Genomic DNA, 243,793 nt, shown 5'->3' with positions numbered 1-243,793 from the left:
GGCGCATTCCCAGGAGAATCGCTGGGACGCAGTGCCGCAGAGGAGGAAAGAAAGTGCGAACACATACACGAATGTTAAATGTTCTCCCATTTCTAAGCAGCGGCAATGTTGCATTTGGAGGGCGTTTCCCGTGGAAGAGACGCCGATTTCCTCTGAATGTGCACGCGGGTGCCTGTCATGTTCCCGGATCTGCTGCAGCTACGAAGAGCTTCATGAGTCATTCTGAGGTGGGCCGTAAATAAAAGCGAGCATGTCACCTCTTGCCAGATCGTTGAAGGGTTGGCGCATAATCCTCCAGCTCTGTCCCTTCCGCTGCACAACGAATCGATGGCTCAGGCGGCTGCAGGGACCCGATGGAGAACTGTAAGACAGTGGAGCCTCCATTAACCGGGGCCCCAGAGGGACCGCGTGCAGCGGAATTCCTCACTAGTTTGCACCAGCAACGGACTGTAAACAAGACGTCGACTTTTGTTGTCGCGTGAAGCCAATGAGATTGTGGAGTCAGTTTGTTACGTCAGCATAACCTAACCGGCCCTCATTATACAAAGCCTTTTACACATCGTATTTCTAATGACCTCCCACACAGCATTCTCGGGGAGATTGCACGTCGCTGTGGATTGTCATCTGGCCTGTCTGCTCCTAATGCTCGCTCGCTTGCCTCCAGGGGCTCCAGAACACCACAAGCATGCCAGGCCTCCTGGGGCACGCACCTGCGGTGAAGCTGTGCATGGGCCTCGCGTGTGCCCTGTCCCTTTGGAACACAGGTGGGTCTGGGTGGGCTTCCGGAGGTGTCTGTTGGACGTCTGGGTGTTCATTGCGTCTATGGGCTGGCAGCAGCCAACATTTCAGGCCAAAAAAATGGCTATAATAAATCCCCGATTTCTAGTTTTGTCCTTTGACCTTGTGGGTTTGAGTCTCATTCTTGGCAACTGAATTATATTCTCCGCCGCTGTTACGACTCGTGTCCAAATCATTATCTCCTCTTTCCTGGACCTCCAAACCAGCTCCCCGTTCTTCTCTTGTATTTTCATGATCCATCCTCCACTGACCGGCCCGAGCGATCTTTCTGTAAATCTCACTCTGTTGCCTTCCAAGTTTCCCCCTCGTTTCCTCCTCCTTCAAAAAAACAAAAACAAACAAACAAAAAAAACGATTCGATGACTCTACTTCTTTTGGAATAGTGTCCCACGTCCTCTACACGACCTGGATGACTCTGCCACTGTCGCTGGTTCTGGCCGTCATTCACTCTGTTCCATCACCGTCGGCCTCTTTTGGGTCCGTAATACTCATTCCCGTCAGAGAGCCTGGCCATGTCCTGTTAGCCGTGCACTGAATAACCCCCCTCGGCCAGTCTCCCTACTCCAGGGCTACTCGCTCTTCAGCTCTCAGCTGAAAGCTTTCAGGTCACTGAGGTGAGACCGAGTGCTCTGTTACACACCCTCAGACCGCCCTCCGGAGAGCCTAACTTTCTTCGTAGAACATCCCGAGTCTTCACTTCCTCGATATCTGCCTCCCCAAATAGGCCATCAGCCCCAAAACGGTGGCTTCTGTACCCATTTTTAGTCATCAGACTATCTCACATCATCTAACACACTCAAAGTCTATTAAAGGCCAGGTGGTGAATGACTTCATCAATCATTAGTATTAGTATAATTGGTCAATGAATATTCCCCGCTTAAATAACTGAATGAATGAGCAAACTACGCGTAAGATTTCAAGCAAGGCACTTTGCTATTCCGGATGATAATTTTCTCATGTTTAAATGAGTATTTCAAATTAATTCTTTCCGAGGTCATTCCTGGGGTATAATTTTTCTGATGAGAACTTTTCCATTTTTGTGTCTGCTGTTAAAGGAGAAGCCAAAAAGGAAAAGGTCATGACCTTCCTACCTACAACAGGTAAATGGGCAGGGGCTCCTTCCTAGCTCACTCTGCCTCGGGCTAACTTCTTGCCTTCTCTGAGCCTCAGTTTCCCAATCTGTTAAATGAAGTGTGTGTCTCTGTCTCAGCCTCTAACAGTCCTAGCACAGAACACCTGGACTCTCATCATCTTATTAAACTCGCAGAGGCTGAGACAGTCTATTGGCGACAGAAGATTTCATAATGGAGGGTATTGTTATGGGCCATCATCGCCTTTGTAATAATTCCATCTTGGTCCTGTTTTGATGGTTCTTTTTTGATTGGCTGTGCAGCAAGATGCTGAACGCACTATAACATAAAGGGCACGTAGGAGTCAGGGGCGGGGTGTCTGTCCCCAGCTTTTTGGTAAACAGGCAGGATAATCTTTTGGTATGGTTTTGGTTTGGGGAAGGGAGATGAGGATTACTCTTTATTTTTAAAAGTTTATTTGTTTTTAATTGGTACGTTTAATTGGTACATGTGGTTCAAAATGCAAACGGTACGAAAGTGTATAAACTTAAAATGCTCCCCCAGGAAGCCACCCCCATTCCCCAGAGGACCAGTTGCATCAGTTTCTTGTGTCTAAGCAGAGTGATTTTCAATAAATACTTCCCATACTTGAGCCTCCAATTTTTTCCCCTTTAAATGGGAATAACAATTCCTGCTCAGCAGGTAACCATTAAGGATAGAAGATGATGAAATTCTAAGGATGATTAAGTATGGAAAGTACCAGTATCTTATACTTTGGAGATACTACAGTGGTGGTCTTTTTTATCCGAAAAGAGAATAATAGTTTTATATTATCTGTCTGGCAATTTATCTGAAAACAAACAAACAAACAAAAACAAACAAACAAAACAACCTTGTTTAGCCTCCTGTTCAGAAATCCCTGCTTCGGGTATATCTAGTTCACACTGCAAACGTTGTTATCCAAATCCACCCACTGGTTTGTAATTATAACGTTATTCCAGGTGACTCTCCTTCCTCCCTCCTGAGCCACAGACAGTGAGCTACACGGAGGCGGACACCTGGTCCTTTCCCCTTGACCTCTTTACTCCCAACTCCGAGCAGACTGTTTGGCCCTCAGTAAGTGTTGGTTGAATGAATAAAAGATAAATGAATATCTGTAGCATTTCAAATTTTCCTTTGACATTTTCTTCTTTAGTAGCGTGAATTTCACCAAGTGGGCAAGGAGCCTGATGTTTTGCAGAGGTCAGTGGTCTGCACCTCCACGAAGTAGTTTCAATTCCTTTTTTACAGGGCTCAGCTGTGCACAGTTAGGCAGATTTCTTTCCCGCTCAGAGCCTCAGCTGCCCTACCCAGTAAGGGGATGAGGTAGATCGGCCCCTCTGCACTAGAATCACTTTGCCTGTTTATTAAATTGTGCATTTCCAGGCCACACGCAGCCCTAGGAGACTATAATCTCGGGGTGGAACCTGGGCTCCTCCTCTCACTGTGTCCCCAGTGACCTTCACGGGCACTGGCCTGAGGCCCCTGCAGCACCCTGGGGCTGGGGTTGGAAGCTTCCGTTTCTCCCCTGAAGCCTTTTCTCTTCCCAGTGTCTGACCTTGGAGGAGCGGAGAGGAAGGAACAGGGGGTGGCGTTTCTGGACACCACAGGTGAGTCCCCGACCCTGCGAGGCTCTGTGGGTGGCCTGAGCCGCTGACCAAATCCTCCCGCTTCTCCAGACCCCGCTCCCGACCCCCTTGCGAGGTAACGGCATCTGTCCAGTCTTCAGAGTGCTTTAGCCATACAGTTACCTGAAATTAAGTAAAAGTCGAAAAAGCCGCTGCTTGTAAAAATAGAAAGAAGAGAGTCCACTGCTATTTCCACCTGGTCAACTGTTGCCAAAGCTTCAGGAAACAGCTGGGAGGAGGGAGGATTGAACTCAGCGGCCTCTCTCTACTCAGCTGCACGATTTCTGGACAAGGATTGGCTAGTTGACTGACTTGGGTCCTGAGTTCTGGGCCACATCCCAGACCTATGAAATCTGAGTCTCTGCAGTTGGAGCCCAAGCACTGGAATTAAAACCATCTTTGTGGTGACACCAATGCCCAGCCAGGTCTCTGTCAGACGGGCGGCTCTGTCCAAGGGCAGCACGTCCATCTCCTGGGGCTCTCACTGTGATTGAGCATTTCCCACCCATCGCTTCTCTGTCCAGTGCAGAGATAAAATAGTCCCTCAACGAGTGTTCCTTGTCATGACACACAACTTTGGCTGTCCCCTGCTGAGGACAGGGACTGCCTTTTGTCTTTGAACTCCTAGTGCCTGGCACAGGCTGTGAGTTCAGGAAATGTCCAAAGAGGAGGCGCTTTTCCTGCTGCCAGCCGGTAACGTCGTCTTCGGGTCTCTTTCAGAGCTGCCTGCAAGGTCTGTGGATCTGTCCGCACTGAACCTGACAGAGCTGGTGAATGGGATGCTGGGCAGAGCTTTGAAAGGTAGCCTTTTCTTAAAAGCGCAACCTGGCCCATTTTTGTCCTGTAGCGTCTTCACTCCTGGACTCTGTGACCTGGGTGAGGCAGGTCACACCCACGTCCAAGCTTCTCCCCGTTCAGAGTGGAGAAGGCATTGACTTACCTAACTCAAGACCATTGAAAACACCCAAAATAGGAGGTTTGCCACCCTTTCCAGAGCAAGCTCTATCGCAAACACAGCATACGTGCTGGCGTTTCTAATCGTAACTATATGGTAAGAGACTCGCCAGGACTTGAGGACCCAGCAGGAAATGCAGCCAAGTGACAAGTGTTTTTGCATTTTTTTGTTTTGCTTTTGAGCGTCGGTTTCTAGTTCTGTTATTTTATTGTTTATTTTGTTACCTATTTTTATTATTTATTCATCGTATTAGTGATTTCTATTATCTGGCTACTCATAGACACTCTCGTTTATCACATAAGACAAAGTTGCCCGACGGTTTCTTCATCTTGATGTCGCTGGCAGGTGGCAAGCAATTCCTGTCCTTGCTGAGCATCACTTCCTACAGTTCCTTCGCCTTCCACAAGTTTTCTGTGGCCGTTTACAACAGTAAGTGCTGCCCGGCGCTTCTACGTGCGCGATGATGAGAGCGATGGGCTGGCCGGGCCTGGCTGAGTCGTCAGGGCTGCTGTGTGGACCATTTCTCTTCACAGTTTCCAACCTGAAGACCGTGGACCCAACCAAATTCCCCACGCGGTACTGCTACTGTTTGAACAACCGGACCAATGGCTTATCAGGTGGGTGGGACTAGCCATGAGCTTGACACTCTCCCGATTTCGCTTGTGCTCGTTCAGATAAGGTCAAATTAATTTTTTCTCCTCAGAGTGAGATAGGAAAATACAGAATCATGCTTAAAGATGCTCGCGTTCATTGTGCCAGAAAGTTCTCTTCTTGAGTTTTACTCGAAAGAAATAGGTATGTCTGCACGAGAGAGACAAAACGTTCATGCAGCATTATTTTAATAGCCAAATCTAAGGAAAGTGGTTAAATAGTCTACCATATAAACAAACCTCAGAAGACAACCGTAGACAATACAGGCGAATAGGTGTGGCCAGAACTGGCTTACATTTGGGAAAATTTCCCTGACATTTTTAATTAGAAAAAGAAAGTTACAAAATAATACACAGAATACATTGTTGATGAAAAACTACATACAGATTTGGGCACCAGATGGATGCTTACCTCTGAAAAGAAGATTAGAATATTCATTTTGGAGTAGAAGACTGTCGATTAAGGGGACCTGGTATTATCTGATTTTTTTTTTCAATAAGAGTATATTCGTGTATTACTTTTGTAGTTAAAAATTAAAAGTATTATATGTTCCTTACATTTAGGGAAGCCTGAAAAATAAAAATGAAAATTACTCTTCCATGACCGATTTATTCATCCAACAATTCTTTACCGAACACATACTCTTAGCCTCTTCCGTGTGGAGGTACCACGCTGGGCAAAGGGAACAAACCCCCTCCCCGCTTTCACGGAACTCGGATACTGTGGGAAGGGACAGAAAACAAATAAATAAAGTGAAAACGCCGTGTGTTGGACGATAGCATGACTGTGGGAACGGTAAAGCAGGGGGAAGGGTGAGGAGGGAAGTGCCGATAGGGAGGGCCGCGGTGAGCAGGGTGGCCAGGGAAGTCTGGGCGAGGTGGGGGCTGAGGGGTGGCCTGCAGGAAGTGGGGAGACAGCCCTGTGGCACCTGGAGATGAAGTGTGCCAGGCGAAAGCCCAGGCAGCAGAGTGAGGACTGGAGAGGCAGTGAGCCGGAGCAGGCAAGCCAGGGAAGAGAGCTGCAGGTAGTGAGCGCAGAAGTGTAGGGGTGAGGAAGGAAGGGTGTTGCAGATCACGTAGGAGTTTGTAGAATAATGGGGCAGAAAACGAATCAGAACAACCGTTATTCAACAAAATGGCCTTGCACAGCTCTTCGTGTTGGCAGAGGCGGGTCTGAGGGCGAGGGCAATGGAAGAGGATGGAAAGTATAGTGATGGGTCCACAAGTTTTCTGCCTGCCTGAAGCTAAGACTTTATAGATATATATAATTAGTCGTATTCCTCTGTATGATTGTTAATATTCTTCAATTCACTGAACTGAATCAAGCAGATTTAGAAAATCTACTCTGGAAAATCCAAATCCAACATATGTTTTCCCTTAAGTCTCTGAGCTTTATTCCAAGTCTCGGAAATTTAAACCTCCTCGATCGGTCTTGCAGATTTCACAGCCCTGCTAGTGGATGTTGTCGGAAACTCTACCAGCTACCTCACAGAGATTTTTAAGTCAACCTCCATCCTCTCAGGTATGTTTGTTTATCCTGAAAATGCTTGGCAAATCTGTGATTTAGCATCCATCAGGGAAGGTCATCAAACCTCGCAGACCTCCCCACTCCAAGCCCTGCCGTAGGCCAGGCTGCCGGGAACTTTAGTGGACGTTTTATTCAGACAAACAATGTTGTCTAGTTTCAACCACCAGCATCCGAAGGTTCCATCTTCCCATCAGAGCTCTTCCTGGAGTCCAAAATGTTCGAGGAAGATTCTAAGGCCCAAAGTTGGGGGAAATGTAGGCAGGCTCAAAAAACCGGCTTCCGTTGGATAGCTCTGCCCCTCCTTTAAAGATGAGAACACTGAGCTTCAGAGAGGTTGAATGTTTTGCTCAAGGTGGTTCAGAATTCAAATTCAGATCCACATGGTGCCTAATGTCTGGCGTGCAACTGAGAAAGACCAGCCTCATGTAAAAGGCGGCTTCGTAGAACCTTCAGGCAATTCACGTTCCCCAGGGGACCCACTTTGCGAAGTGGAGATCCAATCAATAGCCCCACACTCGGTCCCGTCTGAACAATGGCGTGCTCCCCTATGGAGGAGCTATTGTTTTAGAAACAGGGAGATGGGGAGAAAGGGGACTAAGACTAGATGTTGTTACGTGGCGGGGACTCTTCTCCCGCCCACCTGGCCCCCCATATTCTCTCACTGGGTCCTCACTGCCACCTTACTGTGTTGCTACTGTATTTGCCCCCACTCTACAGGCGATGAAACTGTGGCACACAGATGATAAGTAACCCGCCCAAGGTCATTCTGCAGAGCTAGAATTCTACCCCAGGCGAGCTGGGTCTGAAGTCCAGGCTCCTGGTCACTACGCTAATACATACAATAACAGTAGCACATCAGCAGTGACAATAATAATTACCATGACTGTTGACTGAGCCCTTCTGTCTGCCAGGCACCTACCTCACTCAGGGCTTCACACATACTATCTCGTCGGATCATCACGGCGTCCTACCAGGGATGTGCTGCACCTCCACAGTCCTTTGGGGACAAGTATGTTTAGGAATTCAGCAGTTTTCAGGCTTTTGAAGGTCCGTTAGGGTGTGTGCCCCGTACATGACATAACACCTCCCGCAGCATCCGGGACAGACTGCATCAAACACACACATATTCTTTTAGCAGAGTGGTTGGCCCTTTACGCTATGTGGGATAGATGGAGACTACAAACGGCCTCACCTGTCAAGTCAGGTTTGGCCACCAAGGGAGTGTGGGTACCAAACTTACACAAAACCTTCCACCTTACAGAGATTTGGGGATTTGGAAATTACAAATAAGAACTATGGGATCGGACTTGTCACCATTCTAAAATGGATAAACTGGGTCTTAGAGAGGTTGAACCACCCCTTACATTCACATCGCTAGTTAGTGGCAGAGCTGATGTTGTAATGAGGGAAACTGACCCCAAGGGCTGTGCCCTTAGCCATTACATTACACTACATCCCAACTGCCCCCCCAACAACAACAACAACACCCAGAAAATCAAGGCTGCGTCAAAAGGAAGGAAGCGGCCTGTTTTCCGACAGCGTCCTAAGCTAGGGATTTCCAGCTTAATTTCTTTTTGACCAAAACCTTCACAGCTTCAGACTCATTGCTAAGTCTCACGTCCTGATTTGTCTTACAGTGAGTCAAACGAACGAGTCCGACTGCACCTTCATCTGTGTGATGACGGGAAAGTCAGGTGAGCCCTCGGCCATTCTCTGACCAGCTCTCTGGGCTGAGGATTAAACGCAGCCCTGCAGCAAGCGAGGCCAAGATTTGATCCTGTCGGTGACACTTTTGCAGGAAGGAACCTTTCTGATTTCTGGGAGATGGCAGAGAAATCTCCTGTTATCAATTACACGTTTACCAGCAGCCTGTCCGGCATTCTGGGTGAGTGCGAACCCCCCAAACTCCTGCTCTGGAGTCTCCAGACCGGGGTTCCATCTGGCTAACGGGAGACTGTGAATGCCCCCCGTGGGTATTTTATTCAACAATTCCATGCTAAATTCAGAGGACTTGGTCGGTTTTTGAAAGTTTTTGACTTTCTAGATTTTTTTTTTTTTTTTTTTTGCAAAAGAAAATCTGGCAAACCTGGACACTCCCATGGCATCGAGTACCTGGGACAGAGCAGCCGCCGCCCCCATCCCCCACTAGGAGGGACACTTTCTCCTGGTGTCCACAGTCATCTCTGTTCCCCATCTCACATCAGCTGCCCGGTTTTGCATGTATCTGAAGGTGGGACTCTGCCGTAGACATTGCCACTCTACAGCATTCGGCCCCGACCCGACCGTCCCGCCCCCCCCCCCCCCCCCCCCGCTCGATAAGATGATGGAATGGGCATTTGGAGGGTTCTCTTCGGCCGTGAAATTCTGAGAACCTCTCCGAGGGTTGAATCGATCTCGCTTCTTTGGAGATCCCTTCCATGACCTTCCTAACCCCAACCTCGATTATGTCTCCCTTTTGTTTCTCCTTCAATAAAGTTCTCCAAGCAACAGATGCTTGGGAAGAGAGGACATGTTGACAAGTTGGCACCGAGGTTGGTGTGCTGACAGGCAGTCACCTGGCTGAGTGACAGTTTGATCAGGAGGCACTTAGTCCCATGTCCAACTAATCTGGGAGCGAGGCCCAGGCTGCATGTGGGGGGTTATCGAGCCCAGAAGTAAGGCAGGGGAGAGGAGACAAGGCTGCCGGGCCACCGCCTACAATTGCACGGTCCTGCTCTCTACACAATTACCCGCCGAAAGGGCAGGTGGGGACCGAAATCACACCAGTCCGTGGGCCAGCATTTGTCCACCCAGAGGAAGGGACGCTGTGGGCTAGTGGGAGCCTGTCACCCTAGCATCCAGCCCCCATGGCTTCAGCCTTCCCGAGGGGAAATGGGGCTCTTCCTCCATTTATTTCTTCACGGAGCATCCAATGGCCCTGGTACATCTTCCTCTGAATCAAGCCTTCCTGCTGCCTCTGTGGGGGCCTATCTTTGCATTGTTTTTCTCCTAACAACCCCAAATTCCACCTTTGGTCTGCAGTCGCACCCACAGGGCACATGGAGCAAGTCCAGTCCCCCTTGCGGGGACAAGCCCAGGGCCACAGAGGAGCCGAGGGCTGCACGGTGGGCCCGAGACCTGGCGGGTTTCAGGTTCCGATCAGGAAACGCATCGAATGCCTGATGCTTTGGGTCTGATGGCTTCATATCTGTTCACTGTGCTTTGAGTGGCTTTCTCAGACACTGATATTTTAGATTAACCTGTCGTTCGAGGGGAAAGCTTACTCTGGGGACATACGGTGCTGGCCCGAGTCAGGCTTGGATACCTGCATTCTGCAGGCTTGCTGTGCGGTGACCTTTCAGTGACACAAGGGTTGTTTGTGTCCAAAGTGCTGTTCTGCATATTAAAGCCGCCCCAATGTCCCCCTGAACGTGCAGCCACCAGGGAGATGCCGGTGACCTCGGAGTTCTCGCCCATAAGCCAGGAAGCACCACCGAGGACCAGCCCTCTGCACCCAGCCCAGATGACCAGCACGTCTGCTCCGAGAGCCTCTCCCGGGACAGAGCCAACACGGGTGGTGAACACAGACAGGCAGCCTGAGCTTCTCACGGGGACCGCCCCCACGCCAGGCGGCGACACCCCCACCGTCCCAGCCTGGGGTGAGGAGCTTTCTCACCCCTTCCTCCCCTGCCCGGTTTCCCCCTCCTGCTCCCTCTGGGCTCATATAAATAAGCGAAAGTCCTTCCCTTTTTTCTTTCTCCACCGACCCCTTTCCCTCCTCAGCCTCCCTTAGGGAAGATATCAGTGGGAGCCGGCGCAGGCTCGAGAGGGACAAGCAAAGACATCACAGGGCGCTGACATACATTCTTCTAACGTTTGTAGAATTTTTTATTTTGAAACAGTTTCAGACTCATAAGAAGTTGCAAATATAGTACAGAGCGTTCCCTGGTCCTTTGTAACCCGCATCTCCCCATGAGAGTCTCTTACAGATGTGAAGCATAATAGGGCATAAGGTATTTTATTTCAGCAAAGCATTTAGCAATCTCTCTCCCGAAATTCCTGCTAAATGGTGAAAGGTGGTCATGTTATGGCAGGGTCAGGTTAATTTGTAGCTGCCTGGATGACGATGCCACGACTGTGTTAATGACTCGATGCCTGCGTGCAAAGCTGGTGGCGTGCCAAGAGGCTGCGAAGAGCATCCTTATCGTATTTGGAAATACGAGACAACTGAGATAACTCTTTCCTTAAGAGTCAGCAGTGTCTCAGTGAGTTCCAACAGTGGACGGTCATCAGAATTCATTCCTTCATTCCTTCATTCCTTCATTCTTCACTCATCAAGATCAGAAGATCCCAGACCCCAGGCCAGCTGTTAACAACGCAGCTCTGTCAAGGTTCGCTTCCTTTCCTGAGCTCACAGACCAGGGAGGGAGACAGAGGCAAGTAAAGCGATAGCTATGATCCAGCCTACAAAGAGGCATTGTCCCAGAGTCCTGGAGGAGGGGCTGCCCCGAGCGGGTGGCAGTGACAGGAGCCAGACAGGCAGGCAGGGAAGGCAAGAACGGGGAAAAGGAGTCCCCTTTGTTAACTGGAAAAGTCCTTGGTAAAAGAGCCAGCATCGTGACGATTATGCCAAGTTAGAGTTTTCCGGTATAATATGAAAAAAAAAAAATGCGGTTGCTAGTGGCAAGAAAAATAACAAAACATCTAGCTATATTCCTAACAGAAAAAGTGCTGGTTTTATGTAAGAAAAAGTCCTAAGCTTTAATGAAAGTAATAAAACCACATGTAGATAAATGAAGCGAAATACTGTGCTCTGGGTGAGAAATCTGAATACTTTTGAAGATGGTAACAGTTTCCAACTTAACTTACAGATATAAAAACCTCCAAAGGGACTCATTTTGAAGAACTTGGAAAAATGATTTTAATTCCTACCATGGGGATAAACAAGTGAAAACATCTAGCAATTGTTTAAAGCAGTGGTCCCCAACCTTTTCGGCACCAGGGCCCAGTGCCCCAGTGAGAATCTGACGCTTGATGGTCTGAGGCGGAGCTGAGGCGGTGATGCTGGTGCTGGGGAGCGGCTGCAGATACAGAGGAAGCTTTGCTCGCTGACCCTCTGCTCACCTCCTGCTGTGTGGCCCAGTTCCTAACAGGCCACAGACCGGTTTTGTCCATGGCCCAGGGGTTGGAGACCTCTGGTTTTAAAAACCAATGAAGGAAGATATTTGTCTAAATAACAATCTTGAGACATCGTAAGACATTATTATTAGCATTAGCATCTCTATTTTAACGATGAAACTAAAAAGAGTTTAGTAACTTGCCCCAAAGTCCGCAGCCTTGAGGAAGCAGGAGCAGACCTCACCCCTCTGGGTCCCCTCACCTCAAACCCCCAAACCTTTCCACTGTGTCACATGGGTAGAAATGTATTTCTTAATATTGAGGGAGCCCACCGTCCCCCAAGTACACACCCAGCTGATACCGGCTGATTGTTCGGGCGTCCAGGGGGTTTGGAGATTTTTTTTATTTTTAATTGGTAGAAAGGAAAATAAAGTTTGGTTTGGTCCACACCAGGCGTTAGTTCAGGGGAGAGTTTACGCTCCTGGATTATCTGTATTGTGCACGCACGTTGCCTTTACCCTTTAATTACATTTCGATGTCTTGTCCCTTAGATATCTACATCGAAGCGGTCAAGCATAAAAAAAAGCCCTGTTTCTGTCGCTTGTGCAGCTACCAGGAAGGCGGCCGGAACTCCACGGGTGACAGCCAACGGGCGGGCCTGGGCTGCCACACCGCCCCTGCACGGGGCTCAGACCGTGGGCGAGAAAACACCGGCCGGGCCCCCGTGGGAGGCGCTTTCCCCGACGAGGACATCAGCTATGGCGGCCGAGGACGCCGGGACCGCGGGGACGGGGGCCGCGCGTGGCAGCCCGACTCAGACCCGCCCAGCCTCAGGTAAGAGGGGGCGGTGTTCCCTCCTGCCTCCCCTCATTTAGGCTGAACACAGCGTCGTCAGCTTTTCAAACCTTTTCTAAATTTTTGAAATATAGGGCACGTGCAGAAACCTCGGTTAGCAACATAATTAAATGTCATAAAGCGGATTCCCTCTCTTGCTTTTTTTTTACCCCAGCTCTTTTCCCATCTTTAAATGAATGAATGAAAAGTCCCTCTTCGCAGGACTTCCCCCCTCCTCCCTCCTTTACATGCCCTCCTGGTGGTTCTTCCCTTTTTCCACCGTCTATTAGACAAGTGACCGCAAGAAGCCGGCCTTGGTCGGTCCAAACGACTCAACTGCCTTTCTTGCCATAGTGGTCACATAGATTAATGTTATAGAAGTCCCATACATATTATATATGTGCAATGGAATATAACATTATTTACATGAACAAATATCATTAAAAATATTAATAATCATGTAACATGAGGAAGGCCTGAGCTCTGCAAGGCACTCGGAACATTACCAAGTGTGATTCCACCGCTATGCATGTATGTGTATGTACGCGTGTGTGCGTGTGTGTGATAAATATACACAGGCAATAGAAAACATTACAAAATAAGACTGAAAAGAAATTCACAACATAATAACTTGGACTATATCTGGGAGGTAGATATGATTTTTATTTTTCTTCACTCTAGTGTTGTGAATTTTCCATATTTTCTACTCTTAAAATCAGGCCCCTCTCTCCCCACCCCCCAAAATGTTTATTTGTCTTAAAAATTGCTTCTTCTGAAACCTGCAGCCAGAGGCCCTTCCGTGCTCACCACGGTCAATGGATCATAACGCTCAACCTTGTTAGGCTGTGAGTGTTCATGAGCTTGACCTTCCTTTCCTGAGGGCTATGCTCTCCTCAAAGGCTGCATCTTTAATCTCCAGTTCCCAGGAACCTGTAAGCTTTCAGTAAAAGTTTGTTGAATGACCTGAATTTCTTAAGAAATAGAGGAGAAGGAGTAGATGAATCTTAACGGGCATAAATGTCAAGTCTTGACTTTAGGCTCAAAATCTCAGTTGCACAGACAGATCTGGAAATACGATTTTGATGGCTTTAATCAGCAAAACACCTGGCGTGATCACATGGGGGACACCGGAAGCTACCTGCTTGGGTTTGGTGGCACAGCCCTGAGGCTATGAGCGGAAATCCTGACTCAATCACGGCTGTGTGTCCTTAGGCTATTTTTTTGATCTCTCTGGATCCCAGGTTTCTCATTTTAAAAAATGGGCGTGCTGATACCTGCTTTTCAGAGTAGCTGTGACAATACCTGTAAGATAATGGCTCAGCTCAGAGCAACTTGGAGCCAATCGGGCAGCTGCCCCGACCTGCACCCATAGCAGCAGCCCTGTGGCCAGCTTCACGGGACACACCTCGCAAAGGGTAGCGACAAATGGGACACTCGCCAGAGGAGAGCACAGGTCTGCTTCTGCCTCCATCCCTGTTAGCTCTGGTTCTCTGCAATCCCACAGTCACGACGTGAAACTGTAAATGACCATCACAGACAAGTCGACTCTGCGTCCGGGTTGTGGTTAAGGCCGCTCAGTTTGCAGAAACACAGCCAGGCAGCGAGCACCACCGGCGGCCTGGGGCCTCTGCTTCCCATTGGGCATCCTGAAAAACATAAACAAAAACAAAAAACAAACAAAATGCAGGCTCACCTCTCTCTCATCTCACCCCAGGAACAGTCACCCCGGGCACACAGACTCCGAGTCCGACCAAGGCACCGGCCCCCAAATATCCACAGACAGGTAAGAAGGTGCGCTGGAAAGAGAAACCCAATACCGCAGGCAGGAAACATAGCGTGGGGGGCAGGGCCGCGGGAGGCCGGGGGACCCCGAAGGCCGACTAAGCTGGTGGTCGTGCTGTGTTGGCTCCGGCGGGAAAACTAGGCCTTGCTGTGCTGTTAAACTGCCCTGTGATCTCGGATAAATCACTTCTTCTTTCTTGGCCACCATTTCCCTTTGTCTTCAAGCTGTTAGGATTCTCCGGTTGTCTGTACAACCCCAGGCCGCTTCGTCCTGATTTTTTGGGGGCCATTCTTGCTCCCCGCAGGTGATCTCTCTGCAGCGTGGCCATTTACCCCTGGAGAAGAGGCAGCCCTGGACCCAGGACCCCACCAAGTTCAAGTTTCAAGTACGTGCCAGCCCCCTATCGCTCGGTTGCTTTTGTTTGTTTTGGACGGGGTTGTGCAGTATAATAAAAAAAGACGCTTGTTTGGAAAATTTAGACTCGCACCGCTGGGATTCAAATCTGAGCTCAGACATTTACTGGTGAGGTGGCCTCCGGCACTCAGCTTCCAGAATTCAATGTCCTTGGCTACAAAGCGAGGGTAATAACAATTATTATGAGCACTAAAAATGTCCTTTTTCCCCCACAAGGTTTTGTATTCAGTAAGAAAGTGTGTGTGGAAGTGATCCACATAACTTAGTTCAGTGAGCTTTTACTGAGTGAAGTTCGCCTGTGGAGAATAGGCCCTTCACTTGGCAAATGGAAGCTGTTCTTAAAATGACCATGACGTTTGGGTGCGAGTTCCTTGTGCTCTGTTTTAAAGGGCATCCGGCCTCTCCCGTCCCCGCACCCTGCATTCTGGAGGAAGCTCTCCTGGGCGCGGGCCTGGGTTTTCGGGACTCCAGCCAGGGGCTCAGGGCCTCTGCGGGTTGGGCTGCATTTTCCCAGCTTGTGGCTGTCTCGCTCTCTGCTCTTCAGTCGAGCCAGTTTCTGTAAAAGGGAGAAACTGATACAAAGCGAGTCCTTCAGGGCTGGTCGAGCCCTCGAGCCCCTCCCGGGCTTGGATGCCTTTCTCCGCTGGTTTCCCGAAGGTCCGTTCCATCCACTCGTATGTCAACGGGGCGTCATTAAGCCGCTGGAACCTGCCTGGTGTCCTTCATCACCCCGCTCTGCCTCGGCCCCTGACCAACCTGCAGCGAATGGTGAATGGGCCGTTTGGACACAAAGATGTGATTATGCCGCCGCAGAAAATTATAACCCCTTTTCTTCCCCCGGCTCAGGAGATGGCGGTAGCCGTCAGACTGAGTTTTAGAAAACAAGTTGACTCTATTTCTTTGTGGTTAAGTGCCATGAAGCCCGCTGCAGCCCCCGGCCACCCTCTGAGTGACGTCCACACTGTCCTGCCCCACGGCCCTGCTCAGCTCCTGTAGGCTTCGTTTACGGAGTCGTTCCATCCCGGATTTGGTGGTTTTCCTCTTTTCCTGCCGTCTTCAATTTTTCCCAACATTATTGTCTTTTCCAAAGAACCTCATCTTCTGTATCTACCTGTATCCGTATCTTTATCTGTATTTATCTATATATCTATATCTACCTGTGTGGCTCTATCATCCATCCATCCATCAATCTATCTATCTATCTATCTACCTACCTACCTACCTACTTACCTACCTATCTATCTATCTATCTATCATCCATCTATCATCTATCATCTGTCTGTCTGTCTATCTGTCTGTCTATCCTCTATCTATCATCATCTGTCAACCCATCTATCCATCTATCCGTCTATCTATCCATGTAATGAGAAATATAAGTATAAATTAACAGGGTTCTGGCACCTCCTAGTAAATGATTCTGCCCATCCACAGAAAAAGTATGCCGCAAGGCCTGTGACATTCGCTCATTTGTCCACCCAACAAATGCTTATTGAGTTCCTACTCGGTGCTAGGCACTGTGCTATGCCTATTTTGGCCTTTTCGTTGTAATAATTCTGCAGGGTAGGCAGTGTGTCCTCATTAAGCACTTTTAGTCCTACAGATAAAAGGTGACTAAGTTTTGGACCCAGATCTGTCTAATTCCAAAGCCTGTTCCATGTTTTAGATCCTTGTTTAATATGTCCTCATCGGCGAAACCATCTCTGGTTTCCTCCAGGACCTGGATGCCCACTTCCCTCCACCTGCCTCTCAAAACGCTCCCAGCAGCTTCACTGGGCCGTGGTCAAGCCGCAGCCACGTTGGCACGTCTGTCTCAGAGCTACCTGAGACCAGATTCTATGCACCTAGCACGGCGAATGTAACAAAGGGAAGACGCTTCTTAAATGTGTATTGATGCGAACGGCCCGACACTGTGTCTTCCAGGGTGTCCTCAGCGGTTCCTCAAGGAGGCGGCCGTGCCGGCAGCTCCTCACACCCCGGCCGCCCAGAAGCTCAGCCCTTGCCTGATGGAGCTTTGCCGCTTTTTCCAGCAATGCCTCTGCCCGAGTCGGAGGAGGGACCCCCGGATGGAGGCCACGAGGTAACCTGGGCCAGTTGCTGTTTTCCCAGTATTTGTAGCTTCTTCTTCTGCATGGCTTCTCTGCAGGCCACAGGTGTCGGGCATTAAATAATCCACGGGGAGGTGACGAGGGCACCTCAGAGAACGGACTGTCCAGTGAGTCCCCTGCTAGACTGTCACCTCCTTGAGAGCCAGGAAGGAACCTCATTCACTTCTAGGTCCCCAGAACCAAGTACAGAGCCTGAGTCAAGCTGGGTCGAGTCCAATCGAATCAAGTCGAGTTGAATTGAACTGTGTCACATCTGAGGGAATGATCACAGAGAGTATTGAGTGGTCCCTAAACACAAATGCCCTCAGCCTGAAGATAATAATCAGAGAATGTGTCCCTCTAAATTCCAGTTCTCTCATAAACCCCTAACAGTCACTTACAGGCCAAATGAGAAGGTTGTGAAAAGAAAATTAGAAGGCAGAGCCTGTCTTATATTAAGAAAGCCCAGGTGTGGACATTTTCCTGCTCTGGGATGCTGACAAGCTATCTTTTCTCCTGGAATTTATTCTTGGCTATAAACAGAAAGCCAAAAAAAAAAAAAAAAAAAAAAAAAAAAAAAAGTGGTGAATACCTCTGCTCCAGGGGGCTGAGGTCGGCCTCTCAGAAGTTGGATGTTATTTTCAAAGTGTTCTCATGAGCCCCTCCAGCTTTTCAGATCTCCATTATCCACTGGTTCAGAGGGCCAAGTCCAGGTTTTCAGCCTCTGTGCATCAGCCCTCTCTGGCCCTGGTGCTGCATCCCTCGATGAGCGTGGATGGCCCCTCCCCCCAGAGAGGGAAATAAGCAAGAGCCATAGGCCCAGCACAGCAAGGTGTGTGTGTGGCGGGGGGTCCCATTCACGTATGAGGGCAGCAGCGTGCTTGCCCGCATTTCCAGATGGTTGTGACAACAAACAGAAACGAAATGAAATCGTAGCCTCGATCTCTCCCGCACGGCGCCCGGAGAGCGACACTCAGTGCTCGCTGCCGGATGAAAGTAGGTTTGCAGTTGCCGCCGCCTTGTTCTCTTGCCCACTTTCATAGCCGGACTGGAAGCCCATCTCCGGCATCCCTGACCTGTGGTCGCTGGGGCAACCGAATACCCAGTGGCCGTGTCGGCTGGTGACCAAGCTGGACATGCCAGTTGTTGACCAAAGTGTTAGGATGTCACCTCGAGGGTAGGCGGAGGTCACAGGCTCGCAGCGGAAGCAGCCCCGGTGGTGGTTGCCATTCGGCTCGGCTCTCAGATCCACTCTCCGCTCTTTCTCTAGTCTGCTCTGCAATGCGGTGGGGCGGGCTGGCTGGTACAGTCTACATCTCCCAGAATCCCTTGCCGGCCAGCTTCCTGTAAGTTTATCCAATAGATAAAAAAATACCAGCAGGAGATCATAGGGTCGGAGAGGGGAGGAGAGAGGGGGTTTCTCCCTCTCGATTTCTACTTCAAACAATATTTTCCGTTGGTTCTTTCTAACCTCTTTATAGGTTAAAGTTCTTCGAACCCTTTTATAACTAATTCCCTCTTCAGAACCACCTGGATTCTGTTTTTCTTAGCTGGGTCCTCACGCATGTTGGTCTTGTTGCCTATTAGAATGGTGGTGGTTCTGCCTTGGAGATTTTACCTGCGTTAAAATCCAGCACTACCCCTTGAAAGCAGCATGTCCTTGGGCAAATTCACTCATCTCTGAGCTCTAGTCTCCTCAGGCTCACAGTGCCTTACAAATCGAAAGCGATAGAACCTGGGAAATCCTTATAGCAAGCTTTCCTTGAGGAGTTAGTTGCTCTAGTAACTAGTAACTAACTAGAACGACTAACTAGTTATTCTAGTATTCCAGAATCACAGAAGAATAGAGATGGAAGAGAAATGAGGGAAGGCTGAGACCAACCTCCTTATACACCTGGTGAGGGGGGAAAAAGGAAGCGAATTCCTGGAGTCCTACAGTGAGCTAGTGACACAGCCCGCCCTGAAAACTTGTCTCCGTAATAATGTGACCAGTGCTGTTTGCGCTGCAGCCCCTGGGAGCGATCTGTGCAGCCACCAGCCCAGGGCAGGGTGTTATTCTGCAAAGTGCTGGCTGCATGGCTCACTATAACAGCACTGTACCCTCCCTCCGTCTCTCACACACAACATAGATAAATGGACGTCATCATTCACTGAGCACCTATTATAAGCCAGGCGCTGTTCAGGAAATTTGCACATGCTACCTCATTTAATCCTCATGATAACCCATGAGTTATCGTAGGTTCTACTACTGCCTCTCCTTTATAGATAAAAAAGCTAAGGCCAGAGAATTAAGTAATCAGCCTGAAGTCACACACTCTAGTAAGTAATGATGCTAGGACTAAAAATAAGTCTTTCTGACTCCAAAGTCTAAGCATTTTCTGACTCATCCTCATTCGGCACCTTTCCTCCCACACCCTGTAAAGATGGAGAGGGGATTCCTTGCTGTGAGCAAATGACCATTATCACTTTTTAAAATTCTGGTTGTCTTCTAACAACCACAAAAGATAGTGATTGCTCTCAACTGTGATTTGAATATCCAGGTCCTGCCTTGAATACTATTCCTGGTTTCTGAGGAATGCGACATACATCTGTTGGAAGGTGAAGAGGGTGTCCCACTCACACAGTAAGTGTACGACTTGACTGTGCTGTCACTTGGCAATAAATGCATTCTATGAAGGGTTCTAGAATGCTGATCGACCTTCTTGCCTTCGCAGGGAGCCCGTAATGCATGGAGTCATCACTAATTCTAGACAAAAAGTTTAGGATGTTTCTGATTGCCCTTCACCTGACAGTTTGATGTCTGCAATAAGACATGTATATATATATATATATGTGCGTGCGTGTGTGCGTGTGTGTGTGTGTGTGTGTTTTAAAAATTAAGGAGGAGTGAGCCAGACCAAGCACTGATGCTTTCTGTGTGACCTTATCCTCCCTGAGTCCCCACGTAAGCTAAAAATACAAACAAACGAAAAATCAAAACAGAAGTCAGCTCCCACATGTAACCCCAAATTCCTGACCTAAGCAAATGGATACAAATAATGCAAGGAAAAGAAGGCGGCATGAGGCGTTGGGGGGCAGGGCAGGGGGGAGATGGCACCTTGCTGCTTGTCCTGGGGGCTTCAAAGCCCCAGTCACTCTCAGAGATGCCCGCCATCTTGGTTGCTCTCCAGTTCCTGTAACAAGAGTGGCTTATCTGGTCCCCAACCCAGTTGCTTGGCCATTTTATTTGCCATCTACCTGGACTCTGGCTTTCTAAAAATCATGTGCTCTGAGAAAAATCCCTTCTTAATGTAACCCAAATAAATATAAGGTGGGCGCTTGTAGGGACCAGCCTTGGCAACGTTTTACATTAAAAAAAACCAAACAAACAAACGTTTAGCCGACCGATCCTTAAAAACGGCCACAGAAAACCATGAGGACGCTTCTTAGAAACTGTTCTTACTCTGTCGCCCTCGTTCACATCTTGCTCCCCACAAGCTGCCATCTCAAAGCCTCTCTCTGGGCTTTATTTTCCAGCTCATCCCTCAATAACTCTCCTGAAACCAAGCTTTCTGGTTCCCCCTCTGTTTCCATGTACGTCCTCTGTTTTTTTTCATTTCTCTTTGTTTCCACACTTTCTTCTCTCTCAAACACGTCCCCTTCTCCCCTATGCACATCCATCACCCCAGTTCTGCCCTCCCTTTCCATCCACACCTGGATTCTGCGGCACCGAGGTCAGCCCCTGGGGGCGGGGGGCGGGGGCTCGGCATCCAGCACAGAAGTCCCCTTCCCAGGTGTGGCGAGGAGGAATAACGAATCTCCCGACAGCACGCCCCTTGCAATCGAACAGCTCTTCCTCCGCCCTTGCAGCATGGAAATCGCCACACAAACAACATACTGGATTGACCGCACAATGGAAGGAGTTGAGGTTAGCTCCATGCAGACTGGGGAGATGAGGGATTAGAAGAACATCGCTGGGCCGAGAGTGGAGACACGAGGGCTGCTTTCGACTCCACGTCACCGCGACCCAGCACGGGGCCCTCGCACGCGCCCTTCGTGATCGCGCGCGTGGAGAGGGCTGACGGGCGGCTCGCGGCGGCGACCCACGCACTCGCCCATGGCTGGCGCGCCGTCCGAGTTCGTCTCCGTTGCATTTGCTTCTCGGTACTCGAGTTTCCGCTCTCTCTCTCTCTCTCTCTCTCTCTCTCTTTTTTTCAGCCTTGAAACAAAGATGCCTTGAGAATATATGCAAGTCTGTGTGAGGCCCGGAAAAGACAGTGGCACCTAACGATCCATGGGGTGGCATCCCGCGGCCCCCGGCCCAAGCTGGCTGCCTTTGCGGACTTCGCCTCGGCCCCACCAGACCGTCGGTGAATCGCGAGCGGTTCTTTCTGGAAGTAGCCTTTCTCTCTCTCCTGCGAATCTGCGCGAGGCATTGAAGGGGGGAAGGCCACATGTTAGAAGCTGCACGGTTCACGCAGTCAACGCCGACCCCCCCCCCCCCTCCGCCCCATTCTCCAAGCATTTACGCTCAGGAGACTCCTGTGACGCGCGCAGCAATCCTGAGGCTGGAGAACGGGCGGGGAGGGGGACAGGCCTGTGTGAACGAACCCGTCTGGATACGGGCGCTGACACCGCACTTGAAGGGACCTGAACTTGGACTTCAGGAAGACACCAGAAGGCCACGTGGGGACTCCCGAAGCCACCCTCGGGGGACAGTCACACGTGGCTTCCCTATGCGGTTAACTCAACCTTGGTCCGTGCGACTGGCCAGACCCAGGTGACCTTCCAAGCCCAGGGTCGCAGGTGAGGAGGCGCTTTCCTCAGGAGGAGGTGGAGGAAGCTGCTTTCATCGCTGTCTCGTCTGGATTCCTCGTCGGTGTGTCTCGCTGTATTGGGGGGAGGGGAGGGGTCCCTAAGAGGCCCCTCCGGTTCAGTGATTCACTAACAGGACCCACCGAACTCGGAAAAGTTGCTATCTTCACACTCACCATTTATCATAGCAAAAGGATGCGGTTTAAAATGAATAGAGGTAAAAGGTGCAGAGGGAGGGTCCAGGAGACCCACGCCCGCGCTTTTACCTGTCCCCACTAAGTGGAGTCAGCACTCACCCTCCCGGCACTGGGGGGTGACAGTATGCACGGAACATCGCCGGCCAGACACCCGCTCTGAGCCGCGGTGTCTGGGGTTTTTATTGAGGTCGGCCATGTAGGTGCGAAGCGCAGCTTGGATGGCCTTGGTTATTCACCTCCGGCCGCTCCAGGTGTCGGTCGGGCTGACACTGTGCACTCCAAGGCCCCGGCTGCAGAGCACGCCGTTCGCTCAGGCCGCCTGGCATGGCCCAAAGCCCTGGCCGGGTTCACGGGTGCTCCTGCCAGGCGGCCATGCCCGTGGTTTAGCGGTCACCTCCCAGGAGCTGCCCAAGGCCGACACAGGGCCTGAATGCCTAGCAATGCTGAGTCAGTCCCTGACTGCACAGCTCCACACTGAGGTTTGTCCCCCTGACGGTACCAGGCCCCTTTTCACTGTTCCCAGGTCCACGGTGGCTCCAATGTCCCCGCAAACGCTGAGTCTCTAGGCACACAGCATTGCTAAGCAGGTCTGCCCCCTCCAGCGGCCCTGCGAGGACCCCCAGTTCCTCACCGCGGGGACAGCTCTCCGCCCTCCGTGCTGAGTGCTGGCTTCAGTCTCTCACCTTAGCACGCCCCCCAGCCATCCGTTGTCTGCCCCTCTGTCCATTTGGCATGCAGGTAGAAATTACACGCCCACCCCCCACCACCCAAGACACCGAGTGCCTTTGAACTATCTGCCAACATAGTCGCTACGGAAGCAGAGTTTGAACTTTGGGGAGAGAAGCGGCCAGGCGCTCCCCCGTCTGGCCGAACCCAGAAACATTTCCTTTCGATCTCCAGAACTCGAGAGACCCTCGAAGCTATGCAAACGTCAAGCACATCAATATCTGTCGCGATGAGCTAAGGGCCCGCGAAAGGCGCTCTAGTTTGCAGAGCTGAGGAGGGCACAGCACACTTGCCGGGGCGAAGGGACACGTATCTGGACAGAAATCGAGGACACGGGGCCATTCGTCAGGTGCGGGTGGATCTGGCTGGCCCCCCTCTGATGGATGAAGTTGGGGATGACCGAAGAAGACTTTGGCAGGAAGGGTCCCGGAGGCTCCCCGAAGCGTAATTTGTCACCAGGGAGTGCGGAGAATGGTCAGGCGACTCGGTCCCGACACTCCGGTATCCGCTTGTGCGGAAGCCCGTGTGGACCCCGCCACGCCCCGCTCAGGGAGAGTGACTGAGCATGACGCTCGCTTGTAAAAGCCCAAGCGTGGAGGACTCCCGAGGCCCGTGCAGGGCTCTGGCAGCAGGGACGGAGGCTCGGGGGACCTCATGGGACTGTTTCCTAGGGTCACGGCGCTGTCACAACAGCCGCCATCACAGGAGGAAAACGGGCCCAAGCACGAACTGACCAGAGCCTGGAGCCCAAGGTCTCCCGGCCTTTAAAAGGCGTTTTGTCCCACCCCAGCTGCCTAAATCCTGACCGGGGAGATGCTTAGGCAGCGAGGAGGCCTCGGGGTGCTACCACACTGGAGTCCCTACTAACCTGTGGCCACCGGGGCTTCACTGAGGAGACAGGTGTTGTCCTCCAGCTGATGAAGGTGACTGTGCAGTTACAGGCACAGCATCATTAAGCAGGATGCTCCCCAAAGATAAAGGCACAGGTGCATTTCCGTCCCTTCGGCAAGAGAAAGAGAGGGGCAGGAGGAAGAGGGGGAAGGGGAGGGGAGATGGGGAGAGGGGGGAAGGAGGGGGAGGGGGAGCTGTGCGCCCCACCGACGGCAGCGCTTCCCGGCCGGAGCGTCTCTCCCCACCACGCACGAGACACGGAGCCGTGATCCACACGCTGTAAACAGAAGCTCCAGCGTGGAAGGACAACTGAGCAGGTTCCGGAAAGGCTCGACTCTCCCGGGGGAAAGCCCTGGACAAGCCCTCGTGCTCCAGGCCACGGCGGCCAGCGAACAACCCACAGAGGCTGCAGGCAGGCGGACCCGGGAGCCGAGAACGGCCCCGTCACGTGCGAGCCGGGACGAATGCTTCGACCGCGACGACACCACCTGCCCCGTCTGTAAAATGGAACTAACGTCCCATCCCCCTGCTATGGGGACAGCGAGGACAGCACCCTGCGGAAATATCTATGGCACGCGACGGGGACACCACACACGTTAGCCCTCCTTGCTAAAGCTAGAACGGGCCCAGTTCGCGAGCGGCTGCGGGGAGGACGGGGGGACCTGGGATCTAATGAGCCCCAATCCCAGCCCACGCTCGTCCCGTGGCTCACCCCGTGCTCGCGGCCCGAGTGGGATTATTCCCATTTAAGGAATGCGGGAGCCGAGACTGGGCAGCGACAGGCCCGGTGTCCCACGGGCGATGAGTAAGCAGGCCCGGCACCGGAACCCAGGGTGTCTCGCTGTAACGCTCCATCTTGCCCTACCCCACGGCTCGGGCAGAAAACCCCTACGGGACAGAGGCATCGAATGCCCAGGCCTGAGGCCAGGAACGCGTAAGGAGACTCACCCCGGACATTTCTCGCTGAAGGATTAACTGGAGCGGACAAAGCCGGCCCTCTTCCTCGCAGGGAGCCGGGGTGACTCCCAGGCGCCTTTCATCTCTCAGAGTTCTCCTGACAAGCCACCCCTGACGACCCACCGGGAGACATAATCCCTGGGCCTCCGAGCCTTCGAGGCGGGGTGGGGGTGTGGAACAGGGAAGCCTTTGTTCTCTAACTGGAGCCTGGGTCCCCTCTGGGGCTGCAGAGGGGGCCTCTGATCATGGGCGGCCATCTGCTCTGAGCCATAGCATTACAGGAGCAGCCCACCTGCCGGAATTCCTAAGAGACTGTGCTCTCCAGGAGAGGAGGGGAGGGGTCACATGACCAAGGGTCCTTCCTTGGGGTATAAAGGACTCGGTCCCCATCTCGTTCAGAGCCGAGCAGCATCGTTCAACCAGCTGGTTCAGGGGGGAGCTGCACGGTAGGTACCCCCTTTCCCTGATGGGGCGGGGAGCCAAAGAGGGCTGGGGGAGGGGTGGAGAGAGCTGGGTAAGAATGGAGGCAGGGGGAGAGGGAGGAAAGGAGAGGGAGGGAGGGAGGGGAAAATGGATGAAAGAAGCAGGGGAGGGAGGGGGCTGCTCTCGAGGGGTGTCCGAGACCCGGCCGCCACTCCAGGAGGTAGCCGGACGTCCAAAGGCACACAGAGCCCTCGCGGGGGGAGGTGCCATTGCGGAGGGGCATTTACCTGGGGAGAACATCCGGCATGCCACGTCGCGAGGGTCCCGCACGTCCGTGTGAGCCGGTGGCACTCCCGGGACACCTGCTGTGACAACGTGATCATCAATCCTTCCGGCCCGACCTTCCCGAGCACTTAGTTAGTACATGGCGGGCACGGTGCCCACGCCCTCAAAAGCTTTCCACTAAATGCTCGTGACGTGCGGGCGAGGAACGTCCGGATGTCCACGCGGGCATTTTCCCTGTCCGCGGACGAGCTCCAGGCGGCATCCGCTGAGCTGAAGTGACCACCTTGCTTCGTTTCAGCAAACAGGGGCTTCTATCCGAACAGGGAATCGGGGCCTTCCTCGTAACATTAGTGGTTTTGAGCCCTTTCTTTCCATCAGGCTCTGTTGCAAATGGCCTGCATGGATTAACTCATTCAAGCCTCAGGACAGTTTTACAGACAAGTCCTGCCATTGTGACGAGCCCCGGACCTGGGAGGTGGGACATTTTTACCGTGCGTTGCCAGTCTCTGAGTCTCAATGACCTCACTTGTGACGTGACAGTTTGGCCTTAGATGATTTCGATGCTGCTTCTGAGTCTGAACATTCTAGCATCCTCTCACTTATGTGATCTTAACAATAAAACCCTGACTCAGAAAGTCCCAGGTAGTGACGCTGGTCTCAGTCGTGTGGGTGTGATGACCTCGGCGGGGTCCCCTGAAATGCCACCTGCTCCCCCATGGGGTCTCCAGAGCATGCCACCTGGAGACGTCCCAGGCTCCATCCTTAATTTTCCGTCTGGTTTCGTGACCTTGACAAGTAGTCACTCAGATCCGTATCTCCGCGGGACAATCACAGAGCCTGTCTAACCTTGAAAGCTAACCTGCTCTAGGGATGTGTGTGGCTAAGACAGGTATAAGCAGAGCCTCATGGCTGAGCAAAACCAGAAAATAAGCAGAGCCTTAGCGAATACTTGAGCCGAGTGAGAATCCCAAAGAACTCACGCCCTGGCCTTTTGCATTCATTCAACAAACATTTGCTTTACAGCCACCGGAGGCTGTGCTAGGCCCTGGGGCAGGTTCATAAAATAGTGACCCTACCGCCTACAGGTGTCTGCTCCTCTGGGACGCTTTCCCCAGTACCAAGCCCTGCTCACAAGCAGAGTGGCCCACCGTGGCCCAGGCCGTCAACATGGGGTGGCATTTGCCTCTGGGAAGACCAACGGCAGAGAGCACTCACTCCTTCCTCGAGCCCCGCAGAGGGCAAGCTCGGGAGCAGAGTGCAGGCCGCATCTCGGCCGCTCTGTGCAACCCCTTTGCACAGCGCGCGACGTGTACAGCCCTATCCAGCAGCACCGTGTGTGGACACGGGACGGCGCGATCACACCGGCCTATCCTCGATACGTCCTCCTAAAAACATGTTCCACAGCAGAACACACGCGAGCCGGCCATCCTTCTAGCATTCCTTAGGGATTTATATTCCCAGGGAACCAGAATTGCTCTAAATCCCTCCGGTCTTCAAGGGTTTTCCTTCCCTGTCAAATGCGTGGTTGACCTGCGTGAGCGCAGGAAGCTCTGATCCAAGTTAAATAGTTGCTCCTCGGAAATGCGGTAGGTTCCAGCCCCCGCCCACCTTGCCCCCTCCCCCTGAGCCATAACCCTCACTCCCAATAAAGGGCTCAGATCGCTCAAAAGCTAAGTAAAGGAGGAAAAAGGGAGCGGCTGCAGGAGAAGCACAGTTTGCTAGTGACCCCCAAACGTACTCATGGCCAATGACGTTGGCACGAAGGTTCAAAGTCAGCCTGCCCAGCAGATATTTGGAATGCCGGTGGATCATAACGTATGGGCTAGTTAAAATTCAACTTGCAAAAGCACCTGTGAGATGGTCTCCCTTCACTGTTAGGCTGTGAACACCTCCCAGGTGAGGGGTGCGTTTTCCTGACCTTGAGTTCCCAGACCCCGGCAACGTGCCTGGCACACAACCGATGACCATGGAATTAATGAATAAAGAAAGGGGACCACAGACACGTCCTTGTCCTCAAGGGGTGGACGTTCCCTTCCGCGGGTGGACAAACCGAGCGTCACAGAGGGGACGTGACCTGCTAGTTAGTTAATGGCCAGGCCGGGACAGACAGGCTGGCGAAGCTTCTCCCCTTTGGCCTCGCTGCCTCCCGAGGGTTCTGACTTCCGCCTTCCGTTGCAGGCGGCTGCTCCGGCCGATGCCACCGTGCCCCCTGGGCTCTCCCGCGATGGCTGCGCTTCTCCTCGTTGGCCTGTTGATGATCCCACGGGCTGGTGAGTGCGCCGGGGTCTCGCACCGCGTTTCTGTCTTCGTATATGATGCGGGAACGCTGGGACACATTGCCAAACATCATTTGACGTGCCCATTACTACTTTATCCCTTTGCCTGATGAGCGACGGAAATCAACCCTGAATGACGAGCTCTGGTTTAATTCAGCTGATGGTTCTGAGCGCACTGAGCAGGGCAGGGAAGTGGCCGGGGCGGGGGGCGGTGGACGGCCAGGAGGAGCGAGACAGCCGATGGGCGGCCTTCCCTCCACCAGACGGTGCGTCCTCCGCCTTTGCCGAGTCAGGGCGGCCGTCCCTTGTGCTGCGGGTGTCCTTGGAGTGCGTCCCCCTTCCTCAGATGTGGCCCCTCCTTCCCCCTTCTGTAGGCTTGTCCAGTGTGAGGGGCAACGGCCACTGTTCCGCCCCCATGTCTTCGAGGTGGGTCCCATGCCACCACTACCTGGTCAGTGAAGCCAGCGTCTTGGCGGCCTGGAATAATGATTTCAAGTCAACTTGGAGTCTGAGTTTCAAATCTGAGACTTCCGGCCCCAACCGGGTTGCTTCCTCGTTCGCAGATTTGCGTAGCTCTAACAGCCCGACTCACGTTTTTCCTTTCCACAGCGGGCTGGGCAGCAGAGTGATCACTATCGCTCGCTATCTAGGCCGAGTCAGGTGAACTCCGGACCGACACGCTGGGCTGCTCGTCTCCAAGCTCCCCTCCCAAACGCGACAGTAAAAGCGAGGCACTGTGGATCCACAAACGTCACTGATGATTTATCTTGGCCATGACCCAAATTAGTGGACAATACAAGAGCTGTGCATGTTACCTGGAAGCTTTTAAGTTGAGATGACAGTGTGACCACTTTACAGAAGGCCGGACCCTTCCAAACACCATCCCAGACCTTCTTCCCAAGGCAGAGGTTCCTGGGCTTCTGATGATTAACTACTTCTTCCGTATATGATTTTTTTCCTTATTAAAATGTTGTCGTTATGACTCGGGTCCCCACTATTCGTGTGACCAGGGCCGGTATGTCAGCCACTTAACCGCTACCAAGACCTCAACTCGACTGGATCAGATTCCAGTTCTGATCTTGTCTTATTCTTGGGGACAAAATTGTGAAATAGTCGACATTCCTTGAGTGCCTTCTCGTGGCTGCCCCCGTACAATCCACGTCAGCTTTCAAGACGACGCTTTGGGCAGGTGCACAGTGAGGGAGGTCTCTGTGCATGCCGGGGTCCCTCTCCGTGGGGTGTTTCCCATCCCTGTGGCAGGGCTGGGGGCAGCCTCTGTGTCTGCTCCCCTCACAGCTGGGGCGGGGGCTGCCCTCCCTCTTCTCTGCGCTTAGAGCTGGCCTACGGCTTCGAAAGGCAGGAGTTAGGCGGCAGGATGCTGGTCAGAGCTACGTTAGGAGAAGGAGATGCCCTCGGACCGCCGCCTCCACCGGATGCTCCGCCTGTCAGGCACCTCTGCGCCGGAGTTCCCTTGACCAGCCCCACGTCACACGGCGATATCGGTCTCTACCTCCCATTGTCCTCTGCGAGTCATCTCTCCCCAGAACCTCTGGGAAGGGGGCTGGGAAAAGGCCGGTCGTGTGCCCTCCTGGGCGATCTCCTGGGTAGAGCACTTAATACTGTGCAATCTCACTCCTAACCACTCACGGACCGTATCCCCTGATTCGCTTCACGTTTACTAGGCCAGGATTCAGTGATTCTAGGGGGCATCGCTCATTGGCTGATAAGTCGGCCGTTCGATGGCGCTGTTCACAGCCACGTTGATGCTCATTCATTCGTTGAACAGAGACCCACTGGACTTTGTCACAGTGCTTCCGCGCCACGAGTTCCGAGTTTAGTTGGAGAAATAGTCACAGAAACAGATCATTGCAACATGGGGTCGTAAGTACACAGAGAGGGGGCTGCCTGGCATTGGGGAGCACAGGGAGGCTGTCCCTAAAGCGGCCCAGGCTGAGGGTCAGGGAGGACTCTTTGAACCTCGAGCAGTACCCTAAAACGCAGGTGAGAGTCAGTGACGCAAAGGGGCGCAGATGAACGGGAGGGCACCCCAGGCCTAGGGCACAGCACGAGCAAAGCCAGGATGGGGAGAAGGAGCTCGGTGACTAGAAAGTGGTGAACTTCCCGGCATCGCCGGAGAACGTGAGGTTCAAGGCCAGAGACGGTTCGTCAGGGCCGAGCAGGGGGCAGACCAAGGAGAGCCTAGGTGCCTGGCCAGAAAATGCTAGGGCTTCGTCGGGCTAGTCCTGTCTAGTCAAGGGTCATGACAATGCGAGCCTTGCGGCCCTGAGCGGAGGCTCAGAAGAGGTGACGAGTGTAACCCGGAGCCCGGGACAGTACGAGCTCCAGCCACCGCCGGCTCCTAACGCCGCTCCTGATGAATCAGCATCAGTTCTGTTCTGGTGAACTTTGTCTTAACGTTTCCTCTGACCTTCCATCTCTCCTCCCGCCCCCCAGTTGTGCCAGATGTAAAATGTGCTAGAGCGATTCCACGGGCTCTGCCCTAAGGTCTCACACGGACCCGGAGCCCGGAGTCTCCCTCCTGCCCTCAAAGTCCGCGTTACCCTCTAAGAGCTGCCACAGAGACCGAGCACGTACCAGGTGCTAGAAAAGTATGCGTAGGACTGAACTGCGGTGCACCCCACTTCCGTCCTGGCTGCGCCCCCCACCCCGCCCCCGCCACCGCCTCAGCTCAGGAGGTGGGTGGTGGCCGCGCTCTGACTAGCCCTGCTCTCCTCCCGACAGGGGGCCACCCTCTGGACACCCCGCACCGTGCGCAGGAGCTGCCTGCAGGACTCCCCCACGGTCTCAGTATGTACCCTTTGCATTGTTCTCAGGCGATGTTGCTGGGTAGAACGTTGTCTAGGATATTGGCAGAGAAAATGCTGCGGCATTTGTAGGCAAAGGGATCCAAGTGAGATGCGAAAGCCTCTCCCCTGACGGCCTCCCCTGCTGTCTGACCCAGGGCTGGTCTCGCCTTTGAGATGAAGCGCTAAAAAGTCCCCTCGAACGATAAAGTGTCAGCTGGAAGGGGAAACTGGGAAAAGGGAGCAAATGCGTTGATCAGAGGGTTACATAGTAACTGTATTTTAGCTTCAAATTGAGCTCTGAGCTGCCTAAGGCAGAACAGAAAGAGAGAAATGAGGTTCGCAGGGCTCTAGTTATTAGAAACGAAGATGCTTAATGTTCCTTGGGGGAGGGAATGTTTTCTTAGTGATGGATGGGAAAGATTGCTCAGGCGGGTTCTTAAATGGGTATCGCCGAGGAACTTGTGCTTAGCGAACTCGTTGGTGATGCCGGCCCTGAATGCCAGACCTTTCAGGGAGGGGAGCTGAGTCAACCGAATTATTCGTGCATGAGCCCATGTACGCAAAGTGATCAGTCCCACCAGGCCCAAACGACAAATGACGAGTGACCTCCCTCCAAATGGTATAATCCCCACGGAAGTTCGATGCCCCCCTGGAGGTCTTAGGTGGATGTTGAGACTCACACCTGGCACTTAGAAGGGTCAAGGGCAGACAAGACAGCGTGCCAGTAGGCCATCCCTCCTCAGGGACGGTGGCCTTGGTGACAAGGACGCAGCGGTCCAGGAGGCCTAGGCAACAGCTCAGGTGCAGGGAAGGGGCTGGTGTGGAGCAGCCTCAGGACCCGCCCTGGCCTGGACGCGTCACCACTCCTCACAGGGGTCAGCGCCCCCAGTACCAGCTTCGTAGCTGCAGGTTCTAGGCTGCCCAGAAGGGACATGCCCAGGCGCAGGGTCATCACACTGGGGGAGACCCCAAAACGGTGACTCCCCCACCTGGCACTTACAGTTCATCCACGGTTCCTGCCAGTCCAGAGACATCTTACCGCCCAGGGGCCTTTTTCGTCGTTGAGCATTGTTGCCTGGTAACACAGGTCCCCCGGTTCATCTTATCAGGTCTCCATGGTAACCTGTGTTATTAGAAAGTTAGACCAAGGTCAAATCTGTCCTTAGAGAAAGAGAAAGGGTTTGGGAGGGTTCGACTTGCTCTTTCCCCAGAGGGCGGATGGGGAAGGGGAGTTACCTCGGCCCCGTAATTCCTTTTCCCTCCTTCCACTTAGACAGCACGTTCTTCGACGGGATGTTTAAAAATTTGGAAAGTGCGACGGAGATTTTGGGTAAGTTGGATGTGAAACGGCTTTCATCCACCCGGCGTCAGGGCATGGCGGGTGTGCGTGGGAAGGCCAAGGAAGCGGCCGGGGACACTCTGCCTGCAGAGCTCCCCCGGCCTCCCCAGCAAGCCCCAACCAACGCGACGCGGGCTCCGATTAGGGCCGAGCTGCTTCTGTTGCGGGCGAGTCACGAGTCGCCTGGTGACCGCATGTCCCAACTCTGTTGGCCCTGCACACACCTGGCCAGGAGGGGAATGGTATCCCCATTTCCCAGGTGAGGAAGCCGAGCCTACGGGAGTTGGGTGACTTGCCCAGAGCCACACAACCAGAAGGGAAATGTTCTCCTCTGAGTCGGTGGGAGCTTAGTCCCCCGATACCAAGATAATTTTATTTCTCCTCTTCGACTAGTAAATAAACGTAAAGCTTAAGAATATCAGAGTATCCCCTTTATCAGTTATAAACTTATTATGCAGTTATCAATCTCAGGACACCACGATGCTTCCTATCACCGATTACTAAAAGCGCCCCCAAAATACATTTATAATATAATGGACATGATGAGCAAGGAGATTCTGAACCACATTGGATTAGACAATGCTGGGCCTGAGGCTGAACTTAAATGTATATGTACCATGTAGATATGACTAAGGCCAATTGCCCTGTAGGTTTTTGAATGAAAATGCATGTTTACACACACACACACACACACACACACACACATACACATACACACACACACACACACACACACACACCCCCTCAGAGTGGCTTTTCCCATCAGCATAGAATCATTTCTTCGTGTTTCTGATTACGCTGTGCAGAGGCAAGACATGGGAAGGAAGTTTCAGAGACGTAGGAAGAAACTAGGACACTCAGACGGGTCCTCACAGCTACCTTCAGATTGCCCCGAGCGCCCTCTCGTGACGCTGTGCATTTAAACCAGTGTCGTGGGGCCACCCTGCTCGGCACTCAAGTTAGAAAGGCAGAGTGGAGCGGGGTGGGCAAGAGGTTCCGATCTCAAATCTGGATGCTGTTTTCTTGCTAATGCTGTGTGCAAGGGCATTTCTGTTTAGGGCGAGTCATCGTCACTGGTGGGTACCTTGAGCACGTCATCGACCTTCAGTTTCTTTACCCATAAAATGAAGGCGACAGAAAGCAGAGCGTTTGCCTCGTAGATGAGGTTTATGGGATAAGGGGCGAGGTGGGTGCTCTCTAAAGCATTGGTCCCTGTATCGATTATAATTATCGTGCGATTTCAAGCACCCAGCAGTTTCTGGCACCCAGTACGTGCCCCCAAGTTATCAGTGTCTGAACCCCTTCTCTTCCCATACTGATTTCTAGTTCTCTGTATCGTCTGGGATCCGCTCAGCAAAACAACAGCAACTTAAATAATCAAGACCTTTCACGGTCTCACATAAGCTATCTGAAGGCACCGGGGCTGGTGGCCGAACATGGGTACCCGAGACCCGGCGGGATCACTCTATCCTGCCCCACTGGATACACTGGATTTTCATCTTTGGGTTTGGGGCTTCATGGTGGCAAGGTGGTTGCTGCAGATCCGGCCAGCGCACCCTCATCCACAATCAAGGAAGGAAACTGATGTAGATCCAAAGGATCTTCTTACACATATTTTTTCTTTATTAGGAAATAAATATTTCCTAATAAATATTTCCTAATAAATATTTCCCTTTAAGTTGTTTTGGCCGGATCTGGGTCCCACGCTCAGTTCTAGGCCACCATAGAAACATGGGATTACCATGACCAGCTGAGAATGATCAGGCGACATCCCCAGGGATGTGGGGGAAAGGCCCACCTTTCTTGAGCACTTTCCAGTTGGGTTGGTAAGGAAGAAAGGATAATGTCCGTTAGGTGGGCAACTAACAGGGACCCCGGCTTAAACAGTCTAACAGTCCTGAGCACACAGCAGGTGCTTAGTAGGTTAACGAGGCACCGGGAGCGAGGCTGCCTCCTGGACGCCGGCCCCCAGCGCCCGGCCTGCCCTCCCCCCCGCAGACTGCCTGGGCCCCCGCTTCACCTGGCTGCAGGCCGTCTTCACCAGCTTCCCGGCGCTGCTGCAGTTCGTGAGCGGCATGAGGTGTGTGGCTGGTCTCTGCCCCCGAGACTTGGACGACTACGGCTGCGCCTGCAGGTTTGAGATGGAAGGGCTGCCCGTGGACGAGTCCGACAGGTGAGCGAGACCAAACGGGGGTCCACGGAGGCCTGGCCGGGACTTGTGCAGAGCGCAGTCACAGAAAGCTCCCTGGAGTGGGGACTCGGGAGGTGACAGTTCTATGACTCACCTGCCGGGCGACTGCTCTCCTCACCTTTAAAATGCGGTGTAATCTGTGATCTGCTCGTGTCCGAGAAAGTTGTCAAGTCCTAGGTTATGTCTGGCATGCAAACCTTCATCTCGGCTTCTCAGAGTTCGGGGGCAGCGGCATCAGAAACACCTGCTCGCTTGCTGAAACGCAGACCCCAGATGCTCATCTCAGACCCCTGACGCAGAATGCCCTTTGGCGGACCCTGGAAGTCCGGGTGTTAAGCTCCGTGGGTGACTCTTGCGTATATAATAAAGTCTGAGAAGTATTTTTTATTCGGATTGTCCTGGACACCAGGGATAAAGCAACCATGAAGGTTTCTGTTCAATGTTCAGCAAACATGCACCAGATACCAGTCACCTGTAAACATGTGCTTAATGCAAACAGAACACGAACCCTGCTCGGGAGAGGTAACCGCCCAGTGGGGAACACAGAGAAAATATCAGTGGCTGATCGAGAGGAGCCCCCTCCCTCCGTACGAGGAAAAGGAAGGAAAACCAGATGTCGACTTTCACCCGTCAGAATGGCGGTGCGATCTCAGAAGCATCGCGTGTTAGCAAGGATACGCCAGGCAGAGGCTGGCGGCAGGAGGGTCACTCAGGAAAGCCTGGCGCGATCCGCTGAGAGTTTTAAGGCGTTTCGCCTGAGACCCGGTGACTCCGAGTCTCTGTTCCCGTGGGCTCTGCGACCTTGGGCACGTTTCTTCATCCCTACGGTGGAGGTCATAATAATGCCTGTCTTATAACTATCACTCAGGACTAAACGGCCAAATGCAAGGGGGAGTGGCTGGGGTTCCGCCTGGCTTAGTAAGTATTCAAGAGCATTAGTGATTAAGTGATAGTTAGCAATCGTAGCAGGGCTATAGTAGGAGGAGTGGTAGTAGTAATGGAGTAGTACCAGCAGTGTTAACAGGGCGGAAGTGGTGGTGGTAGTAACAGTACTAGCAGTAACAGTAGCCATAGTATCTGTAGTAGCATTAACAGTAACAGTAGTGGTAATAGCAGTAATGGCACGGCAGCAGCAGTACTAGTATTAGTGGTAGCGGTACTACTACTAGGAGTAACAGTAGTTGTAACCCTAGCAACGGCAGGACGCTGAACCTGGGTCTCCGCTCTACTCCGGGACGCACATCCCCACCCCGCTGGCGCCTGAGTCCGGTGTGAGGGAGTGTGTGCTCGCGTCCACACAGGCTCACGGGAAGAAGGGAAGGACTCGCTTTGGAATGGCGGGGGGCAGCCCGGTGTCCCTGGCTTTTCTCCTCCGGGGCACCCTCTGCGAATGCCTCGCCCTCTGCGCGCCCGGGCAAACCGTGCTCCCCGACACCTGCGCTTCCCTTCCGTGCACCCCCCGCGTGGGAGTGTGGGCGCCAGGGCCCGCCTCCCGCCGCAGCAGCGTCCTCTGAGGAAGCTCCACACAGACCCAGCGCCCGGCACACAGAGCTCGATAAACTCACTGACGGCCTAGGTAGGTGGTCAACCTCCGCTTGCTTTTCAGAGGTTAAAACTAAATAAACGAATGAATTAAAAAGTGGTATGTCCCCGATCGGCAAGGAATAACGGCTTTGGAATGAAACACCAGACCTGGCCCATCTCCAAATCTCCAAATCGTCTCCAAGAGCGAGCGGACGTCACCTCCGGACCAGAAGGGCAGCTGCCCACCTCCGGGACCGCGAGCGAAGCGGCGCCTGGGGTCAGCTCACTGGCCTTCGGGAAAGGAGAGGCCGCCTCTGAGCGGGGCCTGGGGCCAGGGCCGCTCGTGGGAACCCGTTTTGCATTCGGGTCCCCCCTCGCCACCTCCTTTAATTATTGAAACCTTGCAAACCAAGACGCCAAAGAAGTGAAGCAGTAATTCATCACTGTCTGTGACCCAGAAGGAATGATCGAAGCACCGATGGCGAGAAACCGGCAGAATCGTGGGTCACGCCCAGGCTCACCTGCTTCCGCAATTCGGTCAACGGCCATGGGGATTTCCAAGTTCCCGAGGGACAGACTATTGCCACCTTGACCTTGTACACCAGACTGCAAAGCTAACTGCTACCATTTATCGAGCGCCCACCACACGGCAAGACCTATAACAGACATTTCCTTCAAATACCAAAAACTCTTATAGGCTACATAGTGTGAGAAGCTGAGTAATTAATTTACCCAGGGTCATCAGGTGCCTGTATATTTCTTCTCCACCTTGGTCTTCACTGACCTGCTGTGTGCCCGCGTCACCTGACCTCCCACGTTCAGTGTCAGCCACGCTCTGCGATCAGCCTTGACCTTGGCAAGTTACAGTGCCCTATGGGTCTCAGCACCCCCCATAGGCTCATAATAATAGTAGCACCTGCTGCATAGGTAATATATCTATATATAGTGTGTGTGTGCGTGTGTGCACGTGCATGTGTGTGCGTGCATCGAGCATATGAAACAGACCGCTGCCAGGGACCATGCAGAGGTGCAAAGTGACCACAGCTGCCTCTCTCGGCCCCTCCCCCACGCTCTCGCCCCTGCCACAGCTGCTGCTTCCGGCACCGCAGGTGCTACGAGGAGGCCGCCGAGACCGACTGTCTCCAGAACCCTGCCAAGCTCAGCACGGACGTCAACTGCGCCAGCAAGAAGATCACGTGTGGTGAGCACCTCCAGGTGTCCCGGGGCTGGGCAGAGACACGGCAGCTCAGAGCCCCCTGGCTGGCCCAGGCCGAGGGCTCTCGGCTGTCACGCTCACTGTCATCGCCCCTGGCGGCATCGTCATCTACGGCATCTCTACTCTGCATGGTAGATGAACAACAAATTCTTTTCAAATTGAAACAATAGTTAGTTATCAGATTATTCGATTTATAATTGTATGCTTGTAGTAACCTTAGGTTCTTGGGCAGGCAAATAGCTTGCTACTTGTATATCATGGGACATTGGGGAAATTGCTTCCTCTGAACCACAAACTGGGGCGGAGAACACCTGCTTCAGAGATTGGCCGTGAGGATTAAATAATGCGCATAAAGCAGGGAACATAGTCCCTGGTGTATGTTAAGAACCCAGCGATGGAATTGGCAAGCGCCAGGGGTGTGGCCCGGGGCAGCGAAAGGGAGTGAGGACCCGTGGTCAGACTCTGCAGGGGTTGGAAGCAGAGCCAATAACGGGCCGAGGGTCTGGTGTGAGTGCGGGAGAGTGAGCGTGGCCCCCGCCTGGCCCCACGCGGCTGCAGGGTGGAGCCGACACACGGGACTCGGTGAGGCCCAGGGATGGGGTGGGCAGGTCGGGGCTTGGCCTGGGAGTTCGCTGACCCCCCAGGACCCCCCGTGAGGTCTTCCGACCGGCCCCACCCTCGCTCTGTGCGCAGAGTCCAGGGACCCATGTGAGCGCCTGCTGTGTGCCTGTGACAAGGCTGCCATCGAGTGCCTGGCCCGGGCCAGCGTCAACTCCTCCCTGAACCTCCTGGACACCTCCTTCTGTCTGGCTCAGCCTCCAGGTGGGGAGAGCCGCGCCCTGCGTGGGTGACGGCCGGGCAGGGGGCTGGCGTGGGGGACTCTGGCGTGGGTGCAGCGCATGGTCAGACGCCTGGCCCAGCACCTGATAACGGGCCCTAAGCCGCTGATCTAACCTGGCTTTTCCATGCCTTCTCGTTGTCGTTTTTGCAGAGACAACCAGCAGGGAGGAGCCCACGACCCTTCTGCTCGGAGGTAAGTCCCGGGGAAGCTGCTCTTCCTCAGACCTCGGGGGCAGACGGCTGCTGGGAGCCGGCAGACACGCAGACGGTTCATGCGCTCACTGCTGGTTCACCACGGCTCCCGCGGGGTCTCAGTCCCAACAGCGCGGGCGGGAAGTTCGAGGGGCGCCCTGGCAGAGCACCCCTCCTTTCCTGGGATGGGGGCCTCTTTCTCGGAAATCGTCCTGCAGGGTTTGGTCAAAGGAAGCTGATGTGGATGTATGTGCATGGGCTTCTGGGCGTGTACACACGTGTATAAGCCCGTGCATGGGCGTGTGCTTGTGCGTGGATGTGGGCGTGTGCACGCGTGTACGAGCCCGTGCGTGGGCGTGTGCTTGTGCGTGGATGTGGGCGTGTGCACGCGTGTAGAGGGGTGCGTGTGCGTGTCTTGTCTGCAGACCCTCCCAGTCCAGCACTCTCTCTCTCTGCCATCCTGCCTCCCCTTTGAACGAGGTTTTCTCAGGCCGGGATGCCACGCCCCACAGCCACCAACCTTGGGGGTTGGCAGGCCTTGCATCGTCACAGCCTGTGCCAAATACGGTCACCTCCTCCACCAGAACCCAGAGCCAGCTGGAGCCCCTCGTGAGCTGGGGCCTGGCCGGGCCCCCGTGCACTACGGGAGGTGTCCGAGAGGCAGGGGACCCTAAGACGAAGGAACAGCCCTTCTCCGCGGGCACCTTGTAGCTCCCCACCTCCGCCCTCGGTCCCACAGTCCCCAGACTGTTCTCATCTGAGACCCTGGCGCCTGGTGCTGACAGTGGTGTTGGGGCGTCTCTCTTTCCAGGGGATCCTGTGGAGCCCACAGACACCAGCCCGATGGCCCTCTCAGGAGAAGGTGAGCACAGGGGGACTGGCATGTGACCCGAATGCCCACATTTCAATCGTACCATCACCTTGCTGGAATTAGCCCCCTACGAGGCCCCCTGCCTGGGCCCACGGTGAGACCGCCTCAAGCACTTTGCAGATTCGTGCCTAGATCCCCCAGACCCCGATCTCTTCTCCATGGGCTCCGCTTCCCCCGCCTCCCACCCCAGCCCTACCCACACTTGGGTAGAGCTGTCGGACACAATGCAGGACGCCCGCCTGCAACCATCTGAAGCTGAACTTCAGACGAAGAACAAATAACTTCTGAGTATGAGTATGTCCCATGCCAATTCTAAAAAAGTATGTGTTGTTCACCTGAAACCCAAATTTAACTGGGCAGCCCGCATTCCCGGCAAACCCACCCCTCGGCGGGGTCGCCACGAGCAACCGTCTCCCTGGAAGTTTCTTTCTCTCCTCTGCTGCTGCTGTTAAGGGAGAAGCACAGGCTCACGGCGTGGCTCACCGCGGCCGTGCGCATGTCCGAGGGCGTCTCACTGCCAACGGCCCATGCCTGGGCGTCCAGGGCCACGGAAAACAGGCACCGGCACCTACGCCAGACCAAAGCTCACCACAGGCCCAGCGGCTGCCGCTCCCAGAGCGACCCGCAGCCGCCACTTCCATTCTAACTTGGGGATACGCTGCGGATTTCACGGCCCCCATCGCACGATCCCAAAACGACCCCGAATCGGGACGTTTTCCACTGTCCTCAGTCTGAACCATCACTACCTGCGGCATGACCGTGGGAGACAAGCAAAGGAAAGAAGGTTCCCCCAAGAAGCGCAGATCTAACTGGAGAGAGTGGGTGCGCTCACAGCTCCGTCCCCCAGCACACACACACTCACACCCCTGACGCCCCCCGAAGCAAGCGGCTGCCCGAACGCAAAGCCAGAAACCAAGCCGAACACCGGGTGCAGACGGGACAGTGAGTGAGTGAGCAAAGGCGTGGGGCGTGCGAGGGCCATCGCCACTGCGTGATGAAGCCACTACGTTCTGCAGGCGGACAGATTTGGGGCGGAATCCGGGCGCTCCCCCTTTTCAGTCGTGTGACTTCGGGACGGGGGTTTAACCTCTCCGCGCGTCAGCGTCTCTATCCGCATCAAGCGGGGATCGGCGAGCTTCCTGTAAAGAGCCAGGGAGCAAGGATTTTGGACACAGGACCTCCGTCGCAATGCCCGCACTCTGCCACTGCAGCGGGCAAGCGGCCGTCACCGACCCGTCACTGGACCGCAGTGGCCGTGTGCCAGCAAAGCATCTTTTACAAACAGGCCAAGGGCCGAGCCGTAGTGTGCCGGCCCCCAGAAAGAGGCAATTACACCCGTACCAGGAGAATTAAATCAGAAACAGCAATGGAGGATACTGGATCGGCACCTTCCACAAATTCTAGTGTGACTGTAAAAAAAAACAGAACATACCAGCAAATCACACATACAGGATACGGGACAACTTGCTTAAAAGACACAATCTCGCTTACTGCGTACTCACACAACCCTATGAAATAATTGCTATAGCCTCCACATTGAGATGGTACGTTTGGATGGAGAGAGAGGTCGTCCCAGACACAGAGCTGAGGGGCAGGTTGGAGTCCGAGGCCTCCGATGGGTCTGTCCTTACTTCTAGACTAAGCCGCCTTTCCTGCAGGACCTGACCCAACCAGGGGGAAGGACGGCGTTTTAACCCTAAGCTAGCGCCTTGTCCGCCGAGGCGGGGCCTAAGTGAGCGCCAGCGCGCAGAGACAGTCCCTGCTCCGACTGCCAGGGGCGTCCTCTACTCCGCCCCCCCGCGCCCACACCTGTCTTCTTTGCAGGCAGTCTGGCCTGGCGAAGGGGACGAGCTGAACCGATAAGTGACGTTGGGCGGTTTCTCTTCACAGCGGCTGCTGAGACCAGAGCTGAGCCGCCGACGACTCTCTCCAGGACAAGTAAGCAGAGGGGCCTTCGGAGGAAGCAGGGAACCCAGCGGAGAAGTGCCACCGAAGTATCTGTGCTCAGTCTGGTGACCATTCTCTGGCAGGGTCCAGAGGACATATCGCTATATCTATTCTGAAGATTATGTGGGAAACTGAGGCTGCGAGAGGTTAAAAGTTCCAAGTCACTCAGCGAGTGGCTTGCCGGACTGGTGTCTCACCTGACGTGAGGTGAGACTTGCTTTCCTTCCGTTACATGGCAGTGACTCGCGGAGAACAACCTGTTACCTAAAAGTATCTAGGCCCGGTCATCGGAAGAATTTCTTGAACACTGGCCTGGCTTGTGACTTTGAAGTCTAGTAACCATGGATCCTTTATGAATAAGTGTAAATCACTGGTGATAACTACGTACCAATGACTAAGAATGGTTAACGGGCAGTGACATTGTTGAGGACCTCGATGAGTCCACACGTTTCCAAGGCCCTACACACCACGTTGTCTGGCTTGTTCCTCCCCGGTCCTGGGAGGCTGATTTTTGTCTCCAGTTCGCAGATAATGGAGAAGTGGAGTCGCGTATCCGGGGTAGTAGAGCTAAGTACTCCTTCACTGCTGAATCTATACTTTCGGCCTCTGAAGAGAAAGCCTGTGTCCCGGCTGGGAACTGTTCAGATTCTCTTGGCTGGAGCATGTATATGTCCCCACCGGTAAATGCCAAAGTCCGGTTTTTCACATGACGCCATCATAATCTCGACCTTCGACACACTGAATTCGAGGCAGTCCCTTCCTTCCCAGCGCATTTTGGAGCTGTCATCTCCGGCTCTTGGTGGTACCGCCAGATGTAAGACAGCAGCCTAGCACAGAGAGTGGTTCAGCGGGTCAGCTCGAGCCAGGTGACTCGGACTTCCACTCTGTGACTGTTAAGGACTGACCTGAGGTGTGACGCCTTTCTCATCTCCGAGTAAGAGTGAGCTTAGTGTGAGCTCACTGGGTTGTTATTAAGTTAGCACAAGCAAAGCGCTTAGCGCTGTAGCCGGCGTGCAGGAAGCCTTGGTTGGTCCGTTCAGGCCGCCGTAATGAAGGCACACAGACCAGGTGGCTTACAAACAACAGAAATGTACTTCCTCGCAGTTCCGGAGGCTGGAGGTCCGAGACCCAGGTGCCAGAAGACTTGGGGTCTGGTGAGGGCCCAGCTCCCGGCTGACAGCCATCTGCTCGCTGTGTCCCCGCACGCTGGGCCCTGACCCCATTCACGGGGGGCGGCACCCTCACGACCTCGTCACCTCCCAAAGGCCCACCGCCTCCTGAAAGCATCACGTCGGGGGTCGGAACTGCAACCCGCGGATCTGCAGAGGCAGGCGCTATTCGTCCAGGGCATCGTACGAGCTTCGCCACTGGCAAACGGCGACCACGGAGCCACTTCGCAGAGACACGGAGGCGCCGTGGCCTTCCTGGAGCCACGTGGCCAGCGACTGGGATCACACCACGCCGCTGCCTCCATCTCCTCTATTCGAAAAAACACGATTAAAGGACATTTTTTCTTTTTTTTCAGTCCAGTTCTGGAGGAGTCTGCTTCCCCAAACATTTTAACAGGCTCACCCGCATGCGGTCGAGTTTGCCATATAGCCTCTGTGTGTGGGGAAGTGGGGGGGGGGAGTCCACTTTTTGGCTCAGGAGTGACCTTGCCATCACCAGCTCTCCTGGGAGGCGACCAGGGGCAGAGCGAAGGCCACGTTGCTTCCTGCGCCCAGTGGGAAGGGAGTGGCCTGTGGACAGCAAGATGGGCCCGGCGGGGTTAATATCCACCCTGTCTCACTTTTTTAGGGGGCGTAGAACCAGGCCGAGACCAGGAAGGCACAGAAGCCGTGAGGACCACAACCCCTCCAGGTGAGCACACTTGGCCTGCCCCGGCTCTGTATATATCCTCGTCCCCTAACATTCATGACATCGGGTGTGCTCCGAAGGAGCCTCGGGGGAAAGACACCAAACTCACGATGGAGGAAATCGGTTTATTTTTACACTCCCCCAGAAGCAGACAGATGAAATGAAAAGACAGATCCATTAGTGGGAAGAAATGGAAGCTAAAGAGATGCATTTAGAAAATACAGAAAGCTGCATTTTGTTTTCTGTGCCAATCACCTGCTAGTCCACATTATAAAGAGATATCTGGGCATCCTTTGTTCCAGCCTGGGCCTCGTGAGCTCCGAACTGAGCCTAGGCCAGCAGACGGGTGGGCGGGGCTTTCTGCTGCTCCGTTTGTCTGGACCAGACTGGGCTGGAGACTTCGCCCGCTGGCCTCTGGCTACGAGGGCAGGTGGGGCTGAGGCGGGGGGCAAAGGGACACCCGGAGGGTGCCAAGGCGGCCGGGCCAGGTCACCGGCAGCCCCGCCGGTCACGCGGAGTGGGCTGAGCAGCAGCTGCAGGGTTCTGTGGAGCTCGGCTTCCTACGTTACCACGCACCACGACTTGGCTTGATCCCCCCCGTCACTCCTACCTCCTCACTTGTGAGCCTCACCTTCGCTTGGCAGGTGCATGGCAGTGAACGTGACGCAAACGTAGGCCTGAGCGGTCCTCATCTAGGAGACGTCATCCACAGGGTCTAGCACAGGCTCCCGACAGTTTCCAGGCTCTTGTAGAAAATTTGGGATCCATGTGGCATTCGTGGATCCCTGAGACTCTGGCCTGATGCCTACAAACCCATTGGAGGACACTCTCCTGAGGCTTCACTGTTCTAAAACGTCTGCCTGCACTTGGCCTTGCTCACGTGCCCATCTGCAAATCTCCTCTTGAACCGCTGTTTGAATGTGGACCATAAAGTTGTACGCTTTCAGGATCTGCAGAGACTGTCGCTGCTGCTGGAGATGTAACCGCTGTCCCCGCTGGCATTAAGTCTTCGGGGGTGGCTGTGTCGTCCATCGCAAACGGTCCCAAGAAGACAACCGGAAAAGGTGAGCAGAGGCCGGCAGGCCGAGGAGGAGCGTCCGTCCTCTCCGAGCCTTGAGATCCTTTGGTTAGGGCATTAAAGCCCCTCGGGCCACTGTTATGACACTGTGACCTTGTCACGCTGGTGCAGCTAGGAGGTGCCAGCCCCCTTTGCGGATGAGAGACTCAGAGAGGACGTGACTCGCCTGCAGGCACGCAGCTGCTGGGGGGCCGGGCCAGGGAGGGCGGCTTCTGGCCGAGACCCACCGCCACTCTCACTGGCCCAGAAGGAAAGAGGCTGGCGTTGTCCACACCACGGTTTCCTGGACAGATCGAAACATGTGGGTGTCAGTAACCTTCCCCCCGGGTCCCCCACCCCGGGGTGCCTCACCAGAGGCCCTGCACCTGCGAGGACCCGCGGGCAGCTGGACGTGGAGGAGGGCGTTGGGACACGTGGGTGGCTTCCACAGCACTATGGAGGCAGCCGCGTTTGATGGAGGCTGGGCCAGGAGCCTCCGCAAGGCCTCTGGCTCCTTAGTCCTCCGCCCGCCAAACCTATAAAGTGGGAGGCTGCATAGTAGACGTCAGCCAACTTACCTGAAGTTTCGGGCAGAGGAGGGGGGCAGTGGGATGGAGGCGGAGAGAGAGACGGAGACAGAGGCAGAGAGAGTCAAGGTTCTGGAAGGCGACCCTGCCAGGGCGTAAGACCTGAGGGAGGCAGAAGCCTGCGGGAGCAGCCAGGCAGGCCGCCCGGGATGCCGGGCCCGCGGGGGCCCGGGCGGGGCACGGCCGCTCTGCTCGGTAATAGCAGGTGTCCCGAGGAGCACCTCCAGTCTTGACAAGCACCTGTGCCTTGGGGGACTGGGCAGGGAGTCTGGGCGGGACAGAAGCCTGGTGGGGACGACTTGCCCTCATCCCGGACTGGGGACCAGCCACAGCAGTTTCCCGGAAGTCGTGACGGGAGGCGGGGGACGCGGGCTCGAGGACGACGGGCGCCCACGTGGCGGAGCACGGCCCCCCCTCTGGGAACGCCGCCCTGACATCCCGCGCTCTCCTGAGCCCTCGCGCCTCCTCAGCTTGCGACAGGCTCGCCTTCCTGCACGTGGGTCGTGGGCGTGATGTGCGGGCAATGCCGCAGCTCGGCGAGATGCTCTTCTGTCTGACGTCCCGGTGCCCGGAGGAGTTCGAAGCTTACGGCTGTTACTGTGGGCAAGAAGGACGCGGGGACCCAAGGGACGCCCTGGACAGGTACGCACAGGTGAGGGTGGCGAGCCGGCGGCGCCGACGCGGCCTGCAGCGGGAGGCCCCCACCGTCCCCTACCTTGGACACTGTGGTTTGGGCTCCACAAAGAGCTTGTTGCTGGCATCACCTCCCTCGGGGAGGCTCGTCGCCATTCCGGGCCCATTTTCTCGAAGAGCAGCTGAGGCTCAGACTTAGACGTCTGAGATCATCCAGCTACCAAGGCGCAGAGCCAGGTGGACCCAGACCTTTCGATTTGGGGGTCGAGCTCCACCACACATACCTCCCAGCTCCTCTAAAAGGTTTAATCTGCACAGATACTTCAGAGGGGCCCAAATCTGCCCATTCGGCAATGAGTATATTGTAAAACTGGGGTTTCCGGTTGATTTGTTCTGCGAGAGGCCAACGACCAGAGAGAAAAGGCATCTTATCTACAAAAGCAAATCAGCTATGACAAAAGTGACAAATACCCTACTGCCACACGCATTCCTTCCCAAGAGCTTAAAATAAAGTAGTAATTAATAATAATAATAATAATAAAATAATAATAATAAATAAAGCCATAGCCTCGACTAAGGAAGAGTTAGTCAAACGTATCATTTTCTGCAAAGGTATCTTTTCAAAACCATGCACACCTTGTATTCCGGGTGATGTGAGTGACTTGTCAAGGGCATTTTCGATCAGATGTGATTTCCGATTCACTTGGTGACTTTAGATTTTAACTATTGTAGTAACTATCTACCACCGCCCGCCCCAGCCAGATGCGCACACGAGATAGCGTGGCTTTGCTGGGACAACGTGTGAACGGGGGCCGCCATCTACCTAAAGTGACACTCGAGGTCGGGTGGCCCCTCCCACTGCTGGCAACGTGGAAAGGCTTGGTGAGGCTGACACTCGGCCGAGCACAAGCTCTATCAAAAAGATGCAAGAGGGCGTGGCTGATGCCGGCTCCGGCCGCGGTCTCCGTGATGGAGTGAGAGCTAAGGGCAGAGGGAGGAGTGAGGAGTTAGGGGCCTTCGCAGCCCCTGGTCGCGGCCATCGCGAGACGCCTCCATCTGGCACGGGAGATTGCGAGGCTTCACGAGGCCAGATGGGTGGGCCCGCAAAGCAAGATGCTGGCTCGTTCCCGTGTTTTCTGAGGTCTCGCTCCATGCTGGACCCATTTCCAGATACAGTTCCTTATTTATGTTCAAGACAGTTACTTACTCTGCTCTCTCTCGAGGCTGGGGACCAAGCGAGGTGCTCCATTAGGTAAAAGGCCGGAGGGACTGGGGTCACGGCTAACTCCTATGGTAGGTACCCTTCTGTGAACTAAAAACAGTACCCCGCCCTCGAGGCCATTTACTTCCATCCGCTGGAAAAATTACTGTAATGAGTGTGAAAACCATTCATCTTTGCAGTCAACGGAATCATAATACAAAGACAAAAGCTTCTTTAAAAAATAAGGTGCGTACAGTGCGAGTCGACACCGCCCATGGCGCGAGGTCTTTGTGCGGCACACGGCCTGGGCGACCGCACGTGGGGTGCGTGTTGGTCAGCCCTGCGTGCGCTGGGAGGCGAGGCGGCCGCTGGCTTCTCGCACCGCTGCAGGGAGCGTGGCAGCAGCGGGCCTCGAGGGGGTTTCCGGGGCAGCTGCGGCTCTGGGCAGTAAAGGGTTTTCCTCGGCCGTAGGTGCTGTCTGTCCCATCACTGCTGCCTGGAGCAGGTGGGAAGGCTGGGCTGCCTGCTCGAGACGCTTCCGCGGCCACCGGCGGCGTGTGTGGACGGTACGCCCCAGTGTAAGTGCCAGGGGCCCGCGCGGCGAGCTCTTCATTCACTCACACCGGCGTCGTGACCACGGCTCGCGCCTAGGGACGCTTCCCCAGCACGTTTTCATCCGTACTGTGACTTGATACTCTTCTTGGCGCTGAGGCACATTTAAGTACCCTTATTCCACTGAGGCGAAGACGCAAGTTCAAGGGCTAAGTCAGCTGCCCACAATCCCAGAGCTGGTTAGGGGCGGCCGGGAACAGTCGAGGGAGCCATGCCTCCTCAGTGCCATGCGCTGTTTAAGCTCTTGCTCTGCATTAGCAGAGTTCATCCCCACGGCCATCCTGGGACGTAGCACTGGGAGCCGCCCCACTGTCCAGAGGCGGCGGCCAAGGTCCAAGGTCACGGAGGTAGAAGTCAGTGACGCAGCTGGCGTCGGGACCACAAAACCACATGGCCCCAAACCCAGAACCGAGTCTTCACCAGGCCAGCAGGTCTCCTTTCCTAAGGAGCTGAGCCCTTCCCCCACGTGAGACATTCCGAGTGACCGCATGGAGGAGGGCGTCTCCGGCTGACTGGACTGGGGCCTCTCCTCCCGCTCTGGGCGCTCAGGCCCTCAGGCGGGGCAGCTGGAGCTGGCACGGCCCCTCGAGCAGCGCTCTCAGAGCAGACTGGCTTTATCCCCACCCTCGGGCTCCGCTTCCTCACCCACCCTGGCAGGTGCATTTCCGTCGCACTTTGCGGTCTAAGAGGACGTGCGCCCCGTAGCGTTTCGCGAGCGCCCTGCGAGGGTGCGTTCTCATCCTCGTTGCCCGGCTGGGGAAGCCGCTGGCAGGGTCCGGTCCCTCCTCCCTCTGCGACCCCCGGGCACAGTGCGTGCTCCGCCATGCCGTCCCGTCTGGTAGGGTCCTGTGTGCCTCTCACTTCCTGGGAGCTCTGTGCTTACACGTCACTCATCATTCACTCACTCACTCACTCACTCACTCACTGCCAAGAGGCTCAGGATGGGGTGCGCGAGGGCAGAGCTGAAGGGGGACTCGGCCTGCCATCCCCCGACATCTCACGTCTGCTACTCTGTCTTGCCCTCTAAGGCGTGGGGCGGAGCCTGTGCGCGGAGCTGCTTTGTGCCTGTGACCGGACGGCGGCCGAGTGCATGGCGTCCGCCTCCTTTAACCAGAGTCTCAAGTCGTCGGGCAGGCCGGAGTGCCAGGGCGGCCAGCCCCGCTGCGAGGACGGCGAGGACGGGGGGCGTTCGGCCCCCTCCCGCGGCTCCAGCTCCGAGGAGAGCGAGGAGGCCGTGCCCCGCACCGTGCGCCTGAGGAGGACCAGAAGATTTCTGGGGAGGTCGCCTGGCCCCATGGCGACCGGGCCACACGGCCCCAGGTAGATCCCGGGAGGCAACGACAGGCACACGGCTTTCCTGCTGCTCCCGTTACCGCCTCCTCCTGCCGTGGGATCGGAGAGGGGCTCACGGGGACGCCGCCCACGTGCGCGCGGAGAAGGCAGCCGGGGTGCGGTCCCCACTCGCTGTAGCGCGCGCTGTGCAAGTTCAATAAATGTTCCAGCCAACCTCTCCCGGGCTCCTGTCTTGAAGGGAGGTTGCAGACACGCACGCGCGCACAGCGCGGAGGCGAGATGACGGTGGGGGAAACCGGCCCCACGCCCCGCCTCCGGAAGCGCATGCGGGCGGTCCTACGAGACCACCTCTGGGGCGCCGGTCACCCCCCAAAGACGTGAGCCAAGGACTGCGATGCTCGCTCGTTTGGCGTGTGCACTGGTCATTCTAGCGATTAAGAGAGGGGCCATGAGCCACAGCCCCCCGGCATGAAGAGTCACTGCTCACCCTGCCTTGGGTCCTGGACTTGTATTTTGTTTTTAAATTAGGGTTTATCCCAGGGGCTGGCAGGTTAGGGAATGCAGACTCCCACTGACACACGCAGATCAATATCATGGTAACTGTAACGCCCGCAGCCATACCCGCCCTCCCGCCCACTAGCCGCTGAGGTTTTACCGTGCGCCAGCGGGAGGCAGTATGCCGCCAGGTGCCCTCAAACCTCCCGTCTTTACAAATCCCTCCCTCACCAAACAAGATGAACTAAATCTGATGCTCCCGGACTGTCGTGTCGTTCAGTATCTGACTCGCCGGTGCTACAGAGGACGTCCTCTGCCCGGCTCCACGTCGCCTGTGGTGACTAGCTCCACGCACACTCCGCCCCGCCTCGGTCAGGGAGGTCGGATCAGACGAGGCCCGTCCTCTGTGCTCCCGCGCTTCCCGCCTCCTGGCAGAGGCGGGCTCAGCACCCAAGCACGCACGATCTGGACACATGGGGGAGTTAATGCCAACAGGGCCTCGAGCAGGAGCAGAAGCTGAAGGGTGCCCGTCGTTCCCCTGACTTCCGTCACCGGGTGGACGGCTCGCAAAGTATCCCACGAGACGCCCTAGACTGCCCCGTGGAATGCATTGCGCATCACCCAGCGATGGCCTATCCATGAATACGTCCTACCGGTTAGCAGTCGGCTTCTGCTCCTTCCCCTCCCGCCCCAGGGTGACCCAGGGTGATCCCGAACGGAAGCCTGTCTTCGGCTTTAGGAGAACCCGGCCACGGCGGCGCCCGCGTCACGTGCTGCCTCTGACTCGAAGGGCAGGTGAAGGGCAAACAGCAAGTCAGAGGCAGAGTGCCCCGCTACTTTTCCTGCTTTTTCATTCATCTCAACTCAGTACTTGAGATCAGTAATTTGTTGGATGAGAGACCAGGTAACATGATCCAGCAAGGGAAGAGTTAGAAAGAAAGCATGAGATAGTGAATCACAGACTGCTCACGATATACCTGCCTAAAGAAACAGGTTCGGAGCCGTGGAGGGACTGGCCTGCACAGGGACAGCCACCAGGCTGCCCCGGTCCCAGCAGCGTGACCTCGAGGACCGCAAACACTTGTGAACAAAGGTCAAATGCTCGCTCTGCGCCATGGGGGCAGGGCACCGTGGACCTCTGCTAAGTGACTGGCTCATTCCCCAGGAACTACCTCTGAGGGCGGAATTTACTCTCCACCCGGTACAGATAAAGACTACAAAGCTCACAGTTTAGTCACTTGCCTGAGGCCCCTCGACCAGGAAGGGGGAGGGCTGGACTTGAACCCGGAGCCCATGCTCCTCACTGCCCTGCTACGCTGCCCAAAGCCGACGCGTGCTGCGGCGAGCAAACCAGGGTGGAGAGTCACCACTGCTTCAGGGAGAGGCTTCGCGTACTGTGTACAGCCAGGAGAGGGGGCCGGAGGCAAACGTTACGACTGAGCCAGAGGTGGCACCTGTGCCGTCGCGAGGTCACCCCGGTCACCCCGGGGCCTCGTCTGAGCTCTCTCTCAGCAGGACTGACGGTCACTCCTCTGACATCCGTGTACGTGAGGGTGGATCCACTAGGCACCCTGATTTTCACTAGAATTTTCCACTTTTAACTAAAGCAAAGCATTAAATTTAATAAAGGTAACTAAGAGTAATGGCTATTATAAAAATGTACTTATACAGAAGTATTTTGATTGTTTTATTGCTTATATATGAATTAACTGCACAGTGAATTTTTACATTGCAAAAAGCTCACTTCATTACATTTATTACATATATCGGCATGAATTAGATAAGTTAGTTCCATTTTCAGACAGAAGGAGAGAAATATTTTGAAGAGGGGAAGTTAATTGCTGGTAAAGTGTAGTATTATTCCAAAAGATGATGCATTCGGAAGCATCAAGGAAGTGTGTGAGTGTGTGAGTGTGTGAGTGTGCGAGTGTGTGTGTGCAGGCTAGCTCCCTCAACAATTAAACTCTATATAAGCAGTCGAGGACGACACAAGTATAAGAGGAATATTTAAACGCTAACTATTCAATGTCAAGGGAAAAAATGATATAAGCAACTACATACAGCGAAAAGAGAGTGATTAACAGTTTATTACGAGTTTTAAATATCTACAAAAATACAGCAATACAGTGAGCTTCGACAGATCCTAACCTCTCCGTCTGCAAACTGCTTAGCACAGCACAGCGACCCTGCTGGCCCTTCTGCCGGCTGCGCGGAGGGACGAGCCGGAGAAGAGAGCCTTTCCTCGGGCATCGCTGGTGACAAGGCCACTTCCGTAACCTAGGACATGCAGAAGTCTACTGTGCCTTACACACGGCGACAAGAAAAACCCCACAAAACCCAAATCAACAGTTTACAAACAGACCGATACAAAGGAGTGATAAACATTAACTGAAATGATTTCCCTTTACATGCAATACGTGCATTTATAAATCACAGAGAAACATGACATTTTATAGAGCAAAGTTTGTTCTGCATGAGTGCAAACGAATATATATCTTTTCTTATTCTATTAAATTAGATATTTGTTCATACAAAAGCACACAGTGTTAATCTATAAAATGACATCCAAGTGGATGATGATTGTTTCTGCATGTCCCCCTGCTTTGATTTTTTAAAATGCAGTCAAAAATCAATATCCTTTAAAAATACAGATGAAAAAAGGAAAATAAAAAAACATAAAAATTAGCCTATTAAATGGTGAAACATTTTAGCTGATCTTGAGACAAAGTTACAGTGACGGCTGCAACAGGGCCATCTGACCCGAGTGGTGACTGCACTATGACTCTGAGAACAAGTTCTTCGTCATCTACAGTTAATAAAGCGCCCAGGATGTTTGCGTATCATTTTATAGGTTTAAGTAACTAGGATCTTTTGCGCGATGTTTCCAGATGCTGCACTTTGGTTTAAATACTCAAAAAATGTCTAGTAGGCTTCCTTACTTTTTTGTTTCTACTACAGGTGCCCAACTAACAGAAAGTTATTAACATGCCTTTCTTCCCTGCGATTTTTTAAACAAAAACTAAGAACTGAATTGTTTTTTGAGCTACAATTTTTGATATGTACATTTTTTAGGTAAAAAAAATAAAATCTGGAAAGGTAGAATGATAAACAGGTTATTTTATAAAAACACCCACGAGAATAAGAGCTGCGAAGAAAGCTGCTCATTTTGCCATATAATGGAATTCACCAAAATGTACGTAATTTTCAGAAAACACTAAGGGTCTGTCAGCATGTATAGAGTGTCAGTACATGTAATCTTGGTGGCTTAAATCAGAAGCTTACAATGACAATACTTAGCACAGCTGATCGCTAAACCACAGGCACCCTTTTCAAATGTCATATGACAAATCCTAAACAGAGATGCATACAAGTTACAGTTCGAATTTCACAAATAAAAATTCCATTTTTGTAATTTTCTGACTATGAAGATTTAAAACAATGCACAACATGGAACGGCAAACCAATGTGCTCTTAATAAAAATCAAAATGTACACTCTTCACAGGTGAACTAGTAGCTGTTTTAAATGTCTTTTTTCTATACTAAATATATAGTCATTTAATTAATGGAGCCACAGCAAAATACCACTAATATTTCAAAGCAAAGTCTGTAAACTAATACATCTTACGATGTAAAAAATATTGCACAGTTCAGTATTCCAAGAGGAACCTATAAGCCTCTCAAGTAGAATGGTTAAACTCTTGGCAGAAAATATGGTATTACAAGAACTAGACACTTGAAAGTATGGCGATTTTAGGGTCATATTCTAGGAATATTATTCAGTAAATGTCATACCATAAATAAGCGGAGGAATGTCTATCACATATTATCACAGTAGACAAATCGAGGGGTGCCTCTCACAACATCTAGAACATGGGGACGAAAAGCCACAGAGCAGTTAGTTTTGCAGCCCCAGGATCAGAATATACTTGGACGTTTTTGCTTTTGCAGACAACCAAATACAAAAGCAATTCTACTTCTGAGCAGTTGTGTAGATGTTTAAGAAATACATTGGACATTTCATACATCTTCAATCCTTGGAAGGCCTAATTTTTTAAAAACAATTACATAGTTGTGAGAAGTTTGAAATACACTGTTTGACAATGAAATAACGTGATACCAATACATGTTCACCTTCAAAGCCAACAGGAACCACAAAAGAAATTAACATGGCATAAATCTATCTTCAAAAGTACTCTAAATCATATAATGTTTCAAAATTTCTAATATGGTATGCCGAGCATTTGGTTAAAGATAAGGTCCATTGTTATCTTCAAGAAGTACGTTACTACGCATTAAGCAATCCCTGAAAACAGCCTGACCTTAATTTTTAGGCTTTAAAATCCGATGCTGAGGTCTTCCCGAGCCACTCAGTACACACACAGATCTGGGAACTTCATCTCATAGACTGGGACAGACTGGTATTGGGCATGCCCAGAAGTGACGGTCAGTGTCCCTGACGGACTGGGAGGAGGACTGTGAAAGGAGAAAGAGGCATTGTCAACAGGTGTTGTAAGAGCCACTCACATCGCAAAGCGGTCTAACTGCTACCTGCCGACCGTGATGGACAAAACGTGCACTAGACCGCTACCCGGAGAACAGGTCACGGTGGTATCGGCCAGTTTTTAAGTCTAAACCGGATAGTTTCCTTTGAATGGGATTGTAATATACCCATTCTTGTAAGCCTGCTGTTTCACTAGTAAAAGCTTTTTCATGTATACATATATTATTGTTTTGATGATAGTATGGTATTTCATTATATGAATATATCATAATTAAATTCAGTGGATAAATGCAGGATCATTTCCATTTTACATTATAAATAATGCTCACAGGTCTTTTCTCATATATACATAACTTTATCCTGTCTCCTTGGTTTATAGTTTTATCAGCAGAATTTCTAGACCAACGTGTACTCACAATTTTGACTTTGGTACATATTGCCAGAATACTAGTAATTTACATTTTCAACATTTGAGCATACTTATTCTCTCATATCGTTATAAATCTTGGGTATAATCAATGGTTTTGTTGTTTAAATCTTGGTCAATCTGACAAGCAATTCACCCTTATTCTTATGTTCACTGATGCTGAGTGTCTTTGCAGATTTAGTATTGACTTTATATTCCTTTTAAAATGAATTGCATATTTGAGTCCATTGCCTACATTTCTACCTGGATGTTTTTTTCTCTTACCAATTTGGGAAACTAATCTTTTGTCGTATAATAGAAATGCTTTTCCACAATTCATTATTTAATTCTCAATCTTGTACGTTTTGGTTTTTTTTTTTTTTAGCAAATGCTTAAAAATCTTATAAAAATTCAATTATTTTCTTGTAATTTCTAGTTTTTCTGTTATGCTAAGGAAAACTTTGCCCAGACCAAGATTACAAAAAACATTCCTATATAAATTCTGGTATTTTTATGTATTTTTCAAAATAGAGTTAATATTTTCCATTTTGATAAAATAAGACGACTCCTCTCCCATCCCTATCGCTGGTCAACATTCTTCAGCCAATAAGAGTTATTAAACATTTGTTCTTTTCCCCGAAAATCTAAAATCTCCTCTCTCCCACTTACCTGTACCCAAGTCCAATGTGTTGTCAATGTCACACACCTGTCATGATTATCCTACCTGGCGGGGCAAATGCTCCCCCGTTTTTTTCTCCCACAGCATTTTCCTGACTGCTTTGTATGTAGATTCTTCCACACTGTCTTTAGCATCACTTGTTTGTATATAAAAAATATAACTGTGAAGAGTTTGACTAAAACTATAGATTAATCTGCAGAGAAGTGATGTGCTTAAGATATTAACTTCCTATTTACTAAAGAGGCCTGAGTTCCCATTTATTTAAGTATTCTTATGCGTATTTCAGTTATAGTATTTTATATAAGTCACATACAGTTCTTTAGAGTTTTAGTATTTTAGTTATAATGTAATTCATATAGTAATGAATTTCCATTAATTATATACAAATATAATTAACTGTAAATTGCTCTCAATTAAGTTATTCAGCTGGTTGTCTTATATTTTCCTGATATATTATTCTATTTTTGGCAACTAATAATTATTTGGCAATTACTGTTCCGTATTTATAACATCCCTTTATTTTTTTATTGAGGGATAATTTTCATAGAGTGAAATGCACAGATATTAAGTGTACTGTTTGACGAGGACGAATACATAAACTCATGTAAATCATACCCCAATAAAAATGCTCAACACTTTCATCATTCGAAAAAAAGTTCTTGGCATCCCTCACCAGCCACCTCTCCCTCCCCCGACGCCCCGCACACACGCCGCACCCAGCAGCTCAGTTCTGGTCTTTACCACAAAGCTCAGCAAGGCCTGTTCTCGGCTTTCACACTCTGTGCAGCCTACGGGAATGGCCGCACAAGCCGCACTCCGTTATGTCTGATTTCTTTTTCTCAATGTGTTTTTTTTTAGATTTACCCCAAAAATGGGTTCCTTTTTATTGCTGAATAGTAAGAATATCGCTATTGGTCTACTGTCTTATCCTTCTGTTTATGAGCATTCAGTAATGCAAGAAAAGGTGCTAAAGCGTCATGTACATGTCTTTCATGTAAATATAAGTTTTCCTTTCTCTGGGTAAATACTGACAAATGAGATTATAGGCTCAAGAGCAGGTACATGTTTAACTTTAACGGCTAAAGTTTCACAGAGTTCGCAGCACTGTGTACTCTTGTGAGCTATGAATGAGAGTTCTTTTATAACATCCAATACATCGAGCCCATCCAATAAAATTTTTTCTTTCAGGTATTATTTCACTCAGCTCTTGATTTACAATTTGGTTCTTTTTCAGAGTTTCCATTTCACTCCTAAAATATATGTATCTTTTCCTTTAAATGTGTGTGTGTGTGTGTTAATGACCTTGTCTGCTAATTTCAATAGCTGGATTATCTGTGGGATTGCGTATTCTTAGTGTATTCTCCTGCTTCTTTGCGCTTCCTGGATTTTTTTTTTTTTTTTTGTACTAGGATCAAAGTAAATGCAAGAACAATGGAAACTGAAAGATAAGACTGTTTTGTTTCTTGAGAATACAAAGTGCTTCCTCTGTCCAGGGTACAGTGAAGCAAATTAACAAGAAGGAATATACCGAACAAGAATGGAAAACTCTGAAGATGCACTAAGAAGTCTGTCTGATTTCTCCGTCCCACTTAAGCTACCCAGAACTACTTCCTAACTAGGTGACCTTGATAAGTCGCCTAACTTCTATGTGCCTCTGTCTCTACATTTTTAAAATAAAAATAATCACTATTTTTTAGGTCTTTTGTAAATACTACATGAAATAACGCTCTTAGCACAGTAACTAAAACGCCGTAAGTATTCAGGAAATGTTAACTATTAGAAGTGTTTAACATGCTATTAGTAGTTGCAGTACCAACAACACAGAGTTAGTCGTCATACTTATTCTAAAACATTAAATCTACCCAGTTATGACTGATCATATGTACCATGATGGTCCCTAGCAACATTCCTTTTACGAACAAGGGTTATGATTTTGAATTTGACTTTTCCACTCACTAGCTGGATGACCTTCAGCAAGTTACTTTGCTTCTCTAAGCCTCAGTGTCTTTACCTGGAAAATGAAAAAAATAGTATCTACCTCACTTTCAGGGCTACGGTGATGGTTAGCAAAAATAACAGATTTAAACCAGCCGCATGCGATCAAGCACACAGCAGACATGTACCATGACGACTAACAGGCATCGAGGAAGGAAATGCTCATAGCCAGCGACTGCCTCTCAATTTAAGGTATGTCACATACTGCGTACTTTGGTGCGATTCTCTGTTCTGAATTGTGTAAAGAAGTGACGGGAATGGTGGGAAAATGCCTAGAATAAGATGTGCTACTGGTGAAAAACATGCCTTGCACACAAAAGCAGAAGAAAGGCTGAAACAGAGAAGGAAATGGATAGGAACGTGCACCTGCCTCTCTATTCATAGGATGCTGGGGTTGAAGCAAAAGGGACCTTGTTAGTCAAGTTAAAAATAAAAAGATAAAGCTGATACAGAAAAAAACTCCAGCAGCGCAGCTGCCATCTACGACTCCTGACCGAGCCGCCTCACACAAAGGCCAGCTCTGCACCGGCCAGCAGAATAGGCGGCGGTGCCTTCCACAGGCGGAACCTGGGCTCTGTCCCTGTCACATGCTCCATTACTTAATAAGCAATTAACACAGAATACCAAAGGACATGAGACACCACACGTTTCAGGGCAGAAAGCAACTTATAACAGGACTCAACCGAATATGATTTAGGAAAGCTCAAGGAACGTTTAATAATTCAAGTGAGCCACCTGCATACAGAATTGTTACTGCTCTGGAAAGAACTATCAGGCTGAGCCATAAGAAATTAGTTTTTGCAAGTCCAATTGGTTAAATGTGAGAAATCATCTGGTTAAACATATCATTAGAATGTGAGTCTTCCAGGTTACCTGGATGTCCTCGTAGGACCATTCTGAAGACACCTGGCCAAGAAAGGGCGACAGACTCTATCCAGTGAGCAGGGTGACAAGTGAGTGTTAACTGAGGTACCTGCGCGATCTCGTGTTTACCCCAAATGAAAAGCAGAATTATGTGTGATCAGACACAAGTTTACAGAGGGCTAATAGTCTCTACTTTGTTGTTGTTTTATTGCTGTTGGAGTAGCAAAACCCTTACCGGATGGTGAGTTCCAGTATTTGAGCAAGTCTATCATGGAGCAGATTTGCCTACAAAGGAGAAAAAAAAATGTTAAGAATGGATTTATTTTCCAAAAACCCACATATAATAATACAAATGCCATTTAAAGGACAAAGCATACCTGTAACTATTAAGCTGATAGTGCAGAATGTTTTAATGGTACAGAATGTTTTAATGTTTTGGTTTTACCTGTAATTGGAATTTAATGTAAAGTTTCTCTTTTATTCCTTTCCTAGTCTCAGTGGTAAAAACAAACTGATAGATACATAAAACAAAATACAGCAATATCACTGAAAACTACTGCAAAAAAAAATGATCAAAGCAACAATCATCATTAACATGCAGTTTGGGATATGCCATTTCCATCGGTTTATAGCGCACAAAGAAATTGTACCTTCAAAGCTTTCAGTTCCTACCTGATGCATCACGCTGTGTTCTGCTCATCTGCCTAAAGCTCAGAACCTACCGACCAATCACCAAGATCTCCACAAAAATCACCAACCCCCTCCCCACCCTTCACCATCTGCTCACTCACTTTGGATTCACACTGTGCTGCTATTTCTTCAAAAGGTGCTTTCTGGAATTTCTCTATCACAAGACGCCTCTTTTCCTTTTCCTGTTCTTCCATTCCACTGGTATCTATATGTAAATGTTTATAAAGACTCGTTAAAAGGAATACAGAATTTCATAGACTCTTGACGATGCCCATAAGAGCAAATGATCTCTAAACGAAAAATAATGGTAATTTATAGAACTACATTATTTTTATTAGTTTCAAGTATACAGTACATTGGTTAGACATTTACATAGTTTATACCGATCCCCCTGATTGCTCTTTCTCCCCTCTGGCCCTCCACCGCGCGAGCACATTCCTGCGGACTGCATGCCCTACGCCGTGCTCCCCATCCCCTGGCCATCTATCAACTACTAATTTGCACTTCTTTAACTCTCCACTCCATTCTCCCAGCCCTGCCACGTCCCTCCCTTCAGGCCGTCACCAGTTTGTCCTCTATATCTGCGAGCCTGTTTTTAATTAGTTTGTTCTTTTTGTTCCTTAGATTCCACATGTAAGGAAAATCACGTGGTATTTATCTTTCCTGTCTGACTTATTTCACTCGGAATAACAATGTCTAGATCCATCCCTGTCGTTGCAAATGGTAGGATTTCATTTTTTTAATGGCCGAGTAATATTCCTTTGTATATATGGACCATAACTTCTTTATCCGGTCGTCTGTTGCTGGGCATTCAGGTTGCTTCTGTATCTTGGCTATTGTGAATAGTGCTGCCACGAATATAGGGGTGCATAGATCTTTATGAATTATTGTTTCCTCTGACATTATGGCAGGGTAACAAAGTGAAAGAATTTATGTCCTTGTGAAACTATAATACAAAGTCATGATCATCTCTCTTTTGTTCACCAGACCAGCGTCACAGGCTCTGATGTGCCAGGGGCCAGGCAGGAAACAGATATATTTACATCGGGTCAGATAAAAGCAGAAGGAAGTAAGGGTACTTGGGCAAGGCAAGTGCGCACCCCCGGTCTTAAGTACTCAAATTCAACTTAAAGAAACGATGTTTCCACCTAAACCTGGCCCACAGGCAGCAGGTGCGCTTTCCCGCACTAGTCCAGTAGTTCTCTAACTTTCTGGTTTTAAGATTCCTTTACATTTTAAAAAAATATTGAGAAAATCAAATAGCTTTTTAGAAGGGTTTTATATCTACTGATATTTTCCATATTAGTATATAAAACAGAGAAACTTTCAAGATATTAACTCATTTAAAAATAACATGTTTAATGAAAAAATAACCATATTTTCCAAAATAAGCCAAATTAGTGAAGATAGTGGCATTGTTTTATATTTCTGCAAATCTCATTAATGTATAGCTTAACTGAAGGCAACTGGATTCTGTCTTCAAAAGGATTCGATCCTCTCTGCGATGTTATTTTTGGCTGTAGCATGTAACGAAAACCCCACCCTACACAGATAGACATTGGTAAAGAGGATTTTAAAAGCATTTTCCCAGAATTGTGATACTTCTTCTTGGACACTACAGCAAAACTCAACAAGTAATGGTTTCTTAAAAGTTGGTTACAATAGAATTTAAAACTTATTAATAAACTTTTTGTCATTGGTTATGTTAAAATCTATTGATCTATTTTATACTTTGCTTGTGCGTGATTTTGTAACATCATGCAAAGGTCATTTAGAATATTGGTCCACTGACATACAGATCCTCTAAATGTAGACATATTTCTATGTCTATAAAATAATATAAAAAATAATATAAAAAACTATAAAATAATTTTTTAAAAACACGTTTGTTAGTTATTACCACTGATCTCATTAGAAAAGTCTTTAAATACTGGAGGGCTGTCAAACTCACAGTGGCAGACTATTTCGAGATTCTGATTTTGTTCGAAAGTGCTAATTCTGTCACTGGGAGCAAATACTGTTGGTGTCTTTTGTTTTTCTTTCTCTTGAAGTGACAGATTCACTTCCTTTATTTTCCAGAAAACGTCTGCCAAATACTGCAGGTTTCCTGTCAGTCTTTTCTAAAAGTAAAAATGGCATTTCTTGTAAAAAATAACGAGTTTGGCTTGCAAATTAAGGCAATCAAAGAAGTGTTTATGTTTACTCCCCAAACGCACGCACTCATAGGCTGAGATTTAATGAAACCAATAAATTATACCAACTAATCAAGGGCATCCTTAAGTAATCTTGTTTTAAAAATAACTGTAGGTCTATGGTGCTAAAGAATATGATGACCATTAGGACAATTTGATGCCACTGTCTTCATTAATGTTAATCAAAAAGGCTTACGGTGCTTTAATATTATGATAGAAATACTTTTTGACCTCTTGGATCCCTTTAAAGAGTCTCCTTCAGGCCCTCCAGAATCCCAGGACAGACTGTGAGAACCACTGCCCTAGGCTACAAATTCCTCAACACGTCTTATTAATCTTTAAATGTCTCCAAGTATCTTGCACACAATGGGTGTTCAAAATTGCTTACTAAATTCAATTCATTTTATTTTGGCAAATTTGCTATTAAGTTACAGTGAGAAAAAAAATCCTCTAATGGATTAAGCCAAAAGGGGTCAAATTTTAGTTCATGTATGATGGATGTTGAAGCACTTCACTGCCCTTGAAAATGATTTTCTTACTGTAATAGCTCTAAAAAAATGAGAGCCAATTTCTACCCTATATTGCTTTACCAATTAGAAAATGAATTGGGATCAAGGGTCATTAGTATAGTAGTAATTAATATTAAAACATAATTGAAAGAACCATTTTAAAATAAAAAAAGAAGCTAATTACATAAGATAAAATTTATTTCCATAAGGCCAAAGGAGAAAAAAAAAATCAGAGTAATATTTTATACAAAGATAAGTGAAGACTACAGAGTCAGACCAACCTGGGCACGAAATCTGGCTCCAGCATCTACTAGCTGTCTGATCCCAGGAGAATTTGTTCATTTCCCTGCCTCAATGTTTTCATTGATGAAATAGCAGGAATTAACGTGATACCCAATCATGCCTGCTGACAATCCCAGCCAGCTCCTTTCTCTAACCCTACTACAAACACGCTTCTAATTATAACATTATATGCCTGGTAAAAAAAAAAAAAAAAAATCACTCACTTTACTTTGCTCAGAATTTCTCACAATTTTCATCTCTACATCTCCTACGAAAGGAAATACACTGTTTCCTATAAGTTCATGCTGCCTACATGCTGCCCACCAAATAAGAATGGCATTAAAATACACTGTGATATAGCTGCATAACTCTAGAAAAGTCAATCTATACAAAGGAAAAGAATTATCTGTGACAAGACAGGACAACTGTAAAACCCTAAAGAATGTAGCTAAATAAATCAATGTATATTGATACAGAAATCAACAGTAAATACATATTTCCTGCCTTGCTGCCTGTATTTATTTATGTGGCATCTAAACAAGTACTAAGATAAAGATAAGTTAGTAAAATACGAGGAGAGTTAACGAATACGAAAATCTCACCAATTGCTTTCTTTAATGCTTCGAAGGTGATTTCTTCAGTGTTACTAACCTGAAAAAGAGTGATTTTAAGTAAAATAGTTTAGAAAGGTCAATATGAACAATACTTTCATCTAGTTACAAGTCATCTAAAAACTTTTACAAATTCTTTCTTCTTTGTGTTGGTTTGATTTGTGATTATACTCTACAATAACAAATAACGTCTACTTTTTCGCTGGCTGTGACAGTGGCCTACTGCAGTGGTTCCCAAACAAGTCTACGGATGAAGTTCAGGCTGGCGGAATCCACATCCCCTAGACAACCCACCCACCACCAAATTACAGATCTCAACCTCCAGTAATGTGATGTGCAGTAGGATGTGAGTCCCACTCACTGAATGATGCTTCTTAAAAGTCAACGAATGCTTGGAAATAGTCAAGGCAGAGATTATAAATAAATATAGTTTCGGCCATGAGACAGATGAAAACTAGTACTCTATGGCCTAATTCTGGTACCACATACACTCTACAGATAAAAAATTTTGAAATAATCTAAAACTTTAAATGGTTTAAAAGAATCACTACTCTGGGAACTGCCCAATGAGTACAGTTAATCGACACCTTCAAACAATCATATTCTGAATCATCTGAGGTCAATCACCAGTCTTATTCGCCAGAAATACGCTTTCACTTGGGGTTTTCAGATCTCTTGCTTTGAGATTTATAAAAATTATGAAATTAACTGTGTTATGATAAAAAAAAGTCAGTCATACTTTTTTGGGCACCAGCACATTTGCAAGAGGAGTAATCTATCCAGTTACTATAGTATCTCTGAATAAAAATTAAGAAATGATGCATGAGTACTTGCCTGGGACTCTGGTCATCCCTACTTTTAGCTCATGAGCTTCTTTTGCTAAGTCTAAGGCGGCAAGACTAATGAAAGCAAAAGACTCCGCGCTCTGCTCCTTAGCTTCTCTGTAACACAAAGGCTTTAGCTGGAAACCAAGCAGCAAGAGTTCCACTACCTCAGCTTTTTACTGAGGGTTCATGGTTCTAGTTGAAGTCAGATTAAACTTGGGAATCTTCAGTTGCTTTGTTCTAGATATTTGGAGCAGATATATAAGATTAGGCTCTGGCTGGTCCATTATTTGTACCTAGAAACAAACTAGTACTTCAATGAAAAAAATCCACTGTTGTTTTGACACCTGGTTAAGAACTTTCAGACTTTTGAGAAACAACTACGGCACAGGAGAAGGAACAGTGGAGACGACAGGGGGCCAGCATTCTCGTTACACAGACTTTTTACGTGTTACCTGTTCGATCTGGGTAAGTGCAAAGCCAAGTGCTCTACCTAATACTCTTCTTGTCGGTTCTTGTCCCCCTTAGTTCAGATCACTGATTGTCTCCTCCTGGCCTCAGAACCTCCAAGTCATTCTGCCCCCATCCTTTCGTTTTGCCCTCCTTTCTCTAAATCACTGTAAGTCTTCAGAATGGGGACCTCGCGGCCTCCCGTCCCTGCTCCTCGTCCCAGCCGGGCCACTCCAGGTCCTCGGCACCCAAGTGTGGCTGACCTCTCGACTTCCAGTCTCTTCATTCTAATTCAGCCCAGTCACACTTCTGACATTTGTGTTCTGAAGGCTCAGCTCTGATAACGCCTCCCCAACTGCAGAGTTTCCCCACTTCCTACCACATTACACACGGAGCCCTCGGGCGGGTGACAAAACCTTCCATAATTTGGTTTTATTCTCGTTTCCCAAGATTCTCCTTTGTCAATTCAATTTTTTTAAAGGCCGCTGTTTTATACTAGTGTTTAATGATTCATATTTTTCATACAATGTAGCTGCTAAATGCAAGCCCCCTACTGCATTTGGTGCTTGACTGGACCACAATCAGTCCCAACTCCATGAGAAACACCAGCTGTGCTGAAGGTACGGAGAAAGGGTGCAGAGGCCCCAGCAGAGAGGGGGCTCAACGCTCCTTCTGCCTTCTGCATGCTCTACAGGTCCAGCCCAGACTCTACAGCACACTCGGGCCTGCGTGATATCTGCTATTCCTCTTCTCCCAGACCAGCTGCTACGTCACTTTCGTTGACACTTAGCAATTCTACAGCACCCAGCACAGCAAGTTCTGACTAATATTGGCTTGATGCTAGTTATTTGTTTTGTTAGCACACATGCAGGTTTCTTCAGTTATGCCTGGGAAAAAGGCAGGGACACACATATGTACAACACAAAGTCTATTATTTGTCCTAGAATAAACAACAATGCTTTTTAGCCAACCAGTGACTTAATTTTTTACAAAGAAAAATATAACATGTATTCGAATTTGAATATACATAAACTGCCATCCATTTCCCCAAATGATGAGCACGACTGCCTTTTAGAGGGAAGCACGGAGTGGTGGTTTCTGTCTCACGCATGTCCGCTCGCATGGCAGTCAGGCCCAGGGTGCTCCGGGCACCAGAGAGCGGGAATCCGGCCTGCAGGGCCCAACTCCAGGAACCAAGCGGACAGTTCTACCTCAGGAGGCAGAGACGCCTCTACTCCATTTTAGCACTTTATCTTCTTGAACACCATAATTTAATTTAGGTATCTTTATATGTACATTGGGCGATTTTTGGAAAAGTTCACTAAGTGATTCACAGTGGGATAAGGTTTGAATTGCAAATGTTGGAACTGACAGACCTCAAGGGGACCAGGCATTTCAATAAACACAGTAATGATTTGAACTGTAATCAAGGAAAACACAAGTTTGCTATGACTGCCATGTAAACAATATTCTGGCTTTTTTTTTTTTTAAGTTATAAGCTCTAAACGCAGATATCGGATATATCTGAAGACAAACTGGGATTATGTATATAAAATTTCAATTAATTTTGATCGTTACAAGAGTAATGTTTTCTTATCTGACTCCCTGTTAGCTAATATACTTACACGCAGTTTGATATTTTGTTACACCATTAACTGGTGAACACCTAACTGATGCGAATTTCTCGGGTCCATACCATGAAATCAATCAGTTCCAGTCTACAAGGTAATATTATTCTGTCTTCCGGTACCTAAACAATCACCCCTAATAAGCAAAATCAGATTCCACAATGGTAAGTGTGTTTGTAACTCTAACGTGCTCAAGGAAATCTGATACTAAACTGTTTACTTAAATTTTCAAATGCTCAGTGTGAGGCATCTCTGACTCAGGACTTTACTTATGGCAAAAAGAAAAACAGTAAGATCTTTAGCAACTTAACAAATGTATTAATGGACTTTGAATGTGAAGTTCATGTTTAAGAATCTTCCTCCTATATTGTCTTTATGCAAATGTTTTTTCAATTCATTTTATCAAAATAAATTGATTCTTTGCAACAGTTTGAAGTGCTTTATATGTATCTTTAAAAGAAATGATGATCATTAACAAAAGGAGAATGGAACACCACCAGTCAATAAAATACACTCCACTCTTGACAAAACAGTGTATAAACTTATTAGATTCCTTCCCTCGAAACATTAACAGTATCGAATTCACAATCATTAAAAGAAAGAGCCAGCAGGATACCTGACTCCTTAGTAGTGGGGAGTACAGAAATTAAAATGGCTTCGAAGAGCTGAATTTTTGGAAGATGATTTTTCTTGAGTCTTAAATTGGCAAGAAACTTTAAACCAACCTTAACACCCTCAGTTTCAAAATAACCACTAACTGCCTCTTTATCCTGATGCTCATATGTTCATTTCTTAATAAAGTGGATTAATTCTGCAGAACAGGGGGCTGAATAGCACCCTGGCCACCGAACAGCTTTAACTCTTGAAGATAAATTAACTGGCAGGGGTTGGGAGCGGGGAGGAGAGAGGAGGCTGAGAAAGCATAAATTCAGACAACTTCCTTCCCCTTTTCTTAGATGGATATTCTTTTAATTATTTATACTGTACCAAATGAGAAATAATGAAATACCTAGGAAGGTAAGCAATGAATAAACCACAAGGAGGAGGCTGACTTGACATGCTGGCATTTCGGCATTTTTACTTGACTTATCAAAAAATTCTCTGGTGATTTGTGTGGAGTAAGTCCTAGAGAGTACTGGCTGCGTTTTCTTCCTACAACTCAGGAGGGTACACTCTTGTTCTCTATTGAAACAGGAGGAGAGCATTAAATCTACAATATTTCAAGTAAGTCACAGTCCTTAAAGAGTACAAAGATCTGATACGGCTTAACCTACATTAAATTCATTATACTTACTATCTAAATGATAAACAAGTTTTCCCTCAGAGATGAAGTTTTGAAACTTTCTGGAAGTTGTGAGCATCTGCCTTCACATTAGAGTGTATAATTCCATTTAGACTCCTAATCCATGTTTCATAAATCTTTAATAGGATCCAGAGGGCCTCCTAATTTAATAACAGGCCTTATGTAACATTTCTTACTTACGAAAAATCGTACTCGTTTCTGTTTTATGACTCCTTTTATTACACTAAATTACAATGTGAAATCTAATGTTAAATTTCTGTTTCTTTATAGATAGCTGAAATGAGTTTAGTAAAATAAATGAGGAAGTTCAAGGCTAAATCAGATGAATTTCTACTAACAATTTTGTTGATCTGGGGATAATTCAGAGTTGCATTTGCTCCTATTTGAAAGCATAAAAGGGTAAAAAAGTTCTTTTAAGTCGATGTCTATCTCAAGACAGCACTCCGCCACAAACTTCTGGCAACTTACCACATCATCGGAGGGGACGCTGCTGGGTAAAATATCCACCTGAATGGACACAGTGTCCACGATGCTTTTTCTCCTGGAAAGTCGATCTTCATCTAAAATAAAATAAAAAAAAAAATTTCCATTATATGTTAGTTAGAAATATGTTATTTATAAACTCTACGTATTTCGGATTTCAAAAACTTTCATAAAATTAAGACACTGTCTTCTTTGCTCTTTTTAAATGTATAAAGCACTGTGTTCTCAGACTTTTAAACTTGGTGAAGAGTCATTTCATAATCCAGCAATACTCCATCTTCCTAATCCCATTTGGCATATACTGTGATCTTACTCTCCTGAAGGAGTAAAGGATAACGAACCTAAGGAAGGCCAGCATAAGGAAACCAGTCTCTCTTACTGACTCCTCTACTCCACGGCAGCTTCCCACGGTAGTAATTAAGGCCGTCAAGCGAATGTCGTAATTTACCCTCCTCCTGGGCACATAGTAGGAGTGCAATGCCTGGCGTCTCGGTGCTTAGGAGGGACTAGGTAACTAGTTCTGGCCAATCGAGTATGACTGGTGTTCCAGGGAGGGGCTGCTCCAGCGTGGATTCCAGATATGGACGATACCCAGTTAGCGCGAGCACCAAATTAGTCATGATGGTTTCAACCACTGAGAGCCTGCGATGGGTATCACAGCATAACTCAGACAGTGTGTCTTAACCGTGGCGCCACTGACATGCTGGGCCAGGAAACCCCTGTCGTGGGGAGCTGTTCTGTGCGTCGTGGGACATCTGGCAGCATCTCGAGCTCCCACCCATTGGATGCCAGCAGGCCTGCCCCGCCTCTCCGGCCCCAGTGGTGTCTCTGGAGCTGACGAACGTTCCCTGGATGGGCACAATCACCGTCGGCGGAGAACCACCGCCCCAGTCCATCTGAGGACAGACTGTTGCACAATTTTCCCGATATGCCACCATCATGTCACACGCTTCTCAAAACACTGGCCGCATCACTCTCCCAAGCAATTCTACCCACTGCTGGATTAAAAAAGCACTCCGGGTTCTACCTAGATCTTACCAGCGTAACTTCGACTGCTCCCTCACTTATCTGGTGTGCAAGCCCAGGGTGCCCATCCGTCGGTCTCTGAGCGTGCTGTGGCATCGCTGCCTCCTCCGGGTTTCTACACACAGAAGCCCCTACTGAGCACACTTTATTTACCTGCCCTTCTTTACGTCCGCCCACTATAAAGATTCTTATCTTCCAAGGCCTAGCTGGATATTATATCACTTCCTTAAAAATTTGAAATATTACTCCAATTATTTCCATTTATCCCACTTTCTTCTAGCAACAAAAATTTATTCTCAGTTATGACTGATCTTCCCTTATCACCATTCAATCATTATTACCCTTCAATCACCTACTGGACCTTGCACTACACACATGTAAATTAAAATCTTATCTCCCCAGTCATACTAGAGATTCGGTGACAGTGTGTGCTTTGCATCTGTCACGCAAGAGTCACTGGGTCCTGCTCTATGAAGGCAGGAGGTCCAGAACATACAAACGCGGCTGTGACAAATTACTACACATTGTTTTGCCTCAGTTTTCAGGCTGAAAATATTTTACCTCCTGCACTCGGCTATTACTGAGCTAATCTAAGAACTGTATTCTTTCTTTTTTTTCCTTCATGATCAACTTCTTTGATATAAATTGCCAAATGTAATGACATTAATAGAACTGCTACGACAGTGTCTAGTCATCACTGCTGACTTGCCTTTCTCCTACAAATAGGCCGACTTTGAAGGTCTCACCAAAACTCAAGATGAGGAATAAATAGTTATCTGTTTCACAAAGAAAACCATAAAACAATTTCTAGGCTAACACACAAAGGGTTGCAGAGAAGAGTCAAACTGGAGACTAAGGTCAAAATAAAAAGGAAAAGGGAGGTACGGGACAGGAAAGGGATCACAGTGGCAAAAGTCAGCGAGAAGAGAAGGGAGGTACAGAGGAGAGAGAGAAGATTTGAGATTTTAAAATGAAGTTTAATGGGAAATGCTGACATTATGTTCTTCGAACTTTTCTGCTTTTGACCTATATAATCACCGACTTACAGGTGACTGACTGCACAGAGGCCGAGGTACAGCTGGGATCAGGTATCCTGCCCATCTACACAAACGTAGTTTCTGAAGGACAGCTTCTGGAAGATGACGCCCCTGTCCCCACGGGCCGTCAACGTCTGTTCCCGGCCTGCTTTGCGAAGTCCACTGAAAGGCAGCGTCTAGTGGACTGCTGGCTCTAGTGGACGGCCCCGTCACCGTCCCACTGTCTGACGTGTATCCCCTGTGGGGAGACCCATGCTTCTTCCCGAGCTGGGCTGGGGCAGTCGCAGACACCACTTCCTGTGCCCTTGCATTCCCATCCCTCCTCGCTGTCTGCGCCCTGTATCTGCAGTGCGCAGCGGCAGGCCTCGGTTCTCGTCCTTGGTTTTCACTAGAACCTGAATTTCAGAAGCAACGCTCAGGGAGAGCTATGCCTAACTTCCTTCGGTGATATTTTGCTGCCACCTGGTGTACATATCTGTACATAATACATGTAACAGCATTCAGATAGCTAAGGAATAGAAAAAGTCTGAATACGAGTTTGGCAGAGAACTACATTAAATTACTCTCAAAATAATTTTCTATGGCTAATAAAAATGAGATATAGGAAATGACTTAATCATATATAATAAAACATATATATGATTAGGGCTTTGTACCACTCAGATTCCACTAAAAAGCTAACGAGACAAAATAAAATATCACAAATAATCGATCTACACATTTCAAAATGTCACAGTTTACTACTGATACTACTCAAGGATATATATTTTTGGCACTATAAAAAAACCACAAAATCCCACCTAGTGTTAATGCATATTTACAGAATAAAAACAACCCAAAATCTGTACTATCATGGAATAAAAATAACCAAATTATTTAATTCCAGGCTCACTGTCCTCATTTGTAAACAGAGACAATGCTACCCTCCTCACCAAACGATTTAAGGATTAAATGAGAAAATAAATACAAAGGCTCATCACAGTGCCTGGCCCTCAGTCAGTGCTTAATAAGTGACAGCTACTATTTTGATGATGATGAGCATACAAGTGATACACAACAAACTAAATGTTTTGCTTTTTCTTTTGATATGTTGTTCTTATATTCCTGAATAACCCGACAGTTACACAGCTGAAGAAAAACTGAATAGCCAATCGATTTCCCCACGAAGAGTCAGGGCATCTTCCAACTCTTTCTGCATTAAGGCAGGTCATGTGACAGACTGTTTGTTCTAAACCACCTGAGTCTTCATAAATCAGAAAATTTTTTTTCCAGCTAAGAGATTTCTCTGCAGTTATATAACCAAGTATATACCGAAGTAGTCAGAATTCTCCCAGTCAGTGATCAAGAGGTATTAAGAAAGAGAATAAAGCCTTTTCAGGGGTGGGAGGAAATGGGGAAGAGTAAACTGTCTGTTGGGAAAAAAAGTCCCAATTTCCATTTAAAATTGTTAAGAATGAAAGGAACAGGGTCAAAGGAAACAAGCAGCGGTGAAAATAAACTACAGCTATGGGGGAGGCGGAGCAAAGTAACAACTACACTTGTAAGAATACAAAATACACAGGCGCTCACTCCGTTTTCTACAAGGCACATCTTACTAAGCGATTTTCCTAGAGGACAGGCGGGGCAAGGGGCAGCCACACTGACAGTCGGATTTACCTTTGTACTTGTGCCTGGGTTTATGAGGTTTTTTGCCTGAAGGGAACAGAGCTAAATCCAAATTATAAGAATGAAATATTTTTAGGTTTTTTTAAAAAACTTCTCTAAGATTCCAAAGCTCTACTCATGTTTTATTCTCAGCATATTTATTGCCAAGGAATTCACAAGGAGTAAAGTCTTTTGTAGTATAGAATTTAAAAGAAAATGTAAAAGAATTCATTAACATCTCAGTCTATTATGAATAACTACCAATATATGTACTAATATATGTACTTATTATAGATCCACTTTACAAAGGCAAGTGTTTACAATGATCATGCTTATTTTAGTGATTAATCTAAAAAACCACCCAAATGAAATCAAATAGTTCTCTTATAGAACAGAGGTATCCCCCTCCAAAAGAACTAGTTCTTCCACCAAATTTAATATTTGTACAATCATCAAGTGAAAATGAAGATGTACGACAGAAACTCTTTAACTTCGGCTTTTAAAATAAAAATTGAATGCAAGACATCATGCAGTTTTGTTGTGAAACAACAGAATTATTTCAGTCAATGAAAAGAACAGAAGGAAACATATAGTGTACAAAGCAAACGTGCTTTTAATTTAAAGTCTTCAGATTTCTTTACACAGCAAATGGTCTTTCAAATAACAAAAGCTGCCTAATTTATTAAAAGCTCAATAAACACAAATCACTATTCAAATAATTTTCACCAATTTCCATGAGAAATATTGGTCAATGAGGAAAGAGCTCATTTTGCTTTTCTTTAAAGTATATTATCATTATTTAGCAAAATAATACTCATTCAAGGACTTGATTTGCTCATGATAAAATCATATATACATATCTTTAGAGATTTAATAAGTTTTCGAGAGTAAAATTTTTAAGTAGAAGCAAACCCTCTGAAACATCTGAAGAAGATATGATATAGTAAGTATACAAACAGAATTTTCATGGCTAATTGGGTATGGAAAAATTACTGAAACACATCTCTAGAGTAAGAGCTCTAATTACCCTCCCCTTCCTTACCTGTTACTTGTGGGACATATGGTACGGACAATCTCTCGACACTGTAGCCACTTCCACCTAGTGACTCTGTAATCTTGTTGATCAAAAAGTACAAATTTTTGTCATGCTTCTCTAAAGATTTTGGAAGCCTGTCAAGTTGATCAAACAAAAGTCATTCAGTGTTATTTAAATTATTGAGTAAAATTAAGTTAACATGCAAACATTCTAGATCAAAGCCTAAATATAAACACAACAAATTGTAATTAATAACAGACACGCATATTTCAGGGGACAAAGGTGAGCGCTTTAAAAACACAGGGTGCCTGGTCCCTTTTATTAACCATTCCGCTGTGACCCTTTCCCGATGACATTCCAGTGGTGAAGTTAGGCCTACATCATGCTGTCGGCAGTCACACATTAAATTCAGCTTAACCTCATGCTAATTAAAAACCTACTGAGAGAAAAAAATAAAAATGCAGCTCGCTGATGTTTAATGAAAAACGTATCAGCCGGCTAAGTGACAGGAGCAGCTGTCCAAAATCATCAGATTTCGCTTTCCTTTCAAACTGTCCGATATTATCTTATGCTGATGCTGTCAAGATCAGGCTGCTCTAAAGCCCAAAAGTGTGAATAAAATACTGTTCGTATACATCTCTTTGTCTGGATAGCAAAGAAAAATGCAGGGTATAACTTATTAATTTTCCTTAATACATTCTTTCTCCCAAAATTTTATTGAGCATTGTTATCTATTATTAAGTCTTGAACAGGATATTGTATTCTCTTAGACTGTTCATTTATATATGAGAACATGCTATATTTAAAAGATATATCTTCATATTAAAAAAAGTAAGATAAATATTTTTTTTCATCAAAGATTGACTCTATGTGTGCATAAGCCTACATTTATAATGAACAAAAACCTCTACGGCAAGGGAAAGAAGTTAGATGAATTAAATGACAGAAATACAAAAGATGATTATGATAAAACAGAAAATCACTCTGACAATAGTTTACGCCTTCGGAATCGTCCCTGCCTGGCTAGTGCCTCTCACAGTGTAAAGAACGGACATGCATTGAACATGCGTACATGCACTTGTCTCTGAAAATATGCTCCGGCAGGAAATATGGGGCTTCCACGGTTCGAATTTCAATAACCTGAAAAAGATCCAAAAGAAAGCAAAAATCAAAACCTCACTTTTCTGAACCTTGCTATGAAAATTTGGAAAACTAAAAACACAGAAACAAAAACTAAACATTTATAAGAAATACTATCACTTTATTTTGGAATGTAAGCTATGTTTACAGTCCAAATACAGGGTTTGTTTTATTTTCACATTCATTCTTTTCAAAATTCAGCAGGTAAAGAAATCATGACAATAAAAAACAATGACACATTACACCTGAGTAAACCTACCTCAAAAGGATAAGGATACCCACTGTCTCGAATGCCACTGTTGTGGAAGTCCCCAAAGGAAGCACTGGGGCCTCCCACCCCCTCCCGTGCTGAGCCTGCAGCATGGGCGTGAGGTCCCTGCACTTGTGAGTTCTGGCCCCTCCACCCAGTTTTGAGCACCTTCCAGGGGGTACTTGGCTTAACATTTCTATCTCTAAAGGCAGGCAACAAATATTCACTCAAGTACCTTTAGTGAATAAATGAGTATTTCTTAGAATGCACTAAATCTCCATATTTTGGCAAGGACTGAGAGATGTGCCTCCAATTCCATAGAAAGGAAGTTCTCTCCGACAAATGTCTTTAAAAGAATAAAAAGTACAGCAGACTTTTTCTGCCAGAAAAGTTAGGGGTTCTGAAATATACATTAAATCATACAAGTAACTAATTCATGGAGCTAATGTTGAAAAAGCTCAATGTAGCTGAATGACACAGGACAAATTTCTGAGAGGCACATTAATTATTCAATTTTTGAGACCTGGCTCAAGTAGACTGGTTTAAAAGAAAAATAACAACAACAACCACAAAAGCAGTATAATTTCATAAAATTTAGATACTAAGATTCAGGTGTAAAATGAAAAAAGTTATATAACAAATCACATGAATGATTCTAGAAGAAATCCATGTGTTCTACTCAAACACTACATAAAAAAAATTCTAACAAAACAACAGGCATCAAAGAAAATGTAAACATTAAGCTGCACTTTAAGCTCGTTTCAATTTAGTCACTGCATACCTTTATAGGATGATTTTTATTTGATACATAAACATCACTAAAAGAAAAGCAGCCGTTTCTGTATCAAAGTCAGGCTGAAGAAGCTCTCTAAATACCTTACCTTGGTAACATGCTGGCAGAATGCAGGGACAGCTATCATCTGACTCACGAAGTTGAGGTACGCGGCCACCAGCGCCATGATCCCACAGCGGTGAAACATCGGCAAGCTATCCTCGTTGATGATCGCGCTGTCCTGGAGAGAAAACGGGCACAGGACAAGGTCTCACGCTCCACCCGCGCCTTTGGCCATGCCTGTGCTGCCAAAACTGCGGGTGTTTGGAACGCTAACAAGAAGTGTCGCCTTGGAAGAAGGTTTTTTTTAATTCTGAAAAAAGACTAAACGCCCATTTACAGGCAAGTTAAATCACTCAATTCAAATAGCTCTTCCTCAGGAAAGCCTTTCCTAAGGACAAAAAAGTATGTATATGTAACAAATATATATGTATATATATCTGATGTATGTAATATATACATTCACATTGCATACTGTCCTTTTATTACTTAACATTTAAATTCCAGTCAAACAACACGTATATGTAATTATTATTTAATTGTTCTCCACTAAACTCAAAATATGGGCACGGGGACCATGTTGTCTTTCCCACCACAGTATTCCTACAGCCTTGAACAATATTTAGCACACAGTTCATACTCATTCAACATCGTTAGGAAAAAAAAAAAAATGACTGTGATCATTGTCTTGAGTATTTCAGATTTAAACCTAGACACTTCTCTTTTAAAATTCGTGTACCTGGATAAAAGCAACACCACTTTAAAGATGGTGTCTAATTCATATAGAAATGTTTTCTTCCGTGAAAGTTTTTTGAAAGCATACCTGCAAAGCAATGGCTAATCGAATGAGATCAATAACCACTTCTTCATTGGCCAATTCAATAGTTATAAGTGCGAGGGAAGTATAAAGCAGCTCGTAGTTTTTCTGAACATTGTCCTCCTCTTTACAGCCCAAATATATGTGCCGATATAGCTGCTGCCCATTCTGAAAAGGGTGATGACAGAGGAAAAGATAATTTTGCTTAAAATGTAATAAAGGGAGATTTCACATGCATAGAACCTCCTTCAAAGTAGCTATCTTATTACATAACTTACCGTGGAAGATAAATTTAAGCTGGTAATTAGATGATCAAATTGTACACCAACTGTTAACATCAACAAATATACCAATATACGACTACAAATTAACGTTAAAGAACAAACCTTAAATAAAAAAACAGCAAGAAATAGTTCTAGCGTCAACAACGAAAATGCTTTTAGTAATAATTTGAAAAGACAAAGCAAATTACAGATTGATATGAGAAAAAAATGAAAACCTACAGCAGACTAATGGGGGCCTTGGCAGCAACGGTAAAGAACACGTGGCTGAGGAGAGATGCACCTGCGCCTTGCTGGTCCCAGGGATCAGTCTCCTGGGCGGTGGGTCGGGCCTCGCCCAGGGGAAGGCATCTGCAGGTTCTGCTAGACTCTGGCACAAGGCCCCCCAGGCAGGTCTACAGCCTTTATGCAGGGAAGAGTTTACAGGAACACCCCAGGGATTGTGCAGAGGTTCCTCCCAAACCAAACCAATCGAGTATATTAATAAAATATGGCTCCATTTCAAGGTCACGCATCAATACAAAAGCACCTAACAACTTAAATGGCTATAACTTATGTAATGAATTATTTTTTAGAAGATAATCCTACCTTTTTCATGAAACTTGTGTCTTGTCTACAAATTTTTTCTCTTTTGATCTTTAGGTCAGCTACATCAGGTATTATTCTAGAGACAATTAACATATCATTTTTAATGAATAGTATATTTAACTATAATATCCTATCTTACATGGCAAATCAATAGTTACACTTTGGAGTTTGAACTATGTAACACTCACTTCAATGAACATTTAAAATAAGCTTATATGTAATGATACTATTGAATTACCACGTTTAATTAAGAACTGCATAAAGAAATCTTTATTCCTAATGTCATTCCTAAGCTTAAAACAAAACCAAAATAAAATTCATGTCACTAGTGATCACAAGTAATTGAAACCTCCAAGAGTACATTAAAAGACCTCCAAACATCTTAAATGATAGTAATAATTAAAATGTCTCAATATCAATGAAATAAAACTCTGGATTAATAAAGTCTGAAAATCCTATATTAAAAGAATCACAACACTTAAATATATGAATGTAGAAGTTTAAAAACATTAAGCCAATTTGAAAATGGCACATTACCTGATGCCCCGAAGCTTTGCCCTGTTGTCATGGCGATCCATGAGATTATGCATTACTTCCAAGACCAACTGTCTCAGCTCATAGTCTTCCATGAGGGACGGTGATAACAGAGGGTCCAGAAAAGACCCAGGCAGTGCGGTAACAATCGTCTTTGCTTTGTATCCAGAGGTGACCTGATTATATGGAAGAAAAACAAACAAAACACAACAAAAAACCTTTGTCGTGTGTCCTTCTTTGGTAAAATTCTCTAACCGTTTCATAAACTAAAGGAAAAAGAAAGTGTGGATATAAACTTGAAGGAAAAAACGAGAAAGAATTTTGTAAGGTGGTGAGGATTTTACTGAATTTACAAAACTTTAATTTAGAAAGAGAATACTTATAATAGCCCACAGTTCCCACGTGCCAGACGCAAATCTAAGACTATCTGAGTATAAGCTTCATCCTCACCACATCCCTGTGAGGTAGGTAATTTCGATTTATATTTATATCTTCAATCATATATGGAACATCTAATATTTATATTCGGGCATTTATCATAGGATGGAGGTGATTGTGTAAGTGAGCAGAGATACTGGTAGGATTATTGCTACCCACCTAAAAATTAAAAATACATCCATGACTCATACCACATGCAACAATAATCTTCAAAGTTCTAAATGTAGAGAGCCAAATTTTAAAAACTTATAAATATCAACAAATGTGTTTATATCATCAGAAGAGGCAAGAAGTTTTTAAAGATACAAAAAAAAAAAAAAAAAAACCCACATAGGAATTCACTGATAAATATGGCTACACTAGAATTTAAATTTTTTATGACGAGCACCATAAACAGGATTAAATATGAAATCACACAAAGTATTTCTATACTTCTCCCTAGGTATGAAATATTTCTTTTAAAAAATGGAATCATGTACAATAAAAGTTTCTAGAATAAATCCTAAAAACATTGATTTGGAAAGGACACACATTCCACACGATGAGCTCCTAGTTTGTTTTGGCATTTCGTTAGGTACAGGTAAATCTGAGATGAATACAATTACTACACAGTAAACACAGGACCTCACATTCCAGATATGCTTTTCCTTTTCAGCTATTTGTAGCTGCATTATTTTCCAAACAAGAAGCCATTAATTGGTCGGTATGTGAAAAAAAAAAAAAAAAACAGCATGCGATATAGAAAGAACGTTGGATTTCAAGTTCAAGTTCTAGTCTTCATTTCTTCTGTTGAAAGTCTCTAAGCGTAGGCATCTTCATCTATAAAACAGCAATACTTCCTGCTGCTGTATGTTTCACCATTGTGAATGTCAAATAAGATGACAGAAGTAAGAAATAAGCAGTAAAAGTATAATAAAAGAAAATGAAAAATAATATTTAAGGATATAAACCTAAGAAAAAACTAAATAGTATCTGACAGAAGAAAAAGGAGCTCATAACGTGAAGCTGTTCCTTAACCGTGCCAATCATTTATGATTAAGTGTGTTCTGCCTTCGATGTCTTACCATAAGTAAAGATCTCAGCAACATTATCTGAATCCGCCTGGTTCCCAAATCCCTAAAATACATAACATACCAGTATTATTTTATTTTATTTAAAGTAATTAACATTTATACTACTCCATTTATTTATTATTTATTAATTTTAAAGCTCTACTTATATTGGCTAAACAGATTTTATTTTCACAATAGCTAAAATCGTGGCTCACTTTAGACTCTAAATTTCATATGTATTAGAGTTACAAGTAAAAAACAAACTCAAAAAATTAACAAGTTATTGCCCTCAATACTGGCATGTAATGGCATGAAAATTAAATCATATGAATATACAAGAAAATGACACAAATTAAAAGATACTATAGGTGAAAAACATATTTACTGTAAATATAATTGACTAATAACTATTTAACAGACAAAAACATGATTCAAAAAGAATTAACCAGTAAAAAAAAGGATTATCTAATTAATGGTTAAAGAGATATAAATCAAATAAGACCATTATTTCCTTACTGAAGTAGCAAAAACACAAAAATATTCACAGATTAAAGCTTAAACATGTAAAATTTATAAGTCAAATCTATAAAATAGGAGGACCAAAATACATGATCTTTAAAATCGCTTTCAATTCTACATTTCTGTTACATGACATTATTAAATTTTTATAGGAAACTTGAAGCCTTACCCTAAATACGTATGTACATAGACAATGCCCAGGCTAAACAAAACTTACACCTATTCAACATAAAGCATAGAAAATTAGAAGATTTACGATAAACTTAAAACTGATTCTAAAAGCATGCAATGCTGATTTAATTGCTTAGCAATCTAGTATCATAAAAATACTGCTTACCATAGGACTTCTATTACTAGCGATTAAAAGACATTTTCTTTAAAATGATATCTAACACAAGATTAAGTTCAAATTTATGGTCCAAAAGCTTGTGAAAGCCACATGCACATACCCTAGCTGACTGATGTCCAAAGTGTGCGTGGTCGTTCCAAACACAGGCACTTTCCCCATGATGAACATCATGATTTCTGACCTCTGGTAATCTGGTAGGTTACTCCCAAAAAATCCTATAAAAATATTAAGATAAAAAAATTAAGTTTATTTTTTATAATGTATTTTTAACCAAAGTTTTCAATGTGGTAAAATGTCTCTAAGCTACGTAAAACTCTGATGACATTATAATTTCATTTAGCCAACATCATTTAATCACACAAAATATAAGATTTATACAATGGACAAAGAGAAAATAATAAATGTCTGACAGTCTTGCATAGAGTTAACAGTGGCAAACCATCATCAATTTGAGTTATTGGAGTTTTAGAAAAAAGAAAAAAAAAAACCTTTTGGTAGTATTTCTGATGATAGTTATCCACAGATTGCAAGCCTAAATTCTTATTCTGGTAAGGAAGTCAGTAATTAAGCCACACTTTGGTAAAGAAGTCAATAATTAAGTCCCTACTTTGGCTTCCTAGGATTGTCAAATATTTTATAATGAGCCAGGTTTATAGCTTAATCCTCTGAGTTATTCAATATACATAATTCAACTTATGTTAAAAAAAGAATAACTTATTTGTCATTTTTCTCATGCATTCTTGGGTATTATGGACATTTTAGATTTATCTGCTATAGCTTTTGAGCAAATTTACTTCCTAATTATAAAAGATTTTCAATATTTAATTATCACCTACTCAAACTTCAAACTTTTTTGTTTCTTTGAAATATCAGAACAGATATCAAATCATGGCTTATTTTGTTCATTTCTTAAAATGTAACAATCATTACAGAAACCTTCTGACTTTTAATATTTCTTTAAGAATAAATTAACTTTTCAATTTAACTCTTAGGCTTCTATTATTGGAGTTAATAATCTCTACAAATCTGAATTGTTCTATCTGTCATTTTGATTGGACATGGGGTTTAAAATCATTACCCATCATATTAGCAACAAAAAATCTCATGACCTTAATATTACTCGATCCACATAAAGTGTATTATTCTAACTAATACTTAAGGAGCATATCTTTCTGGGGTAAAAAACTACTTTGTATTTGGACCTTATGACAACCTTGAGACAGGTACTATCATTAGTCTCAGCTTCCTCTTGCAGAAGTGAGGATAAGAGGTTAAACCGTATCCACAAAACTGCACGGCTAATATTAGAGCCTGAGGTGAGGGCTATTCATTTCCAAAGCTGATTGTAATTACTCTCTGCTCCCTCCTTCGAAAGTACTTTTAACTTTTCAAGAACCCGGTTATCAGTGTTCCTAATCGACTGTACAAAACTGGACACTGATTTTCTGTTCCGAGCAAGTCAGTCATCACCTCATCACCACAAGGACAAAACATGATCGACTGGGAGGACGGTCCTGAAAGCAACTCACTCTCTGTACTCATTGTTTGTATTTGAACTGCTGAATGCAAATGTCAATAACCCCGTCAAAGGAGCACAGCTCCTCAGAGAAGTGACCGACGCCAGGGCTGGGGCAGGAAGTGTGGAGTGAGCCTGGAACAGCTCGCGTGAGTGCACCTGTGCTCAGAAAGGGGGGATGTTACGAAGACACAGAAGACGGCTTGAAGGGGCTCCCACGGGCCAAATCTGGGACAATCTGAATATCAAAACAACAACACGGTAAGTAGACAATGAATTATGAAGTATGGAAGTATAAATCCATGAGTTCGTACCAGTAATAGGTGAAAGCGTGCACCCCACACACATCCGGAGGGGAGAGAAGGCGCCCTTGCCTACAGCAGGACGCGGGGTGCCAACTGACCGCTGAGGAGCGAGTGCCGAGTGTGAAAACCATCATTTCACAGCTGTCGTGGTAAAGGCTGGCTCAGGGAAGAATTGAATGGTTGCTAAATCTAGGGGGAAGGTTGGGCGAAGAGCGGAATAACTGCATGGCCTAAAAGAATCTTCTCAGAAACTGCTTCTTATTTACAAGGGGAAAATCTGAAACTATACTATTATGAGTGCTTACGTAGTACTCCGCCAGGAATGCAAAATCTGAATCTATTCATGAGGAAACAAACACCAGACGAATCCAATGAGGAAGTTTTTTTAAAGGTGAGGGTGTAGGGTAGGCTACACTATTAAAAAATGCCCATATCATAACAGAATGCTCCAGACTAAGGGGACTAAAGAAATACTACCACTGAAAGCAATATATGACCCTAGACTGGGTCCTGGACCTAAGGGAAAACATACTATAAAAGACATTACTAGGTCAAAAGACAAAAATGAAATATGATGACTGTCCTATATCAGTGTTAAATTTGCCGATGTTGATAACTGTACTCTGGGTATATATGAAAATGTCTTTATCCTTTGGAAAAATAGTCTTTGGTTAAAGGGTCGTGATGTACATGCACTTACCAGCCAGCGGTTTAGGAAAAAAATGTAGATGCACGTATTTGTGTATGTACACGTGAATCTATCTCTAAGTGTGTAATATACAGACACATATATGTACGTACGTGCATACACACACAGAAAAAGAGGAGGAGGAAGGCAGACAGAAAGTTTATGATTGAGTAAATGGCATGACATATTAATAGCTCAATCTGGATGAAGGGCACACAGTGTTCTTTGTCCTATTCTTATGTTTATTTTCCGAATATAAAGTTTTTCAAAACTCTAAGCTATCACTCATTTTGGAAAGGTGTTCTCTAAGAGTCGAGCACCTTCTGTGAAAGCTTTTACCTACTGGTGTGCGTAACAGCTTTGAAAAGTGAAGTGCACCCACCGATTGTCTGGATGATAGCGTTCTGCACAATCTTCTCGTCATTGTCTTTGGAGGCAGTGGTTACGGTGGCACTGCCTGCAGGTCCCCCCTGCAAATCGTTCGCTTCAGACTCGACGCTGAGACGCAGGTGCTTCAGCAGAGTGTTGAAGACTTCCAGCACGGTGGGCCCTGCGAACGGCCACGGGGTGAGCGACACACTTCCCAGGACTGCGCCCTCACACCCGCCCCTCAGGTCCCTCCACGGGGACCTCTGCATGTGTTCTAAGTACTTGGAGATAATAATTTATGCATGAACTAACCAGTTCGTAAAAAAAGGAAACGAGAAAGACCCGAATAAGAAAGTCTCCTAATACTTAATTAAGTAAATATTTACTGGCATCTCTGAGCAACTTGCTGTTTGAATTTCTGGTCCAAACCACACAAAATGTGTAGATATATATGCATGTAAAGATTACCCAAACCTTTCCACCTACCTAATCTTGTCTACTGAAAATAATGTGTACTAGGACAATGTTTAACTTGACTATTGGGTCAGAAGCCACAGGATTATCATAATATAGCTCATCGTAGCATAGGAAGTTTGTTTTGTATCTTCTGAGGCTGAAGAGGAAAAATCTGCCTCAATTATTAGACAGAAACAAGCCAATGTAACAGATTCAAGTAAACTAAACTTGCTCTCTGCTTTTAGTTCTACAAACTCTGTTTCTGTTACAGCATCTACTACACTACATTTTAATCAGTGTTTTTTATTTCTGCCTCCTATTCTTGACTACAACTTTCTCTAGGACAAGCAGGCACATTCAAATACTTCCTGGAATGGACAGAGCCTTGCACACAGTACCTCACACATAATAGATATTAAATTAGTAAATGTGATGATTCAATTTATCAAGTTTTATTTCACATTTCAAATTAAAGAACTTTCCAATTATATAACCTGCTTCCATCTGCATTTTTCCTCCCTTTTCCAATGTATGGTCAAATTCTGCCTTGCATTACGGTATTCTGAAGTCTCAGAATAACCATGTGAACCCAAAATTCAAGAGAATTTATAGAACACTTAAAAATGCTAGCAATACTTTCAAAGAGTTTTCCATGCACCACTATATCCATGGAAAAAAAAATCCCGAAATAGATGAAAGCGTTAATTCCTTCCCCTGGCACTCACCTATGGAACCTTTGGCAGCAATGGCGACAGCCTCTAACAGAACCTGAATAATTCCTGCTCTGACTCGTGGAGAATCTTTCTTACGAGCATCGAGGTGTCCTAGAATCTCCTGGATCACATGGTGAGAATACTGAGCCTAAAAAACCGAAAGAGTACAAAGACGCAGGAACAATTATACGCATCTCAGCAGATTCATGACCACGAGAAACCATGTGACACTTAAATGTCCGATCATAGGAGGCTGGCACTTAGGTTACGGAACAATACATGGCCATTAAAAATCGCTCTTTTAAGGAATACTTACGGATACTAGAACATATTTATGATACCCTGAGTAAAAAAAAAAAGAAGTTACAAAATACTATGTTTAATAAAATTCAAGCCTGTTTTTTAAAAGTATAAAAGATGAGAATTATATATACCTAAATATTAACACTTGTCATCTATGAGAGGGAATTTAAGAAATTATTTTCCTCATACTTTTTCTGTAATTTCACAAAGAAAATTTATACCCTTATAATTTGATAAAAGGACAAATGTTGTTAAAAAATAAAGATTATGATATTTATAGTACTTCTCTCTTACCCAAACTAGGTACCATTTCTTATTATGAATACCTAACAACGTAAAGCCAAAACTTTCTAATCTAATCAAGAGCCACGCTCACTGAAAATCTTATCAGTGTGTACGTGATGAATTTAAACATAGAAGATATGAGATATACCATTTATAAAGGCGATTTTATCATATGTAAGTAAATTTGATTGTATTTGTGAATGATATGGAGACCTAAATCTTAAAAAGCATAACTAGAAAAATGTTTTACTCCAGTGAACACTTTTTTATTTTTACTTTTTTACAGAGTAGCAAAGTTTTATTTTTATAAACCAGTAAAAAAAAAAAGTGCCTGTGGCCCTGAGCCCCGGGTCTGTGCTCGCCTTTGGACAGGCCCCGCCCCGTTTTCGGGCTGGGAGCCTCTCTCCCTGGAACGGGTGGGTCACATGAATGAGCGGTGCCCAACATGTAAGGGCCACTCTGCCCAAAAGCAAAAAGTTCCCCTCCACTTTGATCAACATAACCAATTCCATCTGCAGGCATTTCTGTCATCACACATTTACTTTTATGACAGCTCAACGTAAACGTTAAGTCTGCATTTTCGTCTGTACTTTTTGTTTCATTTACTCATTTAAAGCTGTTAAAATAGAAGAATGTCAGACAGACACTCACACAACCTGACACTGTGAGGTACTTGACCTCTCTAAAGGTCAGTTCAATTTTCTAAGGTGTAAAATGAGTATAATAACAACATCTATTTCATAAAATAAGGGGGATTAAATGAGATAGAGTATATAAGGTTATCAGCATAGCCAGCACAGCCAGCACTTAATAAATCGAAATATATATATATTTCAATAGAAAAATGAACCATTTGTCACATGCATTAAAGTTTTCTTTTCAGAAACGAGGACCCTGGAGCTCAGAGAGGCGGAACCATTTGCCCAGGTTCATACAGCCAGTAAACAGCACATCCAGGATACGAATCCTCGTCTGACCTAGACTAAAACCTGTGCTCCTTCGTACTACCTGGTCCTCTTTAAAGTAACAATGGCTTTTTAGGGCATTAAAAATGTAAATGGTATTTTAAAAAAGAAGACCTAAAACCCTACTTGAATTAGGAGCTAACTGTGTCTGTCCAGGTTTGAGATAAACCGCATGCTCCTTGGTGGCAGATAGAAGTGTCTCATTGCACGACTCCATCAGGACTGAAGGGGTTAAACACGCCTGATCACACAGTAAATACTCAGTAAGTGGGAGTTATTATCACCAGCTGGTTGATAAGAAATATCAACTCCAATACCAATTTATCAGTGAAATATAAATACCAGATAAATGTACTGTACTGAATAAATACACAATATTGGCACCACCATAAAATCATTTAGTTTTTTTTTTTATTAGATATCTTTCCATCCTGGCAAATAAGAAAATAACTGATAAATAAAAACAAATGACACAACTAAATTAAGAATACGTTTCATATCCTACAGTGTTCCATGTCTCTGATGACACACTTATCAATATAGACACAAAATTACTTACCTGAATAGAATACATTATAATTTTAAAGCACTGAACTGCAAATTCATTAGGATCCCAGAGTTTGTGATGATCTAAATGCCTGTAATTAGCAATAAGAAAATTATTTTAATAATTCCTATTTTTATTATACCTTCTTTCTCTAGAACTCTCAACAATATGCAAAGCTTAGCAATCAAAAGAATATTATCTAAAAGAAAGTCAATGTTTTTATTTCCAGAAATATGATACATATTTCCAATAGCCAGATCCTTTCATAAAGCAACAATAAAAGGCTAGAATACATCTGACTTTTAGATCCCTAGGTGAGCTGTTGAGAAAAAATAGTCCCCCGGTCCACTCCAAAGAAGGCAGGCTTCTGGAGAAGCACACGTGGAAGCCAGCAGATACCACCATACCTCTGGTGGCCAAGAGGTAGTGGTTTACAGGGCTGTGCACACAGGAGACTAGAAACAAAGCTGAGAGCCCACCCAGGAAAGGGAGGCTGTGAGATTAGAAATCCTTGCATCGATTCGGGACCCCTGAAAGATGACACCCTCAGCAGATCTGGGGGAATGTTTTGTTGTAGGACTGTCAAGAAGCTGGCCTGTGTTGGCCTTGCCTTTGAGGGGAACCGCAAAAAACAGGGGTCTGTCCAGAGAATTCAACCATATACCCAGCACCCAGGCTCTCAGCTTGGTTTGACAAAATTCACAGAACCTGTGAGGCTCAAAAAACCTGAAGACAAGAACGCAGCTCTAAGCGATGCCTGAATAACACTGCAGCACCCAGGCCTTTCAGCAGAAGCAGCACAGAGCCTCCCTTAGAGGACACCCATAAATCCAGACCTCAAAGAACTCCCACAAATGAAGTTACAATCAATGTGAGCTCAAGCTTCACACCACACGCAAGGCGAAGAGCCGCTGGGAATGACAGGCGGCAGAATCTGATCCTCGAGCGCTGCAGACATTATCGGAGTTAAAGGATTCAAAATTTAAAATAAGTTTATTTTTATGGTTAAAGATAGGAATAAAAGGTGTTAAAATCTGACAACTGAATAAAAGTCCACCAAAGATGACACGTAGATTTGAACAATAACTAAATGCAGCTCTCATATATGAAACTAGAAACACTACCAGTTTGAACGACAACTCGGGCATAAACAGAGCATCAGTACTAAAGCTAACGGAACCTCCTCGAATGCAGCACGGGGAAGAAAAGGAATGAGCGTGTGTACGGAGCTTAGCTCGGCGAAGGGGAAAAGGCTCCAACACGTGCTGCCTGGCTCAGTCCGGTGCTTTTCCCACGACGCCACACTGTCCCATTACTAACTCACTCATACCAGAAGAAAAGTATCATCCGCTAAGCACGTTAACTTACGCGAAAACTGGTCTAACGGCGTTATTCATGTTCCCGAAAGTCGCTCGCCCCAACAGCTCTCTGAAACAGTTTTCGGCCAGCACGGCAGGATTCTCCTCCTTGTCAGCTGCGGACGGAGAGGAAGGAGGGCCTATGCGGCTGAAAGGCGGGGACAAATGAATGCAAGAGTTCGAGCACTTGCTCTAACAGTTAAACAGATGTTCCTTCTCAGAAACGTTCAAATGACACTTTCTATGTATCCCAAAATATCTCAGAAAAATAAGAAATACACACAGTCTAACCCTTTTTGTTGAAAAATTATAAAGTGAATAATTATTATTTTTATTATTTCAGTTAGTTCTAACACCCTATGAAAAAGCACACTGGGTCTCAAAAGAATAACAGAAGTTCGGCTGTAATTTCTGTCTCTTACACTTGCAACTTTGAGTAATATTAATTCAAACAGCAACTGGAGGCTCAAGCAGCAAGGAAAGTACAAAAGTATTCTGAAGCAAAACCTAAAGTGTATGAGTAAAAATCTGTGCTCTACTAAGGCCTAATGTGCTCGCTAAAGATAATTTTTCAGGAAGGGCACATCTTTAAACTCAATCAAGTTTACGAGATGACTACGTACAAAACACAAACTTTCTCATCCTAGAAGCCGGCAATCACACACACACAAACATAACACAGCCTCGTCCCTAACACCTTCGTTCGATACCTGTCAACCTCTTCTATCTTTTGCATGTTAAAGAGCAGGGATGGAACGATTTTATCCATATGCTGGGGTTCCCAAATGGTGGCCCGAAGTTCATCGTTAACTGTTTTGCGAACCACGCCTTGAATACCCCTGATTCCAGCAATTCGAATTCTATAAAAAAAGAAAGAAATTGAATCATGAAAAAATGTAATTTAATCTAGTCTACTTGCTTAGCTAAGACAATGAATGTCAAATATTATCTCAAGTTAATAAGGTAAAAATAACACGGTAAGTCTAAGAAATTAAAATCTCAAGAATCTAAGATGGACAAAGAGATAAGGCAATTCCAAAAGAGGATTACTTTCCATATCATCTTTTTAAAATCAATATTTAAAGTTTTAAAGGACTGTAAAATATAGTAATATCTTGTCCATGTATTATTTTTCAATAAAAGAGAATTTAGTCAAAAGCACAGGTTTTCCTAGGAGGATGATAACATCAACCTGAATGAACTAGATTCTCTCCATTTCTTGTCTAGAAGTCTCAGAAGCTGAACGAAACAGAATTTCACTCTTTCTGAACACCATTTAGTGCTTCCGCAGACGTCTTTCATTGTTTCTTCCTGAGAGCCTTTTACCTGCCTTACTTAGTCCACCTAGACGGAGGACTAAGCTAGTTCCTTTACAGGTATGACAAATGAGAGCAATCCAAATGGAGTACAGGTAACCGCAGTCATATACATTCATGTGTATACTGACATATATACATCATGTGTATCTGTGACTTAAAACTTATCCACATGGTGAGAGAATGCTGCCCCATCCTCCCGTCCCAATCCATAACCTCAATTTCCTCAAGCTCTTCCTTTCTTCTTAAAAAAATAAGTCATCTATAGGTGACTGGAAAACGACATACAGAAGCTGGGGAAGACCAATCGCATAGGCAGTTACCCTGACGGTCCATTCCCCCTGAAACACGTTCCCTCTGACAAACTTGTTATTTACTTCCCTTTTTGTTATTGGAAATATTCGTCGATCGAGGTTTATTCAGCTTACCCAACACTGTCTCCCCCAATCTATAAACGGGTGTAGAGAATGGGGAAGACAAGGGGAAGAGGATGATGATGCTTCACAGACCCATGGGGAATGACGCACAGACGGTCGGGAATGGCAGATGAAGAATGGGACGTGTCGGTAAAATGATGCTCAACAGGTGAGAAAGCGAGACACAGAGACGAAGTGCCTATTTCGAAGCTGTGTCTCTTCATGCTGCTTTCTACGACATAAAGCGCTGAGAGACACCGCGCCACTACCGCAGGGGGCAAGCCTAACGCCGCTGCAGAGCTGTCCGCTTTGCGCCTCTGCCGCCACATCTGGGGTGACGTGGAGGCCAAGCGCAAGGTGGCAGAGGACGTATGAACAAAGATGACAAGAACGGTGGCTCATGCCTCGGGATGCAGTAGCCTACATGGAGCATAGCAGGTTCCCTCATTCAGGGACATGGGGACTACTGAGAGCTACTGCAGCTACACAGGCGGCATCCAATTCAGATCTAGCCAACATATTCTAGCCATGACCCCAAAGGAATTTTACGGTTTCCTTATCAGTAAACTAGAACAACTGTCTGACCTAATGCACGGGAATGTTGTAAGGATTTTGAGTCACTTCACATAAAGTGTGTAGCCAACAATGTGTTAAACAATGTGGCACCAAGTGAGGACTCAGTATTGGTTTCTCAGATGCTGCTGTTGTTTTAATCATCATGATGAAGATAATAATGATGATAATGATGATAACTGCTCAGGAAATTAGAGTTAGAGCTTAATGTTATGATAGAGGACTTTACAAGTGGGAACTGTTTCTGCAAGGCAAATATTTTTTAATAACTTTAACAGTTATTAATTATTAACCCCATTCTCTACTGCCCATGCCCTGAGTTCTGCTTAAGAGAGTTTTGCTAAAAATAAAGGGATTAATAATAAGCATCTAAGTTAGAACCCAAAACAGAATATAAATATGCCTGAAGAAAATCGAAAGGGCTTTTACTTAAGGCAAGGCAGAAAAAAATATCAAGCCTTCTAAGGATCTTTCAGCACTTTAGTTAACTCATTTGTTCCAAAGTGATTCAAATGAAATGTTATTTTGGAATTTTGAATATTACATGACATTATAAAAACCTGGAATTACGGAAAAGTAGTACAAAGACTTTTAAATTGTGTACAGAAAATTTTAAGTTTCTTTTTGTAAACATTTACATGAAAGTACGTTCAAAGGCAAGACCTTTCACTAGGGGGCGCTAAATACCTAAAAATAAGTTATGTAATAAATTTTTGAATTTCTAAAATGCATCCTTTCATAAATATAACGGATACCATAAACATTTTTCACCTAAACTGGGTTTACATGTGAAACTCCTAAACCAAAACTTGAAAAATGTCTATGTGTAGTTTATTGATTCTTATAAAACTAAACTGAAAAATATAGTACATTCTGGATTTTTTCTATATTTTAAAAGAAAGTAACTGTTATAATCTTGAAAAAAATTTATTTTCTTTAGCCTATCTTTATACGTGTTTGCCCCATTAACAAGTTAATGTCAGCTCTTGAGAACTGGGAACAGTTTTATAAAATATTTTTAAATGTCTTTTAGGGAGGAAAAAAGAGATTTCGTGGCAACGGGAGAAACAGGAAATTAGTTATAAGATAGTTACCTTTACCTTATGAGGCTTTACCCTCATGATAAAGGAGCAACATCAGGAATCTAAATGGCCTTGAAGAAAATTATACTATCAGCATCTCAGACAGAAACAAATCTTCTATCTGAAAACAACTATTAAATCCTCTCTCAGCTTCTTTCTCCAAGTTAAAATACTTCTACACGTTTTAGTTTGTGTAAACCAACACTGTAGCTTGCCTACTAAAAGCTAGTCAGTGATATTTCTGCATATTCCCTTATCTATTTTAAAAGAAAAGGAAAAATTATAAAATAAGCTAAATCTTCCTGAGCTGCCCAAAATAACTCTGAATTCAAGTTAATTTCTTTTTAGTGTATTATGGTAAAGCTCAAATTACTTTCTGTATTTACCAGGGTCATTTTGACTTTAATTTTTAACTTTAATGTTTTCATTTCCATGTAGATATCAACCTATAAATTGTTTGCAGATAAGTGTCTGATTCCGGATTATTAGCATGATGTATCTAGCAGAAATGTTTTAAAATGCCCAAATTAGTTGTCATGACAGCCTGAGACTGACAATGATTCAGTAACATACATCCATGCATTCCTTCGAAAAGCACTTATTGAGAGCCTACTACGTGCCCGGCACTATTCCTAGTGCCAGCGACACAGCGGTGCTCATAAACAAGCCCCTGCCCTCCTGGAGCTCACATCCACGGAAGAGCAGGCACAGACAAAGCCAGGAGAAGCAGACCAGAGTAACTGGGGATGGGATGGGAGGACGATATTTAATAAATAAAAGGCGGCCAGCGAGGACTTCTGTGATAAGGTGACACTGGCGGAAAGCGGAACGAAGTGAGGCAAGAAGCCAGGTGGCTATCGGGGGAGCGAGTCCAGGCACAAAGGCCCTGGGGAGGAGGAGGCCTGGTCTGCTCAGGAAACAGCAAGGAGACTGCGTGGCCGGATCGGAGTGAAAGGAGGAGGAGCTGCCAGGGTGACAGGGTCCGCCACAGGGCTGGGGGCTGGCGGGGGCACGGGGAGCGGTCTGGGCCACAGTGAGGGCTGGATTTACTTCTGAGCGAGCTGGGAAACCACCTCGACTTTGCCATTCCATTCGCGTCTTCTAACGGCGGTGGAAAGTTGCCCTTCAGGAACGAAGCACATACTTTGCATTTTCCTTGGTAACCATTACGTGACACACAAACAGGCCGTTCGCCAGTTAGCCGCTCTGCAGCTGCAAATCACAAAGTGAAAGGGCACGTACTCTGTCCGCGTTTCTGGATCGCTGTGACAGGAGTGGCACATGGCGCTGAAGCGAGACACAAAGAAGTCGTAACGCCGGTGATAGGACGGCGTGTCTTCTTCGATGTTGGCGAATTTGACAAACTGAAAAGACACACAACGTAAACGTGTTATCCCCTTTTTGAAAGTGAGGACCAAACACATTTACTTACACTCATGACTTGGTACCTTAAGGAGAAATATCCAAAGAAGCAAATGAAATGTATAGAATATCGCAAACACAACATATATACGAAAGAAATTTTTAAATAAGAAACTTTAGAAAATCGAGAATATAGCAATATAAATATCAAATACAACTTGTAATCCAGTTCGTTTTGAGTGAGTGAGCCAACTGTCTAGAAAGAAAGGTCTTACTCTAAAGGCCGTCCACCTTTCCCACTGCTGGCTTCAGCGATGACCTCAAGCCCAGACCTACAGGGGTTTTATTTCTTCCTTGACAGCTGTTACATAACACACGAATGAACACCATTTCCACAAATAAGACGGGATAAGAAAAGGGACATAAACTGAAAGAAACATAACAAACTCAGCAGAGAAGAAAAATACTGATAGAGAGAAAGAAGGAAGGGAAGGAAAGAAGGGGGGCGCAGGGAGAGAGAGAGAGAGAGAGAGAGAGAGAGAGAGAGAGAGAGAGAGAGAGAGAGAGAGAGAGAGAGAGACCTGTTGCCAGGATATAGACTGATAGCTTTAAAGGCTACACCCCAAAAAATTATTCAACCAAATTTACAGATACTCTCCTGGAAACAAAACTGAAATAGCATAGAATAAATCTGAAAAAAAAAAAAATGAGATTATGATGCCAAAAAGACTTTAGTTCAGCCAAAGCTAAGTAATCTGTTTTAAAAACTTTATGATTCACATTATCTAGAAAAGTGTCACGAATACCACTCCTGGTTTACACTGACACTCATTCCCCATTCTGCAGCACACACTGTGCTAGGCGTTTTCATGGGTTCTTATTTAATCGTTCCCATAACCATGTAAAGAATGTGTCATTTATCTCATTGTACAGACAGTAACACTGAATTCAGAGGTTAAATCACTTGCCCAAAGTGACAGTTAGTTAATGGTGAGGCTGGCAGTATAGTCCAGGGGTTTGATTACAATTTTCTAGATTCCACGCTAACCAGAAAATACTAAACTATTTATACTTTTCATAAAAATAAATCTTGAATGACATGGTGAACGCAAATACATATACATGAAAAGTCTATATACAGTATGTTCCCTATTTCCTTATATATTAAAAAAATATAAAAATATTAAGAGATTACTTCTAATATTGGAATTACAGATGTCTTAAACTTACTTTTATATTTTCTAACATTTTCCAAATTTGCTACAATAAACATAGATTTTAAAATTAGAAAGAAATAATCAAATAAAAATTTTGCCATTAAAATATTAAAAGTTCTGGAAAAAATTTTTAGGAGAAACTTTATTCTCTTTTCGTCCCTGAAGAATCACGAGTAAGAGCACAGCTGAGTGACCGTTTCCAGGAGCGGCGCCTGTTGGCCTTGAGCCCAGGGGACAGCACAGACAACGGGCAGCGGTGTGCACAGCACGACCTCCGCCCCGACTTTACAGAAAAGCTCTTCTAATTCCCTGCACCCTGGACCACTCGACAAACTGGAAACCCACAGACTCTGCTAAAATAATCCAACAAAAGGAAACCCACGGTCACTGAGGTCTTCTTATCACAGGCGGGACTGGAGAATGAGGCACAGCGCCGTGCAGAGGCTATGAACGGACTCTGCTCGGTGCTGTAGATGTGGATCCTGGAACGCTCTCATCCACAGTCACAGGCCGGACCTGACTGGCAGCAGTCAGCCACACAAAAACCGCAACACGCACGCATCCTTATCACCAAATATCAGTGTGGCATAGAAACTCCTGGATCCTGAAGATGTCGCCACCATTCATCCAGATAAGAAGTCCTAAGATCTTAATGCATGACGCATCACTGTTTCAAGTTCTGCCTCAGTGAGTGGGTGCCGAAGCCACCCAGGAAGTGGAAGTGCTGCCAAGGCCATCAGAGCTCCCAGCGAAGAACATTTGCAATTACATCATCGAATGCACTATTCTCAACAGCACCCAGAAGCTCCTGAAGACAAGTCATCTGGCAGTTCACTGATGGGGACTGGAGCAAACCTGGAGAGCTACCAAACAGCTCTAGAAGTGCTCGCATGGCTGCTTTCAGCCGAGGACACGCGGCCAGAAAGGAAGACAATTTCGTACTCATGAGGGGTACCTGATGGAGCTGACAACTCATCGGGAAGGGCAGGTAATGTCCAACAACTGGGAAGTCAACAGACTGGAACAGGGAAATTATCGGAAGATGAAGAAACTGAAGTAGATCAACAAATGAACCTTCTAAATTCAGGAGGGAACGCCTCAGGGTAGCTAGTGCGGAAAAGCAAAGCAATTTACTTAAAGTTTTCATGGATCTCCAGAATCAGCAACTGCAAGAGGTGACTCCTAACATACAACAGAAAAGAGAACAAGGAAAATGGAGAAAGAGTCCCCTGGACTTGATCTTGAGGACCTAAAATGCCAAGTACAACAAAAGGTGCTTGAAGTAGGCCTGGAACAGCAACGAGTCAGGGTCCACTCTCTCACCGGCATGGTGGAGGCGGCTGATGAATCCAGTGGGGATCGCGCGACCGCGGCGCTGGAAGAACGACTTAAGGCCCCGGGAGGATGAGGGGCAAACACACCGCAGAGGGACGCAGGATTGCTGGGTTCTCGTCCAATGCGCCCTTCTAAAACGGCAACGTCGTCCTAAAGAACAGAGCCTTTTCAGTACACAGCTTTCAGTGAGCAAGAGTCACACAAGTGGCTTTAAGGATCAAGGTGAAATGTTTTCTAGTCTTCAAAAACTGGCCACCTAAATCTAGAAAAGAAAAAGCAAATCGTGGACAAACTCTGCTCACTTAACCAAGACCTTCTTTCGACACTAAAGAATACATCGGTAATCCAAAAAATGGAAACATGGCCGGACAACTGTACCCAGCCCTGGGATAATTTAGTCCAAAAACCTGAAAAAAGTTCAGCACAGACTTCACAGGCTGTCACCACCACTCAGCCACCACTGACACGGACAACTGTAATGGGAACAGTAACTATGGTGACCACGAGGGAACAAATCCCAGTAAAGCATGACTGAGAGGAATGCCTGCCACTGCCTCCCCCCAAAAAAAGGCAGATAACTGTGGATTCCGAAATCAGGAAGATATGATACGTGGTGGGCACATGGATTCACGGGTCCTTGCAGGAAGCCAACAGGTCCCCAGCAACTTCCCAAGCAGGGCGGGGCAGAGCGCCATGGACGCCTAGCTGCCTTCCCCTCCGGCGCCCTCTCTTCAAAAGCTGACCCTTGGCTCCTGTTGGAGAATGTACTTGGTTAGGGAAAAGGCAGTCTGATTACTTCTTGCTTTCAGGAACGTGTGGATAGTGGTGAAACGTTCTGTCTCCTAAGTTCTCCTGGTATCATACACCCTCGCAGTTTTTGCAAGTGCCTAGAATGAGGTGCCCAATTGGGAACATAAAGAATACATTACTTAAAGAAAAGCCTAAAAAATTATAGAGAGCACTTCATCTAATACGATTCACACAAATAAAAGTAAGTAATTGAGGAATTTGGTCTTTTGCCCAAGTGACTCATTAAAGAACTCCCTCCTAATGGCATTTCTGGCTGCAAGCAGAGAAACTTCTGGGGTGTACACTAAAACTGTCCCCTAAAGTTTCTTCACTAATTGTAAAGGAAACAGGAGAAGCCTATGTAGCTACGCTGCCTGAAACTGAGGCTGCCATACCAATAATTGCATTTGGAAATATGCAAAATTTCCCTCTTAAGTAAATGGACAAAATCATATTAATGAGGATTTTACATATATGCTCTTGCTTTTTTCCACATTCTATTACCAATAATAACAATGCTATGTACTATTATAACCACTTACGTGATACGAGCTTCATATACATTAACTCGCATTATGCAACAATCCCATAGGACTGGTACTATTGTTATTCTCATCTCACAGATGAAAAGCTGAGGCAAGCAGAGGTTAACTAATTTGCCCAAGATACACAGCCACAAAGCGAGCAGGCATAATTCAAACTAGGGCAGTCGGACCCTGGAATTCATGCCATCGGTCACCATCTATGCTTCCTCTCCCTATACCATCAAAATAACCATCCATAACAACAGCAGGTGATGTATGATTCTGCTAGTTGTTGATAGAAATCTGGATGGGAACATACAGATTGGCTGAAAGCCTGAAAACTTCCTCAAGAGATGAAGTTGTGGACAATAAAACCAAAGACAAGAGAAGGAAGGTTATCACTGTATTTTATTTTCCTTTTCAGATCTGCCTTCCCCAACCCCGGCACTTATGTTTAACGAGCTATGGTTCAGGATAAAAAAGATGAGCGTGGCCTGCAGAAATAATTCAGAAGTCATGAGAGGGCCTGGGGAAATAAACTCTTACTTTTACGGCCGGTTGGCTTTCTGTTGCTCCTTATGATTGGTTAATAGCCCAGACTGCAAAAGGAGCAGCAGAAAAAGCTAGAGACAAAGTGTTCTCTAACCACCTCCATCTTTACGGGTTGGTTGTCCAAATGTCCTGACCAGCGCATCTGCCTTTACCAGGTAAAGACATTCTCAGAAGAGATTAATTCTGGATATGCTAATTAAACTTGAAATTAGTTAAGAGAATAGTTTTACTCACAGAATTTGTTCCAAGAACTTGAAGCTTCGGTTCCCCTGATTCCAGCAGCTTTGCGACCATGTGAAGAAAGCTTTCTACAAATGGCTTGATGCTCTGAGAATGGCAAGCCATGAGAAGCTGGTCCAGTGCTTCCATAGCGATTAAAACATACCTAAGTGTAAGAGGAAAATGACATCAAGGCATTGCTTGCTCTCTTAATTCTAAATGTTTTTTACTGGAAGAATTACGTTTACTTAAATACGCAAAACATAGAAAGGCAAATTTAGTAGTTTCTAAGTGAAATCTTAATTTTCCCAACAATGATCTTAGATTATAAAATAATCCTAAAATTGAAGTATGCAAAAATTATAATATTCCTTTTTCTTCTTCCTATCAAAAACTCTGTCGGAGCTTTAGCATTACCTTTATGTCTATTTTCCTTTGTAAACATGGACATTTTCTGTTTCCCAGACTTTTAACCACATTCTTTGTATCTGATCCAAAATAGTTAATACAAGCAATGTGCCTAAATTTCCAACATACACCATTTGTTATTTGTAAATATGAATATATAAAACATTACTGGCAACAAGAGAACATTAATAAGGAAGTGTCTCATAAACGTTACTTTACTACATATCAAATTTTAAAGCTCAGACTAAAAATTAAAAATAAGACTTTGGCTAACTTTGCTTCAACAATGAACTACAAAACTATTTGTATCAAACTCACTAAAAAATGTTCTAAGTAGTAACAAAATGCAAGTAAAGAAAGCCAATATATTACTTGGAGAATGGATTACTCCAAGAAACTGGGATCATAAAATGGCAATACAGAAAAGCATTTGCAATCCAAATTATCCAAGGTACAGAGCATGGATTAAAATGGCAGACCTTTATTTACAGGCATTTTTACAGCTGGCACCAGTCCATCAGCATGCTAATGTCTTCTGAACCTCAATATCCAAGCTTAACATAGTTCTCTTTTATTACTCCTCTAAAAAGTTGTATTAAAAATCAGTTTAACAGGATCTTTCTCTTTGTTTTCAAGAGATTCAATTTAGGGAGTCAATTTCCACCATTTCCATTAGAGGAGATTCGAAAATTAAGGGATACTTAAGAGCTAAAGGCAACTCCATTAACTAGCATGAGTCTATTCTTAAAATCTGACCACCAGGAAGCAGTGGAAGCTGCAGCATCTATATGGCATTACACATTTTCTGCATAATCTTACAATGCTTTATTCTCTACATTTCTATATCTCTTTTGCCTAACTAGATGGCAAAATAATTCAGAGGATGATTTAGCCCATGAAGAATGTCCCAATGATACAATATTAGCAGCAATTAGTTTCCTTACCCAGAACGGTGTCTGACAACATCCCTGCTCAACCTTTCTGCCAGGTAAGAACCAATTCGATCCAGTTTCTCTGGAGCAGATACTGCATAAAATGTCAATTTCTCCATATCGGCTTTAACAAGCCCATCCTAAAACATAACAACAACAAGGTAAACAGGCTATCTATATTTGCATGCTTTATTTTCTTTTTTTTATTTCTAAGTGTTGTTTGCTTCACACATCCCCTTTTTAGATTGGTCATTAATCTCTATGTATGCTGGACCTTTCTGGATAGAACCCCCTTAGTGCTAATAGTCACCATTTTGGATACATGAAATTTTCAAGAAGTTGAAATGTTCCATTTAGGCAAAGCATTTAAACCTTATACCTTCATAAGCAACAAATTAGTCCAACCTATATAGAGAAATAGCTCAATTAACTACAGTATATAGGGAGTGGGGTATATTTTAGTGAAAAGATTTCAAATGAAATTTGTTTCAATTTAAAAAATTTAAATGTTATATTGTCAAGTCTATTATACTCCTTTAGATACACAACAGTGAACATTTAGCTTTTTTTAGTGATTCAGAATTTGCTGTTATCATTACAATGTTGTAATTACTGAATGAGAAAGTATTAAGAACTGTCTGAACCTATGCTTAGCCAATACATTAAAAAAGCAGCTAGGATAACAGGTCCCTGATACGGGTTATCAAACGTCATCTGTCTCTGCCTTCTCGAAGGTGGCATGCAATATAAACAGGTCTAAAGAGTCTCCCCACACTCATGATCGTGAGTCAATCATGACTCTAAAATATTTGGTCCATCATTTAGTCCTACTTAGCATTGCTGGAGACAGAAAAACTGTGGAGATGGTGAACTAGAACTAAAAGGTTTATAAAATTTTTTCAAATTCAACTGGCCGCTCAATGCTCTCTGGCTATGCTGCCGTTTCTCTGGTGGGGTCAAGCCCTCGCCTTCTGCACCTACCACTCCACGCTCCTTGAACTACCTACGCTGCCACCTCCTTCCCCTCTGACGTCAAATGAGCTCTTCCTCTCAAGACAAGACAGAAGCCATCATGTTAGAATTCACCGGCAAAAACCGCCCTGCTTTCTCAGTGCCTTATAGGCCAATGGTTCTCAACCAGGGGTGACTTCAGCCTCAGGGCAATTTCTGGAGACATTCTGAGTTGTCACAGCTGAGGGTGGGGGTGTACTGGTACCTAGTGGTAGAGACCTAGGGTGCTAATAAACATCCCACAATGTACAGGACAGCCTCAAGAGTAAAGAATTATCTGGATCGGAATGTCACTAGAACTTACGAACCACCACCCAAAGCAAAGAGCCCCGTCTCTGTCCGGCAGACACTGGTCTGCTGGGCTCCTGCCGCCCTCCAAAGCCCATCTGAGTCCATCGGTTAGCTGCTCTTCCTCGGTCTTACTTTCTCTGCATCATCACCTAAACGTGACTGCATTTCAGTTTTTTTTAGCCCTTATTAATTTTACTGAGGAATAATTTCTATACAATAAACTGCATCCAAGTATATGTAATTTGAAATGTGTCCGTTGTATATATCTGTGAAACCACCAGTAACAAACAAGAAACAGAACATTTCTGCCATTGGCCCCCTCTCCAGGCGACCACCACTCTGCTCTCACCACTGTAAACCGGCAGGCGTCGGCGGAATCATAGTGCAACTCCTGTGCATGACTCCTCCCACTCGGCTCACCTCCCCTCGTTCACCTGGATAACCCCTACTCGTCCAGCAGGTCTCAGGTCTTCCAAGCAGCCCTCGCTGCGCCCTCGCGACAGCCCTCCTGCGTTCGGGTGGGATGTTCTTCTAACGTGTCCTTTTAGCTCACTGCACTTACGTCTCCTGTTGTATTTTGTCATACTGTTTTTTCACTCATTAAGCAAATGCTCATCAAGGGCTACCCACATGTCAGGCACTGTAATGCACACTAGAGATGCAACTTCAGCAAAGAATCGTAGTAACTCACTCGGTCCTCGTGAGATTATGAAATAGGTACCATTTGTAATTTCCATCTCACAATAAGAAACGGAGGGACATTCCCAGGATCGCATTACTAGTAACCTTGAGAAATGGTTTGTTAACTTGTCGCCTCGCCAGGTAGCTCTTTGAAGGCAGGGACTACGGCACGCAGACCTCTGCACTACTGCACCTTCTGTCTGATTAATTTTGGATGTACCACAAGATTTTCTTTTTTGTTGAATAAGTTAAAAATGAGAAATGTGGTCAACTGGCTGTGGCCACCATATGTACGCAAGGTTCATATAAACCTTTTCTAAAATCTTATTTTACAGATTGCTGTTTAAATACATCTATTCTAAATACTTGGTAAAAATAAAGACTCTTTCTGTGACCATTCTCTAATTTACCTGTCACAGTCCCACGATCAAGTTTTCAAAGCTCCCTCACTGCCTACAAGTTCAAGTGGATAAAGCAGACGCCCTGTCTGCCGTTCGCACTGCTCCATAGTCTGGCCTCCGCTGTATCTTCAGTCACCATATGCTCCAGACTAAGGATAATGATCTGAATATTCAGTCTAGTCAATAAAACTCCGGAAATTTAAATTGGAAACTGTGGTCGACATGTTTACCACCCATTATGCTTTACCGATTCGAGGGTTCTTGATCTCACATGCGTCTCCTGCTCTCCCTGGCCTTTTCTCTTGCGTGGCCCCTCATCTGCAACAGAGAGGCTAATTTCTGCTTCTCCAGATGCTGTGCATCCTTCTAGGCTCAGCAAATCTCATTTCCTCTGAGGAACGCTTCCCTGAAATTGCCAGCGCATGGTGATACCTCCTTACCACCTGTTTTACTTACCATTTTCCTTACTGACTCAAGCACTGATCTGATATTTGCACACTTTTGCTTTTTACCAGTCAATGGATAAAAAGCTCCTTAAAGGCAGGAACGGCACCTTAGGGTTTTTTACGTGCCACAAATTATAGAGGAATCTGGCAGCCAACAGTAATTAAGTGACTGGCCTCCTCTAAATAGCTGAATGTTTAAATCGGATTTGATTAAGAATGAGATATATCTCATGTATGTCGTGAGATATATAAATTAATGTTAAGATAACCAAAAGGTTTCCATAGTTAGTTACATTTTAAAATAAAGCAAATTCTGGAACTCAAACCCATATAACAGTTTTTGTCCATATCCACGTATCAAAACCATTTAAATTCAGCTGCTTTGAAACCAGTAATCTTCAACAATAAAATAACTTTTACAAAAAATTTAGAATTTAAGTTAAAAGAGGATAAGCTCTGCCTACAGTATCCTGATTTTACATCTCATCTCAATCCTCTTCCAGAAGCTGTGCGCCCAACCCTATCATTCTTTGAATCGTAGCTTAGATTCCACTTCCTTCAGGCCTTCCTTCTGCCAAACCCAAATTAGGCATCGCTCCGACCCCAGGAGTGCCCTGCACCTCCCTCCCCCTCACGGCACTCTTTCACACAATACTGTAATTGCCTCTGAGCTCGGAGACAGCAGAAAACCACGTCCGCGTTCACAGCGATGTTCCTGGTGTTTCATACGAATACTCTGGCACTGGTTCGTAAATGTTTGATGAGCGTTACTTAAATTTAGGAACTATATAGACGAAAGAACGTCATTCCAAATTTATGCCTAATATTTGAAAAGGGTCTGAAAATTACGCAAGCAAGCATGGGTCATTTAAAAGTAAAAGAAAGAGAAGTATAAAAAGTCATGTACAGGTGAGATTTAGGGGTGAAGTAGAGAAATGAAATCAGGGAAACCTTAGGGAGGTCAGCAGGGGGGAAGGATGGGTCAGCAAAGAGAAGGATCAGGAGATGTAGATCAAATTACTTTGGGATCTTCAGGGAATATGTTGTCCACCAGGCGTTTGTAGCGAGGACGCAGAGCGGAGCAGCAGCAACATACTCCTGTTCGAAAGAGAAAAAAAATCACAAAGTACAGAGATTATTCACACTGTAAACTCATCCAGAAATTCAAGTTTCTAAATTTTAATGGGTTATTTAAAATAAAGGGGAAAAATTCAAACTGACAAACAGAAAAAATCATGCAAATTCAATTACTGATTAAAAAATAAAAACGTTAAATTTCTTCCCCACTACCCAAAGACACTAGTCAATGAAGTCCCAAAGCAAACTGTTTTGTGTGCACACGCACACATAAAAACCTACTGAATTCACCTGTAAAGCACAGGAGTGGCAGGTACACCCCTTTAGCTCCTTTCCCGCCCCATCTCATGCTACTCTCCACCCCCCACCCTGCTTCCCCCAACACCCTCTGCCTGACCCAATCCTCCCAGCTCCAGCCACAATGGTCTGAAAATGACATCTGTTCCTAGTGCAGCCGGTGAAAACACAATAATCATACCAGCAACCACAAAAGAGGAGGAAATGAGCTCAGGGGAAAGTTCAGGAATTTCAAAAAATGCTGCAAGGCTGCTCTGTATGTTTTCAGTTGTCGCTGTTTTGAAAAGAACAATGGATTTGGGTCCAGAAAGACCTGGGCTCATCCCCGTTGCTTCAGGTAAGTGGCTCCATGAGCTTAGGTGAGGCACATCAGCTATCTGGAAAGAACTAGGTTAAGGGGGAGGGATCGGTTTTCTTGTCCTGCAGGGTAATAACTTAATAGGTATGTTGGTCCTGAGCCATTACAAAATTATTCTCATGGTTTATGGAACCAGGGATATGGGTCTCTGTTAAGCGTGCACTTGCACGTATTTAGAAACGAAAACATGGGATGAGAGAACACTTGAGCAGGAAGTTAAGAGAAGTCACATCTAGGCGGACATCTGCTACTCTCTTATCAAGTAACATCACGCAAGAGACAACTGCTCCGGGTCTCAGTTTGCTCGGGAAGTACGCATCACTCCCACATGCCATCATACACCAAATGCCAACCACGTGCCCAGCACAAGCCAAAGCACGTAAGGCTGAGTCCACATGTGCAGTAGAGTGGAGCCGTTAAAGGAATGATAAAAACAAGACAGGATTCACACAGCATCTTTGGTGATCATAAACGTGCGTGAACATATAAACACACATAAACAACGCATACAGTATTTAACCATCTCTTGCGAACTAGTGGGACCTGCAGAACGGACCATGGAACTTGGGGCGACTCCGACGTGCCACGCTACACCGCATGCTTGTTGCACAGCACCACAGGTATTAGTGGTCAAATCGATCAATGTGCAAATATTTCATTTACACCCACTACGTGGCATCATGCTAGATGCCACAGACACAGGGAAGTATAAAAGACATAAGATCTTTACCCATGAGGTGTTTATAAACTTTAATAAAAAACAGTGGACAATTCATCAGCATACACTTAGGCACTATACGCTGATAATATAAAATGCTACCCATTATTTAGGATGTTTTCTACTTTAACAGAAGAAAAAAATTCCAAAGAGTCCATTAGGAGATTTTTTATCAGATACTAACACCAAAATACCTGGACTTCTCAGAGTCCAAAAGTGAAACAGGTCTGATTATTAGAAAGCAAAACAAGGGTAACAGTCAAATAAGCAAAAGTCATATTTGTTTCTTCTATACCTCATATAAACATACTTCACATAAATGTTAGTACACTCAAATAAATAAAAATCATCTACGAATTGAGCGATTAACTGTGCGGGGCACTGAGCTGGGTCCTGCAGCAATGAAAGGTGAAAGCAGCTGCGAACCTGGTAAGAGGACTAGGAGGGACACCGTGCTCACACTAACACAGGGCCGCATGATGAATGCGGACTGCTGTCATGGCAAAGAGACCCGCCAGGGACTAAAACGCAAGTCTCGGAGCTTCGCGTTGCCCTGCAGAATGCAAAGTTGTGCTGTTTTCAATAACTGAGAGGATTCCTAATAAGCTAATCAGTTTCGTCCGCATCGACACTTTCTGGACCCGGGATCCACACAATCTCAGCTCCTACTTTCTGAACGCTGAGGTCTCCTGGGGAGACCGCCGGGCAGAAAGCGCATCGCAGGCAGGCAGGTCACTTTCTCTTACTTCAACTGTGTCCACACCGGTTAGATAGATACAACCATGCCTTTTCGTATTTATTGGGAAAATTAAGTAAAATTGTATGGCAAACTCTTATTAAGGGTGTGACATACAGTAAACACTTAATAAAAGGTGGCTCTTATTAGCAATGCAATGAGAGCAGTACTGTAACGGGGAGGCAGGTGCTCGAGGGCCCTTGAGATCATATTCCCAACAATGCAAAACCTTTGCTGTAAACGCATCGTCTAAAACACAACAAATTTTAGAGATGGTTCACAGCTTTCCATAGTCTCGGCGCCAGTGGGGGCGACTGCCATGTCCCGAACACGAGGCGCGCAGCACTGTCCTAAGTACTTTGCAGCATTATTCACTTAGTCCCATGGCAACTTGCTGGGGCGGCTGTGATCGTCTGTTTGGTAAATGAGGAGACAGAGGTTCGGGGAGGCCCGCGGGTCCCATCACAGGCTGGTGAGGAGAGGAGCTGAGAATCCAGATCTGATGACTTCGAAGGGTAACTGCCACACTAAATTCAAGCACCGGACAACTTCTAAATCACTTTAAACATCCGAGCATTCCACACCTCGTGACCAACGAACGTGACAGCAGCAGGAATGAGTCTAACGAATGAGGGAGACACTGTCCTAAGGGAAAAAGAGATCGCAGCGAGTTTCCCCAGAAGGCCCGAAATGATACAACGCAAAAAACGCCTTCTTGAACACTTGCTACGTGTGAAAAGCCACCGACTACAGAGAAGACGCATGAAACCAGGTTTAAAAAAGCTCAATGTACTCACGTTTCTATAAAATAAGAACATATGAAGATAGTAAGACGTTAAAACGACTGTGGCAATAGTAATCGCAGAAGAAATAACTATTTTAAATAAGAGAACACTGTACTTATAAGCATCACAGGAACAAATAAAATGACATCATCAGACCTACTTAGGCAGAGAAGTGTGGCCGACTCCCTCGTCGAAGCCAATTCATAAGGCTTTTCGAGGTCGGCTGCAGGGACCTGAACATATTCCTTCATGTTGTCAAGGACTGTTTTCAGGTCCGTCTTCCTGCTCCTAGATCCTTTTACCTACTGTTCAGGAAGTGCCGAGTTCACTTTACTTGTAATTAATTAGCACAGGGCACTAATGTACTGTAACTTATCCAACTTGTTGACATCAAATATAAAGCTATCAAGAACTTGATAATATCGATATCGAATTCTGCTGGCAAGGCCAAAGAGCTTGAACAAGATACTGTTACAGTATCTGTTTTGCTAATTTAATAAAAGTAGATTTTCACAAAGTTTAAATAAGAAAATAAACCCACGTCACCCTTTTTTCATTAAGGTATTCCTTTAATTCCTCCTCACCTAGCTTCTGATCCCTTCCACAAACTCCCTCACTTTTCGATCTCGTCCCAACCTTCCCTTCTCCAAAAAGAAACAGGGCTAAGCATATCATCAAAAGCCTCAAGCGACTGGCAAGTCTGAGCAATGTGAACTCTTCCTTTAAATCTGATTCCAGCATATAACACTGCTCTACTCGTGTGGCATGTGCAATTCAGAACTATGCTTATGATACACTTAGCAGAGATGCGAAGTCTCGACTGGGATAACTCAACTATGGGAAAATGAAACGGGCAGAATTAGCAAGAGAAAAATTAGGACCAAAAAAAAAAAAATGCCAGGCTCCTGGGGCATCTGTTCAGGAAGGCTCCAAGCCCCAGTCAGCGACCAGGAAAATCCTTCCCCTCCCTCCCTGGGTTAGCAGTACTGCATTACATAAAAACCACCTGGGTGCAGAAGCCACTTCAAAGCATTAGCATATTGTCACTAAGTTTTGCACGCTCCTAAATTAACCATTTTTTTTTCTTTACAGACACCCCAAGACAATTTCTCCAACTTGGCTCCCCTGACATCATTCTCACATGGACTCATGGAAGTCCCCTAGTCCTCACCTCACCTAGGGGTGAGACAGATCAACCTCGAGTAGTCCCCTTCTTCAATGGTGAGGTTTAGAATTAATTTCCAACGTGTCCTGACCCCATTCACAGAAGGGCTTGAATAGAGGCCCAGAAAACCTCACAGCTGAACTGAGAGCAGTTTGGATCGGGCACATGGGCATACAGGTTCTGGGAGAACTCTGCTGAATTCTAAGTGGCATAATGGGCATGCCTGGCATAAAGCAGACATTTAAAAAACGTTCCTTCACTAAATGAATGTAGATGCACTGTTCACTGACAGATACAACGGATTTAGTATCTGCTCAGTATGTGCTATAAGAATCAAAATGATGATGAAGTCCAGCGCCCACTAAATAAACGCCGGAACAAGATGGCTTCTCTGCCACATGGATGACGTCGGAATCACTTTACATAATTCGTGGTTTACTTTCAGGCCTAGTGAAGGCCCAATCATCAAGGTGGAAAGAGACAGACTGCTTTTCTACGAGAAGACTTTCAAGAATTCATCGCTTCAAGAGTTCTAGCTCTGCGGTGACCAAGACGCTCCAGGAGTCTGCACCGCATATTCCCTTCGAGGTTAAAATTAAAAGTCCAGTTATTCGTACTGTCAGTGTCAGAACATATTTGCCTCATACAATTAAAAAAAGATTTCGTAGTATCGGTTCCACTCACGCTTACCCCTTCCGAACTGCCAGATACTGAATACACACTTACATACTCTCCATACACGTGTGTTCTACACACCGCCTGTAATATGGGTGTCATTCCTGTACTTGACACATGTGCACAGGGCACTGTGCTAAGAACCCCCTACGGGGGATTAAAAAGAATTTTTTGAAAAGACAAATGTTTAAAAATTGAATTTTAAAATAATATCTGGACAACATTTGAAGACAAGGGATGTCCAGTGTCAAACAGAGCACATGGCCCCGGGAGCCACAGCAGTTCAGAGAGAAAGCAGTTCAAACTCGTGTGGAGAGGTTTAGAGAGGACGTGGGACTTGAGCTCAAGGCTCCCCCGAAGAATGAGCAGGCTGAACTACAAGGATAAGCTGGGGACAGTGACGGACAAGTGCAGTCAGGTGGGACCGCGTGAGCATCACTTCGGAGGGCAGCGGATGGAAAAACCAAAATGCATTCCCTGATGACCCAGACCTTAAAAAGGCGAGAATGTGGCAGGTGGCACAACAGCTTCCAAGGGGTTTGGTGACTAATCAGGGGGTCAAAAAACAGGAACAAAATATTCTTATCTTCAGGAAAGTGTTTCTTCTAAAAGGATTTTAATCCATTAGGAGTATTTTATTACATGATTCTTTCCACATGCAATTCTATGCCTCTTCTCCTTTCATTCTCAATTTCACTTGTTCTTTATTCCCAAGCACATATACAGTATGGAAAAGGGAAGGGCAAACAATGGCAATAAAGGGAACTAAAGCTCCAATTCTGTTTTAAAAGATGGTCTTCCCACTGTACTGCAATACCTGGCTCCTACTCGTATATGGTATATTCAGGTATTAGAGTAACTGAGGTGACCCAAGGAAAACAGGAGGGAGGGGAGTTTGGGAGAAAATCTTGGGGAAAGCAAATATTTACAGGATGATCAGTAGAGGAGGAAGTGAAAAAAAAGACATCTTATGCAGCAGGGACAGGTGCGCCTAGAGAATCTAATGCCTGAGGATCTGGATCTGAGGTGGAGCTGAGGCAGTGATGCTAGCGCTGGGGAGCGGCTGCAAATGCAGATGAAGCTTTGCACTCTGCCCTCTGCTCACCTGCTGTGCGGCCCAGTTCCTAACAGGCCACACAGACCAGTACAGGTTCATGGCCCTGGGGTTGGAGACCCCTGATCTGAAGAAATAGGAAGAAAACTTACATATAAAAGAACGGTGTTAGAGAAAACAAGAAGAGTATTTCAAATCTTGTGCCTTCTACAAAAGAACCAATTATATGGATAAAAGAAATAAGGACTTAAAAAAAATACTCTAAGAATGAGGAAAGAGCAGAAAAAGAAATTAAGAGCATTTAAACAAAAAAAGTAAACATGAAAATCTCAGATTTTATGGTTCATAAAAATTTCAAGATGGATTAACTATCTTGACCCAAAATAAATCAAAGCAATGGCAGTTTCAGAAAATCCAGATTGAAAATCACTCTTCTATAGATTCTACGTTTGATGTGGGAAAAGAAAGAGACTGGTCACACAGTTTACAATGATTATAGGATCTTATTAAAAATAAAATAATGGATAATATCAAATATCCCTATAAAGATCTACTAATATATTTCATTACTATTTTAATCAGTTTTTAGTAAGATATGTCTTTGATTTAAAATCGAGAACTATATGTTTTATAATTTTGAGTAAATAATGAAGGCTAAAATAACTGGTTAGAATGAGACAACAGCAAAAGGAAAGTTCTACTGTCAAAATAAAGATTTAAGTCTTTGATTTCATGATCATACAAAAAAACAAGGTACAGCTTTCTTAATTTTTTCTTCATCGATGTGATCCTTGTGTTTACTATATGCTACCTAAACATTAAAAAAAGTATATTGCAGCATGTTGATCTTAACTACATAGTATGTCATATATATTTCAACTAAGTTAAATAAACCTGAAAGCACAGAAGATACAAATGGTCTTTTCAAATCAACACAATACTGTCTGAAACCCTGTGAACGCGCTGTGCTCGTGATCAATGAACTGAGCCTCCAAAACAGCCGTGAGAGCCAGTATGTGAAAGCACATTTCGTAATTTGTAAAGCATGCCTATTTTTTAAGTCAGGGTGAACACCAGCGTCAGCTGGGTGTGTCCACCGGTGTGCACATCACTCTTCTCTTTTTTAATGCATCGTTAGCAAAATCTGAGGAAAGAGGATTTCGTTATTTTTTTTTGAGTTATTTATTTCTTCCCTTTGGCCATAGGAAAGAAGCTACTTATTCTTGAGAACTTCTCCACTCGTATTTTTGTACAAGCAGGTATTTTATATCATTTTTATGTTTTTGTGTTTTCATTTTTACATACTGTGAAATCAAATCCAGATCACTTCATCATAATCATTTTTATATAATTCTCTGGATGCTCTTCACGTATCAGTGGTCACAAATGAGGTACAGTGCATTACCTGCCTTTAAGTAGGTACCTTACTGTCAACTAAATGGAGTTTTGCCCCACTTCATGGATTCTGCAAAAACGCACTGCTAATGGGTTTGACTAACTGTAGATAGATTGTGGTACAGACTATTTGCAGGCTACTAAATGCAATTCATAATGCTTAATAAAAATGTTCATTCTTTTAGTTTAAAAAAATGCTTAGTACAGAATGTGTCACATATTAAATGTTAAAATATTGGATATTTAAAGGATGTTACACACAAAACGGCCTTGTCTATGATGCCTTCGCAGTACAGAATTCAGATGCAAGGAGTCAGAATGGAGGATTCCCTGAGCATCCGAACGGGATCATCTGTCAGTTGCTGTCAAGACTCGGACTAGAGGTTACATTAAGTCATCTCTCCAAGATTCCTTCTAACTTTAAATGCATGTGACACTCCAATTCAAATGTGAAGGAACATTAATGAACACCAATTAAGTGGAAAGTAACATGCAAAGTACTAGGAAAGGTACAGAAGAGACCAGCAATGCAAAATATTTACAAGAACTGATAAGTCTGAAAGGGTGGAATAAGGCCCAGTCATATGCAATCAATATTAGTAAGACATAAGAGAAATGAGAATTCACATAACTAGAAAAGTCTAGAAAAGCTACTTGGAGCCTGGGACCCCATCCCCTGGGGCCGTGGACCAATACCAGTCTATAACCTGGCCACACAGCAGGGAGTGAGCAGCAGGACACCCAGCCAAGCTTCATCTTTATCTGCGGCCGCTCCCCAGCGCTAACGGCATCCTTCCTCAGCAGATTCTCATAGGAGCACCGGTCCCTGGTGCCAAAAAGGTTGGGGCCCACTGATGAGAGGATGTGAAAGTGAGCTCAGCCAAGCACAACTGAGTCAAATGACTAGCCTAGCTAATTTAGCTTTGGAGACTAGGGGGGAAAAACAACTGGAAAGATAAATTAGCAGTAGTGTAAAAACGTATATGTTAAATATATTGTTCTCTTTCCTGAAAATTTTAGAAGATCTTGGGATATACAGGTGAGAAGTTTTAACTTCACTTTGTAGGCAACATGAACAACTTAAATGTTTAAGGAGGGCAGAAGCATGATGAAAATAATGCAATTATGAGTTTAGTCTGCTGACTGTATCAAATGATTAAAAAATTACTTGGGGAAAAACTGTAAGATAATCATATTAATAGCTATGAGAGAAAATACAGAATCAAGGACAAAGGAGGGCGATCTTTTGATTAAAACCTGGCTTAAGACAACTGCACCTAAAAGCATTTAATGCACTTAAGATAGTATAAAGGTTTAAAAAATACAATCAGATGTTCAATTGCTATTAAGTAGCTTTAGTCTGTTTAATCAGATGTATGTTATTTCTGAGTAAAATTATTGGGGACTGTTTGTGGAAATGATTCCTATGGTATAAAAAGCTAATCATCATACTTCGGTAATAAATAACCTCTACATTGGTCCATAGTTCTCATGAGAAACAATCTAATAAACATTCTTTTTATGCCCTAAGAAAGGGGAGCTGAATAACTCAGCAAGAGACATCAATTGCAGAAAAGTAAGTCAACAAGGACTCAGAACACAAGCTGAATGTCAAAATGGAAATCGAGCTGCAGACTTAAGATTTTTAATTACTCAAGGAAGGAATAAACCTACTACATCTTTCGATGACTATCTGAAAGTCAATTTCATTCATCTGCACTTAACCGCTGTTCCCACTTCTTTATAAGTCAAAGGAGGCTGCTTCCTAAGGAAAGGTGCTGATGGTTTAAAGCATCAGCTCCTTCCACACTGCACACTGGCCAAGAAGGTAAAGCAGGGAACCTGGACCTCGGGCAGCTAATGCAGGCTGCCATTTTTTCTCATTTTCACGCTCTGATACTTCTCTTTCAAATTAACCTGCCATGCAGGTAGCAAGAAAGCCTACTAAAGTTCTTGGTAAAGAAAACACTTCATATTAAAACCAGATGAACGTTTAAAGGTCAATCTTAGGCTCACAGTAACAGCTTTTTAATTCCTCCTTCCTCCCCAAAAGTTGCCTGAATGTGGCATTTCCAATTTGTGAAAGTAAAAAAAAAAAAAAATTTCCAGATGCCTTTGAAAGGTTGTTGTTAGGTTTATGTAAGGCAAAATGAACAACAGAAAGAATACAAGTTTGAAATATTTTAAGGACTCTACCTTCCACAACTTAAAAGACTTGTATTGTGATTATGGTAACCTGATACTAGATGATTTCAGATTTTTAAACTTATAGTTATCGAAGTGTAAGTCCCACTGAATCAAAATCTGGGGGAAGGAAAGATGGGGCATGTGGGAATTCACATTTGTAACTGTTGCTTGGGTAATTCCCAGGGCAGTTTTTATTTTACATTAAAAGCGAGTACTTTCCATATACTTAAAACAGGTAAGTTTTATAGTATACAGTATCTCAATTAAGTCGTTCTGAAAAACCATTTTTTTCTTTCATTATACTTATTGTGACCTTAATATGTAGCTATAATCCTAAAGTCAAACTTTAAAACCTGACTGCTACCCTATTGTCCAAAATGGATACCTGGACATGAGGCCCAACAAACATAATTCCTGCTTAAACAAATTAAGACACTACAATCTGGGAAAATAAACCCTTATATCAAAAGATGTTTATCTGTCACCATTATGAGCATAAGCAATGACTGTGATTCTTCTCAGTTAACTATGTTGACTTGAGTTGTTTTTATTTTAAAATCCTCTGAATATTTCACAAGTAGGATGAGTTATTTCAGGAAAAATTTAAAACAGCTTTAAAATTCCCCAACTACTCAAATTTTAACAAATTTTGATCTCATTAGTCACAGAGTAACAAGTGTTAAATCTGTGTGGGTGTCTGTAACTTCCAAAATCATTTTTAGAACAAATATGTTTAATGAACCAACAGCATTGATTCTTCTTATAGATATCACAACGCCCACGGTATCTACACCGTATGTTGGAGACTTCATTTGAATAGAGACAATTAAGTTTTCTGATCAAACAGCAAAGGAAAATATTGGAAACAGAATGCATATTGTAAAATTATTTCTCTATCAAGTTTGAAGATAGCAAAATATAACACAGGACTTGAGTAAGCGGAGCTAGGTAAAAAGTTTAATTAAAACAATATTAAGCTATCAATTTAAACCTTCAAGGTTCAGTGCTTGATACAGTTTCCCCAAACATTTAACTAAAGCACAAAGACTCTAAACATTTTGTATTCACTCCATACATGAGATTTTGGTGATACAAAATCAAACGCCTAAGGATTCTTTAAATTTTTAGATATTCTTTTATCTATCACATACTATGGTTGTGGTATACACTGCTGATTTTTACGTTAACCGAGTCTAGGAAGACAATCGAATTGTTTCTAATATTGTTAAATGAATCATAAACCAAAATCTTATGCTACTATATTTCAGTGTATTATTAAATTTCCCTCAAGTTCAAAGTTAAGAGTTATTACTACTAAGGCATGGAAGAAAAAAAGCGCAACGCCTTTCTTCGGCTTTACAGACAAAGAACCTGGGAATCTGTATACATCTGTAGTATTCATGTTATTATTACAATCATAAAAACTTATTTACTCTTGAAAATATAAAAGGGTCAATTTTAAAAAGCATCTCATTTAAATGCAAACACTCAAGTTGTCAGCAGTGCAACTTGAAATGTAAAAAATTAAGAATGGTGGAATCAACTGCCGTTCCAGCGAAAGCTCAGCGGCTGAACCAGACTTCGCCGCACTCACCTCTCCCCAGCATTCCTGGAACCGCTGGACGCGGGGCTTTTAAAGCTGCTCAGCCCTTCGTAGCATGTCGCTGTGCCCTGTTATCAGGGCAGCGACAAGAAAAAGGAGACTAGCGCCTGTTTGCTGCATTACGCTGGGTAAACACACAGAATCCAACGGGCAGGGAAAGAAAAAGGAGCACGAGCTGTGTAAGGGGAGAAAGTCGAGCTAAAGACTCACAGAGCTCACCGATGCTCTCAGGTCAAGTCTCTAAATGCCCCTCAGTTGTTTGTTCAAACAGAGCAGTTCCTCGGCAAGCTTACGCAAGCACTGTACCTGGCCAGAAAATCGTTCGGTTCTTTCGCGGACGCACACAACAAGGTTTATGACAGCCTCGGGATGCTAAGTTACTAATACGTATAGTTTTGTCTGAAATATTTTAGAGTACACACGGCGAGCGGCCCTGACTTCTACTTGCGAACTGCACAGTTGAGTGTGTCTACCCCGGAGCTGTAAAACACCTACGGCCGCTCAACCAAGTATCATCTGACAACCTCTCCCCGTGCTAGGAAGCAGCGATGGGGCAGTTCCGGACAGAACGGTGCACACACGGTCATCTGTAAGTCCCAAAGTTTTAAAATGAGATTTTTTCCTAACACTTCGTAAATTATCACTGACACAGCGTCAAACAGTGACACTGTCCCGCTCTCTTCCCGTTCCTTACCATAAAGAATGTTTCGCGCGCTGCTGTAAACAAATCGCTGCCATCCGAGCCCTGACGTGGGTCCCGTCGCGCCAGCGCGTGCTGCGGGGGCCCTGGTTTGGGTGATGCCCCCCCTGCTCCCTCTTCGGTTCCCCTGCCCGGCCACTGCTTAAATGAACGCGTTCCCCCAGAAGCTGCCACAAGCCGCTCTGCCCTCTTCGCGGCTACCCTTCGGTGATTTCATCCGCCGCTATTCCCGAAAAACGCGCCCTGAATGCGCTTCAGGCACTGCGCACTTACCATACTCTAAAGCGGACTCCGCTTCCATCTTCAATCCTCCAAACTGCTCTTTCTGCGCAAGCCCACGTATCGAACAAGAGTGGTTCCTCCAAATGGCAAGCCTGCAGCCTGGGAGTGACCCCTCCCTCCCCCCTCTCCCCCAACCCCTCATCCAGTTAATCCCATCGACCGTACTTCCCCATCAGCCGGCGGGCTCCACCGCGATCCCCGCTACCCCCATCCAAGTCCACTGACCTCTCATAACCTCTAACTCCCCTCCCTCCAACCCCTCATACGTTTTCCGGAGCAATCTGTGTTTCTCTTTCAGTAATCTGAGTGACGCTACAAACAGACACCAACTGCGCGCCGTGGGCCGAGCTCTGTGCACAGAGCCGAGGAGAACAGGCGCAGTGTCACCAAGCTCCCCGTCTGGGCCGTGCGATTTCAAGCCCGGCTCCTGACTTCCCCACCAGACTGAGCGGCACGAGAGCAGGAACGACATTCACGAAGATACCTATTCTGTCCAGTACGAGGATGCTGCTGTCTTCTCAGTGTCTGGCATAGTAACTGACAGTGCAGTAGCACCTGCTGATTAAAAGACAGGTTTATCACATACACCAGGTCTTCACCTGCCCCAGCACAACGGACTGACTCAACTGGCTGCTGGTCAGTCTCACCTTTTCCCCAAACTCACGCTAGATCACTTAGCATCTTTAGGTCACTCGTGATGTCGTCTTCCACGCACCCTCCCCTAGCAGTCTCTCCTCTGAGCCATTCTCAGGGCGCCTGCCATTTACTTATTTGTGTCACAGCCATCTGCACAAGGCTCTATAAACTGTAGACAGTTTTCAAAGCTAGGGACTGCTTTTTTCACCTCTGTACTCTGTATCTCGCAGTGCCTTGCACATGTAGGCACTAAAACATCTGCAGAACGACTGAATCGCTAAGAGAAATCCAAGAGGAAAACAAGAAAAGCTGAGAGAGAACATGACTCCAAGAGCGCACTGACGGAGCCCATCATGACCGAGATGACTGCGAAGTGAGTATACCACTCCGCCTCTGGAGACCCTGAGGGCAAAGCAGGAGAGGCACGGTCGGCTCCGTTAATGGCTGTGGGTTCTGCCTCTAGGTTCCTAAGCGTTTGTTTCTAAAACACCTTAGAGTCTTGTCAGAAGGTATATCCTAATAACTATGACTATACATTTCAAACTTTTTAAAAGTCCCCCCTGTTCTCTCCCCGCTGAAATGGAACGCAGGATCCCACCAATAAAAGAGGTGAGAGCTACTCTAGCGGAAGCTGAGCCGGGCGCCCAGGCCCGCCGCGCCTTTCCAGCGTCCGCTCTGCATGGCACTCCCTACGGTACTTCCATGGGAGACACTTTCAAAACTCTGGCTCTAAAGGGAGCTGAAGTGTCCCTGGTGCCACCCTCCAGGTGGACCAAGGACCACATGCACTCCTCAGGAACTAACGACGGGAATCGCGTGCCAGGAAACGGAGCTTCTGCACAGGTAACGGAAATAGAACCGACCTGGGGGGATGCCCAGGGTTCTCCCGTCTCTCTCTCAGACCTGAACTGCTCCACTCTGTGAAGCAGGTGCAGTAAGGCGAAGCTGGCACAGCTTCCCAAAGGTGTTTCCATCCCGGGAAGACCAAGCAGAAAACCAGGCTGGAGCCAAGGGAAACGGCAGCATGGACCGATAATTCACAGAAGTCTCTTTCTAACCTGGGCTGTAAACCAAGGAAGAAACTAGACCTCTGAAGTTCACGTAGTCCAGTGCAGCTAAGGGGAAAAACCCACAGGGACTCAGACGCCAAATCCCAGCTACTGGGTACTAGCTTGGAGTGCCCTCCTGTCTGCAGGTGCTCTTCGGACACTAGGTGCAGCAGATGGCGACCATCCAAGGAGTAAATACCTTGTCCTGATATCACGCTAATTCTAATAACATATTTGTAAAGTATTTCCACCTCTGAAGCCCAAGTACATAAATTCTACCGCATCTAAATTTCCCTGAGGTATCATCATTTTTCATTTAATGCGTCAAATAGCTAGTAAAAATAACTAAGTTCATAGATCAATTTAAGTCAGGTGTCATAAATGGGCCACTCTTTCAACTTTCAGGCCAGTCCGTCAGCCTTTTGCAAAGTTTAGGTGGACCCAGGAATTGATGATGGCAAATCTGAACGCCTTATATTTCATTTTCTCTGCCCACCAGGAATGAGATCCATTTAAAGTTAAGTGCAACCACAGCACAGAGAACTCTGCAGCACATTGCCAAGATGGTTGTTGAAAAAGCCAATTAAATACCAGGGGTGTGAAGAACACTTAGTATTATCTAGAAAATTACTGTAGCAGAAATACCCTGGAGTTCAGGTAATGAAAAGAAAAATGTACAGCTGAATAACTCAGCAACTAAGAATAAAAACACAAATTAATGGCATTTAGGGAGACAGAAGTCCTGTTGAAGACTATAGAACAAAAAGTTGAATGCCTCAATTTAGAACACAACGAACTTTTGATCTAGAGGAACAGCAACAAACCTAAGCAGTGATTCCTTCTTTAATAAAAATTAAAATCTGCTATCTAATAATACCTAAACGTAGAGAGCTTCTAATAAATATGCAAAACAGAGCATAAGCCTGCATGGAACGAGGAAAAATAACAGTAGCTCCTGTTTGCTTTAGAGCGTGAGAGTTGGCTCATTTCAACAAGTGAATGGAGCTGGTAAACACAAATGATAAGAATTTTGACAGGCTTGACATATTAATCATAGAAGGAACTGCCAACATTCATTTGTGATCATGTGATCATACTTCCTGGAATTGTGTTCATTCTACAATACACACTCATTCAAAAAAAAAAAAAAAAAAAACTTACACACTCCCAATCAATTGAACCCACACATAATGATTCATCTCAAACTTTCTGGTTTGTATGACTAAAACCACCACTTAATAAATCAGAAATTATTTCCTCCTACTTTCAGAATAAAATACGAGCATAAGAAAAAAGCCTCATTATTTTACTTCCTACTCAGGAACAACATAACTCACCGACTACCGCCCAAAGTCACCCACGAGACCATCCGTGTCCCGGCACGACAGCAACAGCCGTGACAACACACGCACGGGGTTCCCGCACCACGGACACGGCCGACCCCGTTACATCGGCTCCTCAAAACTCCCTTCTGCGGGCGCAAGGAAGAAGCGGTTCAGGGCGATATTTTAACGTTTCACGTCAGGTTTTTGAAAGAATTGTGAAAAATTTGAAAAATTTATAATAAAGCTATAAAAAATCTTAAGCATCTGGTTGTAGAATACACACTAACTGTAGAAAATCTGGAAAACACAGTTATAGAGAAGAAAATAAAAACTCATGATCCCGGCACCTTCATGATTTTTAAGTTACAAGATCATTTTTGTTGTAAGGATGTTCTATATTCAGTTTACACCACTTCCCCATTACTGGATATCGAATTTTCTGGGTTTTCACTATTTTATAAACATTACTGTGATAGACATCTCAGCACAGAAATCTCGGTGGTCTACCGTTTTAATCATGTCCTAAGAATAGATTCTCCAGGGGAAATTACTGGGTCGATGGGTAGGAGCGTTGCCACAGCACTTGATAAAACTATTGCCATAATACTTTCCAAAAAAGCTGTACCAATTTAGCCTTCTCCGTTTGTACTGCACCTCGCTGCCTTTGTCTGTTGTTTTAAAAAGTCTTTAGGGTTTACAGCCACGCCGCCCTGAACAAGCTTAATCCCATCTGATCTCAGAAGCTAAGCAGGGTCAGGCCTGGTTAGTATTAGGAAGACCAGGTGCTGTAGGCATAAAAAAGAAAAAATAATGGATTGCAAACTGACAAGGTCCTTGCCATCGGTGAGGTCAACCAAGGGTTGCTTTGCCTAAAAAAAAAAAAAAAGTAGGAATCTGACAATCCAAAAATGATTTGTTTTTTTTTTTTTTTAACGCCTACAGCATCTGGTCTTCCTGGGTGGTCTCCCATCCAAGTACTAACCAGGCCCGACCCTGATTAGCTTCCGAGATCAGATGGGATTGGCGTGTTCAGGGTAGCACAGTAGCATGGCTCTGGATGATTTCAGCTTTTAATTAGCATGTCTTTATTAGTGAAATTGAACCATTTCCCCCTAAACTTTTATCAAGCATTTGTATTTAAGACTTTTGAAAGTGTAGGAGTGCCGGCTTGCTCCTCACGCCAACCCCTCCACTCAGGTGGCATAGCTGTGGGAGGCTTAGAGCTGTCAGGAACTCCTGAGATGAAAACGGGAGGACTAGGAGGAGGGGAACCTGAAGGAGACCGACAGGGTCCATGCGAGTCCAGGGTCACTGCCGGCTGGATCAGGCTTGCAGGCTCCCTGCACCTCCAGGCAGAGAAGGCGAGCTCTGGGGAGTGGCCTGCGGGGACCCCCTGGATGGGACAGCAGGCCAGGCTGCGGGCACAGCTTCACCTATAACATTTTTAAGTGTTTAGACCAGTGATTCTCAACCCAGGGGCCACTTTGCCCCCCCAGGGGACATTTGGCAATGTCTGAAGACATTTTTGGTTGTCACAACTCTGGAAGGGAGGGAGGACTACTACTAGCTTCTCGTGAGTAGGGGCCAGAGATGCTGCTAAACATTCTCCAATGCACTGGACAGGCCCCAAACGCCAAACCAAAAGCTGTCTGGTCCAAGGCTTCGATGACGCGGAGGCTGAGAAACCCTGATGCAGACTGACCTGCAGGCCTCCGTGTGTACTGTTGTCTCACGCCCTGAAAATGCCACAGGCAGGCCGACTAAGAACCTATTCCTATATTAGAAAAATTTCGTAACACTTTTTTATGGGGGAAAAAAACATTATTTCAGATTATGGTATCCAAAGAATAACTTCTCTGACTCTAGTTAAGATTCAATCAATCATTTATTCAACATTTCCCAAGCACCTATTGTGTAATTAGGCACAGTGCAAAGCAACAGTGAGTGTTAAAAGAAACTGGTAGTATCTGATGACTGCAGATTCCACACCTGCCTGGCTCAAAGCACTGTGGGTTGAAAAAAGAACTGGGACTTTGAACTCAGATCCATCGAGTTCCAACCCCAGCACTAACACTGTCCTTAGGTGTGTTACTTACCTTGCCTGAACTTCAATCTCTCCAGTAGGTCAAATAGGGCCTCTTTCAAAGTGGGTGATAACAAGGTAACTCATATAAGCATAAAGTAGACAGCCTGGCATACAATCAGTATTTAATAATTCCTATTACTAAAAGTAAATTTTTAGTTTTTATAAAATAATCATTAAGTTAGAAACTGCTAGTATGCCTCCTGTCATTGTGATAACTGGAACACGATTTTGGTGAATTTCATGGCATAGAAATTCTTCAAATTCTGGCTCCTCTTCCCTTCTCCGGCCTTATCTCCCACCACCTATGTCATCTTTAATGCAGACCTATGTCCCCATGAGCAGATAGAGAAATGTATAATGTTAAAAGATGAGATCTGGTAGTAACCAAAACAATGTCAAGCCAAAGGTCACTGCGAGAAAGAAAAGTCTTCATCTATAATTCTGGGAGGGAGAGAGAGAGAGAGAAGAAGAAGGGAGGAGGGAGAGAAGTAGGGGAGAGAGGATGGATGAACACAAAGGCTCAAAGTCAGTAATGTGTTTCTAAACAGAAACACTTCAACCAGCATCCATCCTTCACTTCAAAATTCACTTATAGTCTACATTTCTTTCATAAGAATGGACTGAAAAATAAGTCAAATATAATAGCTTCATCAATAGAAAAAAACAAACAAACATGGAGTGACCATACTACCACAGCCTAACAAATCTGGCTAGCCACCAATGCCAATATCTAAACAAGAGAAGAAAGCCTTAACCACAAAGCATAATTATACTGAAAACATAGTTTAACAGCAAGCAATGGTCAAGAGTTTCAGTATCCCCTAGCCAATGTACAGTAACTTTTCAGATATAATAAAAGAGTACATTTCACTGGAACTGTTTTGAGGCAAGTTATCTGTCAACTAAGGAGCCCTTTCATATAAGTAGTTTATTAAAAAGTTTATGTCCTTGCCTATATAACTAAGCATCTGTTTAGCACACTCATGGAGTGCCAGGGAAAAATAAACACTATCTATGCCCTACAGATTACAGGGCCCAGATTTGTATTATTCAAGTCCTGGTTCTACTTCACGTGTGACCCTAGTCAAGTTACTGAAACTCATTTTCCTGATATATGAAATAAAATTAAATGGGTGGATTAATAATCTTTGACATTCTTCCATGCGACTCCCAATTCAGGCTTTGAAAATCTTTAAGATCAAAATGTTTCTTAATGATCCTTTGAAGGGAGAAAGATGAAAAAAAGGGTTTTACAGACACGCTGTGTCAAATTATAGGTTTGAAAGATTATTTAGTGAAACAGTCTTGAAATCTGTACTTAGTGATTGTTGAAAACTAATAGCTGAATGTAAGTGACAGGACCACAGAATTATTCTTCCTTCTCAGCAGCTTCCTGTCAGGCATCCTTCCAGGTAGCTGCTTTCTGAAAAAGTCTATGTGGCTCTCCAAAACGACCCCAGTTAAACTACTATTAAGTCATGAGATATGCAACTGCTTAGGCTTCAAGGCTATTCCATGCTCCATTAGATTCTACTTATCAATCCCATTTTCCAGTCACTGAGAATGTTGACCTTCCAAGTAAGTAACAAAATAACAATTGTTGAATAATTCTCTGACTTGGATCAAGGGTCCCTCTCCTAATTATAGAGTCTGAGAGACCCCCGTAATCATCTCCAACACTTACACTTTACCGAAAAGCATTGCATTCATCCCACTAAACCCTTAAGGATTAACTGGCTGTAAATGAGCCTCTTAACTCAGTTGACATTGGAGAAAATAAATAAATAAATAAAACAAGCTTAACATATTTGGAAAGAGTTTTCTTCCTAAAAACATCCCTTAAGAAAGTAATTTTGCTCTCTCTGCTCATGTACCTCACAGGCTTGGAATTCACTCTATACTCAGAATTTCTGAGAAGTACCACTATCCACTGCACTATCCCAGAAATTTTGATGGATCTGGCCACAAAGTTATAGAAAGTATACTATAATAAATATTAACGATAATAATAGTAACTCAAACATTTCACTTGCCTTCCAGACATATGATATCTGCATTCTCAACTATGCAAAATACGGCATGGCTCATCCTTACATCATTTTATACTGTAAATCATACCTTTTAAAAGAAACAAGTTTTCTATATGCACTCTATGAAGCTAGATAACCTTAGAGCATGACTAAAATTTTAATTTCAAAGGATCTTTATATCACCATGTTACCGATAAATTCCACTTGAAGCCTTAACTTTCAAGACATTTATCCTTTCTCCTTTGCTTTCTCAGGAAGTAAAAGGTTAGTACAGTGCTAATCTCAAATATTCACTGAATAACGTCAACATAAATTTAGAAATAATAAACTGGCAAGGGTGATGATGATGATGATATTCCTCCAATCAAGAGGACTAAAAATATAAACCGCCGACATATTTCCTGGATACAAAATCCAAGAACAAGATTTAAGGATACACGGTACTGTGTTAAGAAAATAAAATCCTCCTCACCCACACATATATGAGTTAAAAATAATGTTTATATCAAGATAATTTCAAGATTTTTTAAAGATTATCTCAAGACTTGCCTGCATTACACAAACCTTTCAAATATCGGGAAATAACTCCTCTTTATCCACCACTAGACAAAACATACATCTGAAGCTGACCTGGAAATCCAGTCTCCCATATGTCTACCAAAATAAGGACAATTAGGAAAAGCTATGAATTCTAAGAAATATGAGCTAATTAGGTACATACTGACAAGGGTTTAAAGCTTCTACAGAACACTTACTCAAAAGAGCCCTACTGGAAAAGTGTCTCAAATCAATAAGCATCATGCTTCCTCTCCGTCCAAGATCAGGGTGGATCTTGGTCTGCACATATCCATACGGGCCTCTGAGTTTCAAGTCACATTGCGATTCTCTGGGTCATTTTAAAATGGGTCACTAGTAGTATTGTACTACCCCGTTTGCCCAAAATGCCTCTGACATCCAGTGACTTTCAAAGTTCAGGGTCCCTCAATAATACACAGGTCACTTATTATATACGCAGATTCCGACCAAGATCTGGATACTTACTCAAAGTGTCTTAGGGAGGAGCCCAAAACCAACATTTTCAATGAGCCCAGGTGACTGAAGCGGGTGATCCAACAGCCACACTATAGGGCATTCAAGCCTAACAAGTTCCCCAAAGAACGCCTACTCCCACCAAACGGCGAGCAAGCCGAGCCTGCTGGGGCTTCGGGCGCCGCGGAGACAGCTGTGGGTCGAGCTCGGACCCCCGGAGCCGGTGCGTCCCACCGGGAAAGGCCTGAGCCCGAGGAAGTGAGCAGGCAAAGGCGACGGGACCGCAGTCGTTCTCAGCGTTTCCGTAAAGTCCCACTTTGTGCTGGAGAGGGCTGGGGACAGAGCCTGGGCTTTGGAGTCCCCCGGCACAGGTTACGAGCAATTCCGCCGCTTGCCTAACGCTGCATCCTTAACGCTCGGGCCTCGGTTTTGCCGTCAGTGCAACGGGCTCACGCCACCGCCCCACCCCCCGGAAGGCTGAGCGGAAACGAAAGCTACCAGGCCGCCCCGCGCCCCTGCGGGCCTCCCCGCCGCCCAGGCGGGCGACCCCCGAAGTGCGCGCCCCGCCAGCCGCCGCCTCCCAACGCCCCCCGCCCGGCCACTCACGGGTAGGCATGGTGACCCCGAGCCGCGCTCGCCGCCGCGCACAGGCTCAGCGGGGCCGCGCAGGCCGCGCCGACCGCACCATGACACGGCGGCGCCGGGCCCGGAGGCTGGGACAAGGCGAGAGGTGAAGGGCGGAGAGAATGGACGCGAACCCCGCGGCTCACGCAACCGAGCCGGAGACAGCTGCCAGGGTCGGCCCAGCTCCGCGCCGGACGACGCGTTGGGCGTCCCCACGCCGTGACGTCAGCACGTCGCCGCCGTCCAGGCCCCGCCCCCGCCAGTTGCCGAGCTCCGCCCAGGAGCCGAGTCCTCGGGGCCTGAACCGCGGGGCGCGGAGGGGCTGGGGCGGAGGGGCTGGGGCGGAGGGGCTGGGGCGGAGGGGCTGGGGCGGAGGGGCTGGGGCGGAGGGGCTGGGGCGGAGGGGCTTGGGGGAAGGCAACGTCTAAAACAACTTCGGGCTTCTTTTTGTTATTAAACCCTAGTGATCTGAATAATGTTTGATTTTATTAATCCTTATTCGAAGTGCATTAGCAATGTTTGTGTCTTACATTTGCACCACTTCATGTTTGTGAGTATAAGCATGACTGCTTTCAGTGCAGAGTCCCTGTAGGCTTTTTTTTTTATAAGCTATTGAAAGTGCAGCGCATTCTGTGTTCTCTGATAACATGATTATTATTATTATTATTATTTTTTTTTGAGACGCGCTCAGGTCATTTGGGGTGATGGCTGCGAATTTTTGGAGAGGACAAAATGTCATTTCCTCTTGATCTACTGGTGACTTTCAAAGAGATTTTACATCTCGGGAGTTAAGTTTCCCCCCCAGAGAGCCTCCTTTCTGTTCTGTCCGCTTGGCTGAGCCATTTTTCTCGGCTGAGTGTCATTAATAATTGATGTATCTAATAGTCACCCAGCTAAGCGGACACTTCGAGACTAGAGCATTTGGCAACTCATATGCACTTTGCTGGGCACTGTGGGCTGTGGACAGCTCGTACCGAGAAATAGAAGGAAGCCACAGACGTCTGAAACTGTTTCTCAAACTACCTCAGGATCTTTTTGTGCCCGAATCACCTGGGAACCTGTTAAAAAGCAGATGGGCCAGGTCCTGAGCTAAACCTCCTGAATCACACTTGATGACTCAAATCGGTATTTAAATATGAGCACCTTTGTCCTAGAAGGTAGTACTCGCATTCTGGTTAAGAAATACTACACTGTGAATTACTGAACAGGAAAGAGAAAGAAGATGAAGGTAAGAGCCAGGAAGAGCTTGGGGGAAAATTCACTTCTTAAGGTGAACTTGGAAGAGAGAATTTGAATTAGCCAAGTCCGGGGAGCCCTTAAAGGAGGCGGGTGGAGGGTGGAGAGTAAGTTAAAGTCACAGAAGCTGGTGTGAGTGAGTGTCTCTTGCTCGTGGCAAAGTAGTTGGCCAACACTTATTGTCTAACACACTGTTGCATATTTTTATTATCTATAAAATATGTACCGCTCCCAGTTTTTTCCTTAAGACTTCCAAATTGCCTCTACTGTAGCACATTTCCCTTTGAATCGTAATTGGACTGTCCCAAGTATTTGTAATCCACCACTGGACTATACACTTTCCAGAAAGCCATTTTCTGTTCATGTTTATGTATCTCTGTTCGGCCTACAGTAAGGGGCTAGGGCATTTTAATTTAATGACTATATAAATATAAGTACATATTTATTCAATGAATAGGAAAACAAAACAAGTAACATATAAATAGTTAACAACTTCACATACAAGCTCAGAATTTGTTTTTTAAGAAACTATTCTAGATTCTCTATCAGGACAGTTAGGATTAAATTATCAGACACAGGACTCTGCAGAGTGGACAGTGTGGCAGAGAAACCAAGGAGGGGAGGCCTCAATGTGATACAGAGGGGAGTGTTAGTGCCTAGTCTTGGGGGTGGCTGTAGAAAAGGGAAGAGCTGAATCTTACTGCAGAAGAAGAATGGGCGAGGTTTGTTGCCTGCTGACTTGGGAGCAAAAACATGGCATCTGTTAGTTATGTAACTCAAGGTCGGCATAAGGAAACCGACAGGGAGAGCAGCAGACAAGTTGGAAAGAACGCTGTTTCAAGAAGGAGCGTGATGTTTTAGGAGGGAGGAAGTCTTTGACATATTAAGCTTAGGGTGACACCCAAGGGTGACGTCTGAGTGAACAGATCCAAAGGCAGCTGGGCACATCAGGCTGAAGGCAGACAGGGGGAACTCAAGCTGGAAGATTTGGGAATCTTTGGCAGAGGGACAGAGGCTGAAGCCAGGAGTCAGAGAAAGCCTGCAGGGAGAGGGTGTGAAGCCAAAGGCATAGAAATAGTTCCAGAGGGCTTAGTGCCCCAGAAGCGAAGGGAAGATATGACTTTAGTCAAAAAGATGCAAATTCCAAAGGCTCTACAATAGTTTGGTCCATGATAAGTTTGGTTCTTCATCCTCCCCTTCTTCTTTCTTTTCTACTCCGCCTCCCCTCACCTCTTGCTTCCTTTCCCTCTCTCCCTCCCTCCACACCTTCTTCTGTATTTGGTCTAAGAGTGTTTGCCTGTCCTATACCACTCCCTCTGTCCCCTCTTGCAAACACCCTTTCCATCACCTCTATATCAGTGTTCCTCTCTTGAAGTCCAATTTAGACTGGTAGGAGTTGGGCTTTATCCATCTCTATCAGTCCCCACACTGCCCAGCCCTTTTCCCCACACAGAGATGGGCCACTATATCCCTTTTCCAAAAATATTGATTAAAATGATATTAGATCATTGTCAAATTCTATTAGACTTGGAGCATTATTACCTTTTAGCCCAAATTGCCCAAAATAGCTCTGCTTCCAGTTAAGTCCAATATTTGTTCCAATGTCTAAATCAGGCACTGAGAAGATTCACTTTGAATTATTACACATCTTATTGTTTAAAGGTAATCGCCAACAAACTTACAGTTGATACGACATAATTGTAAGACTATTTACTTCTCCAAAAGTTTATTCCCAAAGAGTCATAATAATGAGATGTGATGCTCTTATTGCTTAGTTTTCTTTCTCACTAAATATTCATATCCGTAATAGGCTTTTCTTATTTCATTTCATTCCTTCTTATTTCTGCTATTGGTTAATAGTGACTTAGGGCTTTCTAGTTCTTCTGAGGAGTAAAAAAAAGCACAGACTTTGGACTTAGAAAACCTGCGTTTGAATCCTGCTTTCCCCCTTACCTGGCCTTTTGACAATCTTTGACCTCTCTGGACTTAATTTTTCCTCAGTTTCAAAATCGAGGGACCTCTCCTTGTGTTACGACGTTTTCCAAGCCGCCTTAAGGCGACCCTCAAGGTCCTGATGTAATTTGGTCTGCAGCGTGACCTGGGCCTTTGGCTCGCTTTAAAAGTTCCTCGGCTGTTTCTCTGAGCGGCCAAGGTCAAGCTTCATTGCTGTAGGAAAGCATTGAAGCAGAAAGAGGCTCTAGTTCAGAGTCTCATATGCCTCATTATGCTATTTCTGTTGCCAGTTCAGCTCCTGGATTTTGACATCACTGCACTCTGGATTCCACGGTAGTTTTTTAACTCACCAGCTAGCCAGAGCAGTTAGAAACAGTCATGAGGACAAATTAAAAGAATGAGCCCTCTGATCCAGAAGGTCATTACCCAACCCTTTTTGTGCCAACTAGGACGCGGCACAAGGCATACGTTCCTTATCACCCCATGAGCCAAATGTCACCGTCATCTGTGGTTTATAAAGAGAATTGCAAATGGAGAGGGAGCAAAATCCTGAGATAATAAGGTTAAATGTTCTTGATTGAATCAGACAAAACAGCAGGAAATTCTTCTCTAGAAACACTATCATTTTAAACAATTAAAGGAAAGTGTGATCTCTCATTGTTATTTGCTAGAACACTAGCTAGCTTTGGCGTTTATCTCAGGGTATAGTAGGGCTGCTAATGGGAGGAAAAAAGACTCCTTTAAATAAAGTGGCATTATAGGTAGTGAGGTCCTTTACAAGTCTTTTATGACAGGTGGAATCAAATCTTATTCATTGCTTTATACCCTGTACATGGAACACAGTAGGTGCTTAGTAAACATTCGAGGAAGATAAGGAGAGAGGAAGACAGGGAGGGAGAGGAAATTAAAGTGTTGGAAGAGGCTCTAAGTGGTGGACTGGAAAAACGGCCTCGATTTCTCTCCCTGGCCATATACGCACTCTTGCAGTTGACTTTGCGACTCCTCCTGAAAGATATACAAGCTTTCTCCATTCCTAAACCTGGGCTGGCCTTGCAGTTGGCTTTGACCACTGGGATGGTGATAAACATTATGCAAGCAGAGACACAGGAAATGTGAAGAAGCCTGGAGAGAGTTTCCCATCATCCTAATCATCTCAGATAAGCCAGCCCAGCTGACCCATCAGCTCTGCAAATATTCAAGAGTGAGTCTAGCCAAGACCAGCATAAAAACCCTAAGCTAAGAAGCCACCCAGATCGTCCACACACAGGAGTCTCTGTGTGGGCAGTTCAACGCCTCTTGAAAGGGACTTTGGGGACACCATATCCTAGATCAGTGTAGCTCTTCATCCAGAATTTGAGTTGGAGATACGGAAAAAGCCAAAAGCTGGAGCAGAAATTGATAGCCTATGTGAGGTATTACAGCAATGTAAGGAAAGGAACGTGTTTATTGAAGTTTAGAACTGAGTAACATCCCCCCTCTTTTACTGTACCCTCAATCCTGCCAGCTTTGTGGTGGTCATGACAAGGAGTCATGAACAAGAACCTTTCAAAGAGGAAAGTGAATTTCTGGGGGACAAAGGTGGGGGTTTCTGGGGCCAGCCACCCTTCCCTGGTGAAGTCCCCCTCCTCCCAATGTTCAACCTCAGAGGATTTGGGATTTGCTTGTTTGAGGAAGAAGGCACTCTTGCTAATTTACAAAGGTTTTCAATGGGGAAAGAGATAAGTTCTTGAGTTTGATGATAAATGATAAACTAGCACCAGTAGAGAGAGTATGTTTCACTGAGTATGTATTTTATAAAGAAATGAAGAAGAAACAAACTGAGGAGGCGCAGTGGTTATAAGAATAGACACTTAGGAGTAAAATGAAGAGGAATCTACTCCCTCAAAAAAGGGGTTAGTTGGCCAAAGGAAAACCCAGTGATTCATGAAATATGGCAAATAGAATTCCCCACATTGCTATTAAACTTAGTTTCATATTAATTGTCCAAAACCACCGTGAAATTTGTACACTCTTAAACGGTGCCAGGACGGGGTAAGCTCGGTGCATGTAGAGTTCTGAACCATCGCATGACTCAGACCATCGCATGACTCAGGTAAACAAACACAGCATGAAAATGAGGAGTGTCAGAAAAAGAGGGGAAAATATGTCATTAAATTCTGCAGATATGATTGCTCATTCACCTGCAAGGTAAAAGGACACAATTTTACATACCTGGGCAGGTGCTGGAGTTTAGATATTTTATGAGTCAATTTTAAAATTGCCTAATTTAACTGAGAGATTTTGAAGAATAGTTTCTATCCACGGGTATTTATTCTAATATTCAATAAAATTGTTCTTAACATAATCTGGGCTGCTTTACTTGTGTTATAATTGTGCTAAGAATAAAATAAATCATATTGAGGCATATTATGTTAATAAAATTTGGTAATATCTCACATAAATCAAATGTATTTTCTAAATGCTATTATAATGATGCAGAATAATAGAAAATATTTCTGATTGCTTTAACCAAAAGTGTTTGCAGATTCCAATGATTCCAGCTGCGGAATTAATTACAATCTGTCTAATGGGAAAGATATGTTTTTAAAAGACATACATGCCAATTAGAGAGAATCCGGAAAACTCTAAAGAAGAAAATTTGAGTTTTGACTAATTTGCCTCACTGTTACTCAGAAATAACATTTTGCTTTAGTATCTGGAAAAAGTCATATCGTGGACTTCAGAAAGTATAAATTGTAAAAAGACGACAGAATTAATATCGAATGTATTTTCACTATTATTTGATTAACGTCTCTCTCTCTAGACTGTAAACTATATATAGTCAAAAACTATACCTGCATTTGCTCACTATCGTATCCATGGTACCTAACAAAACTTAGTTCAGTATCTTTTACATGGTAAAAGTTCAGTTAATATTTCATGCTGTGTTTGTTTACCTGGCCTTCTACCCACTATTCTAGAAGGCCAGGAGTCCTTGGGTGATGGGGTAGATGACAAGATTAGTGAGTCCCGTGGGCTCACAGCTCTTTTCTTTTTACTGTAGAATGAGATCCTTGTTGAGAAGTCATGTCGAATGTAATAATACTCTGATAATGACAGAGGAGTTTAGAAGGTTCACGGATCTTCTGACAGAACCTTTGTGGTTAAAGGGAACTTATTTTCAGATTCTGCAGTGAATCTCTAGAAAGAGCATTTCTGGAGCGGGAGCATTTCTTGCTGCAGGAGGGGGACAGGAAAATAAATTTTTGGACTTTCAGATTCCACATGGGAGGTAGATTCTGCCTCCTGTGTGGTGAGGTCAGATGCTGACTCAGCGAAGACTGGAGATCATCCTCTAAAGAATGAGGAATTTAAAAATGCAAAGTGGCAGAAAAAGAAAGGTGGTCAGAGCTGAAAGGTGATGTCTGGTTACCTTAGGGTTCCTCTCCTGCCCGCCACGTCTACTTTCCCTCCCCGAACCCCCGACGCTGCCCCCAGAAGCAGCTGTATGAACTACTTAATGGGGCTGGGTTCAGGACAAGAGATAACTGTGACCGTTTTTGCAAATAATCTACCACTCAGTCTTGCTCATCTAGACACAGCTGGAGTTGGAAACCCCTGAAATTCTCTGTTATGGAGGCAAGTTCCCTTTACCACATGAAAGAGGTAGAACAAACGTGCTCTTTTTATAGGCAAATTGGTAAAAAGATAGACAAAAGGGCGAGGCTGTGCATTTCCAATTTTTTCCTTCCAAACTTGCTGAAAGACACTCTTGTCTTGATGAAAGTGAGTGGAGCTGAGAGAAGTCAGGTGTGTGACTAACAGATTTCCCTTCACTTGGAGGGAAACAACAGGTGTAAAGCAGAAATGTTCCCCCTTTAACAATAACAATAGGCGCCCCCCCCCCTTTTTCTTTTGAATGACTAGGCTCAAACTACCCAGAGGATAGTGTGCCATTTGTCCTATGGCTTTGTCCAGGCAGATCCTTCCACACCTGAAAATGCAATTCAAATCCACCGCAGCAAGAGTTAATTTATTCTTCCTTTTCCAGGCAGAAAGAACATCAGTATAAAGAGTAGGGAGGCACAGAGAGCCTGGGGGGACTGTGAAGTTATTCAGGACTGCTGCAGTGAAAAGGGGGAAGGCCGGGAGAGGGCTGACACTGAGGTGGGGAGTTTCGGGGGCATCCGCTAGCTCAGGAGCGGTCGCTTCAGAAGCCTGCAGGCCCAGGCAGGTAACACGCGTGAGCGGGGAGGGACCCATTATGGCGCCGGCCAGCTGATGGGCAGACACTGTGCCCAGAATGGCAACTGTCTCCCAGACCCAGCCAACTGTTACCGTATGGAACCGTGAGAGCAGAGCAGCCAGATTTTCCTATTTTTCCTGAGAATCTGGAAATACAAATTCCCCAATTTTTAAATATGGCCACCTCATTTTTTTTTTTTTTTGAGTCACTGACTAAACATTTATAGGTTTAATTTGCTGCATGGGCTACCCAACTGAGTTCCTTGCTAGACAGAGGGAAGTCCTTGTAAAGGATGGTCATGTTTATTCATCACAGTGCCCAGTGAGGTAAGTACTGTCGTTATTCCCATTGGTCAGGTGAGAATCTGAGACTTCGTGGTTAATTTCTCCAGTACCTTACTCCTCCTACGTGGTTGGCGGAAGTCCTTCCAGACACCTGCCTCCTCACCTTTCCCCACCAGAAGCTGTTTACCTGCCCCTGCTCTGTTCCCCCAGAGCCACCTGTATGCACTGTCCCGATCCCATAACACACTGGACACAGGGACCTTTGCAATGAGCTGCCAGCTCTGCTATGTTATAAAGACTATGCAGGCGGGGACCACATCTGTACCCACAATGCTTAGCAGCTTGCTGGGACCAGGTAAGCATGAAATACGTAATTATTGAATTAACAATGTCTGCTTCCTTAACCATGATGCATTTGGGTTCTCATGACCTTTGTGGTTTATGTTCTCTAGGTGCGATGTCTTGTTTCCTGCAGAATTCTCATTTGACGTCATTTCAAAGCCCTTCATTGTTCTGGTCATCTTCCTCCTCTAGCTTCTCCTTTTCTTTTACTTCTGCTTCTTTCTCCTTCTCCTTTTTTTTCCTCCTCTTGTAGTTCCACATTTTGCTGTCCCTCTTGAAACACAGTGCCCCAAACAGAATGCATTGCTCCGTTGTTGCCCTGGACGTGACAATAATCAAAGCCAACGTTGATCACGCACTTTGTAAGGAGCTAGACATGATGCTCAGGGAATTCCCTGCATTCTTAGGTGTACTTACATTTTTAGGCTTCCCAGCAACCTTGGGAGGTGCATACCAGCATTTTCTCTTTTAACAGATGAAGTTGCTCAGACTGCATAAATTCTCCCAGACCTCAGACTCGCGTCATACTCTTCCAAGTTGTTCAAGTCTGTTTTGCTCCCTGTCTTTCCGTCTTTATCCTGGGATCCGTGGAGAACAGAAGGAACACAGATTTCAGCACGCCAGATCCAGACATGGAGTGGTGGCCTGGAACAAACTTCGTGGTGTGGTTTTCGCTCACGACATCTCCTTTCTAATGATCCTTTCTTTTTTTCTGTAAATGGATAGTCTGCGGATTCCTGCCACGTGAGGTTTTTAAAAATGGGTGAGGGACAGAACGGGAAACTGATGCTGCCAGCCCATGTGTCCTGAGCTTCTTTGAGAACTAGTCCCATTGGGAAGGATCCAGATCAACTAAAGGAAGCAGCTTCGAGTTCCCAAAGTTCAGTTTAAATTGGAAAAAGCATGAAAACAAGGTCTGAATTGCTTTTGTCTTGAAACCTAAGAGTTAGTAATCTGTCAATGAGGAAGTCAAATCACAAGACAGTGTGTATCTGCAGAAACATAATCCAATAATTGTTGCACACACAGGCTAATACTCCAGAGAAATGGAACAACGGGTCCCTACAGAGAGCTTTTTCATGTCTAATCATTTGGTTTCAGCCTTGACAATGTTCTGTGAATGTGGGTGAAAGAACAAATAGAGAGCTTTAATTATACCATTAAAAGGAGGGGTAAGTAGACACGGAACTCAAAATACTGTCTCCTGAAGTGGACTTAAGAGCGAAACACTCAATGAACTGAGAGCAGACCTTAGAAATATGGTTTTGGAATAATGACACAGTTTGGGTGCTCCCTAAACACAATTTTGTGTGTACTAGATTTAAACTGTAGGGAAATTATCTGTGAAGTGTGTAAACAAACAGAAGCAAATGCTATTGAGAAGCACTTGTTAGATAAAAATATTCGGTTCAGTTCAACTGACATATATCGCATCCAATTTGTTGTTTTTATTTCATTTAAACCCCAATCTGTCCAAATAAGACAATTTAAGCAGGAAAAGGTATTAGTAACTCATTTGTGCAAAAAAATAAAACTGGTTTCAATAGGGGAGGTCAGAAATGGAATGGACTTCCATCTCCCAGGATATTCAGCATGTAGGAGAGAAGAGGTTACACGTGTCAGAGTTCCTAGTTGCAAGAACACAGTTATTTGTTCTCGTTGTCTCTTGATGTATGAGAAACGACTTTGTGGCTTAAAACAATAATTCATTGTTATCTGTCAAGATTCTATGATTGCCTAGGCTCAGCCGGGCAGCTGTGGAGTCTCTCACATGGTATGGCCAAGGATTGGCCACAGGCAGCTGTCATCTGAGGGCTCCCGGGGCCGAATGTCTACAATGACTCATTTCCACGGCTGTGACGTGGTGCTTGCTGGCTGTTATCTGGGACTTCGGCTGGGGCTGACAACCAAAGTACCTGCTTTGGGGAGTGCAATTAAAAACAAAATCTTTTCCAAACCCAGAAAATCTCTCTGTATAGAGGTTTCTTTCTCTGTAGAGAAAGAAAAAGTTTTATTAACGAATGAACGTTGCCCCAGAATGTGATGCGATCAGAGGCGATCGATTCCACAGGGAGAAATGGGCAGATACAACCCATTACTCGCACATTCTCGAGACAAACAACAGCTTGTCCTCAGGTAAGAGGACTTGGTGGCCCCACTTGTTACACATAATTTATTTTAATTTTGCCTGGTCATTCATTGGCTTTACCAAGAGGAACAACAAGCTTATGATACTTTCACGACAGGGGATGGTTTTGCAATGTGGAGCAAGGCATGCAGTCAAGTCAGGCTCTACCCTATCATAGAAACTCTGTGTGTGTGTGTGTGTGTGTGTGTGTGTGTGTGTGTGTGTGTGTGTAAGAGAGAGAGAGAGACAGAGAGACAGAGAGAAACTCGGAGGAGGGTATCTCTCTTGGTATTTCCATTTCAAAGAAATGGTTCCTGGATCATAAAGCTGGCAAAAGACCTATTTAGTTTTCAAAAGGGTTTACGTACATTTTAAAGAGAGGTATTCCTAAGTTCGGTTTTCTAAAGTAAACACTCTGAGAAAAAGAAGGGGAGAGAGATCTCTTATTTTCTAGAGGGAGAAGTAAGGCTCCTCTTTTTGATTTGATTTGTCCTTACATTACGTACCCTCGTAGCCTCTCCCACGTGGCTTAAGCTGCTCACGGCACGGCAGCTGGGTTCCCAGAGAGAGCTTCTCAGAAGTGGGCATTCCGAGAGGCACAGGCAGAAGCTACAAGGATTCTCGTGACTCAGCCTTAGAAGTCACACAGCGTCCATCTGTCACATTCTGCTGTGAGTGAGTCGCAGGGCGGGCCCGATTGAAGAGGAAGGGTGCAGCAGGAGGTGAGGTTCATAGGGCCGCCAGCTTTGGAGACCAGCTCCCATTAACAGTCTAGCGGGTTTGAAGAGAAACGTATGTGTAAAGTAACAGCTGACTTAGAAACTCCCAGGAAAGCAAAAGAGTCAGGCTTGGAAGTGTGGATGAAAAACAGGCCACACGCGAAACAGGGCGAGCTCAGGGGAGCCCAGCATGGAGGGCCGGACAAACTCAGAGACAGAAGTTGACCATGTAAGATGGTCTGAACATAAAAATGTCTAACTTAAAGCAGGTCCTGGCAGGTAGTCTGTCCTAGGCCTGTAGCTTCCTTGACAAAGGTCAGTCTTTACCTTCAGGGAGCCTGTCTATTGTCTTTTTGTATCTGAGATAATATTCCCTTGAAATGTCAGAGCCATTTCCTTTTCCAGACCCTCAGGGCGGAACCGCTGGTCCCCAGCCCAAGCCCGAGATCACAGAGAGCCCTTCACGGTTCTCTCATTCCACAAATACCACCTCTATGTGCTGTAAACTTTATTTGTTCACTATCCAGTGTACCTGCCAGTGTAAAAAAAGTATGTGTTTCCCTATTTTGCCTTTTTCGCCTGCTTTGCTTTCTCCTGCCCCCACCTACCACCAGTGGGTTTTATGTAACCCTCCTTCTGGCTCTTCCTTTGACTCTAATGTATAAACTAAGCTGCAAAACTGCCCTTTTCTCAATCTGTTAAGATTCTGCTTCCTGGCAATTGTCGTCAGTTTGGCTCAAATAAACTCGTAAAAATTCTCTACAGGTTTGGATGTTTCTTACATTGACAGAAGCTATACATACATTCAGAACAGTGCCCAAACCACAATGTACAGGTCACATAGCAGAACCCACTGATGTCATGTCTGGGCACAGACGCAGGATGCTAGCCTCTGTTTGCCTGAATGTCCATTACTGAACTCACAGATCTCTCTGGAAAAATAAATTCTATATGCAGGCGGCCTCCTCCCATCACTCACTTTTGAAGAGACATCTTGTGCTGGTGCATCTGATTGGTGGAGCATAGGTCACATGATTGAGTCTAGCTGAAAAGGAGACCGTGAAAATGAGACCCCACCTTCTTTCCCAGGCTGATGGAACTCACGCGTTTAACTAGTCAGATTACCCAAATCGGATGCTTAAAAGTCTGCAATCTCTGCCTTCCTTTGCCCCTAACCCCATCTCATAATCAAACCATATCGATTCTGTTGAAAATAATCATTCTTCTCATGCCAATTGTAAAAATCTTTATGCAAGCGTGAATGAAATGAGTTAACCCAATAGGATGGTAAAATTTGATTAAACATTTTTTTTTATCATTTGCTTATTTATCCTATTGTTTTAACCATTAAACATGAGAAAGTCTCTTCGCCATCTCATGGATCCATCCTGTTTATTGAGCTTGAGAAAACCTTTCTTTGCTTCAGTATCTGCATTGGTTGAAAGAGGGATATGAATGGCATGTCCTCTGAGATTCCGCTGTATCAATGAGCAGATTTAAAAAAAAAAAAAAAAAAAAAACACCAAAGAAGATGAGGAAAAAACCAGGAAATCCGCCTCTGAGTCCCTACAGACTGGACAAGCAGGAGTTCTCGAAAGGAGAGCCTCAGTGTATTAGTCAAGCACTGACCCTTCTTCACAGAGATTGGAGCTGGGTGTACTGCGACCCCACTACCTGGGGTTGCCCCTTTCTTGTGCTTTGCAGTAAATCGGTGTTGTCAGAATTTCTGATTATCATAACCTCCCAAAATAGAAGCTCATTATTCTCTTCCCATTCCAGACTCAACGAAATTGGGTCTGATTAAAACTTTATAGGGAGTCTTTAGCGATTTTTTATCTCCCCTTCCCATTTACTGTATTTTTCTTCTTAAAACATTTTTGTACATATTAAAGCTATTTTTTTTTTCTGTGTGTGTGTGTGTGTGTGTGTGTTTTTTTTAAGGGCAGCCGGTATGTGTTATGAGAGATGGTTGGAATAGTAAAAAGATATTGAAAATTCATTATTGCCCAAGTGTGCTGCAGGAAGTTGAACTGCAAAGTGTCTTACGATGATTTACTGAGAGTGTCTAACTCTATGGGAGCATCTTTGTAGAAGTACAAAAGCCTGAGGATATCTTTGTCATCAATATGTTCTCACCTTTGTGTGAATAAGAATAAGGAATAAAACCTCAATAATGAGACTTCAGCCCCACAGTGTTTTTACTCTGAAGGCTATCTCAAAGGATACTCTTTTAGATTTTTCTCCAAAACATGTACCGAAATATTTTTTGACTGTCTACATAATTGTAGATCTTGCTATAACGCTTTCCCACCATAAACAACAAAAATGAAATTCGACCGTGGTTTAACAGTGGAAATCTCCACGAAATGAGCGCAAGAATAAAGAGGATTTGCTGAGTGTGTTGGGATACAGGGATGCTTTTAAAATACTTCTTTCTGTTTTCTAGAGAGAAACTAGGTGATGGAGATGAAATTGATGGGAAGAAAATGTTCATATCACCTAGAAGTGGTATTAATGGCTTATTACAAAAGTTGGGATTTTAGCATATTCTCAGTAATCAAGTAATTTTCCAGAAAAGCATATGTTCAGGATTTTAATAGATGTCCAATAATTTGGTAATTTTTCAGAAAAGCTTATCACGTGGGCTTCGTGGGTGGCTCCCTTTGATTCAGTCTGGTCAGTTCTTTCCAGAAATATATACTCTCCTTAAACATTTCTCTTTTGACAAGTGTTTATTGAATACCACTTATGTTCCAGACACCGTTCCAGGTACTAGAGATGCAGGAGTAAAGAAAAACCGACTGGATCCCTGGGCAGTCTCTGCCTGAGAGGAAAAGCAGCACCTAACTGAGAGAGAGTGTGACGGAGTGAGGTGCGAGTCTGTCTGACTCCACCTTGTTGGGGCCTGTGGCCTTCAGGCTCAAAGCTTCTGCTTTGGACATGCTAATCACTAGAGGACTTCTGCTTGGGGCTCCAGTTTTCACAAAAGCAACCCCTCCCATTTTTCCTTTCCCTCCGTGAAAAAGACACCTGAACTCGTACTTTCTTAAGATGGATTTCCCTTCCTCCTCCGCCTCCTCCTCCTCCTCCTGCTCTTCTTCTTCTTCTTCTTTGTCTTCGTCTTCTTCGTCTTCTTCATCTTCTTCCTTGTCTTCGTCTTCTTCTTCAAAATTAATTAAGTAAGTAATTATTTTATGGTGACATTGGTTAACGAAATCCAATAAGTACACTTTAACTGAAAGGCATATATACATTTACACTGTGTGTTCACCTCCCATAGGTAGATTTCTTTCTATCACCACATATTTGGCCCACTTCACCCCGTCTACCTCCCCCCACCCCTTACCCTCTGGTAACCACTAGTATATAGTCCTCCCATCTTCTTGGTTGGTTCCCTCTCCATCAATAAACCTTTCCTTACTCCAAACTCTGGTGTTTTGAATTTTGGTCTTTTGATGCGTTAGGCAAACAGACTTTGGACTGGTAATGCAGGAGTGGGGTGGAGTCGGGGGGACACCTATCAGGAAGCTCATAACTATATTCCAGGGAAGAGAGGAGAATAGCAGAGAGGTGGTAAGCAGCATGTGGAGCTATTATTTTTCCTCCTGCAGATTTATTTCTCTGCTGCTTTATCTACACAGTAAATCACGGTTACTCCACACCTCTCTAAGTCAGGTGCCACTCTTCTTGCCAATCAGAGATGGCCCAGTCTGTGTTCTAAGTTCCCAGCTCAGGGTGGGTAAGGTGTGCCCTCCTAGTGCTCCACATCTGGGGATACAGAGCAAGCAGTGCAGCCGGGGGGGGGGGGTCTCATTCTGTCAGTGAATTAAGGCAGCTCTTGGATGACTCCCAGAGTTGGCTGATGCCCCTAAATATCTCTACTAAACCCCACAACCTGAATACTTCTTTTCTTCCCTCTTTTGCCTTTACCTGGTTGGCTTCTTAGAGATTCTACCTAGAGACTCTCCTTGACCCTGTTCTCAGACTCTCAGAGGTGCGTCTTCTTTAGGCTCCCTTCCTATGCACTTTATAACGTGATCATATACTTAATCACTCTGTATTTTAATCGTCTGTGGTGAAGTTGGCTCTTTGAAGCCAAAAATTGTATCCTCTTTAGCACAGCAGTATCACCAGCACCTAGCAATGTTAGCCACACGTTATTATCGCTAGGCTCAATTATGACTTTCGTATAGAGTTAAATTTAATTTTGACATATTCACGACTTTATTTCTTAGCTCTGAGATCTCTCTCTGCCCTCCTAATTAGAGATAAAATGCGTCTTTGGTTGAATGTGTGACTTTCACTTCTTTTGGCATATTCTGATGCCTAGGACAGTGCTGATCTCTATTTTTCTTGGGTGATGAAACAGCATCAATTTTGCAGCTTCCCTAAGGGAAAAGATCGCCTATGTAGGCAATCACTTGCTTCCCAACGGCAGGTGGCGCTGTAAGCAAGGCATAAAGAGCAGAACCGAGCGGCGCGTAGGGAAAGAAGCCTTTTCATTTTCACAACACATTTCCTTTCGCCTGAAGTGTTGCTGTGATTGTCAATCAGGACTCGGAAGAATCTGCAAATTCCAGCATTCGAGCTGAGAAATATTTAAATGTATGTTACAGGAAAACAGGTGGTATTGAGAAGCAGTATCTTTGGGACCGAATAAGACTCATCTCCTCCAGCGCCAACGCCTTCTGCATCCGTTAGAGGCAGTAGAGCAGCAGATCGCCCTCATAAGGTCTGTGATAAATTCCTCCTTGACCCGCGGTTTTCAGGCACAGTCTATGAAACAGCCTTAGGGACACAGCCTCGACCTGGAGGCTGCAGTTTCAAAAACTGCCGCTTGGCACAGAGGTTGTTTGGGCTTAGGGAGTTTGCTATCTCTAGCTGCGGGTAACCTGCTGAGTCTTTGGGATGTCGGGGTGATCTGCCTGTGAAAACCGTCACCCACTGACCCCTTGGCAATGAGTCATTGATCTGGCCGGCTGGAGGGGTAGCTGCCTTGGTCTTCACAGCTGAATGTGCATTCACCTTGAGCTATTCATTCAATTAAGGGGGATCTGAGTTCTTCAGCCAAGAAAATGGGGCTCTTACTTCTTTGGGATCTAGCTCAAAAGTCCCTTTTCCAATGAAACCTTCCCTGAAGTCTCTTCTATGATAGGAAAGCACTTTAGTGAATATTTGCAGGCATTAGGCCTTGTGTTAGGTTCTCCCTCATACTCTAAGTTATTTAATCCTTGCAGTATGGTGTGGTCATTATTACTACACCCATTTTTTTGCAGAGGAAACTGAGGCTCCCAGAGATTTAAGCTAGCTGGCCTTAGGACCTGCAGTGAGGAAACTTTGGAGCTGGGATTAGGACCCTGGTTGGCCAGCATCTCCTTCTAGTGTACATGTCGAATCCGTTGCTCCTTCTCTCTTCCCCCAGACTTTCACATGTGCTTGTTGTGGGGTTTGTTACACAGGTTCCCCTGGGCCCCCTATGTCTTAGCGCAATTGACAGCTCCACGCACACTCTCTGTTTATCCTTGCCCAGATGAGTAACAGCCCTCTGCAAAGTCAGAAGCTTTTGAGACCCGCCCTCTGTGCTGATTGCCTCTCTTTACATCCTCCACAGGGCTGTATCCTGACACTTAACTGGAACCCTCGACACCCTCTTACCTTCTTCCTTTTCTTTCCCGATCCATCCTCCCCCTCTCAAAGAATAAAATGAATGACTGCGTCATTTATACTTGGCAAGGAATCAACTGTTTGTGCTTCAGCCTAAAATATGTTTTAGCTGAACGAGATTTTCAAATTCTTTCGGTCGTGAAAAATGCGAACGGCTAGACAGGTGCGGGACCTGAAACACAGGGTGGCACAGCTCCTCTTCAGCCAGGCGTCGGTGACGACCCATTGGGTCCCTCCGCTTCAGCACTGCTGAGTCCGGAGACTTGCCTCCCAACGTCTTTCTGTTGGGATGCGGGACAGTCTTTGACACGTGGGCATCCCCTCCTGTGCCCCTGGTATAGTAAATGATGCCCCTATGGCCCTCCCATCTTTTCCATGGGGACCTAATATTCATGGAACTTTCAGCTGTTTGCAGTATGTACCTTCCTTGCCCTAAAATGATCTATCAATTCCATGCTTATAGTTTTTTGATTTCATAAAAGCTGGGGCTGCATTTGCCACTTTTCTCCTCTTACTGTCTTCTCTATTTTCCTTTCTCCTCATGAAGTTTCTTAATTTTGTCAAAAGGTCCGAACGCCTTTTGGTGGGTACATTTCTAGCTTTCTCCTCTGTCCCCCATTAGTCTTCCAGAGTTGTCTCTTCACAGTCAGTCTTTATATTCTGTTCTTCTTCAAAGTACATTCTTGGACCTCAGTGGTCATTTGTAATAATGATACACAGAAAATACAGGGGGGTCTGGAGGTGTGTCAGATGCTGCCTTGAGGAACAAGTGAGGCGGGAACACAGCTCCACGGAGTCAATTCTTTCTTCTGTAACTTTTTTTCTTTTAAAATGCTGTTGTGCCTTTTTCAGTACATGAGAATACTGAGGCCCAGAGATGTTTAAGTCTTAACTTAAGAATGCGAAGTTAGGAAGGAGCAAAACTTCTACTCGTTATAATTTTAATGAGTTCTCCCACTGTTTATTCAGTCATCCAGCCATCTGGCCATCCATCATCCATCCATCCACACATCCATCGTTCACTCATTTATTCATTAGAAGATTTAACACCTGACTTAAGATCCTGTCATTAATAAGTATCAACACTTCTACTCTCGTCAGTTTAAGAAGTCATTTTCACCTTTCATTCATTCATTCATTCATTCATCTGCTCATCAAATATTTTTTGAGAACTGACTATGTGTTGCTTCTAGACTATGCACTAGATAAATAAGAGTGAGCAAAAAATTAAGTCACAGAGGGTTTGCATTATAGTGTGTGCGTGCATGTGTGTGCGCATGTGTATGCTCCCTTTATGTGTGTGTATCTGGGTAGATGTCAAGGAGCTTAGAGTAGGAAAGACCAACAGTTAAAATGCCCACATTTTCCTTATTATCACGATTTATTTCCCCACCTTTTGCTGTCTTCTCCCCTCCAGAGAAAGAGAGGAACAAGTGCAGGTGTCTGGTGTTCATCTGTCGCTGATGCAGAAGGGAGAGGTGGACGAGGGCTTGGTCAGTGCAGCCCCGCAAGAGTTAGAAAAGTATTCCACATAAAGTGCTCTTAGGGAAGGACCTGGACATCACTTATTAAAAACAATTTTCCCGATGCGGGTTTGCTTCCATTCCCTTTCCTCCCCTTTTACTCTAGAATGAAGCAGAAAAAAATTCTGAGAATTGAGGCTTCTGTCAGTGGCTTCTCGTTAAGATTTCAGTGTGCCTTTGCCAGGAACAGTTCTTCACAGCTGACTGTGTTAGAGAGAGAGGAAGTGGGGGCAAAGGGCACTGCTGGCCGAGGAAACAGATATGTGAGAAAAAAGTGAGCGTAGTCACAAAGAGAAAAGCTACAGGCATCATAGTGGTAGGAAAGAAAACTGGCGACGTTGGGCCATAAAACCGGAGCTGGGATAGATATGAAAGTCAGCCTAGGAGCCTAAGTAGGGAAGTGGGCCGAGAGGTGTTTAATTACTTCCTGTCTAAGGATGGAAGGCATTGGCCAACCCAGTCTATCTTCAGATAGGGTGTGGGTTGTCTCGATGCCATACTTGGTGCCCAGCCCATCTATCATGCATGTCCATCATCTTATCACATTACCCCCTGCCCAACCAATCATAGATACATTTCTATCACAGGATAAGTGTCACAGGGGATAAGACTGTCATGGAAGAATGCACATGGGGCAGTGGAAATAGGGTCATTTCATTTGCAGAAGACCAAATGAAATAACAGCTGGACATTTTATTACTTAAGAAATGATTATGTGTAGGCATCTCATCTGATCCTTATGCCAACACCATAGGAAAGTGACCTATACTATCCTGTTTGTCAAAATAATAATATTAATGATTATAATTATCAAGGGGCAGATGAAGGAGGGCAGAAAAAGAAAGAACATTGGGACCCAAAATTCCTACACAAAATGGTGACTGTAAGATGAGTTTTAATATCACTCCCAAACCAGCATTATAAAGGTATTTCTTGAGATTTAATGTCTTTCTTCGAACTATTCTATTGCTTTATGTTTCTGTATAATATCTAATGTTTCATAACAAGATTATTATGATTTTTTATGAGTCTTAAAGAAAAGATTTCTCCATGAAAACAACCAGGCAGTGAAATGGTAAACATAAAAAATGTAGAATTAGCTCAAAAGTCTTTGAAGCTTTGCAAGAACCTGATGTAATGAACCAAAACGACCTTCTTATCTTTCTATCATTTCCCTCAAGATGCTAGTGTTTTAGATTTATATGTAAATGTTATATGGGTCTGTCATTAGGTAGATATTTGCTTCTGGATGATAAAAAGGTACATTTTCCTCTAAATTTAATTTGATTCTATTTCAATCATGGCCAATGAGGGATAGTCCTTGGAGACGAGTGTTGCCAAGTGTTCTTATGAATGTGACATCTTGTTACATGGAGAAAAAAATGCCAACAGTCTTAAAAAGTATAGTTTCACAGGGAAAATATTAAAGGCCATTTCTCAGACTACAGGATTTGTTAGTAAACTCACAGACTCCTAGAACTTAGAAAATTCCATACCTTGTTCTCTAGTTTTCTCTAGTAATTTGCAAGGCATGTTTCCAATGTTCAGCTTACACACATAAATATTTAGGCACAAAGAACAAAAATTTGTCATCCACTATTCTCCATGCCCCAGAAAGTATATTCATCCTGATTTTATCACGTGGAAGTGTCCAGTACAAAGATATACTGGAGTAATAGTTTCATGTTTTCTCTTTGCTCCCTTGTGTAAGTAATCAATTTTACAAAAGGCAGTGGTCGACCCTAGTTTTCTTTCTTTAATGTATCTGAAACAATGCTATGTTTTCAACCTAAACTGTTTCATTTTCTCCTTGGGCACACGGGAAGATATATTTCCAAATTTCCCTTGCAATTAGGTTGAGGCTATGTGACTAAGTTTTGCACATCACTATGTGTGCAAAAGTAATGTATACCATGCCTAGCCAAATACCTCCCTGTCTGTGGAACCTTCTATTGTCTCCTTCTCTTTCACGGAGATTTTAAAGACCAATCGATGAAGATGGTTGTGCCATTAGATGGATGAAGCCTTTGTAGAATGGAGCTCTGTGCCTATTCTATTGGACTATGAGGCGAGCAAATAATAGTAATTATTGTATTAATTTACTGACTTGTTTATTTCTTACAATGCTTAGTCAATCCTAATATACTTAATGGTGCCGCCCCTCTTGTTAGTATTATTTGGAGGAAAATTGTACTGCATATTTCGACTAACAAATTAATAAGAGGCCCCTCCACTGAGAGATAGCTTTCCAATTTTAAACACATGAAAAAAGCTGACCAAACATGAAAGCTATTGGAGTCACCTGGGTCAAAGATGGGAGATTGGCATGTCACCTTACCCAGAGAGTACCGGCCTCTGAGTTTTTCTTCTTGGCAACATTCTGAGGCATAGGTGCTCAACCATCAAAAACCTTCAGAAACAGTAAACAAAGGACTTTGGAAGGTGAGTCAGCAATAACAGAAGAAAGTACAGCTAAACCTGTCTTTGCTGAACGTTTAGTTTTCTTTTGTTACAAGTGTTTTCCTAATGGAAAGGAATGCCTCTTTTTTTTGCCTAAGCGAGAGATGGTTAAGATCGTTCCATTTTCTCTTGGCAAACCTCATGCGGAAGATGCAAATCCTCATGGTCTGGAACTGGGGATTAAAACTAAATATAAAGACACAGTCATAAGACTTAGCAGCCACAAATAGATACACCCTCCTACCACTAGCCTCCCTAATCCTTCACCTATGTTTCAGTAATAGCCAATTACTTGGAGTTTCCCCAAGAACACCATAGGCCGCGTGCATCAGTATCTGGTTCATGAAGTCCTCTCACCCTCGACAGCCTCCATCCCAACCCGGGTGGTACCAGGTCCTTCGGCACTGAACTGAAGGGCATTACCCCCTTGAGAAAGCCTTTTCGGACTCGCGAACTAACAAAAGCTTTTCTCCTTTGTACTCTCACAGTACCTGTACTTAACCCTTCTCCCCCAAATTATCAGTCTGCATGGTAAATATTTATTCGTGTCTTTCCAGTAGGCTAGAAATCCCTGCAGCATAGGGTTCCTGTTTTATTTATCTCTGCATCCCTAACACTGGCAAATGCCTGGCACATAAGTTCTCAGTCAGTTCAACTTGAATTTAATTGACTGACCAGGTAACAGAAGTCCCAGAAATACCAGAGCACTGCTCATGAAATATTGTAGCTTGGGGCATGGCCTGTGGCCTGCCACCGGAAGTCTCTCCTCAAGGCTGCTCTGTTTGTTGTTGAATCCATGGCCCACAGAAAGCACAGGGCGGGACTGCTGCCTAGCAAAGGGTCCCAGTGGGCAATGCGTCGTTGGATGGGGCAGGGTCTCAGGAGACTCGAGGTCAAGTGAGCAGATTCAGTCAGGCCAATGCTGACTGCTGCCGGTCTGAGCCCACGGTTTCCCGCAAAAGTCACAGATCACAGCGAGGCCAGCGGCTGTCCGCCTCAAGCCCACAGACCCTAGCGATCTGCTCAAGGGACACTGCAGATCCAGCTAGCACCAGTGGCTGGCCACCGAAGTGTGGGCCACACGGGTGGCTCGAGCTGAGGCCGCGCCTGCCCACGAGTGCGTGGCGCTGGGAAGGCGCGGGTGGGGGGGGGGCTGCCTGCCTGGCAACGCTCCTCTGCAGGCCAGTGTGTGGGTCCGGTGGGGTGGGGTTCCGGGGTGACGCGGGGTGACGCGGGGCGGGGCTGGCCGATCTCACCGGCCAATGAGGACTCAGAATCGGCGTCGGGGGCGGGGTCAACCAGGCAAGATGGCGCCCCCCTGCGGCCGGGCCCAGAGCGGGGCTGACGAAGGAAGGTGGCGCTGTCCCTCCAGCCCTCGCTCCGACGCCACACAGCTCAGCCCCTCCCGAGCTGCTGCTGCCCTTCTAGCGCCCGGGGTGAGTGTCTGCGAGCCAGCGAGTCTCCGCGCGGGCTTTTTAAGGCGACGTCTGGGTTTTCGGGTTCCTTCTGTCTCACCCGGTTGGCCAGAATCCCCGCTGATTTTCATTGTCAGATTTTGTGGGAACTCCTCTCCCCGAGACTGGACCTCTGGGCTGGGTTGCCCCTGTGTGGGGGCTACGGCCCCTCGCTCCTTCAGGGGGGGCCTCTGCAGCCGCATTCTCCCTGCCGGTGCTCAGCCCCCCATGCGTGGGTGTGGGGCCAGCTTACGTCGCATCTCTGCCCCTCCTGTTGGTCTCCATATGGCTTTTCCTTTATATCCTCAGATGTATGTGCTGAGATCAGCTAGAGTTCAGGTGATTCTCCACCTCGTTTGTATCATAATTTGGTTGTAATTTTAATGTGGTCATGGAAGGAGGCGAACTCGCCTTTACGTAGCCCGCCATCTTGACCGGGATGGCCTGGGGGAAACTTAGTTGCATTTCAAGTAAGCGGGAGGCATTTTAATCACAAGATTGAGCCTACCCAAGGTCCAGTTGGGACATTACAGTTGGTAGCAAGGATTAAAAATGATTCATGAAGATTGGGGAATGTGGTCAGCAAGGCGAGACAGAAAGGAGCAATTTAAAGCCCATGCTCATGGAAGGAGAGAAAAGACAGCGCAGTGTGATGTGGATCCATCAGCATGTCACGTTGCAAAACAAACAAGCCAACCAGAAATCAATTCCTGAGCAGCCATGAGAGCACAGGGTTTGGGGTGAAAAACAGCAGGGCTTTGTGTAGAATCAATATCATCAGACTAGTCTGTTTTCTTTCGCTGTCAGAGTGATAGAAAAATGGAAACACACAGTCTATTTTGACTTTGCTAAGGCTTTTGATTTGTTTTGATGAAAATTTCCTCAACGAGGAGGATAATTCAACAGATATTTTTGGAATGCTCACTGTGTATTCTAGGAAACAGGTATACTGTGATAACCATTCTCCATCTGTGAGAGATAAACACTCTTGTGGGGGACAGTAATATGTGAGCAGGTGGCTAAAATTAGGGTTAATGGATTTTAATCTAATGAAGTGCAAACTACTATAGTAGCACATATTTAGAGCTTCTAGAACTTTCTGAGGGGGTCTAGGAAAGCTTCAAATAAGGAAAAAGCTTGAGAAGTTGTTAAAAATTTGACCAGAAAGCGAGAGATAGGGACTTGAGAGTTAGAAGGAAAGCATTTGTTTCTAAGACTTAGCATAGGCACATAAGCATGCAAAAGCTACCGAAAATGACTTGTTATTCTTCTCCAGCTCCTAATAATTTGGCCTTTGTAACTAGAGAAATGACCATAGTTTTCAGTCCAAGAAAAATAAAGTGAGATGTTTAGTAAAAGACAAAACAAAGAAAAACGCACCAGGATGCAGTATTGTCCTCCTTTTTGATTATTTGCTTACCATTATAATCTTACAAGCCCACATAAGAAATCAATAAACCCTACAGATGGTGGCTGTCAATATACATTTTTCTCTACTGCCTGATTGACTACCCCTTCCTCACTTGCTAGCAAAGGAAAGAAAATGATATCATGTTTCAGATGATCAAGGGACAACTGGCCAGGGATCGATCACTTTGTATGATGGCCATCAAGGTTTTCAGAAATGAGATCAAAGATATAGCTAAAGACATTGTTTTGGATGTTGGTATCAGGGAACATAAGTGCGTATATCATTCTGCTAGGTCCCTGGCCTCTGCACTTCCTTTTGTGCTGCATTTTGAAGAGTAGACACAGACATAGTACCTCATGAATAGAAATGGCTGGAACAGGTCACATGGGCAAGACACCAACAATTTGTGACAAGTAGGGACATATTTTTTGCTGTGTGTTTAATAATTTTATTGTTACAGCAGCCTGTAGTTAAAAACAATACAGTTTCTTTAGTGAGAGGTTTAAGTGGCTAGTTTTTTTGTTTCTATATTTACTCATAAGAGGAAGCGTAAACTCACATTGTCTGGACAGAAGGAAATAGATTAAACCCAAAATTTGGACCTACTTCCTTAAAGGCATATCCTGGGTGGATTCGACATCATACACAAAGGCTCGGGAAATATAAGGTAATTGAGAAATTTGCAGTGACCTGTCAGTGAATATAAAAACAAAACCAAAAAACTTTGAGTAATCATATAAGGGTGGACACAGGTTATGGGGGAGATTGCAGAAATGAGGCTAGAAAAATGGGAAACAATCAGATTATGGAGGTCTCATGTATACCATTCTGGGTCTTCTCAAACTCCTCACCTTTATCAAAACCTTCTTGTGCTGTGTTCCATTGTCTGGATGCCCTCATTCAGTCATTAATTGATATATTCTTTTCTTCAACCTTTTTATTGATATCAAACATGCATATGGAAAAGTATGAAATTGGATGAATTCTCACAAGTCGAACAGGCCCATGTAAACAGCTCTTAGTTGGGGAAACGGAGCATGAAAAGCGCCCCAAGACTCCCTTCGGAACCTCGTGGTTGTCATTCCCCACAGAGTAGCCAGGATCCTGGCTTCTAACACCATGGGTTAATTTTAGCTGCTTATGAGATTCCTGTAAATGGGATCGTACAATATGTGTCCTTTTGGGTCTGGTTTTCTTGCCGGATGTTTGTGGGATTTATCCTTATTGTTGCATGTAGCGCTAGTTCGCTTATTCCCACTGCTGTGTAACATTCCATCACATGAACATACATCCGCTTATCCATTCGACTACGGATGTCCATTGGATTTATGTTATAAATGATGTTGCTTGAGCATATATTTTGCTAAACATGTGTAGGCATTTCTGTCACATATATCCCAAGAATGGACTTGCTTGGTAATTGGATACATGTATGTTCAATGTTAACAGACACCGCTAAACTGTTTTCCGAAATGGACGTGTAATTTCTAGTCCCAAGAGCAGTGTATGAGAGTCTTCCCTTCGGTTCACTTGCTGCACCTGTATTGCAAGCCTGTAGTGCATGATATTGATCTGAGCCCTGTAGGGATGGAGGGAAAAAGCAAACGAGGTGCTTGTCCTTGAGGAGCGTAGCATTTAATCGGAGACACAGACACAAACAGTTAATAACTGGGCCTAGCGGAGAGAACTAACGGCTCTAAGAGGTACAACAATAAGGCGGGGAGAAGCCCCGTGGAGAAGGACATAGTGGCTGGCTTTCGTAGAGTGCTTGGCTGTTTACTTTTCATATGAGGTCACATGGTTTCCCATGGCTGAGTTGGTGGGTGGTGGAGTTTGTATTATCTCTATTATCGGCAAGGTCCTGCAAAGGCAGCTCTTGTAACCTTGCCTTCTATAAACTCTGTGGTCTCATGGAGGCACATTTTGAGAATAATCTGGGAGCATAAGGCAGGTGTGTCATGAGGTAGAAGGAGCATAAAAGTGGGACTCAAAAGCTGAATTTCATGCAGTAGGTTTGAGATTTCTCATCCTCCTAATTTCCCAGAGGCTCTGTTTTCTTATTTGTAAGAAATAAGAAATAATAACGTCTACTTCACAGAACAGTTCTGAAGAGTATTGTCCATTGACTGGTAATCAGAATCATCAACAAATGTCTTCTCAACCCAAATTTGGCGTAACTGACCACAGATAGACTAGATGGTGGCAAAGAATCTAAGTGTCTTTGTGGACTTGAAACTAAATATTTTATGTTAACTCTGAATGTGATGTTTAGTTGGATAAAGGAAAACTGCTGTAGAATCCTGGCTTTGTAAAAAATAGGAATATTGGATGTAAGAACCCTCCAGTGAGTTTCCTTTCATGCCCACCCCTCTGCCATTTCCAAAACAGAATATCAATATTGCCACAATGTTTAGGGCTTGTTAGGTCCCACAGTTCGTTCAACATATGTGAGATCTCTTGAGAACATCGAGAGTGAGTCAGGTATCTTAGGATGCTGAGTGGATTGGTGACTAAGACCCGAATCTGAGAACAAAGTAACATATGAAGATGAAGGGAGAGCAGCAACAGAAATAGGGGTGAACGTTTCTCTCAGGCTTATTAAGAGGGAGCTCAGGTGGATCAGCCATTTGTCCCTGCCATCCCCATCATCTTCTCGCTCTATAATGAAGATGGGAGGAAGGAGTCCTAGGCATCTTTAAGAAGATGGAACTGAAGGTGAAATGAGTTTTGCTTCAAAGGGATTGTAATGTTTATATCCCCCATTCTGAGTGGTACAGGACTCCAGAGAATACCGGCGGAAGCAGAAACATTGGCAAGAGAGGAAGGGTATAGCATCTCATGTGCCGGTCGGGTATCTGCTTAGTCAGTGGACCTGCTGGTCTGGCCTGAGCCTACCTGAGCAGGTGGAAAGTTCAGGGAAGAACTGCCAGGCAGAGGGTCGGTGGTGCAGCTTCCCTCTCCTTCCACTGTTTTGCATCCAAAGATGTATGAATTTCTTCCACACCTAGGCAGACTGGAGTTGCCCTATCCTCGACTCTGGCAGCCAGGCACAAGGATGCCGGGGGCACGAGGCTTCGAGGTGCACACACCACTCGTGGTGAGAGCTGGGGGGTGGGGGGGGGGAAGGGGCAGTGATGGGAAGAAAAGAAAATTGTCATGTTGATGGGCAACCAAGTTGAGACAGCTCAGTACACTCATTCTGTGGGGTTACAATGAAAGCTTTGGAGGGGGCAAGGATTCTTAAGATTTCTACAGAAACTCACAGTCGATGAAATGCGTCCAGCAATAACAGTAAGTCATTTATTAGATGTGCGCCCATTATACTGTGTAAATTATCTCCGATTTTCACAACAGCCCTTCATGGTGTTTTGCTCATTAATTTTCCGGATGAGGAAACTGAGCCGAGAAGTATTAAGAATCATGATCATGTCACACAGATAATAAAAGAGCAAAGCTAAGATCTAAATCCTAGTCAAGGTTGTCTGCCTTCGAAGCCCATGTTCTTTCTTGTAATCGTCTCATCAATCATATGAGGTCAGTGATATTTTATCCCCGTTTTTTTCTGATGAAGGAAGGGAGGCTAATAAAATGATATGACATGGGAACAGCAAGAACTAAGGCTTAGGGACCTACCAGGCTGAGGTTCCGGAATGCCTCATCTCTCTCACCTGCCCAGGTTATGCCAAGAATAATTTTATTCTTTCCAATTAGTATCAAACTGGGTGCTAAATAAATGCTCACCGCATATCGACTCCATGACTCACTGACTGGAGGCCCTACCAAGGGAGGAAAAAAAAAATTTTTTTTTTTCCTTTGGAAGCTTATGGAAAAGAACAGACAAGGATTTTTCTGGCTTAGTGTTTGAGCTGGGAGATGACAAAGTGATCTCTTGTGTCCCTTCTCCAGCCCCCAGATTTGATGATTCAGAATGATTTCAGGGAAATAGGATTTCATTTTAGCCGATTCCTTTAATTAGCAATTCTGCAAGCATTCTGTGTATTCCCCCAAATTATGAGTCTATACGAGGGGAACTTCAGATTACACAGTTCTTTCAGAAACTTTATTGATTTTTTTAATTGAATCTTTATAGGATTTTTATTTTGGTTCACACACATAAAAACAAGCAAAGAAGTGCAATTTGTCTTCTGTTTTTAATCTTTACCAAGCATTGGGAAAGAAAGAAAAAATATTTTATGAAAGTAATAAGCTTTCCTGGGGCTCTTGCTAAGGGATTCATTTTTCTCTTGTTCCAGAGAAAAGAGCACATTGCCCCAAATATAACTGTCCGTCTGACCGCATGTTCCGAAGCCAGATGTGTGGGTCTTTATTGTACCTTCTGTGGGAGCTTCATGGAACGCTCCCTTCTGTTAATCTCTATGTCTGCGGCCTGTTCGGGAGCCCGCGTCCCCAGGCGCTGGGGTGGCAGCCGTTTCCGTCTGCCTAGCTCAGTGCTTCGATGCGAAGTGACTGCGTCCATTCATGGGACAGTGGGGCAGATGCTCCCTGATGAATCCTGGGTGCCAGACACAGAAGCAAGGGGCTTTAGGAGCTTGTAGTGCGGGGCTGCTGGAGTCTGTTTCCTAGCTCAGGTACAGGACTTTGCTACTCTACCCAGCTGTTTTCTGCCAGGTTAGGGGCTCAGGTTAGTTTCCTGTGGCTGCATACCGGGTGGCTTAATACAACAGGAATGGATTCTCTCACAATTCTGGAGGCCAAAGTCCAAATTCAAGGTGTCTGGCAGGCCACCCTCTGTCTAAAGACTCTGGGGGGGAAAAGCCCTCCTTGCTTTCTCTGGCTTCTGGAGGCTCCAGGCATTCCTTGGCTTGTGACAGCATCACTCTGACCCCTACTTCCCTTTTCCCAGGGCATCTCCTCTTCTCTCTGCCCTCTCTTCTGTCTCTTATGAGGACACCTGTCGCTGGATTTAGAGCCCACCTGCATGGTCCAGGGTGATCTCATCTCAAGATCCTTAACTTAATTACATCTGTAAGGACCCTTTATCCAAATAAGGTCCTACCCATAGGTTCTGGGGCATGGACGCATCTTCGGGACTGCAGAGGGGATGGGCGGGCGGGGGGGACCATTCATCATTCACTACACACTGTTATATAAGGAAAAAGTCAGTATGGTTAAGGTGTAGGTTGTCCAAGGTTTCCAGAGAGTCAAGTTCAGAATTGTGTACGGGCCAGGGAAAAAACTCTGATTCTTCTCAAGAAGTCACCTGTTATCTGGTCCTGGATTGTCATCTTGAAGATGACTCATTCTTCAGAGGTCACTCCTCGGGGAGGGCGTGGTCTGGAAAGCTCGCAGTAGTGACTGCTGCAGGAGTTTTCTTCTCTTTCATGCTTTGAGGTTATTGTGTTTCCTAGGTGAGCCCCGAGGCTGATGAGATGGGCCTGGGCTTAGTATGGGGATGACTGAAGAAAGGACTTGCTGCGACTAAAATTAATTATTTTAAAAATCCAGTTGCGTCGATTGCATTTAAAAGCGCGTGATTAGGAAATACGCGTTGTTTCGTATCCTCGGTGGCATGCTCTTGCCCACCAGCTGCCCACCCCTCAATGATCTTCCTTAGGCTTTGAGCCAACGCTACGTTTTCCTCAGGTGCCCCCCCCCAGGGGTGGGCATGGCGAAGGCGCCAAGGCCCGGCTGTCGCTGCCTAACGTGGGCCTTCGCCGGGGGCAGCCTTTGCTCCGTAGCACCCGGCGGGTTGCCCGAGACGTGCTCAGATCTCCATCGTGCATCTTCGCTTCTCCCTGCCCAGTCCTGCCCTCTGTGAACTTCTCGTACTCCTAACTGCGGGTCAGCGCTGCTTCCCGGAGGATCCAACCAACGCACTCACGAGTTAGGAATTCAATTTTAATTTTTTAAATGGGAGGATTTGTGGGCGTGGACCTGAGGACATTTATTGGCTCGTAAAATAATAGTCTTCAGGTGAATTACACACAGTATTTTAATATTGCTTAAAACAGGCAGCCGCTCTGTAATGATGGTGTTGCTAAGATGCCTCTGAAACTGTTGCTCAAGGACTGCGTGAGAGATTATTTCAGCGAGAATAAGACAAATTGAGTGAAGCATGTACATGAAAATTAAATTAGAGAAAGTTAATGGCACAATATTTGGGCCTGGCATTCAGGAGAGGAAAAAAAACTAATAAAAGTCACACAACCATAAGTATGTGAGAAAATGATGCCTAAAGGGATCCATAATTCTGCATTCTAACCCTCAGTCTCGCAGCGACCTCAGCGAGGCTCCTGCTAGGCCCGAAGGGAAGGGGGCTTTCTGAGGAGCAGGGGGCCTTCTGAGAAATGCAGCCATTACCCGCAGCCCCTGGGGTAGCGTGTGTAGCACAATCTCACACTCAAAGGGAGAATTCACACAGCCAGCTTCTTCCTGCAGCTCGAAAAGGTGTGTAGCAGCTAAAAGTACAGGGATATCAGCAGGCAAGACATTCCAAGACTCTAAGTGGGTGATGATGAAGAAGCATTTCAATGGAGCAGCCTCTCCCTGCTTTGAGTAGAATTTAGCACATGGGTCCCTGGCTTACCAGCACATCTAGGCCGTGGTGCTGTTAATCAGGTTATTTCAGGTACCAGCATACCCTGACCAGGCTGGCATATGCTAATGAAAAGAAAATAGGTGTATATGGTCATAACAACCTGCTCTCTCTTGTTCCCTCCCTCCCTCCCTCCCTTCCTTCCTTCCTTCCTTCCTTCCTTCCTTCCTTCCTTCCTTCCTTCCTTCCTTCCTTTCCTCCCTTTATCCTTCTCTTCTCTCTCTTTCTCTCTCTCTCTCTCTCTCTCTCTCTCTCTCTCTCTCTCTCTCTCTTTCTCTCTCTCTCACACACACACGCACACACACACACACACACACACAACTTTCAGAAGCACTTTCTGGTCCATTATATCAATTTACGTTCACTAAACTTGAGGCAGTAGGGCAGGTGTCATTATTCTTCGGCTGCCCAAGAGAGATTGGACCTTAGTCTGAGGTCACACAGCTGACTAGTGGCAACCTGGACAAGGACCAGGTCATCTCACATTTGGCTGGTATTTAAAGTAGTAAAATGTAATGGGAGAGGGAAAAAGCAAACATTAAATGTGGAGCCAAGAAACAGAGATTCTAGTTGTGGCTGAGGTGCTGATTTGCTGTGTGACCCTGGGCAAGCCAGTCACGTCTCTGAGTCTGTACTTTTTGCACCTGCATTTTGAGGGACTTGTACCAGATGAACTGTGGATTCTAAATGACTGAGCATAGGCTACTGACCGTAGTAGACTCAGCCTTGATCTGCGGGAGGGGTCGCTGAATTCATGTTCATCCTTTGGCTGCCTTGGCCCTCTCTGGCCCTACACAGAAGCATGTCCTCTGCACAAACTTGTGCTGTGAGACAGGTTTTAATCTCTTCATTTTATACATAAGAAAACTGAAGCTGAAGGAGGTGGTGAGATTTAGCCATGGCCAGAAAGTCATGGAAATAAACTTTGAACTTCAGATTCTAAAGATTTAGAACTTTGGGCACAGAACAGAAAAGTTGGACAGTGGTTAGCTGTGTAAGACTATTAGACATTTTATGTTTGTGCATTATTTGGATTGAAAACATGCAGATCAAATACAAATGAGGATCAGAGAGGTTAAGTGTTAAAATGAAGGTCGCAGGTAGTAAGAGGCAGAACAAGGTCTGAATTGAGGCGTAGTTGATTGAAAAAACTCTACCTGTTAGCCCTCTCTCCTGCCCATGTCCCCCTCCCTCCTTCCCTCTCTTCCCTCCGTCTCTCCCATAGCCTGTTACCTCTTCTCTCTTCCTTGTCTTCCCTAGTCTCTTCCCTTCTCTTTCTTTACTTTCTCTTCTGCCTTTTCCTGTATTCCTTCCCCTTGTCTAAAAGCGCACCTGAGTCCCCGAACTCTTGCAAAGCTCTCAACACGTCCACCTGGAAGGGTTTGACGACCATTGCCGTCTCTGCTGAGTCCTGCCCCTCACCCAGCACCTGCCACAGCCTGTGCCGGTACCGTTTTCACACCCTGGTGATTTTTTTCCCCTGAAATTTAGGGTTGGCATTTCTCACATGTGCAGTCTAAACTCTGCAGGGCATTATTTTTAGAACTATCATTTTAGGAGAAGGCAAAAGCCTTGCTCGCTTTGGGCAGATTTCATGAATCCCCAGGAGTATCTGGATGAAAAGCACTGAAAAATAATTCTACTCTTGTGTGATTTAATAGTTTCTTGACTCAGTAGGTACATTATTTTGGTAAATTAGGATAACAAAAGTAATAATTCTTTTTTTTTTTTTGTAAAAAAAAATAAGAAATATAAAAGAGCACAGGAAGAAAAAGGAAGTACCTGTGATAACCACCACCTTCTAGAGATCACCATGCTGAACTCATCATGTCTTTTCTCAAGTTTTTTTTATGCCTATGGATGTATGTTCCTCCTTGACAAAATTGAAGACATGATGTATATATTAATTTTTAACACTTTCGTTTTGACGTTCTATACACCTTTTCTCTAATATAACTTTAAATTGCTGCATAATATTTAGATATGTAGATAATACTGCAATTTGCATGAAATTTAGTACATGCTTTAAATGGCTCAAAGACATTATTTTTGAAGAGTGGCCAACATGAAAAGCACTCTAAAAATATTTTATACTGCATCCCAATGACCATGTGGCAGAGATGACATTTATGAATTCAACACATCCTGTTTCTTGGTCCTCCCATCTAGTCCTATGAAAACGATATTTTCCAGTCCCCCTCAAGGTTAGATGAGGCCATGAGACTGGTTTCTGGCCAGAAATGTCAATGGAAGTGAAGTGTGTTATTTTCTAAAGAGGCAAGAAAAACCACCTTTGAGATTTTCCGGTCTATATTTTGCTGCTCTGATCATGGAAGCCTTGATGTGAGATGGTGAAGTCACAGCATGAAGCATCTTTGATCACGGAGACCCATCATGGAGCACAAGTGCCCTGGAGATCTGATGTAGGGAAAACTATGGAAGAGTGAGAGATAAACTGATATGGGCAAACACCTGAGATTTTGGATTGTATGTTTCCCAGCAGAGGGCTAGCCTATCCTGACTGGTACAGACCAGATATGGAAGTGACCTAATATGATGCAGACTGTTTCTTCTCTGATGATCTCAGGATATAGCAATTACAGATTATCATTCAGCACTTATTGACTGAGGATTGTATGTGCAGGCAGAGGGTCAGCCCTAAAAGAACACAAAGTGGAAAGAAACACAGTTCTGGCTCCCAAAGCAGCCAAATGAGGATGGCATAGATTGTAAAAATTAGAAAAATAGAAGTGCTGTCATAGAGGACGCATAGCTTCTTATGGGATCACAGAGAATGGGGTCACTTTTGAAAAGGATCCTGAGAACTTCAAACTTTGACTAGGAGATGACCTCGTGTGGTAGGGGAAGATCATTCTAGGCAACAGGAATGGCATATGCAAGTCACAGAGACTTGAGATGACATAGCACATTCGGAAAGCCCTGCATGTCCTTTGGTGGGGAATGGAAGACAAACTATATTATTTCCAATAATAGGAAACTCATTACCTTTCAAGATTAACTGTCCCATTCTTAAGTGGATCTTATCAGTAGAAAAATCTTTCCTATGCAAAATGAAATGTTCTGTCTTCTAATTTTTCTTGACATGGTCCTTACTTTCCTCTTGAGTTATATAGATGAAATTAAACTCTTTTTTTTAACTTAAGAGTTCTTCAAATACTTAAGTCTCTCTTCTTGTCCCCCCAAATTCTATGTCATTTTCTTTTTCTGGTATTAGTACCAGTCTTTCAAAGGTGGTGTGTAAAATCTTGCACAAAGCCTGACATAGAGTAATTACTCAGTGTATGTTTGATGAATGAATGTTCAAATCAATTCAGAGGTAGTCAGCAGTAGTCAATGCTCAGTGGAAAACCATGAAGGATCATAATTTATTATACTTATTAGTTAGCATTTATTGAATACCTATAAAGTTTTGCCAGGCAGTTCACCAAGTTCTCCACATGTGTATCAGCTACTTAATCTTCACAACAACTGTATGATATGGATACTAATATTATTTCTATTTTGGGGATGAGAAATATGAGGTTTATAGAAGTGAAGTAGCTTGCTCAGTCACAGAGCTTTTAAGTGGTAAGAAACAGGATTCAAATTCATGCCTCTTGAACTTCAGAGCCTTTCTTTAACTGTTTTCAAAGTGCTTTATGATCTCATCTGAGTCTTCTGCAAACAGTGTTAAGTGGGCATTTAACCTCATTTGAGTGCAGTGAGCATCATCAGAGAAGCTAAAACACTTGCTCAAGGTCACACAGTTTGCTCAGTTTGAAGCTAGGATTAGTCTACTTTCAAAACCTATGACTGTTTGATCTTTTTATGCTATTCTGCTGAGAGAATGACTTAGGTAGTATTTCATCAGGATTTTTCTAATAAAGAGACAGAACACCAATTCAATTTCTTCCCTACCAACTCTTCCCTTTCATTATTCCATTCAGATCAGCCTCCAGTGAATGAATTAAAAAACCAGGAGTGAAACTGGTTAATATCATTGAAAAAGTTTGCAAGTATATCTATTGATGTCTGGACTAAGGACCACCTTTCCCATCCCTCTGAGATTGCTTACTGCTCTGCGGCAGCCCCTGTCAGGGTTGGGTAGAGGGGCTTTCTCCCTGATGTTGGATGAGATGAGGTATAGCAGAAATCACTTTTAATTAGTTTTGAATTATTCATTGGTAAAGTGGCAGGAAATTAAGCAGTGGGACTATAGAATTATGGTTACTGTTTGTTGCCTGCTTTATATGACATACCCTGGGCTAAACGTGTTATATGTAATCCCCATGAAAACCTAATGAGATGGCTGTCATTAACTCCATTTTATAAATGTAGAATTCAAAGATCAGAGGAGTGAAATAACTTGCTCAAAGCTCTGTAGATAGTTACCCAGGAGGAATTCACCCATGGCAACAGTGGCACCATTGAGTTGTGGTTGACAGCTGATGTGAGTGAGAGTTAGGACTGCTGGGTTAGAGTCTGGCCTCCCCACTTAGTCGAGTGTGTTAATCTCCTTATGCCTCGGGCCCGTCACCTAGAAGATAAGGGGCAATAAGATTGCCTACCGCAAGGGTTATTTTTCCAATTAAAGGAGAGAGTGTATGGACAGTTCTTAAGTAGAGTACCTGGTATTGATTAAATAGAACATTAATTGATGTGATTAACGGAGAAGTGGTTAAATGCTTCCTCACTTTTTTGGAGGGTTATGAATCTGATCACAGAAGTCCAGTGAAAAATAGAGATCTGAAAAATAATCTTAGATGAACTTTTGACGATTCCTGGATTTATGCCTACATCTATAGGCATCCGAGGGTTGATAAATTAAAGGTTAATGTTTCCAGCAAATGACAGAATCTCCCAAATCGGAGATTTTAGAATTGACGATTCTCTAAGTGTTCCTCATTCTTCCTTCAGGGTACTGGCTTAAGACAAAAACAAAAGCAGAAAGCAGAAAACAAAAACCCTTGTGTAATAACTGCCTCTTCCATCAACAAACGACTCTCATTTCATGCTCTGGGGGATTGAAGTCCCCTTTGTGCCTGGAGCTCAGTGGGATTCTCTGCTCATTGTGTACTTACCTGTTCAGCAGCCATTCCTGGACTTTCCGTCTCAGCTCCTTCGGCGTAATTATCTCTCCGTATTATTTCTACCCCATAAAAATGCATACGACCTGTCAGTGTTGAGAAAGCAGGGCTGTATTTTGCTGCCGGGGCTTATGTTACACATTTTTTCCCCCTCCCATTTGTGGAAAAACTGAGAGTGGCATGCAATTTTATATTAACATGTAAACGTATCCTTGAGGGCTGGGATGGGGATGGGGGTGGGGTGGAGAGAGAGAAGGCACGCTCTATCATTTCAGCACCAAGGACAGAGGCAGGACATATGGGGCTCAAGCGCTGGTGGAATGAACGAATTTTGTAAAATAGGCAAAGGAAACTTCCTTCCATTATTTGACTATGCATTTATTTAGGCACTATCCTTTGAGTGCCGATTATGTGTCGTTACTGTGCCATGCGTTGGAAGTTTAACTTTGAACAATACATATGGGGTCTCAGCTGACATGAAGCATATAATCTAGTGTGTACATCCGTTAAATATGGTAGAGCCAATAGACCCAGTTTTCCTTAGCAAAGCATGAGGCTAAAGCAAAATATTGGCATGATGTTGGCTACCTCTATCCACCTACTCATTCTTTTTTTTTATTCATTTAACCACAAACATTTATTGACAATCTACTCTGCGTTATGTTTGGAACTGTACCAAGTACAAGGGTTACGCTAATGCAAGGCTACTTGACTTTGGCACTGTTGACCATAGTGATAATTCTTGGTCATGAGGGGCTGTCTTATGCATTGGAGAGTGTTTAACAGCATCGATGGTCTCTACCTACTAGGTGCCAGAGCACCCCTAGTCATGACAACTAAAACTATCTCCGGATATTGTCAGATATCCCCCGAGGAGCATATTGCCCCAGTTAAGAACCACTGCTATGATGAATAAGATGTTGCCTCTGACATCAGTATGAAATAAAAAGCATCTTAATAATATTGATAATACAATAACAACCACGATGTATGAAACACCTCCTTTTCTTCAGGTTTTATGCCAGGTATATCATCTTATTTAATACAATAATTCTGTGATGTGAGTAAATATTTATTTATGGGTTTCTAAATACTTATAATGAATAACCCTATTCACAATGATTTCTAAATGTGCTAATTACAGATTTCTAAAAGCAAGAATCAACATTTAAAGACTAGAGGAATTATGGAACTTACATTCTAAGAAATGGTAGAGGATAAAAATGGAAAGAGTATTTTCGAAAAAGTGTTAGGTTGTTTGGTAGAGTACAAGTGCCAAAGCAAATAATTCTTACATGAAAATATATAGCTAAATTTTTCCTTTCTTTGTGTTTTTAGTTTGTATGGCTAAACTCTCTACTCATTCGGTATTTCTTTTTAATATTTTTTTAGCGCACACATTTTTATGTTTATCTTTTAATTGACTAAAACCTTCCATTGTATCTTTCCTATCACTACTAAGATGAGTATAACAGGGTGTTTTCTGGGCTTCATGACAATAATTAGCAATTGAGTTTCAGGGTAGGAAGTTACCTTAGTTGCACTTAATCCACAATTTTCAGTCTTATTGCTGAAGAACCCAAACCTGAATCAGGGGAGCCGGTTTACAGCCTGTGAACCAAACTCAGCCTGATGTTTGTTTTCGTCAGTGCAGCCTTATTGGAAGACAGTCATACTCGTTGGTTTTCAGATCGTCTGTGGTTGCTTCAAGCTACGACAGAGCAGATTAATTATGACAGATTGTATGACCCTCGAAAGCTAAACTTTTAAGCGTCTGGCCCTTTATGTAAAACATTTGTCACCTCTTACTCTAGGTCACACCACAAACCAAAGCTGGGGGTGGGGATGTCAAACATACGCGTCTCTTACTGGGCAGCAGTGCGGTGGGGCGGATGACCCCTGAGCTCCAGCGTCAGCCCTGGAGGCAGGCCTGCCGCTTCCCTTCACAAGCTGTGTGGCCTTGAACTTGTAACGTGATCCCTATGAATCCGGTTTTCCAGCTGAGTAAAATCGGGATGAATACACCCTACCGTTACGTCGCGTGGGTTGTGAACATGTGATAAAACCTCTGGCACGTACTCGAAGTCGATGTCGTTAAAATACAACGCCCTTCATGCGTAATAACCATGACTTTACTCATTTATTCAATGAATATTTATTTTTTGAAAAAGCCCAGTGACTGCTATGTGCCTCGGTAGGGACTGAAGGCACAAGAAAGGTAATGACAGACAAGGCCTCTGAACTCTGTAAATTTCAGCCAAGCAGAGAGCAGATAGGAGAGGCTCCTAACACAGACCTTACTCGAGCATGGTCTCCCGAAGGTGAGGATGTTTAATCCAAGACCTTGAAGAAGGGTAGGGATTAGGAAGACAGAGGATAGGAGAGAGGTCATGTTCTAGGCATGTTCTAGGCATGTTCTAGGCAAAGGGAAACGCGAGAATAAAGGATTTAGGATTAGCAGTAGATGGTACCAACTGGCTGAAGATAGGGGAGAGAATCACATCAGAACATAGTTTCAGGGATGCTTTGTTGGATCAGTGTTGTCATGTGGCCAACCTGGGTCTGTGTGCCTATTGACTTCCTGGTACAGAAAGCAGGGAGACATCCAAAAGCGCTTGAGTGCCAGGGTAGAATGACATCTATGGGGAAAAGCAAATGTAACAAGAGCTCTGGCCCCGAATCTTCTCTCAGCTGCAGATGGCGGAGCTCCAAGTGGGCTAGGTGGCCTTTGTGAGAAGCAGCCAGCCTGTAGTGGGGGGCCCTCAGTTTCCTCATCTGGAAAAGAGAGGTGATAAGAGAACCACATAAAAGGTTGTTGTGAGGGTTAAATAGTGTATAGATTTGGGGTCCAAGTATGGGGCCTCGTATATAGTGAGGTCTCACAATGGTTGGGGAGTATCATTATTATTGTTTACCATTATCTAGTAACTCAAGTTTTCTACATGACTTTGACATTCTTGAAGGCTGTACCGGCATGAATCACAGTTGGCGTGGGCATTGCTTGGGGGATTGAACGAGTCTCCAAAGAAGTTTTTCTCCTAAAACTACATGTTGTGATCTATTCGTATCTTGAGAAATTAATTCACTGGGAAGAGGGACAGAATAGAATGGGTTAGAACAGATGATAATAGGTGCATCACATGTAGTAAGGATAGTAATTATTTCATAAAAGTTTTGTATTTATTTATACATATGGGTGTTCGGTGGTAACTATAACATGTATTTCTGATTGTGGATTGCATTAAAACAAATAACACTTTTGTTGAAAACGACTGGCCTAGAGGCTCATGCAGCTCCAGATTCCGTGGCTGTCCTCCTGTGCCCTCGCTGGGTCCAGCATTGTGCCTTGTGTCACACGACACTGTTACCCTGCTGACTCCCAGCCAGCTGGCAGTCCCCTGGTGGCTTAGAGTCTCCTCCTCACAGCTGCCCTTTGGTTTCTTCATCAGCCCTGGCTTGTGTTTTAGAAGGGGCTAAGGAAAGTGAGCCTCTTCTGTAGAAGGGACTCATTGCCCATCAGACTGAAATGGATGCCACGCTGGTATCTTTAGAGGTCTCTGGTGGGCTCTTCGGTCTGGTCCACAGGAGAGTGGAGTCATAGCCTAGAAGGTAAATGGGCCATGTCCTAGGAGCCGAGGAACTGTGAACGGTTTGCAGTTTTGGGATGGGTTTCTCTGCAGGTGTAATGAACCCCTGTAATTCCCTCTTCTAATTGTAGTCTCTAGTGTTGACATTATGGTCTGTAGACCAGGGATTTGGAAAGAAGAGATTTATTGGGAAAATATCAGGCAACTTTATTCCCCCTACCCTGGATGCCTAAGGGGGAAAAAGAAGGAAAATGTGTAAAATGTATATCTTTAGATACAGATGCACACATATATCTGTTTATAGATATGGAGAAAGAGAGAGAGAAACAGAGAGACCGAGACAGAGAGAGAGACAGAAGAGTGCAGTACCTGCTCTATTTTCGGCACTGTCCATTGCCAACAATAGATGATTATCTAAGTGCTATAACTGGCATGGTCCAGAGGAAGACAGGATTAGAATCGGACACTTAAGAGGTTCCTGCTCTGTTGTGTGACCTTGGGCAAGACATTGATATATTCAGAGCTTTGATTAGTAATAAAACTGCGTTTTAGGCAGTACTTCCCATGTACCAGGCACGTTATAGATATTACTTATAAACCTGAGTTCAACCCTGAAAGGCATCAGATGCGTTTAGTGACCAGCATAGGGCCACACTGCCAGCCAGGCTGGAATCTAGAGCCGCATGTAAGTCTGGTTGGCTCGAAAGCTCACAGTCTTTCCATTATGTTTCTGTTTCCTTTTAAAAATGAAGCTAAAAATAAAAATGCCTACTAACTCCCAAGGTGGTTATAAGGTCGGAATCAGCTGAAATAAATGTAAAAATTCTGAATGCTGTTAGTTATTGTGATTATGGCCATTATTTGTATAATCATAGTCATTATTCTTTTTAGGAGCCCGAATAAACCTAAATGTGCTTATTGTTACCACGACTGTTATTATGTGCATATGCACTTAATAGGCTCTGTTTACTTGTTGGTCTCCTGCGCTAGACTATGAGTATCTTGAGATAAGAGGTTTTGACTTAATTCAAATATGTGTTGCTAATAACTGATACAATGCTTGGTACAGAATTAAGTGCTCAATTTTTGGTGTATTGCAGTGAAAATATGTATAATTTTCAACCTGTCACTCTATAGAATATTCCTAAATTTAGACCCATGTCTATATTTTAAGAATTCATATTTTAAATTGTAAAAATTTAAAAAAATGATCTAAAAAATAGGCATCAATATATTAACAGGAATTATGGGTGGATTATCTTTTTAAATATCTTTTCTGGTTTTCTTTACTAAACATAGTTTGTTCAATTAAGATTCAATTGTTTTGTTTATTTCCACTAAAAGGTGTGATATAATTGATCCACCCCAAACCATATACATTTATCAGTTAAGTTCTGAGGTCCTGAGACTCGAAAGGGGTGGAATGAAAGACGGAAAAAAGAAAAGACTTGGCCTAGGTGCCTGGGCTGGGACCAAGCAGGGTCTTTAAGAATCGTAGACTCTCAGGGGTCTGCACCTGAATGAATGAATAGTGGCATTTCAGATTCGTCAGGGGCAATTGGAGTGACCTCTTCCGTGGCGTTACCTTACGGAAATTATCCCCAGACTCTCTGACAGTGGTTGTTTGCCTTCTGCCTCAGGACTGCAGAGGACAGGAACACAGGCTACTGTGCAAGAGATGCCATTTCCTTGCTGGTCAGAGCGGATCGTGACAATGCACACTGCGCAGATGGCAACACCCGCCCCTCTGACGTTTCAACCGTTGGTCCCAGTTAGGTCCTCCGTTGTAACAGGCAATGCACAGATGGTGATTTCCTCTTCCCCAAGTCTTATCTACACTCTGCTGAGCACCCTTCATCTGTTAGACATTCTTCAGATGCTCTAGCCCTCGGCTCTCTCACTATTTTTGTTGCAGATTTCTGGAGAAAGACTTTGTGGGATGATGAAGAAAGGGCCCAGGTTTTGGAAGCACATGGATCTGAGTTCTAATCTGAACTATATCTCCTATAAGCTATGAAAAAAACAGCAAAAGCGACAGTAAAAAGGACAGTAATAATAAGTGATAAAACTGGTGGTAATAACAACAGCTACAATTTGGGGTGCTTATTATCCACTAGGCACTGAACAGTGGGCTATACTTGCAAGATCTCACTTCATCCTCAAACACTGAGTTTGATTTCTCAACTGCACCGTGAGGATAGTAATAGTGTGTGGAGTCGTGGCGTGATTTAAATAACACAATGCTTGCAAATTGCTTCGAGTAGAGTCTGGTGCAAGGTGAATACTTCATTAAGATGCAATAATGATAATCACAGCTCTCACGAAGGACCACAATACCCTAAACGAGATCCCTTCTCTGCAGAATAGGGTGGGACAACAGTTCTTCTATCCACCTGGCGGAGAGTTCGCGGAGAGTGGAAGTTCATTGATGGAAAGTTAGAGGGGAAAGAAAAGCAAAGACTTGGAGCTCTCAATCAGGTTAATCTGTGCAGCCATCTCGTCTGAAGCCAGGGACCGGAAACTGAACATTTTAATTTGCGATTGTACTTTAAGTTGGCTTTTTTAAGAGAAGTCTCCTGGGTTCTGACATGGGGGTGGGGGAGGTCTGCCAGTTTAGCGAAGAGATTAAGAGTTTGAGTTCTGGAGTCAAATGACCGGGGTTCAGGTTCCGTCTTCAGAGCATACTAACTGTTTTATTTGGGCAAATTTCTTCACCTCCAATATTTTAGTTTTCTCATCTGTAAACTAGCAATAGTAATCATATGTACCTTCTTGAAGATTTAATGAGTTAATTGGTATAAAATACCTAGGATAAACCATGAAAAATGCTGGTTATTTTTTCTTTTGGTAAAATAAAGGAAAGATGGGCTCAGACTTATTCTGCCTGGACCAATAGTCTCTTTGAACGAAGCGCTTTAAATCAGCCTCAGTGTTATAAACACGTACCTACATGCAAGCATATGCATGGTCAAGTGCGTACGCAACCCCCCACCCCCACACCCCCACCCTTACACACACCCTCTAGCTTCTGGGCTTTAGAACAGTCATCACTTTTGAAGATGTCACGTCCAAGCTAGCCTTGGTCTTGCTGCACTGTATGGCCATCTGTTATGAAACTGCCTCTTGCTGTGGGAAATCAGGAAGTGGCAATGTTGAAATGCCTACACGAGAAAGAATGCGAAGTAGAGGTGAGAGACAGAAGTCCACAGGTATAATCAGAGCACAGCCCTTTTATCATGTTAAGAGACATTTCTATTACCATTTTATAAACAGGCGAAGAGACTGAATTAGATTATTGGGGATGTTCATTTATCTCCTAGTACTAGAGCTTGACCATGGTTATCTGTGTGTGTGTGTGTGTGTGTGTGTGTGTGTGTGTGTGTGTGAGAGAGAGAGATACATTTTCTTTCTCCCCTCTCCCTCCACCTACAGCACCTGGTCTTCCTAGGTGGTCTCCCATCCTAGTACTAACCAGGCCTGACTCTGCTTAGCTTCCAAGATCAGACGGGGTCGGGCGTGTTCAGGGTGGCCTGGCCGAAGACATTTTCCTTGAATTTATTTTCAAATATCCTCATGATTTTGTTCAAGATAACTGACGTTGGAGGTATAGGACAATTCTCAGTAAAACATCAACAAAGCCAGCCTCAAATCATGCAAATTGCTTTATTTGTGGGGATGAAACAAAATTGCTTGGCAAAGCAGGGAGTCAGAGAGAGAGAGAACAGGTCCAGAGGGAGACCGGAGGGATGATCAGTACGTGTCCCTTGTTATTCCTGCATTTGTCAGAACGGAGTAAACCTCTTCCTATTTTATATTCTTAGCCCTGTACACAAGGCAATCAATGGCTTTATAAATAAGTCTGTCTTAGTTACGAGGATGAGACTGCTCAGGAAATGGAACAGAAAATCACTTTCCAGTCCAGCTTCAAAAATCGATTTTTTTTTCCGAATTATTTTTCTTATAAAGCTTTCGTCTTTTGGAATTTCCTTTCATTTCCCATAAACCACCCCCCCCCTCTTTGTTTCACTTTATCTTTTGACGCTTGTGATCTGTATTGCAAAATCATACCCTTAACTATATATCGTCAGTTTTCTCATCTAAACAGTAAGATTCCTGCAGGCAAGACGTTTCTTGTACATCTCTCTTCTCTATGGAATGTAGCACAGGGTCAGCAAAATAATAGGCATACGGGGAAATAATAAGCTTCTCCTTGTACACTTTGTAAAACACTATCATGCAGTGATAATATCCTGAATGTCTGTCATGTATCAGGGAGTGAGCGAAATGCTTTATGTCATTCGATCTGCGCCCAGAGATTGCCCCATGGGTCAAGTTGTGACGTCTTAACCTTTCTCTCCCCACACCCCTGTCCCTGGGCTATGGTCGATTGGTTTAGGAAAAGAGACAAACCAAAGCTGAGCCAATCGGATGCCTCCCGATTAGGAGTGTGAAACCAGAGTGGAAGCCACATTTTTGTCTCCCAGGCTTCTCAGGTGACAGACAGTCCCTCTCCGGCCAGTACAAGAGCTTGCCTCGGGTTCTGTGAGCTACCCCAGTTATCCAGTATCTCCAACTCCAGGTTCTGGGAGGTGCCCGATGTAAGCTGTTGAGTGGTTTCCCCCACTCCTCTGGCAGGAGGGGGTCCGATAGAGCCTGGGACCCAGTGTCTTCACCGCGGCACACCTGGCACCTCCGTTTTGGTCGCACGGCAGTTCCAAGAAACAGACCTCCCACTCTTCTTCTCTTTACAGCGTAAGATCCAGAGCCCAGAGACCCTGCCAAGCTCAATGTCAGCGTCACAAGCAGTAGGTGGTCCAACTGGTCTTTGACCAACTTCTGTCTTTCCACAGACTCAGGCTCGGACAGGAGGTATGGGCTCTCCACTGCGCACCAGACCCTTTCAAATGACTTCATTCAAAATTAATTTCTACAAAAACTATCTGTTCTGTGCGGATCAATACCAAACCCTTCCCCTTCCTAGGGAGCCTGAACCTTTGTTCTCCCACACCATACCGACGTGCTATCTGTTATTCCTCAGATTCCATCTCAAAGCCCAAATTGGTTCTTAATATTCAGCGTGTGCGGAGGTCGGGTAATGCATTCACAAATTGTGTCAGCAGGCGTAATTAAATCATCCTGAATTGCGCTGCAAATATTTCATGTGTGTAATCTTTAGGTTTCTGGAACATTGTAGAATTTGAATCCATATGCATTTTTTTTTTTTTTGAGAATTACTATGTGAATACTGTTCTAAATTTTGAAGAGACAAATATGAATAAAGCCTGGGCCCGTCACTGAGAGGCTCACAGCCCAGTGAGGGAAGTCAGGGGGAAGGCAGAAGAACAGAAATGACCGAAGGTGTTACCGCTTAGTCCGTGAATCAAACGCGTGCACGCAAAAGGATGCGTTTAAAAGTTTTAAAGGCACAAAGTAGGGTTGCCCATTGGAAGAGTGTTTGAACGAACATGAGTAGATATGGGGATAAACAGGAATAAATTAAATACAGTAATAAAGTCAATGAAAAGCAAGCTTTTTCACTGAAACATTATAGTTTTTATGTTGATCTTGTGAAAGCATTTCATTTTATTCATTTTAAGTATACAGTACACTGGTTACACATTTATATAGTTTATGAAACAGTCCCCTGATTATCACCCTCCTGGCTCTCCGCCTGGCCATCGCATTACTGCCGGCCGCATTCCCTGCATTCCGTTCTTCCAGCTCCCCAGCCTCCCCAACTCCTCTTCCCTGTGGCCGCCACCAGACTGTTCCCTAGATTTGTGGGTCTGTTTTTGATTAGTTTGTTCTTTTTATTCCTTAGATTCCACATGTAAGTGAAATCATACGGTAAATGTCTTTTTCTGTATACTTTATTTCACTCAGCATGATAACCTCTAGGTTCATCCATGTTGTTGCAAATAGTTGAATTTCATTGTTTTTGGTTGAGTAATATTCCATTGTATATATGAACCATAACTTCTTTATCCAATTGTCTGTCGATGGGCATTTAGGCTGCTTCCATATCTTGGCTATTGTCAATAGCGCTGCTGTGAACATGGGGGTGGGGGGTAGATCTTTATGAATTAGTGTTTGGGTTTTCTTTGGATATTTATCCCAGAAATGCAATTGCTGGGTCGAAAGGTAGATCCATTTCAAAACATTACAGTTTAACAGGAGAATGTCATTTACTTCTCCAATTGCAAAAAGCATGTAAATTTCAGAGATGCATCTGAGGCAGTTGACATCAGTGCTGACTGGACACACGTCACGCAGTAGGGCAGCAGCAGCAAGAGCAGAAATGGATGTGGACCTGGAACAGACCGTGCCCCGTGACCGCTGGCTGAGGGTAGAGGTCTGTGCACTTGGGAGGAGGAACCAGCAGGCGATTCATTCCATGCTCGCGTGGCCGTGACTCCTGTACATGGTTGCAATTTTTTCTGCATATTCAGTATATTTAAGCTCAAGATTACACTGAGATCTCTTTGTATAAACCCTATGCAGAGATCTGGTCTTAGTTGTTTTTTTCACAACCCTGAGCTTGAAGAACTAACTCCTTTTTTGTTAATCGACTTTAGGATCAGCTCCATGTAGCACGGTCTCCTGGGACCCTGTTCAGATATGTCACTTGGGTGAGTTAGATGAGCAGACTCAGCAGGAGTCCGCGAGGAATGAATGTCTGTTGCGTGTTTACTCTGCATTATCTCATGTATTCCTCAGAATATTGCAACTTAAATATTGTTTCTCTCATTTGTACATGGGAATTCGAGGCTCACAGAGGTTGATTCATCTGCCCAACACCACAGATCTCGTTATTGATGGTCTCAGGATGTGGAAACAAGCTTATCTGCTTCCAAAACTCATGGTCTTTCTACTAAACCTTGCAGGAAAGGTAGCAGTGCGCATCGTACACAGTTTCTGTTAGCTCAACATTGCTATTTCTTTGCCACCTTCAGCACACCCTGGACTACAGCTATGGGTGTTTTTTTATGGATTTCTCTGAGTCCCTGCTTCTCAGACGCACCCTCCTCATTCTCATGGCTGTGGCTTTGTTTGACAGCGATAATCTATCTCATAATAATAGGTTATCTTTTCTTAAATCTCCTCATCTTTTCTTTTTCTGCACCCAACTGAATCTTCAAAATGCAGTCATAGACCCAGTTTTTTTTATTTTACTACTCTTGGTGAAGTGAGAAAAGGCAAAGGGGACCTACGGGAATCTTCTGGATTATCAGCCCAGCCAGCCACGCAGTAAGACATCAGAGTCTGAGAACAGAAGTTCTTAGATGTGGCCTGTGCATTGGGCAGAAGCTTCTTGTATCCTCTCCCGGGAGAGCGAATGCAGGAGATAACGCGTAAAGAGACAAGGATCCCAGTGGGTACCGTCACCTGAGCTGGTTTACTACTTTGCACTTGTAATGCCCTCTGCCTGTGATGCTTTTTTCCCTAATTAATTCCATTGTTTCATCCTCACTACCTTACATTCGAGACCCCTTTCGACATGAGGCGACAACCCTCCCCAGAGTGTCAGTCACCATGCCCCTTGCCCTGCTCTGTTTTCTTGCTCTACATTCATTCCTTATTTGTCATTTATATCTTTACTTTTCACGTCCTCTGAGAAGACTTACCTAATCCCAGAGCAGTCTAGATGCCTCTCCTATAGGCTTTCAGAATTATTGCGATCATAATGATTTCTGGGAGTAGATATCACTCCCTCAATTTCACAGATGGGAAAACTAAGGCAAGAGCTATAAAGAGACTGGTCAGAAGTCATGTGCTGGCAAATGCCCGGGACTTCATTAGAATAGCCATTTGGCTCACCAATGTACTGATTAATTCTTCTGCCCTTTCAACAAATACTAATCGAAGGGCCTCCATGCTCTGGGTTGCGTAGATGAATGATCGATCGGAGGCTGCCTCACACAGCTCATGCTCGTAGTCTAATGAAAGAGGAATGAGAGGAAACCATTTTAAAACATGGTGATCGTGGAGATAGAATGGGGGTGCTCAACCTGTCCAGGAAAAAATTTTCAGATATGACATCTGTAACGAAGCCTTCAAAATGAGTGAGAGGGAATGGACCAGTGAGTGAGGAAAGAGGCAGGGGAGGAAGCGTCAAGCACACAGTCCCCCTCGAGCCTCCTGGGCCATGTTAGACATCGAAGCGTGTCTCCAAGGCAAAGGGAAGCCAGTGAGGGCTGGAGAGAGGACGAGAATTTCAAGAGCGTAAGGTAAGGAAAGGGAGTGAGGGGGTCATTTCCTGGAAAAGAGAGCAGTCCAGCCACCCCTAAAAGCCTGCTGGTGTCTGTGGTTAGCGCGGCTGTGGGCGAGTTAACAGGGAGACAGCACTGGAGGCCTAGCTCGGGCATCTCTCGGCTCTGGCGTCTGTCCTTCCCCTGACCCTCCCCTGGCAGGCATTTCCCCGGGGACTGAGACTCTGTTGTGATGACTGATGGAACGTATATCAGCTTCACTTACGTTTTAGGGAGAGAGGGCAGGTGGTGAGAAAGGGAAATGGCAGAGCATTTTGGAGGTGACATTTCGCGTGGCACCTTCCCATCCACAACCCCAGCCCTGCTCTCGGGCGGAGGGACGAGGAGGGGATAAATCAGGCAGCTGGCACGAAGGAGGCGAGACCCGCTGAGAAGCGGCCCCGGAGGAGCGGCAGTGCCCCCACTGTGCAGCAGGTGGCGCCGTTGCCCGTGCCTCGGATCTTGCGAGGTTGAAGAGCCATTTGGCAAATTTGTTTCTGCTCTGCTCTGGGGATCTCAGTCTCAGGATCTCGGTCTCAGAGGGAAGGGAAAGGTGACTAACAGGTGTCGAGATGCTTTTATGTGCCAGGCATGTGCTAGTGAAATACGGAATCTCGTGGAGTCTGCAGAACTTCATGGCCCCCCTCTTTCCTTTTGCACCCACCCCCCCACCCCCTTCCGTCTTATTTTTTATCATCGCCGCCGCAGACTTGCTCACTTCAACTGCCATCTACTGAGGACTTACTGGGAGCCAGGCGCCAAGCCGAGCCCGGTCACGCACGGTTTCATTTAATCTCCGTGCCAAACTTCTTTGCCAGGCCGGTCCCTTTATTGTCCGCCTTTTGCAGATAAGGGGATTGAGCCACAGAGAGATAAAGCGATTTTTAAAGATCAAACAAGTAACAAATGGGAGAGCAAAAAAACCGAGCCTAGTTCAGCTTTTCTCAACGACGAGGCTCCCTTCTCCTGTCACATCATAGTGCTTGTTTTTTAAGGTTCAGATTTGCAAACACGATCTCTCCCCCACGACATGCAGCCAAGACTTTCGTCCTTTGTTCTGCCCCGCGGACCGAGGGCCGCATTGCGGCATCTCCTTCACGCCCTTCTCAAGTCCACACCACTTTCGGCTGCTTCTGGGGACGCCAGACTTTCTGTCCCATTGGCGCGTCTGTTCTTAAGCCCGTCTCCGCGCTCCCGGCCTCTCCTCCGCGGTGCGGATGCTGGAATGTGCGTGCCCCGTTCTCCTGGCCAGGACGTCCTAGGGGTGGTCGCTTCTGTTCAAACGCAAGGCAGCACAGACACACATGAGCTCATGCACACGTACCCTAACGGCTGAAAACACGTCGCCATCCTTTTGTCCTTTCAGATATTTATATCTCTGAGTTGAGAGGGAGCCGTGCACTGGATCATTAGATCTGAACCTACTTACTGCAAACAGGTGGCCGGTGGAATAAATAGAACAGTCAGTGCCTGTGTGGGCTAAGTGAGGGCGGACATGGGCTTTGCAGTCAGGCAAACCTGGCTCCTGTGAAACCTCCGGGTCCCTGGGCAAGCCGCTGGATTCTCTAAACTTTTGTTTTCTCATCTGTCAATTGGAGCTAAAAGGAATAACAACTCCATCTCCATTCCCATGCACCCACTTACTGCTCCCCCAATCCTCTCCCCGCTAATAGCATTTATTTGCTTGAATTTCTACCTCCAGAGGGTAGAGGCGACAGTTTATGCAATCACCAAACTAGCATCTGTCTGGCAGAATGCTTCTCTCCATCTTCTTACTACGAATCATCGAGTGCCCGCCGCGTGCCAAGTCAAGTTTATGCACTTTGTTTAATCTGCCTTTACAACTACTATACGAGATAAGTCCTGTTAGTCTACCTATATCATAGATATGGAAACTGAGCTCAAGAACAGTTCAGAAACTCATCCAAGGTCACCTAGTGGGTAAATAAATGTCAGAGCCAGGGCTGAACCAATGCAGTCTGACTCCAGAGCCTGTGCTCCTGTGACCAACATTCTCTCCACTGTAATGACCAATACGTACACATCCAGTGAGTGACCCGCACGTTGACAGTCATTCCATCATATCACACTTACGTAAGGGTATTCTCTATCCGGGGCTTTTCAAACTACTTGTAGTGTAGGACTAGGCTTTCTGTGTTTGTTTGATTTTTAAGTTCCTATCTTCTGTGGACTAACACTTTTGTATTTTACAATAATAAAGAAAAAATAATTACTGGGAAATGATTACACACTAGGATATTGTGACTTACCAACTTGCTTCAAATGTTTCTAAAATATTTACTCTCTGTTCCTGTCCCTAACATGTGGCCCATCTTTGAGCAGCACTGCTCTGCCCGACTGCAGCTTGGACTAGCAATGTGTTGAGGATGGAATGCAGAATGAATCTGGATTATATTTGACTGAAGGTTCTGATGAAGAAAAAGGGAAAGGCAAAAACCTTGTGAATTTCTAGCATGAGGCAGATCCTGGTCTGGGCCTCTGTGCGCAGAGAAGCATTCCATCCTCCAGAGGGCGATACTGAGCACAGGGTTCTAGGCAAGACCTCCATCCACCCTAGAGACCACGTGATGATGTCTTCTCGGGTTGGAGAGGCAAATTAGATTGGAACTTCAAAACAGTCCAAAGTCTGGTTTCAAAAGACTCCACTGCTATTTTATGCTCTGATTGGTTTTTGGAAGGGGACGACGAACCATTCTACCTGTTCAATAAGGCAGTATTATTATTGACAAGGTCTCTGGTAGAACATCATATTTTGAAAAATCTCATTTTGAAGGTTTTCACTGTATTTTAACATACTGTTTATTTTTGATGATAAATATCAGGAGATTAGGAGAAAGCGGGGTTAGGAAAAATAGCATCAAGCATCGCATCTTCAAAGGACCCATTTGGGTCTAGCCCAGTGTTCTCCTTTTGCAAAATCTGAGGGCTCATATCTGAAGAAGGGAAAATTGTGTGTGTGTGTGTGTCTTTAGGAAGTCTGTGGGAGGTAGAAATGATAGGAATGATAGTATGAGATCATCTCTAATACCCTAACCATCAGTTATCACCTGGATAAAGAAAGTGGAACGCTTTCATGACCATCATCCTTAAATGATTCTGGAAGGTGGTTCTTCTTTGCTCACTTTCAGACCTGAGAGGAGAGAGCTGGGCAGGCACCCTACTAGTTTCCTATTGTTTCTGTAACAAATTACTGCAATCCCAGTGGCTTAAAACAACATACATTTATTATCTTTCAGTTCTGGAGGCCAGAAGTACAAAAGGAGCCTCCTGGAGCCGACATCGAAATGTCGGCAGGGCTGTGTTCTTGGGGAGGATCTGTGGCCTTTGCTTTTCCAGTTTCCACAGGCTCCTACGTTCCTTGACTTGTGGCCCCTTCCTCTACCTTCGAAGCCAGCAAGGACGTTCCTCGGGTCTCGTGTCCGTTGTCACATCTCCTTCCCTGATTCTTCTGCCTCCCTTTTCCCTCTTTAAAGGACGATTAAATGAGAGAAAGCAAGTGAGGCACTTCCGTGATCTTGGATTACATTGGGCCCGCCCAGAAAAGCCAGAATAATCTGCCTATTTTGGGATTCTTAGCTTAATCACATCTGCAAAGGCCCTTTTTGCCCCATAAATAACATATTTACAGGTTCCAAGGATTAAGAAGTAAATATCTTTGGAGAGATTTAACTCTGCCTACCACAGGTATTATCGCCATCTATGTTCCCTTGGGAAAGTCGCTAAGTCTCAGTTTTCTTACTTAAAAATGAGCCTAATAATAGCACCACTGTCACAAAATTGTTGCGAAGATTAAATGTGAAAGTGCTTGCGAAGAATTTAGTGCAATGTTGGCGCATGGTAAATGCTCATCATTTTATAGATATTTTTTGAGAGGCAATTCTCTTTCTGGCTTTCAGAAGGATGGGGGGCAAAAGCAGAGTTGACGAGCAGCTCCTCTTTCTTCTAGTAAAAGCCCAGATATTGTCTTCGAGATGGACTGGTCTATTATGATCCTTTTCTCAGTCTAAGGACTTGGACCAGTTTTTCGAGACAGCAAAAGAATTGTTTGCCACAATCAGAATTAGAAATTTAAGTTCATGGAAACAGCGCACGTATCAGTGTGTATGTTAGGAGTAAGAGTGCTGGGAAGGTGTGGGAAGAACTATGAAGTGTGTTTGCCCAAAGGCAGAATGATTATGACATCCAGAATGTAAACATTTTTTTTTTTTGTCCGCATAGGAAATATCTGAATCCGTCAAAGCAATATGGTTTTTCATCTACAGGGACTGCAGGTATCACTTCCAAATACTGTCCAGAATAAAACTTAATTGAAAATGTAATCAAACTGAAAAATTGCTTGCCAAGCTGGGGTCACATTTATAATGGGATGTTTCTTTACCGCTCAGCCGTGACTGGGTCTGAGCTGGCACCCGGGGAGAAGGGAATAGCTAGCTGGTGCGTTTGTCACATCACTCACCGTCCCCGCTGGGAGGGAGCCCCCTCAGTGTGACTGCACTGTGTCCGCTTAAAGGTTGCCTGTCGGAGAAGCGGAGAGCAACCCCTGCTGGGGAGGCACCAAAGTAAGTCCCTTTCGATTTCACTGCAGGATGTCTGCTTTTCGGGTTCAGGTCACTCGTCACACGATGGAGGTGTCATTGCTCCAGAAGAGGGCTCGTCCCGCGCTGGTTATGTAAGGATTTCTCGAGTGCAGTCAGGAGTCTCGTGCTGACAGCCCCGAGTCTTCCGCTGTGTCTCCTGCACCAGCAGGAATGCAGACCCCCGGGACGCGGATCCTCCTGGGAAGGCTCGTGCTATTTAATGTTATTTGCAGAGAAGTCACTGTGCCGTTCTGTGAGATGCATGAGAGAGACAGAAAGCAGCAGAGGGCTAGAACCTCAAAGACTATTGTAGGCTGAATTATGTCGCCCTAATATCCGTTCGGTGAAGCCTTAATCTCCGGTGTCTTGGGATATGGCTGTATTTGGAGACAGGGTCCCTAAGAGGTGATTAAATTAAAATGAGGTCTTTAGGACAGATCCTAACTTGATCTGACTGGTGTCCTTATAAAAAAGAGGAAATTAAGACATAGCTCTACAGAGAGAAGGCCATTTGAAGACACACAGAGATGTGGCCGTCTTCACACTGAGTGAGGCCTCCGGAGAAACCAACCCTGCCCACAGCTTACTCTCAGACTTCTAGTCTCCTGAATTGTGAGATAATGAATATTTGTCGTTGAAGCCGTCCCGCCCGAGGTGCATTGTTCTGGAAACCCCAGGACGCTGCCACAGAGACCAAGGATGTAGATCCTGTCTCCTTTGTGTAACATTAAGCAAAACAGTAGATTTCTCTGAGTCACAGTTTCCTTCTCAGGAAAAATGCGGTTAATAATAGTCCTTGTTCTGCCAAATCCACAAAGTCGTTGGTGAGGCTTAAATAGGATCAAAAGATATTTCCTTAGACACATGTCACCAGCCCCAGGCCTCCCGCCTTCACGATTCGGCTTCGAGGCTCCCCGACGCCTGGCCGGTGCTGGCGTGGGCTCCCCCAGCTCGAGCCTTCTGCCTTGTTCCTGAAGTCACCCTTTGCTCTTGCTTCTTTCCCACTCATTCTTCTCCTAGGGCTATGGCCTGACGATCTCTTGCCAGCCTTGCCCTCGGACATTGGGACTTTGCCTTAAAACCCAATTTAGGAAGCAAGAGAGATCCCCCACTGATAGGGTTCCCTGAGGCCAGTGATCTGCTGTGAACCTCAAGTCTCAGAATCTCCTGTGTACGTCGTTGGTCTTTCTGTTGGAATAGCATTCCTTCACCCATCTCTGCATCCACGAGGCCGTGTATGTGTCCGTCTATCTGTCCACTATTTATCGAACCCCTGTTATTACCCCGGTTAATACAGAGATGAGTAAAATAAAGTCCTGGCCCTCAAGAAGCTTAGACTTTAATAAAGGAGACAAATAAGCCAACGAATAGTTATGTAACACCATATAAGATATTATTCAGTTGACATGTCAAAGAAGTCCAATGGGGGCCTCAGAGGAGGGGACACTTCATTTCGAGGTGAGAGGTTAGAAGAGTCTTCATAGAGCAGGCGGCACTGGGGCTGGTCGTTGGAGGCCGAGTAGCTGTTTGCCACGCGGGCAGGGAAGAGCATTGCCACCGCCGACTGCCTGCCCGGCCCGCAGGCTGGTCCCTCCTCACTTCCCTAAAGAACGGGTGCTGCAAACCGAGCTGTGTGCCCCCAGTTGAAGCCAAACCCCCAGTGCGCCTGCATCTGGAGGTGGGGTCGTTAGACGGCCATTAAGGTGTAATGAGGTCACGAGGTGAGACCCTGATCTGGTCGGGCTGGCGCCCTTCTCAGAAGACGAGACCCCAGAGTTCTCATCCCGCCGCGTGAAGGCGCAGCGAGAAAGTGGCCGTCTGCGAGCCGGGGAGAGAGCCCTGGTCAGGACGCGCGTCCTCTGGCATCTCGATCTTGGTCTTCCAGCCTCCAGAGCTGTGAGAAATAGATTTCTGCTCTGTAAAGGAAAATACCAGTTTGTGGTATTTTGTTTTCACAGCCCGAGTTGACTAATATAGTAACTGAAGGAAATTTGACCTTTTAGCTACCCAGCAGGCATATTGGAAGTGATGAACAAATATGTATTAAAAAAAAAAAAGGCTAAATGCTTTAAGTAAGTCGTCTCACTTAGTCTTCACTATGACATGCTCTATAAAAAGGGCGTATGATCTCCATTTCACCGATGAAACAGTTAGGGTTAAGACTGGGGCAGTGCCTGGCCTCAAGTCACCTAGCAGAGCTGGGCATCGAACTCTGGTCTGTCTGGGGCACAGTTTGAGCATCCGCTCTGCTCTCTAGATAAGGATTGTTCCCAACAGTAGTAAAAACCCACTTGCCTGTCCTTTAGTCCCGTACAACCAGGCGCGGCACTTACTCTGAGCCCATCCTAGTGACCACAAGGCTATGGTCACAGCCCAGGTTTTAGGAGTGAGCTCTGCCACTCATTCTGACTGTCCCCTCCCCCGCCTGTGATCAGCCTCAGAACCGTTTAACAGGCCTCCCTCCTTCCACTGCATTGATGCGTGCACCCCATACATCTCAAGGATTAAAATATCCACTGAGCCAAATAACTCACCCTACCTGAGCGACTGCGTAGTAACTGAACTGGCCCATATGATGAATGGCTATAACGTTATGCTGCAGGAAGAATAAATAACAGATAGGCACAGTCACCTTCTGAGCCTATATAAATGAAACCCATTCCTTCCTGTCTGTGCCGTAAGGAAGTCATTAAGGCGGTCTTCAGAGGAGAGCCGTGCCCCAGCCCATCGGAGCTCACATGCACCGAGCACCTGCTGGGCGCCGTGATAGGCTCTGGGGATCCCGGGAAGAATAAGATACGATCTTCACCTGTGAGCGAGCCTCTGTTTAAGTAAATACACGTACCTCTGTCTGCAGCTCTGCGTAAGTTGTGTGCTACCAAGAAGACCCTTGGCCTGTGAGCTGCAGCACACAGATTATGCCATTCTGAAATGGATTCAAAAGACCTGTTTTGTTTTGGTTTTTTTTTTTTTTGGTTTTACAAAACAGTGTGTGGGAACATGCCCCCTGCCGTTCTCGTGCCGTGGAAGATGCCAACGTGTCTGCGTCCTGTTGCGGCAGAGTTAGAGGCAGAGGTGATGAGCATGATGTGGTGTTAGTCCTTAGAGGAACTGTGATCGTAGGTCAGCTCCGAAGGGAGTAGTTCCTGGAACACTCACGGCCCCTCATGACCTGACCCTGTGTGACAGGGTAGGCGGGCCTGTCCCAAGACCAAACCGGGTGAGGAACGATAATTGAACCACTTCTAGGTTTTCTAGGTCAGAAAGTTTGGTGATGTCCTGGTTAAATTCTACCTTGATTGATTTTATAGCTAAAAGTCCCTCTGACTATGTGGTTTATGGGAATTGATCTAAGCCATTTAGTTTAAGACTATCACCTTGTTTTAAAATAAATAGGATTAAGAAACAATACAGATTTGGTTAAAAACATGGCTCAGGTCTGGAGAGGTTTAATAATTGGATCAAGGATCAAAGGGCAGAGCTGAGTTTTAATAAAAAAAGAACTTCATTGAGGTATGATTGACACGTGTAAAGCTGTAAGCGTTTTATATATATAATGTGATGGACGTGGGGCTAAGTGTATGCCCGGGAAACCACTACCTCCATCAACATCCATCGCCTCCCAGAGTTTCTTCCCACTCCTTTCATGATTATCATTGTTATTATTACGGTAGAAACCCTTAAGAGCTGTCCTCTTGGCAAGCTTTAAGTACATAGTACAGTACTGTAGCTCTGCTGTGCGGTAGGTAGATATCCAGAGCCCGTCTGTCTCGCATGGCTACAACTTTGTACCCTTCAGCTGCCATCTTCCCGCTTGCCCTGGTTTCCAGCCCCTGACAGCCACCAACCACCGTTCTACTTTCTGCTCCCCTGAGTTTGGCTATTTTAGGTTTTATATCCACACCACAAACTGGGTTTCATAGCGTGAAGGCATGCTTCCAGAACCCCATGCCCTCCGTTCTGATACTACCTCTGGGGCTGTGACTTATTTCTTTTCATTCCAAATCAGCCTCTCCTCCAGACTCCTCAGGTGCATGAAGGCTTATCTACTTATCTCGGTATCTTTAGTGCCTAACAACTCCAGGCAGAAAAGGTGCTGCATCAGTGTATTTTGAGAGAATGAATATGTTCATTAAGATTCAAGAGAAAAGAGAACCCAGAAAGGTAAAGGGAAGAGGAAGGCTAACCTTTTATTAAGTGCCTAACGTGTGCTGGGTTCTGAGGCGTTTTCTCCGCAGTCTCTGGCCAGTCTCCACCTAGGACACCTCCCCTCTCCTACAGAGGCTGCAAAGCTGAAACCTCCAATTTCAGACGTACCTGCAGCCAACAGAGGTTCATCCAACCACATATACTTGATGGAGATTTGGGAGGTGGAACAGGGCTTCCTAAGTCCCTCTATCATGGAGTCCTTTTGTCCCCTGCACCCTTGTCTTGCACTGCTCTTTTGCTTCTAAGTCTTCACCCTGGCCAGGTTAATTTTTGTTCCGTTCTGCTATGTGTCTAGATCTCTCTTGACCATTGCCACTTCTTCCAGGCAGTCTTCCACGACTGACAGTGTGACTTAGGTGCCTTGTTGTGCTAAGTAGAATTCTCAAGATGCTACTGAATTCTGCTGCCAACCTGAATGAGCTTGAAAGCACGTTCTTCCTCCCAAGACTCTGGATAAGAGCCTTGCTTGGCTGACACCTTGATTTTGACCTTGTGAGGGCCTGAGCCGAGCCTCCTGGACTTCTGACCTACGGAACTGTGAGATTATACCCGTGTTTTTTGTCCCTTCGTTTGTTTTACATTTTTATTTTATAATAGTTTCATGCATACTGTACGTTGGTTAGACGTTTATATAGTTTACGAGGTGCTCCCCCCATTACCCTGCACCTATCTGGCTCTACACGCAGCCATTTAAACACAATGGACTGTGTTCCTTAGGCTGTACTCCGAGTCCCTGCGAGTGTGTGTAACTACAAATTTGTACTTCTGCATCCCTTCACCTTTTTACCCAAGCCCCAAACTCTCCCCTCTGGCATTCACTAGACTGTCCTCTGTATCTATGAGTCTGTTTGCATTGAGTTTGTTCCCTTTTTCCCCTTAGATTCCACACATAAGTGAAATCATATGGTATTTATCTTTTTCTGTCTGACTTATTTCACTCGGCATAATACCCTCTGGGTCCATCATGTCATTGCAAATGACAAGATTTTATTTTTTTTATGGCCAAGTAATACTCCATTGTATATATGAACCATAATTTCTTTATTGAATTGTCTGTCGACGGGCATTTAGGTTGCTTCCATATCTTGGCAATTGTAAATAGTGCCGCTGTGAACATAGGAGGGCATAGATCTTTACAAATTAGGGTTTTGGCTTTCTTTGGATAAATATTCAGAAGTACAATTGGTAGGTCAAAAGGCAGTTCTATTTTTAATTTTTTGAGGAACCTCTAAACCGTTTTCCATAACACCTGTACCAATCTGCAGTCCCACCAACAGCGTATGAGGGTTCCCTTTTCTCCACATCCTCGCCAACACTTGTTTTTTAATTTACTGACAATAGGCATTCTGACAGGTGTGAGGCGAAAGCTCATTGTAGTTTAAATTTGCATTTCCCTAATGATTAGTGATCTTTTCATATGTTCATTGTCCACCTGTATGTCCTCTTTGGCGAAATGTCTATTCAGGTCTTCTGCCCATTTAAAAATTGGATTGCTTGTTTTTTATTGTTGACTTGTATGAGTTATTGATGAATTTTGGATATTAACCCATTATCATAGATGTCTCATAAGTGAATATCATCTCTCATTCAGTAGAGTTTCTTTCCATTTTGTTAATGGTTTCTTTTGCCATGCAAAAACTTTTTAGTTTGATGTAATCCCATTTGTTTATTTTTTTTCTTTTGTTTCCCTTACCTGAGGAGCTATATCAGAAAAAAATTACTAATAGCAATATCAGAGAGTTTACTGTCTATGTCTTCTAGAAGTTGTATGATTTTGGGTCTTACATTTAAGTCTTCGATCCATTTCGAGTTCATTCTTGTGTATGGTGTAAGAAGGCGGCCCAGTTTCTTTCTTTCTCTCTTTTTTTTTAATTGCACATTTTCCCAACCGCATTTGTTGAAGAGTCGCCTTTACCCCACTGTGTGTTCTTGCCTCCTTTGTCACTTCCTATGCCCTCCAGGTCTTCTCCCCCTACTGTTTTGAGTTATCGCACATTCAGTCCTTCTGACCACACCCTGCTCTCCACTCAGCACAATGACCTCGTGCTGTCTTGTCTTCTAATGTCCCAGCTCTCGGGGAAGCCCCGTCAGACTGTTCTCACCTCCTGAGCGGGGCCCAGGCATACACAGGTTTCTTTAACAACCAGGATTGCAGATCTATCCAGTCAATTAAAGCGATTCAGGTAAAGGATATAATGTTTAGGAGAGTAAATGTTACTAATTTACTTTGAGAAGAGAAAATGATAAACTGTGCTGTTTTTGCAGCCCTGGGGATGCTAATTGGTGATGTAAAGCTAATTTTTTTTTGATGTCTGTTTTCCTGGGGAAAAATAAATGAGTTGAAAAAGAAGCTGAGAAGAGTAGGTATGTTCTCACAGAGGAGCTGGGCAGGGAGTGGTGCATAGGTTGAGGAGATGAAAGGGAAAGGATTTGGAGTTAGGTGGAAGGCCTTCAGAGAGATAAAGAAATATTATCCACCTGGAGGAAGAAGCAGGTCTTCTCTGCGATTTTCAGGGAGGCAAATTGCAGCTTATACCTGGAAACCATTTCTAGCCATCTGTGCTCTCTGGTGGGTATATTAAGTGACTCATGAAGCAGTAAGCTTTTTGTTTTTAGAGGTATTCGAGCAGAGGTTGGGTGTCCACCTATCAGGGATGCTACAGAGGGGAAATTTACAGTGTGTGGAAGTGATGAATTTCGAAATTTTTGAAACTAGAAAGTTGAGATTTGACATTCAATCCATCCCCTTCCAAACTGGAGGGCAGCAGAGTTCATGAATTATTCCTGTAAGTGAGCTTAGGCTTGGAGGATCATAGAACAATTAATCTATGGCCATGTCCCCATGAGACAGAACAGGAAGTTAGGGTTTCCATAAGTACCAAGAACGGTGTAAAATTTTCATTTCGTAACGTTAGTTAAACAGCTTTCAGGAGTTCCCTGCTATTGTTCCAGAACTTCCACCATTCAAAGTCCATTCCATTTAAGACTTAGGCCCATTATGTAGCTGGTCAGTGGGAAACAGTGGTCCTTAGGCAGGTAACTCTACCTGACTTGACTTCAACTTCCGTATCTGCACATTGGAAAGATGAATGTCCTCTAAGGTCTGCTCCACCTCCGAGGATTCATACAGTCCCATGATTCCAGAAATACGCAGAAAGCACTTATGTAATAGGCCTCGGCATGGGTGCTGCCGGAGGCAGCAGGCCCGGGCGGGCAACCGAGATTGAGGGATTTTGCACGGATGTGGACAGCAGTGGTGTCCGAGCTCCTACTGTTGAGACAAGAGGTGCAGATGGGACAGTTAACTAATAAACAGTCACTTTCACAAGAGGACATCCGTGTTCTTGCAAAGACTTATTGTCTGTTTAGTAAGCAGCGAAGTCTCTAGTCCACAGTGGGCGTACAATGAATACACGCTGAACTGAGTGCTGTAAAATCTGCTCCAGGTTCAGCCAGACCAAATGCCTCATGATGCCCAGAGCATGCTGTGCCCTTTTGAGTTTCCTATGACTTCTGTGCTTCCCTGTGCTTCCGATGTGGTTTCTTGGCGTGTTGGTGGCAACCAAAAGCCTTAGAGCCAGCCTCAGTCGAGGGGGGACATGAGAAAGCGGAAACAGGCAAACTCGTGGATGTCGGAGTGGGAACCAGTGTACCATTGGGCCACGTGGACCGGAAAGTTAAGCAGGTTCCTGTGTCTCTGCAGCGTCACGTGGTTCCACGTGCCGGTGCGTCCCCACGGTATCGCGCCACTCTCCCGCTTCTGTCCTGCGCGTCTAGCTCCTCTGGGTCAGATTCCGTGGCCGGGGATTTAGCACAACGCTTCTAAGAAGGTGGGGCTCGCAGCCCTCCTTCCATCCAGCCTGTGAGCCCCGGCGTGTGGCCGCACCTCTTCGGGCTCCTGTGTCCTGAGCTGTACCATGAGGACAGTCATGGTGATGGAGCGTCATCAAGAAAAGCAATACTACACGCTCAACGTTCGGCCAGTAACTGGATGCTGGTTTCTTGAGCAGGAGGGTTTCTGTCGGGGAGCACACAAAAAGGGCAGGAAGCACGAGGGACCAGAAGTGGGCCCCTCGAACAACCTGGCGTGGGGATACGGCATTCAGATGGTTTCAAGAGTGAGGAGGCCTTTGCGCGCACGTGAGGGAATCTGGACGCCTCAGAGCATGAGTTTCTTCCTCTCAGTGAGTGCCTTTGTGTTCGCCACATCAGGGAGACAGGAGCGGCATCTCTACCTCAGGAAAACACGGAGGAGTTTTGTTTCTAAACAACCCTGGCTGCAGGTGTGAGAGCTAGTCATATTTTCATTACTGCTGGGTTTTATTCCACCCATCACTGGCGCTGACATATGAGTCACCCTGCTGGTCCTGGGGATGCCACAGGGCGATGGATTGGTGGAGGCAAAGAGGCCAGTTCTGCCTTGGTTTCATTTTCCTAATGAAGCCAGAACATTGCCAGCAAATGGGGGCAGCTGGGATGCTGGTGGATATTTCCATTGAGGTGGGAAGCCAAGATGAGCCACCTGGGCCTTCTGAGTCTCTGACAGGAAGTCCCTGTGCTCCCTTCCAAGATGGTTGCCAGCAGACCCACTTGGCTTGCCTCTGTTGACGTGAGCACATATTTCCTGTGCGCCTCTAGGGACCAGGCACTGTCGTAGGTATTTCACTTAATCCTGACATTAGCCCTGTGAAGCACTAATATTTCCATTTTAGGTAAAAAAAAAAAAACACACACACCACCACAGAGATGTTAAGTGACCCCACTGAGGTAACACTGCTAGTCAGCGTGGCAGCTGGAATAAAAACCAGATCCGTTTATCTTCAGAGCCCAAGCCCTTCCCCTACAGCAGGCTGTCCCTCCAAATGACCAATTAACTGCTTCCATGCACAACTGCATTTAACCTTCATCAAAGCAGTGTAATAAGGTAGCCGTTGTCAAGGAAATCGAGGCTCAGTGAGATTTATGAAATTATCCAAAGTCCCAGATTTCTTCATCTTATATTTCATACCCCAGCTCCGTGTTGTATTGTGTGGGGTTCTGGCTTACAGCTGGGATGGGACGTATGGTATTCGTTATAGCAGCTTGAGCAGACTAATACAGCGGAACTCCAACCTAATTCGGGGAAGGCACTGCACACTGCATCTGCCAGCAGTAAAATAAGAAATATTCACAACGCATAGTTTTCCAAGTTACTCACACGTTCTGCTTGGGCCTGCGCAAATCTTTCTGGAGTGGGTTAAGAACAAGTCCAGAGAAAGTTATTTGCTTTCACTGGGAAGGAAGCAATAGACATGCAGCCATTCACTGAAAACATTTTTGGACATTAAGTCAATTTCTAGGGGAAATGGAATCTGGCTGAGCTCGTGTACCCGATGTTCACCTCTCTTTCATGGTTCTCAATATAATTTCACGCGGTGAAGATTGTTTCTCAGGGTGGAACCTGCTATTGCCAGATAAATGAAATTCCTTTGGCTTTGTGGGGCGAGGAATGAGAGAGAGAGGCTTGAAGATACTTCTCTAGTGAGAATTCTTTTAAAAATCAATTCACAGCATGCTAGATTTGGAAGGGACCTTAGATTCAGCTAAGTCCAATCCCTCGTCTGATAAAAGAGGAAACTGAGGCCCAGAGAAGGGAAGCAACCAGTTCCAGGGAAACCCTTAGGGCCAAGAAGACAATTCTAGTCTGCTCGTCTTGCAAACAGACTGCACTAAGTATTTCAAGTGTAAAGTGGTTTAATAAAGGGAATCGATGGCACATAAGAGTATTTGAAGGACTAGAGGAGCAAAGATTAGGAAAAACTGCTGACAGTTTTATTGCTAAGTGTCAAGTAATCTAGAAGCCGCAAGAAATTGCCACCAGCAATCATAATTGCTTGCAGCATCGAGGTAAAAGATTTGTAGGTGAAAGCCTGGAGATTTCTATAAAGTCTCTAAATCTGCTGAAGTCCATGTGTTTACTCATATAATGTAGAGAACAAATACTATGGCTTCTGCCTCTTACCTCAATCCCAGCCTCTTCTGGCAGGATCTAAAGCATAACCTCAGTGTCAGAGGGTTCTGATAAAATGTAGCTCGCAGGCTTCCAGCCCTTATGAACAGCGGAGAACTTAGGAGAGAGTAGAAATGGTGTTGAATTGATAACAGGCTTTCTGGCACAGCAGGTCTGGTGCTTGCCTTTCCGATGCAGAAGCAGATGAACGCACCCTCCCGATCCCTTTTAAGAAATTAGAAAAAATACAGGTGACAGCCATTCTTTTAATTTTTGCTCATCGCACATATTTGTTCCAAATTAAATATCCAATCATATCCGCTTCACACCTGAGAACACTCCCGATCTAGAGGAGGAGAGAGATCTGTCAATGGGCAGGAACGGTCCAGCACGAAGGCTGCTCTGATGGGATGGTCTCGGGCTGTGATGCTGACATAGGACATGGATTTGGGCTCGGGTTAGTCTTTCGGGAGATTAGCGAGATGGCGACCCCTTCATTTTATTTTAGACGAGGAGAGAATAGGTGCAGAGTGGGAGGAGAAGGTGTTCCACGCGGCAGCAAGAAACACACAAAGGAGAGCTGCAAGGACTTTGGCACAGCGTCAGCGTGTGACGGGCTTCGTTCGCCATTCAGCCACGCGGGCCCTGGTAACGACACTAACGGCAATGTAGAGAACGCTCATAGGGCCCTTATTGGTATAGCTACATACTTTCTACATTTTTCTCTCTTAATTCTCGTAACAATTTTGGTGGGGTGGGTTCAGTTAATATCCCCATTTTATATATGACTTAACTGAGGCCAGAGAGTAATAGTAAGCTTTCCAGTAAGACTACCCCAGATGAAAATGCTAGGTGCAGACATGGCTTTGTGTGTTTCAAGCGGTGGCCATTATTTCTGGGATATATATGTAAAAACTAGTAAGTACCAAACACCCACATTTCAAAACTGTGAAATTATTGACGTATGTACCAAGTACTCACATGTCAGGCATACCTTGTGTTTATTTACAGTCTGCATTTCCACAAGGGTCTGAGGGAGCTATGATTCCGTATTAGACCAGGCTGACCAGCAAATTGAGCTATGAGCTTTGAGAGGGACGAAGACTTTTTAAATGTAGCTCCTGCAACATTTTCTTCACTCTGCTTTGCAGCATAATCTTCTGCAAAAGATAAAGATTCACTCTTAAAAGTAGAAGAATCAACAGATGTCATGGATATTTTTAAACCAATTACTGAGGCATTCCTGCAGAAGCAGGCACATGAAATATAGATGTGGCTTCCTGCACCAAATCTGGTTTATTTCTGAGAGCATTCCTTCATCACAGCGCGAACTGCATTCCGACGCATTCCAGAACAAGCCGATGAGCAATCAGGGCCTTCCTGCTTGTTAGCGACCCTGCAGACCGTTCACGAGGCATGTAATAGCCATCAGCTTTAAAAGCAATTAGTGCTGTTTGCTCACCAAGGGCCGGAAGCGGAAGGTCTGCTCAGACCTCAGACCTGACTGTTTAGGCAAGTAAATACCTCCCTCCCCCCCTCTTACCATCTCCCAGTTCTTACCCCGCTGGAGCTCTTATTGGAAATGAATGCACTGGGGCCGTGGGGGACGAAACTCTCTGAAGGTTTACAGTCCGTAGCCTGTGCACCTCCCAGTAGAAGCCTGTGGAATAAAACCTCACTGTCTTGTGGCAGGGTCAGATGTCCTCGTGTGATAGAGATGGACCAATGATGAGGACAGGTGTTCCATCTAACTCATTAACGAATAATTATCGAGCTCCTAATTTGCTTTTGGCACCGGAGGCATTATTGTCAACAGTGTCACTGCCCTTCTGGAATTTTGGGCGGATTCACGATTCAACGAGAAATTACAAATGCAAGGGGTGTTACGAAAGGGTGTTGCTTGACCTTCCTCTTTTCCTGCGTTTAATCTGATGGTTCTCAAAGTGTGGTCCCCAGACCAGCAGTAGCGGCCTCAGAGAGGAACTTGTTAGAAATGCACATTCTCAGGCCCCCGTGACCTGGTCATTCAGAAATTCCGGGGTGGAGTCCAACGATAGGTGTTTTAACAAGCCCTCCAGGATAAACCTGTGGTAGCCGATCGAAGATCAAAGAAACATTGATAGAGCAAAGAAAATGCTCAGTTAGTCCCACAGCACAAGCTTCCTAGGAAACTGTGCTGGAGAATGCTGTCCTGAGGCCTCAGCAGGTGATCGGCCTCTTCCCCGCATCCAGAGTCTGGAGCCTGCCTGTGGGGAGAGGCGGGCCCTCTAATCCGAGTGACGCCCAGCCAGTGGCAGGCAGCACTGCCAAACTGCCTTGGAAACCCGGTAGCACCAGGTCCACCCGAAGGAAGACCCGAGCAGGTGGGTTCACCCCGGAGAGTGGGAGTAGAGGGGGTGCCTTTCTTACAACCCCGAGTCGGGCAGTGAACGAGCACGAGGGACAGGCCGGGCCCACTGGTAAATGACACCCTCTTACACGCTGGCCCAGCCCCTCAGTGAGGCACGGAGAGTCTCAGCTTCCTGCCAGGTAGGTGAGCTCTTCCTTCTGGCGGCGTGGAGCAAGCGGGGCAGAATCTCGGGCTTACTCTCCTTTCTTGGAGGAAGGGAGCAGAAGCCTCACCCACCATGAAAACCGGGGATGGGGCTGAGGACCACGTCTCCTTCACAAAAGGAGGAAATAGAAGATACCGCAAGGTGAGGGTGAGGGAAAGTGTTCGAGGTGGGAGTAAGATCAGGCACCTTCGGGGGCCACAGAGGAGACACCCCATTATGGTTGGTTCGACTGTATTATTTCCCACCAATTGCATTCTTTCCAACTTCTTTTTTTCCCTGACTTTCCTCTATTTCTCTTCGTTCCCCAATTGCCTGTCTCTTTTTCTCTTAATTCCTTTCGCCTAAACCATCATCCTTATGCCAGGCAAGTGTCACTGATGGGGGCTTCCTTAACTTGAGAACGTTGGCCGATCCCACCCGAACCGTCATGCGAACGCAGGGCCGTGGGCGTGTCTCTGCTGTGTGCACGGACCAGCAGTCGCCTTGAAAGTTAATCAGCGACCTGCCGCGGAGACTGCGGAAAACGTCCGGGCCGTGGCCTTGAATCCCATCAGGGGACAGTCACGGGCATAGATGAGAAAGGAGAACGGGGAAGCGCGTCCACCTTGCGAGGAGAGAGAAGCAGGCCTGTCTCCTGCGGCCACTGAAGGCGAGGGCAGCGCGCGTGGAAAGTCACAGCAAGGCGGCGGACACTCCAGGAAGCCTCCAGGTCGAAACGTGCTGCTCCCGGACCTGGAGCAAAGGTCTTCGTCACCTTTCGCATGGGGGATTCTGCTTCCTGCTCCCAGCCTCAGTCGCCACCCAGGTGCCAGAGTCTCCTGTCCCCCAGCACAAACCTATCCGACAAGCTCAAGAGCTGCTTCCTCAGATACGTCCTGTTCCACGCTGCGCTCCTCGCCCTTCTAATCACCTCTTCTTTATTTCCTACTGCAAGCGGATACGTCACAACGGGACACATGCTAGATGAGAAAACAAACGGGGACTCTTGATAGGTCCGTCCACACAATCGAAGGGAACCCCGATTTATCTTTCAGGTACCGCAAATGTGGCACCCTTCTTTCCCCACCGAAGGCCTTAACCGACTGGGAACTGAGGCGAACAGGCAGCGTACGGAGGAGCAGAATGCCTCTCTGTTAGTGGCAGAGGTCACGTTGGGAGGCAATGCTTAGCGGAAGAGCCACGACGAGCTCGCGAGCTTCTCCAGCCTCGGCCTTGGCGGGGCCCGCTTGAGAGAAAACTTGGATGCTCGGAAGAGACACTTCTCCACACCTCTGCTTCCCACTGGTCCACGTGGGGATGGGGGGTGGGGACAAAACGACGGCTGTCCGTGGCCTCTTTAGACATCGCAGCGATTGGCTCGTCCTCCACCCACGTAGCCCGCTCCGCCTCTGGGGGGAGGAACAGGCTTTCCACACGGCAACCCTAATGCCCCCTTCTCCTTCATCTTCTCTAAACTGAATGATGCATAACGAGAATGAGAATTCAAACAGTTGCGAGAGCCTAGAGTCGGGAAGAGTTCATTTGACATGAAGGCTTGGAGAAAGGTTTCAACAGAAGAGGTGATGGATGAGCTGGGTCTTGGAAGACGAGCTGCTGTTTACCAGGAGGAGACAGAAAGCCTTCTCAGCAGAAGGACGGCAGCCGTGAAAATGATGTAGACAGTCCATCTCGTGTGGGGAATAGCAGAATGTCCAGTGCATCTGGACATTGGAATATGTGAGGAGCTTGGTGGCGGCTGGGCGGGGTCTCTCATCAGACAAAGTGCGAAGACAGGTATGTTCAGGACCAAGGATGGGCAAGGACAGGGGGTGTCCCTCAGGCATCATTCTGGCAGGGACAAGACTGTGGGTCTTTGGAGAAAATGTTTCGGCTGATGGAGGGACTCGTCCCCCTGGCTGTCACACGGCTCTCAGGCTGGCTACCACATCTGTGCTCCGGGCTGCCACCACTTGGGACGAGAGGGCCTTGCTCCTCTACAGAGTGTCATGACAGTTCGCAGAAAAGTTAGTTCAGAGATGTTGCTTGAGACCCTCACAGGCACTTAGGCTGTGTAAAGAAACGGGCAAAATGCCAGAGCAGAAACGAGACTCTTTTGAAGATGTAAAACACAGTTAAGTTTCGTCTCTCAGTGTCAAAGGAGTCAGTGGCCTTATTTTTTTTCCCAGAAAACCTTCACAAAAGCCACTTTGCAAGGTCTGAAGTGCTGGATGTGCCTCACTGAGGTCACTCGCATTTTTTGCCTTGGAAGAGAGCAGCCGCCACCTCCCTTTTGTTGTAAGGAATGGCGTTTTTCTGGTGATATGTGAATAGTGCTAGGTCATTTTCTCCCTGGAAGTATCTTTTATTTTCAGAGGCTGTGGGAGATAGAAATTTCCACAAAGGAATTGGAGAGATGTGAGAAGTAGACGTGCATGTTCTTTACTGCAGACGTGGCCACGCTGGCTTGGAGGAAAATAGTGTAAGAAGGTACCCAAAGTGTGCCAGGTGTAGTGCCAAGCACTTTAGGTCCTTTTTTGAATCTTAAGAAATGATCATTCCCATTATAAAGGTGAGAAAACCGAGCCACAGGACTACTTTGTTTATGATGCTAAGATTTGTGCTCTTCCCAAGGGACCAGACTTGTTCTCTAGATCAGGGGTCCCCAACCCCCAGGCTGCGAACCAGCACTAGTCCATAGCCTGTTAGGAACTGGCCGCACAGCAGGAGGTGTGTGGTGGGCCAGCTAGCGAAGCTTCATCTGTATCTGCGGCCGCTCCCCAGTACCAGCATCACCGCCTCGGCTCCGCCTCAGATTATCAGGCATCAGATTCTCATAGGAGCACCGGTCCCTGGTGACACAAAGGTTGGGGACCGCTGTTGTAAAACACTGGACCAGAAACTAGGTCCACTTGAAATTTCGTTTCTTCTTTTTCTAAACCCAGTTTCTGCATTCCTTCTGTTACTCCGAGCCGATGGCTGGCACTTTTCCTTGTCCTCGGCGTAGCTGGGAGGTAATATTCAAGGTGAGACTTTAAAAAAATGAGACCGATGTTTGTCCAACATCCAGAGGACTGGTGTCCCATGCCAGCTTCCAGCTCACACGTTCTATGGCACTATTGCAATATTTCTAGAACTTTCCCAATTGCTGTTTTGCGTATGAATGCCATCAAATCACCACATTATAGTGAAAACTCTTGTGTTTACATTTAAAATTTAATTAATATATGTTCCTTAATAATAATTTTTTAAGGTAAAAATTAAAATAAGATAAAATGAAAATTCTTCAAATCCCTATTAACCACTACAGCAACGTCTAGCATTTTTCTTCAGGTTTAACAGTAAAACCATTTTGGAACTAAGACATTTAAACTCTGACTCCTTCATCTCTGTGCTGAGTCCATGAACAAGTTACGCAACTTCTCCAAGCCTTAGTTTCCTGCTACTCCTCCCGTGGTCGACATGAGGATGAAATAAAGTACCGTATGGTCTTTAATAAACAGCGGCCATCACGCTGTCCTCTGAGTTTAGGGACTGCACCTCGTTGATGGCTGACGTTATTGTCGAGTAGAATTAGAAGGGAGTGGCTCGTGCACAGAACCGACAGAGGCTGTGGAACTAGTTCGGACCAGCTTCGAGGTTCTGAAGAAGGTCGCAGAGTCGTTGTGTTTGCCGGAATCACCACCCGATGCCACTTAACGCACAGTTCCCTTCCCAGAGACCTACCGGTTTTCTCTTTGGCGGTTTCGATGTTTAAAAGTAATCAGTTGAGCACCGTGTAAGCCCCGCGGGGCAGGGCGCTGCCTGCGGATTCATCACCTGTATTCCCGGTGCCCGGGAAAGCAACCAGCACGTAGTAATTCCTCGGTATTTATTGTTGAATAAGTGGAGGAGCAAACGGCACGCAACAGTTTTCTAGGGGGACGCGCGCTGTGCCCACACGTCGCTTGTCATCCGCTCGCTCCTGTGTAAACGCTCCTTAAAGGCGTGCCGTGTCCTTGGCATTATAACACGTCGCCAAGGAGGACACAGATGAACCGGGCATGGATCCTGCCCTCAAGGAGCTTCTGAACCAAGAAGGGGGGAGAATCCCGAGAGAGACGTGATGAGCGACGAGAGCGGTCGTTAGACGATGTCATGGGAGGTTCGAGGAGGGAGACGTCGCTTCGAGCTGGTGGAACCGGGGTGGCGATGGCATTTGAACAGACCCTTGAACGAGGCCTCTATCCTTGTTTACTTAGTTTAGGAAGATATGCAGCCCCTCAGTTGATGAGTGAGTCGGGATTAAAAAACATACACAAGCAAAAGGTCAACTGAATTGACCCACCGTCTGACATAACTGAGTTGTTGGTCGAGCTAAATAATCGGTCTTGTCTGGGCACGCATCCGCCGCCGCCCTGCCCGTGTGTTTCCCTGGCACATGAGAAGCCGTCCAGGCCCAGGATCTTGCCTCGACGCTTCACTCGGAGAGTTCTTACTTCAACAATTCATTAAAACCCTGCATCTGCGCCAAGATCTCCCTCGCTTCCTTCCCCCTTCTCTCCTTCATTAAAAGAATGATTATGCAATCCTGTTCCTCTGCCCAGGGCTCATTCTAAAAATGTCCTCTGCAAATGCCACCACTGCTGCTGATTGGCACGAGGAGAGAGCGGAGACAGCGGGAGATGGCAGAAGCTGGCAGGAGCTCTTCCGAGTCTGGTCCGGTAAAGCGCTTTGGCGGGCGCGGGCCAGGGGTCCCCCTCGCCTCAACCATGTGGACGAGCAGGAGTCAAGGGGAGAGGAGGCAGGAAGGCAGTGATGAGAAGGCAAAGTGGCAGTTGAACAGGCGACCGAATACATCACGGACAATTAGAGCTCCCAGAAGGCTTTGCTGCGATGCAGTCTGATATGCAGAAGAAGAGACCGAGGACCGCGGACAGCGGCCTGACCTGCTCAGGGGCGCGCAGCCGGCGGTGAGAACATGGCTGTTGGCACCCAGCTTCCTTTTCCTCATCCCCACGTGTCCCAACTCCTGAATGGAGAGGCGGGAGACGAGCAGGACCTGAGGGAGGCCCAGGACCGCACAGCTCGCAGGTGGGACCGCCCTCCACCCCTGATTCCTGGCCGCTGGACTAGACAGACGCACGGCATCCGGGGCCAGGAAGCAAAGGCTGGAGGGCGGAGCAGGGAGCTCTGGCTTTGGCCTTTGAGAAACTAGCTCACGAGGAAGGGAGGGCGAGTGCGAAGGAGTGAGGGGGGCTGAGTGAAGCAGCTGTTCAGCGGAGCCAAGAGAAGGGTGAAGGAGCCCCCTCCCACGAGCAGCAGCAGCCACCGCTACCGCCTTGTCCTCCAGACGCAGCCGAGCAACCCATCAAATCCCACCTCCCGACGCCTTAAACTCCGTAATTCTCCCACCTGCCCCTGACCCCATTCACACCCCCATCTCAGCCTCCCGGAAACCCACAACTCACACGCAAAAAGATGTTGATGAATCATCTACGGTCTGGTGATGGCAGACCGTCTTCCCTTTGTCCTGAGGGCGAGGGCTGCTCAGGCCACAGGCCTCGCTCTTCCCTGTGGGCTCCAGGGAAGTTCAGGGTGGGGTGCTCCCTGGATTCCTCCAGAGCTTGAGAGGCTAGCGAGAGCCCTCTCAGGCCTTCTCCCAGCCCAGTCCTGCCTCCGTCTGGCTCACTGAGGAGGTCAGCTCTGGGGACACACTTTTTTTCTGGGATGCCCACTTGGGGGAAGGCGGTGAGCACAAGTGTCTGGAAGGGACCATGAGTCCCTCTGAGACTTTGCCCCATCCGCCACACCCCCACCCCATGTTGTATTGTAACCCCTTTCTCAACCATGGCGCTAACTCCAGATGTGGGAGGAGGCGGTGCTAACTCCAGATGTGGGAGGGGCTGGAACTCCCAACCCCAGCAGGTACGGTGAGCTAACCCTTTTCCAAGATTCCACTGGCATCCTAAGTCTGTTACGGCTTTTCCAGTGCTTTTCTTCTTTTCTAGTCATCGTTAAAACCAAGTTGGGGCCAGCAAGGAGAAGTTCTTTCAGCTCATATTCTTTCCCGGAATAATAAATAGCATCTGTCATCGATGAGGTGCTTACTATGTACTAGGCACTGATCCAAGTGCTCTATATATTTTATATACTATGCTCACAACTTCCCAAGGGAAGTACTTGTGTTATTACACCCATGATAAGTGAGAAAACTGAGGTACAGAGAGGTTAAGTAACTCGCCCATGTGCCAGGTACACGGCAGAGCCGGTATTTGAAGCCAGGGTCTAACTCCAAGGTGCATGCTCCTAGCATGCTGTCTGTCTGTCTGTCTGTCTGTCTGTCTGAGTCCTTCACTGTGGCTCCTTTTTGAAACTTAGAAGCCGAGAATTTGACATCCTGGGTTTTTCCCGTGATAATTTCCGCAGGTACTTTGGTCTGAACGGTGAAGGTCCGGGAAGGTGAGGTACACGGGAGGCTGGCGTGGGGAAAGACATCGATTCCTCTTTATGTATTGTCTAGTGACTTTCCGCATTATAAATCTTTTGAGAAAATTAATCTGAAAAGCATGATAATATAAGATCATTATTTTTCGGAGAGACAGGCTCCTAGCTGGTCAGGTTATTTCTTTGCTTCCAGTGCTGCCCCTGGCTCGAGGCAGGGACACTGAATTAGGATTGGACGGACCAAGGAACCGTGGGCCCACGGCCCTCTGCTCTCCAGTCGTTTACGTTTGGTAAATGACGCTAATTGGCCATGGTCACGTTTTCCGGTGAATCCATATGCAGCCTCAGACTTAATTCTTAATCCCTGCTAATAAAGCGGCTTCCACCTGCAGAGTGCAGTTGGCGTGTAGGACGGAAGCCATGTGCTGTGGCCGACTCAACCACAACAGGAGAGGGAGATGCAGTGAGCAGCACAAAGCTAGGAAATTACAAAATACGGCCCGTCGCCCGAGACTCGGGGGCCCCGACCCTCCCCGGCCCCGCGCCTGTTCTCCGTAGTGGGACACAGCTCGGGCTTCTGTCCTCCGTGAAGCCCAGGTCCAGGAAAACGCAGGGCCTGCCAAGAACGGGCACTCCTCCTCCTAGCCACTGAAGGCCTGGCTTCGAACACGAGACCAGCTGATCCCACATCATTAAGCCCTGCCCCAACCCCCACCCAGGGGAGACTTGACCTCGCCTGCAGTGTGCTGATTCCCCCGGGCTACAGGGAGTAATCATCCCAGTGAGACAGGAAAACAGGAATGGGGAGGGCATTTCCCTAAAGCAGACCTTCTTGTAGCCAGGTTGTCGCGTAATCCTCACTCACACTGAGCGGGGCGTACTACGTCCCGGGCACCGCTCTGAGCACATTGTGTGGACCTCATTTGGATGCTCCCAAGAATTGGATGTGAATGGTTGTGGTATTGTTACAGTAGGGAAACCAAGGCACAGAGGTTACATAACTTGTCACAGGTTAGACAAAAGAGAAGCCCAGAACCCGGTCAGACTGGCCCCTGAGTGACGTGGTTGCCACATTACTGCTCGTTAGCCTTCGGTCAGGAGTCACAGAAAGCCCCAGCTGTGACGATAGCCCATGTCAGAGGAAGCTGCTGAGGAATGGAGGAGCTGTTCTTTTACACCCGGCCACATATCTGGGCTTGTGCTTGAGTTTTGAAAGGAGGACTTGGTATTGGAGTGGGGGGAGGAAGGCTAGATTAATAAAGTTCCAGCGACATGCCGGGGACCATGTGTGCCTTTGCACAAAGTCTGCCACAGACGTTCCTCTCATCCCTCCTCTCCTCCGCTCACACATGGCCCCTGGGAGAGAACGTGGCTATTCCCAGAGCACACAGCCGGGCAGTGGTGGCATTAGCATTCAGAGCCCGCTCGGTCTGCCTTTCCACTCTTGGAAGTTAAATAAATGAGAACATCCTTCTCCAAAGGAGAAAAAGGAAGTTTATTTGGGAAAATGGAACTCTGGTACCTTGCCATTAAAAGGACCCCACTGTTGTCCAGTCCCGAAGACGTAGCATATTCTCCCAGAGTCACTAGGACTTGGGGAAGGATGTGGGAGACTTGGGGGTGGGGGGAGCTTGTGAAATCTTAGCTAGCTTTTGCAGAAACCAGTAATTGCTGTGATCCTGGACTGCCCTCTCGGGACCCTGAGCTAAGTCAAGGTGTTGTGAGAAGGCAATTAAATGTTCCAACTTGAGACAAGTTACACTTAAAGAAAGAGAAAGAAATGAAGTGTAGAAGCCCCAACTCAAGACGATCTTTCATTCTGAGCTACGTTCCGCCGCTGAGAATGAGATCAATGCTTCCTGCCTATATTATTGGGACATGAATAATGGCTTCTTAGAGGCCCTGACATTCTATCTTTGTCAGGGCTACAATCTATGGGTTTATTAAGAGGGGACAGAAGTGCTGTTTGGGGAAAAAGCCCATGTCCCTGACACCGTCTCGACGTACCTTGGCTTTAACAATCTCTTTCCTCCGAGACGGGCTCTGGTTTCTGGTTGGCAAGATCTCAGTGTCTTCCCCCTAATTGTCAGGCCAATGGAGGGGCTGCCTGACATCTGGCCGCTCACTCTCAGCTCTGTTAAAAATTGGGTTCCCCGATCCTCTGACGTCCCCTGACGTTATTAATCCAAGTGCCTCAAAACTTTAGTCCACAGGTAGTGGTATTTGTGAAAACAAAATCATAGTGGTCTAGAAGGTTGTTTTATTTTTCGTCCACTTGGCCATCCATCTGTCCATCCACCCATCCACCCACACACCCACACACCTCCGCTCATCCATCATTCCATCCACATATTCACCCATCCTCTCATCCATCCCTCCCTCCCTCCCTCCCAACACCCCTGGCCCACCCTAAACTAACTAGAGCAACAGAAGGCTCAGCACACAAAGGCCTGGGTTTGTAATGAGCTGAGCCCCTTTGAGGAAGAGGAAGGAGACGATGCAGACGGGAGGTGGGGAACTAGAGGGGACCAGAGAGGGAGGCGGGGGCCACCCTGGGAAGGAACATGGACTTTTTTCTTCACTGGAAAATAATTATTGAGTCCCTACCAGCCGTGCAATCTGTGCCTGACATTAAGCTCCTCTTCCTTTGCAGTTTGGTCTTTCTTCAGTGGTCCCATGATGCATTCTTCTCCTCCACAGTGTGGACGTGGCCACGGCCAACCCTGGAGGCCGTGTCGGTGAACTGAAGGCCAGTCTTCTCGAGGGTCCGCCGTTTGGTCTGCAGCAGCACGGACGGGCAGAGGGTGAGCACTCGCTCCTTGGTTCCCACCGCATGGCTTTTCAGCATGACGAAATCACCGGTCACTTCACCACAGTGCACAGAGCCACGCAGAGAGACGGCTGACGCTCTTGGCAGAAAGGTCGAGACCGGTGGAGGCGTCGTTCTTGACCAGTTTGCTGCTCTCGATGAGGAAGCCTGGCCGGGCCCACAGATCTTCTTGTCGATCTCAGTGCGGTGATGGCAGCTTTCCTGCTCAGCCGGGCACAGAGGCCACTCGGGCAGGGCGTCACGCCCCAACACAGGCGACCTTGTGAAGCCCACGGTGGGTCTTGTGGGGCAGCTTCTCGGTGTGCCGGTGGCTCTTGACCCCTTTTCTCACGGGTCCAGTCCCGTTCCTCAGCCACCATGCCCCCGCTCAGCTGGGTCACCCTGCGGTGGCCCTCATCTGGCACTGGGGAAGCAGGCGCGTCGGGCCTGGGCGATGGCGCCGACCATGGCGCCGACGACCTGGCAGCACTTCCTCGTGCTGTCGAAGTCCTTCTCCGGCTGCTGCTTGCCATCCTCGTCCTGCCTCTCCGTGCAGCGTCTGGCGAAGGCCTTCTCAGAGTTATGCAAGAACAGAAGCACCTTTTGCACACATCGCTGACATGCTCGGCAAAAATGGTCTTGAAGGTACGAGGGCCTTGAGGTTTCCACGTAGCCCACGTGCCCACACCCATCGCAGTCACCGCCTCCACAGCCTCCTTCTTGTTCACCTGGGATCCTGGCCTGCCGGCCTCCTGCGAGACGTGGTCATGCCAGCCTTGGAGCCTAGGAGCTGGTCAGGCTCGGGGAAGCTCTTCAGCTTCCTGTGGGAGATGCCCAGAGACCTGTTGCCTGGAAGCAGAGGACCTCCCATGAGACAGCCTGCCACTGAATGCTGCCGGTAGAGTGGTAAGGATTACGGATTTTCACTTAATTACAATAGAATGTGCTTGAAGAGTTCTAAGCAGAAGGCACTCTGAGCTGACTTTGGTATAAGACGACCACTCTGACTTCTCTCAGTAGATTGTGGGGACAAGCATACAGGGGGGCCAGTTAGGAGGACGTTGCCAACAGACCAGGCAAGGTGGCGGCTTGACTTGAGCTAGAAGGGGCAGCAATGAGCTTTGCAATAAGTCTTTATATTTGGGATATAATTCATAGGCAGAGCTAATAGGGCTTGCAATGGGCAATGGGTGCTGAGTGGGCAAAGAAAAAAGATGGACATCAGAGTTCCGGCTTGAGTAACTGAGTAACCGCCGGTACCACTGTCTGAGAATGGGCCCGCTGGGGCTTGGGTAAGATTAGAGAATCCGAGGTCCTTCTAGCTTTAACCGCCCTTGACCCTCAATAGAGGCCCAGAGCAGGCGCGATGCTGGCCCCCATTTAGCCTCGACTTCATCGTAGTTCTGGGCTTGGTGAGCAGCTGCAGCGGTCACAGGAGCAGTGCCTGAGAGTCCACGAGGCCCTGCGGGGGGCTGAGAGGCGCGGACCTCGGCATCTGGGCCGAGCCTCGGCGCAGACTTGCTGAGCCAGCGCGGGCAGGAGCAGCGATGCTCCTTAGAGCCGCATCCCGCGCTGTGTCCTCCGCTGGAGGGGCACACAGACATCGATCAGATGTCAAGAGGCACCTTTAATGCCCTGGAAAACGCATCACCATTTTAGTCACTTCCACTTATGCAGCGGTGTTAGGTTCACCGTGTTTTTCCTCATGTGTGATAAACCCTTTGCTTCTCACCATAATTTAGAGGAAGTAGGTTCAGTTGTTCCCACTGTATAGATGAAGAAATTCTTACTAAAACTACATAACATGCCTGAGGACAGTCAGAGGCTTAGGAAGAAGTAGGGAGATGAAGGGAATGAGCGTAGAGATTGAGAGTTAAACATTTTTTTTTTTTTAAAGTTAAGTGTAGGCAGTGGGAAAGGCTAATATTTACTTTTAAAGTTTTTAGAGGGGCAAATGTTAGCGAACATATTTGGAACTAGATGGAGGGGAAAAAAGACCCGGTTTATCACGACACACTTGATGAGTAGTTCAAGTTCCTTCGCATGTCTGTCTGTCCATCTCTAAATACCTTCTCCTTTGTTTTGAGAACGCCTCTTCCTCCTTTGAAACCTTGCTCAGATATTGTAGCTGACAGGCTCTGGGGCAATTTTCTTACTTTGAAGTTTCTTTCTTTCAGAACTTTTCCTTTCCGGAAGAGAGACAGGTTTGGGAGGTCAGATTTTTACCACTTCAACCTCCATAGCTTTAGCACATTGAAGCTGAGATGGACCCCTGATCCAGGGCGAATCACTCTCTCAGCTAGCTGGTGACAAACCTTTCTCTCTCCCAGGAGTTTAAACGAAGGGGACCCAGAGGCTGTGTAACCCATGAGTGAAGGACTTTAGAAACGACTGGTCGTGTCTGGGGTAGAGCCGGAGTCAGCACATAGTGAGTCAATTGATGTTATTATGGAGATCAGGAGCTATGAGTAAGCAAACGAAGCCAATACTTTTATCATTTATCCAAGAACATTCGGCTAGTGTCCAAGTTCTGCGGACCGGCTCATTCACTATCCACCCTAACCCCCTTCTAGTATGTCTCCCTGGTCTAGAGGTGTTGAGGTGTTGAGGTTCCTAGCCCCCTGCAGCCCAGGTTCTGTCGAACAGATGAAACAGGCTGCAGACTGCAGACTGGGAAAGAGGATGTGAGCCACGCACGGCGTCAGCCAGGGGCGGGGAGACTGGGTCTTCCGGCACATGTGATGGTCGAAGTACTCGGTTCTCCAGGATCAGAGGACTTAGTCATCTTTTGACATCTAGCATCATCAAGGCTGAGTGGTGGGCAGCTGAGATACTGGGGTCATCAAGAGAAAAATCCTTCATTTCTCCTGGCTCAGTCGTTCCTGTTAGACTAGCATCTCTGCTTGGAATTTCCGTAGGCGACTTTATGCCCCATAATAGCTTTCCTCCTGCTTCAGCGAGATAAAGTGAATTTCGTTGCTTTCCACCAAGCACCCGACCCACTCAGGAATTAATGCAAGGAGGAAATTAATGTAAGCAGTGGACCTTCCCAGGAAAGGGAGTCTGGGCGGTGGGAATCCCACCGGGCCGGGTTCGGAGGCCGTGGAGACATGGCCGGCATTGGATGAGGGGGGCTGCCGGTGGCTTCACGGCGCTCAGGGACAGGGCGGGGAGCGCGTCGGCCCTGCGCGGTGCAGCCTCACACGAGAGTGCGAGGACCAGCTTCGCCGGGCTCGGCGGCCGATGCCGTACGGACCCTCTGCCGTCAGGCCGGCCTGCGAAGAGCGTGGCCCGTGGAAAGTCAGCATCCGCCCCATCTGGGAGCCTGTTAGAGATGCAAAACCTCAGGCCCAGCGCTTCGCCCATAGAATCGGAGCCTGCGTTTTAACAAGATCCAAGCGTTTCCCAAGAAAGAACAGTGGACTACTCATTTTACACTATGCTGTCAAACTTAAAAAAAAAAAAAGAAAAAAAAAACCTGACAAGATCAAACAGGGATGGAGCTTAAAGTTCATACAATTTAGACTGGTCATTTTTTTTTTTTTTTGAAAGCATATAAAATTCTGAATATAAAATGATGTATGCAAATATAATATATGAATATTTAGAAGGAAGAGAGCAGGAGTGAGGAACCCTGAAGCTTACATGTCATTAGCATTATAAAAAACCACCTCTGGCTCAAAGTTTAACATTTTCTGTTCAGGGTCTCTCTGTGACTACTCTATAAAGCATTTTACTGCTGTTAGTGGCAGGGCCGATGAAAGCAAAACTCAAACACAGAGTCTGATCCTGTGGGCCGTCCTAGCGTGAGTGGGATTGAATGACAGCAGACTGAGACCAAATGAAAACTAGGTAATAACATCAGCCGCGGTGAGAGCATTTACACCCCAACAGTTGGCGAACGCTACAAAACAGGGCTTCTGCACGCCCTGCCTTCCTCCACTTTTACCCCTCCGGTCGTTAAACGTTTACCACCAGCTACCATCCCCTGGTTACGCTGTAGACCTTTGAGAGCAGGCTCTGAGTTCTATTCATCTCTGTACTCTGGTACTTAAGAAAGTTCTAGTAGGTGAGACATTGGTATGACAGAAACAATATATAGTCAGTCCCTTCCTCTGTCATTCTTTGCTATAACTCAGAAAACGGTTTCACTGTTGGTGCAAGTATTGGGCACTGACTATGAAATAAACGATTCACCGACATCCTAGGATGGCCAAGCGATACAGCCTTTCGTAACGGGAAGCTGCAATCTGCTCACATGACCACGTGATGCGCTCTTCCCATGGGCGATAGTGCCCTTCTCCGGGAGGGACAAGCCGCTGGGCGCTGGCCCAGTTCGGCTCTGGCCTTTTGGCTGCGTGCTGTGCTGAGAAGCGGGACCAGGGACCGAGATGGAGGAGGAGAGCCAGGCCGGCGGGCGGGTGGGTGCTGCCGGGCAGGTGCTGCTCACTGCGGCCTCGGCACAGCACCCTCCCGGGATGCAGCTGCCCACCCAGGGCGCCCTCGCCGTCCACGGTGCGTCACAGCTTTAAAGGGCTCTCACCTCCACTGAGGTCAACAAATGAGTCAAATGCTGTGGTACGGAACTGACTGGTCTTGCAGAGGTGTCCCAGGAAAAAAATGACACCCCGAGAGCAGGAAGCGCTGTCGCAGCAGCAGGCACAGGGGGACCGCGTTGGGCCGGTGGGAGAACCCAGCCAGCGAGCCTCGCGGCTCATACGGGCCCGGAGATGCTGTCCTCAAAGGCGATGCTTGAGGTGACCCATGAAGGCTGAAGATAGTGAGCTTCAGGCGGGGGAGGGGCCCGTATGTGTGAAAGGCATGTGACTTAGAGAGGGCATGAGCCCTTCGGGAACCTGTGAGCAGCTCAGTACCCCCAGGGCACTCGGTGAGCATCGGGGATGGCCTCTGCAGCACAGTGTGACTTCCTGGCACAAAGGATAGCCCGCGACTCCTCGCTCTCTCTCCTGGTTGAGTAAGCTGAGGCCCAGATGATTTCCATTCAGGATCCAAAGCCAGGGCCGCAGACCTTTTAGTATGTTATCACCTGTTGTGCGGTAGCCCAGTTCATTCAATTCTGCGGTCACATTAGAATCGCTGGGGGAACTTTAAAAAAATACCAGTGTCTAAGCCCCACCCTGAGAGGTTATGATTTTATTGGTCCGGGGTGGGGCCTGGGCACTGGCATTGGAAGAAAATGTAAATGTTGTGTGCCGAAGATATTGTCCTGACCTCTGGAACATTCAGCAGCGTGGGCGAGATGTAGCCCCGGAAGAGGGAGCTGAGGGTCACTGTTTGCCAGCTCTCTGCCAGGCCTGGGCCACACGTGGTGTTCAGCCTTCGCCAGAACATCCTCAGGTGTTATTACTGCCCTGACGAAGGTGAAGAGCTGAATTTATTTGTTCAAGGTCACATATCTTGAAAACAGAGGTGCTGGGGATTCAAAATGCGTTATTTACCTATCAGAGAGCCTCGACTGACGTAATTGAAAAGTCTAGCACTGTGTCGCCTGACTTGGGCTCTTGCTGGTAAATTCAAGTCACACAGCACGATGTCACAAGGCCTCAGATCATTAGCATCCAATCAAGGTCTGTTTCCCAGTTACCCCACAGGTGGTCTCCTGTCTTCCCTAGTAACTGGCAGAGGTCGGGGGTCAGGAGGCGCCTTCTCTGCATTCCCACTCGAGGTCTTTGCCTCTCCGGTGAGATCAGGATCTGCAGCTCGAGTGAGCAGGACCTGTCTCTGCTCGGCGGTGCAGACAGAGGGCGTCTTCCCTCTCTGCTTCCCTCCCCCACCGCCTTCCCAGGACCATCGAGCCTTAGTCACAGAATATCCCGCTTTCTTATGCCCTTTACTGCATTGTACCATTTCATGATAATTAGACTCATTATTCAAAGGCTTTCTCTTCTTGGAGAAAGGAGAGTCAGTCTGCGCAAACAGCTTTCCTCTGGGTACTTTAGGCTAATGCATCATCTTGTAACCCTTTTTGGAATCTGCTTTCTACCCAGGCTTTATGTTTGATCAGCAACGTTGATGATCAATTCTTTTTGCTCCTGGAATAGCGTCTAATTCCTTGAAACTGTTAACCCATAATTTCCTATATCTGCCCTTTCTCACTTATACAGATAGAGGAGAATACATATCTATAATATCTATACATATTTATAATACCTATATATCTATATCTATGTCTACTTTTCTATCTCTACATCTATCTATCTATCTATCTATCTATCTATCTATCTATCTATCTTTCTGAAGCAGAAGACTTATATAAAGTTCCATACTTGATAGAGACCTGAAGTTAATAGAGGAAAGGGAAACTTCTGTATGACAACATATAAGACTGCATCTTATCGCTTCAGGGACACTAATAAGATAAGGGAAGACAGCTACTGGAAAACTTCATTTCATATACTTCCAATTCTGTGACCTGAACAGCTAGACCCCCTTTCTTCCAGTTCTAAACCAGACAGTCCTAAGGAACAGTTCTGATTCGCTTTGCGAAGGTACTTACCCTAGGACCAAAACCTGTGGGTAGGTGAACTGGGTCTTAACGATTGGCTGGGCCAAGGTCATGTGTCCTCCCATTTATCCTCCCCACTGACGGGGAGATAGAGTATTTTATTTGAGATTACAAGAGTGGAGGGGTGAGGGGGTAAGATACCAAAGACTATGGGTGGTGAGCACACAAAGCTATATATATATATGTGACTCAGCGTTGAGTTGTACACTTGACACTTACTGGATTTCGTTAACCGGTGTCACCATACAAAAGAAAAAAATGTCAAAGGGAGCAGGGCTGCTGAAAGTGAGACAAAACAACTCCGTCTGATGCAGCAAAACCGTGTTTGCCGTCTGACTCCGGAAGCATGCTGCGCGGCCCCTCACGGCACCCCTGCGCCCCGGAGGGAGGGGCGCGGCAGGCAGGCGCAGGGGGCCGCTGTTCATGAAACACAGAACGCACATTTCTCTGCTTCTTATGAGACACGAAATCCATTTTTTTTTTCACTTACATGTCCTTTAACTTAAAAAAAAAAAATAGTCACTTAACCGTAAAATGGATAGTTGAGCTAAGTAATGGCCTGTATGTTTTTTGTTTGTTGGTTAGTTTGTTTCGAGTTTGCTGAAAGCATATTTTATAGGGTTGGGGGAAGCCACAAAGATTTCTCGGTTGTCCAAAGATATGATTTCACGTACTTTTCTAGAGGTCATACCGTTGGCATCACTGGTTGCTTAAATGCTTAAACTCTTCAGGCATTTGGTGCCGATGCCTGGGGCTCGATGTCCTCAGCCATGCGTGTCGGTCACCAGAACATCTCTTCTTCAGGCTCCCATGAGAGAAAGAACGGCCATCGTGAGGGTTCCTACAGGTTGGCATTTTGCTGGCCCGGGATGCTGCCAGGAGCCAGCTGAATGCAGGGACTGCTATTTTCTGTGTTTCTCGTGAATTTCTGGGCACCCCCATCTCTTTCCACGTCTCCGCTCTATTCCCTTTTCCTTCGTGGCTGGCCCGTCTTCTCAATAGCCTCTACCCCGAGTTCTAGGGGGGGCGCACACAATGGCTTCACTAATGATCTCTCCCTTGTTCAGTCCTTTGCTTCGGGCTACGTTAAGGATCACTGACCAGCCTGCCGCTGGGATCTTTTGGTTCCGATTTCCTTCTTGTTTAAAAGAACGCTTCCCCTGAACAAAGATTCTGGTTGCGCTGCTTCCCTGAGCAGGGAATTGTGGGCAGGCCGACAGTGTGAACCAGAAAGAGGGCACCTGTGGGGTGGGCACCCAGAGGTGCATTTAGTACATGGACACGGGGATAAAGCAAGAATCTGGGGACGTACTCTGCAGATAAGGTATCTGTGCAGCATGAAGGAGGAATCTGTAACTTCTGCCCCCTGCGTAACTACTTAGGTCTCTTTGTAAGAATGGAGAGATACCTGTCTTTTTCATAACTTTACTCTCCCTTGGTTTTTATTTATTGCTTGGCTCCACCCTATGGAAAGTTACCATAGATGCTTACCGATAGGCAGCAGATCCCCAAGTCACAGGGAAACAAAACCAGCCAAATCCCTTTGCAGCAACCTTACAATTAAAGCAATTCTAGAATTAGTTGATGGAATTTGTGTTTCTCCCTTTATAGATGAGAACACGTCGGCCCAGAAAGGGGACATGACTTAGCCAAGGTCATAGTCAATTAGTGGCAAAGCTGTGAGTCATGCCCAGATCTGCTGACTCTTTGGGGTCCTTTGAACCTCATTTTGTGGGCACGTTTGGAGGGTTAAATGGCGCTGATGAGGGCAAAGTCTTGGCTTGAGCTGTCTGTGTTTGGCAGATTCTCCTAGTCTTGTCTGTTGACTCAGATCTGGGACAAGTTTCCTCCTGCTTTCCCTCAATATTGGATTGGGCCAGCTGTGGGTCCCCGCTGTGAGGTGGTCACACAGAGCGGGTGGGCCAAGCATTTTGATTTCATAGGCCATTAGCTATTGGCACAGTATCTTTTTTTGTATCCACGGCCCCCCAGGTCTTGTATCACCTGCTAGGTTGGCGGAGGAGGCTCTGGTCTGGGAATCTGGATGCACAGAGCCAGTTAAAGGAGCTGGATTTGGCTGGCTGAAAACTTTCCATCGGCTGCCGAGAACTTCACCTGGAGACGCCCTGTCCTGGCTTTAATTTTTTTCCCCTCCTACCAGCCTGTATGTCTACACCGTTGTCAAGGGGAAAAGACACAGGGAGACAGAGGTAGACTGAGCGACAGAAAAGGAAACAAAAATGTAAGGAGAGAAAGAGAAAAAAAAAAAACTTGTGAAACAAAGCGACTGTGCAAGATGAGAGAGAGACAGCCAGAGGGACAAGAAAGGCAGAGGGAAAGGCGCGACAGTTCAGGGCAACGGGAAGAAAAACGAGATAAAGAGGCGAGAGATGGAGAAGAGAAGATGACGCCATAGGATGGAATTTAGAGATTTTTACCTTCTTCTGTGGAGTGCTTGAGGAGATAGGTTTCCCCTAGGTTACCCAGAACTGAACCTTAGAGCCAGTACCCAAAACCAGAATGGAAAGCATTTAGCTCTCTTCAACCGAAGATGCTCAGTAAATATTTATTGAGTAAATAAATGAGAGCTGAGATGGTCAAGGGACTCCAGCCACGTCCGATGAGCCATGCTTGAAATTACTAATAGTCTGGAGTCGAGAAGGCTCCGGAGAACATGACCAGTGACTTCAAATATTTCAAAAGCTGCCATTTGGAATAATGATCAGATCTGATATATTTGTGCTTAGGGATCAAACCAAGATTAGTGGGTGAAAGCTACAAGTAGATGAATTCAGGATTGATATAAATAGGCTCCACATTCAGAGAAGCACATTCCTCGCATCTGCAAGTTTGTAAGAAACATCTGAACTTCCAGTTGGTAGGAACGTTATAGCTAGAATTGAAGCATTCACGTGCAGCGAGGCAGATAGTTTTATTGGACAATTTCTACCTAATTCTGAAGACCCTTGATCAGTAGTCATCTGCGGATGGGTGGCAAGACATTCATGTCTCCAGAAACTGGAAATGGAAGTGTGCGAGTGTGTGTGTGTGCGTGTGCGTGCGTGTGTGTGTGTGTGTTGGACTATCTGTGGTCAGTGCAGTACCACCACCACTTCCCTCCTGGATATTTCTGGGTAGATTTGACCAATGAGAGGAACTCGAGCAACATCGGAAGGTGGAAGTGGAAAGGAGGACCTTGGTTGCTGGAGGCCGTGATGCCAGAGGCGGCGGCCTCACAGACCTCTGCTGTGATTCCTGCCCTCTGGAAACTTAGAATGGAGCAAAAGATGGGATTGGACCCCCAATTATTTTTTACGAGTCGCCTGTTTCTCAAGCGAAACCAGCAGGCTGAAAGCCGAGTTCTTCCGCAGGAGGCCCGTCGTCTCTTCCATACACCTGCTGCTCAGCCCTTCCCCCGCAGAGCCCGATGTCAGGTTGCACGTTCTAGCAAAAGCGAACTGCTCATGTGCTTCTCACCACCCGTAATGCTTTAGAGCTCTATTGAGTGATACTGGTTCACCTATTAAGATGAAAGAGGCGTCATCACCTTTCAGGTCTGCTTTAGAAGACCTCTCTTCTCCACTCCCCTTGGAGTTATTTGTCTGAAAGGAAATTTGTTATATGGGGAGGGAAAGGTATCAAGCCCCGTTGGTAGAGGGAGGGGTGGAAAGTAGTTAGGCTAATCCATTCAGAAACGAGCTGGCTGAAGTGGCCACACCCTGGAAAGGGGAGACGAACGAGGAGAGAAATCGGCAGAACTGTGGAATGCGGTCCGTCCTCTCTACCTGTGAGGGTGAGCGTAGTGGAGATCGCAGTTGGGGTCACAGCAAGAGTCCCCATCGCAGGTGTATTTTTGGTGTCATTATCTTCTCTGCTGACTGTAAGTAGTCTGCCTCATGGAATGACACTATGTGAGAAAAACGAAACACCAACAGCAACAAAATTCCTGCACACGGACTAACCGAACTAACCTGTAATTCAAGAAGACGCCTGCGCTCCAATTAACTCTCTCCAGGGGGCTGGTTCACAGAGGGGTTTGGGAAGCTTGGAGACTAGAATTGAGATTCCGCCTGTCTATCGGTTAGGTACGGTGGTGCCCAAGGTCAGCTTCGGGCTCTTTTCTGCTTTCACTGGCTCAGCTCCTCCCTGCTGCTGACTGCGAAGTCCATGTCGCCAGCTAGCCCCGTCTCCTAGCTAGTTAGCACCAGATGCGTAGCTGCCACTGCTGACTTCACCTCTCAGGCTTTTGCTGTTTCTCAGGCCTGAGCAGCACCGAGCGGAGCGACTGTGCGTAAAGACTCTGGAGAAGTCAAGTCGCTCATTGTCGAACCCCGGCTCTCTCCCGTACAGGCAGGTGACCCACACCATAGAGATGAAGCCATATGGTCTGAAGACTAAATGCTAAGGTTCGAATCTCAGACCTACTCATTTGATGTGATTTATCGGAATAAAGCACTTACCATGTTTCCTTATAATTCCATATTTGATTTCTTAGCCACTTGGTTTGAAACGAAAACCTGTGAAGACTGGGATCACAACGCCTCATTTGCTATTGTAGTCCCAAAGTTAGGCATAGTATCTCTCACGCGGTAAGCATTAAAATATCCCTGGCGGATGGAAAGACTGAGGGATAAATAAATGAGTCGGGCAGGCCACAGGGGACATACTGTGGAGAATTTAGATAGTTGACCCCTTTTCTGCCACATCGATGTATTATTGTGAGGCACCTGAATTATTTCCAAGCTCCCACTAATGTAGGACAGGCTGATTGGGGCATTTCTACTGCATTCAAATATTTTCTTCTTTCACTTTTTTTTTTTTTTGGTATAGTGTCAGCAGAGTGTAATACTCCAGCCAAGAGTCATTTTAATCTCTGGTTACATGATCTAAAACTTATCACAAGAGATTAGCCCTTTTCCATGGACATTTGGATCTTTTCTCTAAGAAAGCACTGCCCTAGAAGGGCATTTTCTTTAAGGACAAAAGGATTTACATGCAAGACCCTGAGAATCTTTTTGTCCTTGCTGGATCTGAGAATTAAAAAAAAAAAAAAAAGACTTAAAGTGGTCCTGACTGTAAAGGCAATAAAATATTAGATTTGTTCTTTGACATCCCTAGAAAGCTTAACAAATGAAATAGGCAGTTATCAGTCATCGTGCATGGAAAAGCAAGGTGAACCAGAGGCATTTTTAAGGTCTCCAGGAAACCGCTTGATAAAATAACAATGACTAAATTTACTGTCACTTACTATGTTCCAGACACTGTGTTAAGTGTTCTTCATAAACGATTTTCTTTAATTCTTACAAAGGCATATGAGGTTGAGAGTATTATTTCCATTTTTTTTTTTTTTTAAATAACTGAGTGAGTTTGAGAGTTTGAGTGACTTTTCCAGGTTCACTCTGTAGACAAGTGGGGATTAGACGAGGTCGGTTCACGTCTAGAACCATCGCTCTAGTGCTCACGGGCCCATCAGTACACATTACTGCTGTCATCAGATGAAGCCTACAGTCAAGTTAGCTCGACTCTGATTGCATGTAAGGACATGAATATGTATTATTTTACCATAAGACCCGAGCTGCTCTTGTACAGGAGATCAAGGAGGTCGGGTCCAAACTTTCTCCTGAAGGAGGGGTGTTGGGGGAGCCTGGGATCATCGTGACCCCTCTTTCCAACCTGCCATATACTTTATCAACGGGAGGACTCGAGGCGTATCTGTGTGGTCCATTTCTGGCCATCGTTGGGGTAGATTTCACCCACGGGTGGTATCACTGCTCCGAAAGGCACAATCTATCCACAATCCACTGGGGGACATTTGTCAACCACTTTTACCCACTTGGCCATGCAACATCATGTAGGCTCTGCAGACTCTTCCCCACTCCGCCTCCCTCTCTGAAGGCACACGTGAGCACTTGGGAACCGGTATTGGACTTATGAACGGGGATAGGAAGTCCCTCTTCAGCCGTAGGGCTGCCTCCCCGTCTCCAGCTTGCATTAGAGTTCTGGGCACTGGCGCGGCCAGCAGTAGCATTTGTAGAGTGTGTGGTTTTCCGTTTGGCTTTAGATGGTCGTAGGTGTGCTCCCCCAAGCGATATTATAGTCCACCCCATATTTCCTATTTTATTAGACATGGCAATGTGTTTAAGACCATACCAGTATGTCCTTGGCAAAGCTGGGGCAAGGTCATGGGCCTTCCAGTTCAGATTTAGTATTCTTTCTCTCAAGTTTCGCCTTCTGAAGAGTCTCACTGTCTCCTTGCTTCTCTTTCTTGCCCGTGCCTCTTATCCAAGCCAGCTCTGAGCGTGAAAATGGAAAGATTGAAAAACATCTCGCTCGACACTCTCATTTCATCAGACAAACACGTACGGTGCTTGTACTGTATCGTAGGAATGGTTCTAAGCACATCACAAACACTGATTTCTTTAATTCTCAAATAAACCTCATGGAACAGGTTTGATTATCAGTCCCATTTTACAGCCAAGGGAAATGAAGCATGGAAAATTTGAGCGATGCGCTCGAGGTCACCGAGCAGGGGAGCGCTGGCGCCAGGATTTGAACTCAGAGATACTGCAGTTCCGGCGTGCCTGAGAGAGATCGCTGACCCGGCTGCTCTGGTCTCATAGGTTAGGAAACAGGTGCCCAGGCTGCGGAGTGGCTTCCAGATGGCTCGGGCGAGCTGGGCTTCCGACTCCCTGGTCCCGAGCTCTTCTCCTGACACCGCGTGGACCTCGGTGGGTTATTCTCTCCAACTGTTCAGTTTTTATTCTTTAAATTCCAAACAGGATTCAACCACCAGGAAACTCGGGATCGTTTTTCAATGTCTCGCCTTTATTTATGCTTTCAGAGAAGGAGAGTTAAAAAAAAAAAAAAAGTCACCAGTCTGGAAAATAAAACATTCCGCCTTTGCCTCCCAAACACAACCAGGCCAAGCCGTAACTCAGATCACTCTTCATGCTGCTTGATCATAAATCCCTCTGAAATGAATTGGTGATAAAATTAATGGGAGAGCAGGGTCAGGTCTTAAACCACAGCGAACCGCCCAATCAGACCACTGGAAAGACCGCCCTCCCTTTGTTTCTGACGCTGATTTAAGGGGAGGTGATTTATGGCCACTAAAACGTCCCATGCATCATGCCCTTGCAGCAGACCGCTTTGCTCCAGTCCGTAACAGGCGCTTTGCCCTCCGTACTCTTTGCATCCTCCCGATGTTGTGGGCCAAGCAGAAAAGGGTATCCTGCATGTCACGGAGGGAGCCCAGGCTTGGGAGGCCAAAGGCAGTTCTCCCCTGGCTCCGCCACTAACACTGTGTAAGCAGAGCTGAGGCTCAGTTTTCTCCATCACAAAGCTAGAAGAATAGCACCGCAGCCGCATTTCTGGCACCAGAGAGCACGTCCCTCTTTTGGCTTTTCCTAAGGCATGGCTCCGGGCCCCCCGTTGCCATAACTCACCGACTCGAGGCTCACCCAGGCTGCCTGGTCTCTGGCCCGCAGCGTGTCTAAGCCCGACGAGGGGATGGCCCCGATCACTCAGCGGTGCGGTGACGGGGCTGGGACGAATCGTTAGTTTCCTGGGGCTGTTATAGCAAACCACCACGAACCGGGAAGCTTTAAACAGGGGGAATTTGTTCCCTCACGGTTCTGGAGGCCGGAAGTCCAAAACCGGAATGTCGGCAGAGCCATGTCCGCTTGACGGTTTCCTGGGGAGGACCCGTCCCCGCCTCTTCCAGCTTCCGGCGGCGGCCGGCAGCCCTGGCTGCTCCTCGGCTTGTAGGCTTTGTCCCTGTGTCTCTGTCTCCGAATTTCCCTCTCTCATGGGGACGTCCATCATTGGCACAGGGCTCACGCTAATGCAATATGACCTCGTCTTATCTTTTTACATCTGCAAAGACCCTTAAAACGTCGCCTTCACAAACGTCGTCGGGAGTGGGCGGCTCAGGCTTGAGCATGTCTTTTTGGACAATGCAATCCTACCCACAGTAGGTGAGAACTCAGTGCTCCCGGTGCATGCAGTCTTGTGCCAGGCCAGGAGGGGTGGACGAGATCACACAGACACCTGAAACAAAAATGTCAGGAGTGATCCGGGGCTGAGAGCAATCACAGTAAGAGACCTGATACGTGCGTGATGTTACTGGAGAGCGTTTTTAGGCATTTTTTTTTTAACTTTTGCAAAAACATAATGAGATTAGTAAGGCGGGAATTATGATATCCATTTTATGAACGAGGAAGATTAAATACATAGATTTATTATGGACATCTTCCACGCACATTTATGTGTGGAGCTGCTGGTGGGGAGAGAGGGGATGAGCTGAGAGAGAAGAGCCCAGGGACAGATGACAAAATGACATAAGACAGGGTCCTTGCATGGACCGACGATAAGAGTGGGCAAGACCTAATGACTCCGATCGCCTCGGTTCTTTGAGCTTGAGCTCCAATCTCCCAAACCATCTAAACCAGCGTGATTGATCTAAAGCCGACTCACTAATAAGGAATAAAATCAGAGTTTGATCTAACATTCTTCTTTATCCTGCACAAAATTCTGCAATTCAAATATGAATCAATGACAAAACCGGACTGGATTTGCAAATATTTCTCTTTTATGAAATGCAATTTTCAGGTAATTGGATTGGTTTTCGTTAGAGGACTCATCGCTTTGTAGCCACCCCAGTAAGCAACGCGTCCACTTGCGATTCAGTTGGACACTTCTTAATCAGCGAAGCAGCTCCCCCGGGCTCTGTAATTATCCACCAACCCCGTGAGGTCAAGGGCAGGGCCGCTGCGGCTGCGCTTGGCTTGCAGAGAGCTTGTGAGGTTTCTGAGACACGCCTTTCTCGGCTGGTCCTCGGCCATGGCCGTCAGCATCTCTCCCGTGCGGAGGCCTGCGTGGAAAAGATGAGACTGCTACACTAGAAAGGGCTGCTGGCAAATCTGACCTGGGGTCGGTGCCCGGGAACGTGGCCGGCCACGATTCCTGACATTGATGTAACACTCTCCGTAAATGATAATGGCTTGCTGAGCCTCAATGGTTTGGACAGACAATGTGGTTTGTGCTAAACACCCGCTTTCCTTCTGGGTATCTGGAATTTTGATGCGTGCTAGGCAGAGGGCGCCTGTGTGACCGTCCCGCAGGAACCCCTGGGCTGGCGAGCGTCCGATGCATTCCCCTGGGAGACTGCACTTCACGTGGCCTGTGCGATGCCCCCGGAGAGGACTCCCGGACGCTCATGTCCGACGTCCCCCAGCCTCGACCTGACGCGCGTTTGCCTTGTGCGGTTTGCTCTGTGTCCTTGCGCTGTGATGAGTCTTAGGCGCCAGTGCAGCTCTTTGCTGAGTCTTGTGAGTGCCTCTAGCCAATCGCTGAACCTCAGGGCGGTCTTGGAACCCACAGCACGAGACCCTTCGTCCCCAGGCCGTCTCATCCTGGTGGGCGTTTTCTCTCCCTTCTGACTGCTCTGCCTTTCTGGGACATCTCTGTCACTGCAGATGGTGTCTGGCAACTGCTGGCTTGTCAGCTCTTCTAGCTAACGCTGCGTCCAGGGCCTGCTTATTTCGTCGTGCGTTTTCTTTTTTGCGAACTGGTACAGGGGATGTTTTTCTGAGGAAGGTCAAGCTGGTCTTCGCCTCTGGCCTTAGTTTGGCCGAGAAGACAGATCTGAAAACAGATTGGTGCACAAAATTGTATAAGATTCGACGTTCTGTGCGCACGCCCCCCTCCCTTCTGTTCTGCTCCCCGCCCTGTCTCCATTCATGGCCGCCACCTGCGCCAGCACACCAGCCAGGCGCCAGCAGTAGCTTCCTGTGGTCTTCAGCATCAGGAGAGAGCATGGCCGATCGCTCCCACGGCCGTCCCCACCTCTGTTTCCACTGCAGTCGACGCCGTCGCCATCGCCACGGTCGTCACCGGCTCCACCTCCACCGCGAGCTCCACCGGCACCGCCGGCGCCAGCACCTCCGTTAGGTGCCAGCGTTTCCTCCGCCATTCCGCCCTCGCCCGTCAGCCTCCTGTCGCCAGCCGAGGTCACGCCCCATCCTTACTGCTCATCGTTACTGCTGAGGAATTATTACCTCGTGTCGAATCGCCACTGCCACCTTTACTAACAGTCACCACCATGAAAACTGTTCCAAAAAAAATCCAGGTAAATAATAATCGCCCTTTTATTCTCAGAAAAAACAAAAAAATTGGATGCCTTATGGTGATTGGAACTGGGCAAATTCTTCTTTCTGATGGTAGCGACAGGCTGGTCTCCAGTCATAGGTGGAAGAATGGAAAAGTACTGCAGGAAACTGAAGAAATCAACAGCAGCTCTCAGAATAGAAGTCAGCCTCAGTAATCAGTGCAATGTCCCTTTTCTGGGACATCAAAGACCTCGGTCAGGAGTCTGTTGAGAGTCTCACAGCGGCCGACAGAGAATTTAAATCTACTCTTCTTTTATTCCCCACACCCCCTTTCGTTTTTATGGAAACCTGCGTTTGCGGAGGAAGCTCTAGCATTGTTGCTTTTAAAAGGCACGTTGGCCAGCAGACTGGGAAGCAGAAGTCCTAGTGGGAACCACGGGGATGAGACGATGTGCGCCGGATGTGCTTTCGGGAGGCAAAGCAGACGCCCCGGCCCCGGCTTCCTTACCTCCTGGGTTCGCCGCCTTTGGAATTAGTGGCCCTTTGTCGCCCTCAGATAGACTAGAGCAGATCTGGCTCACGGAATCCGGGAACTTTTTATTAGCTCTCAATATCCACTAGCACATGGGATTCAGCCTTGCCTAGCTCAAAAAAGCAAGTGTTCCTTGCTTCTAGTTAAAGGGCCTTGTTAAACTAAAAATAAATGCCGTAGTAAGAGGCAATGAGTATATTTATCTGATATTCAAAAAAAGAAAAAGAAAGAAAGAAAAATGTATAGCGGTTCGGGAGGCACTGATTCAGGCAGAAACCTCAAAATGTCCTGACCGGGAGACCGAGGCTGGGGCACGTTTGGGAGAACGAAGAGGAACAGTTATGTCATAGAAGGAAGGCGTTTCTGTGCTTGCAGGTGACGTAGCGCGGTGACGCCAATTCTAAACGATGCTTTCAGTTTTCAGTCCGGTAGTTATCGGAACAGTAGTCACACTAACTGCGTTCTCGTTATCTTTGCACAGACTTTCACGCTCTGTGCGAGGGCAGGAGGCACATTCCAGGCAGAAGGAAGGGAATGGGCAAGGGCACAGAGCGTGAAAATGTGTGTGGACGAGAAGCTGCTTGGTTACATTTGAGGGGACAGCCAGGGGAGAGGCTGGGGGGGAGATGGGAGAGCCGAGGAGGGCTTCAGCTGAGGAGGACTTGGAACACCTGGCTAAGGAACCGTGTGCGGCTTTACCCAGTGGGTGGCGGGGATTAGAAGAAGGTTTTTCAGTAGAGAAGAACATGGCGAGATTCATCCTTTTGAAACCTAAGTCAGATCATGTCCCTTCTTGTTTCAAAGCCCTCAGTGGCTCCCTGTCTCCTGCCAGGGCCCTGGCTGCTGTCCAGGATCTTATTTCACACCCTCTGCCCCTGATTCATTCCAGAGGCAACAGTGATCTTTCTGAACACACCGTGCGCTCTTCTGCCCCCGAGGATGGACTTGTCCCTGCTCAGATGTCAAGTGATGAGGGAGGTTTTCTCCTGGAGTCCGTTGGCCCGTTGAATTTTTCCCTATTCTTGGAAAAGTTCAATTCCTCCTAGATATCTCTCGAATCTCTCTTTCGATCATCTCCTTACATTCCATCCTGGGCCAAAGGCACATCCGGTCTCACCCGCACTAGCTCAAAGGCACATCCGCTCTCACCTGTACTGGCTCAAAGGCACATCCGGTCTCACCTGTACTGGCTCAAAGGCACATCCGGTCTCACCTGTACTGGCTCTCCAGTGCTCTGTCTCCAGACATTTCTCCTTAAATGAGTGTTCGAGGTGTTTAACTGGAATTACAGACCTGCCTCACCACTGCTTCAAAGTCCTTCTGTGGTTCCCCTGAACATTTCCTTAGCGTGGCGAGGCTAAGCTCTCGACAGCATGACGGTCCCCGCCGCCCTCCCCAGCTCGGTCTCCTCCCGTATCCCTCCCATCATCCTACTCCAGCTGCATTCTAGCTAGACTGAATTCCCTTCTTTCCCGAATTCGAATTTCACAGTTCATAGTTTTGTTCAAAGTCCTGATGTCCTGGATTCTAATCGAGATGTGTTTGAGCTCCAGGAGAATAAAAAAATAAGCAAGCAAATAAACAAATGAACGAACAAAGAACCGCTGACCAAAAGTTGGAAGAGTTAAAAAATTCCTTGGATCATCCTCAATGTATCGGAATGGAGGAATTGGAGAAACAAACTCAATGACCCCTCCATGGCAGGGACACCCCAACTTATGAAATCTCCTTGTCCTTTCTATACATTTACTGTGCCTGCTTTCCAAATATGGCCCCATGAGTCTCCTTAAAGATCTTGCTATAACTAGTTCCTGATAAAGAGTGAGGACGCAGCTAGTAGGCACTAAAATTAGGACTTGGAACGAACCAGGGGTACCTAGCACGCAAGCCATGGTGTGTTCTCCCACACCCCATTGCCTCGCAGAACCCCCTCCAGGCTCTGGAGAAGTGCATTTAGTGTCAAGGCACTAACCAAGGGCCCGCATTCTCCTACCTTTAAAAAACAAGCGGGCTTGCTCCTCACAAAGAGAAACGAGACTCTCATTTCTCCAGCCGCGGGACGGATGGCACATGGGCCAGCAGTCGGAAGACCTGGGCCGAGTCTTTTGCTGCCCAGAGTTTGGCTTTCACTGGGATTATAGTTTTCTTAGTCAGCTTCACCTCACCTGGCCTCTCGGAAATTACTAAAGCTTTTCGGCTTCCCAAAATAGCTTAATCTTTTAGTTACTGGTTTTTTTCCACAAAGGAACTTGGATGAAATTCCCCAGTACCAGGCCTTGGGGCATGTGGGGACGCTGGCAGGGCTTCCGCAAGGGCATCCTTCATTCAGCAAGCTCCCAGCGGGCGCCTCTCACTGCTTCCCTCTCCCGCCTCAGGGCATCACCATCTCCTGCCATTCTGGGGCCTTCCCAACCGAGGCCAGCGTCTTAGATAGTCTTCGTCTCTCTCAATTTAGTGCCTGAAATACCTGTTTCAGAGACCTGACCTGTTGCTCCAGGGTCTTCATCACCACTCTCCAAAACAGGTCTCAGGAGTCTCTTGCAAATGGGGATGCTGGAGTCTTGGGTGAAACCCCCACATTTGAGTCAATAATGTGTATTTAATCATCTTCTCTCCTACCCAGGGTTCTGCCATTGCAATGCAGGCTGCAGCAGGATGGGGTCCACCTCCCCCACTTCCCCATCTGGGGAAACCCCACACTGCCAGAGGCATTAAGACGGTGGGTAGGAGGGACCCCCTTGCACTTGTCCTTGAGAGATGCTACCTGGGTGCTTGCATCCCAGCACACAACTATCTCAGTACCAGCCCCAGAGAGTCACCTCAGAACTCATCCAGGGGAAAGCAAATGAGACGAAGGGACCGAATCACGAGGAAAGAGTAAACAGGCGAATTATGTCGAGTTCGGCTGAGCAGCTGCAGGGGCCTGGGGCGGTCAGAGGAGAGTTGTCTATGAACTCGGAGCGATGCGGACTCCAAGGGCTGGGGGTGCCACTTACAAAGTGGCTGCGACAGGAGCAGCTCTGTGGGACGACAGCGCGAACTTTCAGAAAAAAAGAGAACTCGCGTCATTGGTAATAGTAGAATTTGCGGGGTTTCTAACGTATGTCACGCACTTCATTTACACGATCCCATTTTGTCCTCAAAATAATTCTTCCAACGTGTTACTATTTCTGTTTTAAGTTGAAAAAAAAAATTGAGGTTCAGAGAAATTTACTGAAAGTCACATACCTAAGAGATTTAGCAGTCCTGGTTTCTGACTCTGAAACGCATGTTGTTCTTCCTCCCTTCCTTCCTTCCTCTCTTCCTCCCTTCCTCCCTTCCTCCCTTTTCCTTTGCCTTTTCCCCTTTTCCACACTTCACCATGCTGCATGGCCTCTGGTGCCAGCTGGTCAAGAGAAGGTGTTTTAGGAGACATCAGGACATTCTTTAACTCCCATGTGCCCAGGGGACTTCGTTTACGGTCCCAGGTTTGCCGGGCTGGAGCACGCAGGCCCAGGCTGCCTCTCCTGGCCCATCTCACCCTCATGGGGACCTGTGCCTTTGGGTCCCCATGTGGTGGCCACCAAACTAAACTTTTCATTATTCCCCAAATGGAGTTGGCTTCCCCCTTCACGATGCCAGGTCTTTCCGGATGCCATTCCCTCTCCTGGGATGCATTAGTTGGGTAACAAGTGAAGCTACTTTTTAAAAAAAACACTAAAAAACAAAGCCTCTTAAATGAGGCAGATGTTTGTTTTTCTGTCATGAAGCAGTCAGAGGTGAGCGGTCCTGAGCCGGGGGGTCAGCTCTGCCCCACGAGGACGCCAGCTCCCAGGGGTCTTCCAGCTGCAGGCTCCCAGCTGCAAAGCTGACGCTGGCTCTGTGTTCACCTCTCAGTTCACGTGGCTTCGTTTTTAAGCAGGTGACCCGGGAGCTGCGTTCACACCTCACTGTCTCAGGCCCGCACCTGGGGGCAAGGGAGGTGGGGCGTGTAGACTGCTGGGTAGCCACACTCCCAGCTAAACACCCGGAGGGTCTGTCACCAAGAGAAAGAAAAGGGTGGAGACCGGGGCGTGCTTAGGAGAATCTGCCACCCTGCAATTGTCTTCCATCTTTCTCGCTTGCTGTCTATCCTTCTGAGATGTCACTTGAATTGCGTAAATCTTTCTCTGACCACCCCAGGGAGAACTACCTCCTCTATCTGTGTCACTACGTTGCTCTGTTTTTTTCCTCAATATAGCATTTTCCTAACTGTATCAGCACTCACCTGTTGACTGCTTCCTCTCTCTGTACACTGTGAATATTTCGAGAATAGAAATCTTGCCTGATTCATGTTTATGTTCCTAGTTCTCTTACAGTCCCTGGCTACGTAGGTCATCAATACATTTATATGAGAGAATGAATAATATATAGTTAGCCGAGGGACATCCTTAAATGGAATTCTATTGCAGGATTTCAAATGCTAAAGTGTTAGTTCAAATGGACTTTTGATAACAACTCACACATTCATATAATGCTTAACTAGTTACTGGGTGATTTCCTCTAAGTAATATTTCATTTTGATCCTCATTCTCATACCAAACGGCGAGGCCAACAGAGCCTGTAATGTTGCTGCCAACATACAGCTCAAGAAACCAAGGCTTGGGAAGTCTGAGGTTAGTTAGTGCAAGCCACACAACCAGCAAGGGGCGGGGCCTAGACCGGAAGCCAGAGTCCCTCATTCTAAACCTAGTGTCCTTCAGCATTGAGGGTCACTCTCTTATTGGGTACAAGGGACACTGAGGCCCAGAGAGTCTGAGTGACCTAGGCAAGACCCCAGGACTGGGGCTCTGCCCCGCGAGCACCAAGCACTGTCTCTCCCTCCTTCGAGGTAGTATTCCTAGCTGTGGGCTCTAATGAAGAGCTCGAGTTTCAAGACCGTTTGTGTCCTTAAGTAGATTACGTAAATCCTCTGGGCCTGAATTTCCTTTCCTATGAAGTCGGGGTAATAATATTCTGAAGTCGTGAGGATAAACGAGATGCGAGTAAAGTGGTTTGGCATATAGAGTAGACTCAATTAAGTGCCGGCTATCAATCACATTATTATTAGTTTTCTGAGAGCTGGAATCCAATTGAGAGTCTCTTCAAAATAGTATTAATTTCCTTTCATATTGTACCTATTATGAGCTAAGCATTTTATAGGACCCATCGTAACAACCTATCCACTGGTTTACTTGGCAGATAGATCATGTGCCCCCAACACCCACATTTCCTGATGAAGAAATCGATCCTTAGTTGTTCCTTGAGTAAGAGAGACTAAGTTGTAAACAGTGTTTCCCCTTTCGTAACCATAGTGGGGATGATGGGAGCTAGGCATGCAGACCAGATCATTTTTCTCAGTTTACACTGGAAAATTCAGCGAGAACTCACAGTTGTTTGTGGAGGGAGGGCCAGACGTGACACACAGGCACATAGAAACCAAGTGGAGCTGAGACAGGTGATCGTGCCGTGAGAGCCAAGAGTCACGAACTCCTTCTCTGGGAGGGACCACTACCACCCTCGAGGGTTAGCATGAATGGAGCATCCGCGGTTCTGAAGGGCCTTTCCGTCCTGGTCTTCGAGAGGTTCTCAGATCCACAGTCATCCTCGGCTTTGTGTAGGAAGTGCCTTCCTCAGCCTCACCTGTCTAAGCTTCTCTTTACACGAGGCAAACTGAGGACATCTCAGCTATTTTTAATTAAGAGACAAGCACAAGGAGTTATGTTATTTATTTTTTTATATAGGTAAAGGAAATTGAGATTCATAGAGGTTAGTCGTTGTCCCAAGGCCATAAAGCCACTTAGAGACGAAGCTGAGATTCAACTCAAAGTTTTCCTGACGTGGTCTGTTGTCTCTTAATTGCACTATAAAACCAACATTTGAGTATCCCTGGATTATACATAGTCTGTGGTTTTTTTTTTTTTTTTTGACAAATTTTTTAAATGATAGAAATCATTTTTTCCACTGACCAGAAAGGATATGAGGTCAGTTACATGTAGGATAAGCTTTTATATGAGAGAAGCGTAGGGATGTATCCCAGGTGTTTTGAAGATGAACATGCCCTTTTGAATACAGAAACTGAGGAAGAATGATCAGTTTTAGCACACCTTGTTTGAAGGAACTTCCAAGACTCATGGAGCACAAGGCTACGGGGTTCGACAGGGTTGCTGGGATCTGGCTCCTGCAGAAATGATTGATAAGTAGATGGTTACACATAAAATCTCTTCGACTGGTCAGGGCAGCAAGTGGTCAATATTTAGACATTTCATTTCTTGAATAAATTGCCTCATAATTTAAATGGGAAGAATTTTCATGTGCAACTAAGGTGAAAATAAAGAAAAAGCAGAGTTTAATTAGAGAATAATAATATCAGTAAAAGCACAGCAACATCAGGTGCAAATAGAAGTGTCTTTTCACATTGGCTGGGAATGATGGGTGGGGGTGGGATTTTGACTCCCTAAGACTGAGTCTCAGTTTTACCACTTAACTACATAACCTATGGGAAATTATTGAACTTCTCTAAGCTTCAGTTTCCTCATAAACAAAATGGGAATAATAACAGGAAGTACCTTATAGGCGATGAAAATAAAGTGCTTAGCCCAGCGTCTATCACAGAATGCTGTATAGATCTCTGCTGCAGGTGCTTACCTTAGGCATTTTTGTTATTTCTTCATACATACAAATCTCTGAAAATTATACCAAAGAAAGCCTCTGTGGAAATCTCTGCGGCTGTGTTTCTGTTGTAGTCCATCTGTCTGTCTCTGTCACTCTCTTTCTCCTTCCTTGATCCTTCGTTTTTCTTCCCCTTGCTTCTACACTCTATTTATAAACTGGTTCAAATGTCCTGAAAGTCGCTCTCGCTGTGTGAGAAATGGTCAGGACCACGGCCAGCAGCATTCTGCTCTGGGTTGACTCTCCCTTTCTACCGCCCATCCCTAAAGCGGCTTAAGTTTCTGAGATCTGGAAACGGAAACTTCAGTTTGCCATCCGGATTTCTGAGATGGTAAGACTGCTCAGTTTGTGTGAGTGGACGGCCGGCCAGGACCTCGTGCCTCGGCTTTCTGATCTCAGGGCGTATTTCCTTTTCATTATTTTGAAACGTCTCCTGCTGTTGACAAAGCCTTTGGGCGGATGGCACCAGCTTAGGTACTGTGGCCGTCTGTAGGAGGGGAGAGGTTTTTTTTGTTTGGCAGAAACAGGAAGTGTTTTCCTAGCAGGCTGAGTGAGATGATGCTACCTGGTCCTAGAACGCAGATGAATGGGGTTTTGCCCTTTGGCCATTTGCCAGTTAGCTTTAAGCCTAGGGATCCCCAGCCTGTCATGCCAGAAAGATACAAGTCTCTTTCTCCGAAAGCCCAGCGGCTGACAACACTCCCAATTCTGCTCGTAATGTCACAAACCCCAGGTGGGCAAAGGCGAATGTACCACCGTGTTCTGATTATGGTGGAATTAGTGTGGGAGGTGGGAAGTGGCTTTCTGATTATCTCGATGGCGGTCCTGAGGGGGAGCCAGAAAATATGTTACTCCATATACTTTGATCTCTGTGCAATTTTAGATGTCTTAATACGTCTCTAAGATTTTGGTCCAAATTACACTTTCATTTGGGGTCATTTGACTCCGCATCTTAATAGGGGAGGAGGAAGGACAAGCCTGTCCATAGGCAGTCAGTGGGACAGCTGATGGAAGGGGAGCCCCGTGTCCTGGGAGATTCACTAACTGGGGGAGACCTCACGGATTCCCCTCACCTCTCGGAATTTGATCTCACACGCTAGGCATCTGATCCTTGCTTGCTTTTTTGTTACTCTGGTACACGCTGCTACTTTAGGTAAAGAAATAACAGGTGCTTTTGTTGACACACCACCTTATTTCAGTATTTAAAGAAAACCTGCATTTTGAATTATGTATGCTTTGAGATATACCCAAAATGCTCTGTTCAACATTAAAAGTTTGAGTCCTCTCGAGACATCTACTGCTGTTGGAAAGTTCATTGCCTGGGTTCTTAGTGGTATCGAGGCTGTTTTCAGTGCTTTTAGTCTTTCATATTTCCCTAGGAGCCAGTTCTGCTCTCTCTAACAGATCCAGATGGGGCTAGTTTTAGTGAGAGAGGGTTGAGTCTCTGTTAGGAAAGGCAGGAGGAGGGTGGCATGGGGTGGGGGCGGGGTCGGAGGAGAAAGCGGAGAAAAGAATAGAAGAAGTTTCTAAACAGGTTTAATTTCCAGCCTTTTCTTTGGAGCCGGACCGGACTACCTCTTCGTTCAGGGCTGCGTTCACTCTGTTCTCAGCACTGTTCCCCTTCTCGGCCGAGTCTCCAGCCTTGGCCAGGGTTATCTGTCCTAACCAGGACCTGTTTCAGCTCATCCTGCTTGGAGATGCCGAAGCCCGAAGGGCAGAGCGTCCTCCACCTGGAGCTTGGCCCTCTCTCAGCCTCTGAGGACCCAGTTTAGCAGATGATGACAGCCACATCTCACTTTTTAATGGCATACTTGTAACTGCATTAAATACCCATTAGGCCATTTACCCGTGATCTCAGGCAATCTTTGCAATGCTTCTAAGTCTTGCCTTATTACCTGGCCCTTCACAGATGTAGTCGCTGGCACTCAGTCTAAGCAGCTTGGCTCGGGGTCCCACAGCTAGTATCAGGAGTGAGAATTGGACCTTTCCCAAAGTCTGGCCCTTTCGCAAAACACATGCCCTTGGGCTACACCACGGGGCGCAGACTGACCGACCCCGCGAGACCAGCGGGGAAGGTGGGCAGAACTCTCCTCTCTGTTGTTCATACTTTTCTGAATAAGTTAGAAACTTCTCCCAACACTTCTGCCTGTTCAAGAAAGTACTGGCAGAGGGCATTTTTGCTCCTCTCGACATGCCTTACAGGGTAAGAGACTCTTATGGAGGGTGAAACTTTGCCGAGATCAGGGCCAGAAAATACTCGTTTCAGGTCAGGGAGAGTTGGGTGGAGGGGAACATGGCCAAAGATGGCATGGACAGACGTCTACCCAGGCGTCTTGGCCAGGCACGACTCTGTGACAGAATAAAACTCTCCTACCCATTTTGCCTGCAGCCAAAGCAACGGGCAAGTTGCTAAGAGGGAGAAGCTCTAGACGTTTCTCTCTGGTCGGGGAGGAGACTTATGTACAAGCGAGAAAGCAGCTCCAGTCTTGGCAGGTGCCTGTCATTTCCCACGTAGCTGTATGCCTCTGAGTCTTAACGCCTTTATCTGCAGAAGAGACACAATTATTCTTATCTTTAAAAATCGTGCCGGGCTTTGGCAAAAACAGATGGGAATATATATGATAGAAAGGGGAATATCCTTAGGAATGGAGGCAGCTTTTGACTCTAAGGAATTTATGTTATTAATTTTATTCAGAAATTAAAAATGGATTAGGAAGGACACAAAGGCATTTTATTGCTCTAAGCTGTTGGAATGTTCCGGCTGAAGGGACTCATCCAAGGTTCTCTTCAAATGAGCAGGATTAAGCTTTTATTTTTATCAATCTGGATGGTTTCTTTGCCCGGCACAATTTTTAAACCTCATTGTGATTCATTTCGACTCTCGAAACTTAGGCTGAGCACATTTTTGTAGTGAGGCAGGCTGGATTGACATTTTGCAAAAGATTACATAAGATGGGTTTATAAAGCGTGCAGGAAACAGGGGCAGCAGCTAATTTGGTTGGGATTTGATGCCTGTGGCAGGAGAGTCAGGAGTCTGCCTCCCGCGGCACATAAACTCTTCCTGGAAAATAAGGAAATTGTAAGCTGAAACCTTGCTTGTTCTAAACATGTATAAACATGACTTCAGATATATTTTTTTCTTGTTCATTTTTAATGTGGCTTATGGCAAAGAGTACAGACCATAAGTCAGCAGAATATCAGCTTTCCATGGACCAGAGACCTGAACTTGCCTGGATTGTTTTGCACTTCAACTCCAGGGTCTGCATTTGTGAAATGGAGGTATTAACGCTCCCTCCATTAGGTTTTCATGGAGTGTGGCCGAGACTCCTAAGTGCCTTACTAATATCGATTCTTTTCTTCCGGGTAAGAAACTCGCTTATTTGTTCAGAGCAGCAAATGCCCAGCTAACTGCTACATGCCCACAGCCTCCCACACAGTAGGATTGGCAAGCGGGAGCTAGGAGGAGTTCTTCCATGGGTCTCTGGAGTAGCTTTTGATTTCCAGAGAAAAGAGGGCAAACAGGTCTGGTGCATCCTTCTGCGGATGTTGTTGGGAGCTGTGGCGCATCCTTCTGTGGATGTTGTCTGGAGCTGTGGTAGCCATCTTGCGAGTCTGAGAGCAAAGCTAAGGATGGCAGAGCAGAGAGGAAGCTCACTATGGGGTTCAAATAGCACCGATAAAGAGTAGAAGTAAAACTAGAAATTTCCCACCTACGAAATGGAAGAAAGATAAGCCCGACGTGTACAAGCCACACGTAGTTTGCTTATACATGTATCTGAATGCATTCTTTACTGATAAAGTAAATAACATGTAATCTAAGCATGATGCTGAGAACACTGTGGAAGGTTATTATGTTACTTCCGCCTCCTCATGTTGCCTCGTGAGTGTTTTGAGCAAGGTAGGATTAATCAAGGGACGTATTTTTAAAATTGGATTACCGAATATTAAACATCCGTGGTGTACTAGACATTTTGTGACACTCTGGAAATACAACGATAGATGAGACCGAGCCCTTGCCCCCGAGGTATTCAGAATCTCAGTGGGAAGGCGACTGATGACGATTCGAGGTAATGAGCGCAATCGTGGAAAAATGAGTGTCCGCAAATGCGAAACGAGCACACGGGGACAGAGACATCTTCTGTCTCAGGACAGAGTGGCAACACCCAGCCTGCGACTGTTGGAAACATCACCTAGAAAGATCGCCGCAGCTGCCCGTGTTGTGGCGTTGAGTAGCACAAGAATCTGACCTAGCTTCCTTAAATATAATAATACAAATAATAGTAGTTAGTATTTACGGGTCATTTCCTCAGAGTCTGGCGCTCGACAACGACTATTTCATTTAATACTCATACCACGAGCTGGGCTAAGAACTGTAATTACTTCCCCTTTTACAGATGAAGAAACAGATTCCGTGAGGTTAAGTGACTTGCCCAAAGCCACATATGTGGTAGGACTGGAGCCCTGTAGATCTGACTCTACACCTTGTACCTTGTACATGGGATCAGTGAGGTCTGTCTCATCAGATACCTTGGCGGCACATGTGGCATTGGGTCCTTTTGCTCCCAACATGTACTTATGACTTAATTTGTGACATTATGACTGTCTCGTGAGGGGCTGCCTTCTGGTCTGGTATCTGCAACCCCTGTCTGTGCAAGTCATACCAAGTGGAAGACAATAACTTATTTCTATTTCAACTTGTTCTATTCTGACCACTTTGTTTTTATGTCTCCATGATACTAGCCACCTCACAGAGACCTGGAATCCTAGGGCTATGAGGGTTGGGGGCGGAGTCAGAGGATGGTGAGAAGGCTCCCGGAGTTTTGTTATTGCGTTGATTTGGGGGACAGTTCGAATCAGAGGAAATGTCAGGAAAGAGATGGCACTTTAGCTTTAGTTAATTGCATTACTTCATATTAACATTGCTTTGGGCTAGGCACCAAATCTAGCATGGTGATTTACGGTATGGCTTTGGAACGCTACTTCCGGTGTCATGAATTCATGTGGGATGAGGTGGTAGGGTCCCGAAGCATGACTCATACCGGAAGTTCGTTGTAAGACAGAGGAGCTGTGAGAGGGGAGCTGAAGATGCAGGCTTCTTGGCCGACCGTCACACGTGCGCCGTGTCCTCCTCTATGGTGTTCTTCATACTCTGAGTTTCAGCTGCACCTGCACAGCAGCCCCTCTGCTGTCTGTGAAACTCTGCACATGCAGTATTCATTTGAACATATCAAGAAGCATGTGAATGAAATAGGGATTGTCATCTCTATTGCATTGTTGAAGAAACTGAGGCTCAAAGATGCAAAATGACTTGCTCATGGCCTCCCAGCTAGGAAATGAACTGAGATGAAGCTTTTGAACTTTAGGTTCAGCGCTTGCAGAGGCCAGCCATGTCCTCCCTCAGCGAGGACATGTCACCACCCCCTCCTCCGCTTTGTTTCCCTGTCTCCCCACACCTTGCCCCCAGCATTTCTGCAGCTCAGTGGAAACGCGCCCTCTTTGGGGGTCTCTACCCCCTGCAAAGTCGCAGGACATGGTCTGAGCATCTGCAGGCAGGTTCGAGAAAGTTCTTTTTTTTTATTCTAGGGGACTTTGTATGTGCCAAGACAACAGCCACAGCCTCTGGTGTTGTACGTTTTGCACATGTATCAAAGTGATTGGTGAGGCAGGACTTAAATCATACTAGTTCCTATTTTTTAAGCATTTCAGAGTTTGACATTTGACGTTTGGTAGAAGCAGTGACTTACCGTGAAATGACTTTTTTCTGTGCTCTGGGAAGAATCACTGGAGGGGCCTCTCTTGGTTATGCTAACGAAATGCAGGTGCAAAGCCATATGGGCTCTCTTGGTGGCTTTGTCAAGCTACCTATCTCAGTCCCCTTTGGTCTGAAGAGCTCTCAGCTTCTGAGGATGAGGCGGCAGATTTGCACCAGAGCTGAGTAGCCTCTGGGGAGAAGGGCACACATGGGGGCTGCAGACAGTCACCTCTGAGTTCCGCCTGGGAGGGAGTCACCAAGGGAAAAGGGACGCTCATACAGTGACCCAGGCCTGGCACCGGGGCCTGGGATCTTTGTCTCATGGAGAGAACTGGAGTTGGCACGATGTGTAGAGGGGGTTGCTTGTCAGTGGCAGGGGCATGCTAGTACGTGTTCAACAACGAGCCCTTGAAAAAGGATGCATATATAAACGTCTGTAAGTTCATTATAATTCTTACAGACATAAAGGATGTATAATACATATTCCGTGAATAATAATAACATATACAGTACTCTTTATTGTAAATTCTAGGTAGCCAGTTGATTCTCAGAGAATGTTTTCAGTTGATTTTTTGCCAAACTCTTGAATGTGTAGCCAACTTGTGTTGCAGTTTATGATTGTGTGCGGTCACATGAATAGCATATATTTTCATTTATGTTAATGAGTAAGATGAAAGCAAAGCAACTAAATTAATGATGAGATCTATTTCTTTAATGACTCAGATAGTAATTTTTAAATACCGGAAGAATATTTTCTCAGTTTTTTTGTAATAGCTACAAACACTTTTAATTTACATAACTATTTACTCCATTAACTAACTGTGAGTGTGAAGGTCCGAGTCACTGAGGCTCCAAAAGAAAATATTCCTGAGAATGGAACAAAAATAGAAGAAGGCGGAATGCAGAAATGCCACCAGGGGGAGAATTTGGTGACATCGCTTTGGCCCCTGGGTCTAGCCATGCCTGACGACATCCTAACTCTCCAGGTTTGTTACATGAGCCAAAAAATTTTTCATTTTGTCTCCTTTAATTTAATTCAAGTTGTGTTTCTCTTACTTTTGACCCAAGGAGACCTAATTAGTAAATTATACATCCTCCCAAAGGGAGAACTCTTGACTATTTGGCTAAGGAACTTAGACTTTGTGGAAATTCACTATTCAACGATGCATAGCTTACCATTGTCTCTTCAGTGCCAAGTTCATTACCTACCACTTCTTAGACCCTAATTAAGTATTTGGTGTTTGAACATCTGGCTGCCTTGTTTTTAGACACTGGATAATCTCTCATCCCAGCAAACAGACTCCATCCTGACAAATTGAGGCCTTCCTTGTTTTCCATGATTAGTCAGCTTTCAAGTTTTCTTGGATCTAATCAAGTTCATCTTCTCTTTTGCCTAGGACCTTAAGTTGGCAGATTTAAGAAAAAAATTCAAAGGTCTTTTTGAGATGCCCATCATGGTCCCAAGTCCAACATGCGCAGTACCTTGGTCAGGGGTGACCCACGGGATGGAGCTACCTCTGTAGTGGATTAATTCATCAGTCGACCAGGCGCCCAGTTGTTTCTACCTGAAGTTTTCCTTCCCTTCCCCAGGAGCCTTCTGGAGCAGACAGGGATTATTTTTGGCTCAGACCCATCTTGCCAAGCTCACTGCCACCTCCAGGTCACAGGCCGGCGCACCAGGGCCAGCTACTGAAGCCTCGTGCCCATTGGCAGCTATTCCGGGCTGTTTGTGCTTGACCTTCCCAAGGGCTTCCTGGCTGACTCAGCCCCGGTCGAGCCCCCATCGCGCTGAGCCAGGGTGGCTCAGCGGCCTGTTTTTATGCCTCTAATCAAAGAGCAACATCCTCACATCTTGCAGTCAGCCATGCACACTGACTTGGGAAGCAATTGTGTGTGGGCTGCTAAATTTAACCCCAGCCACTTCAGGAAATGAGATGCTGAGAGATTTTAAGACTAGAAACCGGGGGGTATTTTCTGTTTTTCTCTCTCTTTTATTTTTCTACCGATGTTTGAATTGACTGGCTGAGTTAAATCCTGGTTGAACTATTCCCAATTAGCTGTGGCATCTTGGGAAGGTTACTTTACTACCGTGAGCCCTAGCCCTTTCCCCTCCTCCCATCAAATGGTAATCATAAAATCCAAGTAGTAGGGTTGTTTTAAGGATTAGAGATAAATAACTGGTTTAAAGGGTCTGATACAGTACCTGGCCTCTTGTTGATAGCTATGTCATTCTAGCTTCTCATTTTCAGTATCTAGCATGCGGTCTGCCATCTGCTAGGTACTCATTAAGTGTCAAGGGAATAAATGAATAAAATAAAGAATGAATGAATGTTGACACCATAGCCTTTGCCATTCTTTTTCTGTCCTGCTTTAACCCTTTAAATGGGCTAGAGGATCCATATGAATGCGTGCTAAGGACTTCGGACAATCTTCCGTCCCAGTGAACACGCAGAGTCCATCCCGACACTGCCCATGTCAGCTTGTGACTTCCCCATCTGCCTTCCCTACTGACATCCAGCTCAGAACTCCTGGGCTCTGACCCTGTGCTCATGCATTCATGACTCTGAGGACCCTTCTGCGCACGCCATTCTGGCTCGCCTGACCTTCCTAAGACGTGATGCTGAGAGACTTTCCTTCTCACGCCTCTCTGTGTAAAGATGTTCCCATTGCCACCCTGGGGTAGCCCCCGGGCTCAGCTCTCACCGTCCCGTGGGCGAGGAGGGGGCACCTCCCCTGAGCCACACCCATCACAGCCTTCAGTTCTGGATCCTCCGCTCGGTGACAGCGAACCTCTTCATCACCAGGTTCCATCTTTTTGCTCAGATCTCCTGCACAGTGTTCTTTTTGTTCCAGACACCCACCTTCCAAATACTGTCCCCTAAACACATATTGCTGGACACGTAATGGACTCCGTGTAAGTGTTTGCTGTTATTATAACATTATTAATCATATCAGCCTTCTCTGATATGCAGTCTTTATCGTCTTCCAGATTGCATTTGGTTATGTCCTAAAGGCACAGCTCGAAGCCGACTCATTAACAAAAACAACCCACAACAGCAGCAAGAATGCTAATAGCCCACTAGCAGTCAGCATCGTCAGCGGGCCAGGCTTGGTGGCTCGCACTTGTCGTGCACTCTCTCATCACAGCGACCTGATGAACTTGCACTCTCGCCTCCCTCTTGACCAGATCCATAAATAGTCGGAGAGGTGGAGAAGGGATGCACCATTGTAGGGCGCGGGACCAGAAAGTGAACCCACAAACTGCGACTCCTGGCTTAATTAAAACTTGACCTTTTAGACCTCAGATTTCTCATCTCTGAGACTCATATACCTCCCTCTTAAGTTTAGGAAAAAGATTCAATTTCGTACCACCTGCAAGGCACTTGGCACACAGCAGCATTCAATGGATGCTAGTGACGGTGAAGGTGATGGCGATGAAGGTGATGTGGACGATGATGAAGAAAAAGATGTTGGCGCGTGCTCGTCTGAAGCCCACATCCCCTCTTCAGATTAGTCTCCAGCCTCTCGGTCTACAAGGCCTGTGGACTGTGTTATGTCATTACATTTTGCTATAAACTTCACAGCAAAAAAAAAACACAGCCCAGGTCTTTCTTTCTGTCTTCGTGGGCCTTAGTTTCTCCTCGGGAACAACAGGATTGTTGTTTCCCAAAGTCCCTTTGCAACATGACAGCCTCCGATTTTATAAATGTTACTTATCCCGGCTTCTCTTGAAGCCCATGTCATTGTACCTCACACACAGTTATCACTCAATAAATATGTGCTGAATTATTAATATCTAGAGGTAAAAGCTCAGGTTCAGGAAGGTTCTTTCATTTTGACTTGGGAGGAGGAGGAAAGGCTGTGACTGAGTTTGAAGTGCGTTACATCTGATGTCTAGAGATCTCACCTGAGGGAATTGCAATCTGGGCCATTTATAGGTGGTGGAAATAGGATGAGCTTTGAAAAATCGGGAAATCGCTTTCCCGGAGAGGCACCTGGCTTTCATTCTTCTCTGCTTTCTGCCCGTTGCACAGGTGTATCTGCCTGGGTGTTATGGGTCCTGTTGGCTGGCGTTTACTTCGAGGGAAGAAAAAGACGGGAGAGGAAAAGTGAGTTAAATTTAGTGAACGAGCTGGCGCAAGGCTCCAGGTGGAGGCCGCGGGCAGCAACGACTCGCTTGGCTTCCCTCAGGGGGAGAAATAAAGTCTTCCTGAAAATAGAGGAGAAGGGAAGAGGGAGGAGCAAAGTGTTGTGGCAACTTTCTCTTTCACTCCGCCTCTTAACTGAGACCGCAGGTAGCTTCTGTCGTTGCCTGTTCAATAAGAATTTCTGGAGCACCGGCTTTGAGCCAAGCCCCACGTTAGACCCTGGGATGCGGAAAGGAACAGCACACAGCCCCTGTCTGCACGAGTCACCGTTTGGTAGGACAGACATGCACATGAGCAATCATCAGAATATACGTCTCATATGATGGAGCTGTGTGCAAGGTGTTGGCATCGACAAACGCAAACCACCCACGGGGGCAGGGATAATGAGGGCAGAGAGGAAGGATCACAAGGGAGGAACGTCTGTGCTGGTGGTTGAAGGCTCAGTGAGAGCTTTGGGACTGGGGCGCTGTGCAGATTATTACCCGCGTGTGCAAAGCTTGGAGATGGGAAGGGCTGTAGTGACTTAATTGAATTTGGTCAACTCTCTGGGATTGTCAGCTTTCTACTCCTCTGGGAAAAAGGCGTGTTTCTGGAATAAATGTTTTCTTGCATTCTTGTGGTTGCTTATTTGCTTCTCTTCGTCTTCCTTTATCTTTTCCTAGATCACCTTGCAGTTAACTGTCTTCATTTTTGGTTACACCTCTGTGAAGTCAGGGAATGTGGCTGCCTCAATCACATTGATATTCTGTACCAGCAGAGACCACAGTGCATCCTTGAGTGGAGTCAGAGAGAGAGAGAGAGAGAGAGAAAGAGAGAGAGAGAGAGAATGAGATCTAAAAGGAGCCCAAGGAGAGAAAAACTATGCTAGGGAAATAACTTGCAAAGGCCAAGAAATTCCCAAAGTTTCTCCAAGAAGAAACAAGGGTTTTTGTGTCACTACGATCTCCCCCAAACTCCTCCCACCAACTCCATCCATCCACGTCTGTCATTCTAAAGGCTGTGTTTTCGGTCTTGTCCCAGAATTACATTCCTTACCTCAGGAGGAGGGGTCAGGGAAGAGGTGTGGAGAGCTCCAGCAAGGCTAAGGCTGTGTGCCTCCTGCTTTGAAAAGCCAACTCCCGCAACGGAGGTCACTCTTTGGCGATTACTTAGTTCAGATAAACAAGAGCATCCTTGACTTCACCCACAGAACTAACAAATAGAACTTTAGAAACCGTGGAAGGTCATGGATGGAGGGAACTGCCTTTTGCCAAGCAGGGTCAAACGAGAACCCCCACACGGGCATTCGGGCAGCCACTCCGTTGGGCACGTTCTTTGGAGAAACGGGCCCGCTGAGTGCTAAATGGATCTTAAGCGCAAACCGCTTCCTTCAATTTGCCTGTGTGTCAGATAAGCTATCTAATTATCGATAACGATGAGGGTCCAAATATTTGTTTAAAGAGCAATTTAAAGTCTCTGATTTGTATTCAGGAGTTATTAAGTAGCTGCACAGTTTCTGTGTACTTTCCCCTCCACTCCCCCAGCACAATAATTCATTGACGTTTCAATGCAGATTTAGATCTAACAGATAGTTTTCCAATTTTGCCTGGGATGCTGTCGTCTTCTCTCCAGAATATACAATTATCCTTTGCTAGACTTTGTAGAGGGTTAGAAGGGAGAGATTCTGAGTTTCTGACTTTGCTTAATGTATATGTTCAGATGTGACTGAATGAACCAAGGTGAGTTTTCTAAGACGGGTGCTGCAGCTGAGTGACAGGAGACCAGATTATTGACGACCTAGCCCCCGAGGTAGCTGGGCAGTGCCTGGGGCAACCGGACACCTGAAGCCAGGTGACTTTGGGTATATCACCTTCACGTAGACTTCCCCACAGATATTGTCATTTTTAAGCGGACTGTGGCACGAATAAGGTTGAGAAATACTGCCAAGGAACTCACCTATCTTCTGATCAGAACAATCTCATTGGTGTTCTGGTGGTGGACTTTTTAGGACTCGATGAGAATAACCGAAGTGCTTGGAGGATGGGGAGGAGCATGTACATACACAAACCGCAAGCGTATACGCATATGCACGTAATTGCCATTATACGCGTCTGACAGAGCCTTTTGGGGAGCTGGCCGTTGAAACCAGGGAAGTAAGCTTGGTTGTCAGTCCAAAGAATTACCGTGGAAGTAACTCAGGAAAATAAACAGGGTCGCAGTGTATCGGTCTGCTAAGGTCTTTGCCTCTGAGCTAGCTGGACGCGCACCGAATGCGTTTCCTTCTCTCCGGGTACATACACCTACCTGGACTGTATTTCTGAGTCTTCCTGGCAGCTAGGGTTGTGGCGAGAGGGCTGAGTTGAGATCAGTGGGCTGGAGGGCTGATATATGCCGCTCTCATGGCTGGTCGTAGATGCAGGCGATTCTGTACATCCTTTCAGCCACTACAGGGCTGAGTCCCAAGAAGAAACGGTAGCTTGAATCTCTGAGCTGCCGTGTGAAGGAGAGGCTCCCTCCCAACCACGGGCCCTTCCCGCAGCAGGTTGTGAGCAGAGCAAAAAATGCATCTCGCTTGCATTAAGACAGAGATTTTGCGTGTTACTTTGTAAATAACCGTGTCCCCTGACGTCCCTTGCCTACCAGCACAGCGACCAGGCTTCCAGTAGCAACGGCCAGTCCCAGATCTCCTTGGTGTCTGAAGTTGGGCTCACTCAAGTGATCTCACTACTTCCTCCTTTTTCTTATTCTGAAACAATCTGCTAACTTCAAGACAAAATTGTCCTCTTCCCCCCCCACCTCAATGAATGAAAACTACCTCCATTATTGTGTGTACACATCATCATGTTATTTTACATTTCTGCAGATGATAAAGCAGAGTTGAGTGGGCAATACGAACCAATTCCAGCCATTTTCTATCCATTTTGCTGTGCGTAAAATTCAGATTTCCAAGAGAGAATGTTAGGATGGCTAGATTTGGGGTCATCTGTCTACTCGTGGCCAGAGGAAGGAAGGAAATCTTGACAGTCCTGCTAAAATTGTGTGCAATGGGGAGAAATTGTTCCCTAAAAGGAAAATCAGGGTATGTTATAAAACAGACAAACAAATGAACAAACAAACAAGCAAACAAAAAACCCCTGGAAAGAAAACAGTAGCAGCCCACCCCACAATTTCTGTTTCTCTAAAACCTATTCTCTGTCTCCCAGGGCCAACACCTCTCGACTTGTTTTAGTGGCTTGCCCTGACATCGGGTCCTTGACTTTGCTTGACTGGCATTACTTCTGCCTCAGCTCTCAGGAGTCCAGAAGGTACAGGATGGAAGCCTCATACAATCATTTGACTTCCTCCTAGCCCAGCAATCTCCTCTCACCTGTCCCTTAAAGGTGGTAGGAGTGTGAATGGCTTCAAGATTGGATGGCTCAGGACCAGGTGTGAGGCATGAATGAATTAGTACTGGCATGCTCCATTAGCAAGGAGCCCAGCCGTTGTGGACTCGGACTGCGAGAATCTTTATCAGCCTATCAATTACTGACCAGAGCTAGGTTTCCGGCCACATAATCATGCTACCCAGGAAAAACAACCCCAGAGAAATAAAGTGAAAAATTAGTCTTTGTATATTTCACAGTTGGCTGAGTGCAATGTTTATTAGTATGTGCTTTCCAAGTAGGGAGTCTGTTTATGAGCTCTAGTGATGTACGAGATGATTTTTCTATCTGAATGTCCCCCTCCCACCCTTGGTCAGCTGGTTAACTCCTCTCCAGAAGTTCCTGGCAAGTTCCGTTTGTGCTGTAGGTGCACCCGAAATATCCATTCACAGCGGCTGAGAAGTGGGCACTTTGAGAAAGAGCGAACACTCATCAAAGGAATCCATTTTCCCCAAACCTGTGCTTCTCAGGCCTGGCCACACACTGCAATCACCTTGGGAAGTTTTAAAAACTCTTATCAATCCTGGCTTCCATCCTAGACCAAGTAAATTAGAATATTTAAGTATACGGCCCAGGCATAAGTGTTTTTAAAAACTGTAAAATGAATATTCATAGCAATGTTATTCGTGATAGCCAAAAGTAGATGTAATCCATGTCTGCCCCAACTGACGAATGGATAAATAAAATGTGCCGGAGCCCCAGCACCCGCCACGGCCCAGTGGAGAGGACGAGGAGCTGGAAGCTGGCATCCCTGCCCTCAAGGCTCTCACACACTGGTGGGGGGGCGCATATTACAAACACAACTGTCCTACGGAATGACTCAGGCACTACCCGTTAAGGACAAAAGAAGTCTAGAAAAAGGCATGCCAGTGACGGGACTCGGTTTCCTAGAGAACGGTAGGCCGCCTGAGCTGCACCTTGAGGAAGGGATAGACACCAGCAAGGAAAGGCAGGGGGGAGGAGGAGGGCGTGGCCGTCATCAGGGACGGACGCGCAAAGGTGCCCACCGACGCCGGGACGCCCTTGATGACGGGCTCTTGAGGCTCGGAAGGACGCTCTACCGCTTGAAGCCTTCCCTGATTTAGTCTCCTGAAAAATCCCTCTTCCCGATATCCTCATGCCCAACTCGCAGGACTGCGGTGAGCAGATAGATTAAGTGAATGTATGTCAAAATAATGTGCACAGTGCAGCGCAAAATAAAAATTAAGCTTTTGACTTTTCGAGGTAGCTAATGACCGGGGAGAAACACAGACGCTAGAGCTGGCGTTAACGGCCTCCGTGGACGGAGTTAGTTAAATCCACTGGCGCTTTAAGAGCCGAATTATCCTGGGGCGAAATGAGCATTTCAGAGTCTTATCTGTGCAGTCATGACAGTTAAAACACCTTCTCTGCGAGGAAAGTGCAAGTATGTTCTTTCTAAACTGTTGAGCATTCTATAAATATTTGGTGACTCTGTCTTTCTCCGCTCCCTTGTTTTTCCTCAGGCCCTAAGATCTTAAAAAGATAAATTAGATCCACTCTCACTTTAGGTATAGAATCTGACTAATGTGTATTCAGTTTCAATGTCTCAATCCTATGTATATTCATGAAAAACAAGAGAGGAGAAAATTACTTCTTGCCCACTGTATTCCAGTGAGGATTTGATAAGCAGAACAATCATTTAATTGGTACATTTCTATTTCCACTACTGTCAGGCTGAGACTAGTGGCTCCTTATGCAAATCAAGAGGATTAGGGAGACAGATGCTGATTTGTGGATTACCAATGATAAGTCAACACATTTTTCCGACCTTGGGAACACAGCTCAAAGAGCAAGGTCAAAGACGCCAGCTCCAATACGAGACAATACAGTAAAGAGTGGGGCCAGGCTGAATTAATGATATTCTAGCCTACTTATTACTGTTATGCATGAATACAACAGAACATACTACTATACATTGCTATGGGATGAATTGTGTACCCGCCGCCCCAAATTCATATGTCAAAGCCTTAATCTCCAGGGCGACTGTCTTTAGAGGTAGAGCTTTTATGAAGTCATTAAGGTTAAATTAAGTCATAAGAGTGGAGTCCTAATCAGAATGAATTGGTGGCCTTATAGCAAGAGGAGATCTCTCCTTATCCCCCCTTTTATGTGCATGCACCCCGGGAGAGCCATGGAGCACACGTGAGCAGGCAGCAGTCTGCAAGCCAGGAAGGGAACTCTTACTGGAATCTGACCATGCTGGCTCTCTGACCTTGGACTTCCAGCCCCCAGAACTGTGAGGAAATAACTTTCTGTTGTTCAAGCCTCTCAGTCTGTGGTATTTTGTTATGTTCTCTGTTATTCATGTATCCAGAAAACATTTACTCTTGTGAATATGGTCTGTGCTCAATACTGTGCTGGCCCCCAGTTTAACAATGGCTGTTAGAACCTGGTTTTTGCTTTCCAAAGATTCAGTTTAGTGAAATGGACGAGCATGATCGAATCATCACAAGTCAGACTTAGTATAGAAGTAATGGTAAAGGACAAGAGTACACACAGGGGAACATATTTTAGTGTTCCCGGGAGGGTCAGGGGACGCTTATCTTATTAAGACATTTGAGCTAAGACTTGAAAGATGCCTTGTGGAGTGATTTGGGTGTATCAGGCAGAAGCAAAAGCACGTGCAAAAGCTGGAAGGGAAAACAGAAACTTTGAGGAAATTTCAGGTAGTTTTTATGCATGGAGCACAGGATGGTAAGCAAGGCAGTAGGAGAGAGGACAGGAAATAGGAACAAGACGGGGAAGGTCAGACATTAGCTCTCTAGGCTCAGAAGTTTGGATTTTATTCTGAAAGTAAATAGGGACTTTTGAAGATTCATTTCCTTCATGAATTTTGGAGTTCTGTTGTTAGGTGATTATATATTTATAATTTTTATGTCTTTCTGATAAATTGATATATTTGTCAGTACGAAACGACCTTTGCGTCTGGTAACAATTTGTGCCTGAAAGTATGTTTTGTCTGACATTACTTGCGCTCTTTTGCTTCGTTTCATGCTGTCTTTCTCCGCCTCTGTCTTGAATCTATTTGTGTCCTTTGTGGATAGCATATAGTTAGATAATTTCGTTATTTATTTGTCTTCCTTTAGCCAATCGCTGCCTTTTGATTTGAGTGTTTTCATTTATTTATATATCATAAATTACTGATAAGGTAAGACACATCTGTCATTTTCTTTTTGTTTCTATATGTCTTTTAATTCTGTTTCTCTATTCCTTCATTACTGCATTATTTTGTGCTGATTGGACTTTTTTTTTTCATTGCACCATTTTAATTCCCTTGTTATTTATTTCTTTTTACTGTTTGTTAAGCTGTTTTCTCATTGGTTGCCCTGGGGATTATGATTACTATCTCAATTTAAAACAACCTAGTTCAGATGAAAAACAACTTAATTTCAACAGTATACAAGAGTCTGCTTCAATATAGCTCCACCTCCTGCCCCTTCTTTGTGCTGTACAAATGCCATCTTTATACATGTTAAGCCCGTCAACATGTTAATAATTATTGCTTTATTTAGTTAAAAGTTTAAACCAGATAGGAGAAGAAAAATAAAATAAAATAAATATGAGTTTGTACGAAAGCCTTTCCTAATTACCTGTGCACTTCCCCTCACCAGTGCTCTTTGTTTCTTCAGGTGACTCAAGTCGCCCTCTACTGTCTTTCCATTTCAGACTGAAGGTGTCACTTTAGTATTTCTCGAGGGACAGAACTTCTAGAGAGGAGTTCTCTCAATTTTTGTTTGTTTGGGAAAGTCGTCCTTGTTATAGCCTTTGTTTTAAAGTCTATTTTGTCTGATATTAATATTCCTACCCTTTTTTTGTTTGTTTCCATTTTTACGAAGTATCTTTTTGCATCCCTTTTCTTTCAGTGTGTCTTTTGATCTGAAGTGAATCTCTCGTAGGTAGCATATGCAAGACTCTTATTTTCTTATCCATTTATCTATATTATCTTTTGATTAGAGCATGTAATCCATTTGCATTTAAAGTAATTATTGATAGATACATAGTTATTGCCATTTTACTATTCATATTTTTGATCCTCCTCCTCCTCCTCGTCTTCCTCTTCCTTCTCTTCCTCCCCCGCTCCACCTCTGTCTCTCTAACATTTCCTGATGGTGATGAACTTCTTTAGTTTTTTCTTTTCTGTGAAACTCTTTATCTGTTGCTTAATTCTAAATGACAGCTTCGCTGGGTAGAGTAATCTTGGTTGTAGGTCTTTACTTTTTATGACTTAGAATAGTTCCTGTCAAGCCCTTTTGTCCTGCAAAGTTTCTGTTGAGAAATTGTCTGACAGTCTTATGGGAGCTCCCTTGTAGGTAACTAACTGCTTTTCTCTTGCATCTCTTAAGATTCTCTCTTTGTATTTAACCTTTAGCATTTTAGTTATGATGTCTCTTGGTTGGGCCTGTTTGGGTTCCTCTTGTTTGGGGCTCTGTGCTCCCTGGGGTTGTACATCTATTCCCTTCACCAGATAAAGGAAGTTTTCCATCATTATTTCTTCAAGTAGGTTTTCAATTCCTTGCTCTCACTCTTCTTCTTCTCATGCCCCTCTGATGTGAATGTTGGTACATTTGATGATGTCCCAGAGGCGCCTTAAACTGTCCTCATTTTTTTTTGGATTTTTTTCCTTGTTGCTATTCTGATCGGGTGTTTTCTGCTACTTTATCTCCTAAATCGCTGACTCGATCCTCTGCCTTATCTAATCTGCTGTTGCTTTCCTCTAGCGTATTCTTCATTTCCATTATTGTATTGTTCATTTCTGACTGGTTCTTTTTTTTTTCTTTTTTATGTTTTCTACCTTCATTTTTATGTTTTCTATTTCTTTATTAAAGTTCTCACTGAGTTCATCTACTATTCCCGTCAGTTCATTGAGCATCCTTATAACCAATGTTTTGAACTCTGCATCTCATAGATTGCATGTCTCCATTTTGTTCAGTTCTTTTTCTGGAACTTTGCTCCCTTCTTTCATTTAAGACATGTTTCTTTGTCTTTCATTATGGCTTCCACCTTGTGTTTGTTTCTATGTATTAGGTAGAGCCGCTATGTCTCCTGGTCTTAGTAGAATGGCCTTATGTAGTAGGTATGCTGTGGGGTCCAGTGACACAGTCTTCCCTTGTCACCTGAGCTGGGTGCTCCAGGTATGTCCCTTGTATGGATGTTTGCCCTCCTGTCATAGTCGAGCCTTGGTTGCTGTTTTCACATCAGTGGGGGGGGATTGACCCTCAGGCTGATTGGTCATGAGGACTGGTGGATGAGGGGCTGGCTATGTGGAGCAGGATTCACTTTAGTAGAACTCTGGTCGCTGCCCAGGTTGTCCTTTGGGTGTGTCATCCTTGGATGTGACCAAGAGTGGTCTTACATACTGGTCTGGTTCTTGTGCTGCCATGGCACTTCCAGACTATCTATCGTAGGTATTGTTTTACTTTCTATACCAACCTAAGTCATTATTTGAATGTGCGTAATCAATAATAACATTTGCATTCCAGTCTGTTCTTGAGGTCAGCAATAATTTAAGCTCATATTTGTGTATTAGTAAAACTCCATTGGATGTGATGATACTTCAGTGCTTTCAAAGTACTATCATAGTTATAATGTCATCTCTTTCTCAAATAACATTGAGTTGCCATCATTGTCCTTATTTTATATTTGGAAATTTAGGTTCTAAAATGTTTAGTGTTTTGCTCAGTGAGACAGACAGGTGATTAATGACAGATCCATGATATGTACCCTGGTCCCTCAGCCCTTAATTTAGTATTCTTTCTACTGCCATACACAGCAAAAGTTGTTAGCTATGTCACAGTGAGCCCCCGTGCCAAGGGAAACCCATCTAAACTGATTTCGTTTGAGATGATTGTTAGAAAGTGAGACACTCGCCCACGGAGCCAACAGGAAAACTTGCCAGATCTTTTGAGGGCTCTTCAACCGTCCTGTTGAAAAAAGGAAACTGTACTTCCTCATCACTTAACACTCATGTCGCAGTTTTGGTGAGGGCCTTGTCACAACTGGCAAAATTCTTTTTTAGTTGAAAACTGCTCATGCATATTCAGAGATGCAAATTAGAATGTGTGCCCTTTACTGGAAAGAAGTTAATAACCTGTAATAGCTGCCTCTGGCACTCCAGCCCTCTTGTGTCTTCATTAAGCAGTGGCAAGAGAAGATGGTTTCTCATGGTAACCAGTTTTGTCTTTTGATGTGTGTGTACTAATAACATGATAGTTTATATTTCTGATAAAGGGATACTTTGTTCTTGGGCTTTTATTCTTACTCTGAAATTTAAAAGATTAAAAATAAACTCGTACTCTTTAAATGATAGGGTCTTAGAACTGGACATCATGTTTAGACAATCTTCTCATCTCACTAACTGAAAAAAGAGTCCGAGAGAAGCAAAGAAGTTTCCCCAAGATCACACCGCCCAAGCTGGGAATTCTTTAGTCATCGTTTTCTTTTCTTTCCTACAATACATACTATAACCTCTTATTCAATTGTTTTCGATTCGTACCACATCATTATTAAATTTTAATACTTAAAGAATAATAGATCAAGAATTGATTATAGACCATTTACTGGGAGAGCTCTTTAGAATAATGAGAGGTAGAGGAAACACTAAAGTTAACGAGTAATATATATACATTCATACACACACACACACACACACTTATGAATAAGTGTGTGCATAGTGTTCCTTCAGAGAGTTTATCTATATGGTTAGTTGATGGGATAGTTGATCACTTGTCAATCACATATTACATAAATGCCATGTGACAAATGTCCCGGGAGGTAATAACATAAATGAGACATAGCTCTAGCTTGCCTAGCGCCTGCCATTTAATAAGACAATCAGCATATAAGTAAATATGTTGATGGCTTGATGTCATTACACACCCAAACATTCATACAAATACCTACAGTCAAGACTACGGACGACCTAGTCCTACACTGTTTCCATGTGGCCTATTGTATCTTTTTCTTATTTCTGCCATTTTTCTCTGTCTCAGCCCTTCTGGCGGCTCCTCCATCTCAGACCATAGCCCACCGTGAGAGACAGTCCAGCACACTGTGTACGTACGCGGGCGTTGGAGCCTAGTGTTTGGTTAGCATCCCAGCCCCCACTGCTTACCAGTCAGCGGGGCAAATCAATCCGTCTGCTCCACTGCTCCTTCATCTGCACTGCAGGATGCTCTAAAGAGCGCAGAGAGATCCTGATTAAATCTCGCACATTGATTTCCACCTTAATGAGTGCCCGGATGCTTCTCGGAAGGCTTTGGGGGACATTTGAAGAGCATTGTATTTGATAATCTTTAAGGACTCATTTCAAGTAGAAGTTTCTAAGGTCATCTGTATAACCTACTCTTTGTAGATAAGGCAATAAGGCCAGTAGAGGGAGGGAGGGAAACTTGAGTTACTTTCTATACCTGTCGTTCCTGTTTTATTTATGGTACTTACCAGTTTCAGCATGGACGTGGACTCAGCCCTAGCCCTGTCACTTACTAGTTTTGTTACTCTTGGCAATTTAACGCCTTGGAGCCTCACTTATAATTACCTACTTAATTATAATTGTCCTAAGCATGAAAGGAGATAAGACACACAAAATTCCTGGTACATGAAATGTATCTTAGAAATATAGATTTTTATCCCTTTCCATTTTCATTCCTTTTCTGGTGGTTATGAGTGTGGATCTTTCTCTTCCATCAAGAACGTCATTGCCCTGAACAGACTCCATACCTCATTGCTCTTTGTATAATTCTTTTGTGCTTCTGTCAGTCGATAGCCCATAGTAGGTGCTCAATAAATGTTGTTTATAGGAATGGATAATGGAATGCTCTTCTGAAATTCCGATACTCTGGGGAGATGAGGTGGCAGAAAATTGGATGGCTTAATAGTCAATTATTATCAGTTATTCGTTAGCATAAGTTGCTCGATAACATTGCCCAGCTTTGCAGCAAATGATCTAGGGATGCGATGTAGAGCCAGGCAAGTCTCGGAGAGGAATAGAAATGAATCCTCTGGTCTTTCGTTTTATCAATCGTTCAGTAAACACCTACTGAATTCCTACTCTGTAGCTTTGAATGGGAATAGAAAAATGACTTAAAAAAGACCCCTGCTCTCAGCTACCTCACAGTATAATAGGAGAGTGGACTATGCCATTAGTGGACATAGTAATATTGTTAACTCCTATAAATGCACACCATGTACTAAGTAGTTATCTAAATGCTACACTTGAATTAATTCACTTAACACTCCCAACCATCTCTTTCAGTAGGTGCTGTTAACATTTTAATTTTACACATATGGGAAATGGAAAAAAGTAAGTTGCTGGAAATAACACAATTAGTAACTGACAAAGCTCGGGACTGAATCTCGGCAGTCTGTCTCCAGAGCTTCCACTTTTCATAAAAGACCCTTTCCCAGGGGGCAGAGGGTTGAGGAAGCTTTCGTGGGTGAGCGGTAGCTCAGCTAGTAAAATAGTTGAGCTTAGTGACTGAAAGCAGGGTCTCTGGATTTCACAGACTGGGTTGGAATCCTGCCTCTGCTCTTTATTAAACTAATTTTTTGACAAGTTATTTAATCTTTTTATGTGTCAGTTACTAAACTAGAAAATGGGGCTAATGACAACTACCTTGCAAGAATTTATGTAGATAGACTAAAATACAGTATATAAATGACTGGTAAATATGGTCGAATAAATTACAGCTGAAGATGGATTTGAAGTACAGGTACAGATCAGATGACATTCCAGAAAGAAGGAAAATTATTACCAAGTCATGGATATGGACAGAAAAGAGTTGCGTGCTCTGGGGAGCAAGGCAAAGAAAGGTTCTCTTTGGTTCTTCTGCATGTCCCCAAGGTGAGGATGAAGTGACTCCAGGGGACCTTTATGTGTTCTGTAGGTGCCTTGTTGTTGGCCTGGCAGTGACTTTCTTTCTGTAAACCTAAATATTTTGTCCCTGAAATGGGCCTAATAATCTTGGACTGTAATGGGATAGAAGGAATATGGAAGACTAAGTAGGAAAAGAACCTGGCACATCTTAGATGCTCAGACTATCTTTGCTGAATCTAACTCTCTGATCTTGGTAAACGTGCTTGGAGTGTCCGGCAACTGGCGACCACGTCATCTTCCAGACTCGTGTTTTCTGTTCTCCTGATGTCGCTCGGGGGCCTCAGTCAGTGCCAGGGTCACCGGTTGTCAGTGTAGAAAGCCACATCGGCACTTCTTCAAAACCGAGAAAAGGCACGGCTGCCTCCTGTGCTGACCTCTGCGCCAGCGGAGTGGCAGACCCGACCAGCTAGTGTCGGGGTCGCTGTTCTCAGAGAGACACTAACTACGGATTGAGAAGAATGTTTCAAAAGTGGGAAGGGCAGCCTTCGTCAGAAATTGGCACCCAGCGTGTTCGAGAAGAACAGTACTGCCCTTCATGTTTTGCTGATGAATGTCAGGGGTAGGACAGTCGCGAGACAGTCATTTCCTTTTTATCGCTTTATCATTATACGGAAGTCACAGTGGAGCCCAGTGCAAACCAACCTGATTCACTTAAAGGCATTTTAATGCAATGCACATACATTGGGCTCTTAAAATATATGATGTGTCGGGCTGAGTTTCATGGATAGGAAAGGTAATACCACCTTTCCGGGAAAAAAATCAAGAGATTACTATACAGTTAAGTGCCATGATAGGGATAAATTCTGGGCCAACAAAACATAACGGCAACAGTTAATTCAGCTTACAGGTTGGGGGCTCTGAGAAGGCGTCAGTCTTAATCGATGAGAATGAGTACAAAGGAAGAAGAGACTATGGACACACTAGGGTGTATGTCCAGAAGAAATGATGTTAAGAGGGCTCCAAGCATTTGGGGCAATTTCAGGTGGTTTAATGGGGCCACGTACTTGGGTCTTAAAGGACAGGGAGGCAGGACAAGCAGTTGAGAGTTTCAAAATAGAAAATACAGGGTTTCTGAGTCTCAATATGTGATATAATCTTTTTGGCTCATTTTAAACAGCCAGAACTTAAACGAGAACATAGAAAGCACAAATAATATATTACCCAAAGCTCGTAGGAACAGCTAAAAGCTGGGTAAAGGAATCAATACTTGAAATCTCTCAGCAGACTGGAAGGATTTTTAAAATTCAGCAAGATGAATTCTAATAGGGATAAATAAAAAGGCTCGCTGAATTAGAATCTAAACAGTTAATTGCAGCAAAAAAGGTAGTGGAGTCTTGGTATGTAGGTGTGCATACAAACGTGTGTGTGCACACACACAGGAAGACCTGACATTGTTTATGTCAGTAAACTCAAAAGGAGCCAAAGAGTGACATTGTTGTTGGGAAAGCTAATGGCATCTTAAGCCACACAGATGGTAGCCAAATGCATGGATGCTGTGTGAAGGGGAGGAAGCACCGAAGTCTTAGGAGCCGGGAGACCTGGCTCCACCACTTACAGCTGTGTGGTCTTGGACCCACTCTGCAGCCTCCGTTTAATCATCTCTAACAGTAGTCCTCAACCTTTTCGGTGCCAGGAACCAGTGCCCCTTTGAGAATCCAATGCCTGATGATCGGAGGTGGAGCCGAGGCAGCGATGCTAGTGCTGGGAGCAGCTGCAAATGCAGATGAAGCTTCGCTCACTGGCCCGCCACTCACCTTCTGCCGTGCGGCCCCATTCCTAACAGGCCGCTGAGCAGTACCAGCCTTCAGTCCAGGGGTTGGGGACTTCTGATTTATAAAATAAGGCTGGTGGATAGCTACCCACTCACCTGAAGATTATATATGAGCATACATGAAGTGCCTAATATGGTACCTGACATATTAGTATCAAGAAATGTTCGCTTTCTTCTCTACATTAACTCTGTCCCCAAAAGCACACTATACAAATCCAATCAGAACGTTCATCAGCAAACAAATTAGGAATTACTCAGGGAAAGAAAAGTAGATGGTCAGAGTCGGGGCAGGACCTAGCATGCTCTCCTTATTTTGTTAAAGAGAAAATATAAAAGATGTCTGTCTTATTCGAGGGCTTTCATGGGGAAGGGAGAACAGGTTTATTTAGAATAGCTTTAGAAGACAGAACAAAGATCTTTCACCTCTCTTCTCCTTTTAGCTGCTTGACCACAGCTTATCCTTCAGATCATGGGTCAGATGCCATTTCTTTCCAGCAAGACTTTCTTTTCTACAGCTGATTATTGTCTTTGTCTTATTGTATGACCAATGCTCATCTCCCCACTCGGTTGTAAGCTCCATAAAGGCTAGGACCATGCCTATTTTCTAAATCATAAGCCCAGCCCTTGGCATGGGACCAGGAGCACGGATGCCCCTCACGTATTTGTTAAATACTCTTCCTGCTCCCAAGACTTGCAATTGAATGGGACCTACAGGAATCACTGATAACTGCTAAACTGCTGCAGCCTCAGGCTAGGTATAGAGAAGGCAGCGCCCAGCCAGACTTTAGCAACCTCAGCAGCAGAAGCTGAGTAGTTTACCCAGAGTAATCCACGCCTCCTCCTCCAGTGGTCCAGTTCTCTCCCACTGATTCTGGCTGCTTAACAGGGTCTCCACCTGACCGTGTGGCCATATTGCTGAGCGTTCAAGCAGAGGAGTGACTTTGCCCATCTGAGGACGTCTTCAGAATTAATGAAGTAGAAACTAATCAGACCCAAACAAGGTCACCGCCCAGGAGAGGGCTTTCAGCAAAGGCAGCTACAGCAGGCGCGCCCGGAGGACAAGGGGTCTCATTTGATTAGGAGGGCGTCTTAGTCATGCAAATTAATGGAAAGGAAGCAAGAGGGGGTTACCTTGGTGATGAGCAATGATGACAAGGGCCTGGAGACATATGGCAAAGGAGGAAATGCAGTTATGTCAGCTCGCGGTGATTCATAAATAACAGCGAGAGGTCTGCGAAGGCAGATTGAAGGCATCCTGGGCGTTATGCAATCAAGCCCCAGCGAGGCGTGAAGGCATTAAGCATTCTAATGTGCGCGGTCGGACTCGCCTGCTCTGTCGAAGAAGCCTCGGGTTCTGTGGCCCTAGAGACACGGTTCGTACAGCTAAAAAAAACCTTCTCAAAAAATAAATTTTCTTAGCGCTCTGATCCAATTTTGGTTAAATCTCTTAAATACCTGTGGAAGCCATTCTCGTTTCTATCCATGCTCACTCATCCCTTCATGCTCCCTCATCCATCCATTCATTAATTTATTCATACAACAAATTATTTAGTGTCTAGTTTATGACAGCTCCTAGGCTAGGTGGTGCACCACACCCTACTGCCACGACTCGTATTCAGGGGACGCCATCTCCCTGTGCGATTATTGCAAGAGTCTTCACATTGATCCCCCGCCTCCAGTGGTATCCACGTCTAGCCCTTTCTCCATCTTCAGCTGGCACGATCGTTCTCAGCTGTGAGGCTGAATGTCTTTCTCCCCTGCTGTAACATTCATTTCTTCCATTTTCTGTAAACAGCATCTACCCACCTGCTCATTTGCCTCGCTGATATTTTGGACGCTGTTCCATATGGGAGTTACTATTTATAAGCTGTCCTACCTGCTATGACTCAATTGACTGGACAAGGGGTGGGTTTACGGCCTGTCTGGGCCAATCAGAGAATCCCACTTTATCTTGGCGGTAGTGACTGGCTCAGATTTAGGCATATGCCACAAGCTGAGTCAATTAAAGCAATTTTCTGGGAGCTAACTGGAGCTAGGGCAGAGGTAGGATTCAAGGGGCAGAGGTTCTTTGAGTTAATTTTCTAATGCTGCAGGTCCAATTGCCACCACCTAGTGGCTTAAACAGCATGATTGATTAGCTCACCGTGTGGGTAAAAAGGCCGGCATGGCATGGGTATGTTCTCTGCTCAGACTGAAGAAGTTTGAAATCACAAGGCTGAAATCACACGGATCGGCACACCTGTATGCACACATCGTGCACACACATACGTGTACACTGAGCGGCAATCACATCGACCGCCATGCACTTCCTTGAGCGTGCCTGACCTTCCCTGACACAGGCTTTATTCTCTCCCTCGAAGAGCTCTTCCGGCCGCACGCCTCCAAATTGACTGCTACTTGTCATTTTACTCTCGCCTAGGAGGTGGGCTCCTCTGGCAGCTTTCCGTGGCCACCCAAGAAAAGTGTTGGCGCCTTATCCAGGTCTCCCACACACCGTAGACTTTCTCTACAACATTGCACAAAATCACGATTGTGACTTTGCTGTTCCTCCTAACAGACTTGGTGTTATAAAGGAAAGACACTTTCTCATTTATAGTTATATCTCGAACTTAGTTCAGCGCCTAACACA

At 45.9% G+C, this 243,793-nt stretch overlaps 3 protein-coding genes and 2 pseudogenes across 4 annotated transcripts; 2 read left to right on the top strand and 3 right to left on the bottom strand.

The window, feature by feature from the left end:
- Positions 1 to 685: 685 nt before the first annotated feature.
- Positions 686 to 21,271, top strand: HHLA1 (HERV-H LTR-associating 1). Its single transcript, XM_016133067.2, has 16 exons — positions 686 to 762; positions 1,837 to 1,898; positions 3,458 to 3,517; positions 4,256 to 4,336; positions 4,836 to 4,919; positions 5,024 to 5,107; positions 6,579 to 6,662; positions 8,306 to 8,362; positions 8,467 to 8,553; positions 10,085 to 10,306; positions 12,375 to 12,599; positions 14,314 to 14,382; positions 14,687 to 14,767; positions 16,717 to 16,873; positions 19,421 to 19,503; positions 21,078 to 21,271. The coding sequence occupies exons 1-16, from the start codon at positions 686 to 688 to the stop codon at positions 21,119 to 21,121; spliced, it is 1,557 nt and encodes a 518-aa protein (XP_015988553.2). The 3' UTR covers positions 21,122 to 21,271.
- A 3,053-nt stretch (positions 21,272 to 24,324) lies between these two features.
- OC90 (otoconin 90) lies at positions 24,325 to 47,698 on the top strand. Its single transcript, XM_016133074.2, has 15 exons — positions 24,325 to 24,891; positions 27,332 to 27,423; positions 30,172 to 30,237; positions 31,510 to 31,566; positions 33,574 to 33,748; positions 36,379 to 36,491; positions 37,200 to 37,328; positions 37,498 to 37,539; positions 38,350 to 38,400; positions 40,300 to 40,347; positions 42,154 to 42,216; positions 43,161 to 43,277; positions 44,328 to 44,499; positions 46,163 to 46,269; positions 47,332 to 47,698. The coding sequence occupies exons 1-15, from the start codon at positions 24,791 to 24,793 to the stop codon at positions 47,625 to 47,627; spliced, it is 1,629 nt and encodes a 542-aa protein (XP_015988560.2). The 5' UTR covers positions 24,325 to 24,790; the 3' UTR covers positions 47,628 to 47,698.
- A 2,067-nt stretch (positions 47,699 to 49,765) lies between these two features.
- On the bottom strand, positions 49,766 to 120,123 carry EFR3A (EFR3 homolog A). 2 transcript variants are annotated; one of them, XM_016133072.2, is made up of 23 exons: positions 119,906 to 120,123; positions 99,064 to 99,210; positions 95,295 to 95,422; positions 93,958 to 94,108; positions 89,187 to 89,308; positions 85,268 to 85,417; positions 84,568 to 84,705; positions 83,212 to 83,290; positions 81,112 to 81,247; positions 79,944 to 80,111; positions 77,153 to 77,267; positions 76,197 to 76,248; positions 74,698 to 74,870; positions 74,161 to 74,236; positions 73,298 to 73,459; positions 72,524 to 72,655; positions 71,325 to 71,392; positions 70,259 to 70,386; positions 65,495 to 65,586; positions 60,813 to 60,861; positions 57,329 to 57,432; positions 56,773 to 56,822; positions 49,766 to 52,565 (listed from the first exon to the last, which is right to left on the bottom strand). In XM_016133072.2, the coding sequence occupies exons 3-23, from the start codon at positions 95,399 to 95,401 to the stop codon at positions 52,460 to 52,462; spliced, it is 2,358 nt and encodes a 785-aa protein (XP_015988558.2). In that variant the 5' UTR covers positions 95,402 to 95,422; positions 99,064 to 99,210; positions 119,906 to 120,123; the 3' UTR covers positions 49,766 to 52,459. The 2 variants fall into 2 exon arrangements, with proteins under 2 accessions (XP_015988558.2, XP_015988557.2); XM_016133071.2 differs by having other exon boundaries at positions 99,134 to 99,210.
- A 41,852-nt stretch (positions 120,124 to 161,975) lies between these two features.
- Positions 161,976 to 162,094, bottom strand: LOC118612125 (annotated as a pseudogene).
- A 31,063-nt stretch (positions 162,095 to 193,157) lies between these two features.
- LOC107504080 lies at positions 193,158 to 209,862 on the bottom strand (annotated as a pseudogene).
- Between the last annotated feature and the right edge of the window lie 33,931 nt (positions 209,863 to 243,793).

This window comes from Rousettus aegyptiacus, unplaced genomic scaffold (assembly GCF_014176215.1).
Source record: "Rousettus aegyptiacus isolate mRouAeg1 unplaced genomic scaffold, mRouAeg1.p scaffold_m13_p_15, whole genome shotgun sequence".
NCBI classification, from domain to species: Eukaryota; Metazoa; Chordata; class Mammalia; order Chiroptera; family Pteropodidae; genus Rousettus; species Rousettus aegyptiacus.
The sequence above is the reverse complement of the archived record's forward strand: the minus strand, read 5'-3'. Positions and strand labels throughout refer to the sequence as shown.

Bases quoted from the DNA above. Each gene is read 5' to 3' on its own strand.
- HHLA1 (XM_016133067.2), top strand. From the start codon at position 686: ATGCCAGGCCTCCTGGGGCACGCACCTGCGGTGAAGCTGTGCATGGGC. The intron at 763-1,836 runs AGGTGGGTCTGG...CTTTTCCATTTT, and splicing joins GCCCTGTCCCTTTGGAACAC to TGTGTCTGCTGTTAAAGGAG. The intron at 12,600-14,313 runs GTAAGAGGGGGC...ATCTCACCCCAG, and splicing joins TCAGACCCGCCCAGCCTCAG to GAACAGTCACCCCGGGCACA.
- OC90 (XM_016133074.2), top strand. From the start codon at position 24,791: ATGACCAAGGGTCCTTCCTTGGGGTATAAAGGACTCGGTCCCCATCTC. The intron at 24,892-27,331 runs GTAGGTACCCCC...CTTCCGTTGCAG, and splicing joins GTTCAGGGGGGAGCTGCACG to GCGGCTGCTCCGGCCGATGC. The intron at 37,540-38,349 runs GTAAGTCCCGGG...CTCTCTTTCCAG, and splicing joins CACGACCCTTCTGCTCGGAG to GGGATCCTGTGGAGCCCACA.
- EFR3A (XM_016133071.2), bottom strand. The intron at 76,249-77,152 runs GTATGTGCATGT...TATGTATTTTAG, and splicing joins TTGGACATCAGTCAGCTAGG to GGATTTGGGAACCAGGCGGA. The intron at 56,823-57,328 runs GTGAGTGAGCAG...TCTCCTTTGTAG, and splicing joins CAGCACAGTGTGAATCCAAA to GCAAATCTGCTCCATGATAG.